The 215,865-nt window shown below is 35.7% G+C and overlaps 2 protein-coding genes across 5 annotated transcripts; one reads left to right on the top strand and one right to left on the bottom strand.

Moving 5' to 3' along the window:
* Nucleotides 1-27,367: 27,367 nt before the first annotated feature.
* On the bottom strand, nucleotides 27,368-140,434 carry MRAS (muscle RAS oncogene homolog). 3 transcript variants are annotated; one of them, XM_074301634.1, is made up of 8 exons: nucleotides 139,926-140,428; nucleotides 139,210-139,337; nucleotides 100,892-101,002; nucleotides 81,591-81,801; nucleotides 55,621-55,774; nucleotides 43,442-43,541; nucleotides 36,693-36,772; nucleotides 27,368-31,339 (listed from the first exon to the last, which is right to left on the bottom strand). In XM_074301634.1, exons 4-8 carry the CDS (start codon nucleotides 81,781-81,783, stop codon nucleotides 31,240-31,242), a joined length of 627 nt encoding a protein of 208 aa, XP_074157735.1. In that variant the 5' UTR covers nucleotides 81,784-81,801; nucleotides 100,892-101,002; nucleotides 139,210-139,337; nucleotides 139,926-140,428; the 3' UTR covers nucleotides 27,368-31,239. The 3 variants fall into 3 exon arrangements, with proteins under 3 accessions (XP_074157735.1, XP_074157734.1, XP_074157736.1); XM_074301633.1 differs by lacking the exon at nucleotides 100,892-101,002 and having other exon boundaries at nucleotides 139,926-140,434; XM_074301635.1 differs by lacking the exons at nucleotides 27,368-31,339; nucleotides 100,892-101,002 and having other exon boundaries at nucleotides 36,689-36,772; nucleotides 139,926-140,434.
* A 30,479-nt stretch (nucleotides 140,435-170,913) lies between these two features.
* NME9 (NME/NM23 family member 9) lies at nucleotides 170,914-215,663 on the top strand. 2 transcript variants are annotated; one of them, XM_074301630.1, is made up of 11 exons: nucleotides 170,914-171,057; nucleotides 185,776-185,833; nucleotides 190,237-190,337; nucleotides 196,426-196,497; nucleotides 199,905-200,021; nucleotides 201,399-201,474; nucleotides 204,463-204,545; nucleotides 212,511-212,603; nucleotides 213,533-213,687; nucleotides 214,810-214,922; nucleotides 215,473-215,663. In XM_074301630.1, the coding sequence occupies exons 1-11, from the start codon at nucleotides 171,025-171,027 to the stop codon at nucleotides 215,514-215,516; spliced, it is 945 nt and encodes a 314-aa protein (XP_074157731.1). In that variant the 5' UTR covers nucleotides 170,914-171,024; the 3' UTR covers nucleotides 215,517-215,663. The 2 variants fall into 2 exon arrangements, with proteins under 2 accessions (XP_074157731.1, XP_074157733.1); XM_074301632.1 differs by lacking the exon at nucleotides 170,914-171,057 and adding an exon at nucleotides 171,083-171,088.
* The last annotated feature ends 202 nt before the right edge of the window (nucleotides 215,664-215,865 follow it).

Genomic DNA, 215,865 nt, shown 5'->3' with positions numbered 1-215,865 from the left:
ATTTCTATGGAATCCTCTAATTTGGCATTTACTTTGACCTTTACTTCAGTCAATTCATCACTTGATTTCACATAGACAACTGATTCTGGGTGGGGAAAAACAATCCTCCTAGATACATCTACATGCATTCCTGTTTGACCTATTAAAATATAATGAATTTCATTTCAAAATTAATTGTCAACATGCTTGATATTTTTAGCATCTTCCAAATTTTTGGTTAAAAATTATCTACTGAATGAGGCTTCTAAGTATCCTATAAGATTTTACCTTTTCATTTTTTCATCCTCTATTAATATTCACTACTCCATCCTGTGCCCATTTTCATGTTGAAATAATTGGATATTAGCATGCAATAGAATATTAGCATGTGTTTAATTTGTATTATGTTGTGAAGTAGTGAAATCTTGTGAAGAACTTCATTACCTGCAATAGATGTTGATACCTACGATGAAATTGTCTTCATAGGGATTTGGTTGTTTATAATCAATTCAGCCACTACAGGAGTAGATGATAAAACCTGAAACAAAATGATATTTCTTGTTCCCTGTGGACATATGATAAAGCCAGCTCTTTGATCCCCCTGCAAGTTGGAAGGATTGTTAAGCTGCTGTAGTAGTGTCCACAGGCACTGTCCCATAGATACATCATGTTTTTGCTGTAAATACTCATGGTTTAGTGGATAAAGAATTGACATTGAAGTGAAAAGGATCTGGGTTCAAATCCCAACTCTGAGATCTACCATCTGTGTGATCACGAACAAGGCCTTTAACTTTGATATTTTGTTCTGCAGATTGTAGAATTCTGCAAAATGAAGAGAATGTGCTAAGCTGAACTGTTGCATGAACTTCCAGGTATCAGTGAAATTACAGATCTAAACTCCTATATTTTGGCCAGATAATGCTATTATCATCAAGATACAAAGAGAACACTTGGGGTTTCAGTTGGCAATATGAGGTAAGAAAGGGAAGGAAAAGAAGCAAATAGAACTTTTATGCATTGTTTCAATCATTTCAATTGGAGACATAAAGAAATATGTGGGGATTGGGGATGAGGAAGAGGAAACAAAAGCTAAAATTATTTCAGGCCCTTTCAAAAAGAAGCAGGATAACCTTCCATCTTATCCTCACTTTATGCACTATCCTATGGATTCAAGAACACCATAAAAGCCTTCCTTGGAAGATACTTTTGATGAAATTCCATTTCACTTAGACCAGTATCTTCCTTTAGACTGTTCCCTTCCCCCAACATGGAACCTCAGTTTTTCATCTGTGAAATAGCCTTTACATTTTAAAAAATTTTAATTTTCTTTCACCAATTATATGTAAAATTTTTTTTGCAATTTTGATTCCAAATTCTTTTTTTCTCTCCCTCTACCCCCATCATTGAAAAGGCAAGAAATTTGATAATTATACATATTCAGTCATGCAGAACATTTCCATATCAGTCATGGTGTGAAAAAAAAACAGAAAAAAATAATACTAAGAAAAAATAAAGTAAAACAAAACAAAACAAAACAAAACAAAACAAAAACAGCCACAGTATATGTTGATCTGCATTCAGACTCCTCCAGTTCTTTTCTGGAGGTGGACAGCATTTTTCATCACAGATTCTTCAGAATTGTCTTGGATCTTTATACTGCTGGGAATAACTATGTCATTCACAATTGAACATTGTAAAAATATTGCTATTATTACATATAGTATTCTGGTTGGGCTCATTTCACTTTGTATCAGTCTTTCCAGTTTTTTGTGAAAGCATCCTTCTCATCATTTTTTTAAAGCACAATATGTAACACAATTTGTTCAGTTATTCCTAAATTGCTGGGCATCCCATCAATTTCTAATTTTTTATGACACAAAAAGAACTGCTGTAAATATTTTTGTACATTATACACTTTTCCTTTTTTCTTCTTTGATCTCTTTAGGATATAGATTTAGCAGTGGTATTGCTGAATCAAAGGTGGTTGTTGTTATTGTATGTCCTTCATTCTCAAAGAGGACCATGAGATCAGGGAGGTGGTATCATGACATGCTAATAATTTACACTTAGGGATGCTGTGCAGGATCACCTGCCTCATTTTCTCCTATAGAGCCATCTATAAGGGTTCTCTTTATATAGTCCAAATCAAGATGAGTGAAGATGAATCTAGTTGTAGCCTTAATCACTGAATGGGTCAAAGATTATGCACAATTTGATAGTCCTTTTTATAGTTCCAAATTGCTGTCCAGAATGGTTGGATCACTTCACATTAGTACTGAAATAACTTTCTAATTGGTCTCTCAGACTCATCTCTCTAATCTATCTTCCAACCAAAGTAACTTTCCTAACATTAGAACTGACCATTTTATCCTCCTACTCTATAAACTTCAGTGGGTCTCAGAGACCTCCAAGAGCAAATATAAAGAAGTCCTTTGGTACTTAAAGCTCTTTACTATCTGGTCATTATAATCTTCCTATATTTTATGTCCATCCATATGTAAAATAATTCAGCCTTACTGTTTAGTGGCTATTTCTTAAATGCTATTCTCCATCTCCCATTTCTTTGATTTTATACTATCTTCTATGCCTAAAATGCTCTCTCCTCTTCCCTCAATCTTCTAGTGATTTTGGCTTCCCTTAGGATAACTCAAATGTCACCTGCCAGAGGTGACTTTTTTTGTTCCACTCCCTTTCTCTCAACCCCAACTGCTAAAATCTTTTTTCTCTAAGGTTATCTTCTATCTACTTTGTATTTATTATATACATACCTTTTTATTTATGTGCTATCTCCATCATTAAAATATAAGCTCCTTGAAGGTTCCTTGCCTCACTTTGTATAGTACTTGGCATAAAACAAGGATTTAATACATGTTTGTTAATTAGTTAAAATGTTTTGACCCTCAAACCTTCTAAATTTAAACATTCAATCTGAGGTTACAAATCCATAGGGAGTCAAGCTGGCTCTAGAGATATTTATTTAGAAGTAGGATACCTCTTCATGACTTCCTTTTTCAAAATGAGCATACTACTCTGGTTAGTTTAGAACCTTGACATAGCACAATTCTTTAGCCTGCTTACAGTGCCCCAGATTCCAAATCTTTCCTGATTCTCTTTTCCCCTTTGTATCAAACTTAGTTATCCAGTGTCCCTGTCCTTTTAGGGTCATGCTAGGTGAGAGCTAGTTTATCAGGTAAACAGATTCCTGCAATATGATGATTGCTAAGGATATCACTCCTTTCCATGTTGTACAGAATCCTTTCAAATTTACTGGAATCCTGAATAGTTCATGTTGATGCATTAGACACCCTGGAAGGCTGGTCAGGGAGATTTTTTTCTTCCCCCAGTGAATGGCCTTTTTGGAGTTCCTCAAATCATATCACCTACTCATCCCATGTTGTTGGTGTAAGAGTATCTCTTGCCTTCCCTCTGAAGCCCCAGACAAAGATACCTGCTGAATGGTAAGCTTCATTATCACTCACAATGAAGGCTAGGCCACATTAGTCATTAGGAAATGATGTGGCTTCAAGTTTTAGCTGCTAGTTTTCTGACTGAATGCTTCTGAGTGTCAGTCAGAAACAATAGGTGGGGAAATATGTGAGACAATGCCAGGGAGTGCTGTCATTGTTGGCCATTTAGCTAGCATGTCATTTTGCAAGCCCTAATTAATTTCTTCTACACTTCCTGGGGGAGGCCAGTGTTACTACACTACCATTCCTTTGGCAAATACTGTTTCCTCTCTTTTGCTTATAGGAATAAGTGGCACACTGTCTATAACTTTCTGGGTCCAGCTCCTGTTTCTCATATACAAGAAGGGCTAAGTTTCCTTTAATTCATGGGATCATACAGCAAAAGCTGGAAAGGGAGTCAGAACCCCTCTAAGTCCAACTCTTTCATTTTACATGTAGAAAACTGACTCTAAGGGAAGTTAAAAGGTCACACATAGAGTAAGCATCAGAGGTGGGCTTGAAGCAGAGCCCACCTAGTATTGTAGAAGAAGGATTGGTTCCATGTCTCTATCAATATGAAGACAGCAAGTAAAATGTATTCAAAAAGTATAATACCCAGTCTCTTCTTCCCTTTGGATTCCAGTCTTCCCAGAAGACAAACTGAGAAACAATTCTCCTGGAGTTGAATTTTATATTTTATAAAGTGAAATATTCTGGGACAGCTAGATGGTATAGTGAGTGATTAAAATTTTATTACTTGTATTATTGACATAATAAATTATGTTAACAGTTTTCCTTATGTTAAACCATCCCTGCATTTCTGTTATGAATACTGTTTGGTCATAATGTATAATTTTTGCAACATATTATCAGGATTACATATTAGCTAGTATTTTATTTTGAATTTTTTGCATCTATATTCATTAATAAAATTGATCTATAATTTTCTTTTTTCTGTTTTTAACTCTTCTGGTTTCATATATGTAATTCATTTAACTTTTCTTTTAAAAAATTAGATAACATTGCATTTGTTAATATAGTTTTAGTATTGATATTGCTTAATTATCTATGGTAACTTTTATCTTTAATGTAGTCTCCCTGTTTATATCTTTTAATTAAATCTATTTTAGCTTAGACTTTGATATGATTGCTGGTCCTGTCCTTTTTTTTTTTTTTTTTTTTTTTTTTTTTTTTGCATACTGAGGCATAATGTAATCTACCAGCCTTGTGTTTTAATTCTGTATATATCTTTCATTTTTAAATATGTTTTTTGTAAGCAATATATTTTTGGATTCTGATTTTTAATCCATTCTGCTATTTGTTTCCATTTTATGGGTGAATTCATGACATTCACATTAAAAATTGTAATTACTATTTGTGTATTTTCCTCAATTCTACTTTTCTTCACTATTATTCTTCTCAGCTTCTCTTTTTACCTTATCCCTCTTTTAATTTACTTCTAACCACCATCTTGACAAGGGGAGCCTCGAATCTCTCTCACACTCTCTTTCAGGCTTTGGGGGGAAAACTTGAGAAACTCCCTCAGAGAAGCTTTCCCCTGAGAAACCCAACCCAGGGGATCAAGATAAAGTGATTTCATTCTGTTATCTGGATGGGACTAGTTGAGTCCAGGACCACTACTACTTAGCCCAAGCTGGAGATGGAGATTTTATCCAACTCTATTGAGTTGGAGATTAGTCCAGGGACACTCGTTTGATTCAAAGATTCTCTACTCTGATTTCAACTCAAATTGCTCCCAGCCCCCACCAAGAGCTACCCATATAACAAGCTTTCTTCAGCTCAATTCTTTGCAGAGGGCCAAAAGCAGGAGTCATGCCAAGGAACCTTTCTCTCTCTCTCTCTCTCTCCTTGGCATAGCTGCGACCCTCTGCCTGCTGAAAAGATATTCTCTCTTCAGCATTATTCAGTCTTTACCTCTCTCACCTATTTCTCTAACAGGACCTTATTTACCTCTCTGTTGGGATTTCTCTGCTAGGTATTTACTTCTCTGTTGGAACCTTGCCACTAAGGAAGTCAGCCTGCAAAACTTGACTTCTCAGTTCTAATAATAATCTTTTGCCATTTTAACTTTTTGGGTTAGTAAATTCATTTACGAAGGACCTGTGCTGACCACGAGGGGGTTCCCACAACTCCCTGCCCTGTGTCGAACCTGATCAATCTCCCTTTAAAGACTTTCCCCCTTGTTTTCTTCCCTACCTTCCTGTTCCTCATTCTAACTACTCCTCTTAGGGTCTTTCCTTTTTCTTTTCACCCCAACCTCCTAAATTTTAATTTACACATTTTTCTAAAAATCTCCCCCATCTTGTTCCCTCATTTTCTTATTTCCTTATAAATTTAGAAGATTTTTATATCCTTCTAAATTCCTCTGTACCAGTTCTTCCCCCTCACACCTCAGTATGCTCTATTTTTTTTACCTTTTTTCCTATTTTGCTTTTTAGGATCACTCCATCATACTCAACTCAGCTCCAAATTTTCTTTCAAACTACCCAAATATTAATGAATATTGACACTTCTGCATATGAAAAAGTAAACAATTTGATCTCATTGGGTCCCTTGAAAAGTCTTTGATATTTATCCTATATTTATCCTGAGTCTATATTTAAAATTTTAATTAAATTATGGCCTTTTTTGACAAAAACCTAAAAAGTTGTTAATTCATTGAATACCTTTTTTTTTTTTTAATTCAGAATTGTATAATTAACTTTGTTGGGTAAGTTATTTTTGCCTGCGATACTAGCTCTTTTGTTTTGTTAAATATAGTGTTCCAAGATCTGTGGTCTTTTAGTGTAATAGTTGGTAGGTCTTGTATGATTCTGATAGTGGCTCCATAGTATTTGAATTTTTTTTTCCTGTTAATTGTGATATTTTTTCCTTAATGTGAAGTTTTTGAAACTTATCTATGATATTATTGTAGATTTTCATCTTGGAATCTCTTACAGTGGTGAACAGTGGATTTTTTTTTTTTAACTTTTCTTTGTCCTAGAACTTTAGGGAAATAAAAAAAAATTTTTTTTCTTGTGATTTTGAATCAAAATTCTTTCTTTCTTTCTTTTTTTTTTTTTTTTTTTATTAGTTTTCAGGTCCTCCAAAAATTCTCATATATTTTTTTCTTCTTGATCTTTTCTTCAGATCAGTTATTTTTCTTAAAAGATGTTCTACATTCTTTTCTATTTTTTCATTCTTTTAATTTTAAATTATTAAATTTTAACAGTATAAAGAATATAAAACATATTTTTAAAACTTTGCTAAGCACTTTATTTTTCCTCCCAATTACATGCTGCTAAAACCTCAAAGAGTGAAACTGGGAAAGCTTCTGGCTGGTCCTAACAAAAGGTTTCTGGTTCTCTTGAAAAAGCCTAGCAGTGCATTGCCAAGAATTTCAGGTGGGCAAACCTGAGAACCAGTGGGTCAAGCAAGGTATAAGGTCCTGAGACCTTGACTGGGCCCACTTGAATGTGCAAGGATCAGAAAACAGTGTTGAGAATTGGCAGAGAACATGGATGTGCCCTTGATTGCCTGGGTGAAGGCTCAGAGAACAACAGATATGATTCCTGCCCCAGGTCCTATTGAAGTTTAAAGCCCCTCAGGGCAAACCATTTCTCCTTATATTGAGATCGTATCTGCTTTTCTTTAACTTTCACTCATTGGTACTTGTTCTTTCTCTGAGGCTACAGCAAATAAGTCCATAGCCTCTTCTTTGTTGTGGAGTCATTTCAATCATGTTGGACATTTTTTGCTTTTGTTTTTGTTTTGTTTTGTTTTGTTTTTTTTGTGTGGTAAAGATATTGGAATGGTTTGCCATTTCCTTCTCCAGCTTATTTTACAGATGAGGTAACTAAGGCAAACAGGAGTGAATGACTTGCCCAAGGCCACACAATTAGTAAGTTTCTAAGTGAACTCAGGAAGATGAGTCTTCCCAATTCCATATGAGTGCTTTATCTACTGTGCCATCTAGTTGCCCCTGTAGTCTTTTTAGTAGCCATCAAATATTTGAAGGTATTTAATCCGATCAAGCCTTTTTTTTTTCCCTTAAGGTTAGACATTTTCAGTTTCTTCAACTGTTTGTCACAAAACATAGTTTACAAATTTTTCTTTTTCCTGGTTGACCTATTTTGGACAAACTCCAGTTCATCATTATTGCCTTTAAAAATGTGGATTTTGGAACTGAACAAAGTGCTTCAGACATGACGTGAGCATGCAACAGGATGCTAGAAGCATCACTGCCTTTGGTAAACACTTTTGATGAGCACTAATTTTGTCTTTGATGGTAGTCTACTGTTTATACTATCTTAGTCTAAACATTAACTTCCTGGAAATTATATGAACTTTTTGGGTGTTTTTGCATAAACATGTATTACTATCCATTCACTTTAAATCTGTACTCAAAGAAAGCCAGTCTTTTCTAAATCTTGGTCACTTCTGTCCTATGCTTATGCATTTGTTTAAACTTTAAATAAGACTTTATATTTATTCATATTAAATTTAACATTTTAAAATTTCAACCCATTATTCTAACCAGTTAATCTCTTTGACTCTTGATTCAAAAATAGCCCCATTCTCTGCACTCCTAAAATTGTAGCTCATGAACTCCTATTTTTAATAGTTAGCCAGAAGATCCAATTAGCTTATAGCAAAGACATTTCTAAGGTAATGTCTAGAAGAGGCTATCTTCAGGTCTGTACACATTATCTGGGTTTGAGCAAGTCTTACAATGCAGATAGAATTTCAAAGAGTAGTTTTAGAAATAAGCTTTGTAGTCTTTTTTGATTTTGCTCAGATCATTGTATCCAACAACTATCCCAAAGCATAGTGTTTCACTCCACTATGGAGGTCTAGGTCCTATTTAAATAAGAATTATTGTAATCATGAGTTGGCTTCCCATGACCCTAATCAAGGGGTGGAATATGATAGGACATGGAAAGGCATGTGCAGATTACCTGATTTGAGCAGATAGAATTTCAGTGGAGAGTTACACAGGTTGTAGAGCTGATAGGATTAAAGCTACATGGAAATTAGTCATTGCTAATGGGTAGTATTCCCAGCCACTTAGCTAGATCACAAAACGTTTTTTATGGTTTTTTGAATAACTTAAACCTTTGCAGTGTTATTATGGTTCCTGGCATCCCTGCTGGCTTATAGAAAGCATCCACCAAAGCAGTTTCTGCCTTTTCACAGCTATTAGATTCTTCATTCCATGCAGACCACCTTTGCCATCACTCAAGCATTGTCTCAAAAGAGAAAAAGTGAGACAAGTAAAAAACTTGTTGCTAAGCTGAACAGAAAACTAGACCCAGAACCATCAGCACGCAACCTTGCCATAAGTTTAACAAACTATTAAGATTTACTCCTCATTAACCCCTTGGGTTAAATGTACTGAACATATATATATATATATTTTTTTTTTTTTTGGAAAGTCATCAATCTAAAAAGTGTTGAAGAGGACAAAGGCTGTAACTCCAAAACCATTAGAAATTTCTCTCCTGGATTAGCTTTAGTGTCACACTTGTATTGCCAGGTTGTTGATCTAGACTGAATATTTTTTTTTTAATTATAGCTTTTTATCGACAGAACATATGCATGGGTAATTTTTCAATATTGTCCCTTGCACTCATTTCTGTTCCAACTTTTCCCTTCTCTCCCTTCACCCCCTTCCCTAGATGGCAGGCTAGACTGAATCTTTGATTTAAGATTTTTATTAATCTTTGAAAGGGCTCAGACAAAAAATTTCCAAATACTAATTTTTCAATAACAAATTAATCTCTTTTCTTAAAATTACAGAAAAAATAAATTTGTGTTAAAATAGGGAAAAAATGTTGCCAACTAAAGACGTTGCCATTGCATTTATGTGAATTACAAACCAAAGAGAAAACTGAGAACTTAATTTTGGAAATAAATTTTCAAACATTTCTTGCAAAATAAAGAATATTTATGAGTATGTGACCCAGGAATAAATAATAGTATTCCAATAAGTATGTCATTTTTATAACAAAGTAGCAAGGCTATTATATCACATGACCTCTGAATTTTTTTGCATCTTGTCTGTTTCAAGTCCAAGTTCTCCAGCATATAAAAGAAATTAGTCTTTGTTTGAAAATACTTAAAATTTTCCTTTATTATACAAAATGAATTGGATTAGTTTATCAAATTCTGTAAAGCATCCCTGTGGTAATTTAATAGGCATAACATTAAAATTGTAAATTAACTTTGATAGTATTGTCATTTTTATTATATTGTCATGGCCTAGACATGAACTCTGAATATTCCTCCAGATACTTTCTTAAGAAGCAATTTTTAATAAAATCTATAGAAAATTTTTTGTGTTTATGTAGATTAATTTTTAAAATAAATATACATATATGTACATATTTGTTCATATATATACATATAGTATTTTATAGTTAGAGTAGGATTTTACTATTGTCTCCTATTTTTTTATTCTTATTATATGAAAATGGTATTGATTTTTGTGGATTTATCGTGTAGCTAACAATTTTAAATTATTTAAATTTTCTCAATTGGTATCTTTGTTGAGTCTCTAGGATTTTCCAAGTGAGCGCATAATCGTGTTGTCAGCAAATTGGGCCAGTTGTATCTCCACTTTACCTATCTTTATGCCTCTAAGTTTTCTGTCTTTGTAAAAATACTTTAAATTAGTTTTTTTGTTTATATATTGACAAAATTGTTCTCAGTAACCTTCCTTGTCCTGATATTCTGCAAGAGGGTAGACAGAATTGAGATCTGCTACTTGTTGCCACAGTATGGTGGACTGAGGATAGGAGTAATATGTGTTGGAACAGATTGTGACAATAGCAGCAAAAGAATTCCTGAATAGATGCTCCTGTATAAGCAGATGGATTAAGATGCTAGACCTAACAGCTGTGAACACCAATAGGGTAGGTGCTGAATGAGCTTCTTAGGGATTAGCATTTTCTGCTATTAATTCATAAAGCTGTTATCTACTTAGGCTTTTGAGTGTGCTTTGGCCTGTGGAAATAGTTGTAATTCCTCTACCTCTAGTGCAGTATTCTCATTCTCTTCAGTTCTATCTTTGTACTTTAGCTGATGCAAATGTATAAGATGACTACTTCATGTCACTAAAAAATACCCAGTCCGTTCATTGATATCCTTCCTTCCAAAACCTAACTTATTTGTCACCTCTTCTATTAAAGCTTTCCTATAATACTGGAAGCAGTTAAACAAGGTACTCAATTTAAACTTTATTCCTAAAAAGTGTTCTCCTGTGACATAGTAAGACTTCTGACCTGCTGGATTTTGGTTCTAATGTGATTACCTGCTTCCAGTATTGTGGGGAAATATTATAGAAGATGTGACAAATGAGTTGAGTATTGGAGAGAGGGATTTTAATGAATGGAGACAAATGGGGAAATCTTTAGTGACAAAGGGTAGACTAGGAACCGTGAATTTAAGTTTCCTGTTTACTCTCTGGTTTTCCATTTTAAAAAAGAGATGAGAAGAGCTAAATAACATGTTGTTCCCCATGTAAGTTGGACCACCAGAGTCTAAGCTTGGGAGGAGTCATTTTTTTAAAAATTACCTCCTCGACTCTCTACTTCTTGCTCTAAGAATTATAATCAAACCAAAACTAATATTCCCTTAGAAAGCTGTGTTAGTGAACTGTCTTATGACTCCTCTTACCATCTTTGTGATTTTACAAACCATAACTAGTTTTCCTGGTCACCACTTCTCCATATATACTATTTCTCTCATTAGAATCTAAGCTCCGCAAGAAAATGACAATCTCCTTTTTGTATATCCATTGCACTGGAGTACTTCTCATGTAGCCTAACGTGTTGTGGAACCTTTTTGGTTAGATGTGTCCTCTTGTTAAAGGATATGTGTGACCCAATGGCTTCTAGTTGGTCCCCTGGTTTCTGTTACTGGGATGTTATGTTGAAGGTGAGTGCTGACTAAACTAGGAAGAGATCCATACTTAGTTTGCAACAAGAACTAAGAAAAACAAGTCTTTGTTTTATTTTCAGAGTAGTTGACAACCAATGAAATTATTTTTAATCTGAAAGGACTAAAAAACCATGCCCAATTGGCTAAAGAATTAAACCTTGTGAATTGTTTATATTGTAAATCTCTGAGGTCAATATGTTTGTTTGGAAGCCTTGAAAAGTATCTTTACCTTTTGGGAGTGTATAATGGCATAATGGAGGTATTATTTTATGTTTAAAGTATTTTTAAACAGCACCAATGAATCTTTTGCATTTTAAAAACTTCTTTTGTGAGGGAAGGAATAAATAACACATGTACTTGATATGAGTTATATATACAAGTAAATGTGTGTGTGTGTGTGTGTGTGTGTGTGTGTGTGTGTGTGTGTGTGTGTACTCAGTACTTTTCTAGAAGAATACTTTTGGAAGGAATCTAGTTTAAAATGAGATAAACTTTCCCTGAAGTATTTCAGGGTAGGGTTATGATGAGCCAAGGGGATATTCAGGGAGCACCAACACCTCTGGTGTGAAGACTTGCTTAGCCCTTTTTGAGCTACTCATTCACCTTTGGTATCCACCAGGTACTCAAAACTCACCTGTGACTCAAAGAAGCTGTAGCATTTACAGTGGTCACAATCCAGTTAAACCACCTTGTCAGATAAGCCAAACCAGTTTGAGGCAACCAATGGATCTTAAGCTCATTAGTGAGTTAGAGGGATGTCTACCCAAAATATCTGAAAGCTTCTCCCAATGGAATTGTTGGATAAGAACCACTTGTTCCAATGGCCATGAAGATAACTAAAGGAGGCAACTGTGGAAAAATTGGAGCTTGGTTAGATATCAGACCCCAAGATCATCCTCTGCACCCCAGACCATCACCAATCATCTTGTGGACTTTGATGACCTGGAAGAGTGAGACCAATGATTTTGTACAACCCTGTCTCACTTAAGTCCAATTCAGGAACAAGTCAAGATATCACCTATGATCTCATTGTTCCTCTTCAAAAGGAAAGGATGGGTTTGGTTTTTGTTGTTCTTTTGTTTTGGTTTTGACCTTTTTCATTTTTCTTCTCAGTAATTTTCATATATTCTTTTCCTGTTTTCTTATTTCCTTCTATTTTCCCATTATTGGATGATATTTTGGCGCCATCTAGTGTGAAAGGAACACTGTGTTCTTCATTAGGGAAGGACACAAATGTTACTAAGACTATAATTATTCATATTTTAACCGGGCCTCCTTGGTCATTTGGTTCCCTTTGTCTAGGAACTTACCCATCACACGATTATTGACTTATGTTACTCATTGTTAGGAAGTTCTTCTACATGATCAGTATACATGGGAATTGGGGAAAAGATTTTATTTTGGCTAATTTCTTTGTGACTCTAGCATTTATTGAGTGTGTATAATGTACTAGACTAAATTCTAGGACTTATAATCATAGTCTAATGAAAGAGACATGAAAATAATTGTGTGAAAACCAGATTTATATGGGACATATTAGAGGTATTCTGAGAGAAAAGACTCTGGAATTATATAGGGAAAGGGAAAGGCATTTTGCAAGGGCGAGACTTTAGCTGAGACTTGAAGGAAGCAAAGGAAGTTAGAAAGTAAAGACGAGGAGGGAAGGTGTAAAAGACATAGGGAAAAGCTAATGAACATGTTAGGAAACTTGCTATTATTTTTCATTATGTAGCACAGAGGAGATGGTATCAGTGAACTACCTCTCTCCAGCTTTTTAAGCAAAAAGTTCTGATTTTTTTGATTGTCAAATAGTATTCTTCCTATTTTACCTTCACTGCACCAAAAAGTTCCTACCATTCCACCCTCAACCCCATTGAATGTTCTATTTGTTCCACCCATTTTATTCCTCTCAGATGAGGATTTTGTCTATACAGAAAAAAATTAAGACCATCATTCGCCATAAACTCTCTCTCCCTTCTTCTATATCTCATATCACTCAGATTTTTTTCTGCCATTATCCTCTTCCTATCTGACATGAAGACATAACCTTAATCCTTATTAAAGCTAACCCCTGAACAAGTAATTCCATTTCATTCCATACCATCTCATCTAACAGATCGCTCCCTAACTGTATCACATGTTTTCTTTCCTTTCTTTTTTTTTTTTTTCCCCCCTGAGGCTGGGGTTAAGTGATTTGCCCAGGGTCACACAGCTAGGAAGTGTTAAGTATCTGAGAACAAAATTTGAACTCAGGTCCTCCTGAATTCAGGGCTGGTGCTCTATCCACTGCACCACCTCGCTGCCCCTGTATCACATGTTTTCAATCTTTTCCTATCTATTGGCTTCTTCCCTACTGTCTACAAATGTACACTTCCTAAATCTCAAAAACTTTGCATCTGATCCTTTCATCTGCAATAAGTATCATCTCAAAACTCTTCTCACCTTTGTGGCTAACTTCCTTGCAAAAGAAGTCTTCATCAGATATTTCTCCTTTCTCTCCTTTTACTCTTCTCTTAACTTCCCTTACAATCTGCCTTTCAACTTCATTCTTTCACTGAAACTACTCCCTCCAATGTTACTCATGATTTCTTCATTGCCAATTCCATTTTTCTCGAGCTCTTTGCAGCTTTTGACACAATTTATTGCCCTCTTCTCTTTGAAACTCTCTTCTATGTAGGTTTTAAGGACATCATTCTCTAGTGATTGTCTTCTTATTTATTAGATCTTCTCAGTTTCCTTTACTGGATTCTCAACTAGATCATGCCTTCTAATCATAGATGTAACATACGGTTCCATTTTAAGCCCTCTTCTCTACTTCTTCTATTCTGTTTCACTTAGTGATTTCATAAGCTCCCATGGATATAATTACTATCTCTAGGTTGATGATTCTCAAATCTAACTATGCTACCCTAACCTCTCAGCTGACCCTTAGGCTCACATCTCAAATGTCTTTCAAACATTCTTGAACTATATGTCCAAAAGATATTTCATGTCCAAAATGGAACTAATTTTCTTTCCTCCAAACCCTCTCCCTTCACTCTCAACTTTCCTATTAATGTGGAGGGCAATACCCATTTCCCATTCTTTCACAACGAGGCTTACAACTTAGTTGATATCTAAATTTTCAGTGTCTCTAAAACCTGCATCCATTTTGATGTGAAGACCTATTATTTCACCTTTTTGACATCTGTTGAATATACTTCTTTCTTCTGACACTGTCATCACCACTGTGGTGTAGGCTCTCATCTGATTGCCTTAAGTCTTTCCCTACTCCAATCCATCCTCCATTGAGCTGCCAAAGTAATTTTCCTAAAGTATAGGTTCAATTGTGTCAAACATCCCTACTCTACAGCATACTCTAATAGTTTCCTATCACCTCTAATATCAAATATTGTCTGGCATTCAAAAATCTTTATAACCAGCACCCCCTACTCTTCCATTCTTCTTATTCTTTATTACTCAGCATATGATTTTTGAAGCAGTGGCACTGGACTCCTGACTGTTCCATGAACAAGACATTCCATTTTTCATTCCATTTTTTTTTTTGACTCTGGACATTATTTCTGTTGTCCCCTCTAATTGAAATACACTCTCTGCTCATCTCAGCCTCCTCGCTTCTCTCAAGCCCCAACTAAAACCCCTTCTTCATTAATTCTAGTGTATTTCCTCTCACAATTATTTCCTATTTATCTATAGCATGTTTTATATATTTATTTGTGAGCTCCTTGACAAGATTTGAGGCAGAGACCAAACACTGAGTTATTGAGTTCCATTATTTCTGATTCTTCCTTATCTACTCTATTCTATTGATTGGATTTATTTTTCTATTTTTTAACTACTACCAAATGGTTTTGGTGATTATTAATTTATCATATAACTTGAGGACTGAGAATACTAAAAAAAAAATCTTCCTCTATTCCTGTCTTTTTTCCTTATTTCCCTTGCTACTCTAAGCAGGCATTATTAATGGTTTTGGTATCATGGACCTTTTTTATTGTCTGGTGAAGTCTATTGACTCCTCAGAGTAAATGTTTTTAAATGCATAGAATAAAAGGGAAATCAATTTTATTATGATGCAATTATCAGAATATTTTAAAAAATATTTTTTCTTTTGTCTTATTGATATTGCCAGCATTTCAAACACTATATCAAATTTTTGGAGATTATAATGCATGATTTTTAAAAATGAATTGCTGTAGTCTTATTTAAGGATTTTATTTTTAAAATGTTGTATTGCAATTAATTATATTCATCCATAGTCCTCTTTATCTTGAAGTGGGCTAGATATCAGGACTGTATTTGTCTTATAAAGAGTTTAGCACTTATTTTATCATTTTTTAGGATACTTTGTGGAGTATGGCATAATTATTTTTTGAATTTTTCTCTAAATCCATCCTCAGGACTTTATTGATAGCTAGTTATATTTCCTCTCTTGAGATCAAATTATTTAATTTTTTGTTTGCTCTTCTCTTGACAGATATTTTATATTTTAAAGAGAATCTTTTATTTCTTTTGTGTTTTAAGTTAATGTATGTTATCTGTAGGTTATGATGTCATATTTATCTTGTTCAGTTTTAAAATTTTGTTGATTTGGTTTTCTGCCCCCTTTTTCTGTTTATGTTGAATTTCTCTTAATGAGAGGAAAATTAGACATTCTTCTATTATTGTATTATTATCTATATCTTTTTGAAATTCTGGTAATTTTTCCTTTATGAGATTAGATGACTTGTTACTTGGAGAATAATTTTAATATTGATACTAATTCATTTTCTGTGGTTCCTTTAAGCATAATGTAATGTCCTTGTTAATCTCAGAATTGGGCACTTTTATTTTTGCTTTGTCTGAAAACACAATTACAACTTCTCCTTTCTTGTAATAACACAATCATAATATGTTTTGTTTCTGCCTTTTATTTTGATTATTATGTTTGTCTTTGCTTTTTATATCCTTTCTCTTTTCATATTAGTGCAGTGTAAGAGATGTTTTCTAAAATCAATTCTTCCCCTTGTTCTAAATTCTATCTGTGATAGTTATTATGTTATTATAGCCTGACATTTAGGAAATATCCCTCCCTCACCGCACTCCCTCTCTTTCCCTTTGGACTTGGAGCTAGAAAAACCTAACTTCAGATCTCATTTCTAATATTATCTTTGTAACCATAGGCAAATCATTTAACTTCTAAGTCTCATTTTTTTCATCTGTAAAATGAAGATAATAATACTTGCAGTATGTCTTGCAGGATTTTTTTGATCAGGTAAAATGATGTATATAAAATGATGAATATAAATTCACAAATATTAGTTTTAAACAAATAGCAGTTTCTACCTTCCTTCATAAGTGTAAGGAAATTTAGTGTCAATTATTGTATGGCTGTGAGGTACAGAGAAAACTAGAAATACTCTGGACTTTATTTCAAGAAGCTCCATGCTTTTAAGATCTAAACTGGATGTTCCCTATGTATAAACACAATTCCTTGAATCTGTTGTGTCTCTCTCACCCCAAATACTGAATCTGTTCTTTTATTTTTGTTAGAAGGGACACTTGCCCAGACCATCCAGCTTCCTTCTGGCTATACTGCAGGAGACTGCTTTACCCTTTTGTAACTTTGTCAAGATGGGTTCACCATGCTAAATTGATACATTTCATGTTTGTGTTGAACAACTTTAAACAGTTTTTTCTGCAATAACTATTCAGATTGTCACTATAATAAATTAAAAAATTGTTAACATACTTCCTGAAATAGCTGTCCCCAGTTGTTTACTTTTTTTCTCAAGTTTCCAAATTCCTCCTTTCTTATTCTGGAGATTGACCTCACTTACTATTTTACATCTATTATATCGCTGGATTGCTAGCTATTGTCCTTTTTCTAAGTAAATGTTTATTAAATATCAAAGTCTTGTGTAAACATATATAATAGAACAATAACAATAGCTAACATTTATATAGGGTTTTAATATTCACAACATTTTTTACATACATCAGCCCATTATTTAATTTTCACAATGATCCTGGCAGGTAAGTGCTATTATTAACCCATTTTTTCAGATGAGAAAAATGAAAATGATAGTTTATGTAACTTGCCAAGTTCACAGAGCTAGCAATTATCTAAAGAAAGATTTGAAGTTAGATTTTCCTGAGTTCAAGTACAGTACTGTATCCACACTGCCACTTGGCTATATCAAAATCATTGTCAGTATCAGGAACTAGGTTACTTCTGTAGTTTTGTCTTCATCTTAATATATTTTTTTCTCTCTATACAGGATCAAAGGAGGAGACGCTTTCTAAAGCTCATCCTTCACCTTGCCCTAGATCTCATCTGTGGCAGTTATCACAGACTAACATAGTGCCTGACACATAGTAAGTGGTTATTATATTCTCTATCTTTATCTTCACTTAAAGGTTTTGGATTTGAAATCTTAATCTTAAATAATTCCTTCAAGAAAACGTGTGATGTCCAGGTATGAATACTATGCAATTAAAATTGTTTACTGGAGCAGGTTACGAATACAAAAATAAAATTCAGAAATAGTTCCTGCCCTCAAGAAGCATACATTCTACTACTGAAAATGCACAGATTGGCATTGATACAGTCTCTTACTTAGACAGACTGGAGACCCTGCTTCCAGGAGAATTCTGTTGATTTTTAATGGAAATTCCTTGGAGAGACTTTGTATCACTTGTGACATTCTATAAATTGCTAATCATTTGATAAGAAGGAATCTTTTTGATTGATTGGAGGTTAGCTAGTGGATTCATAACATATTAGCCAACCAAAGCTTCAGCTCTTCTTGCTGGCTAACAGTGGTTCAGAGATAGAGCTGATACTTAAGAGGAGAGGTCTTGGATTTTCTCTCTTCAGTGTCAACATGTCAATATGGGCTTTGGATTTTGGCTCAGCATTTATTAGTTCATTATAGGTGAAGGAGATTAATCTGGAGACTATTACCATGGGAGTTTCAAAAAGTTAGGAAAAAAGACCTGAATTAAGTTTTAGGAGTCCAATTGATGATGAGAATGAGGAACGTTGAAGAATCTTTACACCCAATCAAGGAGTAGTGAAAATGAGGTTCATCCTGATAAAATCATATTAGGACATAAGATTGTTGGTGGAATCACTATTTTGTAAAAAATTTCATTGTCTGATTCTACTCTTCCCAAGGACCAAGGTGATAAAGAGAAAAGTGGGCTTCCAAAGTGTTGGAAGGAAATATTTATATTTTTATTCTTTAGGAAGGGGGAGGAAAGAAGAGAAAAAATTTGGAACTCAAATTTTAAAAAATAAATGTTAGTTTTTGTTGTTGTTTGTTAGATTTTTTCTTTCTTACATTTTTTTCCCCTTTTGATCTTATCTTTCTTGTGCAGCATGATGAATATGGAAATTATTTTCAATCTATATCAGATTGCTTGCTATCTTCAGAGAAGGGAGAAAAATATGAAAATCAAGGTTTTTCAAAATTGAATGCTGAAAACTATTTTTGCATGTATTTGGAAAAATAGAATACTATTAAAATAAATTTAAAAGGATAAAAAGAAATTTGCATGATAACTTTTATAATATTTTAAAAAGGAATAGTAGGTTGTACATAATAGATTTGCAGTATCATGTGTAATCATCTTTTTTTTATAATGTTATGGAAATACTTGTTTTATTCCATAAATTTAAAATAAAGTTAATTTTAAAATACAGTGAATGTTAAAAATTGTCTTTACAAGTAATTTTAAAATATTATTTCAAAAAAGAAGATATAATTTTAGAGCTTTATTTTACTTATACATTATGAAATAGGACTTTGGAGTCAGGAAGACCTGAATTTAATTCATTCTTCTGGCTGTGTGACCCCAGGCAAGTCACTTAACCCCTCACTAAAAAGAGAAAATGTATCTGTGAAAGAAGTCTCCTCATCCAAGAGTATAGGATACCAATAAAATCTTAAGGTTAGTTCCTATTACCAAATATAAATTATCTAAGAAACAACATAATTATTCTGACTGTTCCCAAGACTACATCTGCAACACTGTCTTCAATTTCAGTGCTGTTTTTTAAGAGAATCATTGATAATGAGAGAAATGGTTATTAATAACTAGTGATTTGGGGAGATTCAGTGTAGTGAGTAGGGGCCCACTCCTTCCAAAGACAATCCATTCCATTTTGCATAGTTCTTATTTCTAGACTGCCTCTCTGAAATTTCCATCCAATTCTCTGATTAAAAAAACAAACCCAAACTTTGAGCAGTATATTTTGTGGTACCCAGAAATTTTTTTGCCTGGCAATGTCACTAACAAAAGGGTCAAAGTCAATCCCCTCCAGTTGTTTGGAGGAAAACAAACAAACAAACAACTTCTCTATATCCTGCTCAAGCAAATTTCTCTCTCCCTAGAGCAAAGGGAGATGTCATTGATGCAAAGACTTGCCCTCATTATTTGCAGGGTAAAGGAAAGGGGGAATAGTTAAAATTATACTGGTTTTAAATATGGGTGTCTGAGAGAAAAGAGAAAGTTGGGAATGGGGGTACATTTTGTGGGAAAAAGATGGGTTCAGTTTTTGACGTAGAAAAACAAGGACCAAGTTGATACAAGTACGTATATACACATACACATATTCATAGACACATTCATATATGCAGTTAATTGGCAGAGTGAGTAGTGCACCTGCCCTGGAATCAGGAAAGGATCATCTTCCAGAGTTCAAATCTGGCTTCAGACACATACTAGTTAAATGGGTAAAGAAAGGGAAAGCAAGACATAAGCACACTGATTCAAATTTTCAAAAGTTCTAGAACAAAAATTATTATAAAAACAAAATCGAGTCCTTATGGGATCAGGAAATTTTTTTAAACCAATGTTATATATTTTACATAACAGATTCAGAGGTAAGAAACAAAAAATTCATGGAATCATAAGTTTAAAACTGGTAGGAGATTAGTAGAGTGAATTGTACCATGGGGTTTCCATGTGAGAAGTAAGAGATGAACTAATTTTTCCCTATCCTAGCATCCTGGCAACTTCTATCATGTTATATGTTTTGATGAGATTTACAAACCAGAACCCTAGCTGATTGTAATAATAGTTATAAATTAAGTTACTGAATCATGTTATAAGCTATTCTATCAATTCATGCTGTCTTTTATATTTAGTGATACTTTTGGATATATCTGATTTATATTAAAGATTGAATATCTTTTTACTTTATTGTTTGGGGAAACCTAGATATTTGCTGTAACCCTAAGTTTTAAATAATTTTTGCCTGAGGAATCAAGATGGGGCTTTAAAGTTAAGAATGTAGGAATAGGAGACTAACAGCTCTCATTAGAGGCTAGATTCCCCCAAGATTGAATTTTAATTAGTGAACACATTTGGGTACAAGTACCACAGCCCCTTGTTAGAGTAGCAGTTTCTTAATGTTATGTGTGTGGGGGGTGAGGAGAGAAGGTAAGGGGAAAATAAGGTAAACTGAGGTTAAGTGGCTTATTCAGTGTCATACAGCTAGTAAGAGGTCTGAGGCTGGATTTCAATTCAGGTCTTCCTGATTTCAGGCTCATGGCTCTACCCCCTGTGTCCCGTAGCTGCCCTACAGCTTGAAAATATTTGAATTTTGAGGAGCTGATTTCAACTAACTGTAAGTGTTTACTCTCTCCTTTAGAAATTCTATACGTAAAAAAAAAGAAAAAAAAAAAAGAAATTCTATACGTGCTTGGGGCTCATTTAAGTTTGTCTCCTTTCTTTTTTAATTAAGCTGTCCCAAGCATTGGCTTACCAAGAAGTGAACTAATGTATAAAAAAGCATCTATTAAACTAGTTAATAAAGTCAATCAATTACATTTAGTAAGCACCTAAAACAAACCATGCATTGTGCTAAGCACCAGGAATAGGAAAAGAAGCAAAAACCAGACAAATGAGGAAGGAGAACATTCCAGGCATGGAAAACATGCTTGGAGCTGAAAGATGGATGTCTACTCAGGAACAGTAAAGAGGTTGTATTGAAGAATATCTGGTATAGTAGGAAATAAGGTATAAGATTGGAAAGGTATATGTGAGGGGAGCAGGAGAGGTCTAGGTTATGGAAGGTTTTAAATGCTAAACAGAGGATTTTTGTATTTTATTTCTTGGGGTATTAGAGACTCAAGGGAGTTTATTGAGTAGGTAGGTAAAGATCAGATTTGTGTCTTAGGAGAATCACTTTGATGGCTGAATGGAAGATGGGTTATAAAGAGGAGAGGTTTGAAACAGGCAGACCTTCTGGGTACAAGGTGATGAGGGCCTGCAACAGATTAGTGGCAGTATCAGAAGAGAGAAGGTCATGTTTTTGAGAGATATTGCAAAGGTAGAGTCAATAGATCTTTAGAAGAAATTATATATGAGGGCAGAGTAAGAAATAGTAAGGAATTGAGTTTGACCTAAATTGTGAGGATTGCGTTGTCATCCACAGTAATAGGAAGTTAGGAGGAGGGATGATTTAGGGGAAAAGACAATGAGTTCAGTTTTGGACATGTTGAGTTTATGATATTGATTAGATATTCAGTTTAAAAGTTTAAAATGTCAGAAAAGCAGTTGGAGGTGTGAGATTAGAAGTCAGCAGAGAGATTGAAGTTGAGAATAATTACACTGATGCAGTTAAATCCATTATGTGAAGTAGTATAAAGTAGTATAAAGAAAGAAAAGAAGATGGCTTAAGGACAGAAGGGGTTTGTAGGATATCTATGGTTAGAGGGCATGATTTGGATGAGAATCCAGAAAAGAAGACTGAAAAGGAGTGATTTGATAGGTAAGAAAAGAATCAGAAAAAAAAAAGAATCTGCAGAGAATAGTGTTGTTAAAACCTAGACAAAAGAGAGTACCAAAGAGAAAGGGGGTAATCAATAGAGACCAAGGCTTTGGTGGCCCAGAAAAGACCATTGGATTTGGACATTAAGAGATTATAGGTAGCTTTGGAGAGAGAAATTTCATTTTTTAAAAAATTTTTATAATTCTAACATTTTTTGACAGTACATATGCATAGGTAATTTTTTACAACATTATCCCTGTACTCACTTCTGTTCCGAATTTTCCCCTCCTTCCCTCCACCCCCTCCCCTAGATGGCAGGCATTCCCATACATATTAAATATGTTATAGTATATCCTAGGTACAATATACATGTGCAGAACCGAATTTTGTTGTTGTTGTTGCAAGGGAAGAATTGGATTCGAAAGGTAAAAATAATCTGAGGAGAAAAACAAAAAATGCTCACAGTTTACACTCATTTCCCAGTGTTCCTTTTCTGGGTGTAGCTGATTCTGTCCATCATTGATCAATTGGAATTGGATTAGATCTCTATGTTGAAGATATCAAATAATGAATTCTTATCCCAAAATTTGGGATCTTTGGGTTTGTCAAACATTAGATTGCTATTTTTATTTACTATCTTGCCCTGTGAAACTAACCTATTCCACTGATCAACTAGTCTATTTCTTAGCCAATACCAAATGGTTTTGGTGACTGCTGCTTTATAATATAGTTCTAGATCAGGTACAACTAGGCCACATTCATTTGATTTTTTTTTTCATTATTTCCCTTGAAATTCTCGACCTTTTGTTCTTCCATATGAATTCTGTTGTTATTTTTTCTAGGTCATTAAAATAGTTTCTTGGGAGTCTGATTGGTATAGCACTAAATAAATAGATTAGTTTGGGGAGTATTGTCATTTTAATTATATTCCCTCGGTCTATCCAAGAGCACTTAATGTCTTTCCAATTATTTAAATCTGACTTTATTTTTGTAGCAAGTGTTTTGTAATTTTGCTCATATAATTCCTGACTTTCCTTTGGTAGATATATTCCCAGGTATTTTATACTATCGACAGTTATTTTGAATGGAATTTCTCTTTGTATCTCTTGTTGTTGGATTGTGTTGATAATGTATAAAAATGCTGAGGATTTATGTGCATTTATTTTGTATCCTGCAACTTTGCTAAAGTTCTGAATTATTTCTAATAACTTTTTAGCAGAGTCTTTGGGGTTCTCTAAGTATACCATCATGTCATCTGCGAAGAGTGATAGTTTGATTTCCTCATTACCTACTCTAATTCCTTGAATCTCTTTCTCCGCTCTTATTGCCGAGGCTAGTGTTTCTAGTACAATAGAGAGAGCAATTTCAATTGAATGTTACAGGCTGAATTGTAATAATTAGAGAAAAGGAGGAGAGAAAGTGAAGTTACCTAATATAAACTGCCTGAGTAATTTACTCACAAAGGTAAGAAAAACTATGGGATGATAGGGATAAAAAGGATCAAGCATAGGCTTTTTGAAGCTGCAAGAGAGAGAGATGGGCATATTTGTAAGACAGGGAGGAGCCAATTGACAGGAAGAAATTGAAAATAAATTATAATATTAGGATGACAAGGGAGGTAATCTGTTGGATGAGATGGGATGGAATTGGATTGTATATGGAGATTGAAATGTACGAAGGCCACCTCTTCACGTGAAACAAGAGTAAAGGAGAAGATAGGGACACAAGGCATATGAATGATATGAGATGAGGAATAGAGGAGAAAAGGGAGTTCATGGTGAATGATTAATATTTTTACTGTAAAGTATGAAATAAGGTTTTTAGCTGAGAACATGAAGAAAAGAAAAGTAATGGGAAATTTGAGGAGGGTTGAAAAAGTTTGAAAGAGTTACTGAGGAAAGTGAAGAAAATTGATAAGGGAGGTATAGTAGGATTGCCTAGCAACAGTGAATACCCATTTTGAGGTTCCATAAAATAAATCTGACCCAATCAGAAGAGTTTCATGATTTTTTTCTCCAACTGATTCAGCAGCATATATTTAAGAATGACAATGATAGATGCTGGGAATGATCCAAGACTGAGGCTTGTCGGGGCACAACTGGTAATATGAAAAGGAAGCTAGGGACTCAAGCAAGAAAAATATTGTAGAATTGAACTGGTTCATCCAGGAGTCAATATGGGGAAAAGACAAAAAAAAATGGCTAGTTCAAGGAAGGTAGCCTGAGAAAGAATTGAGGCATCAAGAGATTGAAAGTCATAGTGTGGATGAAGAATAAGTTTTGGTAGGGAAAGCAGAGGGAGAAGTGAAAAGGCAATAGACAGCGATCATAAGGGAATTTTTGAATACTTGAAATAAAGGTAGTTCATTTTTGAGTGATGACAAGATCATGGATATGATTCTCTCTGGGTATCGCTGAGGTGGAGTCAAGGAACAGGTAGTGGAAATTGAGAATTGTGTGATTAGGGTGTTGGAGAGAGAATCAATATGTATGTTGAAATCCCTACATATGAGGGCAGGAATTGGAGAGAAGAAAAAAGTTGTGAGGCAGATACTAAACTCACTGAGGAAGGAAGAGAAGTGACCTGGAAATTTGTAGATCATAACTACCTCAAATTTTGACTGGGTGGTAGATATGGATTGCATAAACCTTCAAGGAGATGTTGCTAAGTAATAGAGACAGAGGGAAACCCTGAAAGTGTCAATAAGGAACAAAGAATATTCTAATTTCCCTCTTTGATTAAATGAGTTAAGGAGAATGAGAGAAGATACAGCCAGAACTTAAAAGGGTAACCAGGAAAGGTGTGTCATCGAAGGGGTGAAGTTTCCATAATAATTAGAAGATGGAACAAGTGGGAGATGTAAAGATTTAGGATAAAGGGAAGTTTGTTGTCTATGTTCCATAAAATAAACACTCCAGAGGGCATAGGGTGGGTGGTCTTTGATTGGAAATTTGGGGTAGAAAGATCGAGGGGTGTGAGAATAAGGAATCAGATAGTGAGGGATGGGAAATGAGGTTTAGAAGGTGAACTATATATTTGGGTTCCAAATCACTGGTATGTGTAGGGTATGAATAGATATAAACATGGTTATCATTTTGTGGAAGAAGATACTACCCCTCTTCTCAGAGGAGGCTGGAGATTGAGCTGGAGACCATGAGATGGAAAGCAGGCACTCAGATAGGAAGTCTTATTCCTTTTCTCTGCAAAGAAAACTTCTCAGCAGAAGAGGTAAGTTGAATCTGCAGGAGTTAGATGTCAAGCTCCACACTGACCTTCCTCAAGGAAAAAGTGCAGCAAGAGATAGAAGCTTAAAATCAAAGGGAAGATTGCACCTCTTTGTACTAAGGGTTCTCTACATCCCAAATGAGAGATCAAGCTGTCAGTAAGAGATAAAAGTTGCCTTGTTCTGGCACAAATGAAAGTCACTCTATTGGCCTTCAGTAACCTTCCTTTAGGAGATACATACTGGAGAAGATGGAAGGTCTGAGTCAGAGGAAGGTCTCATGACTATTATTACTTCTACTATGTTTCGATCACTGCCCTATGCACTGGAGATGCAAATAGAATACTGCACTTGGTATTGGGAAGACTTCAAATTCTGACTCATACACTTTGTAGCTTTATGACCTGGGCAAATCCCTTAATCTAAAGTGTCCCTTCTAGTTTTAAGTATGTGAACCTAAGCTTCTATATTCTGCCCTCTAGGAACTTTCCATTGGCAGAGAAAACATACAGGGTGGTGGTGGCCAAGGAAAGGTATTTTTGTTTGAAAAGTTATATCAATGATAAATGTTCAGGAACCACAGAAATAGATGCTGGAGGTCTGGGAAAGGCCTATGTCACAAAAGGTAGGGAAGGAGCACTGGTATTCTTCTAGAGGATTAGCAACAAGGTAAATAAGCATAACCACTAAAAGAAGACTTTATTAGGTGAAAACTCAGACAAATCCTCTTTTGGACTTTTTGTTGAAGCTGAAGTCAATTTTGGGTATATCAACCAAGTTCCTTTAGAGAATGGGCTACTCATGTTAGGGTGATGTAAATTGATTAATTCAACTGAAGTAGGGATTGTGTGTCCTTTCAATAATAAGGGCAAATTTCTATAGCCAGGCAGGAAGACTGGAGGCAGAAACTGATTTAATATGTGAATGGACAAATGTAGCCAGAACCAAGTATGCTTTGAAAGGTTTATAAACTGAGATCTATAGCTATTTTTGTTCATCAAGAATTGCATTCCTAGCAATAATAACTTGTATCATAAGAAATACTTTTGTCTATGATAAAAAGTTTTCTTTGATGCAAATGTACTGTTTTGCAAAGTTAGTATTCCAGAGACTCTTTTTTTTTTTCCCAAGAATAGAAAAGGATTTGCAGTTGTGTTGATGATTTACTAAGTCTCTACTATTGCCAAGGAAGAAGCTTCAACTTTTGGGCTAATGCAAGGGGTCAATTCCCATATTTCTAATGAAGCAGGAAGAATAGGAACTTATAATGGAGATGGGAAGCACTTGATTTGTATGTACTTGAGATCAAGACTAATAGTAGCAGCAGCATATGTTGCTGAATCAGGGCTATAGTTCCTTACAGTGAGTCATATTCAGTGCAATACCGTTTGCAAACTACTTTGCAAAGTGCTATTAAAATGAATGGAATATGAAGGCATTTAATCAGCTTATTGCAGTGAGTCGGCCAAATGTCTATATGAGGATGGTGGGAAATAGCATTGGGACTAGAAGTCTTTAAAATGTATGGGTCTTTTTCTCAGATGTGAGTGGTATAACTGAAAGAATTTTATAAAGTTCCTGGCTCTTTGAGTAGCTAGAGAAAACAAGTAGTGGGCATTGCAGATGGGTTAATTGTTGAGGACGAAATGGGTTTGTCCATTGGGAGAATGAAGAAAGATCAGAAAATCTAAGCACTTTCTGCTACAAACAGGAACATGTTTGATAGCCTTACAGGGATGCCATCTATGATTATCATTTTCTCCCTTAGGTTGCGATTCAAATGTCTTCCAAGTCTTTACATTTATAGCTGAAAAAGGTTATTGCTAAAGATGATAGGACCCTACAAAATATAGTAATTGAGTAAGGATATTAACTCTTTACTTTATAATAACATCCTGTTATAGAAAGTCATTTTAAACAGTTCTTTTTTTTTGTAATGAAAGTAAAATTGGAATATTACCTTAAACAATGAAAATGAGATTTTTTTCTGAATAACGAAGAGAAAAATCATATAAATGTGTCTCCTTTTTCCTTTATTAATGAATAAGAATACACAAAAACGTAATAAAAATTACATAAAAGGCTCAAGCATCATTCGAATGTTCTTTAGCAGTCATGTTCATTTCATAAAACTGGCATTTTTGTTAATGTATTACATAAAAATGGGATTGAACTCTATTTCTATAATTCAAGTATCCTTCATATACATAATTTTAAACTTATAGAACAGATAAAATGGGGGACTTCTTTGTTACAATTAACCTGAAGATTCAAACTCAAGGGTTTTTTCAGGCTAGTGTATATCATGTTAGGTGGGAGCACCTACTGGTAAAGTTCAGTATTGCATCCCAGCTATATTGGACATTCTGAATAGGAAGGAGGGAAAAAAAGAACATGGAGAGCAAAGTTCTAGAAATCATCCACCTACAGTTTGATCATTGAGATCATGAGAGGGGATGAATTCCCTAAGGAAGTGAAAGAGTATATATAAAGAAGGCCAACGACTATGTCTCAGAGGATTCCCACAATTAAAGGATGGCAAGAGTTATTAAAGGAGTAGTCTCAGAGGTGGGAGGAGAAACATAGAAGCTAAAGAACGAATGGGCCACATTAGTCAGCTTCATAGAAGGAGCTGTTATTGGTGCTGAGGGCTGTTCTACAGGAAGTCTAGAAACCTAGAGGGGTTCTTAGTGCCAAAGGGGAAGCTACCAAGGGATTAATAAAGAAATAAAAGTCAAAATGGCATATTTAATCAAAGATTATCTTGCTAGATTTAAAAAAAAAAATCAGTGCTAACAGTATCATCACTTTGTCCTTATGGTAAGTTGAAGAAATTCTAAGCTAAAGGTGATAGGATGTTATCCTTTTTTTTTTTTCCCCTCCAAATAGTTACTTCTTTTCAATAAGGCACTGCATTGTCTCCAGAGCAGAATGAATCCCTTAGGGTGCTATTTACTCATTTCATAGATGGGTGAAAGTGAGGCAAAGTGAGGTGCAAGCTCACAGTATATTCTGTATTGGAGCAAATGAAAAGGCCATAAAGTGAGCCAATTCATCAATACAATGTCTTTTATCCAATTTCTCTCTCAGGCAATGGTGGGTTTGAGTTGTATTAGGAGTCCAGAGTATGGAAACTGAAAGAAGTAGACTGTGACTCAGGGCGTACCCATATTTGCCACTAGGAATGTTGGAATGCGTTCTTCACCTCCTGTCTCCCTACCTTTCCAGAGCACCAGCATTAAACAGGAAAGGCAAACAATTATTCCCTTTCCTCAACAAAGTTCATTCTTGGCACCTTGACAAACTTTTATCATCATTATTCCTGCTCAAAGCTGCTGGTTGATAGCAGAGTCCTATTCTGGGTATTATCTGTGTACAGTGACTCTCATCTGGTCCTACAGCTTTTTCTATTTCATATCTCCCTCACTCTCACTTCTACTCAACTTTTCTTTCTCCACTTCAAATCTCTTCCTCATTACAAGTCATTCTATTGTCTTCACTTTCACCTCTTTCTATCATAGAAACCCAGAGGTTTTTTTTTTATTGTATTGTATTTAGAGCCAAGGGGCTCATAGTTTTAAAAAGCACCTTGATTATCTAATTTTTTTAAAAGGTCATGTTAAAGAAAAAATTTAAAAATATTAAGTATAATGCTCTCTCTGATCCTTTTAGATTTCAGAAATAGGAACCGTTACAACAATATTTTACTCATATCTGATTTGTTAGGTGGCAGAATTAAGTCCCTAGGTGCTGGTGATTGGGTTGAGTTAGTTCATGTGACTAACAAGATGAGAAACAGAATGAGGTCTCCTGACTTCTAGTCTAGTTTTCCTTCTCCCCAGTTCTGTTTCCTCAAAGAATAGCCAGGCTACCCTGGGGGATTACCTAGTTCCTCTACAACCTGATTTTAAACTTTTGATTGGAAAGCAACTGACCTCATCTTGTGTTGTTCTCTCTGAGAAGAATCATAGCCCCTCAAATTCATTCTACCCTTTCTTATCCATTTTGGATTAGACTTTCCTTTCCCCATATTGGATCAAACCATTACCCAGCCCTTAGTAGAAAAGGCTAAATGGGAATTGGTCATTATCTTGGAGTGTTTTGAATGTACTCCCTCTAGGAATGTGTCAATAATAGTCACACCATTGATTTTATGGTCATTTTTCTCAAATGGCATATATTACGGTCTAACAGATTAATCCAAACATTTAGCTGATGTTAAAATCCAAGCATGTTTTCCATGTATTTGACTTATCATATACCAACCTTAAGGGATTAAATTTGCTGTTCTTTAACAGTTATTTTAATTAAGTGTTACATATTTATTTGTTCTTCCAAGATTGAACATTAGCCAGAACTGCCTGGATGATATTTATGTATGACAAGACAAATTGCTAAGTGAAGATTCATGTATTTTTTTTGAAGGGAGATAGATGGGAAGAGAGACTGGTCCCGTTATTTCATCAGTATAGGGAAACTCCAGGTAAGGGAACTACTAATGCAGATTGACAATTTCTCTGCAATTTAAAGTCTTAGAGAGTTACCTAGTTCATTGCAATGTTAAGTGACTTGCCTAGAGACACAAAGCCAGTATGTGTCAGAGGCAGGACTTTAACCTAGGTCATCCTGCCTTTCAGATCTTCTATCTTTCCAATGTGACAGGCTGCCTCTCCTTTGAGGAGAGATGTGGTAGGATGTTTAAATTGATGTAGTTCCAGTCAGTAACAGACAATGAAAGGAAAGCATGAGGAAATATGAGATGGGTTTCAGAAGTCCAAGAAATTAAGGGCCACTTTCACATGCCTGGGGAATATCCTGAACCTAGCATTTGTTGCCCTAAAAATAAATTAATTCATCTCTTAAAAAGTCAATAATCTTATCTCTGACATTAAGCATTTCCAGGCTTAGTGAAAATGCTGTTTAAATTCGGCATGCACATGCCACCCTCTGCCCTTTAAAAAAAAACAAAAAAACCCAAAAATACAGTTCTTTCTCATCCTCTGTCTTCCCAAACAGAAAAAAAAAAAACTCCTAAAAGAATCATATTTTTTCCAGTTTATGGTTTGTGGTGTTGGCTTCCTTCCAAAGTTTGACACAATGCTTGGAATTCCCAGCAACAGCCAGGTTCCATTTCCAACCTCCAAACCACCATAATTTTATGTTATATTTAGTTTTGGCACTGCTAGGAAAATTCAGTTAAAAAAATACCAGACAGAATTACATAAGTCTGATGAGTGCCAAAGATTTCACTAGGCAGTGGGTACTAGCTCCCTTAATAAAATAACTATTTTTTAATTCACCAAAAAAGAAAAGAAAAATCCAATGTTCAGTACCAACGAGTTACTGGGTTTGGGAGAAAAAAAGAGTCATTTCATAAACTGTTATGCTTCATACTTTAGTGTGGATAAACAAGTCCACATCAAACTGACACAATTTAGTTTTTTTTTTTTTTGTTTGTTTTTAAAGAAAATACCCACTAACAGAGGAAAGGAGGGAGAGGGGAACTTGATTGTTTCAACACTTAAGGGGCTTAGATGCTGCTTATGTTTACTTGCTATTTCCACTTATCCTGTGAATGACCTGAAAGCTTGTCACTCTTGGCAAAACCAGACCAAATCCTCCTTCTTCCCCACCTATTCCCTTCAAAAGAGATTGGCCACAGTCCAAGTCTTCTACAAACGGCAGGTTCTCTTCCTCCACCTTCCCTGCCCTCCTTCCTTCCTTCCCCACCGTACCCCACCCACCCTCCTCTTCTTTTTCCTGTACATGCCAAGATCTCTGGCCAAGGTTCACTGTTAGAAGCAGCTGTCAGTGCAGTTAGGCAGTTGAGTGCATCACCGGGTCTCTCTAGTTCACATTCACAGCAGCAAAGGGGCCCTGAGGCCCTGTCACAATATCACACACTGGAGTTTGTGAGCGCCTGTGGCCCGGTCCCCACGCCATTTGGTTTTTTTCTTTTTCTTCTGATTTTTCTCTGGAATCTGTTGCCTATAGAAATAGAGGAGACCGACAAAGAAAGAAAAGTTGGCTTTTCTGATGGATCATGGAGCAGTTAAATGCTGGACAAAATAAATAGAACATCTTCCCTGAATTCAAATCTGGCTTCACACAGATACTAGCTGTGTGACTCTGGACAAGTCACTTAATCTTGTTTGCCTTAGTTTCCTCATCTATAAAGTGAGCTGGAGAAGGAAATGGCAAATCATTTCTGTATGTTTTCTAAGAAAACCCCAAATGAAATCACAAAGAGCAGGACACAATTGAAAAATGACTAAACAACAACTTTCTTAAGGACAGAAAACTGGCCTGAAAGAAGCTAGGAAGACTTGAATTCAAGTTTGAATTCTCATACATACTGGCTATGTGATCCTGGACACATCACTTAACCTTACAATGCTCTAAGCAAGCAACTCTCTAGGACTATAAAGTTGCAGAAAAGATGACAGCTTGCTTTGTTAGAGAGACTTTTCTTACCTGAGGTTTCCTATGTGTCACAGGTATTATCTCTAATCTTACTGAGTTCACTTTTATTCCCCTACAGCTATTTTTAGGGAATTAGTACTCTGAGATAGAGGGATTCGATGTTGGTTTTCATTAAGGTTAGAAGAAGACTGGTCTATATAAGAGTTCTAAGGCAGGCAGAGGCTGAAGAGAGAGAGGTCAGGAAACAACCTAATAGTTTGTCCTTTGTCCGTCTGTCCAGGAGATGTTCTAGTCTAGGGTGCCCCAAAATCATAGTAAAGTTTTAAATTATTAAGAATACTTAAGCTAAAATGTCTCCAAAGTCTTGGTGCAGTTTTAAATTATTAAGACGATATTTAAGCTTAAGTGTCCCCAAGTAACAGTTGTAAGCTATTAAGGCTTAAATACTTAAAAGCTTACAACTCCTCCAAGATTTTGGAGATACTTGAACATGGGTCCTCTATTTTACAATTATTAATTATACTCTCTTATTATGATGAAAAACTATACTTAAACTATCCTTATGTAATAAAGAAGCTAAAGGAAAAAAGAAACAGATAGATGAAATTTCATAAATTCCCTTAGTAATTTATCGCAAAGTTTTATCTGGAATGTGATAATTATTTGTTGTAGGGATGAATATTTTTAGGGATATATAAGTGCCAAGACCTTGGCAGTTTTTTTTTTTTTACTGTTAATACCAACTAATAAAATAATAAAAGTGCTTTAGATTTTGCAAAGTGCTTTTATACTACACCTCACTTGGTCCTCACAAAAACTCTGTAAGGCATATGCTATTGTTATCCCCATTTTACAGATGAGGAAACTCAGATTGACAGAGATTAACAGGTAGGATCTGAGGCAGGATTTTAAACTCAGGTTTTCCTGATTTCAAGTTCAGCGTTCCACCCACTATACTCCCTAGTTACTTATTCAAGAGCACTAAAATTTAATTAGGAGAACTGTGTCTATCTATGGGAGAAAATGCCTCATTGTTTGTCAGATGGAGCATGTCTTCATCTGAAGTTGGCAGATATTTAACTAATAATATTAGCTAAAATTAAGTATCAACACTAATTAAATACTAGCTAATTAATCAAATGATTAGGATTGGTCAGTATTAGTTAACTAAATTAATATTAGTTGGGGGATGTTAGTTAATTATTAAAGTGATAGAAATTAGCCTTTAAATATTAAAGTAGCAACAAAAATTATTAAATTAAAAAAGGGAAAATATCTTTTATAACAAATCCCTTCATTATTCATTTAGCATACTGATTTTCCTTGCCATTAGAGTCATGATATTTATACACAAGGACTAGGGAAAACCTTAGAATTACATAACTGCTCTCTCCCTCTCTCCAATAATAGCACTGAAAAGGATTTTTTCATCAATATCTATTCTAATCCATTTTACAAGAGCACAAATATGTAAGATGACTTGGCCAAAGCCCTTCTATGATTAGAAGAGTATAGATCTAGAGCTAAAAAGGACTTCAGACCTATTCTATTTATAAAATAAACACATAAATCATCACCATTTCTATATATGATCAACAAAATCCAGAAGCAAGAGACTGAGAAAATATTTTTAAAATAATTGTAGATAATATAAAATACTTGGAAGTCTACCTATCAAGACAAAACTGGGAACTATATGAACACAATTGTAAAACACTTTTCATACAAATAAACAACTGAAAACATATTAATTGCTTATTGGTAGCCTGAGCCAACATTAAAAAATGACAATTCTACCTAAGTTAATTTACTTATTCATTGCCACACCAAACTACCAAAAAATTTTACAGAGCTAGAAAAAAATCATAACAAAATTAATCTGAAAAAGCATAAGTTCAAGAATATCAAGGTAATTTGTTTTTTAAAAAGTAAAGTAAAATAGCCTAATCCCATGAAATCTCAAACTGTAGAAACTCATAAAAACTAATTGGTTCTGGCTAAGAAATAGGTGATGGAACAGTGGGATTGATTGGATAGATAAACCACAGTAGAAAATAATCAGAGTAATCCAATGTTTGATAAATCAAAAGACCCAGCTTTTGGGAACAAAAACTTATTATTTGACTAAAACTGGTAGGAGAAAATAAAATGGCAGAAATTAGGCAAAAATCAATATCTTACATCATATACCAAGATTAGGTCAAAATAGGCATATGATTTAAACATAAAGAGTTCATTGTGATGAGAATAGATGACTGTATGAGTGAATTAATTAGAATAGGACCAACTTTGACTTTTATCAAGTTAACTTTTATTCTACGTCTACGTCAACAGTTTTAACCTGGATCAAACAGTCTGAAATTATCTAGTTCAAAGCCTCCTTTTGTAAAGCCTCAATTTACAAAAGGAGAAACTAAGGCCAATAAGGTTAAGTGAGTTCCTCAGAGTAAACAATGTTATTAAGAAGTCAAATCACAGTAATTCTGACTAAAACCAAGACTTTTTCTAATGAACTATCTGATCAGCACCAGGGGGCGTAAGATAGATGCACTGCATGGAATTATGGATCTTTAAAGTAAGGATTACATATTAGGATTGGTCAATTGGTTAATAAATATGGATTTAGACGTACAGTGGAGCTTAGGGATCATTTCATCCAACCTCTTAATTTTATAAACAAGCAAATGGAAACCCAAAGACATTAGGTGACTTTATTCAAAGTTACCCAAGCAACAAGTTGCAGAGCTTGGTTTTGAACTGAGGTCTTTGACTGCAAATCTGGTCTTTACTTCACCAGTTACAGGAGTTTGCAAGATACTGGTGGCTTAAAATGTATGTTCTATAAATAATACTTCAAATTAATAGCAATTATGATTATAAAGAAAAGAGTAAAATATAGGACCATAATATTTCAGGAAAGAGTTTAATGACTATAAAAACTAGCTGTTGAGCTATGTGAGAGAGGGCATATGTCAAGGTACATCTTTTTTTTTTTTTTAAATAATAATAACTTTTTATTCTTCAAAATACATGCAAAGATAGTTTTCAGTATTCACCCTTGCATTCCAAAATTTTTTCTCTCTCTCTTCACATCCTCTCTCTCTTAGACAGCAAGTAATCCAATATAGGTTAAAATGTGCTGCACAAGAAAAATTAGATCAAAAGGGAAAAAATAAGAAAGAAAAAAAAAAAAACAAGTGAGCAAACAACAACAACAAGAAGGTGAAAATACTATATTATGATCCAAGTTTATAGTCATCTTTCTGGATGTAGATGGCTCTCTTCATCACAAATCTATTGGAATTGGGTTAAGATACATCTGTGACAAATTCTTTTGCTTTTATTTAAGCATTGTTTCTTTTTCCTCTGAATGTTGCTATTATTTAATTTTTTTAAAATTAAAGCTTATAAAGTCAACCAACTACTTAAAATTCTATGGCTACAAATATTTATATATTTTTAAAATATAAAGAATACTTATTTTGATGGTTTCTTGCTATAGATTTTGGAGTCTATTTCTAAGCTCTAAGATTCTCCCTCACTTAAATCCAATTCATTTGCATGCCATGGCATCACCTCCCTGATGTTATGTCCTCACTTAAATCCAATTCATTTATGTCATGTCATCACTTCTCTGATGTCATGATTTTCTTACAGAATGAAGGAGAAACAAGAGCAAGAAGAGTATTCCTACATAGCCTTTGCTAGTCCAACCAATAGCATCAACTCACCACTAAGGGCAATGAGTAGCAGAAATATCTAGTCCTAGGAAGGTCCTTAAAGTCCTTTGTAGCTTCACTTCAATTTACCAAAAGATAATCTTGTTCTTTTGAGACCTTACAATGTACTTCATTTTCTACTACTAATATTGTGTATTTCAGTTATCTTTACATATATTAGCCCCACTGCTCTAGTCTGTAAACTATAAAAGATCAGTGATTGTATCTTATTAAAAACAAAAAATAAACCTGATTTTTAAATAGTGCTTAAAGCTTTCTAATGACTTTCCATACATGGTTTCTTTTAAACCCATTTACAGATCTCAGATTTCAGTGATAAATGAGGCATCACGGTGGATAGAGAGCTTGATACAAGCCACAAAGACTTAGGGTCAAATCTTGCTTTTGACACATACTGATCCTGTGACCCTAATCAAGTCACCTAACTTCTCAGTATCTTTTAAAAAACTAATAGTATTTTATTTTTCCAAATACATGCAAAGATAGTGAAATCACAAGTCTAGTTTGTATAGTATTCTATACCATACCAGACATGGGAACTAGCAAACTAGACTTGTAATTTCACTGATATAGGGAAGTCCCTGGGCAGGAAACTCTCTCTACCAATGCAGATCAGCTCCTTCTCTGCAATTTTTCACTTTAAAGAATTCTTGAATTGCTTGCTGTCTTGGGAAGGGCAGAGAGCAGAGGAGAAGCAGAAAAATTTGGAACACAAGATTTTCAAGATTTTGCAAAAGTGGATGTTGTAAACTATCTTTGCATATATTGCATATATGCAGAATATTCTTCCTTGTATGTATCCTGAAAGATGAATTCTCTAGTATTCAATGCTGCGGAATTCTTTATAGTGATTCTATAAATGGATGATAAATTATTTAGTCATTAATTTACCTTTCATGGTCAATTAAGAGATGCATCCCTCATAACCTAATACCATTCAAACATTAAAAATTAATATAATTTAAAAGTAATTCTATAACCAACCTCATATGAAACAAAAACCAAGATGCTATATTGAGCAAAATTTTCTATTAATTTCTGGTTCTATAGATATCTGAAAGCAAGGCCTTTATTAATGACACAGTAATAATAATAGCTAAAATTTATATGTAGCTATAAGATTTTCAAAGAACTTTACACATGTTGCCATTTACCAAGAAAAAGACAGTACAACTTACCTAATTACTCTAACAAGGTCATGAAAAGCTTTGTCAACATTTAGTGGTGGATCCTTAGCACTGGTCTCTATATATGGAATCTGTAAGATAAAAGCTCTACTTTATAAAAATGAAAAGTATAAATATATTAATTTTTTCTAATTTAGAGATTCTTATATTTTAATAAGCAATAACTAAAAATTCATTTGGGTCATTTTCTATCTGGAAAAATCATTTAACCTCTTCATATCCAGTAAATTTTCTGAAAGTATAAGTTGGCCTGTATGAGTAGGGGTTGTTTCTCCAGTTAGAGTTCAATTAAATCACAGTTTTGATCCCCACCACCACCCACCACCTTTCTCATTGCTCCCAGTAAGCATGTGTGGATTTGCACAAGTGCCACCCAGAGGAAGCCACCTCTGGGTATCTGGATATCTGGAATTCAAATTCAGCCTCAGACACTTGCTAGTTATGTGACTCTGGGCAAGTCTCTTAAGCTCTCTTTGCCTTGGTTTTCTCAATCTTAACATGGGAATAATAACAATACTTTTCAAGAGCATTGTGAGGATCAAATGGCATAATATTTATTTTTTTTAAATTCTTTGTATAGTGCTTAGTATATAATAGGCACTTTATAAGTACTTATTCTCTTTCTTCCCTTCCTTTCTTTACATATATATGTTTTCAAGTATAACTAGTCATCTAAATTTATTCTTTTACTAAATAGGATGGCAACGCTACTACTGGGCTTATATCCCAAAGAAATACTAAAGAGCGGAAAGAGACATATATGTGCCAAAATGTTTGTGGCAGCTCTTTTTGTTGTAGCTAGAAACTGGAAGATGAATGGATGTCCATCAGTTGGAGAATGGTTGGGTAAATTGTGGTATATGAAGATTATGGAATATTATTGCTCTGTAAGAAATGACCAGCAGGAGGAATACAGAGAGGCCTGGAGAGACTTAAATCAACTGATGCTGAGTGAAATGAGCAGAACCAGAAGATCACTATACACTTCAACAACAATACTGTATGAGGATGTATTCTGATGGAAGTGGAAATCTTCAACATAAAGAAAAAGCAACTCACTTCCAGTTGATCAATGATGGACAGAGGTAGCTACACCCAGAGAAGAAACACTGGGAAGTGAATGTAAATTGTTAGCACTAATATCTGTCTGCCCAGGTTGCATGTACCTTCGGAATCTAATGTTTATTGTGCAACAAGAAAATGATATTCACACACATGTATTGTATCTAGACTATATTGTAACACATGTAAAATGTATGGGATTGCCTGTCATCGGGGGGGAGGGAATAGAGGGAGGGGGGGATAATTTGGAAAAATGAATACAAGGGATAATATTATAAAAATATATATATATAATAAAAAATTATTAAGTAAAATAAATAAATAAATAAATAGATAGGATGGCAACAAATATGATATTTTTATATGAGTTAACTATGGACCACCTAGCTAGATAGAGGATATAGATGATGATATAAATTTAAAAATTCATACAGGGACCAAGATGGTGGGGTGAGGGGGACTTCCCTTACTTTGTATCTACTATAAGTCTTATTCTGCTAACATCAGAGCATATAATAAAGTCAAAATTTTCCTTACTGACAATTTCAGCCTATAAAATGTCTGAGGAAATAACAAGGAGATAAATGACGTTGAGGACTTAATTCTGAGCAAACAAAAACCCCTTGGGGAAGTAGAAATGTTGATATCTAAGACATAAATGGTTTAAAAAAACCCTAGTCAGAAAAGCTGAACCCCATATAGAGAAGGAGACAAAGATAACACCTAGCTTCTCAAGGTTAGTTCAGATTTCCTGGTTCAAATCAATCACGTTTTAGGACAATGCCATCATTTGCAAAGTATCCCATTGAACTCTTTATCCATTAGTAACATAGGAGCTTGTAGAAGAGAAAATATAGCCTGATTTTTTATTTTTTTGCTGAGGCAGTTGGGGTTAAGTGACTTGCCCAGGGTCACACAGCTAGGAAGTGTTAAGTGTCTGAGACCAGATTTGAACCCAGGTTCTCCTGACTTTAAGGCTGGTGCTCTATTAGTGAATAAATTCGCGTCACCTAGCCTCCCTATATAGCCTGATTTTCAATACGGTAAAAAAAGTAAGGGAATACTACAACATGATTACTTTGATGTTTCCTGTGAAAATTTTTCTAAGTAGATGATTTGTGAGCCTTTAGGGAAGCAGTGACCAGTAGAAGCTAGCTCATACATTAAGGAAACATTATGGATTATTGGGCTTTTAACTAAAAGGGATTTGACAGATTATCAGTCAAATCCCTTAATTTTCATACCACTTCCTTTCTTTTTTTTTTTTTTTTTTTTTTTTGACACAGCTAATGAGATTGATATATTTGTAGACACTGAATAGTGATTGTAACAAGGCTTTTGGTGACATTTCTTATGGAAAAGATGGGGAAAATGTGTGTCATTGTTCAGTTAGTAGATATAAAGCTGACTGAGTTTGACTGAAGACATCCTGTGTGAAGAGCTTACTCTATGAAAACATGGCCTAAGCACTCAGGCTATAAATGGAAAAATAATTCCTGCTCTCATAGAACTTTCATTCTAATGAGAGAGATCCAGACTGGAGATATCAACTGCAACACACAGAGAAAGGTCTATTGGTCCCTAGGATATAGCAGCAAGGCAGATTGTAAAGTATCTTCTTTGTTGTCATTTCCTTTAATAAAACCATTTCCCCTTCTTATATTTAATGACTTGACAGTGCTAAGGATTTGAGTGATGAGAACTTTCTTTTCTGGGGCTTCAGTAGCTTCAGGAGCAGCCATAGCTAGGGAAGCAGGATCTGCAGGGCCAGTTACCAGGTCCTATCTTTCTCAGTTCCTGTCTGTGAAAATTGGGCCATAAGGAGGTCCAATGATCTGGGCTAGTGCTGCTATTCTGGGAATTCTTGGGCTTGTGTCCCTGATAGTGATAGCTGGTTGGCATTTGCTAAAGAGGTTAACATGAATGATCTTAGGGATGTACTAGATTCTCAATCTTTTCCTTTTCAAAAAGGACAATAAAATCTGCCAATGATACAAAACTGATGGGACAGAGATGGCTAATATATGTTATATGAGTGAATCAAGAAACAAAAAGATCTGGATGGGTTGGAATGATGGACCATATATAAAGAAATGAAATGTAATAGGAATAAGTAAAAAGCACTGAATTTGCATTTTTAAAAAAATTAGGTACATATGAGTACAGGTTAAGGAGACATGGCTTAAAAGCAGTTTATATAAAAAGAGATTTTATTTGACTAAAATCTAGTAAGTGTATAGTATGTTGCAGTATCCTCCAAAATCCAAAGCAATTTTAGGCTACCCTAATAGGAGTATAATCTTACTGCACTCTGACACACTTAGAAGTTTGTGTTCAGTCTTAATTCATTATGTTGACAAACTAGAGAACATCAAGATGGGATAGTGAAAGACATGAAAACATGCCATAGGAATAAAAGTTGAAGGAACTTAGTTTATTTAGCCCAGGAAAGATATCTTCAAAACTAAAGGGCTTAAGATTATGAATCTAAAAGTTAAGTTGAAAAAACTATCGTGATATAAAATCCTGTAGACATTGGGGTTCTATTGTCTTCTAGGTCATTTTCATTTGCAGAGTGCAGTAGAGGAAATCAGATGAGTAATCCCAGCTAATAGTGATGGGGGTTGAGGTCCCTTTAAGATTCCTTTCTAATTGCCCAACCCATGGCTGACCTTGATTCACAAATCCTGGTCAAAGGCACCCTTTGAATATCCGGGCCCAGCCCCCACCCTCAGCTCAGCATCCCCCAGCCCTCACCTGATGAGTTAACTGAAAAGCCCGCCAGAACTTAGGGGTACCGCCCATCATCTTCTAGGTATAAAAGAAATGAGCCGGAACACCCTCTTCTCAGGAACCCTCTCAGCCAACACATGGTGCTGCCAGCCATGTAGGGGTTCCTGCCCGCCCAGCAGCCACCTCTGGTCCTGGCATCTTTCTAACTGAACTTTACTTCCAAATTCCGACAATAAACCTTTCATTTATCAATCTAGATTTTCGGGCCTGTAAATTCATTTTACAGGGGACACTGCGCGCATGGGATTATCTTATTATCTATGTGCCGAGAAATGGGGTTCCCCGTTTCCTTTCCCTCATTAATAGTATTCTATATTCTATTACTTTTTCTCTCACCACATCATGAAGACAGCAACGGAACACATTTGTCTCTAATTCTCTCCACATGGTCATCTCATCTCCTTTTTATGCTCATATATATTTCTTTGATAGAATTCCTTATTCTAGATTTTCTTTGTATTTCAATGAGAATTTATGGGAAATAGGCAATTTTATTCTGGACAAAGGCTTGAGAATATTATTAGTTAGAGCTATAAATTAGTTAATGGTTTTTATTACAGGGTTCTTAACCTGGGATCTATGAATTTGTTTTTTTGAATATTATGAAAAATATTTTATTTTACACACACACACACACACACACACATATATATATATATGGTAACTACATATATAGGCATATATATATTTGGCAACTGACAAAATATGTATGTAATAAAATATGTATATATGTATATAATAAATATATTTAATAACCGATTTCCTCTTAAATCTTATGCTTTTATTTATGGATTAAAAAAAATTATTTTGAGAAGAGATCCATGAGAAGGCGTCACCAGGCTGCCAATGACACAAAAATTATTAAAAAGCCATGCTCTATTAATTAAATGGAGGATGATCATTTGATAGAATAATTGTATTATTAGTTTGAAAACAAACAATATTTCAGTTCAGTTAAATGATAAAGATTCTATTACTGGAAGTCTTTCTATGAGTGACAGAGCTTTATAGTGAGAAGGGACTTCAGAGGCTTTTTAATCAAACATCATCATTTTACTGAGGCCTAAGAGAAATAAGTGACTTACCCAAGATCACATGAATGGTAAGACTGAGGCAAGAGCTAAGCAAATTCCTTAAACCAAAGACTTCTTTCATTACAAAACTAAAATTAAAAAACAAACAAAAAAATACAATGCTACTTCTAGCCTGCTACAAGATACCACATAGGTCTTGCATGGTCTCAGAAATCTTGGTTTCTGACTTATTTAAAGAGCAATAAATATCCTATTTTCTAATTTGTTGTGTTTGCAGATATTTTGTCCCTGGACCCCCACTTCTCTAATACTCCAATCTATTGTGTTTATCTCTTAACCCCCTTACTTAGTCATAGATCTCTCAAATACACATAACTACCTCATTCTTTCCCCACTCCATTTTGAGCAGTTGAGAAATTGTCTCCTGCTCCATCTTGCAAGCTTTTTCTTCTCAGGCAATAAATGCAGTTAAATCTTTGTAAGCCATTATTGGACTCTGGCTCATTCCAGGTTCCCCTTTTTACAGGGACTTTTATTTTATCAGTTTAATTTTCATAGATAATATTCAATATAGCAATATTATTATATCAGATAATATTCAATATTATTATTACCCAATACTCAAATTTCTACCTTTCCTAATATATATATAGTGTATAGAGGCAAATTTGACTAAAAATACTGTTTTGTTTTGTTTTTTTTTAAGAGGAAGAACCTAGCAAATCAATGTATGCATGTGGAGTCATTTTCCTAACAGAAAGACTTTGAACTGATCCATCTACTTATTTACTTAGTTCCCCTAGGAGCTGAGGTATACATTTATGAGGTGGCTAGCTGGGGGAGAGAGTCAGGTTAAAGGTGTGTTATGTCAGGCTAAGGAACAGAGAGAAACACCAGCCCACACAGGGTTTGAACCTATGCCCTCTAACCAACTGAACTAATCACTCACAGTCAACTCAATAACATCAGCTCATATTTCCATAGTGCTTTGTGATTTATAAAATGCTTTCCTTACAACATCCTAGTGAAGTAGGTAGTACAAGTATTATTTGTCCCCATTTTACAGATAAGGAAACTAATGTATAGAGGTAAAGTGCTTTCCTTGGGATCAAACATCTAGTGAACCCAGAGATTCCAATTCTCTGGCAAGTGAATTTTTTTTCTTCCTTCCTAAACTTCTCTTCATCCAATGCACCATGCATCATGCTCCCTATCCAATTTTATACCAAATCTGCTATTATCAGGATGCTCAATTTGTATAAATCAAGTAAAATAAATTCTGGAGAAGGAGCTGAGATTCTATAAAGCAAAATGACTCTAAAGCTACTAAAAAGATCACCAAGAAGGAGCCTGCATATCACTATTATCCTGAAGAATGAGTAATAATTCCTTCCCCCACTCACCTTAATTATATTGGGTTTAAATGAAAATAGAAATGACAGCAAGGTTAAAATACTTCACTTTCCAATTCTGTTAACCTCTCTTTGCCTTAGTTTGCTCTTCTATAAAATGGAGATAATAATAGCACCTAATTACTGGGGTTTGTGAGAACAAAAGGAGATATTTGTAAAGCACTTTGATAACTTTGTCACTTTATAAATGCTAATCACCATCCATCATCATCATCATCATTATCATTCTACTTTCCAGAAAAATCCCTTCATTTATTCTCATTTCTAATTTTTCCTTAATTGGATGAGTTTCATTTCTGTTATTCACAAAGTGAATCTCCATATTTCCAATATCACTGAAGAAGGATAAGGATTTTTATTTCAATCTTGATTCTTTCCTCTAGCCATTTTTAGACACTACTCCTCTTCCTACCAAATCACACATTCCAATGCGACCTACATTGTGTTTTGTTGCCATTTCTTTTCCTTGCTCCCGGGTGATTTTTCTCAAGTGCATCAGATCAACTTTGTTGGCCACCAAGATCATTGGAAAGGACTCCCTGGGAAATAAAGGGACAAGAAAATCATCATTACAATTAAAGACAGATGCATCACATGCCATCTCTTACTGGCCTCAGAAAGACAAGGAACAACAAATATATTTAGGGGTTAGTTTGTTGTTCAGTTTTAGTCATGTCCAACTTTTTCTGATTCCATTTGAGATTTTTCTCAGCAAAAATACTGGAGTGGTTTGCCATTTCCTTCTCCAGCTAATTTTATAAATAAGGAAACTGAGGCATACAAGATTAAGTGACATCTGCCGAAGGCCACCCAACTAGTAAACGTCTGAGTGGTTAGTCTGTCATGATACTAACAGCGGTAATGTCACACCCACCCAACGCAACCACATTTGGACTACTGTGATAATGGTATTCATATTCCTCAAAATCTATTTTCAGGACCAAATAGTCAAACACCTAGGATGTTGGGAGCCAGAGAGGATATGGGAAATAAAAATCCAAAACTAATCTAGAAATTTTAATTTATTTAGAACTGTAGTTTTAAAATCATTAGCATATCTCATCCTCTTTTCTGATCCCTCCAAAAAAAAAAAAAAAAAAAAAAAAAAGAACCAAGACAGCTCAACTAATTTCGATTTAAGGATTTTGTTTTTGTTTTTATTTTTTACTACTCAGGATCATCATATAATGGAATCGTTCATGGGCATGGAAAGAGCTTAAAGGCTAGGAGAATCAAAGGGAGGGATGACTATGAATAAGCTACATGGGGATGATGAGAGATAGCCCTGGTAAAATTGTTAAATAGAAAAAATTTATAAGCTCAATATGAATCAATGGAATGACATGGCAGTCTACATCGAGAGATACAATGTACAGGACTGTGAAGGCTGTGTGATACAATGAGTTTGGAGTCAGAGGCCTTGAGTTCCAATTTTCATTCTGCCATTTATTACTGTGTGACCTTGGGCTTAACTTGTCTCAGTTTTATTTACTTATAAAATGAAGAACTATCTACTTCTAAAGTCTCTTTTATTTTGAAATCTATGATCCTATGAGCAGATAAGTGCTAGTCCATGGACTCTGTTCTGATCAGACAAGATCTATAGTATTCTTCCTTAGGGAAGAAATTGAAAAATTGGAAAGATCAGTGATCCCAAGAATGATGGAACTTGAAATCATCTCATATGAAGAACCATTGAAAGAACTGAAAATGTTTTACCTTGAGAAAAGGAGATGGGACAAGGAAATGTGATAGCAATTTTCAGGTATTTGAGGTGCTTTCACATATAGGAAAATAGATTTGTTCTTTTTAGCTCCTGAAAGAAGCACTAGAAGCAATGAGTTGAATTTGCCTAGAGGAAGATTTTTGGCTTTGTGTAAAAACAAATTTCCTAACAATTAGATGGAAACATGTGCATTTTACATATACACTATGTAAGTATGCACAAATATGTATATATGCATTAATGTGTGCATATGCTAACTTAGGGAGACTAATAGCAGCCCAGTGGTGAATCTGAAAGATGTTATCTAAATCATTACTGGTAAGATTAAATGGCTAAAAGAGAATAGATTGCCTCAGAAAGTAGTGGGTTACTCCTCATGTTAGGTCTTCACGCAGAGGCCACATGAGACAAGTGAGGTATGCTGTAGATGTCATTCTCAGCAACATTAATAACAGATAGCATCCAAAATTCCATCCAATTCTGAGATGCTTTGATTTGCTTCTCAGTATAAATGGAAGCAAGAAATCTTTTCACTTTGTCTTCTATCTTAAAACAATGGGGTTTTTAGAAAACATCCAGCAAGTTTTATAGGGGCAGCTGGATGGTTCAGTGGATAAAGTATGAGTCTTAGAACCAGGGGGCAGCTAGGTGGCGTAGTGGATAGAGCACCAGCCCTGAAGTCAGGAGGACCCGAGTTCAAATTTGATCTCAGACACTTAACACTTCCTAGCTGTGTGACCCTGGGCAAGTCACTTAACTCCAGCCTAAGGGGGAGGGGGGGGAAGAGGCTTAGAACCAGGAAAATTTATCTTCATGAGTTCAAATCCAGCCTCAGATATTTCCTAGCTGTGTGACCATGGGCAAGTCACTTAACCTTGTTTGTCTCAGTTCCTCATCTATAAATGAGCTGGAGAAAGAAAAAGGAAACCATTATTAGTATCTTTGCCAAGAAAACCCCAAATGGGGTCACAAGAGTCAGATATGACTAAACAACAACCACAAAAGCAAATTTTGTAAACTTGTATGTAAGCCTGGTCCTTATAATCAGATTCTAAAAAATTGACCTGTACTTAAATTATAGAGCTAGAAAGAAACCAAGAGAACTTCTAGTCCATTTTCATTTTATAGAAATGAGTTCTTGAATCTGGACGATTAAAATAACCATTTTAATTTTCTATTGATCTTGGTGACAAATCCTAAGTGAAGCCAGATGCTAGCTGCAACCCTGGCCAAAACCATTTTATTACCTGAGCCAAATGGAGAGGAAAATGGCATAAGGGAAACAACTGTTTGTGTTTCATTCTGAGAGATTCCTTTCATCTTTACTCCATCTTTTAGATGATCAGTGAACATAGCCCTTGCCATAGAGCTGGATCTAGTTTTCCTAATATTTACTAAGCTAGATTCTTTTGAAATATTTAAGATTTTCCTTTGATGTGCCAAGAGGAATAAAAACTACTGAAACTAGTTTCTTTTCTTGTTTCCTCCCTCCTCAGTCCTCATTGTTAAAATGCTGTTGTCCATGGAGTAGAAAGGAATGCTCCCATGGAAACACCCTATTTTTATTGCCATTAAAAAAATATTATGGCAAAACTATGTGTCTTGGAATGAGAATGTTTTCAACTCCATGTTCTCGTGAGGGCTGGAGAAGAGTCCTGAGATTTTGTCCCAAGGGGTAAGAATGGTGTCTCTATAACATACAACAAGAGAGCAACAAGAAGGCTGATACTCAACTAACAGGGATGGTTTAGGTAACATCCAGATCCATGATCTCAGATTCACCAAGTTGTCATCAGTATCTTAAGGTGTATGTGGTATATGTAGATATGTTATGTATAAGAATATATTTATATGTACACAATGTATATACAACATACACATATTTATAGATAAGGTGTATATGTGCTTACAGTTAAGATGTATATAGACATGAATGTGTATGTCTGTATGTAACAGGGATATGGATTGAAACTGTGATCTTATTGGTATAGAAGACTCCGAGATGAGAAAACTCCCTCTGACTTATAGTCAGACAGTGGCTTAGCATTGAGAGGTTAAAGGACATGATTAAAATCATATAATCAGTATATATTACAGGTCTTCCTGGCTCTAAGGCCATCTCCCTTTCCACTGCTTTATGCAGCCTCTCACATGGGTGCATTTATGAGTGTATTCATTTATATATATTCATGTATGTTATATATATGTATATATACATATATACTTGTAAATATGTAGTATGTATATATACATATACACATGCATATGCATATACATTTATTAAGAATAAATATACATTTATACTTGTGAATATAGACATAGTATATATGTATGTACAAAATTTGGTTTGGGGCAGGTGGGATAAGCTGGTTGGTGTATCTTATCCTCAGCAGTGGATAAGGATGCTGAGGTTAGAATCAGGAAAAACCTGAGTTCAAGTGCAATCTCAGACTCTTACTAGTTGTATGAACCAGGGCAAAATCACTTAACTCTGCATCCCTCAGTTTCCCCATCTGTTAAATGAACTGAAGAAGGAAACAACAAACTGCTCCAACATCTTTGCCAAGAAAACCCCAAATAGGGTTTGGACACAACTAAAATGGCTGAATAACAACAACAAAAACTTGATTCAGTAGAATGTCATTAACATGCCTATGAAAGGAAACATTTGATTAGAAATAACACTAATAGGTGAGTGCTACTAACTGAAACATATAATTTGAGTTGGGTCTTCAACTTTGATCCAGGTAACTTTGTATGGTTCATTCTGAGCTATATTCAAGAGCAAGATACCCAAATGAGCAATAAGTGAGTCAAAAATGCTTTTTAGTTTTAAAGATATATTTAATAAATTTAATTGTTTATTTCTTAAATAAAATGAAGCAGTGTTCTGCAACTAGGAGGTGCAGTGGATAAAGATCCAGGTAAGAAATAAAGATTCATCTTCCTTAATTCAAATTCAGACTCAGAAATTTCCTAGATGTATGACATTGGGTAAGTCAATTAATAGCTATTTGCCATTGGAGAAGGAAATGGAAAATCACTCCAGTTTTTTTGCCAAGAGAATCCTACAGATAGAGCTTCATAGAGTCATGAAGAATCAAACACATGTGTAATGGGACAAATTCTAGACTGGAGTCAGAGGACTTGGATTTTTATCACGTTGATGTTAGTGGGAGATCCTGACCAAATTCTCTTTTCTCTCTTTGCCTCAGTTTCCTCAATATAAAAAATGGGAGCTAGACTGGATCAACTCTAAAGTCTCTTCTAATTCTAAACTTATGATTCTAGAGTCTGATAATTTGAATTTACGAGGCTCAAGGAACTTGGAATTTTGTAAATGCATTATTATTTTTAATAAATATCCCTACAGTAACAATAGAAGCTCAACTTTTAACTCCCAGGCAAACTTCATCAACTATATGAACCCCTCCCTTCAAACCCCTAGCTCCAGAGATATGCTTGCCTTTTGTACTCCAAAAGTTCTTTCTTTTGTGTTATATTAAAAAGCAAGACATCACCACTAGAAGTGGTGGGGGACAATCTGAGGCATAGAACATTACCATTAGTAAGCCTTAGGGGATGGGAAATAAGGCAAAATAATTATTTTGGAAAGGCTTTCATTTCAACCCACTTTTTCCTACCACTTGAAAATGGTTCAAACGAGTCCTTGTTACCCTCCTCCCTCCTACCCTTACCACCCACTACTCTCTTGCTCTTTTCTTTATTCCTCTCTCTGGCCTTAAGCTTTTCTCTCTCTTAAGTGTTTTTGCCAACCCTTCCCCTCCTCCAACTTTTCTTTCTCTTCACTTTCCATCTCTCCTGTCTGCTACTCCCATGCCCTCCCCTACTTTTTCTTTCTCTTTTACCTTCCCTCCGCCCCTCATTATCTATCTCTCCTTTATAATGTCTCTCCCTAACTGCCCTCTTGTAGAGAAGACTAAGGGAGCATGATCATAAAATTGGATACTAGGAATAAAAGGATGGAAAGAAAAACAAGGAGAACAATATGTTTCTAGAATAGGAAGCACATAGATCCAATCACAGAATTATAGAAATTCAGAGTTGAAATGATACCCAGTGGCTAGCCAGTCCAATCCATAACTGAAAAATATCCCCTGTGCTATATTCCTTCTGGTGGCTTCTCATATCTCAAAATGATCACTATGGGGCACATGAAAGGTAAAATAAGCTAAAAAAAAGTATTAAAAAACTTGAGTCTTGTTCTGGCTGGAGAAGGCTCAGACTTGAGTAGCAAGTTCTATGTTAAGGTGTAAGAGATGCAAAAAATATAACTGTAGTCTTATTTGGCTGACAAATCTCATTTGAGAATATTTTGAGATTTTTCTTGTCCTGACCTTTCACCTCTCCCTCAGTTTGTTCATCTCTAAAAATAAAGGAGTTGGACTAATTATCTCTAAGCTCCTTTCCAGTTCTTACACTATAATGTAAGTATTTTCAGGGAGTTCTTGGCTCAAAACAGTCAAAATGACAACCTTGCAGTACCCACTATTATCTATTATGGGGGAAAAAAAAAACTATCAAGGAAGTTTCATTTCAGATTTTTTGCTCTTTTAACTTCAAACTTGTTTACATGAATTCTCCTTTAGCTTAGAGTAGGACATGGAGACACCCAATGACTCTCCATTTCTTCCTAAGCTATTTCCAAAGGTATTATTTCAGTTATTAGAAGCCTTCAGTACAGCAAAACAATAGAGCAAAAGATGAAATTCTTGTCTAAAAACGCATAACTCTTCTATATAGTCTAATGACTCCCATTATAATTTTACAGATATCTTCTCAAAAAAAAAAAAAAAAACCATGTTGGCTTTAAATGATGATTTTTTTTTTTAAAGTACTTCTCAGGGATTCCAATGCCCTTAAATACAGATAAATGCTAATCATGCCAGGTTAAACAGATGTGCCAGGATTCAGTGGAATTCACAGCCTTTAAAAAGGAAAAGCCACATGACAATGCTTTTCCAGATAGGATTTAACCTGTATTTAATTATCAAATACTAACTGTAGAATATAAAAGGAGTACTTTCTGTTTTTAAAAAGTTGAATCAACAAGTATTTGAATGCTAAATATATACCCAGATACTAATCTTATTAACATTTAAAGACATTTCTCAAATCCAAACTAGTTATTTTGCAATTGTATAGAGCTCCCCAGTGAAGAATCTATCAATTAAAATCATCATCTTGAATCTCAGAAATCTGCTTGGAAACACATTGAGAGGTTGCCTTAATGTCACATAGCCAGCATATGCTAGAGACAAAATTTGGACTAGGGTCCTTCAACTTAGAAGCATCTAATTAACATATTTCGTTGCCTCTCAAATACATACTAATACTAATCTAACATTTGTATGACATTAGCACTTTATAGTTTGTTGTATTTGACTCTTTGTGACTCCTTTTGGGGTTTTCTTGGCAAAAGTACTGGGGCCTTCTTCAGCTTATTTTACAAAGAGGAAGCTGAGGTAAACAGGATTAAGTGATTTGCCCAGGATCCCACATTAAGTGTCTGAAGCAGGATTTGACCTCAAGTCTTCCTGGCTCAGCACTCTATCCATTGTATTGACCTCCTATTTGCTGCTCATATGTTTATTCCTATTAAATTTCATCTTATTCTATGTAGCCATCATTGTAACCTGTTAAATTCTTTAGGATCCTGAGTCTATCATTCCATGTCCTAGCTACATGACTCTTCTTTGTGTCATATGCAAATTTAAGAGCTAATTTGACTCAACCAGTATTATGGTTCAGAACTTGAAACAAGGTACTAAGTGGAATAGAGTAGACAATGGTTAAATCTAGTTTAGCATTGATTTAATCCTACAACAAATAATGGCTTCCTAGTGATATGATTGGTTTATACTCAGTATGGAACATATAAGCAGGGACTGAGAGCCACAGAGGAGAAGCTGGCAAAGGCAGAGAAGAAAAAGGACTGGAAGCAGTAGCTCAAGCTCTTGGAACCAAGAAGAGAGATAGGCCTCTAAGAAAACTAGCTGAGCCCCAAGTGAAGGAGACAAGATAATAAAGGATTTGGGCTTTAACCCCCCGCTACTTGTGTGGTGATTACTGAACTGAAACGAAGGCTGCTCCCAGACACCCCAAGGAAACCTGAACCAAGAAAACATTACAATCTAGAAATGCCATTCAGAGAGAGACAGGATCATATAGTCTAAATCTAGAGCTGGGAAGGTAACCAGAAGCATCTAGTCCAGACCTATACTCTCATTTTTATAGTTGAAGAAATGGAGGCTAAGAAGTTAAATGACTTCAGGACCAAGATTCTAGGACTGTTACTCTTTCCATTGTACAAAGAAACCTCTTTACCTCCACTGCTACAATTTCCTGGCAACATTACAGAGAAACTGCATACAATGCAAGTTTGTTTTGTACCTACTAATCATTAACTCAGCTTTTGTGGAAATTTGGGGTTTCCTATTCTGCTCAGGCCTATAGACCCAAATCACAGTATCGGCTTTTCTATTTATTATGGGATCATTGATTTAGAGTTGATTCTATCATGGGTCACATAACTCCAAGCTCAGTACTCTTTCCACTACATTGCATTCCCTCCTTGGTGGGGAGGTGGAAAAAGGGTGGGTAAGTTTTTGTACAAACAAAATTAATGCAGACAAAATTAGAAAGGAAGTAGTAAACTGGGAAAACATTTTTATAGTAAAAGGTTCTGATAAAGGCCTCATCTCCAAAATATATAGAGAATTGACTCTAATTTATAAAAAAATCAAGCCATTCTCCAATTGATAAATGGTCAAAGGATATGAACAAACAATTCTCAGATGAAGAAATTGAAACTATTTTTAGCCATATGAAAAGATGCTCCAAGTCATTATTCATTTTTTTTTTTTTGAGGCTGGGGTTAAGTGACTTGCCCAGGGTCACACAGCTAGGAAGTGATAAGTGTCTGAGACCAGATTTGAACTCGGGTCCTTCTGAATTCAAGGCTGGTGCTCTATCCACTTCGCCACCTAGCTGCCCCACTCCAAGTCATTATTAATCAGAGAGATGCAAATTAAGACAACTCTGAGATACCATTACACACCAGTGAGATTGGCTAGAATGACAGGGAAAGATAATGCAGAATGTTGGAGGGGATGTGGGAAAATTGGGACACTGATACATTGTTGGTAGAATTGTGAATACATCCAGCCATTCTGGAGAGAAATTTGGAACTATGCTCAAAAAGTTATCAAACTGTGCCTACCCTTTGATCCAGCAGTGCTACTACTGGGCTTATATCCCAAAGAAATCTTAAAGGAGGGAAAGGGACCTGTATGTACTAAAATGTTTGTGGCAGCCCTTGTTGTAGTGGTCAGAAACTGGAAACTGAGTGGATGCCCATCAATTGGAGATTGGCTGAATAAATTGTGGTATATGAATATTATGGAATATTATTGTTCTGTAAGAAATGACCAACAGGATGATTTCAGAAAGGCCTGGAGAGACTTACATGAACTGATACTGAGTGAAATGACCAGGAGATCATTGTATACTTCAACAACAATACTGTATGATGATCAATTCTGATGGATGAGGCCCTCTCCAACAATGAGATGAACCAAATCAGTTCCAATAGAGCAGTAATGAACTGAACCATCTATACCCATTGAAAGAACTCTGGGAGATGACTATGAACCACTACATAGAATTCCCAATCCGTATATTTTTGTCTGCCTACATTTTTGATTTCCTTAATAGGCTAATTGTACACTATTTCAAAGTCTGATTCTTTTTTGTACAGCAAAATAACTGTTTGGACATGTATACATATATTGTATTTAACTTATACTTTAACATATTTAACATGTATTGGTTAACCTGCCATCTGGGGGAAGGGATGGAGGGAAGGAGGGGAAAAGTTGAAACAAAAGGTTTTGCAATTGTCAATGCTGGAAAATTACCTATGCATAAAAATTTTGTAAAAATGTATTAAATAAATTAATTAATTAAAAAAAATAAAGAGAAGGTAAGTTGGGCTTTGGTTAATTAGGGTTTCAATAGTTTTTTTTTTTGTTTTGTTTTTTTTGTTTTTTTTTACCTAATTGGTTAACTGGAATTCCAAATGAATGCCTCATCAACTGGCAAATTAAAACTAACTACAAGAACAGAAAGATATTTATTAGTTCAATATCTGCTAATCAATAGTCCCAATCAAATATCAAAAGCAAAGTGTGGCTGAACCAGATGAAGTTGAAAAAAACAATGGCCTGGGAAAAATCATGAGACATGAATTCTTACTCCAGTCTTGCCACTAGTCTAGAGCTAGATAAAAAGCTTTGTTTTGTTGCCAAAAGAAAACTCTAGGGAACTCTCCTGACTACAGTAAGAGTGAAATCCATAGCTCTTTGTAGCCATTAATCTTCTCTAGGGATGAAGTCAGAACTGTAAATAATAGGCTCCAAATCTAAGGATTGGATGAGTAAACACTGGAGAGTGGTTGAAAACTTCCTTTGTCTTCTTACTGTTCTTTCAGGCAGAGATCTCTTTATTAGATGAGGTTATATTTTAGGTTGAGTGACTTTTTTGACCCTCGAAAGTATGTATGCTTTATTCATTTCTAGCTGTCTATAGTTTAGCACATTAAGTAAATCTATGGGCCACTTAGAATTTGGCCTCCTTCTGTAGGCATGTGGATAAATGGGGATGTCACATTCATCTTCCTGAACTGAGGATCTGATGCAGACAGATGCATTTTAGTCGTGAGGAATGGGTGGGAAGCAATGTAGGTGGGAGATAGGTAAAAGAATGGGAAACATTGTAGTAATAAATCCTGGATTTAAAAAGGAGTAGTATGAGTCTACAATGTTTAGGAAGGTCAGGATATGGAAGAGGTTGATGATCAGACAAACTTTATATACCGATTGGTCTTGTCCTATTTTAAAAATGAATCCTATCACACAAAAGAACAGATAATAAAATGTACCTTCTTCCTTTTGGCAGAAACGTGGGGAACTAGGGGAACAGAATGATATTGACTATTATTCACTAATACTTTCCTTTATTCACTATTACTTTATCAATGTTCAACCTTATCTAATATGGCAAAAAAAAAAAAAAGACAGATACAGTGACAGAATCTCAGTGTTTTTGTTTGTTAGGAGGAAGAGTTCAATTTGGGGGGAAGAGTATATGCAGAAATTTCTGTGAAATTAGAACAAAAGTCATCAATGAAATTTTTTAAAAGAAAAAAATACCACAGCAGAGAACAATTTCATCTTATTTATACTGCTTCTTTTAAAAAATATATTTTTGTTGATGAAACTAAATATTATGCAATTATAAGGACAAGCTTGATCCCAGAGCAGAATTGAGAAAACGTATCTCCCTTTCCTCTTTGCAGAGGTAAGAGTGTGGAGTACTGCATATACTCTCAGATAAAGCTGATGTATTGATCAGGTTTGCTGAATTGCTGTTTTTAAAAGTTTTTTAAAATGGCTTTTAATGGGTAGGAGGAAGCAAGAATATATTTTAAAATGAATTAGATCTACCCTACTCATATCTCAGTGAGAACATCCTTTCTTGAAATAGAGAAGGATAAACGGGAAAACAAATCAACATTGGCTATATTTGACATTATATTTGATAATATGTCTCCTTCCATACCTAAAAGTCTACCAGGCTTTATCCCCACTGTTTTGCAGCCACTTTCATTTCCTTACTTCTTTAACTAGAGCAAAATATGTTTAGAGAATATTTGCTTCCCTCAATAACAAATGCTTTCAGTTTCAATTTGATGTTGATTACACTGAGCTCTGGCAGAAGAAAATCTAAATCTTTTCATTACAGGTGGTCCATTTGAAAGCCGAGGCAACTAGATGCTGCATTGAATGACTAGTGGTACTCAAACTTTTTAAATAGGGGGCCAGTTTACTGTCCCTCAGACTGTTGGAGGGCTGGACTATAATAAAAACAAAAATTCACACTCTGTCTCCACCCTTCAGCCCATTTGTCATAACCCTATGGGGCGGCATAAACGTCCTCAGCAGGCCACAGTTTGAGAACCCCTGGTAGAGAATACTAAATCTGGAATCAGGAAGATTGAGTTCAAATCCAATTTTAGATATTTACTCAGATATGTAATCCTGGACAAGTTACTCAATCTGTGTGCCTCAATTTCCTGAACTGTAAAATGTGGATAATAATTGAACCTATTTTCCAGAGTTGTAATAATCCAATAAGATAATAATTGTAAAGTTCTTAGCACTATGCCTGGCATATGGTAAGTACTTAACAAATACATGTTTCCTTTCTTTGTTTTTCTCAAATAGTCAAATGAATCTGTTAGTTGGATATTTTCTCTAACAGTACAGGTTGCAATCCATCCACATCTGTTCATACTCAATAAATCATGTCCGTGCCCTCCTCTAAGCTGGCTACAAGGACTCTTTCCAAAGAACTAGGGGCTTTCTTTTTTGTTGTTGTTGAGTTGTGTCAACTCTTCATTGCATCATTTGGAATTTGTTGGCAAAGTTATTTTAGTGATTTGCCATTTCCTTCTCCAGCTCATTTTACAGATGAGGAAACTGAGGCAAACTAGATGAAGTAACTTGCCCAGAGTCACACAGTTAGGAAGTGTCTGAGGCCAGATTTGAATTCACAAAGATGAATCTTCCTGTTTGTAGTAAGTTTCTGGAGTTGGATTGGAACTGAGGAAGATGAACCTATCTGACTTCAAACCCTGTACTTTATCCACTGCACCACCCAGCTATCTCATGAGGGCCTTCTTCCATTTCTCCTAACAATGAGAGGATCCTAATAAACCTTCAGGTTGTTTCATCCCTTCAATTTAGCCCAATAAATTAGTTAACAAATACTTGTTCCCTATCCAACTCCCAACTTTGGTCATGACTCACCTGTCTTTAACTCTGAGGATGAGCTGGTGAAACCGGTCTACATGCTCAAAGCTGGCTTTATCTGTGACAGAGAAGACAATGAGAAAGCCATCTCCTGTCCTCATGTATTGTTCTCTCATCGCACTGAATTCTTCTTGCCCAGCAGTATCCAAAACTGGGAAACAAAAACATAGAGAGGAAAGAAGTCACTGTTAGCTCATGCTGCAATTACTATAAACCTCAAAACCAAACAAAAAAGGAATGGACATATTTTCTGGCACCATAACAGAATGTATTACCAAGCAACAAAAATAAGGCTACTCTTCAAAAATGAAGGTAATGTGATTGATCCAATAGACCTTGAATCCATGTCATATGACAACTGCTTGAAGAAATGGGGGGATATTTAGTTCTGAAAGGGCTGAGGGGAGAACCTGAACATTTTCTTCAAATAGTTTATGGGGCTATCATGCAGAATCAAACCTGATTCTCTTTGTCCTTAGAGGGCTGAATTAGAAACACTTTAGGTTTGATGTCCCCCAAAACTTCCAAACTATTAAAGCTATCCCAAAGTGGTATAGGCTGCCCATGGGCATGATGGGTTTATTTTCATTGGAAGTCTTCAAGCAAAATCTGAGTGATCCCTTGTTGGCTATGTGATAGTAGGATTTCCTCTGAGGTACTTCTGAGGCTGCTGCTGAGATCCCTTCTAACACTTAATTTTTGCAATACACAATTGAATTGAATTGAACTATCCACATTTCCTACTTCTCTACTCTTTACCAGAGATAATGCTAATCTGGAAGATGGAGTAAGGTGAGAAAGGAATATAGACCTTAAGCATGAATAAAAGAGGTTTTTTTTTGTTTGTTTGTTTTAGTAAAGATAAAGCTAATTTTGGGAGAAATCAGACTCTAGATCTTGGCCTTGTCTGCAACATGTTTCCATCTAGTATGCTAACTGACCCAGATATTGCTAGAAAGAAACAGTCCTTATAATTACATAATACACTCCAACTTCTAATAAGGATTCACATGTTTCCCTGTGAACAGTTCAGTTCAGTAAGGAGGTTTGATCCCCAAACTCAGTTCAATTCCAATTGTTCAAACCATTGAACGAGTAATTAGAAAGCATTTAAAAACTACTATTTGAAAGAAAACTACACAGACATTTATAGGTTGAAATTTAAATATATTAATAGGGGCAATAAGTAGGGAGAGCTAAAGAGTTTTCATCATTCTCCTCTCTCCCTTGTTAATGTTCCTTCCTTCTTCAAATTGCTTTGTGACTTATCTGTGTAAACTCCTTGAGGTCAGAGACTGATTCATTTTTGCTTTTGTATCCATAGCATCTAGCATTTCCTTGTACATAGTATCTGTTTGATTTTCAGGGACCTGATGAGGATACAAAAGTTGACTAGCAACTATATTCTTCTAGAGTTGTTTGGGGATAGGGATGATTAAGCTATTTGCCCAGTACTACACAGACCACTTGAGGCAGAACTTGAACCTAGGACATCTAGACTTTCCACTGTGCCATGCTGTCGTTCACATAGTGATACTATGCCATTAATAAATATTTGGTGGATGACATGGAAATGTTGGAAATATAACTCTTGGCAATAAATGAATTATTTTAACCACAAAAAACTTCTGTCTTTAGAGTTAACCCAATAGACTTTTCTGAAAGAAAAGTGAAAAAGTATATGAGTTTAAGTGGCAATTTTATGAGGTTGTAGGGTGGAGTTTTTGTTTGGTAATTTTGTTTATTTGCTAATGCTCTTATCAGGTCATATTATGAAATTACAATACAAAATTGTGTTGATATCATCTTCATTTTAGACCATAAGGTTGGTGAGGACAAAAGCTAGGTTTTAGCTCACCTGTTTCCTCTCTAAACCTATGTATTTTATTTTCTGCATTTAAAACTATTATTCTGAAAAGTCCTTTGGCTTCATCAGACTTCCAAGAAGGTTTATGATATAAAAAACAAAGGTTAAAACCCTTGCAATGGACATTTATTCCTAGTACTTGTGTGTGTGTGTGTGTGTGTGTGTGTGTGTGTGTGTGTGTGTGTGTGTGACTAGAGACACAGAGAAGAAGACAGAAAAAAGGGGAGGAAAAGTGCAAAAAAGGAATAATTTTCAAAATTTAAAATAAACATAATTTTGTTTGGGTAGTAGTTGTAGTAGCTAGCTTTAAGGGCTATCAAAAATATATGTATATATTATTGTATTTGACCCTCACAAAATCCTGTGGATAAGTGTTAATATTATCCCCATTTTACAGATGAAGAAACTGAGACTAAGAGAAGTTGCATAACTTGCTCAGGGTTACAAAGATCAGAAACATTTCTGAAGAAGATTTGAACTCACGTCCTCCTGATTCCAGGTCTAGTACTCATCCTCTCTGCCACTTGGCTACATCAGAGTATTAAATGGAAAAGAGCAGACTGATTGACAAGGGGGAAGGGATTAGCTCTTGTTAAAAACCTATTCCTATAGCTTTGGTCCTAGGAGATACAGAGCAAATTGGATATTTTGTGATATAAATATTTGCTGTAGTTTAATTTGCCAGTCTATGAATACCTCTGGGTCTAGTTCAAGTCTGTGGGTGCCCACAGAAATATTATATACTGATAGATGCTGCCCACAAACTTATGTAAGTACTTCCCATCCTTCTCTCCCTCCAATCTCCTTTGTCTCAGTTAGCTCCAGCTAGAAGCTTCCTGAGTATAGGCCACAAGGCCAAATATTTCTTCAGAGATGCTTCTCTTTAGTTAATCATAATGTACTGTTTATTTCTGATTAGTTCCAGGATTTTCTTTCAGGAGACTATGCTTCATATCAAGACCACCAGTCAAAAAAAAGATGAAGTCTGAGACAATTAATGCATGTTGATGATTTATTGCCTTTGTTCAACTTTTTTTGTTGTTATACTTGTTCAGTTGTGTATGACTTTTTGGGACATCATTTGAGGTTTCCTTGGAAAAGATACTGAGATAGTTTGCCATTTCCTTCCCCAGATGACTTTACAGATGAGAAAATAGGCTTAAATGGCTTGCCCAGGGCCACCCAGCTAGTAAGGTCTGAGGCTGGATTTGAATCCAGTTCTTCCTGACTCCAAACCCAGTGCTCGATCCATTGCACCAAAGTCTTATTCCCACTGATGGTTCAGGTGGTAATTCTATATTAATATTCCCTGTATATCTTGGAGACATATTTCTGTGTTATAATAACACCAGGATTATGAGAAGACTTGTGGATATGATTATAGCACTAATGTTGACTTTGAAAAATAGCAGTGAAAGACTAAATGATCAGAGTCACATTTCCTAGTCCCATCATTAGAATAAGTCCACTATTCATTATAACATTCATTTTCTCATTATTTGTTAAACAGTCAGAAATTATTGCCACTCAGGAACACCCACTCTTCCAAGGGCATATAAACAATGAATGAGTTCTATAAAGAGTCTTTGGAATCCAAGAATGTCACTGACCCCTTTTATTATTTTCTAGCATGCTTAATAAAATGATTATTTAGAAAAAAAAAAAAAAGAAAAAATAGCGGTGAAGAGGAGAAATATGGCAGGACTGGAAAAAGGCAGAAGTGGCCAGGATTTTCAAAAATGGGGAAAAGATTCCCATGTTACTGAGTTTAGAAATTAGTGAACATGACTTTGTTTTCTTGAAAAAAATCCTTAATATATTTTTAAAGAAATTATTAAGTGTCATGAGACTCCTAAAGTTATGAGCATAGCTGGGATTTGACCCTAGATCTTCTTCAAACCCAGTCCTTTAGCCATATAGCACTGTTCATTGTGATGTTCTACTTTTGTATAACTTTTGATGGTTTCCAAAATCTCTCTGGATCATCCTAATATGCTGCCTCTCCTGGATAATTGTCTTGTCATAGCAGAGAGCCTTGCATAGCTCAATGAAAATATGAGCTATGCCATGAAACATTACCCAAGATAGAGAAGTTATAGTGGAGAATTCTGACAAAAGGTGAGCCACTGGAAAAATCACTCTAGTGTTTTTGCCAAAAAAAAAAAAAAAAAAAAAAAAAAAAAAAAATCACATGGACAGTATCAGGGCCTGGTGCGCTATGGTCCATGAAATCGTGAAGAGTTGGACATGACTGAATGATTGAACAACTAATAAATTATGCTATTACCTTTAAGATTCTAAAATAATGAGACTAGAGAATCATGGAATTTTAGAGCAAAAAAGCTCTTTCATTATTCATACACATATAGTTGAATTCCTTCATTGTACAGCTGGGGAAACTATGGTACAGATATAACTTATTGTCACAAAGCTAATTGGGGCTATAGTAACTTTGACTCTTGGTTCAGTTCTCTTTCCAGTAAACCACTGGGCATCATGGTGGTATAGATGACAATAAAGGAAAATATATATTTGCCAGATAATAAAACTAAATGGAAAACCTAAAACTAAAACCACCCTGATACAAATCTCACCTATCTTAAAAAATAAGCAAATTTTCTGAAATTAAGTGTGCTTTTGCTTTTAGGTCTAATTCTTATCCCAAAGGTTCCATTAACCTTTTGACTTCTTTCATTTTATGGTGAGCAATTAATTGTAGTTTTAAATACGCCCTATAAAAACTGCAGCAATTTTGTAACTTTAGGCTGCTTAATTATAATGGTTGTCAAGGCTACATCCTTCTTAGAACACTATGTATAATAAATACAAAAAAGATATTTTAAAGTTAGGTTGGGAACAAAAAGATCAGAGAAGGAATGGGACTGCTTAGAGCAAATGGGATGGATGACAAAGAGAAGGCAAAACTATTTGGTGCCTGTTATGCTTCTATATTTTCTACCAAGGAAGAGATCTGGAAACTGAGAAGGTTTGGACAAAAGTGGTTAACAGGGAAATGAGACCCCAAAGGACAAGAATGATAAGAAAACATCTAGATTCCCCAATGACTTCAAGTCACCAGGTACGGATGAATTTGCACTCTGAGGCCTGAAAGAGCATTGGGATGTGTTTGCTAACTTATTTGTCACTGATCTTTGATAATGAGAAAGGGACTAAGAATCTAGAGATTGGCAAATATTGTTTGTATTTTAAATAAAGACCTAATATGCTTTCTTTAAACAAAAGGTCAGTGAGTTTGACTTTGAATCTTGGTAAAATTCTAATGTACAATATTAAAAGGACAGTTTGTGATCATATGAGTCAGTGTAGATGCGCCCATAGGATGTCATGCTTTTCAAAACAAGATCAATGTTTGAATTTGTTTTGCTTGCCTAGACCTATTTTTCATGGGGGTGGAGGGGTGGGACAGAATTTTTTTTTTTTTTTTTTTTTTGAGAATAAGAGAGAATGTAGTAGTAGTAATAATGACATTTAAAAATTATGTAAGAATAGTTCAGTTTCATATACAACTCACTTTTTTTATCCTTTGTCCTTTGGATACTTGAATTTTTCATGTCTGTTAGTTTTTTTTTTAAATTCAGGATAAAAATAAAATTTTAAAAAGGTTTTATTTCTTTTTAAAGTAACTTATAGGAGTAACTAGATGGTACAGTAGATAGAATACTGCCTCTGAAGTCAAGAGGACCTGATTTCAAATCCAGCCTCAGACACTTAACATTTTCTAACTGTGTGACCCTAAACAAGTCATTTAATCTCAATTATCTGGCAAAAACAAAACAAAATAAGATAGCTTGTAGATAAAAAGAATGCCAAGGACATACTATACCTGGATTCTAGCAAGGTATCTGAAAAAAATTCTGCTGACATTCTTGTAGAAGAGACAAAAATGTGGGCTAGCTGACAGGTAGAGATGGAGTTGGTTGAATTACTATATGCAACAAGTGGTGATTAATAAGTGAATAAAACTTGGAGAGATATCTCTAATGGAATGCCACATGGTTCTATCTTTGGCCCTATTCCATTAAACATTTTTATCAAATGAGTTTGTGGATAAAAGAACTGACATGCTAATCAAATGTACAGAAGGCATTAAATTAGAAGAGTTAAATATACTAGAGGAATCAGGATCCAGATAAGGTAGCCTAACAAGACAATTAAACATTTTAAAGTAAGATTAAATTTAAGAGATAAATGCAAATCCTGGCATACTGAATCCCAAAAATCACTTGCACAGCACAAGATGACAGAAATGTAGTTCATGTGGAAAAGGCATGGAGGTTTTAATGAATTGCAAGCTCAGTAAGAATAAAAATGTGATTTGGTAGCCAAAACATTTTAGGCTACATTAACATCATTGTTGTGTTATGACTTTGGAATAGTGTACTCATTTCTGGTACAAATGTTTCAGAGGTCAGTGATTGGGATAATTGAGGAGACTCAAATGAAGGAACTGGGGATGTTGTATTGTTGTTATTCAATCACATATGACTTGTAGTAAACCTATTTGGGGTTTTCTTGGCAAAGATGCTGGAATAGTTTGCCATTTCCTTCACCAGTTCATTTTACAGGTGAGGAAACTGAGGCAAATAAGGGCTAAATGACTTGCTTGGGGTTCCACTAGCTAGTTCGTATCTGAGTTCAGATTTGAACTCAGGAATATAGTCTTCCTGAACTTCAGGCCAGGGGATCTATCTTTTTTTTTTTTTTTTTTTTTTTTTTTGGTGATTTTATTTTTATTTTATTTTTATTAATTTTTATAATTATAACATTTTCTTTGACAGTACATATGCATAGGTAATTTTTTTTTTTACAACATTATCCCTTGTACTCCCTTCTGTTCTGAAATTTTCCCCTCCTTCCCTCCCCCCCTCCCCTAGATGGCAGGCATTCCCATACATATTAAATATCTTATAGTATATCCTAGGTACAATATATATGTGCAGAACCAAATTTTGTTGTTGTTGTTGCAAAGGAAGGATTGTATTCGGAAGGTAAAAATAATCTGGGAAGAAAAACAAAACAAAACAAAAAAAAAAAACCACTGCTCACAGGTTACACTCATTTCCCAGTGTTTTCTGGATGTAGCTGATTCTGTCCGTCATTGATCAATTGGAATTGGATTAGCTCTTCTCTATGTTGAAGATATCAGGGATCTATCTATTGTGCCATTTAGCTGTTTACTTTAAAGGAAAGACTTGGTCAGGGATATGGCAATTGCCTTTAGATGTCAGAAGAGCTATTTTATAGAAAGATTTAGATTTAATGTAACAGGACATAGAGCTGAAAAAGGTCCCAGACACCATCTAATTTAATTTATTTTAGTTGGCCCCAGGGAGCAGAAATAGAAGCAATGGGTAGAAACTCCTGAAAAGGAGATTTCTATTTGATTTGAAGAAGAGTTTCTGACTAAAAGTAGAATTTCCTGCCTTGTGAAATAGTCAGACCATTTTTCAGGTAGTCAGACCATTGTGTTATGCAAATGTTTCTCCTCAGGTATAGGCTAGATTATCAGGTATAGAGAAGAGATGATCTCTTCTAAGTCAGAGAATCTATGATTTAACACTATAAAACAAAGCAAAAACAAAAAGATTGTTATACAGCTCCAATGGATATAAATGTCATAGTATAAGAAGAAAGTTGGATTTTGGAAAGGCTACCTTCTTTTTTTGTAGCCTGTATAAAAGTATGAGGTTAGCATAAGAGGAAGCATTTTGTGCCCAATTAAGGAGGTGAAGTTAGAGTAAAGGAGGGACAACTTCTATTTTTTTTTAATTGAATGTGACTGAATGAGAGAAAAAGGTAAATCAGTCATAACTGCTGGAACTCTATCTTTCCAGAAATCAGCAGGAGTCAGGATCACTAAATGTCTTTATTCTAGATCTTTACTGTCGCCTCCAACGCCAGGTCACGAGTGCAAGTGAGCATGAGTTCCACCACCCAAGTTTCTCTTACTCCTCCCACACAAGTCACTTCCCTCTCTTTGTCCCACCAATCAAGTCAGCATGGAACAGCTGGGGAGGGTCAACCTTAAACAAGTTAATAGGGAACTGTCCAATTGGCAATTAGTCTCATGTGCTTCATCATCCAAGTGCATTGCTCAGTTCTAGCCCTTTACATCTCCCGCTTTCTTTTGTTTTAGACCACAGGAGGTCGCGCCATCCCTGACTTTTCAGGGAGATGAGAACCCCAAAAAGGAGGTGATCACGCCCCCCCTGACTTCTCAGGAGGGGAGATGAAAGCACTAAAAAGGAGATAATCACGCCCTACCTGACATCTCAGGAAGGGAGATGAGAAACACCAAAGAGAAGTGGGGATTTGCTAGCGGGTTTCTGGATTGAAGGGCCTTATTAGAGACAAGTATGCACAAACCCATCAGCATGGGAGTTATTACACAAGCACATAGCAATAATGCAGAGGCTATTAGTGGTGACTCTCCCCACAGTCAGTGTAGACTCGATGTGGTGTAACAAACAGGAATTGTACATGCAAGTAGTGATATAACAAACAATATAAATCAACATGGTATTGTAAGAGATTTCCAGAAGTCCTAGAAGGAGGGTATGTAAACACCAGACACACATACCTATTCTTCAGCAACCAAGAGATAGTCCAAAACCAATCTATTGTCCATTGCTTCACTGTTAGGGAATCCAATGATCCCCAAAAGTTTTTGAAGTCCCACATCAGTCTTTTTATATGTTAGGGAATCCAATGATCCCCACAAGATTTTGAAGTCCAGCAACAGTCTTATGTGGATTCCCTAACAATAACTACACACAATTTTTTTTTTAAATGAAACTTGAGTGTGGTTTTTCTTTTGAAATAAATATAAATCTTTTCATTTGTGCTTTTTTTAATTAAGAAGAAAAACAAATAATAAACTTAAAAAATTTTATAGTATTTCTAATTAAAAGGACAGGAAAGGAGATGGACACAAAGAGAAAAAAGACAGAAAAGAAAGATGGAGAGAAATTACAGAGAGGAGAGGAAGAGAGAGACAGATACTGAAACACAGATTAAAAAGGTAGAAATAAAGAGGAAAACATGAAAAGATAAGGATAGGATAAAGGGGAAAAGGAAGAAAGAAGGAATAAGGAAAAGAAGAAAATGAGTTAAAGAGGAAGAGAGTGGATAAAATCCCATACACTTCCCACCTCTATGGCCACCTCTATGCAGTATCAATATCTCCCTTTATGTTTGATATCTCCCTTGAAAATGCATTCACATTCTCTTTTACTGTGTAGGTTGATATATAAGTTGAATATGGTTCTTCCTTCATCTCTAAAACAATAAATATGTGACTCCATCTATATCTAAATTCCATACTTTCCTCCAATCTTAGAGGAAAAGATTTCTATCTTTTTCTAGTAAAGCTAATATCTTTTCCTGTACTCTAGACCTTAAAGCAGCTCCTCTGGAATCTCAGTCCTACAATCACCCCTTCTTCTACTTTACCTACCCATTTCCTCTAGTATCTTTCATTTTATGTCCTTCTAGGAATTCATTCTCTTTTTCCAAATGTACATAGATCTGGCCTAAGTTATACAAAACCTACTTTTAAGAAGAGAATTAGTTAATATTCCTTTCTTCATTGGTAGGGACAGACTTCTCAAGGGTATGTAATACTGGATATTCTGTCCCAGAGTGACTGTACTTGTTTGTCACTTTGTATTGGTGACACTGTATCCTAACAGAATATAAGCTTTTGGAGGGCAGTTACTGTTTTGCTGTTTAGTATTTAGCATTTAGTAAAGTAATTTAGTATTGGTATTTAGTAAAAGAATACTGTTTAGTATTCTTGGCACTTAGCACAATGCCTGGTACATAATAAACATTTCTTATAGCCTCATTGGTTGACTATGAATGGCTAACAAATTCTAAATTTTTATTAGTGAAATTCATTCACTAATTCTCATTTCTTTTCTCTTGACCAACTACAAGTTACTGATTTATTGCCATTAATTAATAAGATGCCTCCTATCCTACCAGTGTTTGTCTAACATGTTTTTTTGTGGTTTTTTTTTTAATTGAAATTCATCCAATATTTGAGAGCTAGGACATTTTCCCCTTTTGTACCAGAGAGAATCAAGTAAAGACCAGTGTATACTGGATTCTAGTTCTCTCTTTATTCAAAGGTTTTGCTTTCTGGCCTTGGGTTTCTTTGTACTATTCCAGCTTTCACTATTTCCTGTTCTATGTCAGAATAAGTTCTTTTCTTTTGAAAATGTTTCACTGTATAGAACCATTTGCTCCTATCCCTACATCCCTCTTAAAATCTAATCACTATTTATACTAAATCTAATGAAATACATTGATTTTTTCAATTTTAATAAATAATTATGATATTCAGTCCTCTTTTCCATGCCAGATGCTCTGCATGCAATTAGTGTTGTTTTTTATTTTGTTTTAGTAATGTGGTAATTTAACCACAAATCTAGAATTATTGCTCTTAACCTCAAAGCTGAAATGGAATTTTAACAGGGAGTTTTAACAAGGTTAAAATACCTATAAGGTATAAGTCATTCTTTAGGGAAAGATATTCATTCATTAAATATTTATTTAGTATAAGTAAAGCATAAGTAAAGTATGGTATTTTGGGAGACATAAAAATACTAGTACTTAGCATAAAGACAAATTCAATGTAGAAGCTCCTAGAGTAATATCTACCCCTCAGGATTATTGTGAGGAAGACCCTTTGTTAACTCTAGAGAATTATATCCATGAGCTATTATTCCTACTTATGATCATGCAAAGACATCAGAGTAGATGGTACATATTGACTGCATGAACTTGTCAAACTCATCTAATTTCTCAGGATCCCAAGAAAATTTCTAAGTTTATAAATGCCAGAGAATTTGCTAAAATTTAATGGCGGTAGGGGTTACACTGCACACTTGAGAGTTACCTAGATGTTGAAGTCAAAACTAAGCAATGCTTTTTCCAGAAGCCAAGCTGTTTAGAACTTAAGGCTTCTATGGAAGAACTATAGGAAGAGAGATAGAGTTGGATTGAAAAAAAGATTCCAAAGAGTTTATATCTGAGATCTTCAAGATTCAGCACAAACTCCACATTCTGCAGTAGGTTTTCCTAGTTCCAGGCCCCTCCCATCTTCCCCTGCATGCTCCCTGTCCTCCCCTCAGGGGATATAGTTTTGCTCTTCTATCAGGAATGTGCTGGAGCTAGTCAAGCTAATTGGTAAAATGTTCATCACTAGCATTTACGCCTTGGAAATGGGCAGATGCTACAAACCAAGGTTTGTAGGGTTTGATTTATTGTTTTCTTGATTGTCTAAACTTAAGAAATTGATGGGGAAAAGGCTTCCAATACACCTGCCATTTTTCAAGTGTCCGGGACAAATAAGCATGTGAATATTTTTATGTATATCCTTTCTCCATTAGAATCTAAATTCTTTGAGGGCAGAGACTGGTTTTGATTTTTATTTTGTATACTCAAAAGCTTAAGCATAATAATAAATGTTTGTCGACTGGTTAATTGATTCTGTAGGCAGGGAGTAGTTAGTTCTGCTATTTATGGTAGGAATGCTAAGGAAAACATCCTTCAGCAATTATTAGGCCTGAAGTAGTATGTGCTAATAGAGAGTACCAGTCATGTTACTAATGCATGATATCAGTGAAGGACTCTACTCCTCAAGAGATGATCTCCTAAAACACCCAGCCCATGACAACAGTATGGTAGAATAGTAAGAAAAAGGTGACTTGGACTAGGAAAATCTAGTCTGGGGTCAGCTACTTACTGACTTTGAACAAGGTACTTCATTTTTTAGCTTCCATTTTTTCATCAAGGAAAATAAAAGCTTACTTGCCTAATATCAAGAATTGCTATAACAGATCAAACAAAATGGCATCTATGGAATTTCTTTGTTCACTGCAATATGCTATTAAATGTTAAGTATCAGCACCATAAAGTCTATTAGAAGGGTGAAAACAGGGTCATGCTAGACTATAGGCCCTCTCTTCAAAATGACTTACTCTATGCCCTTGCCTGTGCCAAATTGAATATTAAATACACCTCTCAGAGCTTCAAAACTTCATGTGTGAGGCTGGTGTTGATGTCAGTCAACAGCAGAATAGAAACAGGAGCCTGGATATGTGCTTTTTTCTGTTGGAGTCAAAATGATGTCGGCATAGAGCCAATTTTTCAATTTAAATCTGTTTCAGGAACATTGCTGGAAAAAAGAAGGAGGTTAGCACTGCCAACATTAGTGCAACAAATATCTGGGCTCAGGGATGAGTTTCACAGTGGGGAGGGTGCTGAGGGGGGCTCGCTGCCAATATAAACCATCCATTTCACAGAGCACCCACAATGTACTAAAGGAGACAGACAGACACACACACACACACACACACACACACACACACACACACACACACACACACACATACGCTCACTGTCTCTCTTCTTTTCTCTTCCCTTACAGTCTGGCATCATAGGAACACCTCTCCTCTTCTAGGGTGACTAATGTTTTCTCAGTCTTAAATCCTCCTACTCTCCCTATATCAGGCATGGAAAAAATACTTCTCTTTACAGTCCCATGGGGAAGAGAGATTATGTTCATCAAATTCATTTTACCATTAGATTTAACTTCAGCAAACATTTTTTCCCCCAGAGCAGCTGACAAGGAACAAAAGACTCTATTTTAATTTTCTTTTCTCTTCCCTTCAAGACAGTACTGAAAACATCCAAAAGAAAGATAGAAAGAAAAAGAAGGAAAAGGCTTGATCCTCTGGATTCTAGTCCTGTCTGCCACAAACTAACTGTAGGACCTCAGACTAATCATTTTGCTTTTCTGGGCCTTCTGTTTCCTCATCTGTTAAAATAAAGAGGTTTTAGGCAAGTTGACCCCATAATTCATTATCCTTCCTTCTTTCCTTCCTTCCTTCCTTCCTTCCTTCCTTCCTTCCTTCCTTCCTTCCTTCCTTCCTTCCTTCCTTCCTTCCTTCCTTCCTTCCTTCCTTCCTTCCTTCCTTCCTTCCTTCCTTCCTTCCTTCCTTCCTTCCTTCCTTCCTTCCTTCCTTCCTTCCTTCCTTCCTTCCTTCCTTCCTTCCTTTTTGCTGAGGCAATTGGAGTTAAGTGACTTGCCCAGGGTCACACAGTCAGGAAGCCATAAGTGTCTGAGACCACATTTGAACTCGGATCCTCCTGACTTTAGGGCTGATACTCTATTCATTATACCAACCAGCTGCCTAGTCCACCACTCTTTCAACCTTTAAATCCTTTGGTATTAAAATCTATAAACTAGGCACTCATCTTTTGTAAAACCAAGCACTATGCTTAAAATGAATGAATAAATACAATGAACTAACTGCCTAAAATCGTGTTCTACTTCCTGCTCATGTTGGTCAGGAAGAAAGAATGCTCTTCTCTTGTAGGAAAAAGGTGGTAATGGTACTAACAGTTCTCCTGGAAAAGACTATCTCAGGAGAGGTCAAGATGCTTTCCTATTGTTGGGAGTTTATTTTTCAAAGACCAGTGGCAAAAGAAGCACATGCCTGCCTTATGCACTAAGAACTTCAATTTTCCATTACCTGCTCTAATGAAAAATGTAAAACAACATGATTAGTAATCCAAAAAATATTTGAATGTGGCTCTGTGATCTTGGTCTTTATATTTTACTATGGGTGTGCCTGATGTTATGCACACAAAAATGGATCCTCATTAGAAAGATATTGTATAATGGACATACCAGTCGTAAGTTCTTCTAAACTTTCTAGGTTTTTTTTTTTTTTATATCCTATCTTACTTTTCCCTAATCTAAACTAGAGTGCCGGGTGGAGGGAGGAGAACATATTTTTCCACCCTCTAGCAAAGCACCAGCTTAATAATAATTCTGTTTTCTCAAACATTCTCTGAAATCATTTGATTTGGATTTTAGTAGGCTTCTCCCTTAAAAGTCCATGCTAAGTAAACAATATAGAAATGACAAATAATTATGCTGAGTAGATGCTAATAAAACAAAGAGTGTTTCAGAAATTGGATAACTAAGCCAAAAAAAATCTACTGACATTTATTTGAAACCAAGAAAAAACAAAATGCTGAAGGCCAATTTAATCTGCTAAAGCATTCTCCAATCTTGCCAAGAGACCTTTAGCCATGACACATGAAAGACCAACAACTTGCAGATCCTGAACACTGATGCAGAAAAGGAAGAGAGTGGAATATCCATATATTTTTTCATGAAGAAGGAGATACCAGGCTATCTGTCCTTTTGAGGATATTTTGTTAACCATTTTATCTATGAAAATTTGGAAAGACAATCTTGATGTTGTTCCAGATGACTAAGATTGTGGATACATCCTTTTTTATTTGTGAATAAAGGCCTTGAGAGTGTGAAAAAAGGTAGGAGCAGAGGTCAAAACTACTTGTCCCTATGTGTACCTGTGGGCCAAGATATGAAATCTAAAGAGATAAGTTAGTAGTCTTGCAGTATCCACATGCACTTGGCTAGGACTTCAGTAGCTAATATGATCTCAGAGGCCAACTCACTTATAATTTGGGCTTTGATCCACCTACAGCGAGAGAACTTGAAGGAATATTGAGTGAAAATTGAAATATAATTTAAAAATTTTCTTTATATTTCTTGCTTTTTTTGGCAACATGACTAATATGAAAATATGTTTTGTATTATTTCACATGTATAATTGATATCATATTGGGTAGGGGAGCAATGAGAGTGAGGAAAGAAATTCGGAACTCAAAAATTTTGAAAAATAATCTTTTTTTTGCTGAGGCAATTGGGGTTAAGTGACTTGCCTAGGGTCATACAGCTTGGAAGTGTTAAGTGTCCGAGGCCAGATTGAATTCAGGTCCTCTTGACTTCAGGGCTGGTGCTCTATCCACTTTGCCACCTAGCTGCCCCCCCAAAATAATCTTAAAAATGATTAAATAATCAATTAAAAATTGAACCTTGCCTGAACTTTCTTGTCCTTTATTATCATTTTTTTTAAGAGGACCAATAATGTCATGGGTGATGACTTGTGATTGAACTGGATTTAAGTGAGGCAGAGTTGTACAAAGCCAGCTTCTCTTCCTGAGTCATTGATGTCCAGTAGTAAAACAAAAATAAAGGAAACAAGTGATGTTTTGTATGTAGTGATGTAGGATGTAGTGAATGATCTTGGTATCTCAATACCTAACCAAACTCTAAGTGGTCCACCTGCCTGCTTCATTAGCCTTCATGGTTTTGGGAAAAAAATATTTAAAATGAGAAGAAATATGCTCAAAAACAGTTGTAGGGGTAGGGTATGGATTAGGAAACTCAAGTCTTGAAAGAATTAAAAATTAATATCAATAAGTGGACAATATAGAAGATGAAGTTGCAACAAATAGGGAACTACTATAAAAAACCACAGGTAGTATTTGGAAAAGTGCTAGACTAAGTATCAGGGACTGAGATCCTGGGGCCTGAGATCTGCATTTTTTCCCTGTCTACTGTTGAATCAAAATAATAGCCAAGCAAAATCTGATATTAAACTGCTGGTTTAGTTTAAAACAAAGAGAAAAAATGCACTTTTTTTTTTTTTTTTCAATAGAGATTGTCTTCAGAAGGAAGGAGGGGACGGTAAAGAGGAGCATGTGTTAGTTAGCCTAATGCCAGGAAGATGGTTGATTAGAAAAGGGCAATAAAAGGGACAGCAGACATGTTGATTACTGGAGTGATCTCCCTTTTCTCTTTGTTCTTAATAAATGTTTAAAAGTGTTTGATAAATGTTTGTTGGATGGATGAATGTTTACCACTTGCCACAGGGGAAACAGATGTAGAGAGAGAAAGGAACTGGAGAGTCAGACAGAAAGAGTTTGCCAAAAGCTAAGCAATATTTATTGTGTTAGCACTTCTCTGAGGTCAGGAGTTCTGTTAACATTCCAAGGACTGCTACAGAGGTATATTAATACCTTTTCTCTGAACAGTTATAAGAAGGCAATTAAAGTTCAGGAAATACTATCTGGCTTTCCTGCCTTTGATAGCTAAGGGTGAACAGGTAATTTGACAAAAGCCATTAAAATTAAACATGACCTGAGACTTTTTCAAGTCTGAAACCCAGTTGCTGAGAGAAAATTATAGGTTAAGTTAATTCATGATTGCATTAGGAAGTTCCTGTTACCTGCCAGACACCATACTAGGTGTCAAGGATACAAAAATATGTCTCCACCCTTGTGGAGCTTATATTCTAAGGGGAGAGGGAAAGAGAAGCAACAGATACAAAGATAAGTGCATGTGAGGGCAGTTAGGTAGCAGAGTAGAGTACCAAATCTGGAGTCAGTAGGAAATCTTTCTGAGTGCAAATCTGGCCTCAGACACTTACTTAGCTGTGTGACCCTGAACATGTCACTTAATCCTCAATTCCTCATTTGTAAAATGAACTGAGAGGGAAATGGCGAACCACTCCAGTATCTTTGCCAAGAATCCAAAAGGGGTTATGAGTTTGTCATATAGAACTAAACAATAACTACCACAAAAGTAAATACAAACTATCAAGTAAAAATTATCAAAGTAAAATCAGGAAAGGAGCAAACTAATAATTAGGTGAGTCAGAAAAGACCTCATGTGGGAAAGTACACCAAGTTGTACCTTGAAGGAAGCTAGTGATTTCAAAATGCAAAGGCAAAGAGATTAAAAGCAAAAAGAGTATTCCAGGTCTAAGTGCTTGAAGAGAAGTATGAAATCAATCTAGAACTAAAGGTTGCAGCCAGATTTTGAATTGTTTTACATTCTAGACAAAGACACTTATTTGTATGGTATCCTAAAGATGAAAGAGAGCTACTGAAAGTTTCTCTGATATAAGAATAACATGTTCAGACTGGGCTTTAGAAATATCAAATTGGCAGCTGTGTAGGGGGTATATTGGAAAGGGAAAAAGCTGGAGTCTAGGAGACCAATTTGGAGTCTATTGCAAATTTATTGTATGATGTGTTAAACTATGCTTTTTCAGGTTATCCTCATTTGGGGAAAGTTTAGCTGGCCGGTTGGTTGACGTAGCCTTATCTCCAGTGATTACCATTCATTTGGTGGCAACAACTTTAACTACAGAATCATGGAGCTGGCTAGATCTCTAAACTTCGATTCAAATCCTTCCTCTATTCTTTGTTAGCTGTGCTACCATTAGCAAGTTATTTAACTCTCTAAGTCTCATTTTCCTTGTTGGTAAAATAGGAAGTCTGATACCCATAGTGTTCATTTCATATAGTCCCTGAGAGCCACATGAGAAAATGCACATTAAATTTTCTACAAATTTTGAATCACATAAATGTCAGTATCATTATTTGAAGTTGTTGTTGTTCATTCTTCATTTTTGAAGAGGACCAACAACATCATGGGGTGATGTCTTGACTCATGTGTGAATTGGATTTAAAGCAGCAGTGCACAAAGTTGTCAGCCTTACTCTCTATTCCAGTGGCAAGGACAAAAGTCAAGATGATTGGTGATGACTTCAGTGTCATTGATATCCAACCAAGGTCTAAGCATTATGTCCATTGGCTAGCCCTTTCTAAATTATTTGAAGTAAAAATCCTGTAACCTAAAACCAAGAAAGGGGTTGCAAATATAGCAAAAGAGTAAAATGCTTCATTTTGAAAGAAACTTTAAAATATTTACTTTTATTTAGCAACTCTTGTTTGATGGGGTAGATTTTTGGCTTTCCTCCCTATCCCTCTGTGTGTGTGTGTGTGTGTGTATGTGTTTTCTCTCCAACCCCATGGATAATTCAGAGTACATTCTTTGTGCAGCATTGAGTGAATGCTAATGGTCCGGACTGTAAGTCAAGAGACTTAAATTCTTGTTTCAGCTCTGATATTTGCTACTGTATGATCTTGGACAAGTCACAACCTAAGTCTTAGTTTCCTCATCTTTATTTGTTTTTTTTATGGGGGCAAAGCAATTACTGGTAAGTGACTTGCCCAGGGTCACACAGCTAGTGAGTATTAGGTATCTAAGGTTAGATTTGAACTCAGTAAGTACTCCAGAACCAGTGATCTATCCACTGCACCAACTAACTGCCCCAGTTTCCTCAACTTTAAAATGAGGACATTAGATTAGATGATCTCTAAGGACCCTTTTGAGTTTTAAGATGCTGCAAGACTATGACTATTTGGGGGATATGGAAGGTGTGTGTGTGTGTATATGTGTGTGTGTGTGTGTGTGTGTGTGTGTGTGTGTGTGATTAAAGAGTCCCAGTTTATTTATTTTAGCAACAGCACCAAGGGTGCTCATGAAACCCCCTCAACTTCTGTCTTCTTTTAATAATTCAATTCTTCAGAGCCAAGCCTTTATAAAACATCACGGGGAAATCAATTCACATGAATAAAATATAACAGTATGTGAAAAGAACCATGTTACACTTTGGTAAAACTTCTGAAATCCCTTCATAGGACTGTTGAAATCATTGTAAATTCTGGAGGAAAGGAGTATAGTTTTAAGCAGGGGTTCTGGAGTCCAGGGAAGAGGTTCATGGATAAATTTGGGGGATCTATAAACTGGATAAGAGAAAAATAGTATCTTGATTTCAATCTAATTATTTCCTTTTTTAATCAACATATTATAAAAACCTTATTTTGAAAAGGAATCTATACGATTCACTAGTCAGAGAAAGGGGTCTATGATAAAAAAAAAGGATTAAAGAGAAAATAAATAAATAGAAAAAGATCTATAAGCAAATAAAAAGCTTTTCTTGTTCAATTATGTTCAACTTTTCATGATCCCATTTGGGGTTTTCTTGTAAAGATAATGAAGTAATTTACCATTTTCTTCTCCAGTTCATTTTATAGATGAGGAACCTGAAGGCAAACCAAATTAAGTTACTTACCCAGAATCATACAACTAGTAAGTATCTGGGGCTCAGTTTGAATTCAGATCTTACTGACTCTAAGCCAGGCACTCTATCTATTGTAATACCTAAATGCCCAGTGAAAAACTTACCAGGGCCATTATTAAAGGAATCAGCAGAAGAGTAAAGAGTAAACTTAAATCTTTGCTGTGGATTAGAAGGTGTTAATGCTGGATTAGAAAGAACAAGATAGATGAGTCAAATAAAAATAGTTACATAGAAGGAAAGAAAAGCTACTTTCAACTGCTCCATCCTGGATTCATGTCTCTTTTTTTCTGATTGCTCAATATTAGATTTTAAGAAGCAGCACGCTTAAATGCAAAGAGCATTGGTCTTGAAATCAGAAAAAACTTAGGTTTCTGCTCCAATTCTATGATGTATGGTATAACCTTAACAAATACTTTATAGTTCTACAAATCAAGAGAGAAAAATCTTGTTTTTTTCCATAGAATTTAAGGTCTTTGGAGGGCAGTGACTTTTTCATTTTTGTTTTTGTATCCTCAGCACCTCTCCTAGAGCTCTAACATAGAAGGTGCTTAATAAATGTCTTGACTGATGCCTAAATGTGAAAATTGTAGCCAGTGAACTAAAGGATTTTTATTGATCTCTCCTCCTCTGAATTCTCATAGTATTTCCTTTGTAACCACTTTCATTCTAGTTTTTATTATATTTGATCCTCTCTTATGACTCATAATAAACAGTATAAACTCCTCCAGGGCAGGGATTGTATCTGAGCAATCTTTAAATGTCCTACCTACCAGTACCTATCCTTGATTTGTGTGAAGGGCACTTTTACATATCAACCCACACATGATGCACAAACTTTTTATTTACTCATTTTCTAAGTGAGTCTTTCCCCTTAATTAGATTGTAAACTCTTTTAGGGAAAGACTATGTCTTTTATTGTATTCCTCACAAAATCTAGCACAGTGAAAGGAATATAGAAGATACTTAATAAACACTTATTGACTGAGTAAATAAGACTCTTCTGTTGTTGCTGTTGTTATTTGTCCTTTATTCTTTAAGATGCCTATGATATCAGAGAAGTGATGCCATCTTGAATAAGAATTTTCTACTGATTGGGCAAAAGAGACACAAGAGGACAAAGTACTCATTTTTTTTTAATGCTTCCACTCATGAAAGGGAACATCTGAAACTCAACCTTGAGGCTCAAAGAACTCCAAAGGTGCAGTGGATGGCAAATTAATTTATCTTTGACTGCCCCAGATTAATCCTAGAAAAGATTCTCTCTAGGGCACTTCTATTAAAGGCTCACCTCTATTGATCATCTCTAACTTATCCTATCTTTATCTGGTTTGAATTTTTTTTAATTGTTTCCCCCTTAATTACATGTAAAGACAATCTTAAACATTCATTTAAAAATTTTGTGAGTTTCAAATTTTCTCCCTTCTTCTTTAACTTCCCCCCACCTAAGATAATAAGCAACATGTGTAATCATGTAAAACATATTTTCATATTAGTATTGTTGTGAAAGGCACAGACCCAAAGAAAAAAACTCAAAAAAAAAAAAAGAAATGAAAAGTAGTATGTTTCAATGTACTCAAATGCCAATCAGATCTTTCTCTACATGTGGATAGCATTTTCCATCATAAGTCTTTACATGGAGTCTCTTCCATTAGACTGTGTTTTGCTATTTTTTTTTTGTATCCCCAGCACTTTAGCACAGCATTTGCACAATAAGTGTTTAATAAAATATATATTTATTGACTGACTACAGACAAATTAAAAAATAGGGAAAATTAGAAGGGTTTTGATATCTAAAGAAAACTTCTGAAAGTCTCAGTGCAGAAACTAAGACTTGGGAAGATACAAAGTCTAGAAAAATTCAAGGGAAGCTTTTGTGGTTTGTTCAAGCCAGAGATAAAACCAAAATTAGATTAAGCACTACTTGAAAATTGGTGAAGTTTCATAACTGCTGACCACAGAATTATAGATTTAGAGAGATCTATCACCTAATCCAACTCTTTCATTTTACTAATGAGGAAATTGAGCCCCAGAGAAGTGGAGTGACTTATTTAATGCCACTTAGCTAGTAAATAGCAAAGCCAGGATTTGACCTTACTCGTACAACACTAATGCCAGCATTGATTCACTGTGTCAACTGTACCTTTAACAATATCCCAATTCTATTTTCCCAAGCCTTTTTCCAAATCAAGAATCACCTTTTCAATTATAGTTATACTATAGTAAGTAAGGTTTGTGTTTTAGTAAAATGTTCTTTTTTCCCATAGGAAAAAAAAAAGCATAACTAAATGAGATAGTGTGCTCATTTTGCATTGCATCCAGGACCATCTCCAATTGTCCTGGTCTATTATCTTGCCACTGGATCCAGATGGTTCTAAAGGAGAAAGTGAATGTACCTTGTACCTCTCTGATTTAAATCCTATTCATTTGCATATCATGGCATCATTTTCCTGAAGTCATTTTTGAGAATGATCGACAAAAACAACAACAATAATATGAAAATTATAGAATGAAAAAGGGACGTAGAAGTAAGAGAAAAAAAATCCTGATAATTTAAAAAAGATAAAATTAACATTACATAAAAGTAACATGTTGAATTGATTATGTACTTTTTAAAAAAATAAGTTGTAATTTTTAAAAAATGGCATGAGATTATAATTCAGATATCATTACCTATCTGGTGAAAAATTATGAAATTTAAAATGGAGTTCCTAGGAAGAAATAAAGCTGGGCTTGATAAACCCAGCCCTATAGAAAGACAATAAACATCACATAGCTTTCTCTTTCCTTTCCTCAAAGCTGTAGCTTTTTATTATTTAATCTACTTAGATTCAATTGCAAACAAAATGAAAAGAAAAAAACTTGGGAAAAAGAAATTGCACTTAAGAGACATTATATAACAATGTGGTATCATAGAGAGAATACTTGGTTTGGAATCAGAAAATCAGTATTAAGGTCTTAATTCTAACATTTATCAGTTTGGTGACTTTGAGCAAAAGACTTCACCTTTCTGGGCCTCAATATTTTTATCTGTGAAATAAGGGGACTGAACCAGAGGACCCAGAGATCTCTAACATTCTATGAGACTATTTAATAATTCTACCTTTCTCCACTATGTACCTTAAAAAGATTTTATTTCCCCCCCCCCCCCCCCCGAGGAAATAAGCCAAGGTCCGGGCCTATTTTTTCCCTCTTAAAAAAAGTTACTGGAATTAAAAATTTAATTAAAACTTACTTGCTTGGGAAGGTGATACTTTGACCTCCATATATACAACTGGCTGCCTCCACATGTACATGAAACTGACCTGATAAATGGGAGGAGAGGCTTTAGAACGATATCTCTAGGAAAAATAGGGATGGATCTTAGCCTTTTGCTAATTAGTAAAGTCAGGCCCCATACAATGTTCTCACAGTAGTATCTCACTAACAGCACAACTCTTCCCACTGTGAATATAAAAGTTAATATGACTTTTATTCTGATTTTCTAAAAGCTTTAAGATTTTTTATTCTGAAGTAATCATTACTGTTTGACAGTTGCACCACTTTCATTATATCATTCTTCAGAGGAAGAAAAAGAGGGAGTAGGCTTGTCTTGGGCATCAGCTTTATTTTTTGACAGTCCACCCCTGCTCTGCATTCTTATTGTTCACACAATATCTGTCTCTTTATGACTGCCTTCCTTTAAAACCACAAAACCTTATTTAAACTTAATCAAAAATGTCAATCTCTTTTCTCCTTTGTTAAGTACAAAAACAAAAACAAAACAAAACAAAAAAACAAACAATGGAGGCTAAGTCACCATGAACATGGGGCACATTAAAGACATGGATTTTGGCAGTTGTCAGGCACCAAAAAAAAAATTTAAAAAGAGGATTGAAATGGCTTCCAAGCAATGAAATGAGGATCTTTTGACAGAGCCCTTTAATTAGCATGAGATCATATCTATCTGACTAATAATTCCTCCACATTTTAGTACCATTAGGCACGATTCTGTAGAAATTGTAGTTTGAGGAGAAATGAAGGAGAAACATTATCTACGATATGAATCCCTTTGCTCTGGCTCCCGGGAACACATAGATTAGGCTGTTAAGTAAGGAATCATTTGTGCATAGTCTCCTGGGAGACATCCCTCCCACCTTAGTACTCATGAGTAACCAAAATGTCATCTATTCTCTACTGCTACACAAATAATCATGTACCCAAGACCTGAAACAAAGTTGAAAGGTGGGTGGAAAATTTAATAAGTCACAACTCTGCTCTCTATAGCTCTTCAGGGGAAGGTTCTTTGGTGGGGATTTGGGAATATATTGAACTGCGCTGCAAATGCTTGTTTTACTTTAATCTGTAGTAAAGCAAGTGGATATAGGTAAATGGAGAAGGAATAGTAAGATTTGGGGGACCAAGCAATGAGAAAGTTACCAATTGGATGCTTTGTTGTTTGATTTTGCACAATTCAGGCGAGGTGACTTCTTATCTGGAGTTGTAGTAAGGTTTCATGTTTCAATATGAATTGGTTTAGATGGATTCTGAGGTTCCCTCCAGCCTTGAAATACTGTGGTTTCACTTTTCTAGGTTAACCTCAAAGATCTTTTCAAACTCTAAATCAATGGTCCTATGAGAAGAGAAACTACCTTGGTTAAACAAACAAACAAACAAAAAAACCCTTTGAATAAAACATCATATTTAAGATATATAGGGATAGAGATATGTAAGTCCTAGAGCTATTCTCCAGTGGATAAGTGGTTAAAGAATATGAACAAAATAGGTCTCAAAAGAAGAATGGCAAACTCCAAATAACTTATGAAAAACTGCCCCAGATTATTTATAAAACAAAAAATGCAAATCAAAAGACGTTTCATGGCATACCCAACAAAGTGACAAAAATGACAAAAGGTGAAAAAAGTCAACATTGCAGGGACTTAGAAACAAAACAAAAACAGGCAGACTAACACACTACTTGTGAAGGAGTAAGTTATTTCTACCTTTCTGGAAAGCAATTTGAAATTATGCCTAAGATGACTCAACTGTCCATATTCTTTGACCTAGAGATCCTACTCAAAGACAGAGAAAAGTCCCACATGTACCAAAATAGGAACTGCACTTTCAGTATTAGAAAAGAACTGACTAAATACAATTGTATCTGCTAAAGAATATCTAAGTTAACTATAGTGCAACTATGTAATGGAATATCATAGTGCTGTGAGAAATTGATTTGAGAAACATTTGGAGGGTGGAGATGATGCAGAGAGAAACAAGATAACTGGAAAAATAATATGCAAATCAATTTCAACAAAATAGGTAGAAGAACCAACAACAAATCCCCAAAGCGAATGACATATGATCCAGTTTAGCATTTCCTCTCCCTGGTTCTCCGACCTATCCAGCCCCCAGCCCAGTTTCTTTATACAAGTGAGGGATTATGGATATGGAACACTGGATATACTGTCAGTTTTAGCTGAAGTTTTGCTGAACTGATCCCCTCTTTCTTTTTTATTCTTTGTGGCAAGGGAATATGTTTGGAAACAAAAGTGATGTAAAAAATGAAAGGTATCAATTACAATTTTAAAAATGAAGGGTTTAAACAAAATATTCTTTAAGATCCCTATCAGGTCAGATGAGATTTTATAATTCTAGCCAAATGACCCTGAGTAAATTACTCAGCTCTTTTTTGCCTCGGTTTCCTCATTTGTAAAATGGGGATAATAAAACCATCTACCAGATTTGGTGCTGGGGAGAATCAAGTGAGATAATGATTGCAAAATACTTAGTGCAATGCTTGGCAAGATAGTATTTGTTGTTATCAAGTCGATTCAGTCACATTTGACTGTGACCCATTTGAGTTTTTGTTGTTGTTGTTGTTGTTGTTTTGTTTTGTTTTTTGTTTTTTGCAACAATACTAGAGAGGTTTGCCATTTCCTTCTTTAGCTTATTTTATGGCCCAAAGTAAGCACTATGGAAATGTTAACTATTATTATTAATCTCTGGAAAAGGAAGAAGAGTGGTACAATAGAAAAGAAATGTGTATCATTATCAAGTTGATTCAGTCACATTTGACTCTTCGTGACCCATTTGAGTTTGGTTTTTTTTTTTTTTTTTGTTTTGTTTTTGTTTTGTTTTGTTTTGTTTTTTTTGCAATAATACTAGAGAGGTTTGCCATCCTTCTTTAGCTTGTTTTATGGCCCAAAGTAAGCACTATGGAAATGCTAGCTATTATTATTAATTTCTGGAAAAGGAAGAAGAGTGGTACAATAGAAAAGAAATGTTTATTATTTGAGACTAGGGGATACACAAAATAAAAATCACAGGTAACCTAGAAAGTTCATAGAATTTTGAAAGGGTATAAAATCAGGCAGATTTTATAGTCTTGAGAAGGAACTTCTGGATGGATCATTTGAGATGAGATCACCCAATATCTTCATTTTATAGATGAGGAAACTGAGGCAGAGAGCTATGAAATGACTTGAACTAGGTCATAAAGGCAATAGAACCAGATTTTGAATCTGGCTTCCTTGACTCCAAGGGTTCTTCCCACCATCCCATGAAAGTTTTAATTTTAATGAAGCCCCCTAGACTTTCCTCACTCTAATTAAAAAAAAAAAAAAAGAATGGTATCATATCATTAGAATTGAAAGGAATTTAGATATCATCGAGTCTAGTTCCCTCATTTGATAAATGAGAAAACTGAGGCCCTACTGGCTGTATTTTAGACAGTAAGATAACATAAATAAGAAATTTGGTGAACTTTTTTATTGAATGTTTGATGAATGTATTTCTTAAAGTGGTAACATCTCAAATTTGTAAGTTTCTTTAAAAATTTTAATATATTTTTATTGATATCTTTTTTTAGCACAATTATTTCCCTGAATATACTTTTTTCTCTTTCCTTCTCAGATAACTAATTCATAAAACAAATAGTGGTTTTTAAGGACACAACAACAAAAAAAGATGGGGGAAGAGAAATACCAGCATAACTGATCATCAAATTTTAAAGGTTCTAAAGAACAGTAGAAAAAAGAAAAAAGAAAATGAGATCCTAGAGAATTAATTTACATAAATTATAAATGACATATCCAGGATTTGAACTCAGGATTTTTGAGCCCAAATACAATGAGAATAATATAATCAAACCATGTGCCATGCAATGCTATTGTTTATATGCTGTTTCATTCATTATTTCTCCCAGTTTGACTCCAAAGTATTCAAAACCAACTTCACTCCCCCCATTCCCAGGAGAACTCATGAAAATTCCCAAGGCTTACCATCAAGGATGGCCCACTGGTTGTCAATTTCTGTGTGCTTCAGGTAAGAATCTTCAATGGTAGGGTCATAGTCTGGCACAAAGATCTTCTGGAAAAACTGGATGGTCAGGGCACTCTTGCCCACACCACCATCTCCAACAACCACCAGCTTGTATGTGGGGAGATTGTCACTTGGTACAGCACTGGTAGCCATGTTTCTAGTAAGTCAGACCTGGAGAGGAAAGACATGGTGAATGAAACCCACAATCTCAGTTTTTACAACATTCCCAATCTACCACAGGGATTTGGTTACCATTCCCCTAATTGGACCAGGTGCAAAGATGGCACCAGCCCCTCAATCAATGGTTTATTGGGTACTTACTATATTCAAGGCACAGGACTTGATAGCAAATACAAAGAAATTAAATACCTACAGTGAACATAATCGCAATCATCCACTTTGACAACAGTTTTAGTTTCATTTGATTTTAAAAATCTGCCAGTATAAAATTTACAATCTCCATTCTCAGCAGATTTGACTGAATCCCTGGTAGACAGTATATCCTCTATGCTCTCCCTAATATGTTCTTTAAGATTGTATGAGATGATACATTTAACTATTATTTGGCACAGTAACATTGGTAAGAACAATTAATAGAGCACTGGACATGAGAAAGAACAGATTCAGAAAGGTTTAAATGAACACATACATAAAAAGCTCCACTTGCTTATTTTGCAGTTTCTGCTTGACATTGGTGATTATTTTGTAACCTAAGAATGATTTAATAGTTCATTTTATTTCCCTCTCTCTCCCCAAAGAAAAAAAAAATTAAGGTATTACTGCAATGAAAGAGAATTCTACTTTAAGCAAATTCAATGTATAATAAACTAAGATTCACTATGCACATACATACACATAATGAATTAATTACTTTCTTAATGACAGAATCTTTTGTTTTACAATGAATCTTTTATTTGCTACAGGGTTCTTATATCCACTATACTAGAAGCTGTGAGGAAATGCAGAAGAAATTGATAATTTACATGATGCTTGTCTGAGTTAGTTATGAGGCTCTTTGGAGGAAACAGGGCCAATACTTACAAAAAGAACATATCAAAAGGAAAACTATTCCTAAATACAAGCTATAAAGCTACAGAGAATTATGTACAAATGATAAGTTTCTAGGTTATCTTAAAGTGAATAGAGAGAATAGCCTTGGGATAGCTAACCATAGGAGTGTCTGCCTTTGACAAAAATTTATTTAAACCAATATAGATGATTTAATGACACATTAATTGGTTTCAGGAGGGAAAAAACAATTCATGGGTGATATGGGAGCAATTTGTTTCATAGCAACAGTGTTATAACAGGGAGTACATTATTGCATGATAAGAACTCAAACTATAAAACTTCAAATAGGTACAGAGGAACAAAATTAAGTAATTTTTATATATTGATAAATTCAGTCCTTCTTCCTCCTTTATTTCTTCCTTTCCCTGTGTTTTTTGGGGAAAAGGAACCATAAGTACTATTCTCCAAATCACAATTATATTCTCACAATTATTCTTTTTCCCTTCAGCTGTTCACATTCACTCCAGATGGCTCATGGCGATAGCAAGCCAGTCCTGGAAAGTTAAAAGAAAGTGATTTGCAGTACTCACCTGTGTGTTCTCTCTTCACACACAACTGCCTGGCTTTAGTTGCATCTTTGGAGCCAAAAATTGTAGGAAAAGGTGAGTCTGGGGAAACAAGTAGCACTATCTTCCCCTCCTCAGCATCTTTTGTGATTTGCTAATATAGTAAGTCACACTAAACAAATTCCCTGACGATTTGAAAATATATATGTATATGTGTGAATATATTTAGTTATATATATGTAGATATGTGTGCACATATATATATATATATGTATTTCTATTTATGATCTTTTTCTATAACTTTAGTCCATAACTTTTTTGTCAGGAGGGGAATAACAAGCTTTATCACTTGTTCTGTGGAATTATAGTTGATCATTGCATGAGAGTTTTTAAATCTTTCTTTTTTCCCCTGAGGCTGGGGTTAAGTGACTTGCCCAGGGTCACACAGCTAGGAAGTATTAAGCGTCTGAGACCAAATTTGAACTCCAGTCCTCCTGAATTCAAGGCTGGTGCTCTATCCACTGCGTCACCTAGCTGCTTCTGTTTTTAAATCTTTTAAAGTTGTCTTTACAATATTGTTTTTATAGAAATCATTTGCCTGGCTCTGCTCAATTCACTCTGCATTTATCATATAAATCTTCTGAGATTTTTTTGCAACCTGTTTCTTTCATCATTTCTTATGGCACAATAGTTTTTCATTACATTTAAATATAATTATTTGCTCAGTTATTCAATTGATGAATACCAGCTTGGGGTCCACTTCTTTGCCACTAAAAAAAAGAACTATTATAAACTTTTTGTTGTTGTTGTTGAACTGGAACCTTTTATTTTTCTTTGTTCTCTTGTGGACATAGGCTCCAGGGGGTTACTGATAGATCAAAGGATCAGTTTAGCAATTTTGGGGACATAATTCCAAATTGCTTTCCAGAATTGAAAGCTGGATCACACTTCTTCCAAGAGTGTATTAATGTACCTGGTTTACTGCAGCTCCTCTAATATTTTTTAAAAAGATAATACTCTTTTACACTCAACATTTAACATTTGATAAGCTGTGCCCCTGGAGCTGTATAAGCATTCATCCAGCTCTTCCTTTAAACTTCTAGTAGTGCTATTTTCAGTAAGATCATCTAGTGGGAGAATCATCTCACCAACATTCTAAAGTAAACTATGGGATTCCATAAAAACCTACCTACTTTCCATTCAGGATCTCTTCCTGCTCAGAATTACACTTCCTTCATGATTAACACACCTTTCCATCTACTGGCCCAACCTTCTTTCTACAATTTCTATCACCCAGATTCACCATTTTATATATCAAACCTGCCACATTTCTATTTCCTTTTACTCTCTCATCCATGTCTACTAACTCTGGGTCAGTTTTCCACCACCCACCCCTTCCATTGTGTCTTTCAGGATCCCATTTCATTATTAACAACTTTCCCTTCCTTCATTCTTGATTATTTTACACTTATTTTACTTCCTCACATTCACTAAAACAACTTTCTCCAGCAAATTCCCCTGCAATAGTGGCTATTACATTTCTCATTCCTACCTCAAAGAGTGAGGAGGAGAAATCGGTGTACCCTTTGTTCCCTCCTTTCTACTACTAGACTCCTGATTTCCCACTGTTATTCAACAACTTCTCCTTTGAAACTTAAGCCCCCCTTTCCTTTGTCTCTATTATTTTTATGGTGACTCTTGTATATATACTCATCAATCTTTCCATCTTACTTAGGTCTTTGAATCTCCCTTTTGCCAGATACAACTAGGGAAAGGAAACCACAGTTTTGTCCTGGGTTGGAATTTGTTCAAGTAAAGACCATTTAGAGGACTGATGACAGAACTTGTATAAGAGTACAAGAAGGGAAGAAGGTAGGAGGTGGAACCTAATGGCTAGGTAAAGTTATGGTGAGGTGGAGAAGATGATAGGATGACAAGTGGGATTGGAGTGGAGGATAGGAGTAAATTCCTGATGCTGCATTTCCTGTTTCCCAGTTTCCCAAAGTTCTTTAAGGGTTGGAAGAAAGGAACTCGAGGCCAGAGAGGCCATTTATTTATTTGTTTTGTTTGTTCATCTATTTATTCATCAACATATTTATTTATTTGTAGAGTTTGATTTTTAAAATCCTGAATACAAATGAGATAAAAGGGCATTTTGATATAAATAATAGAACAGAAAAAAAAGAGAGAGAGAATGGTATACAAAATGTGAATGTACAGACTTTTTACTTTAAACAGCTTTGATAATTATATGATGAATTTATTCTATTATTCTTTCTGACCTTTTTTCTTTATTTTTTTCCCCATGGACTCACCTTGAACTACAATGAGCCTATTAAAGGAAGCAGCAGAGCTACCATAGTCCAGGGACTACAACTGGTAGTTGGGAAGAGAGGCCCTTAAGTTGCGGCAAGACTGGGGAAGGAAGATCTCAGCCTCTGCTGAAGAGCTTTGCCTCCCTCATTGCAGGAGACTTTTATTTCCTTAATCTTTTGTCTTCCTTTGTCTCTCATATTTTTCTGATGCTCAATGTAATAGGGTGGGTAGAAAAACCAGGTTGAAAGTAAGGTTCACTCTCCTATGAATTGAAAGAAACAGAGACCAGGATGTCTAGGAAAGAGGAAAATATTTCCTTTCCCAAGACTATACATTTTCAGCGAGTCCTGGAGAGAAAGGGGCACGCTTCTGCTTCTTTCTAAATTTTGACTTCTCAAACTGCTCAATTTTTCCCAATGTGGAATGTGATTGAGTAAGGGCAAAGGAGAGGAAGAGAAGTCATTTTTCAGAGTGCCTCTGAAAAGACTGAAACTCCAAACAAGGTCAAATTTTTGTAATCTGGTTAGGGATCAAGAGACCTGAGTGCTATTTCCTGACCTGACACTAACTCGCAGCCTATTTCCTCCTCAGTAAAATGAGGTTCAAGGTGGGCTCTGAGTGCTTTTGAGCTCTAGTAGTTGGGCTCCATTTGACTTCTACCTCATCTGAGTCTCAAATTTAGTATGAGTCAGTATGATCTTTTCTTTGTGATCTTAAGGAAACAACTTCCTACTGGAGTGCCTTCTCTTCAAATTAGCAGATTTCAAATGAAGTAATGCAATGCACTTTACACACCTTAAAATGCTATAGAAATGCTATTATTACTAATTGTCTATATTTTGGATATAATTGCTTATTTATGTGACATTTTCCCTTACTAGCATGTAAGCCTCTTAAAGGTAGGGACTATTTCATTTTTGCCTTTATACACTCAGCAACAAACACAGTACCTGGAACATAGCAGGCATTTAAATGGTTTTTAAACATTAAAGCATCGCCTTTTTAAAATTTTCAACAGTATTTTATTTTTCCAATTATGTGTAAAGACAATTTTCAACATTCATCTCTTTAAGATTTTGAGTTCTAATTTTTCCCTTACTTTCTTACCTTCCCCCTCCTGAAAACAGCAAGCAATCCAACATAGATTTTACATGTAAAATCATTTTAAATATATTTCCATGTTAGTCATATTGTGAATGAAAAATCAGAACAAAAAGGAAAAGCCATGAGAGGACAAAAAGCAAATAAACATATAAAAAAGTGAAAATTGCAATCCCATAATCATTCTCCATAATTCTCTAATTGGATAAAGCATCTTCTTAACAATCTTCAATACCACTCAGAAAAAAAAAATGGCCTTGTAGTCCAGAAAAGAGACAAATTATATGAATGAAACCCAAAGAATTTTCACCTAGAACATAGCATCAAATCCATGGTTAAGAAAATGTTATCCCCCCCCAAAAAAAAAAGGTAGTGAAAAAGGAAGAAAAATGAATCCAAGAAGAATGGTGCCTTCACTATACTCATAGTCAGGAAATGTGCAAAAACCTATAAGGATGCTTCTAGCATTTTAGGAATATTCTCTTTGTAAGATGTATTGTTGGGCAAGGTGATTCAGGCCATTTCCAATAGACTTGTGATGGAGAGAGCTATCTACACTCAGAGAGAGTACTGTGGGGGCTGAGTGTGGATCACAACAGAGTATTTTCACTTTTTATTTAGTTGTTTGTTTGCATTTTGTTTTCTTTCTCATTTTTTTCCCTTCCTGATCTGAATTTTCTTGTGTAGCATGATAATTGTGGAAATATGTATAGAAGAATAATACATGTTTAACATATATTGAATTACTTGCCATCTAGAGGAGAGGGTGGGTGGAAGGGAGGGAGGAAAAAAAATTGAAACATAATGTTTTCCAAGAGTGAATGTTGAAAACTATGCATATGTATGTTTTGAAAATAAACTTTTTTTTTTTTTTTAAAGATGTAATGTTGGGTTTGGTGAGGAAAAAAATATAGGAAAAAAGGGAAGAATTGCTGTTTCTACCAACAGAAAGATTGATATTTATCCACTGTCCCCTCAATGGGAGCAAAGTAAGTATCCATAATCCTCTTGTTATGCCTTTAAATTGCAGTCCTTCTCCCCCACCCTTCCTCTGTCCCTCACTGACTTCCTCAGTTTCACAGATGAAGAGGAAGAGAACTGATTTGCCCAGAGTTCAGGCAGGTTATATTAGGGAATTTTTCAACCCAAAGATCCAAAAGTCCCATGCAAGGAATAATTGCTCCTATTTTGGTCCATATGATTAATGGTCAATAAATCAGGTAGCAAGGCTAGAAGGTAATAAAGAGTTTTAATAATCACCAACTAATGGGTTGTGTAAGGTGCATGATAAAGGTAACCAATAGAGGAAAAGATAAGTGTGTGTGTGCGCACATGTAATATATATGTATATGCATATCTGTGTTTATGCATACACATGTACATCTGTATATATGTATGTGTATGTGTGTGTAAATATATATATATATATATACGTGATTGTGTGTGTTATACAGCTATAATATAGAGGTTTTCATAGCAAATGTAGCAAAAGGGGAAAATTCAAATCAGCCTATTAGGTGGCCAAGTTCTGGGGTTTTCCTTAGTTGGAAGATTGAATATTAGCAAGAGGACATTAGATGCTTTTGGAGGGGAGGGTTTCTACCTTTATATAACTTAGTAGTCATAGAGTCTCACAAGTTGCCCTAGATCTGGTTTATTCTGGTAAATAAATTTTTGTTGTTAATCACAATGAAACATCTGGTGGGAAGAAGTTTCCAGATAAGATCAGAGGTCTAAGATAAGAGGCCTTCATTTGAGATAGAACAAGAACAACCCTGTAGGCTTCTTCTTCTTTTTTTTAATCTAAAAGTTTACTTTAAAAGTTGGAAGGAGAGAGAAAACTCGGTTTCCCTAATCTCACATGTTAACAGTAGCAAGGAACAAACCTTTGTTATAAACTCATGCTCTCTGACTACAGGTGCAGTGCCCAGTATTCTGCCCCTAGTTTTTGACAGTGATTGCCATTCTTACAATCCCACAGAAATGGTGTATGGGAAGAAATGATGAAGGGAAAACATTATTTTTCTCATACTGGTGTGAGAAGAAAAACACAAGCAAATATGATACAGTGGTCCTAACTGAAGGGAAAAAAGTGTCAGGGGAGTATAAAAAGCAACTGAAAAGGGGTACAATTCATATCATAAGGTCTAAAGGAGAGAGTGATATTACAATTTATCAAGTATGGTATAGTGCTGGCTAGTTAAAATGAAAGAATTAGGAAAGATTGTATAAATGAGCAGGAAGGTAAAAATTAGTCAGGAACCTTTGAAGGGTAACAAAGAGATTGGCTATTTCCATGTTAATTCTTGATCTCCAAAAACATTTCCTTTGACCTTTACTTATGAGATAAGAGATTTTATTTGTGAGACAATGTATATTAATCATCCCTCTGCTTCTGAGACTTGGTAAACATAGAGAGATTTCAATGACAATCAGGACATTTCCCTAGAAAAATGGAATAGTAAAAGGAACATGTGAATTTTTTGTTCTTGTTTTTAATGTTATATTTTCTTTTTTAAATTATTACTACATTTTGCAAGGAAAGTGCCTGCAAACTGTTTTACAGCCACTGTTTTCCAATTTATCATAAATGATACCTAACGGAAACTGCAGCAAATGAAGAGGTAAAATTTAGCAGCTGGTGGTTTTTCTCTGAGCCACTTCCAGGAAGGCTAACAGAAACATACTATACACTGCAATTCAACAAAAATCTAATTAGTGCCTACTACCTGCAAGGCTAGGTAATTGAGGAAAAAATGACAAGAACAGTCCCTGCTCTGGCGAGGGAAGCAGGATGGGGAGAGAGGGATAGTAGCAATATTTCCTAGATTCCAGCTCAAAGGCAGGCTTTAGAGGTGCTAAAAATCATTTTGGGTGGTTAGTTGACTCAAGAGACTAAGGCTTGAACCTTTGATATAGCTTGCTGGTGGAATAAGCACAAAAGGAAGCACATGTGGAGTAAAGTTTCTGACCAGCAGACCAACATGGGCAACAAAGAGGCAGGGACTCTTGTGCTATGTCCTGCCTGAATATTCTTTCCATGCTACAGGTAAATAATCTTCCTTCTGTTACTTGTTAGATGTTCATTTTAGTTTCTGAATATGAAACACTGTCCTGAGTCAGGCCCAACCGACAATAATGAATAAGATCAGAAAAAAATCCTTTCATAGGAGGTGACACCTGAATTATGCCTTGAAAGAAGTTAGGGATTCTGCAAGGCAGAGGCAAGTAAGTACATCCCATGTAAAAGAGAGAAAGCAGATAGATGGCATCTAATAGATGAGCCCCAGGCCTGGATTGAGGAAGACTTATCTCCTGATTATAACCTCAGACACTTACTAGCTGTGGCACTCTAGGCAAGACACTTAACCCCGTTAATAAGCTAGAGAAAGAAATGGCAAACCATTCCAGTATCTTTGCCAAGAAAACCCCAAATGAGATCATGAAAAATCAGACATGATTGAGATGACTAAACAACAATAATACATAAGGGAACACTTTGTCAAGACACAGAAGTGAGAGATGAATTTTCTCTTGGAGAATGTTAACATTTACCTGGCCAGTATAATAAGCATGGAAAGATAGATAGGATTCCAGTTTGCATTTTATCTTAGAGAAAATTGAAAGCCATTAAGATTTTTTTAGGAGGGAGCTGACCTGGCCAGATCTGTTTTAGGAATATCAGTTTGGCAGATATGCAGAAGACAGATTTAAGAGGAGGAAGAGACCATATGGGAAGCTATTGCCACAATCCAAACAAGAGGTGATGAAGGCTTGGACCAGAATAAAGTTTGTGTGAAGGGAAAGGAGACAGATTTTAGAGAGCTGTCAGTGTAGGACTGGCAAGTCTTCATAAGCTAGATTTCAATGACTAGTAGAAAACTTAGTTGTACTTGTGTATATGCTTGGTTCATAAGATTCAAGAAAACAAAAGCATATTAATGACTAGCATAAAGCATATTTGTGATCACTTTTACAAAAACAGTTTTGCATTGCTAAATTCTGGTTTCAAGAAACTTGTTCCACTATCCTATATTTAATGTCAGCCATTGAATTATGGAAAGCTTTAAAATATAACAGAGTAGACCATCCTAGTAATCATTAGAGTGTCTTTTAGTCTCATCTTGCTTGCCATTCAGAATTGAAAATTATCTCCTTTAGAAGGGATATAAACAGTCTTAAAATACAGCTACTTGGTTCAAAGGATACAGCACTGAGCTTGGAACCAGGAAGACTCATCTTTATGAGTTCAAATGCAATTTCAGACACTAGCTGCATGACTATGGGCAAGTCATTTAATCCTGTTTGTCTCAGTTTCTGATGTGCAAAATGAACTGGAGAAATGTCAAATAACTGATATTTTTGCCAAGAAAACCCCAAATTGGTCATGAAGAGTTGGATACAATTGAAACAACTGAATAGAACAGAGTAAGAAGTTCCATCAAACATCAAATGAAATATCATAGCCAGTTCATCTAAATTCCCTAAATTTATGAAAGCTCAATTACTTAGCTCATTAGAGGGCTGAGGTTTGGATTTGGAGTACAAATCTTTGCTCTGCCACCATTATGATCTCAAAAAAGCTCCCTCTTTTGTTGGTACCAGTCTCCTCATTTGTAAAATGAAAGTGTCAGAATAGATTATCTCCAGGGTTCCTTTCAGCTTTGACTTTTTATATTACTAATGCTGGTATCTGTTGAGAAAATGGAAAAAAAAGTGAAGTAAAAAAGCAAAATGAAAAATGATACAAAAGCATAGCAAAAGAACATAAAAAAGAATAGATATGTTTGAGATCCAGAGAGAATTTAAAGTAGGAAACACAGAAAGCCAAGAAATTAAAGAATGAGAAGCTGCAAAATATCATGAAATATGATAAAATAAGAAATTAACTTAAGAAAATTAAAGAAAAATGAAAGAATTTAATATATTTTTGAAATGCCTCTCTAGCTAATGGCAAAACTCAAGGAAATGGAAACTATCATAGAAAATCTATCAACAGATAAAGCAAAAACAGATTAATATAGGAGGAAATAGAATAGAAGCAAAATAAGAATTGAAACAGTAGAAATAAAAAGTTCAAAAATAACTGGAAAAAAGAATTAAAAGCAATGTTGTTGAAAATGATAGATGCATAGGGCAGAACATGGAGGGAAAATCCTCTGAATTATCACTGTTCTACATGGAAGAAAAGAATTGGATGACTATATTTCAGGAAACACTGCAAGAAAACTTCCCAGAATTATCGAAAATAAGTAGTACTTTCTGAGTACAAAAAATTCCCAGAAGACTAACAAGAAAAAACTCAAATTTCATCTCACCTAGGCACACAATTGGCAAATTTTACAATGAAAAGGGAGGGGGATCCTTCCAATAATCACTAGGAAGTAAGATATCAATTAAAAAGAAATATCAATTAGAACATCTCAAAGATTTTTCTTTGAAAATGTTAAAAACATGGTCCTAGATTCCAGATCAATTTCCCAGCAATGTAAGCATTCAGGATGAACAATTCAAACCACAAAGACCTCAAAGAATTTGTGATGATAATAATAATAATAAAAACTTTAAAGGGCCTTTAGAATAGAACTAAAGAAATAAGAGAGAGCTTAGAATCTAAGATGTTAGATATTTTTTCACAGTGATAAACCAGCAATTAAATCCTCTATAATGTGATAAAAATAACCACAGTATTATGTTGCTGATACATGTACATATATAATTATACTGAACAATGCGGTCATAAGGTCAATGTAGAGTCAAACATAACAATAACTAAACAACAAAAATTATATTTTAAAATACCTAAATGATATAATCGTGTTCTAATCCAATGGTGAATTAAACTATTATTTTTTTATAAGGAAGAATTTATAAAATTTTTAGAAAATACTACATCATTAAAATATTAAATATCTGATTGTTTTTTCATTTATACATCTTACCTGTCCCTTAAACTCAATTTATGCAAAATGATAACTCATCTTTTCTTCAAAATCTGCCCATCATTCAAATTTCTTTATCTTTTTTCTTGTCACTAGCATCTTTTAAGTTATCCAGACTCATAACCTGGAGTCACCTTTTGATTCTTCTCTCACTTGTATCGTTTTAATCAAACTTTACCAAGTCCTGTGGATCTACTTCACAATGTCTCTCTCTTATTCATTCTTTCATATCTACTACTACACCCACTAAACTACTTCACATCCCAGCTCCTCTCACTCACACTATTATAATGGCCTTTATACTAGTTTTCATATGCATAAGCTATCATCTTTCTAATCTAATCTTCACTTTTCTGGCCAATTGCTTTTTACTGATGTACTATTCTGATCACAACACTCCTCCACTGAAAACCCTTCCATGGCTCCTCATTGCCAAATATGATATAAAATTTAGATCCTGGAATTCAAGGTCTTCCACAGAATGGCTCTAATCTTCCCTTCTAGCTTTGTTTTCTGTTGCTTTCCCTTTTGTGACTGTGCTTAATTGGACTATTCTGTTCCTACTAATAACTCAGCCTTATCAGTTTTCATGCATTAGCTCAAGCCAAAAATCATGCCTGGAATGGACTCCTCTTCACAGTCTCCTTGAACCTTACTTTAAATGCTGAAGTCCCCTTTCCTTAAAAGGTCCAACTTAGGTGTTCCCTCCTTCTTGAAGGCGTTACCATGAGCTTTATCAGCTGAAAGTGAATCCTCCTGAAGTATCCTCACTTCTCTTTTGCAACAATGTTTGCCCATGTTATCATGGTTATTTCTATATGTATTTCCCTACTTTCTCATTTGGATGTTAACTTCCACTAGCATACAAAAGAGATGGTCTGAATCAGCTAGAAAGCTGTATATATGTAGCATCTAGCATGGTGGTATATCCACCATAGATGGTATTTGAAAATATTTAAGGCAGCCAGGTAGCATAGTGGATAGTGTCTAGAGTCAGGAAGACCTGAATTCAAATCTAGTCTCAGACACTAGTTGTTGGATTCTGGGCAAGTCACTTAACCCCATTTGCCTCAGTTTCCTCATCTGTAAAATGAGATAGAGAAGGAAATGGCAAACCACTCCAATATCTTTGCAAGAAAACCTCAAATGAGGTCACAAAGAATCCAACATGACTGAAAACAACAAAATGAACATTTGTGATAATAATTACTACTAACAAGAATTGACTTATGCAATAGTTTAGAATTTACAAAGCTCTTTACATACATTATCTAATTAGATCCTTTTAACATCCTATGACCTGTAATAAATATTGTCTCATTTTATGGATGGGAAAACCGATGCTGAGAGAAATGGCTTCTACAAATCACAGAGTTAGTAAGTGTGAGAGGCAAGATTAGAACCCAGATTTCTTCTGATTAAACACTGTATTTTTAGAAATGCAAATTAAGACAACTCTGAGATATCATTACATACCCGTCAGATTGGCTAAGATGACAGGAACAAATAATGATGAATGTTGGAAGGGCTGTGAGAAAACTGGGACACTGATGCATTGTTGGTGGAGTTGTGAAAGAATCCAACCATTCTGGAGAGCAATCTGGAACTATGCTCAAAAAGTTATCAAACTGTGCATACCCTTTGACCCAGCAGTGCTACTACTGGGCTTATATCCCAAGGAAATACTAAAGAAGGGAAAGGGACCTGTATGTGCCAAAATGTTTGTGGCAGCCCTTTTTGTAGTGGCTAGAAACTGGAGAATGAATGGAGCTCATCAATTGGAGAATGGTTGGGTAAATTATGGTATATGAAGGTTATGGAATATTATTGCTCTGTAAGAAATGACCAGCAGGAGGAATACAGAGAGGCCTGGAGAGACTTAAATCAACTGATGCTGAGTGAAACAAGCAGAACTAGGAGATCACTACACACTTCAACAATGATACTGTATGAGGATGTATTCTGATGGAAGTGGAAATCTTCAACATAGAGAAGAGCTAATCCAATTCCAATTGATCAATGATGGACAGAATCAGCTACACCCAGAAAAGGAACACTGGGAAATGAGTGTAAACTGTTTGCATTGTTTTGTTTTGTTTTGTTTTGTTTTTCTTCCCAGATTATTTTTAGCTTCCGAATACAATTCTTCCTTTGCAACAACAACAACAACAAAATTCAGTTCTGCACATATATATTGTACCTAGGATATACTATAAGATATTTAATATGTATGGGAATGCCTGCCATCTAGGGAGGGGGAGGGAAGGAGGGGAAAAATTCGGAATAGAAGGGAGTACAAGGGATAATGTAAAAAAAATTACCTATGCATATGTACTGTCAAAGAAAATATTATAATTATAAAAATTAATTAAAAGAAAAAAGCACTATTTTTCCTCTATGTCTTGTTTTTTGTATTATATACATATATATTATATGTATATAATATATATATATACATATATATACATATATATATATATATATATATTATAAACTGACACATATAGTCCTCTAAGGTTTATGAAAGATTCTATTTAGAGGGAGTCTCAAAAGTCTTTAGCAAGCTTTTAATAGCTTTAAAATGCACTAAGATTTTTGGGACACACTGTATAATATCTTATTTGAATCTCACAATACCTCATGAGGCTTATACTCATATATAGTATTTGAGTACATCGAGAAATCACTGAAAATAGAGCAGACATGATAAATAATGATAAACAATGCTGTGCTTTGTGCCTTAGGGCATCATCATTATTGAGGATGACTGCTGGTACAAGTTGATCTGAGTTCCAAAGCTCTGTGCTTTGCTGTTACCTGTTTCCATAATAGCCTTTTCCTTCTTCCCTCTACCTCTTCTATCTCCTCTTCTTCTCTTCTTATCCCCCTCATCCTTCTCCAAACTGCTTCTGTATGGGAAGTCCCATCCCCATCAAGGGACTAAAATTCCACTCACATACCACTGGCAGGCAATGAAGTCCATGGTGAGGAAGTACCGAGTGCTTAATAATGGTTATTGATTGATTAGCAGAAATTTAAACTACTGTAATCATTGAAGGAAATAAACTAATAATATGGAATAAGGCTTATAAAACTGAATATACCTTTCATCTTGATGTACCCGTGAACATAGCTACAGCAGCTATGTGACACAGTGGACAGAGTACCAATCTCGGAGTTAGGAGGACCTGAGTTAAAATCTGGCCTCAGACACCTAATAGTTGTATGATCCTGAACAAATCACTTTCCCCTGTGTGCCAAGGTTTCTTTATCTGTCAAATGAGCTGTCAAACCACTCCAATATTTTTGTCAAGAAAACTCCAAATGGGATCATGGAGAACTGGACATGATTGAAAAATGATTGCACAGGTGAACATCCATTGATAGTATGTTATTAAAAGGATAAAAACAACATATAACAATGAAAAGAATTCTGTATTTGGACGCTGGCTCAGTGCCTACTTCTTTTGCTTACTTTTTGCATTACCTTAAATATATTTAATTTTTTAGGTTTTAGTTTCCTAATCTGTCAATGAAGGAATTGAACCAGATGACCTCTAAGATCCTTTCAGTGCCAAAGCTATGCGCTATCTGGCAAAAATACTCACACCTGGCTTATTTTTAGTAGTATTAGAACCAGTCTCAATATCCAATTATTAGAGAATAGCAGAATATGTTACTGTTTATTACTATAATATAACCTGACCTTAAAATGATAAATCTGAAAGAATACATAGAAACATCAAAAGATAAAGTGATAAAGAAAAAAGAAATGAGAATTATGAGGTCACACACAGTGAACTGCAACTAATAAAAATGGTCAATTCCCACATGATTATAAACTACAATAACAAGCAAATTTTACAAGTACATGAATTGACAAGAGACCAGAAGACACTGAGTAATGTTATGCTTAGTTTGTAATAATTTTTATCTTTTTTTTTAATCAAATGAAAGAGTTCATGTTCAGCTTTTTTGGTTTGTTTTATTTGGGATTTTATTCCTCATTTTGTTTATATGACGCATGTTTGTTATGCTTGTTATTAAGTTTATAATACAAATTATTCCTAAAAGACAAACAAAAGTGAATTTTTGGAACACTGCATAACTAGTCCCTTAGCATCTTACTTTCTTTTCCATCCTACTTCTGATATTGTTCTAGCATTTATTATAACACACTACAAACTGTTTTTTAAAAGGGCCAACCTTACTTCTAGAATAAACCATTTTTTAAAACTCTTCATAGAAAACTTCAGAAAAATAGGTGGATTGACCATAACATCCAACAATTTGACATATGGTGATAGCCAGTGGTATACTGGTAAATGTTTAACAAATAGCTATCAAAAAAAAAATGAATGTATACATGATACTTTTTTTATATTTATTCACCATTATCAATGTTTCATTGCTTTCTTAGATTTAGGCTATAAACAAAACAATAAATCAAGCCCAGACTGGTAACATATTTTCAAGGTGTAAATAAATATTCATACTGCAGAGCTGGCTCCAGCAAGCTACAGGTTTTGGCCCTTTTGTATTGTTTACTTTTGCAGAGCATGATGGTGGTGTAATTCAGTCATGTCTGGTTCTACATGACCCCATTTGGGATTTTCTTGATAAAGATACTGGCGTGGTTTGCCATTTCCATCTCCAGTTCATTTTTTAGATAAGAAAACTGAGGCAAACAAGGTTAAATGACTTGCCTAGGGTACCATAGCTAGTAAGTGTCTGAGATTGGATTTAAACTCAGACCTTCCTGACGCCAGGCCCAGTGCTCTATCTACTAGGCCACCTTGCTGTGCATATAGTTATGTCTTATCTCCTCAACTAGACCCTGAACTCTCCTTATCTGAAAGCAGTATGGTATTATTTTGGCAGTGAGAAAGTCCAACCAGGGTTGAGCATTTAACTGAAGGGATAGCAATCAGGCAATCTATAAGCGTTTAATAAATATGTCTACTAGAATAAAAGAAAAGATATATTCGATAATTCTGCTATTCTCTGCTCTCCTTTCCCCAAAATCAAGAGGATGGGGTAAGTGATCTCCAGAGACTAGAAGACCTCCTGGTCCTAGAATTTTATGATTCTAAATAGGATCATCATTTGGGATCATTCCTGACTTGGAGCTTTTCTCAGTGTTTGCCCTTCTCTGACTCCTTTTGATGTCAAGAAAATGCCTTTTGATACCCTACATGTGCTAGGTATTGTACTAGGGATAATGAGTCAGAAATTAAATAATTCTTCTAGAAAGGAATTTGTAGACTATTAAGTGAAAAAATATATACACATATATTTGTTGTTGGTGGTGTTTAGTCATTCAGTTGAATCTGACTCTTTGTGACATACTTTTCATGCAATTTTCTTGGCAAAGATACCAGAGTAATTTGTCATTTCCTTCTCCAGTAGATTAAGGCAAACAGAACTCAAGTGACTTGTTAGTATTACACAGTTAAGAAGTGTCTGAGGTCAAATTTGACCTCTGCCCTTCTTGATATCAGACCCAGAATTCTACTAGTGTTCTATTTAGTATCCACTGCATCACCTAGTTGCTTCCTATATACACAGATATACATACATATACACATGAACATATATATATATATATATATATACATTATATAATATGTGAAATTTTAATATAAATTATGTAAATATAAATTTGCCAGCTTTGTGGAAGGCACTTCATTAGGATCTGGAGTTACACAAACACCTTTTCTTCCCTCCCCCCAATAGTCACTGCCCTCAAGGAGCTTATATTTTACTGTTTTCTAACATAATCATTAACACATTATAACTAAAAGTCAAAAAACAGAACTCAAATGCCATTTAACTGATTCTTCCGATATTCAGTTCATCAATCATTTTATTGAGAACTGTGTAGGTGCTAAATCATGTGAAGTCAAATGCTTTGGGTAAAGCTCTGGACCTAAAGATTTTTTCTGTAAAATGAGCATAGTGGATGAGCCAACCTCTAAGGCATCTTCCAGCTCTGACTCTTGTGATCCCATGATCCTTTTACATTGTTTGCCAAACATTTTGTTTTTCTGGAGCCAATTAATCAAGAGTGATTTGTTAAATACTTCCTAGGTGCTAGGCATTATACCAAGTGCTGGAAATTCAAAGGGAATGTAGCCCCTTTTCTCTATGGGCTCACATTCAATGTAAGTATATATTATATAACATTCTAAGTTCAAATCTAGCTTCAGACCCTTATTAGTTGTATGACTCTGGGCAAATCACTTACCCTCAGTTTACTTTGCCTCAGTTTCCTCATCTGTCAAATGAGCTAAAAAAGGAAATAGTAATGTCTTTTATCAGGAAAACCTCACAAGGGACCATAAAAAGTTGGACTGGGATGACTGAGCATTACTTGGGGGCAAGGGGAACGGGGTTCATTTTCCCAGCCAGGTTGGGAAATGTCTCATGTAGAAAATGATGTTTCACCTTACTTCTGGTGTAGAACTCAGGAGTTCAGAGATGAAGGATGGGGCTAAAGCTGATTGAGTATCAGCATTTCACATTGGCTCCTAAACTCTGACTTGCTGGACAGCAGTGAGACTAGGCCTGTGAATAGCTGCTTATTTCTAGCCTGAGCAAAATAAAGAGTATTCTTCCCTTCCCTTCCCTTCCCCTCCTCCCCTCAAAGCCATTAGGCTGGGGATTGGGGGAGGGTTGAACTAATTCTTCAAGGAAGCCAAGAGGGAGAGGTAAGATGGGGAGAACATTCTGGGCATGGGAGATGGCCAGTGAAAGGTCACTAATTCAGGAGATTGAGTGTTGTGTGAGAGGAATCCTAAGAAGGCCTTTTAGCCTGGTTTTGCCTGTACTAGCAATTGCTTTGGACTAGGACATTTGCTGGGTGAGGTGTTTATTTGTGGGAGGGTAGATTCTGAAATTTCTTTGTTTTATCCAAAAGAAGATGGTGCTAGTAACTTCTGGTTCTGCTAAAATCTTTCATTCTCATTTCGCTTCTTTCTTCCATTGCTAGTACAATTCAGTTTGTTTTATGTGATCTTCATATCCCAGCCTGAACCATTCCCCCGACCTCCTCCCCCACAAGCCCTTAAGAAAGATTGCAGTGATCTCATTCATATCCTTAAAGGCTTTGCCGATTTTGAAAATCATTTTCAAATTTGATTTACAACAACACTGCAAATACTCTGCCAAGTATTTCATATACTGGTAGTAAGACTAGTTTTCTATATAGAACCATTAAAATGAAATCTTGTAGATTATTGAAGACTGCCAGGTTAATGGGGTGAATAGAGAAGTACTATAAAGTGAAGGGAAAGAAGGAAATTAAGTGGATACCTCATGAAGCAGTCAAGAGGTTCCCTAGAGATTTTTTGCCCAAGCTAGGTCATGGGAAATAGATAAGTTTGCAGATGATTGTGTTGACATCTCTGCCAGGAGTTGCAAATAATCAGAGTTTTTAGGAGTTAAACTAGGGAATGGAACTGACATAATATCATTTAACATTCTCCCAAATACCAGGGCTCAGGCTAACCTATAGTTAGTTAGTCAGGAGCAGAGAGAGTAAGTATATGATGAGAATGTGGGCAAGAAAACATCATTCTGAGAAGAGACCAAAGGCCTAACCAGCCTGCCAAAGGGAAGCATGACATACACAAAAAGTTAAGAATTCCTCAACTAGATTGTCCATAAGGTTTTTTTTTTTTTTATCCCTAAGAGATAGATGATTCCATGAATTATAAGGTAGGCAGGTTCTCATAACTAATATACCAATGTCATTATAAGGCCCAGATACTGTTCCTATCTGAATCTTTTAAGAAGGATTGAAATTTAACCTTCTTCTTTTCTTCTTTAATCAAAAACGAAACAAAATGAAACAAAACCCCAACTAAGTCTGAGTTTAAAATTGTTGTCATTAGCTTCCCACCCACACCCTCATTGATAGTCATGATTGAAAAATCTGTTATTTCAGCTACCCCCCCCCTCCCCGAGATCTCTTGAGCTAAATGTTAAGAGGGGCAGAGTATTGTTAAGTGAATGCAATGGCTGTCAAAAGCTGTTAAAGATAATTCATTTTATGTCCTTTTCCATCAATAACTAAATGACTTGACATTTTTATTATTTTGGATTTACTGAGTACTGCTCTCAGAGCTTTCTGCCATTAAGAACAGCTGCCAAATTAAGGTCAACTTCATTTTGAACCTTCATTCAAGTCAGTTTCCAACTCAAGACACTGAAAATTGGGAAAGCATTGCATTTTTGCTACTGGAATATCTCACATATATTAATTTTTTTCCAATTATCCTTTCCTCTCTCTTTTTTTCCCCAACCCAAACTTTGGGCTCTTACCTTAGGGAGGACTCAAAAAGCACTGCCAAGGCCCCAGATGGGGTGAAGAAGAACCCCACGATAAAGTTAAAAGACAAGTGACTTTTTGTCTCTGGTCTGCACTTTTTGCATCTATAAAATGAGAAGTTATCACATTAGATAATCTCTAAGATTCTCCCCATCTACAAAATCGATAATTCTATGAAATCAGCTAATCTGACAATTGCCTCTTCCCTCACCATAATGAAAGTAATTTTTGCGGAGTGAATGGGAGTACTATGAAGGGACGGAAGGCAAGTAGGAGGAAACCTCATAAAGTAGTCAAGCAAGAGGTTCCCTAGAAATTATATTGCCAGGCTGGACTATGGGAAATAACTAGGTTAAGTTTGGAAATGATCATTGGCACCTCTACCAGGAGCTACAACTACTTAGTGTATTTAAAGGAGCCAAATGGAAAGACCATTGAATTTTATTTATTTATTTTTTGTGGTAAAGCAATTAGAGTTAAGAGACTTGCTGAAGGTCACACAACTAGTACATGTCAAACATCTGAGGCTGGATTTGAACTTAGGTTCCCCAGATTCCAAGGCTAGCTCTCTATCCACAGTGCTACTTACCTACCCCAAGCACTGGATTTTAATCAGATTCTGTCATTATTATGTGTGTTATCTTAGACCAGTACTTCAATTTCCTCATCTATAAGAAAAAGGGATTAAAACAAAGTCTCAAAGTCCTATCAAGTTTTAACATTCTATGATTCTTATTTTCAAAATTGAATAAAATTTTCTATTCTATGAAATGCAAAAAACTCTTACAGTTATTTATAAGTTGCGACTTAAATTTGATTCTCAATTGATTTTTTTCTTTCTATTAATTGGTGGCCCTATATTTTAAAGGTTTTGACATTTCTGCTTTAAGAGTTCCATCAAATAATATAAATGATTTTTTGACATGCTGCACATAACAGATAACAAGAAATTAGTGTATCAAATCATGATAACATTTTTTCCTGAATTCTCCAAAGGCTTTTAAACAGAAATCATATTCATCTTTACCATCTGTCTTAGTCTTTCTGAAAAAGCCTGATAATGTGACTCTTTTGGCTGATGAGTTATTCTGAAGAACTAAAACAATGGCCTAATCATTGGGACCCCTCACATATTTAGTGGAATCAGTAAAAATTCTTCAGGAAATGGTAATTAACTATAGGGTATTTTCAGTAAATGTGTCAGTTATAGGATCAGAGGAGCTAGTGATCCTAGCTCTGATACTACCTGGATGATATAGGGCAAATATTTAACTTCCTTGGTCTCAAAATTCTCATCTATGAGATGGAGGGTGGGGGCTAGATTACCCTTAAATTCTCTTATGGCTCCATATCTGTGAGCTAGGATGTTCTACATACCTATAATATACTCCATTTTCACTTCTACCTTTTAAAAATCACCAGTTTTCTTTCAATTTCATCTCCCCCTCTCCTTAAGACCTTAATTGATTCTTCCCAGATACTAATTTCTTTCCTTTCCCCACTACCTGGAATTTATTTTGTACATATGTATATATTTACATATGCAAGTGTTTTCTCTTTCTCCCTCCTATATCCTTAAGTGCAGACCAAATACTTAATAAGTGATGTCCATTAATTGATCCTGGGCTCTAAAGATTTAACACATTTATATGCACATATTTATGTGTGACCCTGGACAAGTCACTTAACTCTGTCTCAGTTTCCTCATCTGTTAAATGAATTGGAGAAGGAAGTGGAAACCACTCCAGTATCCCTGTCAAGAAAACATCAAATGGGATCACAAAAAGTTAGACACAACTGGAAAATGACTAAACAACAATGGCATATATACAAGGCAATGTAGAATTACAATGATAAATAATGCATAATCGGTGCCTTCAAAAAATGTGCGGTTCAGAAGATCACTATACACTTCAACAACAATACTGTATGAGGATGTATTCTGATGGAAGTGGAAATCTTCAACATAAAGAAGATCCAACTCACTTCCAGTTGATCAATGATGGACAGAGGTAGCTACACCCAGAGAAGGAACACTGGGAAGTGAATGTAAATTGTTAGCACTACTGTCTATCTACCCAGGTTACTTATACCTTTGGAAGCTAATAATTAATGTGCAACAAGAAAATGGTATTTATACACATATATTGTATCTAGGTTATATTGTAACACATGTAAAATGTATGGGATTACCTGCCATCGGGGGGAGGGAGTGGAGGGAGGGGATAATTTGGAAAAATGAATAAAAAAATAAAAAAATAAAATAAAATAAAATAAAAAATGTGCGGTTCAATTGTAGGATTAGATGTATGCTTATAGACATTATATACACACAAACATATATGCCTATACTATATACATGAAATATGTCATATAGATATAATATTGACTTAAATCTTATAAAAATGTCAAAAATTATTAGAATATACACTTATATATAGCATATATAATATATACAGATATATCTATATAGATATACCATATATTTTTATAATATACACACACTGATGTCCCCTTCAATACTCCAAGACATGAATATAAATAAGTTTGATATGGGGAAGAATGTGGTAAGTACAAAGGAGAAGTCCAAAGTGCTATGAGAACTCTGAGAAAGGAAAATAGAGGGGAAGGAAATCAGGGAAAGTTTCATAGAAAAGACAACAGCTAAATTGATTAGTGAAAGATGGGAAAGCCATCTATTCCAGTCAAAAGAGACAGTGGATTGAACACATATGGACATATGTAACGTGCTCTCCTGGCAGTTACAATTACTAGCTTAATAACCGGTAGCGCACTCAAGAACAGCCATGTGTAATCTTAAAAGCCTTTATTATACCTACTCACATACTGCCCTAACTGATGCCCTGACTTGTTGGTTCCCGAGTGAACACCTGGTCAGAAGACCCATGTGTTCACTACCAAAACTTTAAATGGGCGGACACAGTGCATCGGGAGATTGAGGCCCGGAAGTAATTTCTGTGGATATTAGGACTGCCCTTGGGCGGGATCCTGGCCATATTGAGATAGCTTCGTAATGTGTGTCTCTCGCTGATTGGCTGTGTATGTGACCTCACAGGCCCTATGTAAGCCCACTGCAGACAGCAGTCTCTCTCTTTAACCTGGCGCTCTTCACCCTGGCTCCCTAGCCTGGGTGGCCAAGCCAAGATGGGTAGCCAAAAGAGGTAAGGGTTTTGGCAGTGAACACATGGGTCTTCTGACCAGGTGTTCACTCGGGAACCAACAAGTCAGGGCATCAGTTAGGGCATTATGTGAGTAGGTATAATAAAGGCTTTTAAGATTACACGTGGCTGTTCTTGAGCGAGCTACCGGTTATTAAGCTATAGATTCAATAGATTGTGGTCAGAGACCTTTGAAGGCCTCAGAGGAGGCAAGCCGGGTAGAGTTCACACTGCAAAGGTCAGTGGTCAAAGGTACTCTGGTGGGTCTAGGACAGACTAGTAATTGTAACTGCCAGGAGAGCACGTTACAGACATAGAATAAGGGAAAAGCAAAAGGAATAGTAAATAATACAGTCAAATAGGTACCCAGATTATGTGAAAGGTATCAGCATGAGATATAGTATGCCTAATTGTGGAGAGCATATTTCTTAATCAAAAGATTAAACTTTTTGAAGTTAGCAATGGAGAGCTGCTAAAAATGCTTTTAATTATTTTTTAATAATTTTTATGGATCTGTGAAAAATCATCCAGATTGCTTATCCATTTGGCTAAATTTTCTTGAAGAGAAAATGGGAAAATAAAATACAAGCAGACCACATAACGATACACAGACTGTTCTTTACAGTGAAGGTTAGTGCTTAGGTGTGATTCTTATTTCTCTGGGGCCAAAATTTTTTTTCCATGAATATATATCTCAGAAATTATAATGGTCTGTGTTTACAACTCTGGTCTCTTTCTGCTTCCCTGTACCTATTTCCATTGCCAGGTTCCAACCCCATTCCTTTGTGGTACTTCCCTGGGTGAATTCTGACCCAGACTTGTCCAGCACTAATTTATTTTCTCATGCTTTCCACCCACACTAATCCATCTTCTCATTTTCTCCACCTGCATCATTCTTCATTTCCTCCACCCTCCTCAATCCCTCCCCCCACTTTGGAGACAAGATTCCTGCCTTGGGTGTTGGCACAATGGTAAACCCAGATTAACTCAGTTTAGGATTACAACTCCAGATTCAATTTTCTTGTATCCAAACACTTCTTCCATTAATTCCTGAGTGTCTAAGCACCCAGCCCCAGTAAGTACAACTACTCCTTTCTGTATAACAAACAAGATTTTTTTTCCATCAAATTGTGTTGCTCGACATCTCATATGGATGTAAGAAAAAAAGGAGATCCTTCTCTTTCTGCAGATGCTACAACATTTGCTCGAGATCCACAGTGTACATTTTCGTTGTTTTTATCTTTTAATGCAGCTGGCTCCCTTTGCTTTAGTCAGACAGTTTCTTGCTTTCTTCAGACTGTTTCTTCTCTACTGCACCTTTACAATGAAGTCATCTGAATTCTTTGGAATCTTTACTCAGGCTTCTTGGCACTATTTTTGGTGTTCTTTCCTCCTAATCCTCTGCTTTTTTTCTATGAAGTACATTCTTCCCCATGAGGTTGGGCCAGTCATATTTGATCTAGTAGAAAATGTTATACTAGAAAGACTAGCACTCCTCTGCTATGGATTCTTTTCAGAAAAAAAGGGAGGGGTTTCAATGTAGACTATTTGATGTTCTCAATTGAGAAGGGCCCATTCTTTACCTGCATTAATGAGGGGGAGCAGCTTATATGAAGGAAGCAGAAAATTGGACAGAAGAAATGGTTCTTTAATCAGAGGGCCTGGATTCAAGTCCTATTTCTGATGTTTATTACTTGTGTAATGCTAGGATCTCATTTTTCTTTCTTATAAAACATGGGAGGTGAGCCTGTGAGGTTTCTTCCAACTTTAGATCTCTAATGCTATTTTTTTTTTTCAGTAAACTTTTAATTGCTCAACTAAATAAACAAATGAATGGATGGATTGACAGACAGGTAGACAGAAAAACAGTGACAGAGCAATATTGGATCCTGGTACTGCTACTAGAGGTTTCAACAAATCCAAATCATGCTAGAGAAAGAAAACCCGGAGAGCAATTAAAGTCTTTCCCAGCTCTGACCTTTAACTGACGTGGCCCTAGGCAAATCTGGTTCTCAAATTTCCTCATTTGCAAAGTAAGAAGATTGGATTGTGATCTATTGGATCCTGATCGATGGCAATTGATGCCTTCCATCTCTGAATCCACTTTCCTCCGATTCATACCATCCTCCGACATTCTGATTGAATTTTACTTCCCTCTAAAATTGGGGCTAACATGATCTATCTAAAAAAATAGACCTTGAATCAAGCGATCAAGAAAGTATTAATCAAGTGCCTACTATATGCCAGGTACTATAAAGGGATAAAATTTGTGCAAATTTACTTCAAAAAGCCTCTAAAAGTCATGACTATGTTGTTAGAATTGAATTCACATTTCCCAAGAATATTCAATGCACCAGAGCATGGAAGCCATCAGTCCCCATTCTCTTTTTACCAAAAAGAAAACTGAGAATCAAAGAAATGATTTGCCTAAAGTCACAAGAGACTAATGATGATGATGATGATAGCCAGCATTTCTATGATCTTAACTCATTCTATTCTCATGATCACCCTTGATCTTAAATGCTGTTATTATCCCTACTTTACACATGAAACTAATGAAGATTGGAGAAATTAAGTGGCTTGCCCAAGATCACATAGCTAGAAACTATGGGAGAGGAGATTTGAATTCCTGCTCTCCCAACACCTGTGAAATAGGGTCTTTAGATAGTATTCAACTACCCAATGCCTCATATTTCCTTATGCTCCTGCTTGTTACCCTGTTTCTTCCTTTTAGATCCAACTCTCCTACTTGGGGTATGTAGTACAGTAATAAGAGAACTGAAGTTGTAAATCCAAAGACATAGTTGTAGACATTCTTCTGTCATTGATTCAATCTGTGACTTTAGAGAAATCAGCTACATCTTTGGCAGAGTTCCTGCCTCTTCAGTAGCCACAGCTACTAAAAAACCCAGAAAAGAAAGTTATTGACACTAAAATCCTTTATAGTGACACATGGTTTTAATATCAGAAATAGATGTGTTATTTTCTTTTTTTCCCCACTGTAAATCACACTAAAAAAAAGATGCATTGCCATTGGCTTTGCCCCTGTATCCTAAAGACTACTATCGCTTTCTATCTGATTTGCTGCTGAAGTCTCTTAGAAACTCTTAGTCATTTTCTCGTTTTATTAGGACATGAATTCCTTGAGAACAGGGGCTGTCTTGATTTTCTACCTGTAGTCTATAGTGCTTTGCATATAAGTAAATGTTTAATTAATTTTCATTAATTCAGTCATTGTGATGCAAGCAGAAATTAACACCAAGCATCAGCTACAACATGTGGCTTTTTTTTTTTTTCTGAAGCAATTGGGGTTAAGTGCCTTGCCCAGGATCACACAACTAGGAAGTGTTAAGTGTCTGAGATCACATTTGACCTCAGGTCCTCCTGATTTCAGGGCTGGTGCTTTATCCATTTCACCACCTAGGTGCCCCAACATATGGCTTTTTCAAAAGTTGCCATGGTTTGAGAAAACAAAGGCCAGCCAATTAGATGCATTTTTAGAATAAAAGAAAGTTCTTTCAGTAGAAAGGTGAAAGACCTTGAATATGGAATGTTATATGAGAGAATCATTTATTGATTGTTTTTCCTTGATGGTTTTCTTTGTAAGGAGGGGCAAGAAAGATGAGATATTGGGAATAACTATAATATATTTTAAAAAAAAGGCCATCAGTAAGTTTATATATATATGTATATAATATTGATACTGTAAAGCTTAGGGATACAACTAGTTACCCAGTGTAGCTGCTCTCATAAGAGAATAATAGTTTGGGGATACAAAGAGGATTTTTATTTATTTGAATAAATGGCTCTTCATAGAATCCTTCCCCTGCCCCCCCCCATCTCACCCCTGTCTCTGTATTTTTGCTTTATGAGTATGTAATTTGCATGGTCTTAGAATAACTATCTCCTGGTATGATGCAGGTCAGTGGGGAAGTCGATTTTCTTAAGAACAATTTTTCAGGAAGACGTCTATTTAGTTTATTGCCGGATATCCGTATTGTGCTGTTGTTCAAATGGCACTCTCAGATAGTAAGCCAATTAATGACTATTAGTAATCGAACTTGCCATGTGTATTCCATTAAGTACCTAAGTAGAAAATCACCTGGGAATTGTTTGTTTTCAGTGCTTCAAGTTACTTATTCATAAAAGAATTTTGTCTAAATTTCTCTTAGCATCTTGAATAACACTTTGCATGTAGACAGTGCTCAATACTGATTCCTTGAACTGAATATTGCAGTTTTGACTCTTAGTGATGTAGTAGGTTATAGAAAAGACAAACAGTGAGAATTTGTATAATTATTTTAAAAATTCATGGAATAGGGCTTGAATTGGGTCTTGATGGATAAAATTTGAATGGGGATATAGGAGGGCATTCCAGGAAAGACAGAGGTATAAATGAGAACAATTCATCTGTGAGATAATGATATCAGCTTGGCTATTTGGTCAGAAGATGCTGGTTGGGTGAAAAGTCAGTGATGATGGATGAGGTTCTAGTCAGGCTGGATTTTTTGTTCTCTTCTCTTAGCTCAGTTAAAAATTTTTTATCAATAACCCAAGTTGTGATGAAAGGCACCGTTTAATCAGGAAGATAGATAAACCAAAATCCCCAATCCCATGAAGAGTTTATCTTTTATTCCCAATTGATAATAATATTTGTTTTATTTAACTTACAGGTTTTGTGTAAAGCTACAATTTGATCATACATGTAAAGGGGATCTGCAGAATTAAAAATGTCATATAAATTGTCATAATAGAAAAGACATTCTTTACTCACTTGGTTTTTCCTGTATGGATAATTCAAACTTTTTAAGTTTATGGATCTTTTTTCAGGATCCTCTGCAATATCCCAGGACTTGATGAAATCAGACAGGTGTCTTTGTAGAAAAAAGAATTAAAAGACTTCATCATTTATAGGAAATCCTTTTTTTTTTTTTAAATGGACCCATGATTTCATCAATGCATATACTCTCTCCAATGATGCATACTGGATCCATTCATGTTTGCCAGACTTGTGACTTTTATTCATGTCTTTCTAAAAGTTCAAGACTGAACCAACCAAACTGCAAGACTTCCTTGATTTTGCTTTCTTCTGATATTTTGACCATGCAAGTGGAAGAGATGGACTGTGTAGCAGGATATTAAATTCTCTACCTCTTTTAGTCAACTGTGAGATGGTGAAGACAAAGTCTACTATGAAACATTATTAGCAGCCTTTATTAAGAATATCTTCAATGTATGTGTGTGAATTATACAAAAATTATACAAAATACTCTGTGTGTGTATGTGTGTGTGTAAAACACAACCAAGAAAACATTAGCAACTACTAACTTGAATGCCTACTTCCCCAAATTTCCTTAAGAATAATTCACCCACATACATATATATGTGTATATATGTACACGTGGGGTAGAGCAAGGTAGGCAAAGCTTCTTTGAAAAGACAATTCTTGTATTTGGTCTTGAATGACTTGATGAATGTGGATTAAAATGGAGATGGGGAAAAAGCATTTGAACAAAGCCTCAGGGACAGGAGCAAGGATGTTTTAACATAGGTTTCAAATGATCTAGACCCCCTAGTAGAGCCAAAGAGATCATATTTCCTGAGCACATAAACTTGTTCCAATGGCAAAGTGGGGAAACTGCCCATTTCTGGTAATTGTGCAAAGGGGAAGGGCAGCTCTTGGAATGCAAAGCCATTTCCTTCATATTGGTATTTTCCTTGTTATCTATGCCCACATGGTAAGCACACATCTCAGAAATATACTTTTCTTTTCAGTGGTTGTTTTGATCAAATTGACAAAAACTTCATGCAGTAACCCTGGACATCTATAGGCAAACAAATTGCTCACTCACCCTTGCTCACTCTGTAACTAGAACATTTTCTGTTCTGACTGGGAAGAACAAATGTTTTCTTTGGCTTATAATTATAAATATAAGGGATGTGAAAGACAAGAGGAGGCCAAATTCTATATGAAATCAACAATATTTACTAAGCTAATCCTTAGCCCTGTGTTAGTTACCATGGGAAACATAAAGCGGCATAAAAATGGTCTTCCCCTTTATGAAATTTAAAATTGCTAAGGAGAGACAAGTGATATACAGAAAAAGTTACTTTGATAAAAAATTTAAAGAACAACTCAAAGACATTAACTAAAGAGATGTCAAGATTCAATACATAATTAAGAGGCAATATGATATGATAGGGCATTGGCCTTGGAGACAGATGACCTATCTTAGACATTTATTATAATTATAAATTCTGCCTTAGACATTTATTAGCTGAGTACTAATAAATGTGGCTATTCAGTCATTCAGTCACATTCAACTCTTCATGACTCTAGGGACCATAACCCCAATGATATCCATGAGGTTTTCTTGGCAAAGAAAATGGTAAGATTTGCCATTCTCCAGTGGGTTAAAGCAAACAGAAGTAACTTGCCCACATAGTATCTAAAGCCAGATTTGAATTCTTCCTGTCTCCAGGCCCAAAACTCTATCATCCTGAACCATCTAGATGCCTATTAGGAGTAAATGAAATATACTAGTCATTTAGTCTCTCTGTGCCTCAGTTTTCTGAGGGGGTTGGATTTGATGGTCTCTAAGATCCTTTCTAGCTATAAATCCATTATCCTATAATCTAATTGCCAAATGAAATGTAGCCAACACTTTGCTATATGAGTGTAATGGACTAGGAGAACATTTGAGGTCAAAATCAGGAAAGACTTTTCCAGAAGAAGTAGGTTTTAAGTTGAATCTTAGGGTGGATGATAAAATTTGGATAGGGAGGATAAGGAAGACATTTTAGGTGGATAGAATGGAGGAAGCAAAAACCCAGGGATGGAGAAGCACAAGATGCATTTGGAGGACAATAAATAAACTAGCTTGGCTGGGGCAGAAGCCTTATGAAAGGCAGTTGTTGGAGACAAAATCATAAATGTCAAGCTAAAAAATGTGTATTTAATCTGAAAGGTAATAAAAAGTTGCTCTATATTCCTGAGGAGAGAAGTGAAAAGATTACCTCAATGAATTAGGAAGATTACTTTGGCATCAATGTGAAGGAGAAGCTGGAGATGAAAGACTGAAAGCATGAAATGATAGGAAACTATTATGGTGATTATTGTGATGGGCAATGAAGGTCATACTCAAATGATAGTAGTGTGAATACAGAAAGAAGGAAAATGCAGAAATGCTTTGGAAGAAAAAAAGTTAATAGGATTTGGGAGCTTATTTGAAAATGGAAAAGGAGATGAAAGAAAAAGAAGAGGAAAATAATGATCTTCAAGCCCAAATGAGGATAATGATGTCATCAATGGAAATAGAAATTTTAAGGAGTAGATTTTGTATGTGAGGTTGTTTTGTTTTGGGTAGTGTGGAGTGTGGGAGTATTGATGAGGGCATAAAGTAGAAGAGGATTGGACTTTAAGTCAGAAGATTTGAGTTCTTCCCACCTAATGACTACAGAGCTTCCTTATCCTAAACTTCTTTACAGCTTTAATTGTCTATAAATCTATGATGAGCAGTGAATTCATGGCTACTGCTGTTATTAAGGAGTTGTATAAGGTTGGCCACCAAATTATTATTACATCAGTATACATTATGTATACAATCACATATACACATACACACTCCATATATGGATAGTGTGCCAGCAAGACCTGAATTCAAATACAACCATTGACATTTACTACCTAAGGAACCCTGGGCATATCCCTGAACTGGAGAAGGGAATGGAAAACATTTCAGTGTCTTTGTGCAAAAAAAATCCCAAAATGGGATCATGAAGAGTCAGATATGACTAAATAATAATAACATGAAGCAAGGCACTTACATAGGAAACTGTGCATGGGACAGTGAAAGTGAGGAGACATGCATAATTAAACTAAAGAATGGGACCAGATTAGAAGGCCCTGAAATTCAAGAAGACATCCCAGAAATCATCAATAAATATTTTGTTAAAGGCCCATTATTTAGCAGGCACCATTCTGAGTATACAATGAAAAAAAATTAGATAGCCCTTTCCCTCAAAGAACTTAGATTTTATTGGAAAAGACAGTGAGTTCATATATAAACATACAGTATACAGAATAAATCTGTACAGAGTAAATACAAAACATAAGATTTAAATACAAGGTAGTTAGGGAGGGAAAACATAGCCATTGGGATGCCTGGAAAGATGTTTTATAGAAAGAGGTGCTTGATATATGTCTTGAAAATAGTTAGGGAATCTGGAAACAGAGATTGGAAGGGAACACATTGTAGACATAGGAAATAATAGAACAAAGGCAAAGGGACAGGAGATAGAAGGGGAATATAAAGAACTGTAGTTTAGCTGGACCATAGAGTGTAACAAAGACAGATTGTACTCAAGTTAGGAAGGATTTTAGAAGCTAATCATTAAATATCTCTCAAGTTATTTTACATATATATATAAATGACTGACATTTCCAGCTTCATTAAGGGTAGAACTACAGAAATTGATTTAAATTGAATTTAAAAAGGGGATGTTTCTATTAAAGGTAAATGTGTATCTTAACTGTCAAATATCAAAATCTATTATTTAGTGTCTCTTTCACTGAAGATCTCAAAACTGATATACACTTCTTATCTTTAAATAGGCTCCTGTTTGGATGCTGGACAATGGCCTAGATGCTTTCTAGGTGAAAGACTAATTGGTAAGAACACTGAAGTCCTTTCTTGAGCTGAACTGCCCCAATCTTTAACTCTGTTGCAGACATGGGCTGTCCATGGGTGTTTGAAGACCAAATGTGAATTTACCTAAAATACTATTTTATGGAAAACCAGCATAAAGCAAGAATCACGCAGAAATCATGGGCAGCAGTACAAAGATAGCCTCTTGTATGTATCGCTGAAGAATTTTAGTATTAATTATGAAATAAGGGAGATGTTAGCACAGAATCACCTAGCATGACATGCCTGTAACAAGGAAGGCTCTATGCTCTATGAGTAAAGCAGAATTGCACAAAGAAAACATGAACTACATAAATTTAGAGACATCTCCATCCCAAATATTCAAATGGACTCTACTGTAGTAGAGCCGTCCAAGCTCCTCTTGGTTTGTCACTGTACCTTGGGACAATCATTGTATGAAGGACAAACAACAGAACAGATGGCCTCTCTAATATGATAAACTCCACAAGAACAGCACGGAACAGTGGAAAGTCAAGCAACCCAGGTTTAAGCCCCATTTGTACTAATTACTTCCTATTACCTCTTGGGCAAGTCATTTAAACTCTCCAACCTCAGTTTCTCCTCTAAAATGAAAGCTTATACTAGATATTTCTGAGATCCCTTCCAAACTCACAACTATGTTCTTTTTTACTTTTACAGGTCCAGTCATCCCACCAATTTCCAATACAGGTTGTCCTCAATGTTTTAGTGTAGGTTTAAGCTTTAACAGCTTTAACATTGGATGGATCTGAATTTTAAAATACCTTGAAGAACTAAGCTATACCAATTGATGCAGTGCATTTTTAAAAAATTATTTCTAAGGAAAAGAAAATAAAGACAGTACAATGAAAAATTTTATTTCAAAGTAAAATTTCCTACATATATGTATATGTATCTGCACACACACATACCTACATATACATACATATCAAATGATTTGAAGGGTCATTTTAGTGTTAATAACCTAAAATTGCACTGGGATGTTGGCTTGATTTATAAAGTGGGGAAAAAAATAGGTTATAGTAGAAAGAACCTTAAACTTAGAGTTTAATTTAGAGATTTAGAGGCTTAAGTTTGAATTCTAGATTCACCTCTCACTATCCATGTAAGTTTAGATAAAGTCACACAATAGAGTGTGAAGAAGAATAGTGGACTTGGAATCTGAAGAAGTATGGGTTCAAATACCACCTTCAATATGTGGTGTTTGAGCTTGGGTAAGATACTGATGCTCTCTGAGCCTTATCTGTTGAATGAAGATAATACCCAGAATACCTTCCTTACAGAATCATTGTGAGGGTCAAATGAAATAATGTACACTAGAGATGTCAAACACATCATCAGACCTTCAGTGTGGCTTGCAACACCCTTGAAGTGCAGCTTAAACCAGACTAAAAAGTAATTGGGAAATATTTAACAATTTATATTTAAATATTTAAAATACTTTTTAAAAAAGTACAATAGAACATAAATAATGTTATTATGTAGCCTGAACAAATCCTTATATGGAATTTAGTTCCATTTTTATTTGAATTTGACCCTATTGATATACAAGTGGCAAAATAGATAAGAGTACCAGGTTTGGAGTCGGGAAGACTTATTTTCCTGTGCTTAAATCTGGCTTCACGCATTCACTAGCTATGTGACCCTGGACAAGTCGTTCAATCCTATTTGCCTCAGTTTCTTCATCTATCTCCTTCTTAGCTGAAAAAGAAATTACTACTCCAATATCTTTGTCAAGAGAACCACGAGAGTCAGACACAATTTAATGACTAAACAATAACAAGAATAATAACAGTATACATGAGGTGCTTTGTAAAATCTGAAGTGCTGTGAATAGAGCACTAGCCCTGAAGTCAGGAAGACCCAAGTTCAAATCTCATCTCAGACACTTAACACTTCCTGGCTGTGTGACTCTGGGCAAGTCACTTAACCCCAATTGCCTCAGCAAATAGATAGATAGATAGACAGATAAATCTGAAGTGCTACAAAAATGTGACCATAATTTAGGCTCAGTCTTTCAAATTTGATGGGGCCTATCAAAGTTCTTTATCCAGAGACAAAGTTAGGGCCACTTTTATAATATAATGAAGTTGAATGGGTAGACCTTAAGCACCATGAAGTTTAAAATCAGAGCCTAGGATTAAAAGGTTATAGTGAATGCCACTGTTGCCTTCCTCAATTTCTCTACCTCCATATTCTTTTTTATCACTGTCTTTTTAGTCAATAATGATATAGCATCTTCTGTTTTTTTCTTAGACTAAATCTTACTAGATTTGCATCAGTTTCTTTTAGCTTGATCTTTTCCATCCAGAATGCCACATTCTCACATCTCCCCCCATCAACATCAGAGAGTGCCTAAGAAATTGGATCTGAATGTGGCTCTAAAACCAATGGCAGCTTTAAAAAAAAAAAAGAAAGAAAAAACACCTCTCAGTTTTAGGCACCTATTAATACTTTAACAGTGTTGGTAATCATTGGAGAAAATTTCCTGGGAGTTACACAATACATTTACATAAGAATTTAGATTTGCATAATAGAAGAATGTAAAAAGAAATCTATTCAAAGAAAAATGCAGGTTAATGTCCCCAAAGGCTCTATACTAACCTTCATGAAGACAGGAGACGGGTACAGATGATCTCTGAAGCTAGCCTCTTTAATACTCTAAGATGGGATCATAGCCAGAGCTATTCCTAAGTGATTTGTAGCCTTGTGTAAATGCTGGCACAACAAAATCATAGATTCTTAACCTAACACATGCACTTACACATATGCAGGCTCATATATGTATGTGTGTGTGTCCCTCAGATATACACCCCCCCAACAGAGTTCCCTGTAATAGCCAGTTAAAGGGGAGTAAAAAGAAAGGTCAGAGATGGAAATAGTGAACAAAGATAGATGAGAGAGAGGTTCTCTAGGTTTTGAAGTATGAGTTTAACTGTTCATGGAATAAATTGTTTCTTCTGTTCACCTGAGGGCTTCTGAATAATCCTTAGAAATATCAATTAGCTGATGAACTACTCTTCGCAGTTCAGATACAATAGCAGACTGCCAGATAGGAAATTATTCTTTGGGATGCAGCAGCTGTGGCCAGAGCAACATAATTTTAAAGGGTGCAGAATGTAATGAAACCATGGGCTGGACTGCTGACTTAATAGCTGGAATGTGAAAATTCAGAATCAGATGATCTAAGGGTGAATCTATGGGAAACATTATATACAACGGTAGAGGAGATTCCTTCATTTTCCTAGGTCTCAATGTCCCTTCATGTAAAAGGCATTCAGCTTTTCTTATTTCAAAAAAAGAAGGAAGCAAGCATTTACCAAGGGCTCGCTATGTGTTAGGCCGCATGCTAATTTCTAGGAATACCAATAGAATCAAAACATCTTACTCTCAATGAGTTTATGTTCTAATGGGAAAAGGTAATTACAAAAAGAAGCTGAAAAGAGGGGTGGAATGAGTTAAAGAATGAAAGTGCCGAGCTCAGGATTCTGAAGTCCAGAAAGTCAGGAACATCATCAGCAGGGAAATGAAGGAAGACTGGTTTGGGTTCCTTTACAAAATGGAGGCTCAAGAAGGAATCCACAAATGGAAGATGGGGAGGCAGCCTTTGCAGAAGGGCAGTCTACTGTGTGTCAGGATGGTCCAGGGTGATCAGGCCCCACATGCAGAGGAAAGTTCCAGGATGAGAGAGCAGTACAAGCATGATTTTGAAGTCCAGAAAGTCCGGGTAAGGGTTAGGAGGGAATTTTGAATTGTGATTCTGAATCAGATTCATAATTTATTTCCCTTCTCCCTTTTCCCACCCTTTCCCCCCAGTTCTCTTTCTAAGAATGGCAATAGTGAGAGATCATATCTCCCATGCCAAATTCCCAGAGGAGACATGGATCAAAACATAGAATCAAAAAATCCACATTAGGAAGGAACTTCTAATCTTCCTATTTGGGAGATGAGGAAACTAAGGTATATCAATTTCTTCCATGTTTACATTTTGTATCTACTTATAGAAGGCAGATAAATGGTGGAGTGGATAGAGCATTGGGTCTAGAATCAGGAAGATTCACCTTCATGAGTTCAAAGCCAGCCTCAGGCACTCATCAGCACTTATCCCTGGTAGTCTCACTAAACTGCAAAATGAAGGAAGTGCAAACCCCTTTATTATCTCTCCCATGAAAACCCCAAAATGGGGTCCTAAAGAGTTAGACTCTACTGAAAAGCAACAACAAAAGTGCATCTACTTATTGGTACATGAAACAATGGATGTGGGGAGAGGGGGAAGGAGAGGTCCTGCTAGAATCAGGAAGACCAGAGTTCAAATGTGATCTCAGACAATATCTTATCTATGAGACCCTGGACCAGTCACTTAGTCTCTGTTTGTGTTAACTCACTAGAGAAGGAAGTGGCAAACCACACCCCTATCTTTGCCAAGAAAACTGCCTAAACTTGGTGTGATATGGTCTACTAAGTCACAGAGTTATACAGGACTGAATAACTGAATAACAACAAAACCAAAAAGGTATAGATAACATGTCTTGAGTTGATGAAGAGATCTTCCCCTAGTGAAGGCTACATATATATGTTGTTTTCTATAATAAAATATAAACTCCCTGAAGGCAAAAACTCTATCATTTTTGTCTTTGTATCTCTTCTACTAAGCACAATGCCTGGCATAGCACATAGTAAAGGCTTAATCAGTCTTGCTGATTGATAAATTTCCATCATCATTTCTACACCTAGAAGTTTATCTATGTCTTTTAAAAAAATGTATTCACACTTTTATTCTAAATTAAGTATATAGAATTTGAAATCTATGACCCTAGGTTCAGATTTCCTACTAGTTTACTTACTCTTGTGTAAGTTGGTCAAATCATTGCTCATCTCTCAGTCTTAGTTTCCTCATCTGTAAAATGGGGATAATAATAGCACTTACCTCCTCAGGGTTGCTGTAAGGATCAAATGAGATAATTATAAGCACTTAGCCTAATGCCTGGCATAAAGCAAACACTATATAAATGTCAGCTGCTAATTATAATTATTATTATTATTTTCTGTAAAATGAGGGGAATAGATTTTATACCATATTCTACTATATTATTTATACCAAAATATGTAAGCTCAAAATAGATACCTGACCTGAATATTAAATACCATAGTACTAAAACAAAAACTGGACGAGAACTTGGAGGTTAATTACCTTTCATGGCTATTAAGAGCTCTTAAGCAAAGGATAGAAATCATCATAAAAGACGAAATAAATAATTTTGATTACACAAAATTGAAAAGCTTTTGTGCTAACAAAATTAATGCAATTAGAACAGATAAGAAGGAAAGCTGTTAATTGTAGAGAAAAAAAAGTCTTTGTAACAAATATTTCTGATAAAGTCTGATATCCAGACTGAAATTTAACTAACACAAAGATATGACCAAGAGAAATTGGTTAAATGATCAAAAGATATGAACAAATAGTTTTCAAAAGAAGTCACAAACTATTAATAACTATGCCTAAGAATGTTCCAAATAACTATGAAGAAAAATGCAAATCAAAACAACTCCGGGGTTTAAATTCACACCCAGCAAATTGGCAGGGCTGACAGAAGATGAGAAAAATACATGTTGGAGGGCTATAGAAAGATTAGAACATTGGAGCTGTGAATTGGTGCAACTGTTCAAAAAAGCAATTTTCGAGCATGCTCTGAAAGTGACTAAAATGTTCCTAACCTTTGATCTAGCAACTGATCTAGTGATAATAAGAATATTCCCCACAGGAAGATGAAGACAGAAAGAAAAGTCCTATATAATACCTGCCTAAACATTCACAGCAGCACTTTTTTTAATGATAATAAAGAAATGGAAACAAAGTAGATACCCACTGATAGAGGAATGGTTAAATACATTATAGTATATGAATGTAAAAAAAGTATTACTGTGCTGAGAGAAAATATGATAGAGGCAGCATGACATATGTGCTAAAGAATCAGTTTTACTGTCAGGAAGACTTGATTTCAAATCTTTGATATTGACTTTGGGAATAACCTTTTGGTTTCCCAAGCATATCTCTTGAGATTATAAATAACAGAGAAGATATTAATCTGTATTGGTAAAGAAAGTTGCTCATGGAGCTTGCTGTTACATAGGTGTTATCAAAAGCTTGGTCCAAAGAGAAGGGGTCAGGGAAGGGGAGAGAAAGAGAAGGGAAGAGGAAAAAAGGGAGAGGGGACAGAGAGAGAGAAAGGGCAATAAGGGAAGAAAGGAGAAAATTTCAGAGAAACATGGGAAATCACATGGACTCTTACAGAATAGAGTAGCACCAAAAACAATGTAAATAATGATTACAATGTATATGTAAAAACAAAAACAAACTCCCTAAAGTGATCAAGACAAAAGTTGAGAAAATAAAGAGGCAAATCACTAAAAGTATATAACATATGACTCAGTTGACATATCATTAATTTTGATAAAGTACTTTTCTTCTTTTTAAATTTTTGTTAGAAGTGATGGCTCTGTGAGTATGAAAGCAAGATTTAAAATCCCTAGATTAGATCATTTCCAAAATTCTTTGGTTCTCTTTGCCTCAAGTCTTTCCCCATGCAGTCCATCTTCCATTCAGTGAGCAAAGTGATCTTCCTAGAATGTAGGTCTGGATCTGATCATACCCCCACCACCATTTTCCTACCCTCTCTCCCCAATCCCCCCACTCCATGCTACTCTAGTGGTTCCCCATTTCCTTCACAATCCAATATAAAATTCTCTGTTGGTTTTTGAAACTCGTCATAACCTGGCTCTTCCCACTTCCTCTTACACCTTATTGCCTTCTAGGGACCCTACTCTCCAGGGACCTTGGCCTTCTTGTTTTTCCTAGAACAAAATGCTCCAATGCTCCATCTTCTGAATCTATGTTACTTCATTGGAGGTCTCTTGTGCTTACAATGCTTTCCTCTTCATCTTCACCTCTTTCAAGTTTCAGCTAAAACCCCATCTTCTGAAAGAAGCTTTTCTCACTCCCCCTTTAATACTACTGCCTTCCTACTGAGTTTATCTCCATTTTATCCTGTATGTAGAGTTTGTGCACATCTCTTTGCATGTTGTCTCCCCAACTAGATTGTATGCTCCTAGAAGGCAAGGACTGTTTTTGCTTTTCTTTGCATCTCTGGTCCTTACTACTTTGCCAGAAATATAGTAGGTGCTTAATAAATGCTTGTTTACTTGCCTTAGGGCAATTACATGTTGCAATAGAGTACTCTGCCTGAAATCATGCTCATCTTTTTTTTTTTTTTTTTTTTTAGGTTAAATATGTGCAATTCTCTTGAATATATTTCCATATTTGTCATGCTGTGCAAGAAACATTAGAACACAAAGGGAAAAACCATAAGAAAGAAAAAAATAATAAAGAGGTGAAAATAATATGCTCCAAGCCCTATTTTGCCTCCATAGTTCTCTTTCTGGATATAGATGGCATTTTCCATCCCATGTCTAATAGAAGTTTAATCACTGAATGGTTGAGAAGAGGTTAATTTTTCTGAATGCAGATCTAACACTTACTAGCTGGGTGACCCTGGGCAAATCACTCATCCCTGTTTGCCTCAGTTTCCTCATTTGTAAAATGATATGGAGAAGGAAATGGCAAATCACGCCAGTATCTTTGCCAAGAAAACCCCAAATTGGACATGATTGAAATGACTGAACAACAAAAGGCTTGTCTTAACTTGATTCACATGATCCTACGACCTCTGACAAGTAATGAATTTCAATATTCTACTCCAACAGCATTAATTACATACACAAGACTATCCCCCTCCCTTTTTAGGTTCTGGCACTAACTAAAGAATATGAAAACTAAACTAAAGAGAAGCATCTGAATTGCAGAGGAAAAGGTGATGGATTTGAAGCCAGCAAACCTGTAAGAAAATCCTTGATTTGCCCCTTGCCAATGATGTGAGTTAAGATTCCTTTCTGATTCCCAACCCCCATGAATTCCAGTGGGAGGATATCCAGGCTCTCCCAGCCCCCATCGGATCTGAGACAACTTGGGCTGTCCCAGCCCCTATTCTAATGATCTGCTCAGGTTTCCCAACCCCCCACCCCAAGCACAAACAGTTTCCTTATCTAAAAACCCATTGAATTCTATTCAAATTTTAACCCTGGCTGAAGCTCAAGCCAGAGGCCAACCTGGAACTTCACCCATGAGCCCCTTCAGATTACCAAAAGCCGCCCATTATAAAAGGGGCAAAACTGGAGTCCACTCTTTGCAGGAGTCCTAAACACAGCATCCTTACACTGGCCATGTCAAGTATTTCTGCCCACTGGTGCCAGCCCTGGCCCTGGTGTCTTTCTACCTTTTAACCTTATTTCCAAAGCCCATAATAAACCTCTTTTATCAATCTAGGTTTTCGAGTCTGTAAATTCCTTTACAGAGGACTCTTGCGCCGCTATTAGACTCATTTAACTCTGTATCTTTGCGCCGAATCCAAAGGGGTTGCAGGGGAGCTCTGTTTGACTCCCTGTACCCCAAACCTGTCACTAGACCTCAATTAAACCTAATTTCATTTAGATACTCCTTATCTAGTTCTCATCATTGCTAGTGTGGTCTCTGGCAAATTGCTCAATCTCTCTAGTCCTTATTGTTTTCACTTGTAAAAAGAGGAAACTGGTTGACATGACCTAATATCCCATCCAGCACTAAATCTACTATCTTATATTCCTAAACCCATTTAAGTGGAACAAAGGAGAATCAGTCCTTGAAAGAGGATCTGCAAGAAGTTTTCAAATATGGGAATGGTTCTCAGGTAGGAAGGTCCATTGCATATAATACGTATTTATTAAATATTTGTTGATAACAATGGCTAAAGTAAAGTAAATAGCAAAATCTCTTGTAGATATTATCTAAATTAGGTGCTATAATTATTCCATTTTGCAGATGGGGAAATTAAGTCTCAGAGAGATGAGGCTTGCCTAGCATCACACAACTTATTGTTGGATTGTTTCTTTATTTTTTTAACTCTTGTCTGATTCTTCATTACTCCATTTAGAGTTTCCGTGGTAAAGATACTATAATGGTTTCTTATTTCCTCTTCCAGTTCATTTTACATTGAAGAAATTGAAACAAAGAGGGTTAAATAACTTGCCCAAGATCACATAGCTGTTCTCTGAGGCTAGATTTGAACTCATGAAGATGAGCCTTTCTGACTCTAGATCAGTGCTTCACTCACTTCACCACCCAGTTTGCAACTGTTTAAAATAGGATTTGAATTCTGGTTTTCAAGTACTCGATCCAATAAGCAACCTAACTGCCCTTGAAGTTGGTAATGAATTGCTCTCTCACTAAGTAAACAAAGGTAAACAGACAAAAGGGGAGTTTAGGTCAAATGAAACAAAGATTTTAAGTACCCTAATAGCATGCCAAGAGAGGCTTTGGCACATCTTCCTTGGCAGCCTTTTTTTAATGTGTTTTTTTTTTTAAGCAAATTCTCATTGGTCTGGGATGTTTTAAATGTGGTTATATCTTAACAAAAGGGACATGAAGGATTTCTCCAGAGGCCCTTTCAAATCTATAATTTTACAATTTTGAAATGACTCAGTATGGATCAAGAGAATAAAATATGGATTCAAAATAATAAAATAAAATAAAAAATAAAACATATTCACATAGCATTTTAAAATTCCCAAAGCAATTTCCTTACAACTCTGAATCATCATAAATATCTCCATTTTGCAGATGAGAAAAGAGACTTAGAGATGGCCTTTGCATGATCATGCAACTCATAAGTATCAGAGCCAGCTCTTCTGACTCCGAGTGATGAGTTCATACTATTTCATCACGCTAATTCCATTTGATCAGGGCTGAGTGGACTTGACCTTACTTTTAGGCAGAATCTCTTTCTCTAGCTCCTCTCCCAAATAAGGTCCTTCTTGATTGTGGAGATTACTAAGCAATACTGTCTTCCTGGCCTTCCCCTTTCCAAATTGAGCAATTAAAAAAAAAAAAAAAAAGCTATTTCGAGATGGTTTGCAATTTCAACTTCTTTCAGTATAACTTCTTCCCCCTCATTTCTCAACACAGTTGGAAGTGAGAGCATTTGTTGCTGGCAAGGAGTTCATTTTTTCCCATTTATCTTCCTTGTGACATAGCCCTTTAAGTCTCAGGTCTGCAATTGTTATCCTGAGCACCATCTCATTCAGGCTGAGTGGCTTTTATAACCTCCCATTTGCTAAATTCCAAGCTGGCAGTGGGGATTTAGAGCCTTTCTGCAGCCAAAATACAATGTTCAATAAGTTACCTCACTTGTTCTAACCCCTTGGTAAGGGGGAAAAAGTTCTATAACCTGCTTATAGGACAGACTGATCAGAACAATAATCTCTATCCTGGCAATATCCTCTATGTGGGGTGGTATGACCCAGAGGCAGCTAAAATAGAAAATAGTATTTGATTTGGAAATAGAAGTCGGGTTCAAGTCATAACTCTACTCTTTCTATTCTCTTGTAGGAGTCATTTCACCTAAGTCTCAGTTTCCTTATCTGAAAAATAGAGGAGTTAAACTAGATCAGAGCTTCTTAATCTGGAGTCCATTAAAACTTAAATGGGCAAAAAATACATATTTTATTTTTACCAATCAGCACTTGGTAGATGTGGCTGGCACATAGTAGGTGCTTAATAATACTTTTTGATTGACTAACTGCTAACTGAAAGTTAGCATTTCCTTCAATTATGAAGTAAAAACACATGATTCTGAGAAAGACTGATTGGCTTCAACAGAGAGAAAAAGGAGTTTATAACACACACACAAAAGGCCAAGAACCCCTGGACTAGATAAATGATCCTTAAGATTCTAGTTCTTTAATATTCTCAGGTGGCTAAATGGAACAATAGATAGAGAGCTGCACTTGGAATCAGGAAGATCTGAATTCAGATATTTACTAGTTCTGTGACCTGGAAAGTTCTGTGACCACTTGATTTCTGTCTACCTAAGTTTCCTCAACTATAAAATGGGGATAATAATAGTTCCTACCTTCTAGGATTGTTGTAAGGAATCATTTACATTTACAATAATCTCATTTGAGATGACATTTGTGAAGTCTTTAGTGTAATGCCTGGAACATACTAGGTGCTTAATAAATTGCCTGTTTGGTTCCTTCATCCCTCCTCTTTCTCTTCCTCTTTTCCTGTCTTCTTCCTTCTCTCCCTCCTTCCCTATCTTCGTCTCAAAATAGTTAAATGAATCTGTCATTTGAATATTCTATCCCATAGTGCAGATTGCAATCCCTCCATGCCTACTGAACTGTGAAAACCCCGTACATCCTCTCCTATAAGTTTGCCAAAGAACTCAATCCAAAGTGCTAGAGGCCTTTTTTCATTGCTCTGGACACGGAGAGAATCCCAAAGAGGCCGCCTCCCAGGTTGTCCTTCAATCTATTTTATCATTTTTATTCACAGATTACTCTGATGGCATCTTTTCCTTCTCCCAATTCTTAAAGTTTCCTTATTTTTTATATGTTGCAGTCTGTTCATACTACTAACCCCCTGCTCTCCGTGGTACTCATGTTTAATTTTTTGAATTCTCCAATATTCTCTGGTTCAATTTTCATAACATTTTACATGAAGACCAGTTTGTTCCCACTAATGTGGGCTGGGCAGGATAGCCTCGAGGTTGAGGTACTGCTTGTGCTAGAGCTACCTAGAGAATGGGGCAGAGCAACCATCCAGGGTTTATATCTTACTATTCACCAGGGCTGGGTCACAGCTCTTGACTCCAAGTAGCTATGTAACCTGTCACTGGAAACCAAGCTGCTGAGCAGTTTGGACTTGTTTTTGTAGGTCTGTTTATGAGTCCCAGGCAATTCAGGTGAATTTGTAGAAATGGCTGATTCTTTTTTCCCCCCACTCCTTTTTGGTAAGCAATATTAAACTCAGTGGCTCATTTCTACTTTTTCCTGTTCTCTCTCTTTTCCTCTTTCCTTCCTCCCCCTCTTTCTCCTTCCTCCCTCCCTTCCTCCCTTCTTCCTCTCTCTCTCTCTCTCTCTCTCTCTCTCTCTCTCTCTCTCTCTCTCTCTCTCTCTCTCTCTCTCTCTCTCTCTCTCTCTCTCTCTCTCTCCTTCTCTTGCTTAATTCTTCTTCCCTCCCTCCCTCCCTTCTTTCCCTGCCTCCCTCCCTTCTTTTCTTTCCTCCCTTCCTCCCTCTCTCCTTTCCTTCTTTCCTTGCCTCCTTTGCTCCCTCCCCCTTTCTTTTTTCCTTTTCTCCTTTCTTCTCTCTCTCCTCCCTCTCTCTTTCCCTTCCTTCTTTCCTTTCCTCCCTCTTTCTTTCTTTCCTTCCTTTCCTCCCTCCCTCCCTTTCTTCTTCTCTCCTTTCTTTCCTTCCTTTCTTTTCTAACAGCCAGAACTAACCAACTTTTGGAATTCTCCACTAAGTCACTCAAGAGCAAGTCAAGGCTGAAAGATGTTCACAGTTGCCAGTATGTAGCCTCCCATTTCTGTATTGGGATTGACATTCTTAGGAAACATAGTTAGAAGTATCAGTTTTGTAATCATTCACCAACTCAAGGTTTCCACTTAAGTCATAGGCTCTACTGACATGTAAATAACTCTCACCCCAACAATAGCTTTCAATTGAACTCAACTAGCATTTATTGAAGGGCAGCTAGGTGGTACAGTGGATAGAGCACCAACCCTAGAGTCAGGAATCTGAGTTCAAATCTGACCTTAGACACTCACTAGCTGTGTGACCCTGGGCCAATCACAAATCCTATTTACTTCAGTTTCTTCATTTGTAAAATGAGCTGGAGAAGGAATTGGCAAGCCATTCTAGTATCTTTGCCAAGAAAACCTTAAATGGGGTCATGAAGAAGAGCTGGATGTGAATGCTGCTGTTTGACAGGCATATGCTGGGTGTGAGAGAGAAATACAAAAATGAAAAGGACTCTGCCTTCAAGAAGCTTATATTCTACTGAGAGAATACAGTAGGAGCACATAAACGTGCAAAATACGAATGGAATAAGTACAGTATATTTGTGCATGGATGATGGGTTGAGAGGAAGAACACTTAGAATAGGGAAGATGAGGAAAAACCTCTTTTAGGAAACAGTACTTGAAATGGAATTTGACCAAAGCAAAGGGATCCCATAAGGAAGAGGAGAGGGAGCATTTTAGACAAAAGAAACATTCCATGCAAAGGTGGGAGATGACTTTTGTGTACAGGGAATAGCACATAGGACAATTTGGGTGAAATGCAGCCTGAGTGAAGATGAGTAATACGAGTCTGCAAAGAGAGATTGGAACCAGATTGCAAAAGACTTTATTTCAGGAAAAAAAAAAAAAAAAGGAGTTTGATTTTATCCTAAAGAAAAGGAAAATCACTGAAGCTTTAGGAATATCAATTTCTCAGCTGCACAGAGGATGACTTGGAGAGGGGAGGGGTTGAAATGAGGAAGACCAAGATGGAGGCTATGATAGGTCACATGAGAAGTAAGACGCTTGGAACCAGGGTGGTTGTTTTGTGGATGGACAGAAGGTGACCGACTTAAGAGTTGTCACCAAAACTGTATTGACGGGAACTGGTAACTGATTAACTATATTACATGAAATAGAGTGAAATATATAAGATAACTTTGAAGTTTTGAACGTGAATGAATGAAGGATGATGGTGTTTTCAAAAGAAATGGAGAAGTTAGGAAAAGGTCTGGCTTTAGGGGCATAAGATAAATTCTTTTGTATGTTGTTTTTGAGAAGCCTATATAATACCAGCACACAGGGAGGTGAGGATTGAATATTGAGAAATGGGAATCATTTGCATGGAGATAATATGGCTCTAGGCATTGATAAGCTGTCCTATAGACAGATGAAGAGGGCCTGGGACAAAGCTCAGAAGTGTGCCTGACATGAAATTTTGTTGTTCATTTGGTTCAGTGATGTCCAACTATCTTTGACCTCATTTGGGATTTTTTTGGCAAAAGAGTGATTTGACATTTTCTTCTTCAGCTCACTTTATAGGTGGGAAAGTGAGGCAAACAGGGTTAAGTGACTTGCTCAGGGTCACACAGTTAATAACTGTCTGAGGCCAAATTTGAATCATAAAGATGATCCACCAAAGGAGCTGTACATGACCCTGATGGTAGAAAAAGAACGAGAGAACAAAAACCCAAAGAGGAGAATGTCTTGGAGGAAAGGTCTTTTTTTTCCCCCCCAACAGTGTGAAAAGCCACAATAAGGTTAAAGAAGGCTAAGAAAAAGCCCTTAGATTTAGCTTTCTGTTATTTTAAGGTTTGTTTGTTTTTTGTTTTTTTTTTCAAATCAACTCAAAAATAGGGGCAATACAAGTATTATTATCCACGCTTCCCGGCTTTTTTTTTTTTTTTTTTCTTTTATATACATATAAACAGAAGCTAGGAAGTCAGATAGTGAATTTTAATCTATATATTCTGACACACAGATCAGCAGGAGTAATCTCTTCATATACCTCCAGTTCGTAGCTTTATGCTCCTTCAAATAAAAAGTCAATTCTATAGAATCTCATAGAATTTTTAAGATAGAAAGGACTCCCATCCCATTTTACTGACAGCAGTGATTCAACCCAAATTGCACAATTAGTTAGCTTGGGAGCAGAAACTAAAGTCAAAACATCCCAGCAACCAAAACTTTCCCCAACGCACCATGATAACACCTCTCCTATAAATGCTAACTACCTCACCTCACTTTCCAGGTATCAGCCTTTGTATTAGGGTGTTTTATTAGCACAGTTATTTTGCTGAGCTGCCAAATGATCAGTTCCCTCCTCCTGCCTTTCTATTGTTTGGTCCCTCCCTTGTTTATAGAGTCCAGAGGTAAAATGAAAGCTTTGTTTCTTTATTTTGATTTCCTCAGTAAAATTTTAAACATGCAGGAAACACCCACCCATTCCCTAGATAAGTAGACTCGGACTTTCTTGCTATCCCAGCAAGATACACAGTCTGTACTGATTGAGAGGAGAGGGGGTGGGAAAGGAGAATTCCATGTACTCAGCTGGAAACCAGGAAAGAAAACAACAACAACAAAAAAAAGCAATATAGAGTGGTAGAAAGAACATTGGACTGATTAATACTCAGGAATGCTGGGATCTAGGATCAGTACTTCTGCCACTAATTCCGCTGTGTGCCTCAGGCAAGGTATTAACCTCTCTGGGCCTCAATATCCTATCCATAAAATGAGGAGGATGAACTAGATAAAAAAGTCAAGGAGGAAGGACTAAGAAGAAACGTTTTACAGAAATTGCTTTTTAACTAAGGCCCTGAGGCTTTGGCACATTAACTCCACCCTTCCTCCATCATTCTGGTTATAATAAAGCCAGCATTGAGAGAAGACCTTGAGAGATGAAATTTAATGTTGCAGAGCAGAAGGTTAAATGAATAGTTCTATGCAGAAACAGGAGTTAGCTTTCACCGGGTCGTGGGACCCCAGAGGGAATAAGACATAAAAAGAAAACTAACAAGATAGCTTTAAAAAGTCAAACTATACTTACATACACATTTTACTGCTGTTATCTATACCAGATTCCCCAGCCTCTATTTAAGACATTTAGGCTATTTCAAATGATCTGGAGGGTATTATGAAATTCTGAAGATGTGGAAGCTTTAAGCTGATTTAAAGTTATTATTGAAAAATGTTCTGAGAAACAAGGGCACAACCTCCAAACCAAAAACAAAAAAGCTGGAAAGTAATGCCCCCTTGCCACCATCTTCAATCACACCCCCCACCTTATCAAAGGAAAAATTTCCATAATCTGTTCAGATGCTTTGTAAACACAAGACCAAACGTGTGGAAATATTTTTCATTTCTAATCTAGGTGATTTGTGTTGTTGATGTAATATAGCAATGTTTTGTGGTCCTCTTATTTTAGGGGGGCCTTTGTTCTAACAATAAAGCAGTAATTCTAAATATTCAGGCTTTGGAGATTGCCTCAGGAATGTCCAATCTGTCTAATTCTGACTAGACTACTCCTCAATTCATTGCTGACTGATAATCTGGTCAGTGACAATCAAATTCCGGAGACCATTCCTCTGAGCCACAGAATTAACATGTCAGTGATACAAAACTGGATAAATGTGTCTCCTAGCTTCTGTTTCTCTGCTGAATTCTCTTGGAATTTAGCGTGCTTGTAATTGACATTACAATTACAATAAACTTTGCCCCTTGACAAGGAAATGAGTTTGAGCCTGCAAATATTTTGCCTCCCACCACTGGTGGGAACTCAAACTTTTGGGGTCCCCTGCCCAACATCAACATTATGGCACTCCCTCTTCTCTTAACACTTCAACCACCTTGGTGCAGCAATTCATTATTTTGCAACCTAAACTACTGCTATTGGTACATAACTTAATATTTCTACTCTAGTCAATCTTCCCCTCAGATGTCAAATTGAGCTTCCTAAAATACAGATCTGACAATATCACTATTTAATAAACTCCTATGACTCACTATTATCTCCAGGATCAAATATAAAATCTTCTTTTTGGCTTTCAAAGTCCTTCATTTCTGGGGCACCTTCCTCCAGTCTTCTCTCACATCACCCTCCCCGATGTTCTGACCTCCAATGACATTTGCTTCCTTGAAGTTCCTCATACATGACTCTACTCAAAGGATTTTCCAGGTCTAGAACTTTTTCCTACTTTATCTTTGCTTTCTGGCTTCCCTTTTCCCCTTCAAATCTCAGCTAAAGTCCTACCTTTTTTCATGAAGTCTTTCAGTCCTCCAGAATCTTTGTGTTTCCTGAGTTTACTCCCACTTTATTTTGCATATCTCATCTCTATATGCAAGTTAATAGTTATATAACCTATATAACTAATTTTTAAAGTTATTTGCACGTTGTTAGCATTGCCTATCTCCTTCCCTTCCCACCTCATTACACTGTGAGCTCTCAGTCTTTTTTCCCCTTTTAAAATACTTTCCAATAGTTTTCCAATTACACATAAAGATAATTTTTAACATTCATTTTTAAATAAAATTTTGAGTTCTAAATTTTTCTCCCTCCCTCCTTTCTCCTCCTCCTCTTTCCCTAAGATGGTGAGCAATTTTATATGTTATATATATGCAATCACTTAAAACATATTCTCATGTTACTTGTGATGTGAAAGAGCAAAACAAAATAAAACAAAAGGAAAAAAAATATGAAAGGAAAATAGTATACTTTAATCCATTCAGACTCTGTTAGTTCTTTCTCTAGATTTTCTAACATGAGATCTTTGGAATTATCTTGGATCACTGTAATACTGAGAATAGCTAAGTCAATCTTTTTTGATCATCACACAATGTTGCTGTTAGTGTGTACAGTGTTCTCCTGGTTCTGTTCACTTCACTTTGCATCAGTTTGCTTAAGTTTTTCCAGGCTTTTCTGAACATAATAGTATTCAGGAGTAGTCTGTTGCCTTTCTTTGTACACCACAGTTTAGCACAGAGTCAGTGCTTAATAAATGCTATTTGACTGGTTCACTTTTTTTAAAAGAAAAGGAAAAATCTAGTTTTTAAATATTAACAGAGGATGTGTAAATCTCTATAATTCAATATTAATAAATGGGAAATAATCTCTGACAAATCAGTCTCAGAACATTTTCCAAAGAGAGGCAAGTCTCAATTCTCCAAATCTCTGTGCTTTAATTCTGTCTTTCCCTATTTCATTGCTCATCAACACCTTCATTAAGGCATAGAAGAAAGAAAAGCTCAGGAAAAGGAAAAAAGAAACAGTCAGATCTAGCAACTTTGCATCTTATTGGTAACTCTGGAAAAAGGTAGTCACAATTTCTTATGGCCATCTAGCTAAATTTGTGTATGTGGGTTTCATTAACCTAGGCTATTATGAAACCAGAGTAAATGTTTAGTGAAAAATCTTATTTAGATTTTGTTCCAAAAGTTCTTTTCTGCCTCAGGATACGTAGGGGATCTGTGAGATAACTGGTTCTGCTTTTATTTTATTTTATTTTTTTAACAGAAGTTATTGTTGAAAGTTTCTTATGAAGTCCAAGAAGGAAGAACTATTCAAAAAAAGAGCAAATAGGAAGTCAAAGATAGAGAGGTCCTCCATACACCAAAATATTCACAGCAACATGTTTTACATTAGCAAAGAAATGAAAACAAAGTAGATGCCCATCAATTAGGGAATGTTCAAACAAATTGTGGTCTGTGAATGGAAAACTACTGTGACACAAAAAGTGATGAATACAAAGAATTCAGAGAAACATGAGAAGAATCATATGAATTGTTGCAAAGTGAAATATGTAGAAAACCCCAAAAAATATATAAAACAACATAATTGGAACAACAAAAAAATAAAAATTGCATACATTTCTCTCCCTTCTTTGAAAAAGCAGGATATTATGGAAGTAAAATATTGCACATGCTGTTTATACAATGTTTAGTTTTGTTTTATTGGTTATTTTTCCTCTCCTTTTAAAAATCTTTACTAGAAAGGATGGTTTTCTAGATAATCCTCAGAATATAAAGGTAATACAAAAATTATATGTATAAATTTAAAACTTTTAAAAGAAAAAAATGTACAATTCTTGGATATCAATTAAATTATACCTGACTTCAGCTACAAAGCAAACAACTAAAGGAAGGCAGGAAACTATAAAGAATGAAGTAGAAAATTGTCTCCTTGTTAGGGGAACAATATCATGGGGATTTCATATTCTGAACAAAGATATTTGTATTAGCTGATTTTGTTTTTTCTCCTGCACAGAAGAAAGAACAAGATAAGCAGGAAAAAGGAAACTCTGTGTCTTTCTTTTCTTTCCTACTACTTCTTTCTGTGGTTATGGAGAAAGCTAGAAAATAGGAAATTAGAAGTCAAGACCAACTTATTGGAAAAGAGTTCAGATGCACTTTGACATGGATCTATCCCTGGAGAGGTAAAATATAACACACGAGGCAATGGACTCACAAGTCAAGTCAATAAGCAATTATTAAGCATCAGGTGCTTAAACCCTGTGAGACAAAGAAAGATGGGGGTAGATTGGGGAAAGGGAGGAACTAGTCCCTGACCTGAAGGAACTCAATTTAATAGATGAGATAACATGTGAACAAATGAATACAAACAAGACAGAAAGAATAAATTTGAGAAAATCTTAAAGGGAAGGAATTAGCATTAAAGGAAATCACAAAAAAATCTTATAATCAGTTCAAATGATTCAGACTGACATTCAGAGCCCTTTATAACACAATCCTTAACTGTGACTCCAAACATTCATTACTTCTTTTAATGCATTATTTTATACATTCTAATCTAATCCAAACAACAAGCATTTATTAGGTATCTGTTGTGTGAAAGGCACTGTGTTAGGTCCTAAGGCTTCAAAGGCAAAACACAAAACAGATCCTGCCTCAATGAAAACTGAACCACTCATTTCCCCCAAATATGACTTCTTTTCTGCCTCCATGCATTTGTTAATATTATTGGGGAATTTTTTTGCCTTAGTTGAGAATGCTTTCAACTACATTTCCACCTGTGGAAATGTTTGGGGTTCTTGCTGTTATTTAGTTATATCAATCATGTCCAACTCTTTGTGACCCCATTTGTTTATTTTTTTGGGGAAAGATACTGAAATGGTTTGCCATTTTCTTCACCATATCATTTTACAAATGAGGAAACTGAGGCAAACAGAGTTAAATAACTTACCCAGAGTCATACAGCTTAAGTATCTGAGGTGGAATTTGAACTCCAGTCTTCCCTGGCACTCTATTCACTCTGCCATCTAGCTGCCCATCTTCAAAGATACAGATCAAATATAATCTTAAATTATATCTAATCCCTCTTCACTCAAAAATAAACAAATAGTAGTGATATTTCCATTCCTTGAACTCTTAGAGCATTTGCTTTATAGTTTTACATTTATCAACATTTTTCTCCCTTGTATTCTAGTCACTTGTGTATTTATCATAACCATTATTGTGCTGCTAGCTCCTTTAGAGCTTGTTTATTTCATTGCATCTATATGGAGTCTTAATATGACAGATATATTTAAAAGATGTTTAAATAAAAATCTATGAGTCGAAATGAGCTGACAAAAGAAAAGTGAAGGTATTTATTTTTTTTAAGTATCATGGACATATGGTACACAGTAAATATCATATAAATGACTATCCCCTTCCCTTCCTATGTATATTGAATTGTTAAATGTTATTTGGAAATTAATTTCAGCATAAAAATAAAAATTGTTAAAATATGAAAAAAATTAAAAATAAATAAAATATGCTCAGGAAATGTTTAACAAAATAAATTAAAATATAATGCAGAAAAAAGTATCATGGACACATAGAAGTCTGGTAAAATGTATGGGCCTGTTCTCCAAACAATGTTTTTAAATACTTTTTTTTTAAAGCTCAGTTTCAATTAGAGGTTATTGAAAATAAAGATGTATTTTTTCCCCATCTAAGTTTATTAACCTCCTGAATCCTATTCCATGGACTCTCAGTTAAGAACCCCTGCCCTAAGGTCATGATTATTTTAGAAATTTCTTTTTCTGTAAATTGGTCAAATTATTCTGGAAAGAAATTTAAAATTATGCTAAGAAAGTGACTAAAATATCCATTCCTTTTGACCTAGAGACCTACTGCTAGGTATATATCCTATGAAAGAGAGTCTTCATATATACTAAATTATTTATAGCAACATTTTTTGTAGTAGTAGTAGTAGTAGTAGTAGTAGTAGTAAAGAATTAGAAACAGTATAAAGTTTACATTGAATTACAGTTATCAAAAAAAATTAAGTTAATGGACCCCCTGATTTGGAGGGTTTTACAGATAAGAAGTTCAAAAGCCCAGAGAGGTAACCCAAGACAGAGTTGGCTTCAAATAAAAAATAGAGCATAGCACCTCCACTTTCTGTTACACCAGTCATAAGAGAGGCAGAGCAAGAATTTGAACCAAGGTCAGATCAAAGTATTTTGATCTTAGATTCTTTGTACCACATCATACTACCTTCAGGTTCTCAAATGAGGATAAGTTTCTGTAAGTCACTTAATAGCACCTATTTCAACAGCCTCAACCAAGGTTCAACAGCCACCTCCATGAACTAGGAATGATAGGGTGAATCTGCCAGATTAGCCAGTAGTAATGGGAGAATCTGTCAGATTCAGCTTCAAGATCTGATTTAATGAGAATGTCATTGAGACTGAGCAGCAATATAGCTAACTAATCACTGAAGTAATGTTGCTTTTAGATCAGTTAGAAAATGTTATTTTTTTCTGACTGGCTAGTAAACAACATCAAGACAGGATCCCAAACTAAATAGGATACTATTGAATAGTAGTAACAGCAGAGACAACAGTTAACTAAGGGGAGGGATAAGGAAAGGGTATACACAAAGCATTTCAGAAATATGATCCTATAAAATCCTCACAACAATTCTAGGAGGTAAGAACTTTGTTATTACAGAATAAGTAGGCAATACCAAACTAAAGACTTCTCAATATATCTCTGTAGGATATGTATGGCCCATAGACACACCTTCACTATACCTCTAAATACAAATAGTTCCACCTTCAACAAACTCAGAGGTTATTTCATATTTTATATGACAGTGATAGTTCAACACTCTTTTTAATGTACTTTCCACTATTTAGGATAAAGGGCTTACTGCAAAGCAGAGTCCTTGCCAAAGTATGCTAAACTGGCTATCAACCCTTCTTTTGAAGAGGCTGGTATTACTTCCAGAAGAGAGCAGTTTGGCACTTGAAAGTCTTTCTTAGTTGAAAATTTCTAAGCATATGGTAAACACTTAATCATTTAATAATGACCAAGTTTTCCTCCCCATACTTCTCATGCATGCATCTAAACATACAAAACACTGAAGAAATGCTGTAAGATTTCAAGGAACTCCACAGCTTCAATGAGAAACAGTTGTTGCTTCTTTTAGATCTCCATTGGTAGACAGATACTTACTGGAATTCTCACGTATCAAGCAGGCATTTCAGAACTACAATGTTGCTTTGGACCAGGGGTTCTTGGCCTTTCCACTCTCCCTCCTTTTCTCCCTCCCTCCTTTCCTATCTTCCTCCTTCCTTCCCTCCCTCTTTTACTCCTTCCTTCACTTTAAATAAAATATATCATTGATTCTTTTGCCAACCTAGTGAATGAAACCTCTGGCTTCCTTTTTCAGAATCTTTTTCAATAATTGGAGGAAATGCTGAATTTTAGTTGGAAGTTAGTGGAAAATAAAGATAAATTGCTTCTTATCCAAGTTGACAAATCTTCTTTGGAGTCTGTGAAGTAGTTAAGACTATTTTTGAACCCCTTTAGGATCAGTGGGCTCTAGCTTTAGATTATAATGGTAAACATACTTTTCACTTCTAACACAACAAATGTATAGAGAAGAAGATCAAGATGTCTAGATTGTGTTTGATCAATTTCAAATAATCATTTGACATTATGAACGAACTAAATTAAACAAGCTAGGCTGTTCTTAAGAAATTTGCTAACTTTCTAAAACAATTGCAGGATATGATTAGTCTCAGACTAAATACTATCATTCCTCCTCGTCAGTGGATCAAAACACAGGTGGGTATTAGACCAAATCTTATTCTACCTTTCCTGTGTACAAATTGACGCAGGCAATAGAGAAGATAGGACCAGGAAGTTAGAGTCAGGATATATTTTGGGTTATGTGGAGAATTCATAATAAGCTTTAAACATTTCATTCAATGTGCATTTATGATTTAATTCAATAGGGTTTTATTAAATATCTACTATATTCAAGACAACAAAGATAGTGAGATGGGAAATAAATTGTTTCAACGGGGCTTATATTCTATAGGTTCATCAAAGACAAAAGGCATGTGGCCTATGTCTTGGCTGGATAATTATGCTCTTGAAGCTTATATGGAATCTTATAAGCAAAGTACTTCGGACTGACAACACACCTTATACATAGTTTTATGAAGGACTCAATAAATTCTGGCCCCTAAGTTACTAGGTGCTTAGCATTTTCTGTATCAGTTGTTATATTCAGTGTAATATTACTTAAAATTGCATAGCTATACTCGTTCTTCCTCTTCAAGTATATTTCCATTCCATCACCATCCCTCTAGGCAAGTTCCATGCCTACTTTGCCCTTAAAAAATGCTACATGATAACTTTGGAAAGAGGGTGAGTTTTAAAGTTACTGTACCCCATTTAGATTCTAATAAAATAATCAGATGAGTTCATGTCTCAATCAATAAAAAGATCTTCAATTAAGTGTGAAAAAAACATTTGACAAGAATGATGCTACATGAGAATCATGATTTTTGGGGGACAGGTTAGTGGAATTTGACTGCACCAGAGACTGAATCATCAGGATCCAACCTAGATTCAAAGCACTACCAGGAGCAATGAGACTACTTCATACCCAAGGAAACTTTTCTGAGTTTCTCAAGAATGGGAGAAAAGGGCCTACAGAAGCAAGGAGCTGCCCACCTTTATATGCTTCCTCATTTTCCTAGACTCTATGCTTTTGTGGAAGAGAATGCACCAATTTTTCATATTGTACACTTTGATAAATATTCCTAAGAGCTACTTAAAGACCAACTGACTAAATTGATTCTGAATTGATAATCTTGGAAGGAAGAACACCTATGGTGACTTGAGCCAATGGCTTTAGAAGATGTCTTCTGATATCTCAAAGCTATTCTTAAAATCCCAAGAGGATGATATAGCCAGTCTAACTCTGGGAACTCAACCCATCAGTGAGAGTTGGGAGAAAAATCTACAACTATAACTTGAAAGAGTAAGTCTACAACACTGGGCAATGCCACAAGGGCACACCCTGAGGGCTCTCTAGTGATCATTCAGCTTTAGTTCCTACAAACATAATAAAAGTCAAAGGTCCAATGGGCATGACCCAGGGAATAACCATCTCAGGCAAAAAGCCCTGCTAATGAACCTTTCTGAATCTTTCAAAGCTCTTCTGTGGATCCTTAGGGGTTTTAATGAAACTGGAATTAAGTGCCCTCAACTAATATACTATCTTTAAATAAACAAGTGAATGTTCTTTATATTTCTTTCTCTCCAAACAACAACAAAAATTGTAAGAGGTGGGGGAAAGGTAGAAAGGAGAAGAAGAATGTGTGGTTTCTAAAGCCAAAGCAAATATATTGTAGTGCAGGGTAAGATTTTCACTAGAAATATAGAACTGAAAATATGAGTGAATTTGGTTCTCCAGCAACACATTTACAATGACTCACTGATTACATGTTGTCATAGAAAGATCACTGGTTTTATGTTTAGAGGACCTGGATTTTAATCCTAGATCTATTATGTATTAGCCATAATGATTTTAGGAATTTCACTTAGGTTTTTTTGGTCACAGTTTCTTTATCTGTAAAATGACATTTGTAATCTTACAACTTTGAATCTTTGATAAAATTCAAGTCCTTTAGGATGATATGAGAGTATTACTCTACCTACAAGAAACCAAGTGCTACCTGGGCTTTCCATCTGCCCTTAATTGAACATAATAATATGAACTCCCAATCAGAATGTGTTATTTAACAGGAAAGTGTTACCTTGATTTTTTTAATTTGAATCCCCAGTATTTAAAACAATATCAGGCACATTATAGGGGCTTAATCCCTTCTATTCCACTAGAGAACTAAAGCTCTTAACCTAATGAAAGGTCACTAAAGCAGAAATTATTTCAACCTTCATTTATGATTACAAGATCAAAACCTTCTGCAGAAAATACATCTTCTTGGTTTCTTGGATAGCTGCACCATTGCCACCTATGAGCCATACTAAATATTCAGTGACTAGACAAATAAGCTCACCAACAAGAAGGCCCTGGAAAATATCCAGTCCATTCGTTCAGAAATCACACTCATCATAACACACCCACATAGGGCTGGGCTTATAAAAAGAACAGCTCAGATGTCTAAGTAACTTAAGTACAGTAAGCTGAAGTGGGTTAACCATAGACAGTGATCTCTCTGGTTGCTATTGGTCTCTCCTTCCTTGAGTTGCTGGGAGGTACCCATGAGGAATGAAGTTGCTCTGAGTTAAGTCTTTTTTCTCTTTTTTGGTCTGGCATGTGGCTTTGGTTGGGATTTAGGAATTTATAATGATAATAAATTTATAATGATAATAAATGGTATCTCTGTGGTGCTTTAAAGTTTTGAAAACATTTTTCACTCATTAACTCATGGGTCACTACAGGTATTATTCTAGGCATTATTTTATATTTTACATTCTGCTTTTATATATTTTACATATGTAAAATTACAAGAATGACTAATTACAGCTATTATTTTAATCATCATTATTTTCACTTTCACAAGAGAGAAGAATAAAAAGCAGAGCACTTTGTAAGCTGTATTTTACATATGAGGAAACTAAGAGTCCATAGCCATAATAACAAAGAATCAGGGTAGTATTTGAACTCTTTCTGCCTCCTGGTTCAGCTGTACCTCAAATAGTAACAGTCACCTAAGAAAGAAGCTGCAGCAGTATAGTGGGAAGAGCAACTTGCTTAGTTTCAAAAGACCTGGGCTTGAAGGGAAGGTTCTTCATCTTACAGGATCTTGAGCAAGTCACTAAGTTTTCTCTGTAAAATGGGGAGTCATCGCTGATACTGCCTACCTTGCAGAGTCACCACAGAGATCAAGTAAGACAAAGCATAAAACAGTGAAGGGACCTCTAGTCTTATCACTTTATAGATAAGAAAGTGGAATCTTTAGAAAGGATAAATAACTTGGGTTAAGAAAAAAATCCCAAGCCTCCTGACTCATGGAACTGTATAAATACAAGCTATTAGAATTGTTATTGTGAATCCAAGAAGAGATTTTCTAAGCAATCTGTCCAGAAGGAGCCATTGATCCTGATTTGTCCTTTTTAGCCAGACCTGCTTCCACAAATCATAATCTACTCTCAAGTTGAATCATCTTGAAAAATAAAGAACTTGATAAAAAATCATTAGCAGAGTTCTAGAACTTCATGTTACAAATCAGAATAAATGTCTAAGCAAAAAATGAAATTTATTGGATCACTTCAAGCAAAAAACATACCACACTGAAAAATGATAGGAAAAAACTAGGGTCAAGCTATATATTCAGGCAGAAGAGGTTGCAGAAGGCATTTTAAAGAAAAAGAATTTCACGATTTCACTAGCTAAGGATTTCTTTCATAGAGAGACTACTATGAACTTTAGGCTTTAACCCACAGATGATTTACCATTTAGAAACTCAAACAACTAATCTTCCCCAGACTTGGAATGTTCCATTTACTCCAAAAGCAGCTACTTTCCTCCCCTTTATTTGAAGCATTGGCGGTTTTTCATTTGTTTGTTTGTTTTTTAAAGCAACCTTTGGTAGAAAGTTCTTTCCAGTGACTTCATGGAAAACCCCTCCAAGCCCCAATTTTTTGGCTTTGTCAATAAAAGCCTGTGGATTCTGGAGGAGAAATACCCATTGATGTTGGGAAGAAAGGGGGAAAGGAAGGAACAATTCTAGAATGACAGGATCTCACCTCTGACGGGTTCCTCAAAACGTGGATATAACCTAGGCCTTGAGATTGACAAGGAAACCAGCTCCACTAATCCAAAGAGTCGATCCAAAAGCCAGCCACATGCTTCTCTGGCTTGAAAACGAGCAGTGCTATAGGGTTTAAAAAAAAAAAAGTATTGCTTTGGTTAATTGCTCTGAGGAATGGCTAATTACAGCTATTATTTTATCATCATTATTTTCACTTTCAAAAGAGAGAATAAAAACCAGCACTTTGCCATTTCATCCTTCCAGTCCACTAAAAGAGCTCCCAAGTTCAGCACTTCTCCCTGATACATATACCCTTCCTCACAGCTTGGGCAAAGGACTACTGTTTTCAACTTAGAGCTTCTCCCGAAGCATCTTTCGGGGCTGGGGTAGAGGGATGAGTTCATTTCTCTTATTTTCTCTCAAATCAGGCATCATAACACGCGCTTGAAGTAATGCAAAATCCTGTGGTCAGATGTACACAAGAGGACACTGATTGAAACGCGTGACCACAATTCACAGGGAGAGGGGAAGAGATAGGGTGAACGGTGCCCATCCTGCCCTTGAACAATGCACAAGCTCTCATCATAGGGGGATGCTGCGGCTTGTTCATTCGGAGTCCTTTTTGCTATGGAAAGGCAAAAATCAAAGGATTCTTTTCGCTGCCTTTCGCAGTTTTCTCCCTCCCACCCCCCCATTTTGAGAGCTACTCACCCCCAAAGCCACGCCAGCCAGCTGTCGCACAGTCCTTCCCGGGTGAAATCACTGCCTAACGCTGGCGCTAGGAAAATCAGTTGGCCTCCCGTAACAAATCCATGGTCGTTTCCCGGAGTCTTCTGCAAACCCTTTTAGTAAGGAGTCTTTAGGCACACAGACATACACACACAACAACCTCGGTCTTCCCAAGGTAGTGGTTGAAACCCAGGCCACCTCAGCCCCTCCACTAACTGTCCCCACCCCCTGAAGTCCAGCTCCTCCTTAAAGTGACAACGCACCCTCTCTGCAAAGAGCTCCCCACGCCAAACATTCTTTATATTGCAACAGCGGCGGCTAAAAATAGCCTTGCATGGAAATGGCGGGGGGAGTTCAGCATTGCCCCTCGGCCTTCGTGGCGTTCTGCACCCCAGTGGTCGGCAGAGACGTGGGAGCCACAGAGCCGGGATGCCTGAGCAAGCCCTCGGGTCCAGCTGGGAGACTGGGGAAAGGACGCTGACCTCCAGCTGGTTTCGTTCTCCCAGCTCCCGCCCCCCTGCTTTTCTTCTCACAAATAGCCCAATCCGGCCATTGGAGCTCCAGTGAGCTGGCTTTAAGGTGGACTAAAAGTGGGAAACTTATCGGGGGGACCTTAAGGGAAGCCTGTGTCAGAGAACCTTAAATTCTAAGTCCCCCACCCCTAGGCGCTTAGTGAAAGTGAATCGGCCAGAACTTGAAGCACACATCTTCCCGAATCAAAAAATAAATATTAACATAATCTAATAAAGATTCAGTGTCAGTGATGTAAATTTAAATTGCATGCCCTCAGGATCATTTCCCCCCCTCCAAAAGGTACTTTTTACAGATTTAATTAAGCTTTTTTTTATTTGCAAGTATCGTAAACAGTGGCATCTTGCACAGTTGTTCAGTCGTTTCAGTCATGTCCGACTCTATGACCCCATTTAGGGTTTTCTTGGCCAAGGTACTGGAGTGGTTTGTCATTTCCCTATCCAGCTCACTTGACAGATGAGGAAACTGAGGCAAATAGGGTTAAGTGACTTGTCCAGGGTCACGCCGCTAGTGTCTTCAGCCAGATATTAACTCGGGAAAAATAGTTTTCCTGATTACTAGGTTTGGCACTTTATCCACTGTGCTATCTAGCATCACTGAACAGACAATGAATATTTATTGAACTGCATCAATATTGAAGACATAACAAAAAAATATCATCCTGTCAACTTAGAACTCCACGTTTTTCCCCTCTGGACACATTGCTTTGTTCTTATAGAAAACACATCTTAATTTGTTCTATGCCTCCAGTTTTGGAACTATTGCTATGAACACCAGTTACCTGGAGAAGTTCCGTGTACTTTTTTTTTTTTTTTTAAAGTAAAAGTCTCTATTTAAGTTTTATTACTTTTAGGCTGGCCCCCGCTTCTTTCAGACCTATGAGTCTAATCTGTTAGGCTCCTTATGTTTCCTTAGCATTATTCTTTTCAAGAGCTAGCTGACTTACTTTTCCTTTTATTCATTCAACCTTCTAAATCATTTACCTATCAAACCAATCACTTTCACCCATCTATTTTCACTAGTTAGTACCTTCTACTTACCAAATTACATATATGTTCACTGTTGTATTCTATTCGAGGCTCCACAAACATTTTCTAAGAGTCTCAGTATGTTTAAGTTACCCTAGGTATTAGGTCTTGGGATCAAAAAAAAAAAAAATTATATTCTTTCCCTTCAAGGAAGTGCAGAAATGGGGGCAGCATAAGTACAGCATAAACACAAATTAATATTACATATGGTTCATTGTAATAGTGAAAATATGCCCTCCTCAATGTATTCTAAGAACATTTTTAGAGAAAGTTTCACAATGAAAGTGGTATCTGAGCTGAGCCTTTAAGGAAAGAATAATTGAGAAAGGGGAAGGAAGATGGAAAGGGAGTATACTGCAGTCTGAAAGTAATGCATAGAGGTAAGGGACAGCATGTCAAATTGGGGAACAGTCAATAATCAAATGTGGATGGAACTTAAGAGTATGTCAAAGTGAAGTTATATCAACTGAGGATGGAGATGTAGGTTGAAGCCCAGTTTGTAGAAGGTTTTAAATGCCAGTGAACAAGACACTGCATCTCTCTGATCCTAGTATTATATCTGTCTCCCATGCCTGCAATGCTTTATCCCCTTCAACTCTAACTCCTGGTTTCTCTGATTTTAACAACCAACTTAAATGCTATTTTTTCATGAAGTTTTTTCCTAGCCCCTCTTAATTCTAGCACTTTTCATCTGTGAGTTATTTCCTATTTATCCTATATATAACTTGCTTTGTATATATTTGTTTACATGCTTTCTTCCTCATTAGACTGTAAACTCTTTAGTCAGGAGATGTCTTTTGCCTTTTTCTATATCCCTAGCACTTAGCACAGTGCCCAGTACACAGCAGGTGCTTAATAAATGTTCATTGATTGCCAAGTGGAAAAGTTTTGCTTCATCCTTGAGTATATATGACCCACTAAAGGCTTTTGAGCAAAGGAGTCAGACAAATGCATTAGTAAGTTTATTTTGGTAGCTGAGTAAAGGATGAATTAGAGATAGGAAGTTTCTATCTATGGTTCCTCTGAGTGTGTACATTTATTACACTACAATTCTAGAGTAAGCCTGGCTAGGAGGAATAGGAGGTCCTCAAGAATTATATTCTGGAGACACAAAAAGAAATAATTTGTCATGGGGAAGAAATAGAGTTGTTAAAAGAGATCAAGAAGGATCAGGGAAATCATTAACCAATTTAGATTTTTAAAAGACATATGTAAAAGATGAACCAAGGCCAGAGAACAGAGAATAAGTACAGAACTGTGGAATAGTCCTGTAAAAATAGTGCCAAGAGTGCTAAAGCTCAGAATGAGCTGATGCTGGTAAGGGAAGCTAAGGACAATGAGAAAGTGGAGGTGGTAGGTGGGGTGTGAATGGAAATCTATATTAGGGAAAGGAGGAGGATTTTTAAAAAGGATAGAAATGTTTCTTAGGAGTGGATAATATGACTATAACTGATGAGAGAGAGAAGAGAGAGCTGCCCCACTCCTATTTTGTTTCTATCTTGTTTGCCAAGGAAAATGATTGTTGGAATGGAAAGGACAACACAAAAATAGCCAGTGAGGAGGTGATATTCAAGATAAATTAGAAGATAGTAAGAGAGGTTCTGTCTGTTCTTGATGAATTCAAGTCATCTGCCCTGCCTGAATTACATCTTCAGGTGAGGAAAGAAAAATGAGAGAGATTGTTGTTGTTCGTTTGTTTTAGGCATGGCCAACTGTTGGCAGAGATACTGGAGTGTTTCCTTTCCTAGATCATTTTACAGATGAGGAAACTGGGGCAAATGGAGTTAAATGACTTGCCCAGGGTCTCACAGTGTCTGAGGGCAACTTTGAACTCAGGAAGATAAGTCTTCCTGCCTCCAGACACAGCACTCTATCTGCTTCACCACCATTTTGATTTTCCAAAATATTAAAAGAATATCTAAAACCATAGATCAATGAGACTGGTTTTAATTCCCGACAAAATTCTGAATCATTTTGTTAAAAAAAGAAAGCTTTTCCTCACCCCTTACCTCTGTGATCTCTTTATTTACTCTCCATATATCTCATATGTATGGGCAGTGAGGTGACAAAGTGGCTCAATGCCTGGCATATAGTAAATACTCAATAAATGCTTGTTAACTGAAGGAATTACTTGTTAATTAACTTCTAGAAAGGGAAAAGATGATGAGAAAAATAACTTGCATGCTTTCCAGAAAAGATCAGGCCAGACTAAAGTTTTTCCTTTTTTTTTTTTTTTTTTTTTTTTTTTTTGACAGTTACTATGTGTCCTTGATTTAAACAAAGCTTTTGATAAATTATCTTGTGCTATTCTTGTGTAAAGAATGGAGAGATATGAGAGGAATTATAACATAGTTATGTGGATTTGGAATTGGTTGAAGGGTTGGACCCAAATAATTTAGCATCAACTTGGAATGATGTTATCAGTAGAGTCAGGATCTGCAATTGCTTGTGCAGTTTTATCATGACATGGATAAAGGCAGAGATGGTATGATGAAACAAAGCTAGGAAGAATATATAATACACTGGATGACAGAATTATGAATCAAAATGACTTTGGCATGCAAAGATATTAGGCTGAATCATAAAAGATAAAATTCATTATGTTTAAATGTGTAGTTTTATTTTTGGTTTAAAAAAAATCAAATTCACTTTCCTTATATGAAACTGAAAAATTCTATATAGACAAAATTAATGCACTTAGGATAAAAAGGGAAACAGTTCAATGGCAGAAATCAAATTTTCACAATAAGGGTTTGTTGTCTAAGATGTATAAGCAATTAATGTGGGTGTGGGTGTGGGTGTTTATGTGGGAGTATTGCATATACACACATACATAATGATGCTCTAAAAATGTCATTAATAAAATCTTTATTATCATTTTAATATTATTTTATTTTCCCCAATTATATGTCAAGACAATTTTTGGCATTCTTTCTCCCTCATTCCCCTACCCTCTTTCTAAAATGGTAAGCAATTTGATATAGGTTAGATATGTTCAATTATGAAAAATATATTTCCATATTAGTCACAGTTGTTGAAAAAAGAAAAAAACATGAAAAAATACAATGAAAAAATTATGCTATGATCTGCATTCAGAGTATCAGTTCTTTATCCAGATATGGATAGCGTTTTCCATCATGAGTTCTTTGTACTTGTCTTGGATCATTGTGTTGCTGAGAACTAAGTTGATCATCACACAATGTTGCTGATACTATGTCCAGTGTTTTCATGGTTCTCATTTTGCTTGGCAACAGTTTATACAAGTCTTTCCAGGTTTTTCTGAAATCTGCCTGCTCATCATTTCTCATTGCACAATAAATAGTATTCCATTACATTCATATACCACAACTTGTTCAGTCATTCCACAATTGATGGGCATCCCCTCAATTTCCAGTATTTTGCCACCACAAAAAGGCTTCTATGAATATTTTTGTACATGTAAGTTCTTTTCCCTTTTTATGATATCTTTGGGATGCAGACCTAGTAGTGGTATTGCATTTCTGGATCAAAAGGTATGAACAGTTTGGGCATAGTTCTAAATTGCTCTTCAGAATGTTTGGATCAGTTCACAACTCTATCAGCAATGCATTAGTGTCTCAATTTTCTCACATCCTCACCAACATCTTTTTTTGTTATTGTTGTTTCCAGTCTAATAGGTGTATCTCAGAGTTATTTTAATTTGTATTTGCATTTCTCTAATTAAAAGTGAAAATCTTTCTTTTTAAAGAAAAAAAAAACTCTCTCTCTCTCTCTCTCTCTCTCTCTCTCTCTCTCTCTCTCTCTCTCTCTCTCTCTCTCTCTCTCTCTCTCTCTCTCTCTGCTGTCTCTCTCCTTTTCTCCCTCTCTCTCTTCCTCCTTCCCTTTCTTTCTCTCTCCCTATCTTTCTCTTCTTTTCTCCCTTCCCTCTCTGTCTCTGTCATGTGTGTGTGTGTGTGTGTGTGTGTGTGTGTGTGTGTGTGTGTGTGTGTGTGTGTGTGTAAGATATGAGAGGAATGCTTACAGCATAGTTTGAAACAGATCTGTAACCAACAGTATGGTGTGGCACCCAATTTTAGTATTCTCAAAGGAGTCATAACTTTTGGGAGCTATCACTAGGAGGTGATAGTCTTATTGCTATGTAATGCATAAACCTGGAGTCAAGAAGACCTAGATTTGAATACTCTCAATAACCCCAGACACTCCCTAAATCAGGGATTCTTTGCCTGTGCAGCCTATGAACTTGGTTTTAAAAAAATAACAATTGCATTTCAATATAATTAATTTCTATTGTAATCCTACATATTTTATGCATTTAGAAACATTATTTTGAAAAAAGGGTATATAGACTTTATTAGACTAGCAAAGGGATCCAGGACACACAAAAAGTTCAGAAACTCTTGTCCTAAACTTATAGATTGTAGAAAAATTGTTGATCTCTATCTGTGGAGGAAACATCTTCACTTAAAGCTCATTATACTAAGGAAATCACAGGTATGGACACCCCCTTCTCACACACAAAAAGTTTTGATGTTTTAGGGTTTGGATTATTGGGCTCAGTCTGGGCATCACATTTTAGGAACATTGATAACATGGAAAAAGTCCAAAAGTGGGTGATAAGAATGATTGAGATTCTTAAGTTCCTATCATATAAAAAAACTGATTGAAAAATCTGGAAATGTTTAACCTAGAGAAGATAAGACTTAGAGAGAATATGATATAGTCTTTAAATATTTGAAGCACAATAATGTAGAAAAGGGTATTAGACTTGTGTTCCTTGACCCTAGAAAGTAGAATTAGAAATAATGAGTCAAAAAGAAGCAAAGTTAGTCCATGATAGAAGGAAAAATTTACTAAAAATGGGTGGAGGACAGGATTTCAGTTGGTTTCAGTCATGTCAGACTCTTGATAACCCTATTTGGGGTTTTCTTGGCAAAGATACTTGCAAAATGGTTTATTGTAGCCTTCTGCAGCTCATTTTACAAATAAGGAAACTGAGGCAATGAGTATTAAGTGACTTGCCCAGGATCACACAGCCAGTAAGTGTCTAAGATGATTTGAATTTAGAAACACTCATCTTTCTGACTTAGGTCTAGCCATCTAGCTGCCTAAAAATTAAAGCTGAACAAAACAGGAGTTAGTGGATTTCCTTTTTTGAGGTCTTTGATCATATGTTAAATGACTAATTTTTTGTTATATTGTAGAAGGAATATTTTTGCCAGTATGGGTTGGACTAGGTAGATGCTAAATTCTTCAACTCTGAAATTCTGGAAATGTGCAGTGTCCTGCACATTGTCCTGCAGTGTCTAGGCCTGGAGGCCTAGATCCCCTAGAGCTCTAAAAGGCAATGCCTTTATTACTTTCCTCATACTCTTTCAATTGTACCCAATAGTATGTCCCAAATTTTAGGAGCTCTCAGTGTCACGATGACAGTAGAATATTTCTCTTTTTAATGGAACAAAGAAGTCTTCTGTATATTAAAAAAAAAAAAAAAAAAAAAAAAAAAGGAAAAAACTGGATGATATGGAAATCTGCTCTTCCTCTAAGAATAAACCTGAGAATAATCTCTTTATTTCTCAATATGGGTGGAGGAAAAAATCCTCTACTACCCCTGAAGTCTAGAAACTCATTATATGTAAAAAAGTAGATCTGAAAGTGTTAACATATGTAACCACCAAAAGAATCTGGCCCAATTAGATTCTGTTGTTTTTTTTTTAATCACCCTTAAAAAGCCCATAAAAACTTTCTGTGGGTACTCTTCAGTCTCTCATAACAGTCCCTATTGTTTCATCAAAATCACAGAAAACTATCTTTTTAAAATCTCTCAGAAAAAATGCCTCTTCCCTAGAACTACAGCTTCTTCCTATCTCAAGATTTACAACCAGCTGTAGACATTTATCATCACCTGCAAACTTTTAGTGGCTGATTCTCTTTGGATTGGTTCTCATCCAAATCAGAGGAGTATAAAGACAATTGAGGCTAACCTAGTGAGATAATGAGTGTGGTTATAGGTGTTATGTAGTAGTTCCTCTCTTCAGGCTGTCTTTAGTCTTTTGTTCACCTATTTTATATTCTTGGCTACCAGCTTTACTATCTGGTTATTATTTTTTTTTCTCTTGGCAAGATATTTTGTCAGGAACCCTAAAAAAATCCATCTCAGGATTCATTGAATAAATGCTCACCTACTTCCTGGCTACTTCAGGTCTCTGGTTGCTGTTTTCATGGACCTTGGACATGCCATCTTACTCTGGTACTTAAGTATTTTTATCTTTGATTATTCATTTGGACTCTTATTTAGTACTCCTCAATTCCTTTCCTTTATGTAGGTCATGCACTTACATTCACAGTGTACCTTTCAATCTTCTTGGCTTGCTGCCCCCCCCCCCCAACTCAAGTATACTAAAGCACTTTTTTTTATTCTATTAGATCCAGAGTGGGAGATATTAAGGATGTAAGTACTAGGTCCTAGTCATCCAGGTTGAACTAGTCACCAACCAGAGATGAAGTCCCCACATGTTGGAAAGCTTTCTGAAACCATGATGACTCTCCTGATTGCCAATTCAATGATCTGGCTTTTCCATTGCCCGAATGTGTTGATGGAAGGGGGGGTGGGGGAATCAAGTTCCCTACTAGACTTACATGGAAATATCTGTTTCATAGAGAAGACAGGTAAATCTAATTTTTATTTTTTTTAGATTAAGCTTATGTTTACCTAATCCTTCCTCTTCTTGGAAGAGAAATAATTGATATGGGGGGAAAGGCCAGATTTGGCCAGAATGGGGAAAAGCCCAGGGGAAATATTTGGATCTAGCTTCATGTCATCAATATTTGCTGCTATGAGTTCATAGCTTATATTAAGGATAAGTTTGTACAGTTGCAAGATTAATAACTTTATCTAATTCTGTGATCAAATGGATCACTGGTTGGAGTTAGTCCAAAAATCAAGGGGGTGATTTTGCCTAAGATATTTGTGCCCGTGCACTTTTTTTTTCCCCTGAGGCAATTGAGGTTTAAGTGACTTGCCCATGGTCACACAGCCAGGAAGTGTTAAGTGTCTGAAATCAGATTTGAACTCGGATCATCCTGATTTCAGAGCTGGTGCAGAGATGAGTGTTTCTGAATTCAAATATGGTCTTAGACACCTAGCTGCCCCATGTCCATGTACTTAAAGATTCAAGTCTTATGCAGACTGAGGGAACAAAAAGTTTTATTTGCTTATTTTTTCTACCCCATCTGCCCTAAACTGAGGTGGATTCAGCTGCCCCAGAAAACAGGGTCCATAAAGCACAGGTTATCTACATTTCATTTTATCCTTTCCCTCAACATAACTAGGAGAAGGATGAAGTTGGCAAAAGCTTTGGACCCCAGAATACTTCTAGAAGCTGATCCCATTTAATTAAAGGATTTTCAAACATTCCTTAGGAGACTAGAACTGAAAAAAAATTTGAATGGAGTGCAAGAATCTGAAGAAACATAAGAAGGTAAACATGAAAGTGTAGTCATAGGGGATTTAATAAGGTTAAAGTGTTTACTGTCATATGGGGAAATTATATTTATTACTCTTAAGAATGTTAGGGTGGTTAGAAAAAGTATAAATAGAAAATTTGAGTTTGAGTTGATAACGGGGATGATCCTAAAAAAATACTTAGGGAGAGGTAAAATGGAGCAATTATCTCACACAAAAATGAATAAAAAATCTTTTCCGATGAAGAGAGGTTGAAATGGAAGGTAAGCATTAAGGGAAACTTTTACTGGAACGGAGTTAGAGGGAATAGTATATGCATCTACTTGCATATAAAAGTCTTCTTGGCTTACAGAGAAATAGGGGAGATAGGAAATAGGATAAAGAAGGGACCTTAGAATATACAGAATAGAGAGACAGGGGTCAGAAGTAAAATAGATCTGAGGAGGATTAAGGCAAAGAGAAGGTTAAACAATAGTAGAAAATGGAATGGAAGGGGAAATAACACAACTAACAATTATAACTTTGAATGCAAATGGTGTGAACATATCCATAAAATGGAAATAGCAAAATGAATACCAAAAAAAAAACAAAAAAACAAAAAAACAAAAAACAAACCTAGAACCAGACAGTAAGTTATTCATGGAAAATAAATTTTAAAATGAGAGAAACAAAATAAAAAAATAAAGGGTCAGAATAGAATTGATTATGCTTCAATTGATCTTTAAAAAATAGTAACCATGGTCTCAGATAAAGTTAAAGCTAAAAAATTTAATTATGACATAAGCAGGGAAACTATGATATTTAAAGATAATAGATAATGAAGTAATATTAATACTAAACATGTACACACAGTGTTATGGCATCCAAATTTATAGAGGAAAATATAAATGAATTACAGATAGAAATAGATAACAAAACTGTAATAGTGGGGGATTTTAACTTCTCTCTCTCCAAACTAGATAAATTTAACCAAAAATAAATAAATAAATAAATAGGAAAAAAGTCAAGGAGTTAAATGGAATCTTAGATAAGCTATAATAGACATCTGGAGAGAATTTTAAGATTCGAAAGAAATATATCTTTTTCTCAATAATATATAGCATCTTTATAAAAATTGACCATATGCCAGAGCATAAAAACATAAGTCAAATGCAGAAAAGCAGAAACATCTTGAGTAATTTTAATAGCTGACTTACATGATTTTTTTTTTTTTTTCAAATCCAGGAGAGCAAACCTAGCTTACCTAAACTATCATCCTGTGCTTCTACTAGCACTATATCTATACAGTATGGAATACAGAATAGAGACTGCCTCCCCCCCCAAAAAAAAAATCATTGGAGGCTCTACATTATTTTATCAAATCTATATCCAAAGATTTTAATATAATCAACCCTATTCTTAATTAGGAGAGATCCCAAAACAGCCTTCAGCTTTGCTCTTATCCTTGCCTACATAAATTCAACATGTCATTTGTGTGTGCTAAAGACAAATTGAACTAGATAATGGAAATACTTCTCAGTAGTAAGGACTTCGTCCCTTAGGTACATGCATTGTCTTTAGCCTTGTATTTTCATCAGTTAAATTTGATAGCCTTATGATAAGATGTAACTTAAAATGATTAATTGTTTATATTTAATATTTATAGCAACTCTTTGCAGTGACTAAGGAATAGCTATTAATTGGGGAATGGCTAAATAAATGGGTATATAAATATAATGTAATATTATACAGCTATAAGAAATAACAAGCAGGAGGGTTTAAAAAAACCTGGAAAGACTTGCATGAACTGATGCACAATAAAATGAACAGAACCAGGAATGTATATATTAACAACAATATTGTTTAAAGAATAGGAATGACTTGAGAATAGTCAATCCTTAGGGACTAATAAAGCATACTATCTCCAGAGAGAATAGATATTGTTTCCATTCACTTTCATTTTTTAAAATTTAGTTGTATACAAAATGACTAGTATGAAAATGTTTTACTTAATTGCACATGTATAATCTATATCTGTCTGCTTCCCCTCGGGGAGTAGGAAGGGAGGGAAGAAGAAAAGAATGGAATTTACTATTCAAAGCTTCCAAATGTTTAAAAAACATTAATTACATTTAAGAAATGTAGGGAGGGCAGGAAGAGGGAGATCTGGGTAACTGTTCTGTTTAAGGTTTTTTATTCAGATTTGAATTTGTGTGTTTTAGTGTCCTTATCTCTGAAATACTTAGGGCTTAGCCAGGCTTGTTAGGTTCTGTTCTTTTCCACTGTGATTATTTCCCCATTCTCCACCCCTGTATGCTCATTGGTACTATGGAAAATCCATGTTTGTGAATAAGATCTGGATGCCATTTTTTAAATTAAACTTGCAAGAAGCAAATAAAACTCTATGGTATAACATCTCAGATCCTCTCTGTAAGACAAAAAGAATAATGGGACTTTCTTGCTATCACTGAAAGTGCAACTATAATGCTTTCTGCAAGTATACCTTTTTGTTCTGTTTTTTTTTTTTTAAATCTCTCTCCTCCCCCTCCCACTTCCTCTTCCCCCAGCCCAATCCTATCACTGTTTTTCCCAGGAACCTCAACTTACCTTTTATTCGTGGACTTGGATTCCAAAGTCAGATTTCTCAGTTAGGAAAGCCCTAGAAGACTATTAAAAATGAAAAGCAGCATACAAAGGTCTACATTCTATTCTTCTGGATGTCACTTCTCCTTCAAACATTTCATATCCTTTTCAAATCAATTATATGACATTCCAAAATAGGTGGGTTTTTTCCCCTTTGTCTAAGTCTCTGTTCCAACTCCTTTGCTATCAACTTTCCTACCCTTTACTGCCACCTCGTGCTCGAATTATCCCTTATAGAACAGGAATGGAATTCTTTTAGAATGGGTGATAAAGGAATGAAGTAGAGAATATTTTCAAAAAGTTTTATGATATTTTCTATTATGAATAACTATATTGTATGGTATTCAAAGTCATTATTGCCAGTTTTATTTTGGTTATAGATATTGAGTTTTTAAAGTATATATTAAATGTGTTGTGTTAGCAACAAAATTGCCCAATATGTTTATTTTCCTTGACTATACTTTCTACAAGGGAAGAATTCTGGGATGGAGGAGATGCTTGTAAGCTAGGTGATACAGGGCAGAGATGTTAAATGCCAAGTCTTTTGGTTAGCCTTTGAAAGTGTTTCCAAATCAGATTAACATATAATTAAAGTTAAAATTTAATTAACAAAATAAAAAAAAAAATACAAAACCAGGTAATTTTAATATATTGTCTAAGTCAATGTGCAGACCACATGGGTCTTTTGGTTACTATTTGAGCTTGCTACCAATGATATAGGGGACTTGAAGTGCTTACCTGGAATTAAGATTTAAACTTGGGTCTTACTATCTTAAACTTGCTGCTATATACTCAGGACAAATGATACATCTATACCTCAGTTTCATCATACATAAAACTAAGATAATAGCACCCATCTCACAATTTCAGGACTAAGTGAAATGACATGAAAATACTTTGTAAACCTTTGAACTTTATATAGCTATAATTATGCTAGTTAATAAAAGACAAAGAAATGATCACCAATAAGAGATTTCAAAATAAGCAGAATACTTAGTTTATATGTTAAACATTCTAGTATAAAAGTTGACAACTCTATTATAATAGACCTGTGATGGAAAACTATATTTAACACATTGGATTACTTGCTGTCTAGGGAAGGGATAAGAGAAATTTTGCAAGGGTTTTTATTAAATTATCTTTACATGTTTTGAAAATAAAAAACTATTATTAAAAAATAGAAGTTGGAAGCTCTGCCAAGTAGTTAAGTTCAAAACATCTTCAGATAGGGGAAAAAGACACATGTTAGACTGTCTAGAGCTAGTTCAGGAACCTACTTAACAAAGAATAACTGCAATACTACATAGTTTTTATGAAAGAGTAATAGACAATATTTTGTTTATTGTCTTACTATAGACAATATAATACTTCTAATATAAATATAATATAAAATAAAATATTTCAGATAAACTATGGGCAAAATTTAAGCAGTATATATCTCTGGCAACTAGGTGGTATAGAGGATGATACAGTATCAGTCTTGGAGCCAGGAGGACCTGAATTTAAACACTCAGATACTTATATGAACCTTAAGAAGTCACAAAAACTTTTGCCTCAGTTTCCTCATTTGTAAAATGAGCTGGAAAAGGATATGGCAAACTACCTCAGTATCTACCTAGAAAACCTCAAATGGGTTACTGACTGAAATAAATGAACAATGGATAGTATTTCTATGAGCAGACACAGCTCAGATTTGCAGTCAAGTAACAGATTTCTGTAAACAGTTCTGCCCCAAGCAACATCTATAGTAAGAAACCAGAAAACCATCTCTTAGCACCATTTTGTTCCTTCTGCTCTATTACATGAACAAATTTTTAAACTGAAAATAGGGCACTGCCTGATTGCATAGTCATTATTGGTTCAAGGGTCTTTGCCTGCAAACCTGGCAGGTTATGGTATAACTGTCAGGCCTTTCGGACCATAATTAAGTGAGAATTGTACATGAATGCATAGAGAGTATACCAGGACTAGATTTGAGGCTTTCCCAACAGCTGATTGTTGAAATTTCAATATAAGAATTTATACCTCAGAAATAAGCAGCAAAACCAAGAGACTGTTTTTATGAAATGGCAAAATTGTAGAATGATCAACTGAATTATTTAGCTATTCTCAGCAATAGTGATTTAAAACAATTTTGAAGACTTATGATGAAAAAAGCTGCTACCTCCAGAGAAAGTTTGGATACAGATTGAAGTATACTTTTTCCCTTTCTTTTTCTTTTCTTTTTTTTTTTTAAAGTTTTCTTTTTCAACATGGTCATATGGAAATGTTTTATGACTGTACATGTATAACATAAAATTGCTTACTTAACGAGGAGGGAGAAGAGAATTTGGAACTCAAAATTAAAAAAAAAGTAAAAATTATTTTTACATGTAATTAGAAAAAACAAATTGGAAAAAAACAAAAAAAGGCAAACACTACAGATCAAGGTTTGGTTTACTATTTCACTGATTGTGTGGACTTAAGAAAGTGATAGGGAAAATGCTAATAATGCAGATTAAACTTTAAAATATGACCTGCACATTTCCCCTGCAGAGAGCTGGTTAAACATTTGCCAGCATAGCCCTATAGGCACACATATTCTGTTTACTGGGAGATGGCTAGGCAAAGAGAACAGAAATGCAATGGCATTGGACATTTCCAAGGCTACCTGCAGAGTGCTGATTGTTGTTCAGTCATGTCCAACTCTTATGAACCTATTTGGGGTTTTCTTAGCAAAGTTATTGGAGTGATTCGGCGCTTTCTTCTCCAGTTCATTTGACAGATAAGGAAACTGAAGCAAATGGGATTGAATAACTTCCCCAGGGTCACATATTTAGCAATTATCTGAGGTCAGATTTGACAACTCACTAAAATGACTCCACACTGGGCACTCTAGCCATTGAGCCCCCTGAGATGAAGGAATCTCTGATCTCTTTTTATATATTATGCTCAACTCATGTAATTTCTGTGTTTGCACTTTTCTCAATCTCTAATCTGGCATGCTACCTTTATCATGTTTTTCTGGGCTTCTGATTGAGTATTCACCATATTTAGTTCCAACCCAGATCCACTATTAAGGTACTTTGGCCATCATTGTTTTAGATTGTTTGCATGCCATTTTCTACTTCTGCATATCCCTTGACTTTCCAGACTCAAACTCTCAGGAATCATTCCTTTGTATATGTGGTTTCCCCCATTGGAATGTAAGCTTCTTAAGGACAAGGACAGTCTTTTAATGTATCTTAATGCCCAGTGTTTATCAGAGTGCCAGGTTTTTGTTTTTAAAAATACTTTTTTGTTCGTAGTACCTGGCATACAACAGGCACTTCATACATACTTGTTGATTGATGCCTTTCAGTATAATTATGTTAGTCAGTATGGAAAGAGGGAAGGTAATTCTCATATGAAAAAGGTACCCCTTTAAAATAATTAAGTGAATGGTTATAGTAACTAAATGAACTATTTTTAACATTTAACCACTAGGTACTAGATTGCATGCATAATTTCAAATGGCTTAGGAATACAATTTACTCTTATTTGGTTCCTCTACCTTTAAAAGGAAAAAGATCATGAAAGCAATTTTAAAAAAATACCTCTTAAAAAATCATTGATGCGGTATAGCTTCTAGGGGAAATACAGTAATGATCCTGAGGTCCCCTGACCTTAGAGTGCTAATGTCCTAACAATCTGTTGATCAGTGAGACAATGGTGAGATGTATACCAGACTACTCCTCAAGTCTACCTCTGAGCCATAAAATTTGCATATCAGCTACATGAAGAACCAGATTTCTCCTCTTTTCCTATAAATTTGTCTTCTTGCTCCTGGTTCTTTGTTGCTTGGCTTACTTCAAATGGTATTACAATTATAATAAACTTTGTCCCTTGCCTTGGAGATGGGTTCAAGCCTGAAAATTCTTTTGAGACACTTCGTGACATCATTCTGTGCCCCCAACCTTTTGGACCTCAACATCATGATCCTCATGAACACCATGAAGTTAATGTTTCTATATACATTTAGAACAGTAAAAGTTCTTTCTATAAAACCATCTATTTTTATTATATGCAGCTTAAGTGAACATTAAATTTTTATCTATAATACAATCCTGTTCTGTTAGTGTCCCTTTCTGAATTTCCTGCTTTTTTTGCCTTCCTATCACTCTTCCTTGATAACTTTTCTTTCCTGACAATTCTCTTAACTCTTCCTTTAATCTTTTTTTTTTCCTGAGGCAATTGGGGTTAAGTGACTTGTCTAGGGTCACACAGGTAGGAAGTATTAAGTGTCTGAGACCAGATTTGAACTCAGGTCCTCTTGACAGAGCTGGTGCTCCATCCACTGCACCACCTAGTTGCCCAACTCTTCCTGACAAAATTCCTCCATGCAACAAATCAACACAGTCACGTAAAATAAATTCACACATTGCTCATATCTGAAGATTTATTTTATCAAATGAATGAAAAATGCATTTATTAAGCACTTACTATTAGCAAAGCACTATCCTAAGCACTGGACATAAGAATAGAAATAGAAACTGGCAGTCCTACTCTCAAGGAGCTCTCATTCTAATGAAGATAACAAATATGGAAGGTTTGGGCTTCAAGTTAGATGAGAGTACCATGGTCTTTATGAAGAGGCAAAATAGGCATGAGTAGTAGTAATATGAAATAGATTCTAGAGAGCAATAGGCTATAAAATAGTATATAAAATAGCATTATATAAAAATAGTATAATAGAGATTTGATTTGTGGCATAAGGAAATTGGGTCGCAGGCATCCATCATAAGTTGCAAAAGTTCCTATTTATTTTTTATGAAAATAGCTTCAGAATATGAATATTATATGAAATATGAAAATAGCATTGAATGAGTATTTGATTTGGGGAAATCATCTTTTATAGCTCTGAGGAGACTTGGGGAGGGGGGGGACAGGGTCTAGGAAAGGAGGGGAAGAACAAAGAGTTTGGTAACTCAGAGAGAGGGATTAAAAAAGAACCAGGTGGAATCCACTTGTCTGATCAGATCTTAGACCCGACTATTGATATGCTAATTAAGATCTCAAAGATTATTTAAAGGTGCTAGATAATGTCAGATGCTAAGGATTGTTTCCTTAGCATTCCCCAAATTTAAATTTCTCTTTGATAAGAGAGGCAGAATGGTATATTGAACAAAATTAGAAAGGCCCTGAGTTTAAGTTCATCCTCTGACAGAAGATATACGGATTGTAGGAACACTTGCAGGTCACTTTATTTGCCATTTGTAATCTTAGAGAATTGACTGAGGCATTGAAAGGTTAAGTAGAATGAAAGGGAAAGGTGATGCAGAATGTTGGAGATGTGGGAAAACAGGGGCACTGATACATTGTTAGTGTAGTCGTGAATACATCCAGCCATTCTGGAGAGCAATTTGGAACTATGCTCAAAAAGTTATCAAACTGTGCATACCCTTTGACCCAGCAGTGTACTACTGGGCTTATATGCCAAAGGGATCTTAAAGAAGGGAAAGGGACCTGTATGTGTAAGAATGTTTGTGGCAGCCCTCTTTGTGATGGCCAGAAACTGGAAACTACATGGATGCCCCTCAATTGGAAATTGGCTGAATAAATTGTGGTATATGAATATTATGGAATATTATTGTTCTGTAGAAATGACCAACAGGATGATTTCAGAAAGGCCTGGAGAGACTTACATGAACTGATGCTGAGTGAAATGAGCAGAATCAGGAGATTGTTGTATACGTCAACAACAATACTATATGATGAACAATTCTGATGGATGTGGCCATTTTCAACAATGAGATGAACCAAATCAGTTCCAATAGAGCAGTAATGAACTGAACCAACTACACCCAGCGAAAGAACTCTAGGAGATGATTATGAACCACTACATAGAATTCCCAATCCCTCTAATTTTGTCCGCCTGCATTTTGGATTTCCTTCACAGGCTAATTGTACACTGTTTCAAAGTCCAATTATTTTTGTACAGCAAAACAACTGTTTGGACATGTATGCATATATTGTATTTAATTTATACTCTAACATATTTAACATGCATTGGTCAACCTGCCATCTGGGGGGGGGCGGGATTAGAACAAAAGGTTTGGCAATTGTCAATGTTGTAAAATTACCCATGCATATATCTGGTAAATAAAAACTATTAAAATAAATTTAAAAAAAAAGTTAAGAAATTTTCCTTGGATTAGCTAGCAAGTATCAGGGGTAGGTTTTACACCCGAGAACCCAGAATCTTCTTGGTTCTGAGGCCAGTTTTCTTTTCTTTCTTCCCCCCCCCCACATTTTATTTAATTTTTTACTATAGCTTTTTATTTACAAGATATATGCATAGGTAATTTTTCAGTACTGACAATTGCAAAACTTTTTGTCCCAACTTTTCCCCTCCTACCCCTCCACCCCCTTCCCCCAGATGGCAGGTTGATCAATACATGTTAAATATGTTAAAGTATAAGTTAAATACAATATATGTATACATGTCCAAACAGTTATTTTGCTGTACAAAGAGAATTGGACTTTGAAATAGTATATAATTAGCCTGTGAGGGAAATCAAAAGTACAGGCAGACAAAAATAGAGGGATTGGGAATGCTATGTTGTGGTTCATAGTCATCTCCCAGAGCTCTTTCCCTCGATGTAGCTTATTCAGTTCGTTACTGCTCTATTGGAACTGATTTGGTTCATCTCATTGTTGCAGAGGGCCAAGTCTATCAGAATTGATCATCATATAGTATTGTTGTTGAAATATATAATGATCTTCTGGTCCTGCTCATTTCACTCAGCATCAGTTCATGTAAGTCTCTCCAGGCCTTTTTGAAATCATCCTGCTGGTCATTTCTAATAGAAAAATAATATTCCATAATATTCATATACCATAATTTATTCAGCCATTCTCCAATTGATGGAAATCCACTGCGTTTCCAGTTTCTGGCCACTACAAAAAGAGCTGCCACAAACCTTCTTGCACATACACGTCCCTTTCCCTTCTTTAAAATTTCTTTGGGATATAGGCCCAGTAGTAACGCTGCTGAATCAAAGCTATGCAGAGTTTGATAACTTTGAGCATAGTTCCAAATCACTCTCCAGAATGACTGGATATATTCACAATTCCACCAACAATGTATCAGTGTTCCAGTTTTCCCACATCCCCTCCAACATTCATCATTAGCCAATCTGACAGGTATGTAGTGGTATCTCAGAATTGTCTTAATTTGCATTTCTCTGATTAAGAATGACTTGGAACATCTTTTCATATGGCTAGAAATAGTTTCAATTTCTTCGACTGAGAACTGTGTGTTCATATCTTTTGACCATTTATCAATTGGAGAATGGCTTGATTTCTTATAAATTAGAGTCAATTCTCTCTATATTTTGGAAATTAGGCCTTTATCAGAACCTTTGATTGTAAAAATGTTTTCCCGGTTTATTGCTTCCCTTCTAATCTTGTCTGCATTAGTTTTGTCTTTTCAATTTGATATAATCAAATTGTTCTATTTTGTGATCAATAAATGATCTCTAGTTCTTCTTTGGTCATAAATTCCTTCCTATTCCACAGGTCTGAGAGGTAAACTATCCTTGTATCCTTGTTATAATCTCATTTTTTATGCCTAGGTCATGAACCCATTTTGACTTTATCTTGGTGTACAGTATAAAGTGTGGGTCAATGCCTAGTTTCTGCCATACTAATTTTCTATTTTCCCAGCAATTTTTGTCAAACAAAGAGTTCTTATCCCAAAAGCTGGCGTTTTGTGGTTTGTTAAACACTAGATTATTAAAGTTATTGGCTGTTTTGTCCTTTGAACCTAACCTATTCCACTGATCAACTTATTTCTTAGCCAATACGAAATGGTTTTGGTTGCCGCTGCTTTATAATATAGTGTTAGATCTGGTACAGTGAGGCCATCTTCATTTGATTTTTTTTTTCATTAATTCCCTTGAAATTCTTGATCTTTTGTTTTTCAAAATGAATTTTATTTTTTCTAGGTCATTAAAATAGTTTCTTGGGAGTCTGATTGGTATAGCGCTAAATAAATAGATTAGTTTAGGTAGCATTGTCATCTTTATTATATTTGCTTGCCCAATCCAAGAGCATTTAATATTTTTCCAATTGGTTAGATCTGACTATTTGTGCGGAAAGCGTTTTGTAATTTTGCTCATATAGTTTCTGATTTCCCTTGGCAGATAGATTCCTAAATATTGTATACTATCAGTAGTTACTTTAAATGGAATTTCTCTTTGTAACTCTAACTATTGCATTTTATTAGTGGTATATAAGAATGCTGATGACTTATGTGGGCTTATTTTGTATCCTGCAACTTTGCTAAAGTTGTGGATTATTTCTAATAGCTTTTTAGTAGAATCTCTGGGGTTCTCTAAGTATACCATCATAACATCTGCAAAGAGTGATAATTTGGTTTCCTTATTACCTACTCTAATTCCTTTAATCTCTTTCTCAACTCTTTTTGCTTAGGCCAGTTTTCTGCCCAGCTTGCTATGACTATGACATTAATGAAAGAAGAATCAATAGTTTACCTATACATATAGCCCTAATTAAAATGTTATCTGGTAGTCTGCTTTTAGTGTATAAATAACTGAAGAACACCATTACTACTATATCATGTCTCTGTGCCAGGTTTGTGATGTTTCCCAACCTTCTCATTTATTTCCTCTTTCTGTCTGGATAGTTTGTAATAAACTCCAGTGACAGAATAATGTTTCTCTCTCCCTTGACCTTCACCCAAATCTTCTCCATTATGTTCTGTCTCACCTTTACTACCTTATAGGAAGGTATTTTCTTATTATACAGGATTATCCCCATCCAATACAGCCACATTCTTTCCTCAATATTTTAGTTGTTACTATAAAACCCCTAATGTTAGGTGAAACAAAGTTATGGGAGTTAAATTGTTGTGATATGGGAGCCACCTGCTAGTGGCTGCTAGAGGTCTAACTCAGACCTGTAGAATGGATCTCTTCATGTGAGAGGATGATGGTGATGATACAAGGAGACTGAGAGGTAGTTGCTGTTCTCTGACCTCTCCACTGAAAGGCAGTTGTGTTGTCTGATCTCTCTCCTCTTCCCTCTGCTTGCAATTTATTTCATTCCCAATCCACAAGAAACATCTGCAAAGGCTGCTTTGCAACTTCTTCACAGCTGTGGAAGGTCTCAGAGAATTAACCTGTCCCATGGGGCAGCTAGGTGGCGCAGTGGATAGAGCACCAGCCTTGAATTCAGGAGGACCAGAGTTCAAATTTAGGAATAATTTGGTCCAAGTATATCACAAAATGGTGAGAGGTGTCTCCTTGTAAATCACATATTTACACAAAGAAAATAAAATTAACCAAATATGAAAATAATAAATTTAGTTGAAGGGTCCCTATATATCATCTATATAACTCCTAATCTTCCTCTATTTTATAAAGAAACAAAAAACAAAAACTGAGGCCCAAAAATTTGAATAATTTACCCAAGTTAACAGGTAAAAGGCAGAAAAGTTACAATTTGAAACCCTGATATCCTAAATCTAAATCCATTGCTCTGTCTACCATACATTGTGGTCTTCCTCTTATTTTAAAATTTTTATTAATGTATTTTGTTAAAACATTAGAGACATTTAGAGTATCCCTATTCTGTAAGAAGTCTCTTGTAACAAATTAAAATAATTTAACAAATATATGACCTCTTCAGAAAGTGCAGATAACATTTTACATTTATAATTCTATTCTACCTCTCCATTTAATCTAAAATAAACAGGAAATCTAATTTTTCTATGACTCTTGGCCATATTGGGGAAAAAAAGTAAAGAAAAGCAAATTCTTTTTTTTTTTTTTTTTTTTTTTTTTTTTTTTGACAAATTTGCAGTCAAGCAAAACAGATTCCTTCATTAACTGGTTCTTTCTCTCTATCATTTTCTCTCCTCTCCTCCCCTATTCATACACACACACACACACACACACACACACACACACACACACAAATATGTATATTAAAACTATGTTCTTCTAGTACATAAATTCTTTTGGGAGGTGATCCTTTGTAATCATGGATTCCTTTTATTTTTGTATTTCTCATATCCTTTTCCACTGTACTGAAAGCACTTTGAAAGCAGACTGTTGTTTATTGTCTTTATAACCTTAAACTATTGTACAATATGCTATATGCAATAGGGACTTATAACTTTTTGTTGAACTGAATTTAACTGCAATCAATTAACTAACAACTAAACCAAGTTCAAGGGTTGTTTAATGTAAGATTCAGGAAATTTCTATTTATAGGCTGACCTATAATATATATTTATAATATTTATTCTATTTATAGGCTGACCAGATGTCAGGAATTTTTTAAAAAATATTCAAATCTTTCCTTTGAAGCTCTCCCATCTCCCTTTATTGACTCCTCACCTACTTTCCAATGTTTCCCTGCCCAAGTCCCCTAAGACCTAGTGCTTTCATGATACTTTAAATGCCTTGTCTTGCCACAGACACATTTGTGTATCAAAGATGCCTGTCAACCAACCACATTTCTAATTGGTAGAGTTTCAAGTAATAATAACAAACTGAAAGATTTAGACCATTGCATAGATTGTAGGGGAATAGAGTAGAAACATTTTGAGGCCTAGTAATCGCCATTGATACAAGCCAGACATATCAAGGAAATTCTTCTACCAGTCAATTTCCCTAAGAAGTTCTCATTTTTCTTTTTCTTTTTTTTATAATTTGTTAATTTTATAATTATAATTTTTTGACAGTACATATGCATGGGTAAATTTTTTTTACAACATTATCACTTGTATTCACTTTTCCAAATTTTCCCCTCCCTCCCCTAGATGACAGGCAATCCCATATATATTAAATGTGTTATAGTATATCCTAGATACAATATATGTGTGTAAAACCAAATTTCTTGTTGCATGCTAAGAATTGGATTCCAAAGGTAAAAGTAACCTGGGTAGAATGACAATAGTACAAACAGTTTACACTCAATTCCCAGTGTTCCTTCTCTGGGTGTAGCTATTTCTGTCCATCATTGATCAACTGGAATTGAATTGGATCTTCTCTGTGTTGAAGATATCCACTTCAATTAGAATATATCTTCATACAATATCGTTGTTGAAGTGTATAGTGATCTCCTGGTTCTGCTCTTTTCATTATCATTAGATCAAGTCTCTCCAAGCCTCTCTGTATTCCTCCTGCTGGTCATTTCTTATAGAGCAATAATATTCCATAACATTCATATACCATAGTTTACCCAACCACTCTCCAAGATGGACATCCATTCATTTTCCAGTTTCTAGCCATACAAAAAGAGCTGCTACAAACATTTTGGCACATACAGGTTCGTTTCCCTTCTTTAGTATTTCTTTGGGATATAAGCCCAGTAGTAACACTGCTGGATCAAAGGGCATGCAAAATTTGATAGAAGTTCTCATTTTTCATCATTTCTTTCCTTTTACTTCTGATCTCTAAAATAATTAATTCTTCCCCCACCCCCTAATGGATTCTTGACAATGAAAGCTCCAAAGATTAGGAAATGAGGGAATATCTCTATGGACAGGATCATCTCTACATTGTGAGTCTTTAAATGAAGAATTCTCTGTACATGTATTGTTTTCATCTAATAAGCATGTATATTGGTCATGATTCTAGAGGGGAAAAAGTATAAAGATGAAAAAGCTCTTTCTCTTATGGATTTTATAATCTAATTTGAGATATTATATAGGCACATATGCAGAAGGGTTTATTGGGATTTATCCATTTGGTTGACATATATGTATATAAACTTCATTAACATCTATAGTAAACACATTCACACAATTACAGGTAATAGATGATTTCCGATACCTGCCAACTCTCTCAACTAGATGTACTTGTACTCTCAACTTTGTACTTAAATTAAGTCCAGGTTAACATGAATTAGTAACTGAAAATATCCATGGAGGTGAATCTTAAGCTGTTTTTTAAAGATTTTAATACACAGGTTTTTAACAGGGGTGGGTAACTTTCTGCCATAGGCCATTTGGATATTTATAACATCATTTGTGAGCATATAAAATTATCAACTTATAAAACTCAAGCAGTGGGAGGTTGTTGTATCTAGCTTTCAGCTTACCATCCTCTGCAGTTGCCTTAGGAAATTATTTCACAAATCTTTTATAGACAATAGGTAGCATGTTCCCCACCTTTGGTTTATGGGAAGGATAAAAGTCCTAAGTCAATAGCTTTGACTTAGAAAGAGCTACTTTTATGGAGCTTTCCAAGGTGCTGGACTGTTTCAGTTCCTAAAGCAATTCTTACCCCATGTCTCATAGCTCTGTTTATTCTATTAGATTTCCTAGACCTGGTTAATTGCCTTCTGAATAATCTCTCAAAAATAAGTACCTTGAAAGTTCCTTGAAATATGAAGTACTGAAAAGCCTCTAATGAATGGTAAACTTGTTTACTATAACTATAGTATCATTAGAGACTGAGAACTAGCTCCGGGGTATTAATGGTTAAATCAGAAATTTGGATCATGAACAAATTTTGAAACCTTTTCTCTTCATATAACCTCATTCCACGTGTGCAGAGGAGAGTTTCTAAATGTCTCTAATCAAGGCCATAAGCTTCTGAGAATTTGCCCAAAGCTAACTGTTCTCAAATCTCTGTCTCCTTTTTTTGACCTCTCAATCTATTAGAAAACTCAAAGATACTGAAGCATAGCTCCATAGATCAAAGATAACACCCTTCTCCTTCCTAGCACCATTCTAGATCATCTGTGAATCAGGGGAAAGTGGTAATCACATGTTAGATACAGAACTTTACCTTTAGAAAAGGAGGAAGATGAACTTCTACCTATTCCCATAACCCTAAATGAATAATCCAGCATGCAGATATAGAGATTTGCAACATTCCCCAAATCTAGCCCCGAAAAAAGCTGTGTGCAGGTAGTATGGTATGGTGATAAGTGCACTAATTCTGAAGGCAGGCAGGAAACATTAATTCAAATCCTGCCTCTGACAGTACCTATGTAACTTTGGACAAATTTATTTATTATTGTTTTACTTTTCTGGTTATCAATATAGATTATCTTTTTCAAATACACATTTCTTTGTAAATCATTTTGGGAGAAAAAACTCAGAACAAGAGAGGAAAACCACAAGAGAAAAAACAGAAGAAAAAAGAAAAAAGTGAACATAGCATGTGCTGATTTACATTCATTCCCCTTAGTTCTCTTTTTGGATGCAGATGGTGTTTTCTATCCAAAGTTTATTGGATTGCCTTGGATCACTGAATCACTGAGGAGAACCAAGTTTTTCATAGTTGATCATCACACAATGTTGCTGTTACTGTATATAATGTGTTCCTGGTTCTATTTGTCAACAAATTTCTTAATCTCTCTAGACCTGTTGAACTAGATGATTTCTGAATTCCCTTTCAGTTCTACATGTTTAAATAAATTATTTTCTCTTAGTATGCTTCCTAATTCACTACAGTATTACTCATTTGGAGAAACATTCGCTATCAGATGGCAGAATTAAAATAGGTGGGAAAACTTGATCAATGTTATTCCTTTTAAGAAAAATCCTATAAACCCAAAGAAATAGGACTAATTCAAATCAGTACTACCTCATAGTGGGCCTGATTCAACTTTCTGTCTGACTTATGACTTTACATCTGCTTAATGCACAACTCTGATTGAACTGCAATTTTACTCAAAAGTCATTTATGGTTCCCCATTATTAACATGTTAAAAATCAAATAAGTCTGACAATCCTGAAGATGAAAGGAGATAAAGCAAGTTGGCAACAGATTGGGGATGGGTTGGGGGTCTTGAATACTAGACTAAAGAGCTCAGACTTTCTCTTATACTTAAATTGGAAGGAGCCTTTATCTGAAGGCTGAATATAAAATAGGGAGATATCAATGGTGTCATACTTCAGAGAGGTTAAGGTGGTCAAAAATCTTATGGAAGGCCACTGGATTTAATGATTAGAGGGTTACTTATAATCTCTGTGGATATAATTTTAGAATTGAAATCACTGAGAAAGGAAAGGAACTACATGTGTGTATTTTAAAGATATTTAAATAGCTATCATCTAGCTATTTAAAAATTATGCTAAGATTACTTTGTGCTTAGTTATTTTAATAAATTATACTTTTATAAAAATGCAAAAAAAAAAAAAGGCTTTCTATCCTTAAGCTTCCAAAATGTCATTGCTAAGCATAAGTCCCAAATAAATCTTTGTTACTACAGCTCCAAAGGACTTAATATTGAACACAAATGAGAACTAAAAATCCAGAGATCATACTCAGTTCTCTTAAATAAAAATTTGGAGAACATCAATATATTATTAAAAATTGTTTGATTCATATCTTAAGTTTAAAAGCTAAAAAACATTCATCCATTTCCTTTCTTTTATTTCTTTCAAAGGAGCAAATTCCTAACTTTTTAAAATAGAAGTCCAGAAAATATTAATGGAATAATACCCCTATCTTGGGACCTAATAGGAGTATAGTTGTTATTGATGCACTCCAGTTTGCTAATTTTAAAATGAGTTTGCTATACTAAATGATTTCTAAAGTCCAAAGGTGAACCTATGTTAGCACTTAAAGGGACTTTGCAGAAGGAATTAAATCCAGAGGAGGAGTCAGTCAAAACTGAAAGCAAAAAGCCATTTTATTTGGCCATACTAGAGATACTTAATGACATAGGGGGTGGAGGGAGCAAGGAAGGAAAGAGGATGAGGGCAAAGGATAAACCCCCAAACCAGAAGAGTTCTTGAGTAGCAGGGCTAGAGGACTCAGACCATGATGCTTTTAAGAAGCTGCCTCCAAGAATCACATGGACACAAAAATTTCTTGGGTGAAAAGGGGTCATACTGGGAAAAGTTAAGCCCTGGTTTAGAGTGGCTCCTATTTCATTGAAGTTTTCAGTCTTTGGAATGAGGGGCAGAGTAGAAGGGTTGGCCAAGGGAAATGCAGGCTGGTGAGAGAAGGAAAGTGTGGGTCTTGGAAGAGTAGTACCTCCCTGAAGCAAATTCCTTAAAGTCCAAAAGGTGGAAACTATTTCCTCATTTAATATAGCAGATAGTTAAAAACTTCTTGTTGAATTGACAAATTGAAATTCTCTAATCTGGACCTAACATTCTTGAACCTGAGAATTAAAAAAAAATTAGATTCATTTAAAAAAATTGATAATTGTAAATGTTATCCCAAAAGTTTTAGTACAATTCTCAATTTTAAAAGGCTGATAACTGCACTGAGACTTTTAGGACACTATGTGTTTCAATTTAATTCATTTGTTTTGTAACCTAGTGTGGGGTTCTGATTAGTAAAAACCATACTATTGGGGGTAAAAGCCATTCCAAAGTTTGTGGGGAGAGAAAGCTATTACAAGAATATTGTGCCTAGCAAAAAACCTTAAGTGTGCCTGGGAACTTACTCAAACTGACCAGTACATGACCTTGTGGAGTCCTATTGGGTTGAAAACCATAACAAGGATAATACTAACCAGATACAACATATCACAAGACATAACAAGGACACAGTAATCAAAACATGACTTTTACTGTGTCTACCACATAACCTTGTGCGGCTAGGCACTCACCCAAAGGTATTGGCTTATTGCCTGAATCTTGGGACCTGGGCCCAAAATTATAACTACTTGATAAGCATAATACAAATCCTTAATGACACATATAATGATGCTTTACAGCTTCTTCTCCCTTTGATTTCTATAATTGCCTTGGGACCTTTTCGAGGGCTTTTTGGGGATCCCCTGAATAGTCTGGCTGCCATATTTGATAGCCCCTATATAAGTAATATAAGGGCTATATAAGTAATCAATTATGATCATTAAATCACTCATATAATCTTTCTTTGATATAGTTAGCTTGCCTCTTGGGCATGAGGGATGAGGGAGAGGGTTGGTCCCTTGGTTGTGGAATTCTGGACCCTAAATCTATGTATTTTATTGTATACATTTAAATACATTATTCTGAGAAGGTATCCATAGTTTCCACTGGATTGTCAAAGGGTCCATAACACAAAAAAAGACTAAGAATCCCTGATCTAGAGGATCTTGGGAGAGAAAATGAAACTAGGCTTGGATGACCTGAACCTTGCCTTTGGCCAAATCAGTGGTAAATCAGCTTTACAACCTTAATCCTGTGAGCTCAAAATTCCAAGGACACTGAACCGGAAAGACAAAGATAAATCACCTTAAGCTGCTGTATTAGTCATAACAATGGTATGAACCCTCTTGAAAACATCAGAAATTAAACAATTTCTATGCATCCCCAAATATTTTTCACCAGAATAATATTAAGCATAATTAGGAGTAGTTTTGTTTTATTTTAATTGTTGATGGAGCAGGAAGTGAGGCAATGAGAAGGAAGATGGGGATTGTATGTTACTGGAATATGTAATCTGTATCTTCCACAAAGCCCACCATGGAAGTGACCTTATGTCTTTGAAGATTCTGCCATTGGAGCATATATAATATAGGCTACTCTGGTCCCCACTGCCTACACACCAATTGATTATATTTTATCTTCCCTTCTCCCCACATTCAGTTTTCTCTAATACTGGTCTGTCTTTAGTTCTAGGTCCAAGTATAGAGGGAATTTCCAGTACCCCAGTTTATTTAGCCATTAATAGTCTTTAATATAGAATTATTTCAAAAGGTATAATCACTTACTTCCCTGAATCATAAGAAGTATAATCCCTACCCCTTTATAAGCAACTCAGTTTCTGGAGAGGGAAACAGGATTGTTTCACATTTGGCTGAGTTCCAATAGAGCATCATTCCTAGTTCTGGGTCCAAAATCCCACTCAGACTTAAGTCCCAAGCACCCTGGTTTCTCAAAGTCCCCCTGTGGGGATGGTTGGATAGGTATACCCTCCTAGAATTCTGGCTCAAAGATTATCATGGTTCAAATATATGGGTCCCATGGGGAGCCCCTTCAGGACTGAAACTGAGGAGGACAAACAAAACAGAATAGAAACAAACACCCCCAGGCCCATTTTTTCACAGCATGGGTAAAAATCAGGAAACTGAGGAAAGAAAGTAATTTCCCTTTCACTGGTAAAGTTCATGGCACTTACACTGTGGGTGAACTGTAATCTTCACTGGACATGGTAGATTTAAAATGGCTAAAAAGAGCAGCAAACAGTGTTGGACAAGATGAACTGACTCAGTTTTGACAGTCTGTGATATCCACATCCAGTATTTAATTCAATAAACATTTATTACGCACCTATTTTCTGTAAAATGAGATGGAGAAGTAAATAGCAACAAAAAAATGAGTCGGACACTCTGCTTGATTCTGGGGATAGAAATTTAAAAAGAAAGAAAAATTAAGAAAGGAAGGAAAGAAGAAAGGAAAGAAAGAAAAAAGAGAAAGAAGAAAAGAAGGAAGGAAAGAAAGAAAAAGAAAAAAAAGAAGGCAGGAAGGAAAGAGAAAGAAACAAAGAAACAAAAAAAGAAAGAACGAACAATGCCTGCCCTCAAAGAGCTAACAATCTAATTGGGAAAGAAAACACATAAAAGGAAACTGGAAAGAGCAGATCCCAGGGACATCCCAGTACCTGGGGTGGGGCATCATGTTCTTTGTAGTTCAAAACAAGCAGAGTTGAAGATGGAGAGTGAGCATTCTATTGGAAAAATCGAATCCAATCAGTCTTGATCTTGCCTTTATAAGTGAAATCTTCTAGAAGAAGGAAGTTGCAGCTAAAGGAAAGGGTGGTCATACGTTCTCCTTGGAGAGGGAAAGAAAGAAATTGAACAGGTCAAAATAATAAGCAATAAGCAAGTATGAAAATAATTCAGTTGTGAAACTATATGGCAAAAGCTACTAAACTGTGACCCAGCAATACAACTGTTTGTTGGTATTGATTAGCACTAATACGGAATTCCATGAAGTGGTTGTAATATTTACATTTACACATTTTGAAATAGAATTAATGATCTCACCGAAAGCTCGGAATTGGAGAGCCACTCATTCTTCCAAACTGTGACCCAATCCTGCACGAGGCACCCTTGTCGAGCTATATAACAAGCTTTGTCACTTAGTCATTTCCCCCACTTTACCCACAGTTCTCCGCTAGAATGAGAAGTGATTACGTTCCAGCTCTGCCAGCACAATTCTAAAACCAGGATTCACCCGCCACAGCCGTCCCATTTCCCTGGATCGCCACTTCCTTCAATCCGTAAAAAGATCACCAGGCTCCCATCTCTTTGTTATCAAAAATACAGCCAATGAGTGGAAAGATTCACAAGTTCTCTCCCCGGTATCCCACCGCCCTCCCCCTCCCATAGCCTTCTAGTAATATATTGACAACTTCTTCAACCAATGGGTAAAAAGACTCAAAGCTCTTTGCCCAGCACCCCCCCCCCCTTTTATCCCACATATGCCGGATAACACTCATTCCTGCCATTTTACTCTCTACCGATATTGACAGCCCCTCTCTGTTAAGTCAAAGCTCTCTACCTCGCATGCCCCGCTCCCACACCCGTCCCAATATACTGACAGCCCTTCCAGTTTATGGTCGAAAATATTTACAACAAACAAAACCAGGTTCCCATAGATTAGGAGAGGAAAAGGGGTACTCGAGCAACAAGATCACCCTAAAGGATTTCGGAGGTACCTCCGTGTCTCTTTGATCTCAGGTGTTTCGGATCTACAGGAATGAAGTTGAATAAATTACAATTTGAGAAAACTAGTTAAAGACCCGGAGTCAGTGGGGAAGCGAAGTCTTAAGTAAAGGAGAAGGAAACAAACTGGGTTGCTATAACAACCAGCTCCGAGTTGCCTATACAACGCAAGTTCTCAGACCTGCAGCGTGAATGTTTTCTAGTGTCCTTTTAATCCAGGAATTCAGAGTAGAAATTTAATAATAATATAACGTTTGCTTTCGTTATAGCAGCGCTCCCGTAGCTGAATGGAAAACTTAACCCCGCAGCCTACAAGGAAATTTGACTTTTTCAGGTCAAAGTTCACTGCTATTTTTCGGTTCCCAAGTCTAAAAAAAAAAAAAGCATTTAATAAATGCAAAGCAATGAGCTACAATTACCATAATCTCCCTGGTTTGTGGAAGCTCCGTTTCGCTCTACCTCTCCTTCTCAAGTTTTATTTTCTTTCATGGGTAACAGTTGTCTTTGGTACGACTTCCCATTTTAAAAACTTTTTGTGCCCTTCGATCTGCAAAATAAGTGTGTAGGGTGGGGGAAATGTCTCAAATGTTTTACTTCGTTACATACGATACTAATATCAACAAGAAATTGTTATATTTAATAACATAAACTTGACTGGTTGTAGGAAAAAGAAAATAAAATTAGGGGGTTGGACTAGTAGTCAAGGACTTCCCCACTCTATCAAGTTCAGATGTCTGCTCAGGCGACTGTTCCCATGGCATCACCCTAACATAAGAAGTACTCTGCTAAAAGCCTTGTGTTATTGTATGTGGAAAGTTGGTTTTATTTTCTTTGGAGCAACATGGTGAGCAAGAAAAAGGAAGTAAAGTTACAGGTAAGTGCAATTAGTGTTTGTAAAGTTACAGGTTAAGTGCAATTAGTGTTTGTTTCAAGCATTTTATTGGGGAAGAAAAATAGGTGCTGTTTGTGTGTGTGTGTGTGTGTGTGTGTGTGTGTGTGTGTGTGTGGTACACATTTACAGATAGGTAGACAATGGGATTTAATGGAAAAGAGTCCCAGCTCTGGAATTAACATCTAGGTATGAATCCAGATTCTGCCGCCAGCGACGTATATTTTTACCTTTAAACTTTTCTAATCATTAAAATGAGGCTTTTGCACTAGCTCATTTCTAAGATCTCTTTCAGTCCAAACACATGTAGAATTTTGAACTTAAGTCAAGAGACCTGGGTTTAGAAGAGAGAGGGAGGGAAAGAATTTGGAAACTTTAAAGAAATGAATGTTAAAATTGTTTTTCGTATAATTTGGGGAAAAGATTAAAATCATGAAAAAGAGTACAGAGAAGTCTTTATTTCATTAAAAGTTCACACACACACCTCATAAGACTATATATTCAATTTAGGTAAGTTTTTTTTTTTACTGTAAATACTGATTCTTTGCTTCTAAAATATCATATTCTAAATTTTTTGCCCTTTTGTAGTTATGACTGCTGTGTATTCCTGGCTGGCTTTTCAGTACTTGGATTTGATTATTTATTTATTTATTTTTTTGGACTGGATTCTGGATATGATGTTCCTTAGAGTTTTCATTTGGGGATTTCTTTCAGGAGATGATTAGTGGCTTTTTCTATTTTTACTTTGCCCTCTGGTTCTGAGAGATCCACCCAGTTTTATTTTAAGATTTTTTTGAAATGCATTTTCTAGTTTGTCTCTTTGTCTTTCTTTCTCTCTGTGTTTGTTTCTATCTCTGCCTCTCTGTCTCTCTCTCCCCCCTCTGTCACTCTGTCTCTCTCTCTCTGTGTCTTTTTCTCTGGCCATGACATTTAGACAATCCAATAATTCTTAATTTTTTTTCTTCTCAATCTGTTTCCCAGATTACTTTTCTTTGTTATGAGATACTTTACATTTTCTTCTATTTTCCAGCACCTTTATTTTTAAAAATATGTTTATGTTGTCCCATTGGCTTCTATTTGGTCTATTTTGGGGAGAGTTTGTTGCTTGGACAAAGTTTTGTTATCTCTTGTTCAGAGCTTTTGATTCTCTTTTCAATTCTTTCTTCTATATTTTTCTTTCCTGCTTTCCCCCAAATGCTCTCCATTCTATTTATTTAAAAAAAATAATTTCTTTTAAAAAATTCTGCCTTTGTCTCCTCCAGGAATTTTGGTTGAGTTTGTGGCCAATCTGTGTTTTTCTCTGAGGTACTGCTTGTAGACATTTTGGAATCATTCTCTTTTTTGATGTCTTGATCATCCCTACCACCATTATGATCATTATGGTAGTGTTCTTTGTTCATTCTCCTCTCTTCCTGGCTTTAGGGTTCTTCTGTGGTACTTCTAGATGGAATATCTGGGCTGGTACTGTTGCTACTTTCTTGACGTTGTCAGGTATTATATTGTTCCAGGACTTAAGGGCAGTCTGGATATCTGCAAACTCTTTGCTCCTAAAGCAAAGGAGGTCTTAGTCCAAGACAAAGTTTGATTGCTGCCTGCCAGTCTGGGCACAGCAAGTTTTTACCTAGATATGAACAAGAGATTCTGCTGGATTCTACCCCTATCAGCCAGTTGGCAATCTCTATTGGCCCAAAGCGCCACAATTGAAGGCAACTCTTTTGTTTTGGGATTCCTGCCCCAGTTATTTTTCTGCAGAATAAATAAGATGTTGAAAGTGAGACCCTGTAATATCCCTGAGATCTGAGAAATACCAAATTAATACAGCTTCTGGCTTTTAAACTTCTTTCTATTTATACTCATCAGTGCCTTCTTCCTTTGGGGCTTCAATTACTCTGCTTGTGTCCCCTATTAATTTCACCTGCCTGTTGACACTTGTCCTGACAGTGCCCTGGTATGGGTTTGCTCTGTATAACTTCCTCTGGTTTTTGTGTTCAACTTCTCCCTGAATTCTGAATATTACCCTTTCTCCACTGTTTCCAGATCATTCTGTTTGTATCCTTAGCTAGGCTGGACAAATGAGTCACTATGGTTTTTTCTTGATTTTTATCATCAACATCCAGTCTGGTGTATTTTCTAGATCTGTTAGGAGGATTTTGTGGAGAGGAGATCACAATATTGTTTCCTGTCATTCTGCCAAATTGGTTCTGCCTCCCCCTGTTTCTGATGCAGTATCATCATCCTTCCTATATTTCAGGCTTGTAACTTCATTGTTATCCTTTTCAATTTCTTGCATCACATATCCTTGCCAAATTGTGCTAATGTTACCTTCACAAGATTGCTTGCAAATGATTTCTTGTCTTGTTTGCACAGCTACCACCTTGGTTCTTGTTTCAACAGCTCCTTAGTTGGTCTTCCTGCATCAAATCTTTTCTTCACTGCAATTCATCCTATCCATTACTAGTCTAAAGTAACTTTTTTTCCCTTGAGCAAAGATCTGACCGAATCACTTCCCTATTCAAATGACTCGGTAACTTTCATTTTCCTCTAAAATAAAACATAGCTTGCTCTTTTTTCTTTTAAAACCCTATACAATCTAGTCCCAACCAATTTTTTGGCCATATTAGATTTACTCCCCATTTCATTCCCTGCGATCCAGTCAAACTTGCTTTCTTCCCATACTTCACACATGATATACTACATCTTACATCTTTATACCTTTACATTGAGTATCCCACTGCCTGGTATGTACCTCCTTCTTACTTTTGCCTCACAATTGCTCTCTTTCTCTAAGATACAGTTCAAGTATTTTTTGTATGAAGCCTTTTCTGATTCCTTAACTTCTAGAGTCCTCTCTCAAATTTTCTTATATTTAATTATTTGGGATGTATATATTAATTTTTATTGATGCCTTATATATTTACATATGTACTTGTCTTTTTTATTAAAATATAAACTCCTTGGGAGCAGGGATTGTTTCCTTCCTTGCATTTATATTCTCAGCATTTGGGAAAGTGCCTGGCACCCACAGAGTAATCACTTAATGAGTACTTATGATCTTAAAAGTCTAGAATAATCAAAAGCAATTACATAAATGGTTTTCATTTATGATACAAGCCTCCAATTCTTTGGCTTTCTTAAGATTTCCATGCCTAATATTATTCCCCAGTAATTTTCCATGACTATATATATATGTTTTTACAATATCAATCTAAGTAAGTCTGTTTACAAATCAAAACATTTAAAATTATATTTTATATTATATTTTAATTTATTTTGTTAAACATTTCCCAATTGCATGTAAAAATTAGCTTCATTTAAAAGTTGACATTAAAAAATGTCAAGTTCATAATTCTCTCTCCTCCTCACCCCTCCCCAATCAATTGAGAATGCAATCACATATGCAATATCGATTTCAATGTGCAATATATTATGTGCAATAATCAAATGCAAACATAATTCTATGTCATCCATGCTGCAAATATACACAAAGAGAAAGAAAAATAAAGAAAGTTTTAAAAGTATTTCAATCTGTACTCAGAGTTTATCAGTTTTCTCTTTGGAAAAGCATAGCATTTTCATAATGGGTCCTTTGGAATTGTCTTAGATCATGTTTTGATTTTTATTAAATTAATTAGGCCTACCCATGAGTATTTAATATTTTTTCAGTTGATTAGATCTGACTTTATTTGTGTTGAAAGTGTTATGCAATTGTATTCATATACTTCCTGACTTTGGCTTGGCATATAGATTCCCAAATATTTAACATTTTTGACAGTTATTTTAAGTGGAATTTCTCTTTAAATTTCTTGCTGCTGGATTTTGTTGGTAATATATAAAAATGCTAATGGATTTATTTTGTATCCTGCAACTTTGCTAAAGTTGTGAATTGTTTCTAATAGTTTTTTGTTAGTTTGGTTATTGATATAGTCAATTATGATAATAGTTTTCCTAATATTGAACTAGCCCTATATTCCTGGAATAAATCCTACTTGGTAATGGTGTATGGTCCTGGGGATGACTTGCTATAATCTCTTTGATAATATTTTATTTAAGATTTTTGCATCAATATTCATTAGGGAAATTGGTCTATAATTTTCTTTTTCTGTTTTGACCCTACCTGGTTTTGGTATCTGCCCCATATTTGTCCCATGAAAGTAATTTGATAGGACTCCTTCTTTCTCTAGTTTTTCAAATAGTTTGCATAGTACTGGAATTAATCATTCCAAATGATTTGTAGTAGTTTGTAGTATTCACATGTAAATCAATGTTTGTAGTATTCACATGTAAATCCATCTGGCCCTGGAGATTTTTTCTTAAGGAGTTGATTAATAGCTTATTCATTTTTTTTTCTAAAATGGGACCATTTAAGTAATTTATTTGCTCTTCTGTTAATCTGGGTAATCTATATTTTTGTAAGTATTTCTCCATTTCACCTAGATTATCAATTTATTGACATAGAGTTGGACAAAATAATTCCTAATTATTTCTCTAATCTCTTCTTCATTGGTGGAAAGCTCTCCTTTTCAGTTTTGATGCTAACAATTTGATTTTCTTCTTTCTTTTTTCTAATCAAATTAACTAAAAGTTTATCTATTTCCTTGTGTTTTTTTTTTTCATAAAACCAACTCTTAGTTTTGTTAACTCAAGAATTTCTTTATTTTCAATTTTATTAATCTCTCCTTTTATTTTCAGAATTTCAAATTTGGTATTTAATTGGGGGTTTTTAATTTGTTATTTATTTTAGCTTTTTAAAATTGTAAGCCCAAATCATTGATCTTCTCTTTCTCTATTTTATGCAAGTAAGCAATTAGAGATATAAGATTTCCCCTAATAACCATTTTGGCTGTATCCCACGAGGTTTGGTATGTTGTCTCATTATTGTTATTCTCTTGGATGAGATTATCAATTGTGTCTATGATTTGTTGTTTCAAACACTCATTCCTTGGGATTAGGATTATTTAATTTCCAAATAATTTTTGGTCTTTTTCTCCCTGGCCTATTATTGCATTGTGAATCTGAAAAAAAGTGTACTTACTATTTCTGCTTTTCTGCATTATATTTTGAGAGTTTTATGCCCTAATACATGATGTGGGTTTTTTTTTTTTTTTTGTATATAAGTTCCATGTACTGTCAAGAAAAAAAGGTATATTCTTTTTTGTCTTCATTCAATTTTCTCCAAAGGTCTATCATACTCAACTCTTCTAGAATTCTATTTACCTCCTTAACTTCTTTCTTACTTATTTTGTGGTTCAATTTATCTAGTTCTGAGAGAGCAAGGTTGAGATCCCTAAAACTTATATAGTTTTACTAATTATTCTTGTAGCTCTCTTAACTTCTCGAGGAATTTGGATGCTATACCATTTGGTGTACATAGTTTAGAATTGATATTACTTCATTAACTATGGTACCTTTAAGTAGGATGTAGTTTTCCTTCCTTAGCTCTTTTACTTAGATCTATTTTTGTTTTTGCTTGACATGAGATCAGGATTACTACCTTTGCTTTTGCTTCAACTGAAGCATAATAGATTCTGCTCCAGTCTTTTACCTTTACTTTGAATATATCACTCTGCTTGAAATGTGTTTCTTGTAAACACCAAATTGTAAGATTCTGTCTTTTAATCCAGTCTGCCATCCACTTTTGTTTTATGGGAGAGTTCATCCCATTCATTCACAATTAAAATTACTAACTGTATTTCCTGCCATCTTGTTTCCCCCAGTTATACTTTTCTCTTTCCTTTTCTCCTTTCTCTTTTCCCCAGTATTTTGCTTCTGACTGCCTCCTCCCTCAGTCTTCCCCTTCTACAGCTCTTCCCCTTTCTTATACCTTTCCCCTCCTACTTCTGCTCTCCTTTCTATTATCCTCCCCTTTTCTTTTCCTCTTTCCCCTATTACTTCCCTATAGGGTAATACAAGCTTCTCTGTGAAGCTAAATGATTCATACAATGCTCATCCCCCTCCCTTCTTTCCCTCAATTGTAAGAGTTTGTTGGTTTTTTTTTTTTTTTTTTGCCTCTACATGAGATGTAGTTTACCCCATTTTAACTCCATTTTTCTCTTCTTCCAATATGATCACCTTTCCTTCTCTAGTTTCTTTTTTATATCATCACAATAAAATCAAATAATACCTGCATCTTCTAAATATATCCATAACAGAGATACAGTTCTCAAGAGTTAAACATATCATCTTCACATATAGGAATATAAGCTTTTTAACTTTTAAAAGAACAATTTTTTTCTTTCTTTTTTTACCCTTTTATGCTTCTTGAGTTCTGCATTTGAAGATGAGATTTTTTTATTCAGCCTGGTCTTTTCATCAGAAATAAATGAAATTTACCTGCTTCATTGAATATCAATCTTTTCCCCTGAAAGATAATGCTCACTTTTGCTGGATAGTTGAATCCTGACTGCAATTCAAGTTCCTTTGCCTTTCAGAACATCATATTCCATGCCCCTTGATGATTTCAAAGTGGAAGCTCCTAGGTCCTGGGTATTCCTGACTGTAGCTCCTTTTGCTGTGAACAGTGATCTCCTGGTTCCTCTCACTTCAGTTTGTAACAATTCATATAATTTTTCCAAGGAAGAAAGCAATAAATTTTGATGAGTCAAATAGGCATTGCACAAAATGTAGACTATACCATTGTAATTACTGGCTCAGTGCCAAAGTTCTAGATTTACATATATTGGGTTCAATCCTGAGAGTTTAGCTTGCTCTTGAGGAACTGGGAACTTCTGAATTTGGCTCATATCTAGCTATTCATTAGGGATCTTTAGTTCACCTAAAAGCATCAGGCTGACAATAAACATTTAAACATAGAACATATTTATTAAACGACAGGTAAATAACTTGCAACTTTTTAGCTTAGTTAACAAGGGAAGAGTCATAGCCCAACTTACAGGGAGTGCTGTTTCCTTCTTTCCCATCCTCCAGAAGTTTATTAATAACTCCTACCAAGACTCAAGGCACCAAGTAGTCATATCCTTGTTAGATAACCTGATTATCCTAGAGAGTGTCCAGTGTCTGTTGCAGACTCTCTCCAGCTAGGCACTCCCTTGCTCTGTTGCTTTCTCTTAGTCTGCATTTCTGCTTTTCAGCTTTTGGTCCCCTAGCTATTTAGATGAGCATACCTTTCTGTATCCAATTAGTTGCCAGGCCTTACTAATTCTACTTTCATGACATTACTTACATTCACCTCCTTCTCTTCATTTACATGAACACTAATCTAGTCCAGGCCTGCATCACTTTCTACGTCAACTACTATAAAAGCCTCTAGTACCTTTGCTAAGAAAACCCCAGATGGGATCATGGAGTTGGACAGGACTGAAATGACATAACCACAAAAGCTTTCAAGAGAACACACAGTATAACATTCTTGTACAAGAGAGAAGAAAATGATGGCTAGAGTGCATATTTGTGACCTCATCTGCATAGGATATGACTGAATGGGAATAAAGATTTATGTCATGAGATGGAAGAATAATTTAGCCTGAAATGGGATTTATAGTAGATTATTCACTGAGCAGTCTGGGGACTCTGGCTCCAAGATATCTGGAGTGAGTCAGGCTCTACCCAGAAAACCTGGGAACATAGGAAGAGGAAATGTAATTCAATTTGATAAATATTTATTAACTTTTGTAGAAGCAAGGTATGTTCCATACCTTCCAGGAAACATGGCATCTAGATACAAATTATTATACAAGTTAATAGAAGGGCAGTGTCATATAATGGATATAGATAGAGTAAGCCTCAGAGCCAGGAAAATTTGAGTTCAAATCTTGCTCTGGCATTCTTTGGCTGAGTGACCTTGGGAAAATCATTTAATCACCGTAAGCAACTCTTTAAGACAGGGATTCTTGACTTTTTTGTGTGTGTCTTTGGCAGTTTGGTGAAACTTAAGAACTCCTTAAAAACTTAATGCTTTTAAATATATAAAGTAAAATACTTAAGACTACAAAGAAAATGAATTATATATATTTTAAATAATAATAGTTTTTATTTACCAGATATTTGCATGGATAATTTTACAATGTTGACAATTGCCAAAACTTTTGTTCCAGTTTTTCCCCTCCTTCTACCCCTCCCCCCACAGATGGCAGGTCGATCAATACATGTTAGATATGTTAGAGTATAAATTAAATGCAATATATGTATACATGACCAAACAGTTGTTTTGCTCTACAAAAAGAATCAGACTTTGAAATAGTATAAAATTAGCCTGTGAAGGAAATCCAAAATGCAGGTGGACAAAAATAAAGGGATTGGGAATTCTATCTAGTGGTTCATAGTCATCTCCCAGAGTTCTTTTTCTGGGTGTGGATGGTTCAGTTCATTGCTGCTCTATTGGAACTGATTTGGTTCATCTCATTGTTGAAGAGGGCCACGTCCATCATAATTGATCATCATATAGTATTGTTGTTGAAGTAGTCCTGCTCAGAAAATGAATTATATTGAAATATTGACTTTAAATAGATGAGCTTAAGAAAGGAAACTGCAATAAGGTAAGAAAACAAACATTTAGATCCAACTATTCTAGAGAGCAATTTGAAATGATGCAAAAAAAGGCTATAAAACTATGTATAACTTTTGATCCAGTACTGTCATTACTAGGTCTATATCCCAAAGATATCATAAAAGAGGGAAAAGGGCCCACATGTGCAAAAATGTTTGTAGCAGCCCATTTTTATAGTAGCAAGGAACTAGAAATTGAGTGGATGTCCATCAATTGGGGAATAGCTGAATAATCATAGCATATGAATGTAATGGAATATCATTGTTCTATAAGAAATGATGAGAGGCAGCTAGGTGGCGCAGTGGATAGAGCACCAACTCTGAAGTCAGGAGGACCTGAATTCAAATCTGACCTCAGACACTTAACACTTCCAGGCTGTGTGACCCTGGGCAAGTCACTTAACCCCAGCCTCAGGGGAAAAAAACAAAAAAGAAATGATGAGCAGGGTGATTTTAGAAAAGCCAAGAGATATTGACATGAACCTATGCTTAGAATCAAGAGAACAGATTATGTAATGATCAGTAAGAACATTCAAGTCAATTCCAAGACTTGTGATAGAAAGTGACAACCACATCCAGAGAAAGAACTATGGTGATTGAATATGGATCAAAGCATAGTATTTTCATTTTTAAAAATTTCTCATTTTTTCCCCTTTAGGTCTGAATTTTCTTGTACAATGTGACAAATATGGAAATATATTTAAAAGAATTCCACATATTTAAGCTATATCAGATTACTTGCTGTCTTGGGGGAAGGTAAGGGAGAAAAGAAGAAAAATTTAGAATGCAAAGTCTTCCAAAAATGAATATTGAAAACTATCTTTACATATATTTAGAAAACAAAATACTAATGAAATTTTTTTTAAAAAACTGGGAGATGTTAAATCATGGATATATTCAGAAAAAAGAATGAAGGAGACACCAAAACCTGAAATTTGAGAGAAGATAAATTTGGGAGCCATTTAGAGAAGTTTTTTTTTTTTTTTTTTTCCCCCTATCTGTAGTAAGAGGTGTAGACCAGGATGAGTATTTTGATGGAGAAATTTCTGAGAAATAGCTAACTTGAGAAGTTTAAAATTCCCATTCAGTTCTAAGAATTCAAACTCATAAATGAAGTCTGTAGAAATAAACTTAAGGCCTTGGTAAAACAGCCCGACTGGACAAATCTACAGCAAAGTTAGAAGTGTGCTAACATCAAGATCAAGATCTATCAGGATAGGGAGAAGAAAGAGAGACCTAAGAAGAGTAGACCTTGTTCCCCTATACCTAGGGCTTTAGTATACTGACTACAACAAAAATTCTCATCTGGGGGGGAGTGTATGAGCTTGTGTGTGTGTGTGTGTGTGTGTGTGTGTGTGTGTGTGTGTGTATGTGTGTATGTTTATATGTGTATAAATATACACACACATTTTCTTAATTATTTCAATTTTGTTTTCTTTTGGAATCCTATGTAGTTTACTTTTAAAAATAAGCATAGAATAAATACAGAATAAACTAAACATGGAATTCATATAGGATTAAACATTCTGAGAAGAGATCCATGCATTTCACCTGATCCCCAAAGGGGTCTTTGACATAAACAGCTAAGAATTCCTGGATTGAAGCACAAAATTTTGCATTTTATAAACCTCCACATTTTCATGCTTATTCTATAGTTGTATCCTTAAGTTCACTGCTTTTATAACTCTTGAGAAAATACCCAAATGGATCGTTTCAGGGGAAATGAAGGGGAAACTTACAGTTTTCCTCAGCAAGACTTCAGAGTTTGGGGAATTCAGAAAAACAATGGAAATGATAGAGACAAGAATCCTGTAGAAGGTACCATACTGCTGCATCCCAGCTTGGCTGGATTAAAGTTTTGGGATCCTTGGGAGAGAGGTCTTGGGAGAAGCAGGATAGCCCATTAAATCCAGTGACTAGTTGTATGGGAATTATACAAGGGAAAAAAACTTCATTTTAAAATGTGCAATAAAAATTAGCAAAATAAGAATATTCAATTCATGAGTTCCAAAGGTATCAAAAATGAAAGTCTACACACAAAGAAATAGTTTCTAATATTTAAAATATAAGTTAATATAGATTTAAAAAGCCAATTATATTCCAGTGAATTCACTGCTTTAAAATTTGTGCATTTCATCAAAATATTATGTATTTATATCCTTCCTTCCTTCCTTCCCTTGCCTTCCTTCCCTTGCCTTCCTTCCCTTGCCTTCCTTCCTTCCTTCCTTCCTTCCTTCCTTCCTTCCTTCCTTCCTTCCTTCCTTCCTTCCTTCCTTCCTTCCTTCCTTCCTTCCTTCCTTCCTTCCTTCCTTCCTTCCTTCCTTCCTTCCTTCCTTCCTTCCTTCCTTCCTTCCTTCCTTCCTTCCTTCCTTCCTTCCTTCCTTTGTCATTGTCTGTCCCTATCTGTTCCTGTCTGTCTCTGTTTCTATCTCAGTCTCCGTCTCTTTTTCTCTGTCTCACTGTCTCTGTTTCTCTCTCGATTGGATTTGTGGAAAATATTGCAGCTTGTTGAATTGAAGTATTTCTTTCCTTTAAAAAAAAAAATCTGTGCTTCTCTTAGTGGATATTTCATTAACATAATTTTAATCATGTTGATTTTACTGTTCGTAACAAAATGTAATTGCTTCTTAGTAGAGAGTTCCCTCTCTACCATTTGCTACCAGATCTATACATAACACATTTAAAAACAGAATGGCTTTATTCTCTTGTAGCACATCCTAATAAAGTTTAGTTTTTAATCTAGTGCTTCTTTTTTATTTTCCTAATCTTTCTTCTTTACTCCAGCAGGAGGCAGCATAGCCTATTGGAGAGTATGGAAATCTGCTTCTGCTACAGGCTTTTTTTTGTGCTACTCTTTCCTTACAGGCACACCAAGATCTCAAGCCTGAATCATTTGAATAGGATTCTCCTCATGAGTGATGAAAATGATAAGTGGATGACTTTGTGTGTGAGGGAAAAGTTTGTTCTAGAAATGTGAAGAGGAGACCTACTTCTTTCCTCCTTAAAAAGACGAATACCCAGTTCTATACTCTCTGGTGGTGAAAAAGAATAGACTTTAAAAGGCAAACATACAGGGGAAAACTGGCTCCCCTAATGTGTCTATCTTCCAAAATTTCTTTTATTTATTCATGTGTCTTTCCCTAAAGAGAGCATGGATCCAGCTATCCTCTCTGGATCAGTAAAGAAGAAGAATGTTTCCTCTTAAAAGTTCTACAGCCAACTCCATTTCCCACATAGGCATTCAACATCCAATCATTCTCTCTACTAAAAAGGGGAATTTTATGTAAATGATCTAAGTTTGAGACCTAGGTTACATTCATTAAAATAAGAATAGTCCTAGTTCTACCTACCTTACAAAATTTTGTAGTAGGAATCAAGTATCTTGAAAAAAAAGATATACGAAAAATGCTAGAAACAATATTGTTATACCTTAAACTAGAAGAGGTATGAATGGATATCTTGCAAAGATAGCTATGTGGAAGAGAATGCAAAATGAAAATATTGACATATATTAATGATATACTTGAGAAATATATAATAAGAAAGGAACAGTTGGGCTTTCACAAACAATATTCTACAGCAGACTACATCATTACAGGGATGAAATTGGCTGAAAAGTACAGAAAATAAAGGTCCCACTGTGCTCATTATTTGTTAAGTAAAAAAGTATTTGAGGAGAGTAAAATGCTAGTCTGAAGGCTCTCCTCCAACACAGATATCATGGATCCATCAAAGTGTTCAAGTGTGTTTTGGAAATGTTCTGGGTCAAATCTCTCTTCATTTATATATGAGAATCATATATAAGATCCAGAGATTAGTGAAGATAATGCTGCTAGGGAGCACCAGAAGAAGAGCTTCTCTTTGATTCCTTGCCTCTTAATTCAATGTTCTTTTCATTTTTATCACGATGCTTCCTCCCTCCCCTCCCTTCCTCCCTCCCTCTCTTCCTCCCTCCCTCCCTCCCTCCCTCCCTTCCTCCCTCCCCTCTCTTCCCTCCCTCCCTCCCTCCCTTCCCTCCCTCCCTCCTTCCCTTCCTCCCTCCCTCCCTCCCTTCCTCCCTCCCCTTCGTTCCTTCCCTCCCTCCCTCCCTCCCTCCCTCCCTCCCTTCATCCCTCCCTCCCTCCCTCTTTCCCTTCCTTCCTTCCTTCCTTCCTTCCTTCCTTCCTTCCCTCCCTCCCTCCTTCCCTCCCTCCCTCCCTCCCTTCCTCCCTCCCCTTCCTTCCCTCCCTCCCTCCCTCCCTTCCTCCCTCCCTCCCTTCCTCCCTTCTTTCCTTCCTCCCTCCCTCCTTCCCTCCTTCCTTCTTTCCTTCCTCCCTCCCTCCCTCCCTTCCTTCCTTCCTTCCTTCCTTCCTTCCTTCCTTCCTTCCTTCCTTCCTTCCTTCCTTCCTTCCTTCCTTCCTTCCTTCCTTCCTTCCTTCCTTCCTTCCTTCCTTCCTCCCTGCCTTCCTTCCTTCCTCCCCTCCCTCCCTCCCTCCCTCCTTCCCATCCCTCCCTCCCTCTCTCCCTCCCTCCCCTCCCTCCCTCCCTCCCTCCCTCCCTCTCTCCCTCCCTCCCCTCCCTCCCTCCCTCCCTCCCTCCCGTCCCTCTCTCCCTCTCTCCCTCCCTCCCCTCCCTTCCTCCCTCCCTCCCTCCCGTCCCTCTCTCCCTCTCTCCCTCCCTCCCCTCCCTTCCTCCCTCCCTCCCTCCCCTCCCTTCCTCCCTCCCTCCCTCCCTCCCTTCCCTTCCTCCCTCCCTCCCTCCCTCCCTCCCTCCCTCCCTCCCTTCCTTCCTTCCTTCCTTCCTTCCTTCCTTCCTTCCTTCCTTCCTTCCTTCCTTCCTTCCTTCCTTCCTTCCTTCCTTCCTTCCTTCCTTCCTTCCTTCCTTCCTTCCTTCCTTCCTTCCTCCCTGCCTTCCTTCCTTCCTCCCCTCCCTCCCTCCCTCCCTCCCATCCCTCCCTCCCTCTCTCCCTCCCTCCCCTCCCTTCCTCCCTCCCTCCCTCCCTCCCTTCCCTTCCTTCCTCCCTCCCTCCCTCCCTCCCTCCCTCCCTTCCTTCCTCCCTCCCTCCCTCCCTCCTTCCTTCCTTCCTTCTTTTCTATGTGTCATTCTGTGTTTCTGTCTCTATCTCTCTGCCTCTTAGTCTTGTTGTCTCTGTCTCTGTCTCTCTCGATTGGATTTGTAAAGAATATTCCAGCTTATTGAATAATGTGTATGCATTATTTTTAAAGAAAATATAATTGCAGTCAATACTATTTTTCTTGCTTATGCAGTTAATATAATCTAGGATATTTGGGGGTGGTTAGTTATTATCATACATGTGCAAGCAATATATTAATAATTATATTGTATTATAATATATTACAATTATGTATAATTATAATTATACACATGTATATACATACATGCATACATGTATTAGTATATAGACCTGTGGATATATTCCTGGACTTGGAATTAGGAAAATTCATCTTCATGAGTTCAAATCTGGCCTCAGATACTTCCTGAGCAAGTCACTTAAGCCGATTTGCCTCATCAGTTCCTCATCTATTTATTAAATGACCTGGAGAAGAAAATGCCAAATTATTCCATTATCTTTGCCAAGAAAACTCCAAATGAGTCATGAAGAATGGATTTGACTGAAAAACAACTAAACAACATATATATATATATATATATATATATATATATATCCATATATATATATACTTATATTTCTTAGAAACACTAGTGATTTCAGAACTTTTTCACCCCCAAACTTAACACAATTAAATTTTCTATTATTAAAGTTCATATTTTAGAAAGCAATTATACTTTATTTCAAAGATAGGGGAATAATGTTAGCATATCTAAGACTATCATATTTGTCATGATTTCTATTACTTTAATAAAAGGCTAGCAGTAACTTCTGTAGTCCAATGACTTTTGTTTTACCTACTGAGATTTGTTTTGGGAAATGTAATCTTTATGCAAATTATTTTTATGCCATTTTTCTGTATGTGCTTGTGAATGATGCCATGAGCTGAGCTTATAACCACTGTATTATGCATTTTCATTAACATGGCATATTCTTTTGTAGATGACATAGTTTCTTTCTTTGTGATTATGCTGCTTTTTGTTTAAAATACCATTATTTTATCCCTTCTGATTTTTATATCAATATAGTCTATATAAATCATTATTAGAAAAAGTTTTTTTTTTTTCTTTTGGTTCATTTTGTTAAAATAGGTCAATATCAACAACCAGGAGCTTTGGGAAGAAATGCTCAGCTCCAAAGGATTAACAGGTAAGGAAGTTACCAAAAAACTCATAAGCTTATTTTTTTTTTAATATATGTTAAACATTTTTAATATTTTATGCCCTTCCCAAAAAATTTAGTGCTCATATTTGAAGCATTACTTGTTGGACTTAGTATGTGCCATTTCATATTATCTCAAACCTCATAATATAAGAATAGGTCACTTATTTAAATATGATTCAGTTGTTTTTCAGTTGTATCTTACTCCTTGTGATCCCTTTTGTAGTTTTTCTGGCAGAGATATGTGCTGTAACACCTAGCCACCTATGGCATATGATTGGCTAGGGATTAATCAGCTATTTCATCGGCCAAGAAATGAATTCACTTCAATACTTGGATTGACTTTTTAAAAAATTATTCTAAATTTTCTCTATTTTAATTAGCCTACTATTGTGATTACTATAAGGATTTACTAAATATTGAAGTAGTCTCTACTCTCTGAAAAGTTAAGAGTTGTCTAGTCATATTTAATGCTTAATAAAGAAATGTTTCTGGGTATGATAGAGCAGAGCTGCAATTCCTGCTACCTACAAGTGCAAAGGTGTTAGATTTCTTGAGCTTATGAAAGTTCTAAGCTACAGTGAGCTAAGCCTGCATTAATATTATGACCCCTCTAGAAGGCACAGTGCTGGAACTAGGTAACCTATGGAAGGGCAAACTGGACCAGAGAGGAACAGATCAAGGCTCATAAAATAATCAGAGTATGAGTCAATCAGAGTAGGACCAGGTCACTGAAGAGCCCCTACATGATCAACCTGAATGAGATAGGGACACCTAATCTTCAAAAATAAAATAAAATAAATAAAGTTATCATGTGAATAATTGATTTTCAAAGGATTATTGTACAACAACATTTACTTAATATCAAGATCATAACTAATTTGATATCTATTACTGATTGGTGGGCCTTAACAATAGAAAAAGAAGCACTGATCACAATAAGCTGGATAACTTGATCAAGAATAGATCATACCAGACTAACATCCTTTACTTTTTGGACAGGATTTGACAGGATTTTGACAGGATTACTATAAATATAATTTTGCCTGGGGATGTTTTTCATATATGCATCTATGGATGCATAGATAGCATGTTAAAAAAAAACCCACCTTTATTGTTAGCAAAACACTTAGTAACATTTCTCAGTTTTGATTGTGATAAAAAGATGTGGGCTAGGCAACAATGAATTTAGATGAATTTGGTAATTTGGAACTGGAATACTTGAAAGATTGGACCTAAAATATATTCATCATCATTAATATTATTTTGGAAAGTAGTACATATGGTTCTGTGATTGGTTCTGCACTTCCTTTTTAACAATAACTTGCATATTTGTCATATATATAAAATTTTCAGATGACATAGAATAGAGATGTTGGGAATGGAGACTGGAGAGGAGAAGGGGTGAAGGAAACAATTATTAAGCAATTATTATGTGTCAAATGGGTCAAAAAGAGCTGGACTTGACTGAACAACTAAGCAACAACTATGTGTCAAGCACAGTGCTGAGTGCTTTACAGATATTATCTTATGTGATTCTTATAACAAATCTGGGAGTAAGTACTATTAAGATGTCCATTTTACAGTTGAAGAGACTAAAGCAGGCAACTGTCAAGGTTAAAATGTATTGCTAATATGTTGGACAACAAAGCCAGAATCCAAAAAGATCTTAATAGGCCATAGACCAAAATCTAAGATAAAATTTGATAAAGGTAAAATATTTTTTTCTTTAATTTAAGCTCTAAAGCTACAATGCATTTGTTATAGTTAAATGTTTTTTGAACAGACTACAAATGGAGTTTTACTTTATTCAAAACCTTTTCTTGCTTGTTTATGTAATAATATTAGTTATCATTTATATAATTCTTTAAGGTTTTCAAAGTGCTTCTTATATGTTAACTCATTTGATTTTCACAATAACTTGTAAGATAAGTACTTTTCTTATTCTCATTTTAGGGATGAGGTTCAGAGAAGTGCACAGCAAGAGCCTGAGGCAGGATTTGAATTTCAGTCTTTCTGACATTCAGTGCTCATGGATAGGCCGAGCAAATATAACAAAGATGACAATACTCCCCAAACTAAGCTATTTATTTAGTGCTATACCAATCAGACTCCCAAGAAACTATTTTAATGACCTAGAAAAAATGACAACAAAAGTCATATGGAAGAATAAAAGGTCAAGAATTTCAAGGGAATTAATGAAAAAAAGTCAGATGAAGGTGGTCTAGGTGCACCTGATCTAAAGCTATATTATATAGCAGCAGTCACCAAAATCATTTGTTATTGGCTAAGAAATAGACCAGTCGATCAGTGGAAGAGATTAGGTACAAAGGACAAAAAAGGGTACATCTATAGCAATCTAGTGTTTGACAAACCCAAAGATACCAACATTTGGGATAAAAATTCATTATTTGAAAAAAAAACTGTTGGGAAAACTGGAAATTAATATGGCAGAAATTAGATATGGACCCACACTTAACACCATATACCATGATAAGATCAAAATGGGTCCATGATTTAGGCATAAAGAATGAGATCATAAATAGATTAGAGGAACAGAGGATAGTCTACTTCTCAGACCTGTGGAGGAGGAAGGAATTTATGACCAGAGGAGAACTAGAGATCATTATCAATCACAAAATAGAACTGTTATTTTGAATGGAATTTCTCTTTGTATCTCTTGCTGTTGGATTGTGTTGATAATGTATAAAAATGCTGAGGATTTATGTGGATTTATTTTGTATCCTGCAACTTTGCTAAAATTCTGAATTATTTCTAATAGCTTTTTAGCAGAGTCTTTGGGGTTCTCTAAGTATACCATCACGTCATCCCTTGTATTCATTTTTCCAAATTTTCCCTTCCCTCCCGCTACTCCCTCCCCTGGATGACAGGCAATCCCATACATTTTACATGTGTTACAGTATAACCTGGATACAATATACGTGTGTAAATCCAATTTTCTTGTTGCACATTAAGTATTGGATTCCGAAGTTATAAGTAACCTGGGTAGATAGACAGTAGTGCTAACAATTTACATTCATTTCCCAGTGTTCCTTCTCTGGGTGTAGTTGTTTCTGTACATCACTGATCAACTGGAAGTGAGTTGGATCTTCTTTATGTTGAAGATATCCACTTCCATCAGAATACATCCTCATACAGTACTGTAGTTGAAGTGTACAGTGATCTTCTGGTTCTGCTCATTTCACTCAGCATCAGTTCATGTAAGTCTCTCCAAACCTCTCTGTATTCATTCTTCTAGTCATTTCTTACAGAGCAATAATATTCCATAACCTTCATATACCATAATTTACCCAACCATTCTCCAATTGATGGACATCCATTCTTCTTCCAGTTTCTAGCTACAACAAAAAGAGCTGCCACAAACATTTTGTCACATACAGGTCTCTTTCCCCTCTTTAGTATTTCCTTGGGATATAAGCCCAGTAGTAACATTGCTGGATCAAAGGGTATGCACAGTTTGATAACTTTTGGGGCATAATTCCAATTGATCAATGACGGACAGAATCAGCTACATCCAGAAAACACTGGGAAATGAGTGTAACCTGTGAGCAGTGTTTTTTTTTTTTGTTTGTTTGTTTTTTTTGTTTTTCTTCCCAGATTATTTTTAGCTTCTGAATACAATCCTTCCTTTGCAACAACAACAAAATTCGGTTCTGCACATATATATTGTACCTAGGATATACTATAAAATATTTAATATGTATGGGAATGCCTGCCATCTAGGGGAGGGGGTGGAGGGAAGGAGGGGAAAAATTTGGAACAGAAGGGAGTACAACGGATAATGTTGTAAAAAAAAAAAAATTACCTATGAATATGTACTGTCAAAGAAAATGTTATAATTATAAAAATTAATAAAAAATTAAAAAAAAGAAAAATGAATACAAGGGATAATGTTATAAAAAATTACTCATGCATATATACTGTCAAAAAATTTTATAATTATAAAATTAATAAAAAAATTAAATTAAATAAAAAAAAAGAATTTCAGTCTTTCTGATTCTAAGTCCTGTCCTCTATTCACACAGTTAACTTATAATTTGAAGGTTTGTGGTTTTTTGAAGGTTATTAAATTTATGATAAAGATTAGTTTTAAAAATAATTTATTCAATATTTTAAATTAATGAGAGAAATCTGTATTTTTATTGTTGTTCATACAAAATTTGGAATATATATCTATATTCATTTATATAAATCTCTTTGTGTGTGCATTTATGATCACTAAATACCCTTTAATAAGTTAATTAAAATAAACCTATCCTTATGTAATTTTATAATTATATATTATACAAAGTATATAGTTTCCATATATTGCTGTAGACATTCCATATTGTTGTCTGTTTGTGATCTTTTGGCCATATTTTACTACATAGTGGTCGATGTCTACCAAAGCTGGTGTGGACCTTGCAAACCTGTGGTCAGTCTTTTCAGGAAAATAAAACTTGAAGTTGGAGATGACCTTCACTTTGCCACGGTAAGATTGTATCTTGGGAAAAGTAAGATTTCAACATAAGAAAAATAAAAAATAATGAAGGAAATGAAGTGTAAAAAGGAGGCCTTTGCTCATGTAACTAAGTTTAAATTTTTTATTTTCTAATTGATATTCACTCTATTGGAAGAGGAGTTTCTTCCCTCAAAATTCCATATGCTAATGAAAGCCCATATCTAGATTCTCCCTTTAATTACTGGGATGTTCTACACTTGCCTAATCTTAAAGGAAATTTCTCCATTGAACAGTTGATATGCATTTATAGTGTCTCATAAACTATATAGTGTCTCAAGTGAACATATAAATTCTTTAAGTGCTTGCAAGAGCCACACTATACCACAACATATACTAGCATTTTTGTTAGAACAGCTTAAGATTTTGTATATTTCATTAAAAAAAAAAAAAGACATTCACTTGGATCCTTAATTTTATTCTTTAATTTGATATTATCTTGTAAGGGCAATGGGAATAAACTGACTGATGAGGGTTTAGGTCCCAGACATTTGCAATTCAGTTCAGAAACATGAAATTTTGCTAGTGAGTAGGAGAAAAACATTCAAAACAAAGAAAAAGAAATTTGAACAACAGAAGATTATTCTATATACACCAGAAAACCCAAGACAGAATGGAACAATGTGCTTTGAAGAGCAATAAAGCTCAGGATGCGGACCAGGGCAATCAATACTGCAAATCTGAGCTTATCTATAAATTAAAAAAAAGAAAAGATGGACTTCTAGTAATAAAGATTCTTCTGGATCATTCTTAAAAAAAAACAAACAAAAAAAAAAAAACAGATCAGAAGAAATTATTTGCTTCCTGAACACTGCAGACAGCAGAAATGCAGGAAACGTGAATCATCGTAGCAGCCAAGGACAGAAATAACAGAGTAATAGTAGAGAAACCAGCAACATCCTTATTTCTAAATCAATCCAAGGAGACAAGAGTAAAGGTGGAAGTAACAGTGGAAGGGTGACTGTGGAGCATTATGTGACACCCTACCTATAACTAAATCAATGTTGTTGGTGTGTGTGTGTGTGACTACGTGACAAAAAGGGAGAACACATGAAAATCAGGGATATAGAAGGGAATGTGTGATGTATCAGGCCAAATTAAGTTCTAGTAATGAGAAGACAACCTCTGGGGTCTCCCAGGAAGAGATGATTCTGAAGAAAAGTGAAGAAGATGGGTCAAGGATAGCAAGGGGACAATGATGGAAGAACTTGTTTTGATTGAGGGAAGAGATTCTACTGATAAATTCTCCTATAAGTGGAGAGATGTTCTGTGAAGGGACATGATACCAGATATACATTGTTCTGGGTATTGTTTGAGGGCTTTTGTACTTGAAAAGACTTTTACTACCTTGCTAGGAGGGGAGCATTTGGGGCAAATGGCACTCGAGGGAGTGGAAGGCATGGGCCTGGGGGTGAGATTTCGAGGCAAATGGGGAAAAAAGATAATCAGGAGAAGGGTACAAATCTTACTATACATATAAATTGTCATTGTTCTGTGAGTAAGCCAAAAAGAAAAATGGAATCCACAAGGAAAGCTCTATAAGGGAGTGGTGGAAACTGCCTAGAGGGAGAGACTAAAATAGATACCTTGGAAATTCCATGAGGATTACATAAAACAGAGGACAAGATAATTATGGGGGTCATGAACCAGAAATGAAAGTTTAGAGTAGACAGGGAAGATTTGTTTATAAAAAGAACAGAGGAAATCCTTTTTGGAAAAGAGCATAGGGGCAGCTAGGTGGCGCAGTGGATAGAACACCAGCCTTGAATTCAGGAGGACCGGAGTTCAAATTTGGTCTCAGACACTTAACACTTCCTAGCTGTGTGACCCTGGGCAAGTCACTTAACCCCAGCCTCAGGGGGGGAAAAAAAAAAAGGAAAAGAGCACAAAAATGAAATTTTAATAACTAATGAAAATTTGAAAGGGAGGAAAGGAAGAGGGAATCTCCATGACTAACCAAGAAGAAAAAAAGAGGGAAAGAATGAAATAATTAGATAAAATTGGAACAGAAAAAAGAAACAATGAGCTAAACTCCAAAGAGAAAAAGGTACCAAAAGGAAGAGGAGACTGGGAAAGGAGCCAGTGACAATTACAGTCACCTTTAAAAAGGATTAAGCTTGTGGGAAAATTAGGATACTGATACATTATTGGTGGAATTGTGAATGAATCCAACCATTCTGGAGAACAATTTGGAACTATGCTCAAAAAGTTATCAAACTGTGCATACCCTTTGATCCAGCAGTGCTACTACTAGGCTTATATTCCAAAGAGATCTTAGAGAAGGGAAAGGGACCCACATGTGCAAAAATGTTTGTGGCAGCCCTTTTTGTAGTGGCTAGAAACTGGAAATTGAATGGATGTCCATCAATTGGAGAATGGCTGAATAAATTGTGGTATATGATTGTTATGAATATTATTGTTCTATAAGAAATGACCAGCAGGATGATTTTAGAGAGGCCTGGAGAAATGTACATGAATTGATGCTGAGTGAAATGAGCAGAACCAGGAGATCATTATATACTTCAACAACAATAATATATGATGATCAATTCTGATGGACATGGCTGTCTTCAACAAATAAATTCAAATTGTTCAGTAATGAAGAGAACCAGCTACACTCAGCAAAAGAACTATGGGAAATGAGTGTGGACCACAACATAGCATTTCCACTTCTTCTATTATTGCCTGCTTGCATTTTTGTTTTCCTTCTCAGGTTATTTTTTACCTTATTTCTAAATCCGATTTTTCTTGTTCAGTAAGATAACTGTTGTATTTAACAGATACTTTAACATATTTAACATGTATTGGTCTACCTGCCATCTAGGGGAAGGGGTGGGTGGGAAAAGGGGAAAAATTGGAACAGAAGGTTTTACAAGGGCCAATGCTGAAAAATTACCCATGCCTTGTAAATAAAAAGCTAAAATAAGAAAATAAAAAAATGTTAGAAATAAATAAATGAAAACATAAAAAGGATTAAACTAAAGTAATTGAAGAGATAGTACAGTACTTTATAGAAGAGAGAAAATCATAACTCAAAAATATCCAATAAAATGAAAAAGGGTTATAGATGGGGTAAGAAAACAAAACCTTTTAAACATGTTTTTAAAAAAAGACCTCCACAAAGTAAAAATGAGGGGATGAAAAGAATTTGCAATATTTCAATTAAAACCAAAAATAAATCATGCTATTTCACAAAGCAAAAACAAACATTCAAAAATAAGAGATAAAACAGCAAGCTTAAGTAGACAAAAAGCCAATAAACTTACATAAGTGCTAAGTGCTTTTGCATCCAAATTCATAAAACAAATGTTACATGGTCTACAAGAAACAAAGACAGCAACATGATCATTACATGAGATTTCATTATAATTCTTTCAGTTTTGGATAAGTCTAATTAAAAGATTTAAAAATGAAAATGTGGAGCTGAACAAATTGTTGGAGAAACAAGCTAAAACACGGAATTTTTTTTTTTTTAAATTGAACTGATAAAGAATATACTTATTTCTCAGCATTACATGGAACCTTTACATAAATTGACCATATATTGGAACACAGAGATAATGTAAACAAATGTAAAAAGGCATAGATAGTGAATATATTTCTTATAGACCATAACAAAATAAAAACAGATATTAGTTTAAGAACCAGAAACAAAAGAAATTGATTCAAAGGGAGATATTAACAACAAAATTCCAAATTATCACTGGGTCAAAGAACAAATCATAGATATTTTATTTTTCCCTAGTTACATGTAAAACATTTTTATACATTTATTTTTAAAACTTTGAGTCCAGATTCTCTTTTTTCCTCTCTCCCCAATGTCCCCCCGCAACTATGAGAAGGTGCATGTGAAATTCTGCAAAAAAAAAAAAAAAAAATTCCCATAAAAGTCATATTGCAAAAGAAAACATTGATTTTCCACTCCCCCCCAAAAAAAATCTGAAGAAAAATAAAGTAAAAAACAGTATATTTCAATATATATTAATGCACAATCAGTTCTTTCTGATAACTCCTTTATCATTATATTGTTGAGAATAGTAAAGTCATTCACAGTGAATCATCTTATAATATTGTTTTTACTTGTACACAGTACATTTCACTTTGCATGAGCTCAGGGAAGTCTTTACAAGTTCTTATGAGGATATTCTGCTCATTTTATATAGCATAATAGCATTCCATTATAATCACATACCACAATTTATTCAGCCATTACCCAATTGATGGACATCTCAGTTTCAATTCTTTGCCCTTAAAAAAAGACCTGCTTTAATTGTTTTTGTACATATAAATCTTCCCCCCATTTTAAAATTCTCTTTTGGGATACATGCCTAGTAGTGGTGTTGTTAGATCAAAGGGTATATATGATTTTATAGTCCTTTGGGCATAATGAACAAATAATAGAAACAATGATTACATGAAAGAAAATAATGATAAAAAAAATATATACCAAAATTTCTGGGGTACAGCTAAAGCAGTTCTCAGGAGAAAAATAATTTATCTGTAAATATATATTAACAAAATAGAAAAAGAAAAGATTAATGAATTGAGTAATAGCAGGTAGAAAGCCAATAAAAGAGAAGATGTTAAAAATTAGAGGAATAAAAAAATAGAGGCATATCTAAATAAGAATTAAAAGACCCTAGGAAGGATTAATCATTTTTGTGAATCTGATGACAATAAAGTGGAATCTCAAGTTTCTCTAATTGGTATTTCTCTTATTATTAGTAGGTTTGAAGATTTTTTTCTCATGTGATGGTTGAGAGTTTGTATATTTTCTTTATAAATGACCAGGCTGTTCATATATTTAGGCCACTTCTCAGTGAGAAAATAGCTCGTATCCTGATATATTTAAATCAATTTTTCCATATATTTTGGATGTTGGATTTTTATCAGAGAAGTTGCTATAAAAATGAGAAATAAAACAAAAATTTTACATTCAAGGGTTCTGATAAAGGCCTCATTTCTAAAATATATAAAGAATTAATTCAAATATATAAGAATAAAGGTCATTCTCCAATTGATAAATGGTCAAAGGATACGAACAGGCAATTTTAAGATGAAATTGAAACCATTTCAGTCATATAAAAAAAGTTCCTCATCACTATTGATCAGAAAAATGCAAATTAAGACAACTCTGAGGTACCACTATGCACCTCTCAGATTGGCTAAAATGACAGGAAAAGATAATGATGAATGTTAGAGGGTATGTTGGAAAATTGGGACACTAATACATTGTTGGTGGAGTTGTGAACTGATCCAACCATTCTGAAGAATAATATGGAACAATGCCCAAAAAACTATCAAAGTGTGCATACCCTTTGACCCTGCAGTATTTCTACTGGGCTTGTATCCCAAAAAGATCTAAAAGGAGGGAAAGGGACCCACATATACAAAAATGTTTGTGGCAGCCCTTTTTTGTAGTGGCTAGAAGTTGGAAACTGAGTGGATGCCCATCAGTTGGAAAGTGGCTGAATAAATTACAGTACATGAATGTTATGGAATATTATTGTTCTATAAAAAAAAAAAAAAAAAAAAAAAAAAAACGATCAGCAGGATGATTTCAGAAAGGCCTGGAGAGACTTATGTGAACTGATACTAAATGAAGTGAGCAGACCCAGGAGATCATTGTATGCAGCAACAAGATTATATGATGATCAATTCTAATGGATGGGACTGTTTTCAATAATTAGGTGATTCAGGCCAGTTGCAATAGATTTGTGATGGAGAAAACCATCTGCATCTAGAAAGAAGTCTATGCGGACTCAGCATGGACCACAATGTAGTATTTCCACCTTTTTTATTGTTTATTTCCTTTTTGATTTTCTTTCTCATTCTTTCTCCTTTTTGATCTGATTTTTCTTCTGCAGCATGATAATTGTGGACATATGTATTGAACAATTGCACATATTGGATTATTTTCAGTCTAGGGCAAAGAGAGGGAGAAAAAATTTGGAACACAGGGTTTTGCAGGGGTGAATGTTGAAAATTATCTATGCATATATTTTGAAACTAAAAAGCTAAAAAACATATCAGATAATTTTTTTTTGCTTTTTTTATTTAGGCAGAAGCAGACTCTCTTGATATTTTGGAGAAATACCGGGGAAAGTGTGAACCTACCTTTCTTTTTTATGCAGTGAGTATTTTTTTAAAGCAAGAATCAATATTATATGTAGTTAGAAATATTCAGATTCAAAAAAAGGTCTATTGCATCTTGCACATTTTTTGGATAGGAATCACATTTTTATGTTATAGTTATGACAACAAAACAAATGATTAAAAAATAAAAGCTTCAGTCAAGTGTTTGATAAACATATATACACACAATAGAAAAACAGTAACTCTTGGTTTTCTCAGTGAGCTGTTTTAAAGAATAAATTAAATTCACAATTCTTTGTAAATGGTAAAATGTTGTTCAGTTATTAAATTGTATCCAACTTTTAATGACTCCATAGACCAGAGTACCCAAGGCCCTTTCATCCTTTACTATCTCTCAAAGTCTATCCAAGTTCATGTTCATTGTCTCCATGATATATCCATCTTCTTCTCTGCCATCCTCTTCATTTAGCCTTCCATCTTTCCCGATATTGGAGCCTTTTCCAATGAGTTCTATCTTTTCATTATGTGGCCAAAGTATTTAAACTTTGGCTTTAGTATTTGACTTTTTAATGAATAGCCTGAATTAATTTCTTTTACGTATTGACTTATCTGACCTTGTTGTCCAAGAGAATCTCAAAAGTCTTCTCCAGCACCACAAATTGAAAGCATCATCTGCTATATTTAGCTTTCTCTATTTAGGGTCCAACTCTTTCAACCATATATTACTACTGGAAAAACCATAGTTTTGACCACATGGACCTTTGTCAGAAAGGTGATATCTCTACTTTTTAGTACTATCTAAATTTGTCATAGCTTTCCTTCCAAATAGAAAGTATCTTTTGAATTTCATGGCTGTAATTACTATTTATAGTGATTTTTTTTTTTTTTTTTTGCTGAGGCAATTGGGGTTAAGTGACTTGTCTAGGGTCACACAGCTAAGAAGTGGTAAGTGTCTGAGGCCAGATTTGAACTTAGGTCTTCCTGACTTCAGGGCTATCCACTATATCATCTAGCTGCCCCTACAGTGATCTTTGAACCCAAGAATATAAAATCTGACACTTCTGTTTTCCAGGAAATGATGGAACCAGTTGCCAAGTTCTTAGTTTTATTAAATTTATTAAATTTCAAATCAGCTTTTACATTCTCTTCTTTTACCTTTATCAAGAGGCTTCTTAATTCCTCTCCACTTTCTGTCATCAAAGGGATATCATTTGCATATCTGAAATCGTTGATATTTTTTCGTGGTAACCTTAATTCCAACTTTTTATTCATCCAGCCTGGCATTTTGTGTGATGAAATCTGCATATAAATTAAATAAATAAGGTGTTAGTATACAGCCTTGTCATACACATTTTCCAATTCTAAACTAATTAGTTTTTTCATGTTTAGTTCTGTTGCTTCTTGACCTCTATACAGGTTTTCAGGAGACAAGTAAGATGATCTGGTTTTCCCATTTCTGTGAGGACTTGCTACATTTTGTTGTGATCCACATAGTCAAAGTAGTTAATAAAGTAGAAGTAGAATTTTTTTTTTTTGGAACTCTATTATTTTCTGTGTAATTCAGAGAAAGTTGGCAATATGCCTCCTTGAAAACCAGCTTGCTCTTCTGATAATTCTCAGTTCACACACACACCCACCCACCCACACACACACACATTTTGTAGTTGCTGTTTATTATTTATTTTTATTAATAGTTTTTATTTACCAGTTATATGCATGGGTAATTTTACAACACTGACAATTGCCAAACCTTTTGTTCTAATTTCCCCCCTTCCCCCCATGATGGCAGGTTGACCAATACATGTTAAATATGTTAGAATATAAATTAAATACAATATATGTATACATGTCCAAACAGTTATTTTGCTGGACAAAAAGAATCAGACTTTGAAATAGTATACAATTAGCCTGTGAAGGAAATACAAAATGCAGGAGGACAAAAATAGAGGGATTGGGAATTCTATGTAGTGGTTCATAGTCATCTCCCAGAGTTCTTTCGTTCTATTGGTTTAGTTCATTACTGCTCTATTGGAACTGATTTAGTTCATCTCATGGCCTCATCCATCAGATTTGATCATCATATAGTATTGTTGTTGAAGTATATGACAATCTCCTGGTCCTACTCATTTCACTCAGCATCAGTTCATGTCTCTCCAGGCCTTTCTGAAATCATCCTCTCAGTTCACATATTGCTGAAGCCTAGCCTGCAGAATCTTTTTTTTTTTTCATTTTATGACAGGTTTATTAGACTGACACATATATTTTATATAGTATTTATCTTACTTAATCCTAGTATTTGCATATCAGAGTAAGAAAGCCAGGATGAAAAGGGTATTGGTGGATGGGGAAATGGTGGATGCTACACTAAGTTTAATTAGTCTGTAGAATCTTTAAAAAAAACTTTGCTGGAATATGAAAGGAGTGAAATTGTTCCACAATTTAAACATTTTTTGGTTCCTTTTTTAGAACTGGGATAGAAACTGATTAGTTCTAATCCACTGGCCATTGCTAGTTTTCCAAATTTGCTGATATATTGAGTGCAGCACTTTAATAGCATCATCTCTTAAGGTTTTAAATGGTTCAGCTGGAATTCCATCATTTCCGCTATCCTTAATGTTATCAATGCTTCCTAAGGCCCATTTGACATTCCAGAATGTTTGGCTCTAGATCAGTAACCATACCATGGTTATTGGTAATGATAAAATCTTTCTTGTATAATTCTTTTGTATTCTTGCCAGCTCTTACTCTCTCCTACTTCTGTTAAATCCCTACTATTTTTTTTTATCTTTTTAATGCCCATTTTCGCATAAAACTTTTCCTTGATATCCCTAATTTTCTTGAAGAGATATCTTATCTTTTCCATTGTATTGTTTTCTTTAATTTTATTGAACTTCTTACATAAGAAAACCTCTTCATCTCTCCTTGATGTTTACTGGAATTCTGTATTCATCTGGATCTTTCCCTTTTTCCTTTTCTTTTCACTTTCCTTCTTTCAGCATGTATTTGTAAAGCCTCATCAGATAGACATTTTTCTTTTCTGCTCTTTTTTTCTCTTTACAATTTGTTGTTGTTGCCTCAAGAAAATCTACAGTGACCTAAATAATTTTTATGAGAGGGAAATATAATTTTAAAGCATGAAGTAATTCTGGCTGAGGGTGCCTCAAGTATAGGGAGCTCAGAGCAACATAAATTTAGTTAGCACATGTGGAGCTAGGCAGAGTGGCAACAGCTGAGGGGGGTAGAAAATAAAAGATGCATCAAAGGAGAATCTCTCCAAACTCGTGATTTATCCTTAGGTTGTTTCTTACCTTATACATTGTCTTATTCTAAGTGAAAGTAATGGGCATTAACAATGTAAAATTGGCTAATAAAAATAAAGTGAAAGGCATTTTATTTCATTAATGATTTCATTATTTCAATCAGTAATTTTACCATCTATTCTAGGGTGGAGAATTAGTGGCTGTGGTAAGAGGAGCAAATGGACCATTACTGCACAAAACTATTCTAGATCAGCTGGATGCAGAGAATAAGGTTTTGGAACAAGGCATTGAACGGAAAGTGGTAATTGGGGGATTTTAACTTTTGAAACTCTAAACTCTAAAGCTCTACCATGTATTATACACTAATGTACTCTAACATAATGATCTCCTTTTCTGGTTTTCTTAAAGCTTTTAATAGGAAAACAGGCAATGCAGTCATTCCGAGTGATTGGAATTTTCCAATTCGAATAGGCTAGTGTTTGCTGCATCACACCAAAGCAACAAGTCCTTTTGGAATGAAGTTATATGTTTCCTCAGAAATATCTTGGGCACAGACCCAGAACTCCATGGCATATGTTGTAGCAAGAAGACCAAAAAGGACTCTTGCTTAGTTCCTATAGCATATATTTAAAACTTTCCTTTCATCCTTAATTCAACAAAATTCTATCCATTAAATTGGACCTGATATTCTATTCCCTTTAATTCAATAGGACTCCAACTCCCCTTACCCAATTGAACCTCAAAAATCAGAACTATTTCTGGAACAATTAGTAGGTTCAGTATGGAATATGACCTTATAGAATCAAGTATCTTTAAGAGGAAGACTCCAAAATATTGAGGTATACTCAAAAAAGCTTGAAATGAAGATTTTCAAATAAGAAATTTGTAGTAAATCCATAGAACTCTGGGCTTAATTTCCAAATTTTTCAAGTGTCTATTTAATCCAACTGGGAGAGAATTTTATTTAGAAATTGTAGCTTTCAAATCCTCAAAATAACAAGAACTTTTAAAAAAAGTTGAATTCATTATGATTTATAAATTAGAAAGCATATGGCTGTTGATGACATTTGTGAAAACAAATCAAAACATTATTTTTAAATTGCACATTGAGTTTTCAAAAGCATTTAATTATCACACTATTTTAGTGGAACAGGATAAAATAAAGGAAATTCACTCCCTAAAAAGAAATTGGTGTTTGCTTTGATGAAAATACTGTAAGATCCAGAAAGAAACTTGAATTCTCACTGTGTCCCAAATTCTAATAACACAAGCAGGAAGAATTTGTTACTTTATTGCCTTCTGCTGTAACTAGCCATCAGCTTAATTTTTTTTCCTCTAAATTTTAAATTATTATTTTTTTGAATATTTGACATCTTCTAAACTTTTGACTTCTGTTTTTCCTTGTTTTTAGTTCTATTGAATCTTTTCTCCCATTGATTAAAAAATAGATACTACACAATATCTAAGATAACCAAGATAATCCCCCCATTAATTAAGCCTTTTAATATTCTCACAAAACCAGATGTCCAAATTTTAGGTTATTCAGTCTGTATTTTGTTTTCCTTAGTAATTTTCTTTTTTTAGAATAAAGCTTAGGAAATGGGCATCTTTGCTCTCACGCCAGATAGATTTAGTATAATTTATCTGATTACTTACCTTAATAAAAGATTTCTATTAGATTAAAGATGCAGCTCTTTCCATTGAAGAAGAAAGTGTTTCCCAACATCAAGAGTATGGAGAGGAAGATGAAGTAGGTAAGTAAAATTCAATTCCAATAAGTTTAACAGAAATTGGAAAAGAATGTGTGTGTGTGTGTGTGTGTGTGTGTGTGTAATATATTTATACAAGCTATATATTTATTATAAAAATATAACCTATATATGATAATATAATAATATGATAAAAACACACACACATACCTTAAAGGAAATAATAAATTTAAAATAATAGCTTAACTGGCTAAATCTTCCCCTCAAGGTGCTAGGAAACCATGAAAGGCAATAGGACTCTTTTAATGCAGTAGGATCACATTCCCATCTTAGTGTGGTTGTCTTCCATATCAAGTGATCACAATCACTCCTACTGAACACATAATCAAAAACAAAGAAAAAAAAACTCTCTTACGAATTATTTAAATAAATAAAATAGAAGATTCAATAAAGAAAATCTGGAATAGATAATCTTTCCAGTGCTTTTCTGAAAAATTCAAAAGATTCAATATTTGCCCCAGATGAGGTCCCTCCACTGCACAGCATTATGTACTTCTAGGATTAAGTTCTCTGAATATCTACATGATTCCTCTGAGTTGTTGCCAAGACTTGTCATTCATTTGCTCATCCTACGTTGCATTAATTAGCATTTATTTTAGCACAGAGAATTAAAGGGATGTAGTGCTAAATAGGAATTTAGAGCTTATCTAGTTCAATCCCCTTATTTAACAGTTGAAAAAATAGAGAGCTGGCCTAGGAGTCAAGAAGAAATAGACTCACATCCTACCTCTGATGAAAACTAGCTATTGTTCTTGAGTAAGCCACTTAAAATCGTAGCAATTTTCTGAGACTGTAAAGTTGCAAAGAAGGTGGAGTTTCCTCACTAAGAAGTTTCTTATGTCAATGAAATCACAGGTAAAGTCCCTATTCCTAGGAAGTGAAAGATTGTTTGGGTTAGATTGGAAGGACAGAGGTAAGATCAGAAAAGAGTTTAATAAAAAGAGAAAGATAATTCAAGTCAAAGGGTAGAATAAAATTAGCACATAGTTTTGCATATGTATGAATCATTTTGTTGACATAATGAAAGCCATGGGCTTCTGGAACTGTTCATTCTAGTTCTTTTTCCACTAATTTTCTGTAGGATCTTGGGAAAGTTATTATGTTTCTTGGGTGTTTTTTCCTCATTTGCAAAATAAGGGCAGCTAAAGACAATAACAAATTGCAAAACACCTGAATCTAGTAGCAAACAATAGGAATCAACAATAGAGCATGAGAATCAAAATCAAAACCAAACAAAACACCAAAAGACTGCAACGGTAGGTAGCCTAACAAACTCCATCTTAGGCTACATTGATAGTGATGCTATTTGAGTGGTCTAGATCCCTGGTGGTCTAGAAGTTAGTGGCTATGAGAGAGTTATCAAGAATCCCTTTTAAATCGGCCGCAGGTTCTAGGAGTGAAAGAATTCACTCATTCCCAAATATTAGTTGCAAAAAGAAAGTTTACTGTTAGATAGAAATCAGTTTACCCAGAAATTGGCTTTTATAGTGGCAGATCTATGGAAAATAAAGTTTTGCACTGAGAATGCAGTTCTCAGTGGACAGAAAATCCTGGCAACTGAGTAAGCTACCAAGGTCCATCTGCCAAGACTAAACTAAAGTTGATGGACACTTATTATATTGGTTATCTTGGTGGGGGTTGGGAAGCCGGAGCTGGGTGGCCCTAGCAAGTCAGAATGGGGGCTGGGACAATCAGAGCAGATCAGAACCAGTGGGGGCTGGGAGACCCTAAGTTGGCTCAGATCCAGTGGGGGCTGAGACAGACCCAGGATCTCCTATTGGAATTCAAAGGGATGCTTTTTGACCAGGATTTGTGAATCAAAGGCTCTGGCATCTTGGACTGGGGAGGATATGCCTCAGCCAGGAGGGGCTGGGAATCTGAAATAGATCACAAATCAACAGGAAATACAGTTTCTTAAAAGGACTCCAACCTGCTTCAATATGAGTACTGCTTGAAGAAAACACTTAGAAGAGATATACGAGGGTTGATTTTCAAATATTTGATGGATTGGCATATATAAAGACATTCTTGTTGTTAAATTATTTCAGTCACGTCCAACTCTTCATGATTCTGTTTTGAGGCTTTTTTTTTGGGCAAAGATACTGGGGTGGTTTGCCATTTTCTTCTCCAATTCATTTAACAGATAAAGAAACGGAGGCAAACAGAGTGAAATTAATGAGGGAAAGGAAAGGGGGAACCCCATTTCTCAGCACATAGATAATCCCATGAGGCGCAGTGTCCCCTGTAAAATGAATTTACAGGCCCGAAAACCTAGATTGATAAATGAAAGGTTTGTTGTAGAAATTTGGAAGTAAAGTTAAAGGTAGAAAGGCGCCAGGGCCAGAGGTGGTCGCTGGCGGGCAGGAACCTCTACATGGCTGGGAGGATACCATGTGTTGGCTGGGAGGGCTCCTGCAATGAGGGCTTTCTGGCTCACCTCTTTTATACCCAAAAGATGATGGGCGGTACCCCTAAGTTCTCGATGGGGGCTTTTCAGTTAGCTCAGATCAGAAAGGTGCCTTTGACCAGGATTTGTGAATCAAGGTCAGTCATGGATTGGGCAATTAGAAAGGAATCTTAAAGGGACCCCAACCCTCATCAAAATGACTTGCCCAGGATTATATAGCCTGCAGCATACAGGCAGGATTTGAATTTAGGTCTTCCTAAAGGAATACTCTATCCATTGTGCCATCTGGATGTCCTTAAAGAAAATAGACTTGCTATTTTAAACCCCAAGGATTGAAACTAGGAGTAATAGGTAGAAACAGGAAAGTAGATATTGACTTTGAATGAAAAATCCTTCCTAATAAGTAGAGCTTTCTAAAAAAAAAAAAATTGAATAGGGTACCTCAAATGGTAATGAGTTCCCTGTGTCTCAAGGTCTTTAAGTAAAAGAATAATAACCACTTGTCAAATATATTGAAATCTCTAGAAATCCTTACTAAAGTTCAGGGTTTTAAAAATTATTTTTAGTGTCACTTGAAAAATCCTGCACACTGGCAATTATTAAACCAGATGCTGTAGCACATGGGAAGGTGGACGACATCATCATGAAGGTAAGAATAATGATAAATATCCACCAGAAATGTAGCAATATTTTCTTTGGTAAATCAGAAGACAACTGGAAGTAACCATCTTATAGAGAGACAACTGGTATACTTTAAATAGTATTTGCCCCAAAACTAATACATGGATACTAACCTGATAACTACTTAACTGATTAACTATTTAACTTGCTGACAGCTTGATTTTGGGCTTTTCATTGAGGGTTTTAGTTTAATTTCCTGTAATGAGCAGATATTTTAGATAAAACAGTAGTGTAGTATAGTTAAAAAAAAAAAAAAAAAAAAAAAAAAAACAACTAGATTTGGAATAAGAGGATTGACCAAGGTTTGAAGTCTGGCACTAATATTTCCTGGGGAAGCTAGGTAGTACACTAGATAGAACTCTAGGGCTGGAATCAGGAAGAGTCATCTTACATTTAAATCTGGCCTCAGGTACTTACCATTTGCATGAATGTAGGTAAATTACTTAACCCTATTTCCCTTAGTTTCCTCATCTGTAAAATAAGGTGGGGGGGAGGAAATGGTAAACAACTCCAGTATCTTTGCCAAGAACACCCCAAATGTATCATGAAGAATTGGACATGACTGACAAAATGACTAAACAACTAGTAATGCCTGTTTGTGTGATTTTGGGTAAGTTATTCTACTTCTCTGGGTCTTATTTTCCCCACATATAAAAATCCAACTCTAAGAATGTGATTTTATTATGTTGAAGGTCCAGCAAAGCTCTGAAAGTTTTCAGTTCTATCGAAAGGATCTTCTTTTTAAGGGATGAGTCAAGCAACAAATATTTATTAAACACCAGGCACTATTCTAAGTGATTGAGATACAAGGAAAGACAAAAGACAGTTCCTTCCTAAAGAGGCTCTTAGCCTAATGTTTTCAGTTTCCAATTTAAGTTTGCAACAAATTAAAATTGTAATAATGTAAAAAAGTATTCTATGAGAGCATGAATGCTGAATTTATGATTGTGGAGAAATCTCTTTTTGCTAAACATGTTAAGATATATGTTAAATCCAATATATGTATATGTATTTATACAATTATCTTGCTGCACAAGAGAAATCAGATCAAAAAGAAAACAAAATGAGAAAGAAAACAAAATTCAAACAAACAACAAAAAGAGTGAAAATGCTATGTTGTGATCCACACTCAGTTCTTACAATCCTCTCTCTGATTTTTTCATCACAAGATCATTGGAACTGGCCTGGATTATATCATTGTTGAAAAGAGTCATGTCTATCAGAATTTCTCATATAATCTTGTTGTTGCCTTGTACAATGATCTCCTGGTTCTGCTCATTTAGCATCAGTTCATGCAAGTCTCTCTAGGCCTCTCTGAAATCATCCTGCTGATCATTTCTTTTAGAAAAATAATATTCCATAATATTCATATACTATAAGTGATTTAGCCATTTCCCAATTGATGGGCATCCACTCAGTTTCCAGTTTCTGGCCACTACAAAAAGAGCTGCCACAAACATTTTTGCACATGTGGGTCCCTTTCTCTCTTTTATGATCTCTTTGGGTTATAAGCTCAGTAAAAACACTGCTGGTTAAAAGGATATGCAGTTTGATAGTGTTGGGGATCCAGGCTTATGATGTATGAGGCAAGGTGCAGCTCTAGTGAAATAATTCACTCCTAGTTCTGAGACAGAGAAATAGAAAATTTTATTTCCCAATATCACTAAGAGAACAAGCCTCTTAGTGGACAAAAGCTCCCAGGATGAGATTAGGAGTTTTTCAAGGTGATTCATCCAGAGTACTTAGTTTTATGATCACAATTCAGGTCTTGGAGGCTACTAAAACAATAGGGAAGTTTGGGCTTGAATAGGCTTCAGTTCAACTCTATAGAAAGTCTGATTAGTGGTAGTTCAACTCTATAGAAAGTTTAATGAGTGGTAGTTAACATCAGTCCAGCTCCATAGAAAGTTTGATTAGTGTCAGCTGAACTCTATAGAAAGTCTAATTAGTGGTAGTTAACATAAGTGGGGGTTGGTTTCTAGAGTGAGATAGGATTAAGGAATCTGGGTGGGATAGGAAGACAAAGTTCAAGGTGATTGACTTCTAGGAACGAGGGGGGTCTCCCATGTCATTTCCCCCCTCACACAAGCACCCCCAAATGCTTTTGGGGAAAAGGGACGAAGGTCTCATCTTCAGTAGCTTCTTCAAGCTGACAAGAGTCGTAGAGATGTCCCTAGTTCATTTGGGAGTTCATGTCAGGAGGGGAAACACGGGATCTGAAGACAGTGGCAGCAGAGTCCAGAAGGTGTGTGTCTCCATCAGTCCCAGAGTCTCCAGGCTGCAGAAGCAGTTGAAGGTTTGAAGCAATTCTCACAAGCAGTCTGAAGATGCAAGGACCAAATATGAGCAAAAAGAGAATTATCAGAAGTGGAGTTAGTTGGGGGTTAAGAGAGACCATATGCAGAAGCCCCACCCAGAGGAAGAGTTGGGAGGAGTAAGGATTTTCTCTTGCATGTCCTTCATCCAGCCAGCTTTCTCTAAAATCTTCTCAGTGCTAAACTCAACTTCTCTGGAATTATTAATATACATACAGCAAGAGGTATTGACCAAAGGACAGACACCCCCACTAGAAGCTAGGAAATAATCTAAGGCCAGATGATTATCCAGAACCATGTTGGCAAGGGAGTGCAGGGATTCTTGAATCTCCCGGAGAGAATGTGCAGTCTCATTTGCCAGCTGGTTAATAGTGGCTGTTAGGTTGGAGGAACATTCTTATGTTCTAAGTACCCTACGAAGGGCACTAGCATTGAAGTGCCCTTCTGTAAGTATCATAGAACATTTTCCCAAAACCCCATCCTTGGTCTAGTTGAAGGGGTGGGATCAGAGGTGCTGGCATTATATACAGAGAAAGGGGTGCTTAGGTAACCCAGGGTGCAAGACCCATAATGTTTAAAAGGTGTCAGGTATCGAGTGGAAAGAATCACTGGTGGGGGAGGTTCCCAATCAGAGACGTTTCTCCTAACAGGCCCCTTAGAAACATTAAGGTGGAATGGAGGACTTACTTTGCAAAGGAAAGCATACCCCTTTGGTGCACAGATGGTCCCCGAAGTTACATTTTGTAGCAGTCTCCTGGTTGCTTGTCCCCACGGATGATTATGATCACATAATATTCTATCAATTGGAATGTTAGTTTTGAGGAGGTTATGGAGAAGTTTCAAGGAAGGTGATGTATTAGCACTGTGGGTGAGCTTGCCAGGATAATCCCTGAATGGGTTTCCTACAATTAACTTTTGTGGGGGTTCATAGCCATAAGTGCACCTGGCCTGTGTCCCACCTATGCAGCTCGTGCAAGTTGCCGAGGTGAAATTGGGGCAGTTTTGAGAGGAGTCACACTCGCTGGCACCCACAGTATTGGTGGCACAGGTCAATATTCCCACATCAGGGATTTGAACATGGCCATTAGGGGCCACGGTGACAACCACTGTCTCTGTAGTGTGGTGATGGGTAGATACGAGATCCTTCCCAGCCAGAAAGCAGGGCACAGTTGGGTCAGAGTAGTTCCCCTGGGGGTTGGCTAATACAAAAGGGGTGGCATCTACTGAGGAGCTGGTGGCCTGTGGGAATGGAGCCTTTGCAAAGAATGCATTAGGCCGCATCTGTGGCCCATCCTGGGGGTGGTGATGGCACACCCAGCAGTCCTGGACGCCCCCATTCCCCGCAGAGTTCCCTAGTCTGACCAGAAAGTTGTCACCCCATTGCTGAGGGCCCACAGAGTAAGACCAGGAAAACTGGAGATAAAGTATCAGGAGTAGGATCCTCATAATGAGGAAGAAAGGAGATTAGCCTGAGAAGCTTCTTTCTCCAGCGTTTTTCCAGGATCTTTCGAAAGTGAAACTTCAGGTCCTCTATGGGCTCACAGGAATAGACTAGGATATCTGAAACAGAAGCAGCATTTTTAATTCTAGAAATGAGTCCAGCTGGGGGACCCTTCCATTTTAACTGTAGTTAGAGCAGTTAAGATGACCTTGTATGGACCTTTCCACTTTACTCCTAGGGGATCAGCTCTTGGGGCTTCCAGCTTTTTAAATACACCATATCCCGGGGATTTACAGGGGAGTTATCCTGGGCAGGAGCATCTGTGGGTTTGGGGAGATGCTCGTTTGCATATTCAGAAAGGGCCTTCCAAACTGCACCAAGCTGTGTAGCAAACTGAGTGAACAGATGTTTTCTGGGTCAACAAGGATATCAATTGTTAGAAAAAGCCTTCCATACAAGAGCTCAAATGGACTGAGCTTAATGGCCTCTCAAGGGGCAATTCTAACCCTAAGGAGTCCTAATGGGAGGTTTCTTATCCAGTCCTCCCAAGTCTCCAGGCATAATTTAGTGAGGACTCCCTTAAGAGTGTGGTTCATTTTTTCCATCTTCCCTGAAGCTTGGGGTCTCCAGGCCGTGTGGAGATGGTAAGTAATTTTAAGAGCTTTTGCTCTTAAAATAAAGGCAGGCCCGTTATCACTCTGCAAAGAAATAGGCAAACCGAAGCGAGGTATAATTTCATTTAACAGGGATTTGGATACCTTGTGGGCTTTCTCAGTCCTGCAAGGAAATGCTTCTACCCAGTTGGACAAACACTAGAAGCAGCTTGAAACCTTTGCAGGGGGGCATATGCGTGAAATCTAGTTGCCAGTCCTCGCCAGGGTAAGTGCCTCTCCTCTGAATTGGCCTCAGGAGAGGTGGGGGTTTAACGGCTCCCTCAGGATTCACCTGGGCACAAATTGGACAGGCCTGGCAGACTTGCCTGATCGTTTCTCCCAGCTTATGGCCAGTGAAAACCCTTTCAACCAAGGAGTGGAGGGAATTCCTCCCCAGATGCATAGCCTGGTGCAGATCAGATTTGCCTCTGGAACTAAGAGGTGGTCTGAGAGAGTCTGGTACCAACCAGAGGGAGAAGGGGTGTATCCCCTTTGTTCTGCCAGAGCTTTCTCCTGTGTGCTATAGCAAGGAGTAAAAGACTCAGCTAGGGAATTAAAGGTGTCAATAGGGGTGTAAGGGCAGCTGTTTTAGCAGCTGCATCTGCCAGCCTATTTCCCTTAGCCTGAAGTGACTCTCCCTTCTGGTGCCCTCTGCAAAATATAACCGAGACCTCCTTGGGTTCATGGATAGCTTGTAATAGACATAGAATTTCTCCTGAGTATTTAATGGGAGAATTTCTTTCTGTCAACAAGCCCCTTTCTTTCCAAATAGCTCCATGAGCATGCAAAACATGAAAAGCATATTTGGAATCAGTATAAATATTGACTCATCCCCTTCCCCAGTTCTAAAGTCCTGGTTAATGCTATGAGTTCGGATTTCTGTGCAGAGGTGCCAGGAGGCAATGGCTTAGCTTCCAGGGTGCTATAAAGAGATACCACTGCATAACCCGCCTTTCTCTCCCCATCCTTGAGGAAGCTAGACCCGTCCATGAACCATTCCCCGTCTGGGTTTTCAAGGAGGATTTCTTTTAAGTCAGCTCTGCTAGAGTATATAGAGTCTTTAATTTCCTTGAAATTATGGACAATCTCTCCAGATTGAGAGATGTCAGGGAGGAGGGTGGCAGGATTTAGGGTGTGGCAAATTCGAAGAGTTAGGTCAGGGGTATCTAGTAAGAGAGCCTGGCATTTAGTAAGTCTCCCACTTGAGAGCCACTGATGGCCTTTGGATTCTAGAATGCTTTGGACCCTGTGGGGGGTTAAAACCTGTAATGGCGACCCCAAGGTCAGTTTAGAGGCTTCCTCAACCAAGAAGGCTGTTGAAGCTACCATTCTGAGACAGGAAGGCCATCCTAGAGAAACTGAGTCCAGCTTCTTTGAGAAATAGACCACAGGCCTGGGATCTGGTCCCAGAGACTAAGGACTCCCAAAGCCTGCCCGTGCCTTTCATCTACATACAGAGTGAAGTAAGTCAGGCAGGGCAAGAGTAGGAGCAGAGGTTAACTTAGCTTTCAAGGTTTTAAAGCATTGGCCTGCTCAGGTCCCCATTCGAGAGGAAGATTATGGGGACCTTACATAGAATTATAGAGGGGCTTAGCAATAATCCTGAACTTTGGGATCCAGATCCTGCAGAAGCCCGCCATACTTTAGAAACAGGAGGTGGGATACTTAAGATAGCCTGCTTCCTCTCCTCAGTTAGAGAGCGAGAGGTGGGGGTGACATTGTATCCCAAATATTTGACAGACTGGCAGGCATTGTGGGCCTTGGATAGAGAGACCCTGTAACCTCTTGAAGCTAGGAAATGTAAGGTTTTTTACAGTTGCTGCCAGGGACTCCTCTCTAGTAGGACTGCAGAGCAAAATGTCATCCACATATTAAATAAGGCTGCTGCTGGGCAGCTCAAGATCTCTCAAATCTTTAGCTAAGGCTTACCCGAATAAATGTAGACTATCTCGGATGCCCTGGGGTAAAACAGTCCAAGTTAACTGGTATGGGAGCTCTCCTGGCTTAGCCCATTTGAAGGCAAAGAGAAATTGGGAGTCCTCGTGTAGAGGAATGCCAAAAAAACTCATCTTTTAAGTCCAAGGTGGAAAACCATTGAGTATTCCCTGGAATTTGCATGAGAATCGTTTAGGGATTGGGTACTATGGGATGGATTGGGATAATTGCTTCATTAATCGCTCTTAGGTCCTGCACCATACAATAATCTCCATTCGCTTTCTTAACAGGAGGGATAGGAGTGTTCCAGGGAGATTGGCAGGGGATTAGGAGTTTAAATTTAAGAAACTTTTCAATTAAAGTCTGTAACCTAATCTTGTCTTCCTGCTTAATTGGATACTGCCCTCTATAAAGGAACACAGTAGGATCCCATAGCTTAATGAGGGTTGGGGTAGCATGTGTTGCCCTTCCAGGAATGCCCTGGTCCCAGATAGAGAAATCTATGTCCTCCCAAATTTCATAGGGAACATGGGAGGGTCTCAGAAGGAGCACAAAAATATCACTTGGAGGTTTGAGCAGAGAGAATTGGGTCCCCAGCATCTCCATTAAATCCCGACCTAATAGAGGGGTGGGACAGGAAGGAATAATTAGGAAAGAGTGTGGAAACAGTAAATCCCCAAACCAGCAAGGTATGGGAAAAGTTTTCAAGCAGCTCTGGAGCCTCCCCTCAATTTCCATTACCTTACAGGGGGAGGGGCGAGTGGGACTGGAGTGCCATAACAGAACTGAAAAAGAGGCTCCAGTATTGAATAGAAAATTAATTTGCTTACCTGCCACGTCTAGAGTCACCTTGAGTTCAGCGGTGCTGATGAAAGGGGGGGCCCTCACCAAACTCCGGGCCCTGTCACTCCAGGTCCCGAGAGGACTGGAGGGCAAGGTTTGAGGCGGTGGCTCTACCCCTATCTGGGCAGTCCCTCTTCCAGTGCCCTTCCTTGTGGCATTTAGTTCAAGGACCGGGAGGCTTTCTCTGGGGGCATGTTTGAGCCCAGTGACCCTGCCCTTTACACCTGAAACACGAACCCTTATGATCTCTAGAAATGGTGGCTGCTAAAAGTTGGGCCTGTTCTTTGTTTTGGGCTCTGTGAAGACATCTTGCCTATTTTTACTGGCATATTAAGGTAAATTTAGGGAAAACATGGTGATTTGATTTAATTCTCAAAGATTATATATAGACTTTAAACTGTCATAATTTTCCCTTAATGGACTGTTATAAATCAATTCATGTTAAATCTATTGTTTTTTTTTTCCACTTGCATACCCACTTTGTATAAAGGGTTCAGTATATTTTAGGATTTACCTGACTCAATTTTCCTTGCCCTACAAAATATTAACAATGAATTCAACTCCATAAAAATTCTATATGTGAAACAATGAATAATGTGCTGGGGAGAAAAACAACAAAAATGAAAAACTGTTACTTACTTTAAGGGAGCTTTCTAGACTACAGGATGCTCTGTTGTTGTAATGAACATGTATTTATGTTTTATTTATATCCTTAAGATAAATTATCCTTCTTTTGCATACCATAGGTTCAGGAAGCTGGGTTTGAAATTTTAACTAATGAAGAAAGAATCATGACAGAGGCTGAAACAAGATATCTATACCAAGAAAGATCTGAAGAGGTTAGTTCTATTTCTTTCTTTTTCTTCTTTGATGAAATTTGGATCAATTTAGATGAGCATGAATACTATGAAAATATACTATAAATATGTTGTAAACTGTAATAATTTATAGATTATTAGACATATATCCAACATATTTCAAATCTATTAAGCTTAGTGATATAAAAGATATCATGGTGTGATGAGATTGAAAAGATGATATTTTATGGCCATAGATTTCTGTTTCATTGCCATCAAGAATGATGTTTGCATCATTCTTGCAATTTGCATTATTGCTTACTATTTGCAAAGCACTGTGGTTGGCCCTGGTATACATAAAAGTACAAATCACAATCATTGTCTTCAAGTAAAAGGATACCATATAATATAAAGTAACATGTATGAGATGTCTAATGAGTTTTAATTATAGTAAATGCCATAAGCACTCAGAATATTAAGAAATAATACATGTTGGCTGGTAAGGAGTAAGTTTCACAGAGGAGGGGACACTTAGAAAGTCATAATCTGACAGAGACAGAACAGATAATCTACTGCAGCTTCTATCTGAAGAATAGATATTTTCTGCATAATTCCCAACATCAAATTAAGTTTCTTAAAATTTGAAATACTTGTGATCACAAATTTTAGGGACCCATAAATGTGTAAAATTGAGCAATATATGAGCTAGAAAGAGAGTGACATATTTGACCACTGAATTTTAATAAACTTTGGATGAGTTAGTTATATAGCTTTCTCATTACTGTAGTTGTCAGAGCTGTATTTGTTTTAATAACTTAATATTGCTCTAAGACTTTTGGGACATTCTATTCTTTCATGATTCTCTTTACTTTCTAGAAAAAGAAGGGGAAAAGTTATAGCTTCTTTAGGCTTCCTTGAATGAGAGCCACTATCATAAGTTGCTAGGTAAATTTGGCATCATTGTATTTTAGGAAATATTTGAAAAGCTAGTTCAGTACATGGCTGATGGACCATGCCGGTTACTCATAATCTCATGGCCTGAAAATGATAAAGATGTAGTTGCTGCCTGGAGAGACTTCATTGGTCCAAGTGATATTGAAGTTGCCAAGAGGGAAAATCCTGAAAGGTAATGATACAGCCTTTCATTTTCAGAATTTACATCCAGAATGAAAAATCATATCAACACCTATGCCAGTCATTTTATACTTCAATTCTTCAAGGATCTTAATTGTAGTGATAGGAATATATTGAAATTCTTCCTTGTCTTAGTGGATGGTCTTTGTGAGTGACAGTGACCCCCAAATTAATTAACCAAGACCAGGTGATGAGGCTCTTAAATCTTAGTTAAAATATTTCTGATTTGAGTTCCTCTAGACTTTTTCAAGAATAAGAATAGTTAAACGAAATGGTTAAATAAATTAATTGTTAGTGCACAAAAATCTTTACAACTTGCTTATACATTAAAGAGAGGCATATGCAATATTAACATTCTGCTCTTCCTCCCCCCCCAATAATCCCTCCTCTCAGTTAAAGTGGTAAAAATGAATAATTATTGGAAGTCATTGATTGTTGCTTATTTCTAATTGCTTCCATGGGTACTCTTTCAGTTTAGAATTGCAACTATGGCATTTATAATACTTTTTTGTTTATTCTAGACTTGATCATCAAAATAAAAAGAATCTTAATCAAAAGGGAACCACTAAATTGTTAGCTTAAGTTCAGGGGGATATGTTTTCTGCATTTGTAGAATATTCAGAGAACTTTCACATCCATATTCTCATTTGAAATTCAGCAACCCTATTAGACAGATTGGGCAGATCATTACCGTCTCAATTTTACAGATAAGAAATAATTTGTCTAGATTATATAGCTAGTTAATAAAAGAGCTGAAACTGGAAATTAAGTCTGTGCTATGACTTTGCTTTTTGTTTTCATCATGACCCCTAGCAATCATTAAATGGTTTACTAAAGTGATGTTTTACATGTTCTCGTCAATTAAAATATAGAGTGTGGGAACTTGGTTCCTAAATGGAAAAAAAAAAAAAAAAGAGTTATGAAAATAATCAATTTGTTCATTTCCTCTGTTTTTGGAATCATTCATTTTGGTTGTTCATGAAAAAGCAAATATAACCCATAAGGGATTCAGAGTTAACTGGCTGGTGATCAAGATTTAGTCAGATGCACTTTTTCAAGTAAAATTATGATATGATTTATCTTAATTAATATCACAAAATTTTACTGTTTACAGTCTCCGGGCTCAGTATGGCACAATAATGCCATTTAATGCTGTCCATGGCAGTGAAAACAGAGAACAAGCAAACAGAGAGATTGAATTTTTTTTCCCAAATTTTAAAATTTCAGGTAAGGATACAGATTCAGTACAAATTAATTAATTGCAGACAATTTTTGCCTTCAGTCAATGTGAAAGAGAAAGCAGGTGTTCTAATATTAAATATCTAGTAACTAATTTAAGTATAGAAAAGAATGAATGGATAAAAGCATTTATTAAGGACTTAATGTGCTAAGCAAGAACCCTTGTTATTAGAAAATAAAAGGAAGACAATCTTTGCTCTCAAGAAGTTCACACAAACATAAAGGAGATTTAAGTTGCAAGTTAGAAAAAAAGATCCCACAGTCCTATCTTGTGACATTAGAGATACTTTCTGTAGACTTTAAATTAAAAGTGTTTCCTCAATTTTTGGTCCCTGTGTCATTTAGTTTTTTCTCTTTAAGAATTTGAAAATGTGGGAAAAGCTACTCAATTTTCCCTCTTATAATTGCAAATACAGTAGGTGATAAGGAAAATGGTTATTGAAGCTCATGAGGTGGATAATGAGTCTATAGATTTTTTTTTTTAATCACAAGGAAATGTTATGTAATGTTAAGAACAAGTTTTGTTATTGCCCAACAGGAAGTGATGCTGACAAAGTACCAAGGGAAGAAATTCTACAGTGAACAAACCTATGAATTAAGATTACTATTCTCCAAAAATGACTAGATGCGGCATCACAAGTTCTAATTCAGATTTACCATCTTCAGATATTGGAAAAAATTAAAAAAATAATTGCATTTATTTTTAATTTATGAAATAAAACAATCATATCCACGACATAGTAGAATAAAAAAAGGTGATTACACATGAAATTGCAAATCTCTTATGTATAACGTGCCATTCCTTTTAAATATATAATAAAGTTATGTAAATTTTTTTCTTTTTTTCTTCCCTTATTCCTCCCAGAAATGACTACTATTAGATACAAACATGTGTAAAATCATTCTTTACATACTTCTATATATTAGGATA

Source organism: Sminthopsis crassicaudata, chromosome 3, assembly GCF_048593235.1.
Source record: "Sminthopsis crassicaudata isolate SCR6 chromosome 3, ASM4859323v1, whole genome shotgun sequence".
Taxonomy (NCBI): domain Eukaryota; kingdom Metazoa; phylum Chordata; class Mammalia; order Dasyuromorphia; family Dasyuridae; genus Sminthopsis; species Sminthopsis crassicaudata.
The sequence above is the reverse complement of the archived record's forward strand: the minus strand, read 5'-3'. Positions and strand labels throughout refer to the sequence as shown.

What these genes read in the sequence shown, in the direction of transcription:
- MRAS (XM_074301633.1), bottom strand. Translation starts at nt 81,783, where the DNA reads ATGGCTACCAGTGCTGTACCAAGTGACAATCTCCCCACATACAAGCTG. An exon ending in CCAGTGGGCCATCCTTGATG is followed by an intron (nt 55,775 to 81,590) that starts GTAAGCCTTGGG and finishes TTTGTTTCCCAG; the next exon opens with TTTTGGATACTGCTGGGCAA. An exon ending in AAATGGCAACAAAACACAAT is followed by an intron (nt 36,773 to 43,441) that starts GTAGGTCGCATT and finishes TTTATCTTACAG; the next exon opens with ATTCCATATATAGAGACCAG.
- NME9 (XM_074301630.1), top strand. Translation starts at nt 171,025, where the DNA reads ATGGTGAGCAAGAAAAAGGAAGTAAAGTTACAG. An exon ending in AAAAGGAAGTAAAGTTACAG is followed by an intron (nt 171,058 to 185,775) that starts GTAAGTGCAATT and finishes TTGTTAAAATAG; the next exon opens with GTCAATATCAACAACCAGGA. An exon ending in CCCAAATTTTAAAATTTCAG is followed by an intron (nt 214,923 to 215,472) that starts GTAAGGATACAG and finishes ATTGCCCAACAG; the next exon opens with GAAGTGATGCTGACAAAGTA.